We start from the raw sequence: 288,358 nt of genomic DNA on the forward strand, positions 1-288,358 counted from the left end.
TCTTGCAATCTTCTGTAGAGTTGCTGAACCATTTCCTCCTTCCTGTTGACAACTAACTTACCCAGAAAGGAAGGAGGGGAAGGGAATTTCCCAGCCCGACTTCTGAATTGGCCTGACTTCTGTGCTCAATCTGAGAGAGGTTTATTTTTCTGCTTAAAAGATGACCCAAAGCTGTGGCCAAATGTATTACCTCAACAAAGGACTTTCCTTTTTTCATAGGCACTGCTTGGTGGCCTCCTCCAGGGCATTTCCACGTTAAGCTTTAATTGCACAATAGCCTTTCTCAAACACAGAATTTCACAAAGGGTTCAAATTTATCTCTTTATTAGTTATTTATTCTATCTTTCCGTTGGAAGATTGTGCAGAATATTCCTGCCACTTAATTTATTTTAGAGGAGTGGTCAGTCCGTGAGAAAATTTTGGTGGTTCACAGAAAAACTATTTGCATTTTTTATATTGATCTAAATCGGGGTCTTCAAACTACGGCCCCTGGACCAGATACATGTAATGAACGTTTGTGTTGCTGCAGAGTGTCTCTCCCTTTGGGGTATTTTTTGTAGGCGGCAGAGGGGGGGAGAAATTCCAACTTGGGGTTTGCTTTGGCCTCCTGAGGCTTTGGCCTCCTGTGGGGCTTTGGCGAAGGCTGGATGGATGCGCCGCTGGTCGTGAAGAGCTGGAGGACCTTGTTCCAGTGGGACTGCATCTTGACCTGGAACTGGTTGATCATCTCAGTCCGCTGAGCCTCTAGGTGCAGGTACCTGGCCTTGCACTGCCAGAAGTCTTCCCTCTGCTTGGAAAGCCTATGCTTGTAGTCCTCAGTGAGGTGTTTCTACTGAGCCTTCTTCTCAGTCATATCCAATTTGAACGGAGCTGTTTTGCCAATTCTCATGATGGCTGCTTAGCTCCAACAACTGCTTCCTGTTGGGGCGCTAAGGCAGGAAGGCAAGGAGAGGTTGGGAGGGGAGGGGTGAGTAGAGGCCATTGAGGCGCCCATCAATGTGAGTTACATTGAGTTGGCCACACCCACCCAGTCACATGAACGCCTAGCCATGGCCACCCAGCTGGTCATCTGGTAGATCATATTAGTGGTCCACAGGATTTAAAAATATGGATTTAGTGGTCCCTGAGGTCCAAAAATTTGGTTTTAGGGGGGCCAATTGGGCTGAAAGAGAATAACTGGTACAAAGCCTTGGCTGTCTGCCACAACTAAGGAGGGAGATAAGCAACCCCTTGGCTAGGAGCCCAGAAAATTACCTCTACGAAAACAAGGCTTGAAGTCACAAAATTCTCCCTATTTTTCACTACACCTCGATTAGTAAACTATTGTTTCCTGCAAAATTCCCCTCCCATTGCCCCCCTATAAGCTCTCCGGAGGGGCCAATCAGTAGCCACCTGTTCCTATTTCCTTCTGTGAGCCTTTTTCCAAAGCTGCTCCCTCCTCCTCTCAGCCCTATGCATATGTACCTCAGGGACAGCCTCCCTCTGTTCTTCCTCAATGCTCCCTGACTCAGATGCCATCTGGTGGCCAACAGGCCTCTCTAGTCCCTGCTCTGACTCCAAACACCCCCCAGAGTTTTCCTCAACCTTGAGCACAGTCTCAGTGTTCATTGCTGTCAGATTCCAGCAACAGCTCAGCCGGCCGCTGTTGGGCCACAACAGGACCTGACACAGGAATTTCCCAAATACACAAAAGCAAATAGTTTCCAATATCCATATGTGAAGAATGCCAACCAGTTGCTCTTTCCTTGGAAATTCCGATTGGGAATTACTTACAATATTCAACAACTTGTTTCTAGGGTAAGAATGTCATAATGTCCTGTTTTTATAAATTATAGTAACTAATTGCCATATTTAAAAAAATGAATAAGGTTATCCATGCTTCTTATGAAGCCAGCAAAACAAACAAGGGAGAATCAGCAGATATTGGGAAAACTATGAAGCCAGCATAAAGGGCAAGGAGTAAGGAGCAAGATTAGGCAACTGTAGGTCCAATTTTATAGAATCACAGGGAGGGAGGGAGGGAGAGAGGGAGAGAGGGAGGGAGGGAGGGAGGACGATAAATCAATGAAAGAGAGAGATCTTTAAAGACCTTTTTTTTTTACCAAACTAGGTAACATCATCAGTGTTTTGATGAGACTTCTCACTCTCTCAGGACTTTCGGAATTATAGAAGAATTGAAAGAGAATTGCTTCTCAATTTTGAAAATAATTTTTGATAATTAATATTGGTTTCCTCTATTAGATTTTGGCACCAAGTTATAAAGTATAGCTTTTTTTTTTCACAAAACTTCCGCTTTCTCTTAAAAAGCACCCTATCTCGGCGTGTTTTCCACAAATTACCCTTCTCTGCTGGCTTCCACATGATTAAAATGAACCCGAGGGAAGGACCAAAAACTTATCCCTCTGCTTATTTGGAAAATTAGGTTAGATTCTTTGATCTCGGTAAATATGGAGACGTTCCTCTTTTCCCCAGAACCAGATTATATCCTGTGGAAACCGTAAAAAATAATGACATTTTTTTTCTTCTGCATTAATTAAACTTTATCATCACTTCCATTAATTGAGGCTTATACACTGAGATAGGATAGGCTTGAATCACTAACAACCTAAGATAACAATTTATTGGCTTGTTGAGAATTGTCTTAATGTTATGTAAACATAGATTAAAGATTGTGTGATTATCTGATACAAAAGGCAACCTAAAGAGGGTGATCCTTCTTAGATAATCTCAGCTATTTATGTACATACTGTAAAAGTAGGCTGACTGGCACATGACTGCAGCATAAAGCCTGGCCTATCACCTTTAGCCCAAATAAATCAGTGTTCGCGAAGTTCAGATATATTTCTTCTCGCTTGCCTGCACCTACAGGTAGTCCTTGACTTTGATTTAGTGACCGTTCAAACTTAGAACAGTTCTGAAAAAAAGAGGCTGATGACTGTTTTTCACACTTAACATTATCGCCATGGTCACCTGATCAAAATTCAGATGCTTAGCAACTAGTCCATACTTGTGACGGTTGCAGTGTCCCTGGATCCTGGGATCAGCTTTTGCGACCGTCTGACAAGCAGCGTCAATGGGAAAATCAGATTCATTTAACAACCGTTAACTAATTTGACAACAACGTGCCTACCGTCCCTGTCCTAACAACCCCCTTTATTTGTACCCATTTCATGTATTCATAATCTTGTATGGACTTATATCTACAAAACAATAGATTTATTTGACAAAACAAACAAACAAATAAACTATGGCAAGAAAGGTGGTAAAATGGGGCAAAAATTCACTTAACAAATGTCTCACTTAGTGACATATATTATGCGCTCAAATGTGGCTGTAAATTGAGGACTAAATTGAGGACTAGCTTGCATTATGGGATGACTGCTTTGTCCATTCCAAGCCTGCTGATGAGTTGCCGGCCAAGAGTCTACTACTATTTATTTATTATTTATTTATTTCATCAAGCACGAATTAGATAACAGATATAAGTATAAACATGATTATGTACCAGAGGTGGGTTGCTCCCAGTTCGGCCCAGATTGGGCGAACCGGTAGTAGCTGCTGCTGGAGAATCCGCCACCTGCTCCGACGCTTCTGTGCATGGGCATAAATTTCTGTGCGCCCAATAGTAAAAAAAAATTAGCAAACCACCACTGTTATGTATACATGAAATGAATACAAATACACGGGAATATTAGGACAGGGACGGTATACACACCCCTTAAAGACCTCTTAGGAATGGGGTGAGGTCGACAGTAGACAGTCTAAGGTTAAAGTTTTGGGTGAACGATTCTGCCTTAAGTAACTAAGGGGAGGAGAACCGCCAACCCGAAGCGACAACAAGGAGGCGACTGATCGGAGGCGGGCATTAGCCAGACTTTCCAGTCTGTGAGTTTGTGCTCTTCCGGAATACTGGAAGGAGTCAGAGGTTTTGGGAACGCAGCCGAGACACCGCCTTCCTCCCCGAGCACGTCTCTCTCTTCAGAGCTCTCCCAGTTGGGAGGAGTGTCCAGTTCCCCGCGAGAAGAAGGTTTTAGGGCGCCATTGACGCGGGCATCGCCAGTTGCAGCGAGCTGGCTTTCTTGGGCGTTCCTCGCCCTCCGCGTTTTACTCCTTCTGCCCGAAACAGAGCAGATTCGGCTTCCGAACCTTTCGAAAATCGAGGCCCGCGGTGCCGCGAGGTTCTCCTCCGCCCTTTTCGAAGGCGACGCCGTCCTGCGAATTCGCAAGACCGAAAGCGCAATACTGTCTCCGGCGCGAGGTTGGGTCACCTGTTCCGGTCGAAGGGAGTGGGAGGAGAAGAAGAGTCAAAGGGGTGGGCGGGAGGAAAGTTTTTGGGAGAGGAAAGCCGAGCGGCTCCTAAAAAAAAAAAAAAAAAAGTTCGCTTCGATCAGCCGGATTCCGGAGACGAAGAGATGGCGGCCGAGAAAAGACGGGTGGGGAATGATATTAGGAGCGGCTGGTAGAAAGTAGTAGGTTAGAGTTCGGGACGATTCGGCTGAGCCGCCGCTGAAGAGCCAGTTGGAGCGCAGGATGTGATGCGAAAAAAAGAAGTTGGAAGCCAGTCGCGGAAGAACCGGCGCCTCTTGGCCGAGATTATCGGGAGTTGGTGGGAAAGGAAGATTCCGCCACTTCGCCACGCCGGGCATCGTTTGGGACGCCTGGCCCGAATTCCTTCGCCAGGGGCGCGTTTCGGAGAACTTGCCCTAGTTTGATGGCCTCTGGCTGCAGCATGAGGACGAACAACGGAGGCCCCGACGGCAGGAGCAGTGCCAGTTGCTCGCCTTGCGCCATCAGCTACACCCTGCCCATCATCTCTTCCAACAAGCTCCCGGACCAGCGCTTCGTCAGCCGCGGGGCCTACGGGACGGTGTCCTCCGCGCGTCACGCAGACTGGCGGATCCCGGTGGCTGTCAAGTCCCTGCAGGGGAGCCTGTTAGAAAGGTAACTTTGAGAGCTAGGTGCGAATGCCTGCTGGGTGTTGCTAAAATGCCACGGCTGTCCTTTAAGCCAGGGGTTATCAACCTTTCGGACCACTAAATTCATAATTTTAAATTCCACGGACCACTAATATGATTTTTTAAAAAGATAAATCCTATTTAGTGCAATATAAAAAATGCAAATATTTTTTCTGCCGACTACCAAAATTTTCTTGTGGACCACCAGTGCAGGGACTGTTCTAAGCCATCCTCCTTTTCATGCAAAACAGGCCATTTCTCCATTGCTTTTCCAAAAAGTTTTTTTTAAGTCATTCTCCTTTTCCAAAAAAACCAAGTCTTATAATTGTTGTATGTATGCATTTCTCCTTGGGGTAGCCCTATTTGGGTGTTGTTATATGTGGTTCATATGGGATTAAATACAGGTAGTCCTCGATTTAACAACAGTTCATTTAGTGACTCTTTGAAGTTACAATGGCACTGAAAAAGTTACCTATGATCATTTTCCACATTTATGATCGTTGCAGTATCGATATGATTTACATTTGGATGCTTGACAACTGATTCACACTTATGACTGTTGCAATGTCCTGGGGTCATGTGATCTCACCTTCTGCAACCTTCCCACAAGCAGACTCACTTAACATCTGTGTTACTAATTTAACAACTGCAGTGATTCATGTAACAAATGTGGTGAGAAAAGCCGTAAAATAGGCCAAGACTCACTTAACAAATATCTCAATTAACAGCATAAATTTTGGGCTCAATTGTGGTCGTAAGTTGAGGCCTTCCTGTACTTAGTCATGATGAGTCCTGCTTTGCTCCCACCAGTTCTTGCCATTGGCCACGTGGGCTAATGAACATGAAATCTGATTCACTTTATAGGAAAATGAATTTGCACCTTAAAGCAAAATATTATTAGCACTCTAGTGGTGGATGCTATTATATGGGTTGGTAAAATAACTCAGGGGATCAGACTGGTAAACAAAGGAGAATATTTGTAGCTCAGGGTTGATATGAGGGGTCCTTGGTGTTCTCTGACCTTGCTTGTTTTCTTGCAGACATGTCATTACCAAAATTAGGTAACATCATTAGTGTCCATGATGTTACCTAGTTTTGCTAATGAAAAGCTCAAGAGTACCAAGGAATCCTCAGACTGGTAAATTCTGGTAAAGTTTCTATTTCTTTCTGTAAAAGTAAAAGTTTCTTTTACTTTCTGTAAGTTTCTTTTACTTTTACTTTCTGTTTGGAAAGAAAAAAAGAAATACTGCAGAGTTTTGGGAGGATATTAACATTCCCGCAGAGGAAAGCAATATGATTCTGCAGTATAGTTTTGGATGGGATTCCTAGAATACTTCTTGTCCCTTAATTGCTATCCTGGATCTTTTATTTGTTTTGTTTTGCAAGAGGGAAGGAAGGATATAGCAATAGCACTTAGACTTATAAACTGCTTCACAGTGCTTTTACAACTCTCTCTAAGCAGTTTACAGAATCAACATATTGCCTTCAGCAATCTGGGTCCTCATATATTTGTACACATTTCTATGGGAAAGGGAGGTTAGTGCATGTAGAGATAATACCCTTGTACATTATATTAAAAGTAAATAATTTAAATTCATCTTTTTAATTGGGTTAATATAAGTACACATTCGCATTCCAACTTTATCCTGCTTTGGTTTATGGTTTCCAACAGGTAAATAGCACCTGCATACATCTAGGACACTTATACAGGTGTGTCACAGGGACATATTCTGTGTTGGAAGGAATCTCCAGAATTTCATTTGGCAGTTAGCAAGTCTAAGTGAGCAACATAGAGCATTTGGGCATTGCACAAAATGGTCATTTGTGTTACCTATTATTTTGGGATTGTTAAAGGAGGAGATCAAATTCAGTTTATCTTTTCAATAAATCTAATATTAGCTGGTTTTTTGAGAATACAAGTAGTATAGGAACTGTTAGAAGATCCTGCCATATTTTAAAGAGATGGAATCTAAGTGTTGTATCAGAATTCTACCCCAGATATTTGAAATAACTCGTTGTTTCAATGTTGAAATTAAACATTTCAAGTTCTTAGGCCATTTTGGGACACCATTGTTTTCAGTTTGCAGATATCCAGTCTGGAATGATAAAGATCCCTTCATCTTCTCGTCTTCATAAGATTTACTTTTTAGTTTCCAGATCATCCTTGTTGCTTTTCCTCCAAATCTATTCCAGATTTCTTTTTTTTTAATTGAATATATATTTTATTATTAATTTTTTTTAAATTTTTAATTTAAAACAAGTACAACATCCTTCTTTACATGCTATAGAAAGTGTATCAGTCGATCACAAATAAACTTTCGTACATCTCCTCCACAGTCAACAAACATAACTCATGTTAACTCAAGTGTTTTAACTCAGATATTCATACATATCACCATCGTCATATATCCATTTTCATTTGACTGTAATTATTATTTTAAAATATTAATATAATAATACTCTTAAACAATATATGCCCAGACCAGTGGGAAAAGAAAAAAATCAAAAAAAAAAAAAAAGAGACCAACAAAAAAGACAAAAAAGACAAAAAAAACAAAGGACAAGGCAGGGAAGAAAAAACAAAAAGAAAAAAAAGAAAAAAAAAAAGAAAAAACAACACAGGTATATATTATATAAAAAAATGTATATCAGCTGGTTACAACATGTTTGGTGCATCTCTTCCATTAATTCATATTAATTCAAAAATCTTGACTCAAATGTTTACCATATTGCCATCATTATACCTCCACTTTTAGTTAACTACAGTTATTCAAACATCCTTCAACCTTAACTATGCCAAAGATTTAGTCCATAACCACATGCTGACATTTCATTTACTTGTTTGCAAAATCCTATATTAACATCAAATCCTCATATCGTAATTTAGCTGAGCATCCATAATATTTAATACCAAAAAGTCCATCTTCCATGCAGTGTAGTTTATTATCATTCTCCCTTCTTTATGTAGTTATATCATATAACATTTTCCCCATATTAATTAATATTTAACTGTATATATTTTATTTTATTTTTAATAGTGGTAATTATTGTAGTTAATAACCTTTATTTATAGTCCAAAGTATTTCTAACCTTCCTTTCTCATATCCAATTATTATGTATCATATCAACTCCACATTATATACATTACTATCAATATCAGTTATTATTCAGCTATATCTATTACAAATAAAAGTAATTAGATTTAGCTAATTTTAAGTTGTATTCTTCCATCTTCAGCCTATGTCTCTCCAATAGCAAAACCTTCTCAGTCCTATTGCCATTCGATGAATAGATTTACCAAATGCTTTTATAAGCAAGTCCAAACAGGGATATCTTCGCACCTTTTTGCCTCAGCTTGTCTCTGATGAAATAGTAATGTTGTCCCAAGCTAGTTAAACTTTTCAAATTAACTTTAATTCTCGAAGGTGGAATTTTGGAATCTGCCAATGATGTTTCATAAAGTGTAGTTTCTTAGCTCTCCCCCTTTCCAGGATAGCGTTTCCTTCCTTCCTCGAGATAGACAGACGTCATTTCTCACATTTTTCATTTGTGTTTCAGGAACATCCAAACATTCAGCGTTCTCACCTTTTCCTTTAAGTTTTAATGTCAATAATCCAATTTTTTTTCAAATCTTTGATAAGAATCAAACAGTTTTCGAATGCAGAAAAAAGTGTATGAAGCGAGCCCTTGGAAATATAATTCGACGCCATGTTGTGTCGTAGTTAAAGACTCTAAGATATTTGCAAGTAAAAATATGCTGGGAACTGTGCGATCTTATCTGATCTTAGACCACACAGCCAAGCAATAAAAGTGTCAGATCGTTAGTTTTACAGCCCACTTAGAAAGAGTCAGGGGAGATGTTGAAGAATTCCTTAAAGCGTTTAAGAAATAGAGTAACCACCAGCCATAAATCCATTAAAAAAAAAAGACCAATTCGCCGCTAGATTCTTCTGTTCTTTGGTTCCAATTAGCTTAAATTTAGTGCGGACCGTCTCTCTTTGAGTAATAAAATCAGCTTACCAGTTGAATCCATTCATACCATTCTTAGGGCAACCTGCAGTTTCGGTTAGCATATAGCTAATCCAAAAGGAGTTGGCAGGAGGGGTTAATTCCACGCCCCCCAGAGACTTGGCGATCGTCTCTGAGGTCACTGGATCTCCCCTCACCTTTCACTGTCTTCTATGGGACAGCTAGGGTCTAATGACCCGTCCAAATTCCTTCGGAATAGGGAAATTTCAGGAATAGCCTGAAACTCCGTCTTCTCACTGCTAAGCCCCGCCTTCCAAATCTATTCCAGATTTCTTGAACTTTTTATGCAACGCAATACCAAAACTCAACACAGCATTCCTGCTGAAATCTGACCAAATAGAACAAAATGAAACAATTGCAGCTCATTATTTGGAACAATGTTTCTGTTTTTGCAGTCTAAAATTACCTTTGACATTTTTGCCCTCCTATACTATCTGATACATTCAGTTTTAATGCTTGTTCCAAGATTTCCAGAATTAATGTTGCCAAGCCAGATACCTCCATCCCATTTACATTTTGATTGTCTAGTTTCGTGATGGCGAACCTATGGCACATATGCCACAGGTGACATGCAGAGCTCCTCTGCGGGCACACAAGCCGTTGCCCCAGCTCAGCTCCATCGCGCATGCATGCGCCTCCCACTGGCCAGCTGGTTTTCAGGTCTCTGCCACACATGTGTAGGCACATGGGTGGGGCTGAGGGTCAAATGCACATGCGGGGTGGTGGTGTGCATGCGGGAGGGTCTTACGTGTATGCGCAGTGGAGAGGAGTGCAGTGGGGTCATATGTGCATATGCAGGGGTTGCACATGCACGCATGGGATGGAATGCATGCATTGGGGTCATGCCCGGGGTGAAAGGGTCACAGTGGTTATGCATGTTTGAGAGATTTTTTTCTATATGTATTAGTTATCCCAGACAGTTATGTTTCAATCTCAATATTAATAAGCTTTTCTTTACTTGAGTAAGACTGAACTTTGTGGTATTTAAGTCAGTGATCATTGATGAGAAATCGCCATTGAGATGTGGAATCTGGCAATGAGCTATCAGAGACCAATGCAGGGAAAAACATAAAAGCAGCTTTGAACGGTTTGCTATTCAGGAAGTGGCCCAGGAGGGACCCTCCCTAATTTCTTCTCAGCATTCATAGTTTATAGTTATGCAGAGCATGCTTTAGTCTAGAAATATTTGTCTGTACCTGAACATGCAATAAAGAAACTGCATTGAATGTGTTACACATGTTGTTCTTTCTTTCCCATGTCTGACATAAGCGCTCTTTTAGTATGGTTTTTTTTAGCCAGCTCTGTATCCAGCTAATTGTCATGCCATAGCATATTATAAGTTGTGGTGGCTTAGGCGGTTAAAACTCTGGGTCATGAACTGGAAAGTTGGCCGTTCCATGATCCCGTGTTATGGGGAGAGCTTCCACTCTTGCCCCATCGCCTGCCAACCTAGCAATTCATAAGCATGCAAATGCAAATAGATGAATAGCTACCCTTTGGTCTTAGGAAACAGCATCCCATGCACCTCAGTGTACCACCAATATGATCATGGAAACATCTTCAGAGAATGTTTGCTCCCTCAGGTAGAAAGCAAAGACGGGCACCATGCCCTAGAACAGTGATGATTAACCTTTTTCTCCTGATATGCCGAAAGCGTGTGCGTGCCCACACCCATAATGCAATGCCTGCACGATCCCCCGCATTTCCCCTCTGTGCTCCCTGTACATACATGAGACCTCCCCTCACACCGTTTTGGACCTAGGCTCCCTGAAGCCTCCTGGGACCAAAGAGGGCCACAGGGGGGTGCCGCATCACCATCCCAACAACCCGTTTTGGGCCTAGCAGGCCTTCCTGAAGCCTCCTGAAACAGGGAGCAGGGGGGCGCCACACATCTTACCACGCTCCCCCCACCCGTGCACATGCACATGTGACCCCACCCACATGCATGCCTGTGTGAGGCATGTGCGCATGCGCAGTGGAGCTGAGCTAGGCAATGGCTCATGTGCCCGCAGATAGGGCTCCGCGTACCAACCTTTACCTTTATAGCTATCCTAAGGTACATTGTCAGATGTTTTGCTGCAATCAAGATATACTTAAACCTAGAACATTCTCACATTATACAGAGGAACTCTCCAACAACAAGTCTGGTTATTGTCAAAATCTTTGCTGGCTTGTAGTAATACAACCATTGTTTTCAAAATGATTATAAATTTATAATCCTCATTTTTGCCATATATAAAAATAGGGAAACCATCTTTCTCTAGTTGTGTGGCATACATTATTACCAAATATGTATGTTTGTTTAAAACATTATATAGTCACCTGTATAACTTCTATGTGGCCCTCAATAAAATCATTAAAACAAATGTAAAAACAAAACTGATGCCAGTCCATGGAAACATATTATCTAATCTCCACAATGTTGGGGGAGGGGCAAATCAGGTCTTTAAGGCTTTATGGAAAAGTAAAAGGATGGACTTCAGTGGGAAAGGTGTTTCCATAGAACAGAGGCTGCCAAGGAAATGGCCCTATTCACATTGACACTCCCATTAGGATTCTCTAGCAATTCATAAAAAACGTTTCGTGAGATTCACCTGACTCTCAGTATCCTAGGATATGATTCATCTGACTAACTAAAAATAAGGAGTCCTGTATTACCTGTGTTACCTACATAATGTCTTCATTAAGTAACCTTTCAGCTCTATGGACCGGGGTGTTAGTGAGCTGGGGAAGAGCTTATAAAAATGGAGCTTCGTGCACTCGTTCTGACCTGGCTGCCATGGGCCTCAGAGAAGGGGTTGAGAGCCCCTGAGCTAGTATATTGAAATTTCCTCCTTGTTCTTTTAATTGATCATAATTTGGAAGTCTTCTTTTGTTAATAGCATCCTCTGCCAGTCTTAACTCCTTCTGAGCTGGAGATTTCTTGACACCACATCTATACTTCAGACTTCTTGTAACACTATTCCTTGAGAAGATGGCTCTCTACAATCTCTTAAATGTGTCCTCTTTTGCTTTGAAATCTCCACTAATGTTTTTGCATATTTACTGAATATCATTTTGTTATCCTCCATTTCTTTCCAAATTTCTTTTTAGTATTAGGCTTGTACAGTTGCTTGGAAGAATGTTCCCAGTAATGTGTACATTTCCTGATTATACATCTAAAAGTTCAGCAAGATATGTTCATTTATGTAAACTAGCTTGTGAAGTGTCCATTTGAGTGCTTTGCATAGCTTATTTTATTTTCTCACCTATGTGGGGCAACTTTTCCTATTTGTCATAGAATTCTATACATTGTTATTCTCAAATCTCTGCTTTCAAAGTTAGAGGTGTTGATTGCATTTCATTCAGGTTTAGTTTGCCTTGAAATCAAGAATGCCAGCATTTCTCCATGTGCTTTTGCTATTTTCACTTCCTCAATTACAAGTTACTTCTTGGTTCATATAAAGTCAGGCACTCCTGATAATTTTTGTTTTCCTATGTGGCAAAACCTAACTATCCAAATTGTAGCATACCTGATCAATTCTCTATCCAGAACACTTTCTAAAATACTAGCACATAAGGCATACTAATTGGGAATTACCCTTTTCAAGACCTCTGGTAAAAATGCTAATATGTTAACTCACTGTCTACATTACGAAATTAAGATGTGGAAGAATTCTACAAATATTGTCAGAATGGAACTACATTTTTGAGAAGTATATAATGTGCCTGTATTTGTGAAACTACTTCTTGTTAGTACAAGCAAATACAAAAAGGCAAAATTGGTATTGTTCCCGATTATATTGTTCAATTACTATATAGACTTGCAGGACTATAAAGTAAAAAATGTAAACCAAAAAGGACAGAGGAGGTTAAACAATCCAAGGCAGAATCAGTAGGCTGACTGTCATAGCAGTAAAGTTGAAAAAAGCATTACATAAAACAACATAAGGTTAGGTCTGGAATCTTGACAAGATTCATTCTATACTATGATATATGTTAAAAAATCTTATTGTATTCCATATTTGTGTATGTCGAATCATATACTCAGGGATGTTTCCCGTTCATTAATGAAGATAAACTTCATTTGACTTCTTTCTCTTATAATTTCCATAACAAAAATTTTGAGATTCCTTGGCTTGTTCTAAGCTGGCAAGGTTATACATTCAAGGCTAGTGGGACTACAATAACCAAAAGTTCTATAGCTAACTACCGTATTTTCACCCCTATCACCCGCCCACGCAAATAACCCGCCCACGCGAATAACCCGCGGGCTTTCGGGATCGTGTAAAATATTTTCCGTATACCCCGCCCACGCATATAACCCGCGACGAGTAAGAGAGAAGGGAAACAGCTGAGATGGGGGAAGAAACGGAGAAAGAAGCCTGCGCAAGCTGGGGAAGAGGAAAGGAACGGAGGAGAAGGAAACGCTGAGATCGGGGTGGGGAAGAAACGGAGAAGAAAGAAGCACTGCGCAAGCTGGGGAAGAGGAAAGGAACGGAGGAGAAGGAAACAGCTGAGATCGGGGTGGGGAGAAGAAACGGAGAAAGAAGCCTGTGCAAGCCTCCGATCGTGTAAAATATTTTCCGTATACCCCGCCCACGCATATAACCCGCAGGGGGCGCTGTGCATGTAAAAAACCGCATATAACCCGCGGGTATATGGGTGAAAATACGGTGGTTCAGCATCTGGATGAAAAAGAAATGGGGCAGGTTGGACAGTTGTGCAATGTAGAAAGAGTACTAGACAATAAAAAAGCATCCTATAAATTGAATATATGTCCCTATATAGTACTAATAGTTTGCTAAATTATGAAATAGGTTAGAATAATTAAAAAATTGGAAGGAATAATTCTTGCTCAATGCAAATGATACATAGTAATTAATATACAGTTCACCTGAAAGTCCAGCTCCACTTTCCAAGTTTAGATCAAGAGGTGTTTGTGTGTGTGTGTGTCTGTTGTGTGGTGGTGTCTGTGTGTGTGTTAACTATACTACAAGTGTTCATTTTTAATTCTATCATCAGCTGGTCTTTATTTGTTTAATAAATAGAAGTATCACCACTTATTTTCTGTATTTCCCCTTAATTCAATTAGTAATTAACTGTAGAGACAATTTGGTATAGTGGTTAGGGCACCAAGCTAGAAAATAGGAATCCATGAAAGCTTCCACTTTAGGCATGAAATAATCTGGGTAACCTTGAGCCTTTCACTCTCTCTCAACCCTAGAAAGAAGGCAATGGCAAACCACTTATGAAATCTTGCAGGGACTTGTCCTGGCAGTGAGTAGGAGTCAAAAACTGCCACCTTAATTTCACTCTTAGTTCCTTATGGTTCTATCTATATATAGTTCATGAATATACCACAGACAGTTTACTGAAGACTTCCTCTTGGGTAGCTGCTCTGATTTTGAGAGGAAAAGCCCATTCTGCATTATCATTTAAGACAGAGTCATGTTTCTATGAATCAAAGCACTTGTGGTGGCCTAGAGTTTTCTCATACTAACAGCAAAACATTTTGATTTAAAGAGATGGGAATAGGGCCAAGATATAATCAGTGTATGTGTACCTGGTTGCTAAGCACTATCAGAAAACAAATGTCAGACAAATGTTAGGGGCAAATCACAGGCTACATGTGTTATGAAATAACTTGGTAACAAAAGAAAAATCACCAATGCACACAGTTTATGCTTCTTTATTTTAGTAGGTATCCAACTCTTTACTTCAAATTTATTGAAGGTAGACAGTAACATAATAATATTTTCCCCAATAAAAACAAAAGTGATAGAATAAGAATTGAGTAATAAAAGAATAAGTCGAGTAAGAAAATAATAAGAATTGAAAAAGAATAAATTCATTTAAAATTAATCCAGCACAATTGAAAAGATAAATCTTTTCTTGGCTCTAACTCTCTTAGCCATCAGAAGGCTGGCAAGATCTGACTTTTTCCTTATGTTTTAGAGGTGGGATGTTATGCTTTCCCATTCGCAAATTACATGGTACCGTGTTCTATATTTGGATTGTTTTAATTTTGGGCTAATTGTGGGTTTCTTTTATACAGATTTTTTTTTTTGCAAATATACTTACAATGATCAGCTTTATACATTTTCTAAATAAATAAAGCAGGAAAGATCACATAAGCAAATTCTGTCCAATTTAGGTACTGGGTAGGTTTAAGCAGTCTTTAATATAGCAGTGCAAATCCCTAATATTAAGAATTCCCTAAAGTAATTATGAAAGTTTGCAAGTTCTCTTAATGCAGCATGTGGTGCAAAAGGTGGGTTTTTTATTGCAAGGTGAGAATATTTAAGTATTAAAATAAATACATAAATATTATACACACCCATACATATACACATACATACATACTGCATATATGATTTAATTAAAATACAGTATGTAGGATTATTTCCATTAACTTATTTTTATTTTCAAAATTGCACTTTAGTGATAACCTTGGGAGATAGTTTAGGTGGCTGCACCTAGGACCATGATAGCAAACCTATGGCATACGTGCCACAAGTGGCACGCAGAGCCCTCTCTGTGGGTATGTGAGCCGATGCTCCAACTCAGCTCCACCACGCATGTACACACACCTCCCACTGGCCAGATGGTTTTTGGGTCTCTTCCATGCATGCACAGGGGGAGGGCACATGCGAGAGTAGCATGTGCATGCATAGGGGGAGGGTGATTGCAATCGTGGAGCATGGAAGGAGGCAGTGCTCCCAGGAAGCTGCAAAAAGGCCTACTAGACCCAAAACAGCATGCGGGGGGGGGTGTCATGCGCTCGTGCAGGAATAGCTTAGGGGTTGCATGTGCAGTGGGTGGGGCATGTGGAGAGGGGATCGCATGCACATTGCATTATGGGTGCGAGTGCATGCGCTTTTGTCACGCGACAAAAAGGTTAACAATCACTGATCTAGGAGTTGGGTCTACTGGTTTTGCAGTTTTAGGAAGATTATTTGCCTTCTGATAAATTATTAACAGCAAAGCTGTATTCTGAGAAACCTTTTGAAGAAATGACAGGACAACCATGTGTGTGACTCATGCATGCTTTTCTACCAAGCCTGTTACAAAATGTACAAAAGGGGAACTCTATAGACATTTTCCAGACAGTGAGATATGGTTTTTGGGAGAGCAGATAATGTATCTCTCCCTAAAGGAGAACTATTGCCTCCCTCTTGAAATGTGGTTAGAAACAGAAACGTAGAAAACTGAGGGCAGTTGGTGTGTCAGTTACTCCTGGTGTTGTTTGTAACTTTCCAATAAATCATATGTTTGCAGTTCCTAGGATTATACCTTTTGCATTAAACAAAGCCCAATTCCAATCCAAATCATTGGCTGATTGTTTCTTAGTCTCTTGCCTATAATTTTACCTAATTTACCTTTTTTTTTTACCTAATTTACTTGCTTGCCAGCAGAATACATTTGGGAATGTATTTATCATACTTATACTTTCTCTCTCTAGATATATATCTACAAAAATTCCATTCTCACCCTCTAAGGATGATATGTATCTTCCTCAATCTTGGGTCCTCTATCAAAGGTCTAAGAGTAGGCCTTTGTTCTGCTCAGGATCTTAGCTGTCCCTAGCATTGCACTCTTTTGGGCAGAGAACACTATTGTTGTTCATGGAATCAGTTGGAGAAACTCTCCTAGTTTAGGAGTCATAGTTTTGAGTATTTCGCCATCACTGGAACTACTTTCGCCTTTACTTTCCACTTCCCACTTTCTTTTGCACTCTATTTCCACCTTCAGATCTTGGTACTTCTCCAGCTTCTTATACTTCTTCTTGATTTTGCTGTAATTTGGCATTGCTCTATCACCATCGCCATCTTCTGATGAGTGGCTAGATAATGCAGCATACATTGAAGTGCCACTTTTTATGTGGGATTCTTGGATTCAACTCCTGGCTGGTACCCCATCTTACCAGTGGGGGGTCCTTGGGCAAAGGCTCTCTAACGCTTCACTTACCTACCTCAAAAGTGTGACGTGAACAAGAAGTGTCATTCCAGCTCAGACGTCAACTGGATAAGAAGATTTTTGATAGACATTGGGGAATCCTACAATCTGTTGATAAAATCTGGGACACTGTCAAGATTTTTTTTCACACATACACAGAGAGAGTGGGAGGGAAGAAATAAGTGTAGTTTTTTGAAAGTAATCAAAATATCTGCTCATATTTTACATTTCTCCCCAAAAATTATCCAGACATAGGTTATAAAGCAGCTGTAAGATGACCAGGCTGAGGGAAAGATCAAATGTTATCAGTTTCCAGTTCATTTGCACCTACAGGAGATTTAAGTCCAGCCCACCTTGAATTCCATTGACTCTGCCGCCAATTTGCGTTGGCTGTTAGTAGTTCAGATTCTTGTAAAGAGCTTAAGCTTGCAATAAAACTGTACAGTCATTTGAACTGCCTGGATTTCCTGATTTCTTGTGCTTGGCACTAGCCGTATTTCAGACTTCAGTTGAAAATAATCAAAGCTTCACCCAAACAAGTTAATTTCTGGCTTTCAACAGTGCTAACATTAATTCATATGATGAAGATTTTACTTTTACTCTCACAATTTGGCTTTGGTTGATGAAATGTATAAAAAGAGTATACTACCCCTATCAGATTCCTTCTTTTTTCTTTAAATTTTCACTATAGTCTTCGCTCTGGTTGATATGAACATTAACATGTTACATTTTGTAATATGTTATACCAGTCAGTGCTGTGGTTGGTTTCTGGCTTGGTAGTACATGCAAATGGAAACAATGACTAGATCATACTTTGCTGTATTACTTGAACATTAATTTTCAACCATGATTAATGATTAGCCTACTATTAATAATGCACATTAACAAGTTTATATGATACTATACGTTTTGTTTATGGTTCATTGATTTATTTCTAGTTTGTTTCTGCATCCTTCCCAAAGTTAAAATCATTTTACTGCAGAAATATCAGGAATTAATCAATGCACCATGCGTACATTGCTTATCTGTGCAATTAATGCTGGCTTGTTCAACAAACAATTGTTAAGATAAGCGAGCAATGTATGGCTGTGAAAGTTGGTCCATAAGAAGGACTGAGCACCAAAGAATTGAGGCCTTTGAACTATGCTGCTGGAGAAGACTCCTGCGAGTCCCTTGGGCTGCAAGGTGATCAAACTAGTCAGTCCTAGAGGAGATCAACCCTGACTGCTCTTTAGAAGGCCATATCCTGAAGATGAAACTCAAATACTTTGGCCATCTAATGAGAAGGATGTACTCACTGGAGAAGAGCCTAATGCTGAGAAAGATTGAGGGCAAAGAAGATTGGGACAACAGAGAATTAGGTGGCTGGATGGAGCAGTAGGCTTGAGCTTAAATAGACTCCAGAAGATGGTAGAGAATAGGAAGGCCTGGAGGAACATTGTCCAAGGGGTCGCGATGGGTTGGACCCAACTTCGCAAGTAACAACAACAAAGTATAATATTTAAACAAATCCTCAGATTTGGAGTTATGGCAAAAGATGTCAAGAAATTTACAACTAATCATGGGTTAAGTACAGTTAATAGGATAGCTATTTAAGAACAACTCTGGGATTAGATAAAGCAGATTTCATGCTCATACTCGGAGTTCTTAACCCATCACTTTCTGCCAGTCCAGCTTCCCTCAAGTGGATGTGAAGATTAAATAAGTGATACAAGAACTACCAATAATTCTCTAATGAGCATCCATATTAAAATATTATCTTGTTGTATCAATGGGCTTTGAATGAATATAGTGATGCATGTCGGTATGCATACATCTAATCCTCAACTTACAATAGTTCGTTTAGTGACTGTTCGAAATTACAATGACATTGAAAAACAACTTAAGATCATTTTTCACACTTACGACCATTGCAGCATTTCCATGGTCATGCGATTTGCATTGGATGCTTTGCAACTGACTCACGTTTATGATGGTTGCAGTGTCCTGGAGTCATGTGACCCCCCCCCAATTCTGCCACCTTCTGAAAAACAAAACCAACTGGAAAGCCCTATTCACTTAACAACTGTGTGACTAACTTAAAAACACTTAACAACTGTGGCAAGAAAACTCGTAAAGTGGGGCAAAACTCACTTAACAAGTTTCTCACTGGCAACATAAATTTGGGGCTCAATTGTGACCGTAATTCAAGGACTACCTGTAGAATTTTTGCTGCTTGTAGGCTTCTCTTACATGAGTGAACAAGCTACTGCAAGTTTTGTGGTCCGATATGTCCTTCCTCAGCATCTTAAACATGGAACTTGTCTCAATCCTGAAATGCTTCAGGAAAAAATGGCAAAGAGTAGCAATTGGTACTGTCCTTGGTAGATGGAATAGTGGAACAAGTACCTGCCTTTGTTTTTGGTGCTCTGGAGGGATGGGAGGGTCCCTTGCTTCAGGATTGAAAAAAAAGTGGGGCGTGTTAAGTAAGCTCCCTGTTGGGAGAGTGAGTACGTTCAGAGAAGCGTTGTTAAAGTTGTGTTGGAGAACACACAAACCAGCATACAGAGACACTGCAGTTTAAATAGGTTTTTACTTTCGTGGAAATAGAGGTATCAGAGTCCATCAAATAGTCCAAGTCATACATGGATAGGACAGTCAGTAACCAATGTCTTTTCAGTTAAGGGATAATCCAAATAACATAGTCCAGTAATCAGATAATCAGTTCGGCAGACAAAGTTTGCTAACAATTGTAAAACTTACAATAGCTCATGGCACTCAGATCAGTTCAGCCCAGTATCTAAGGAACAGAGAGCTAACAGTCATTCTGGCTCCCTCTTATGGCCGTTTGAGGAAAACAGCAACCAATCACATTTTACAGTATGCTTTAAAGCAGTGGTAGTCAATCTGGTCCCTACCGCCCACTAGTGGGCGTTCCAGCTTTCAGGGTGGGTGGTAGGGGTTTTGTCCGATACTGAAGCACTTTCCCTTTTTTTAATTTAATTGACTTTAAAAAAAATTCATAGCATTATTTAAAAACATTTTCATTAGGTTTTCATAAAATCACCATTACTGTGGAACTGGTGGGCGTTTAGAAAATTTTACTACTAACAGAGATACAAAAGTGGGCGGTAGGTATAAAAAGGTTGACTACCCCTGCTTTAAAGAAACAGTTACAACATTGTTACATGATTTTTATATTGCAACCGTTAGATTATATTCCTACAGTTCATTGTAAAGCACAGCATCAAAAAGAATTCATCATCTTTGTGGCAGACATGAAGATAAATGCATGGGGACATAGTCTAAAGGAAAAGGCTTTCCTCTCCACAAGCTTTAGTTTTGTTGCTGTGGCCAACCAAAATTTATAGATTCTATCTAAAAATAAGATGGGCATGCAAAATTAAAAGGTGTATCTCATAAACTGGCTTCTTAAAGCATTTCAGAAGCATCACCCTCCATAGTCGAGTCCCGTGATGGCGAACCTATGGCATGCATGCCACAGGTGTTGTGCATGCATGTGTGGGGGTTATGTGTGCATGTGCTGGGCATAGGCGTATGCAGGGGGGGTCACATGCATGCCCGGGGTCAGGGGAATGTGGGGGATTGCATGCATATGCACGGGGGAGTGCAAGGGGGGTCGTGTACTCATGCGGAGGTCATGCATGCATGGGGGGGTCACGCATGCATTGCATTATGGCTTTTGGCACACAATGACAAAACGGTTAGCCATCACTGGCCTAGTCTCTACTTATGGATTTTCCTTTGGGGGAATTATTTTTGTAAAAGATATACAGTACCTTTACCATTTTTAAGAGACATATCTTAACTAAGAAGAAGCCATTTTAATACTTCCTTAATTTCAGTGTAAGATTCCTTTTTCGTTTTCCACAACTCTTGTCATAGTAACTATTTCCTAGCCCCGGGATGGTGAATCAATGGCACGCATGCCACAGGTGGCACACAGAGCCATTTTTCAGGGCACGTGAGGCGCTGCCCTGTTAGCTGGCCAGCGCGCATGCGCGTGCTGGCCAACTGAGTTCACCCTTTTTAAAAGCCATTTTCACCCTCCCCAGGCTCCAGAGGCTTCATAGGAGCCTGGGGAGGGCAAAAAGAGCCTCCACGCCCCCCCCCCGGAGGCCCTCCAGAGGCTTCATGAACTTCCCTGAAGCCTCCAGAGCGCAAAAAACCCCCTGCCCTATGGGCAAACTGGAGGTTCGGGAACGGACTTCCGGTTTGCTCGGAGGGTCGTTTTAAGTGCTCAGGAGACTTCAGGGAAGCCTCCTGAAGGTCCCTGAAGCCTCCGGAGGGCCTCCTGGGGGAGGTGGGGGAGGCTTTTTTCACCCTTCCCAGGCTCCTATAAAGCCTCTAGAGCCTGGGGAGGACAAATAAAGGATGCAAAAAATGAGGGGTCACACCTGTAGTGCACGCATGCTCACTGGGGGGTCATACATTGCATTATGGCTGCGCACGACCCCCCTGCACTCCCCCCACTTATGGCAAGCCAAAAAAGGTTCGCCATTGCTGTCCCAGCCTAACATTCTTGCACTGTTCCAAATGTGTCCACCAGCACAGCCTTAACCTCTGTGATCTTTCAACCTAATGCATATGGTTCTAACCAGGGTTGTCAAACTCGCAGCCTGTGGGCTGGGTGCGTCATGCCCTGGTGATGCCCACGCCTGGTTTAGCGAAGGGGAAAGAAGTCGTGATATGTCACGTGATGCCACCATGACACCATGAGTTTGACACCCCTTTTCTAAACACATTACTACTATGTCTTGAGTCCTAAGAATACTGTATTTGTTACTGTTTTCTGATTTACAAAGCTCTACTCTGCTCCCCTATTACATAATGACACAACCTCACCTGCTTTGCAGAAAGATTGGCACAATTATGCCTAGACTGGAAAAAATACAAACAATCAGTAGAAAGCAGCAAAGGTTATTTTCTTTGCTATATCTATTCATCATCTGAATTTTGCAGCTCAAATATAGTCACCCTGTCAGGTGAATTGGAGACGTGAAACGACTATTGCAAGATAATTAGAATTTGGATGCCTTTATTAGAGGCAAAATTCTAAATCCCACAAAGAAGAAACACTTAGTTTTAATCGCAGAAATGTGCTCTCGAATGTACTCTTCGGCATTATGTCAAATAAAACTAGTTATACATAACTGGTTTTATGAGCATTAACATTTATTTTGCTTAAAATCAAGGAAAAGGAAGAAACTGAATACTTTTTAACATGGGGTTCATTTTATCAATGGCTAGCCAATAAAAACAGAAGTTAAAAATGTGGGAATATAAGAGAAGGATTAATTTATAAAAAGATTTATTAAAATGAATAAGCAAACATTATTATTATTACTATTGTGATACTAAAGCCAATATGATGACTATGCAAATATTATAATTGTTATCTCTCAAAATTATTGTACGCAGACCACACTGTTTATTTAGAAATGGAATTTTTATATGTAATAAAACTTTTTAAAACATAAAAAGCATTTATTTCCAGATGATTTGTTTTAATAAACATACAGAAGTAGAGTAATTTATGGAAATACAAAAAAGAAGCTAACATTTACAAACGGCCCTTTTATTCATGCCTAAAGTGGAAGCAGAAATCCATGCTATGATTTGGTGCCAGTTTAAAACTCTAAATTAATGTCTGAACCAACTTGCTAGGACTGATTTTAAGGTAAAAATGTATAAAGCTGTAACAAATATACAATAATTTGCTACACTCCACAGAAGGACTAGCAAAAGTAAAGCTAGCCTCAAAATGAAAATCCTGGGAATAGAACTGAAAACCACTGTATATTTTGACTTCAGCAACTGATGAAAGATGCAAAGAGAAAGGACACCTTTAAATAAATTAATATGTAAACAAGCCTTTTATTCTTTTCCTTCAACCCTGTCTTTCCACAATGTACATTTGAAGTCTATTAGCTGGAAGATAAGTAAATTTGACTATTGTTTTGCCATTTATTCTTGTAGTGAGCGAGAGAGTCTCTTAAAAGAAGCTGAAATTTTACATCAGGCAAGATTCAGTTACATTCTACCAATTTTGGGAATTTGCAACGAACCTCAGTTTCTGGGAATTGTGACTGAATATATGCCTAATGGATCACTGAACCAACTTTTATATGAGGTAAGTATGCACAATTGTAGCAAGAGTTTACAGCTACATTATTAATTTTAAAATAAGGAAACCCTAACTCATATTTGCTGGGGAATTTTGGGAATTGAAGTGCACATGTTTTTTTTTTAATTGCTGAAGTTGAGAAACACTGAGTTAACTTAATGCATCAGAAAGAAGAGGAGCACATGTTTGGAACAGTGTTGTGTCTTAGCCCAGAAAGGGGCAATTTGAGAACAAGTTCCCCATCTTCATGCATTGATATGGAATGACAAGTGCTTTTAGAGAGTCTTTAAAAAGCTACTGAATATAGCCATTCTCCAGAACGTGTACATTTTTTCTTTATTATATTCAAAATGTTGTCATAGATTGGAATAAATATGAAATAGTTTTAGTTGTGTAATTAATTTTATTAATTTTTAATTGTGTAGTTTTAATTATTGTGTACATAAATAAACTCTCAGTAGTTGGTAAAAGATAATGGTGTTATCTAGTTGAGGTAAATTCTTGGTGATGTAAGGAAGTCTTCTTCAGGTTATCTTGACAATAGCAATAGTAATAGCACTTGGAGTTATATACCGCTCCACAGTGTTTTAGAGCATTTTCTGGTGGGTTTGCAGTGTCAATATATGCCTCAAACAAGTTGAGTCCTTGTTTTACTGATCTCAGAAAGATAGAAGGTTGAGTCAACTTTGAGCTATTCAGGATCAAACTCCTGACTATGGACAGAATTTGCCTGCAATACTACATTCTATCCGTAGTATCCCATTACACAGCTCATCTCATCCTGTCAATCAGAACTTATGTTGAGATCAGCTAACGAATGCTGACCACTGAGGTCCAAAAATTAGCCTTCTCTGTGTTGGTCTCAGCCTTCGGAACATTCTCCTCCTCCCCCCCTTCCTGAGGTCAGTAGACCCCAACTCTCCTGGCCTTTTGCAAAGGTTTGAAAACATGGCCTCCTAACAGCTGTGTTTAATTAACTTTTAACATTTTAATCATCCTTGCCTCTTTCATAATGTATATTCCATTTTTAGGTTTTAATATTGTATTTGTACTGTGGGGGAGATGGATGGTTTTAAAATTTGATAAATAAATACATTAGCCGGTAGATCAGCTAGCTTCAAGACGCTCTTTCAACCATTCCAGTCTGTCTCTCTGTATCGCCATGTGTTGTGTTCTTTCTCTTTTCTAAATAGAAAAACATCTATCCCGACATTGCTTGGTCACTCAGGTATCGCATTGTGTATGAAATTGCTTTGGGAGTAAATTATCTTCACAACCTGAATCCTCCACTCATGCACCATGATTTGAAGACTCAGAATATTTTACTTGACAGTGAGTTCCATGTTAAGGTAAGGCTGGGATCTTCTACACTGCAGAAGTGGAAAAATCAGGGATGGAGACGTTAAAAGTACAGTACAGGACCATGTGCAGCCCTCCCGAGCTCTGTTTTCACTGGCAAGAGTTGCAGGAGGCCATCACAGCCAGAAATGGAGTTCGGGAGCCTTTTTTTGAGGGCAGAGTCACTGTGAGACGGTCCCTCACTGTTTCTTAGATCTGGCCTACTAGGTCACCCCAGTGGGTGAGCCCAGTGACCCCAGATCTAAGCACCCTGCAGGCTGAATCCAGTCTGTGGGCCTTGAGTTTGACACCCCTGTTCTAGCCTATTCCACTGTTAACAGCTCTTATCAGGAAATTCCTCCTAATACTCAGTGTGGGTTTCCTTTCTTTTAATTTTAACCTGTTAATCCTAGTCCTCTTGAATTTCAACAGAGATGAGTTTCCATCCTCTTTTCTACATACTGTATTTTTAGAAGTTTGCACATTATTAAATTTCCTTTCAATTTTCTTATTCATTTGTGTGATTGATATATAGAAAAGCAATATTGTGGCTTAGTAGATAATTGCATTGCTCATATTTATGTCTTAGAAGGGGAAGTAAAAATCGCCACTTACTAAATGAGAACTTTAAGGTTTGTGGTGACCACGATTGTAATTTTATAACGTAAACATTGCTGTTGGTAAATCTGAACTCTGCTCAGGGTTATTCTAATGACTTAAGAGTATGTCTAGAAAAGCAAGTGGCATATGTACATGCGCAGACACATGTGAGTTGGCAATTACCATATTATCTAGTTTAATAAATTCTCACAAAAACTATTTTATGGTTTCATTCTTTAATCAGCCAGTCCCTTTTGTTTTCTGATCTGCCTACCTTTTTGAAATAATTGTTTCAATCTTAAAAGTTTTGTTGAAAAGAATAAGCTTCTTTTCTTTTCAAAGCCTTTCTTTGATCAAAGTAGATATTTTTAATGGGCCTAAACCTTTGTGACCTGAGCTTCTTTTCCATCTTTCAGATTGCAGATTTTGGTTTATCAAAGTGGCGCATGATATCCATGTCACTTTCAAAAGGGGATAAATCAATGTCTGAGGGAGGGACCATCATTTACATACCACCTGAATGTTATAATAGCAGCAAAAACCGTTCAAGTGTAAAGCATGATATATACAGGTATATTCTATTATGGATTTTTGGAACAACGTGTGCTTATTTTTAAATATATAAAATATAAAAATGAGCCATATTCATTACAGATGCCATATGTAAAATGCAGTGAGATTAAAGACCATAAAATATTGTATACTTTGATGTCTCAGTCTCGATAGAAATACTTTATACTTCTTTGTGGAGGTTAAGGTCAGCACATTTTATTAGAAAGATTTGTTTTAGTGGTATTCCTAATCAGCTACGTATTGTTTGGGATATATTTCTTTTCAATAGCAGTCAACAAACCAATGCACTTTTTGCATCTGGTATTTGCCAGTCAGCTTAATTAATTTTTTTAAGTGCCTCTGGAGTCAGTTTAAGGAATTGGTTTCTGTATGCAAATATGATGTTGCTGTCCAGTTATGTCTTTCATAATGCAAGTTTTTTCATGCATACCTTCTCTCAGGCTTTCCATTGTACACATGCATGGAAACTATAATTCATCCCTAAGTTTTGAATAACACATACAGTACACATATGAATCTTATTGTGAAATTTGGTCACATAAATGTTAATTCAAACTCATTAATACTACCTTCTTGAAAGGAACATTTTAACCCTTTTTCATGTTACTTAAAGCAAGTCAAGCATTTTAATTTAGTGAAAAGCTACCCTTCATAGAAATTTTACAGGGGTATTAACTAACTAGCAATGTAAGTCAAGGTATAGAGTTTACAGATTTCATTAAGGACTTTGGCTGTTCTAGTACTTTGTGTATGCACATTAGCAACAAACAATGATACATATCCAAAGACTGTATTCAGCTATCACAATAAATTCTGATTTGCTGAAAGAACTGCTTTGTGTTCTCTCTCAATACAGCTTCCTCCATATGTTCAAAAATATTGCTTCCATTTTAAATTTAAAAAAAACTTAATCCTGTGCATTGGATGTAGGTTCATCTTAATCATGAATAAAGTCAGCTGCTGACTTTAAGATGCCCTCTCTTGTATGGAAGGAAGTTTTGCTCAATTTATACAAAAAGGGGATGTATTCAGTAAAAAATAGATGTGAAATCTTCCAAAGTTTCCTTTGTGGCTACATAAGAGTAGAATTAGCATGGAAACCTAAAATGTACTCTATTTAATTTCTAGTAGGGATATACTGATACAAGAATGAAATTGATATAATTAATATTTAGTTATTTGAGAACTAAACATTTAGTTATTTGAGAACTAAACATTTGAGAAAGTATCCTTGTATTTGTATTAGGTCTATTTTATATATTATGTATTTATCTAGATAATGTTGTATATATAAAGAAATTACTGTCTTTTTAAGATATCAAAGGTATTTGTCCAATCTAGTCACTGAGAATATTTTAAATACTAATATCCTCGCTTTGCTGTTAGATTGGGATGTAGATTTCCCACAAAACAACAGTAACTGGGATATTTTCATTTTAGAAATTGAGATTATTTGCCTCGGGGGGGGGAGTGAACTAATTTAAAAATACATACTAACATGCATTTTTGTTTGTAACAGTTATGCCATTATTATGTGGGAAGTGATGTCCAGAAAAAAACCATTCGAAGGTCAGATTTTGACTATCTAATTCTGTTAAAGAATAGCTGAGTTAGAATAACCTGTTAAAATTTAGATTATTTTACAACAGTATTTTTAAAGCCCATTGTTTCCGCTTTGTCTTAAGCTTGTATTGTATTGTACTATTGTATTGTAATAAAATACCATGTATTACAGAATATTGGTAGGAAGGGCAGGAGAATTATTTTGCATTTAAAATTTCTAAATTAGGTTTAGATCACAATATTATTTAAAATATGAATTTACTACTTGCGTTTCAATTTCTAAAATTGGAAGAAATGCATATATTTCTAACGTGATATATGACTTTTGCAGAAATTGTACATTACTTGCAAATTATGTTTAGCATGTCACAAGGGAAGCGTCCAGATGTTGGGGAAGAGACTTTGCCCCTTGATATTCCTTACCGAGAATTGATAGTGTCTTTAATGGAATCTGCTTGGGCACCCAATCCAGAGGAAAGACCATCTTTTTCAAGTGAGTTTCTCTGTATGATAGTTAACTCAGCAGTTCTGGCTACACTCTGCTGTTGTATATTTGTTGCATCCGCAACAAAATCTCAAGATGATAATACAGTCCACACAGGTGGGGTCTGGCAGGTTCATCCTGTTTAATTTGACTGAGCTACTGGAGAGAGAGAGGCTGGGGTCATAACAAGGCTTGGATTGTAATTCTGTTAATACCAAATTTGGGTAACATTTGGTGAACCTGAAAGCAATGTTTCAAGCAGAATACACACACTGTTTATTTATATAACCCGTCAGCTCACAATATAAGAACAAACAATAAGGTAAGCAAAATAATAAGATAAATAATAACTAAATAAACAAAGCATTCAGTAAGAAAAATAAGCAAAATGGCAAATCTGAGTGACTGTTTAGCACAAGAATATGTAACATACTGCAAACATATCTAATAAGGAATTCAATTCATCCTACCCTAAGGCCTGGGAGACCATAAAGACTTTCTGGAATCCAAATCTCTTAGGGTAATTGTGTTAAAACAACTAATAAACATTAATTGTTCCCTATCTGTTGGATATAGTATATATAGTTTTACCCAGGAATAGTTGGTTTTGACATCCTTCAAATTTGCCTTAGGGAGTATGCTTTAAAATATTTTTCAGGAATGTAATTTCCATAATTTAAACTTTCTGTTAAGAGACCTAATAGTGAGTATCTTTGTTTAGGGTGCTTAATAGATCTTGAATCTGTGATGAGGACCTTTGAAGAGATACCTATGCTTGAAGCAGTAATAGATTTAAAGAGGGCCAAAGTAAGTGTTCATATTATAATCTATTATGAATAGAAATTATTCCCAAAAAGAAAGTGGATATCCATGTATCTGAAGCTAGAATTCTCATACTATTAATCATATGCAGTTGTTCACTTGCCCAGTCTGAATTATGCTATATGGGACCATAAGACCATTGAGATATTTGTAATCAGAAAACTGCCCTGTTGGGGTACCTGATCATAGATAGAACTGTAAGCAAGAGGTAACTGGACTTTCTGGTTTTTCTTTGAAGACGTTTCCCTTATCATTCAAGAAAATTCTTCAGTCCAGTTGCCTCTTGAAAAAGCACCTTTGGAACAACTATCACCTAGATGACTTAGAATCTTCATAGACATCCTTCATAGACATCCGCTTATTTATGTATTGCTTATTTTTGTTATTATATTTAATATATTTATATAATATAAAAATTATAAATTATAGTTTATTTATGTATTCCTGTGTTAAACAATAATAATCTTTGCAAGCAGTTGGCTGTAGGTGAGCGCATGTCCCAAATTATGCTCTACCATAGCCTTACTCAAATGCAGGACTCTTGGATATTTTGTCTCATAATTCTGCTCCAATTTCAGAGCGACATTTTGTTTTACACCAATGTCTCTTTCAGGCACACTATGAATGGAATTGCATTCATTTGTCTAAGAAGATATCCAGTGATGAATCAATATCTTTAAATATACCACTGAACACTAGTACAAAAGAGGTAAAATATTTTTTCTATTATTATCATAAAGACCTTAATATGGTTAAACTCCTTTTTTTGCCAAAGATCAGTGGTCAGTTTTTTAGAGAGTCAGAGAGAATACATAAGATATGATGAGCTAGACAATGAGCTCTTTGCCAATGATCAACATTCAGCATTTCAGAGCTATGTTGAGGTTCTTTCAGGGGATAGCTGACACCTTTATACTATGCTAATCATAGGGACACCTATAAATTTGCATATTCATAGACCTCCTTAAGGCAGGAGATAAATGCTGATAAGTGGCAAATGCCCAACAAGGATAATTACTGATCCCTGCTTACCATACTATGATATAGAGGGACGTCTTCTCCCTGTTTGAATGCCACAGAATAGAATAGCTTCCAGAAAGTGAAACTGGGATAATGCACAGAGAGGTGTCTTCAGACCACTGTTGTCCTTGAAATAAATAGATCTTCCAGCTCTTACAATTCAATATCATTTCAGAAACCATATATATTTGCATGACTAGTTCATTCCTCCATCGAAGACACTGAAATATACCTAACACAGAGAGTCTTTTCAATCACCCAGGAACTGATACTCTCTGGCTGTTTAACCCCCAGAAAAGGTTTGGAAAATGCCTGTGTGGAAATTTCTGGACTTTGGAAGGGCTCGTCCTTGAAAGATCAGATAGTCAAAAACACTCCCCCCCACTTTTTTTCTTCTTCTTCAGGAATGGAATGGGGAAAGAAACTTTAGACCATATCAAATGGTGTTAGGCTGCCTCCTGCTGTGTTATCCTTCTAATTTGGGACAGATTGTACAATGTGAATTTGCACCACATTTAAGATATAGCATCCTTCCTAGAAATTTTTAAGACAAAAAATGGTTTCTCTCACTAGCATTCATTCCCAGAGAAACACCACAGACATTTGGAGAAGAACAAATAACCCTGTAAAAAGGAGATACAATTTCACCCTAGTCTTTGAACATTTCATACAATGGATCAACCTTTAGTTTGACCCTGCATTTGGTGAATATCCTTGTAGAACCAGAGAATAGGAATAAAGAATTGATTTAATGGCAACAACAGGGGTAGAGAATCCATATAGTTATTAAAGTTAGATTAGGCTTGGAAGCCTTGGGTTCAAGTGCAGCATCAGCCATGGTAGTTTCCAGGTGACTTTAGGCTTGTTACATTCTCTCTGTGGGATGTTTCAAACAATAAAATAGGGCAGAACAAGAAGCAATGGGTGGAAACTAATCAAGGAGACAAGCAACTTAGAACTGAGGAGAAATTTCCTGACAATTAGAACAATTAATCAGTGGAAAAACTTGCCTCCAGAAGTTGTGAATGCCCCAACACTTGAAGTCTTCAAAAGAGGTTGGATAGCCATTTGTCTTAAATGGTATAGAGTTTCCTGTCTAGGCAGGGAGTTGGACTAGGAGACCTCCAAGGTCCCTTCCAACTCTGCTATTGTATTGTATTGTGTTGTGTTGTGTTGTATATCATTGGTAATTTTTATGTGGAAATTTGAAAGTGAGCGACAATGCTGTTTTATTATGGGTCTCTGTGTGTGTCTCCTTATTTAGGGCAGCGAAAATGTCCCTTGATGAAGAGCTGTATGCATGAATTTTACAATGAATTTAGCTTTGGTTTACCACAAAAATCTTTGCACTACTTTTGTTGCATTCTAAATCAACCACAATATGGTTGAGGCAATTAGGGATTGAGTGTAGTATTTATAACCAACAATTTTGATATTAATGCAAGGTTTGAAACAGCTTTTCTGACACCCTCAGACAGTGTAACTCTGCAGTCCTATTGGGTTCATATTGCATAAGACAAGTATGCAGAGAAAAAACCCAAGAAGTTTCAGAAATGTGGAGCACATGTACTCAAGCCCTTATTTTGTATTTCAGGCATGTCCAGCTGGCGGGCCATATGAAGCCCTGGGCAGCTGGTATTGCAGCCCCATTATAATTTTAAAGATTAAAATAATCGCATGACACTATACAAAATTTTATAGTAGGTTTTTCTTTGTGTGTGTTTATTTTAATTACTGATATGTAAGTAAGATTTTAAATATATCTAGCATAATCACTAGTACATTTTGTGGTCATTTACTTGTTTGCTAAATTTTACCAGTTGAAAAAATTAAACCAAAAATCTTTGTTCCATGTGATTCTGTTCTTTCCAGAATTCCTGTTCATCCCAAGATGATCAATCTTATCCGTCAAGTGTTCCCCAAAATATATCAAAACCCTGCAACCTCCTTTCAGATGGTATGTCCTCTGCACACAATTGCAGTCTGATCATTGGCTAATTATATAATCCTCTTATGGATACCAATAAAGGAGAATATTTGCAGCTCAGGGTTGAAATGAGGGGTCCTTGTGCTTTCTGAGCTTGGTTGTTTCCTTAAAGACGTTTCATTACCCAAAGTAAGCAACGTTATCAGTGCTAGAGTCTTCAGACTAGCATTGATGATGTTACTTAGTTTGGTAATGAAACATCTGCAAGAAAAAAAAAAACTTAAGTTCAGAGATCATTAAGGACCCCTCTTCTCTTACGAATGCAGCATAATTAGATAGTGTCTCTCTAGTTCACAGAATGTTAATAATGGATTGCACCAAAACCGAGTTGAACCAGCAGTAGCATTCTATCCAGCATAAGATTTTAGATTGAAAACTGGTACAAGTGGCCCTTGGATTATAACAGTTCCTTTGGTGACCTTTAAAATTACAATGTCATATAAAAAAGTGACTTATGACCGTTTTTCACACTTAAAACCTTTGCAGCATCCTAATTCCATTAATTACATGCAGGTCATGTAATTAAAATTCAGGCACTGGGCAACTGACTCATATTTATGACGGTTGCAGTGTCCTGGAGTCATGCGATAACTTTTTGCGACCTTCTGACAAGCAAAGTCAATGGGGAAACTAGATTCATGTAACAATGGTGTTACTATTTTAACACCTGCAGTGATTTAACAACTGTGACAAGAAAGTTCGTAAAATGGGTTGAAATTTACTTAGCATCAGAAATGTTGGGTTCAATTGTGGTCATAAGTCGAGGACTATCTTTATTCTACATTAATCAGTGTTCTTTCTAAAGTATTATGTGGGTAGATATATTGATTTCTACTATATTGCTTTAAATAAAAATAAATTGTATAGTAAACAATAGATATCGTATTTTTAAAAGTAAAAGACGCACCTTTTTCCTCCAAAAGAGAGGGTGAAAATCTGGGTGTGTCTTATACACTTAATACAGCATTTTTGGCTTCCCGAAACCCCACCCCATTCCCAAAAATGGATTGCAAAGGGTTTGGGAGGCCTGCAAAGTGCTCCGGAGGAGGGCAAAAATGAGTGGTTTTGCTCATTTTTACCCCCAGCCCCCAGGAGCACTCTAGAAGCCTCCCAAAGCCTATGCATGCCCTGTTTTTTGCAAAAAAATGGACTAGTTTTTGCCCCCCCACCCAGGAGCACTTTGCAAGGTTCTCAAACTCTCTGCATGCCCTGTTTTTCACAAAAAAAATATGAGGCATGCAGATAGTTTGGGAGGCCTGCAGAATACAAAAACTTTTTTTTAAATCTACCTCTTCAAAATCTTGGTGTGTCTTATACTCTGGTGTGTCTTATACTCTGAAAAATACGATAACTTCTAATGTTATCCGTTTGGATAATGAAAGAAAGAAAAAGGAAAATCATCTACTGGTTGTGTTGCAGCCATTTGGTGTAGTGCAGCATGGCTGGGATGGTAGGTAAATTGTAGGTAAATGATGGAGTAGTTCTGGGTTTATTTCATGCTTTGTTTTTTTTGTTTTTACTCTTTTTTAAATTAAATTAATAAGATACTTTTCTTTTTTGATAGTTAAGGATGAACCACACTCGCTGCTCAGTTATGTTCCACACTCCCAGAGTACTCAGTCTTGCGTATCTCAACAAAGTTCTTCATCTAACACAGATAGTTCTAATTCATCAAATTCCATGCCAGGCTTGCTACAGATAGCAGGAACCAATCCAGGTATGCAACTGAGATTTTTGAATCCTACTCATGATCAATTTGTTTTATTATACAACTGGATAGGATCTCTAGAAATAACATCACAATATTCACCAATGTGCATGCATTATTCTCTTTTACATATTTGCGATATTTTATGGGGGCATTTATAAAAAAAAAATTCCTGATAGCAATGTACAGGCCGTCTATCACAAGGATTGATCTTCAGAGAGTAGTGTTAGGTAAGCTCCCTGTTGGGAGAGCAAGTACGTTCAGCGAAGCGTTGTGAGAGTTGTGTTGGAGAACACACAAACCAGCATACAGAGACACTGCAGTTTAAATAGGCTTTTACTTTTGTGGAAATATAGGTATCAGAGTCCATCAAATAGTCCAAGTCATACACGGATAAGTCAGTCAGTCATCAATGTCTTTCAGTTAAGGGATAATCCAAATAACATAGTCCAGTAATCATATAATCAGCCTGGTACACAGAGTTTGCTAACAGTTGCAAAACTTACAATAGCTCACAGCACTCAGATCAGTTCAGCACAGCATCTAACAAACAGAGAGAGAGCTAGCAAACATTCTGGCTCCCTCTTATGGCCAACTGAGGAAAACAGCAACCAATCACATTTTACAGTATGTTTAAAGAAACAGGTATAGCATTGCTACAGTATATGATTTATATATTGCCAACCCAACCATTCGAATTATATTCCTAACAAGTAGTATACTGCAACTATTAATTATTTTATGGTTTAGCTCATACACAGTTTAAGAATGTAGAAGAAAATGGAAATTATGTAGAAAGTGGAACTTTTGAACAGAAACTACATGTCACTGCAGAACTTGTGAATGGGGGTTATACCCAAAGGTACTTTTTCCAGAGGCAACTAGACTTTCTGGTTTTTCTTTGAAGACATTTTGCTTCTCATCCAAGAAGCTTCTTCAGCTCTTGAAAAACAACCTTTGGGACAATCATTACCTGGATGAATGAAAAATCTCCATAGACATTTAGTATGCACTTTGGAATGAGGATTATAATTAATGTTATGATATATTGATTTACAACATTAAATAACATTTAAAATATGTTCCTTAAAATGGCATTTAGAACAAAATGAGTATAATAAAAATAAAGTGAACATCTAAAGGAAACTTAACCCATCAGTAAAAAATAGCCTTTGTATAATCTACTGTATAATCTAATGTTGTATACAAAACATTTGAGGTACATGTACAGAAAGGCAGTTGATTCTGGAACATGTGGACATTTCTACCAGGATTATCTCTTTCATGTGGGAGAGAACCACTAGGTGGGACATACTGACTTTTGAAAGACACTATCTGCTTAATAACACTGCATAACAGTCTCCAAATGCTTTAGGTGACTCTAATATTTAGATAAAACAATTAGATAGAAATGTTAGTTTAAAGTTTGGGATTTCCACACTTCAACAATGGTGTGGCCTGCCTTACTCTTTCACCTTCCAGTGATCATAACTGCCCATCAAGTTTATCTAACAAAAGCAAAATCTGTATGTCCAGATATGACAAAAAGTTAGATAACACAATTAAGGATCTGCTGAAGGAAGAGCTAGTAGATAGGAAATAATTAGAGAATACAGCTTTATTTTAATAAAAGTGAAAGGACGTAGTTTTGTTTTTGAAAGTACCATACTAAAAAATTAGGAAAATGTGCTCTGTTCTTTTAAGTTGCTTTGTGTAGTTTGATATTATTTTTATTTTAGGACTGAATCAGATTTTTGTTGTTGTTGTTTCTTTTCCTTCTCTATATTAGACTTTATATTGAGGACTATGCAGTCACAAGATTTTGCTGTAGCTCAGAATTGGATCCAAACTAAAAGAGAGGATTGTCCATCAGATGACCGACACTTGCATTAACCAGTGTTTAGATGCCCTTGTCGCCAGGGATTTAATCATGAAAGAAGATTATGAACTCATTAACACCAGATCTACAAGGACCGCAAGAGTCAGGCAACTGCTTGATACTACTGACAGTCAAGGAGAAGAAGTTGCTAGAATCATAGTACAAAAATTGAAAGATAACAAACAGATGGGACTTCAGCCTTACCCAAATATACCGCCTGTATCCAGGGGCACTTCTTTGCATCTATAAATGTCAGGACTTGCAATCTGGATTTCTATTTCTGAAGTATCTTTTATGTTTCTGCTGCATGGCTCCAAACGAGGGTCTTAGTTTGCTGGCTGAGGGGGAGGGCATCTGGCAAATGGAACTATTACACAATGTTCTTACCGTTTTTAAAAATAACAACACACTTGGACTTCCTTACTGAATAAATCTGTGTTTTGTGGAATTATTAAAAAGAAAATATAAATTATACAAAGAATATAAAATACAAAAGAATAGGCAACTTAAAGGGCATCCTGTCTTTTGAAGCATTCTGTCAATCAAATGTATCTTTAAATAGGGAAGGATTACTGGGTTAGTGAATTTAGAAATGTTCTAAAACACTACCCTTTATAAAGTATTTTGTATGAATATGAACCACTTCTACATGAATTTGCTTGTCTTCAATCATGAGCTTTGAAGCAAAATATACATGCCCTACTTGGCTATGCCAAACATTGACCAGACCTAATGAGACAAACCCCAGATGCATTTTGCAATGCATTCACTATCGTTTTGCAGCATTGTAAAATGGGGAAAAAACCCTGTAAGTTCTTGTTGAAAGGAACATGTTCTCTGTTCATGATCTTTAAAGAACATTTCAAGCCAAGATTTGCCTGGCCCAGGGCAAAAGAACATTAATTCCCCCAAAGAGCAGAACCTGGTGCAAATGAATTGTGCTGGAATTTAGAAAAAAAACTATTGTTTTCATAGAGGCCCTGTTGATTATAGCTCAAATTGTTCATAAATACTTTGCTAAGATGGAAAGCAATCCATGTTCAGTATACCTTAATGCAAAAGTAGATGTAACAACAACTTCTGCTTCAAGAAGAAACATTTTAAAAATATTTTTTATTGTATTATATCATACATTTCCTTCTCGATAGACACCTGTGCTCTCTAAGAAGAAACACTTTAAAGATACTGAGGAACTGGGAGATGTGAATGAGGTTTTACCTCACAATCCCTCCTCTTTATAAAATGAAGGGTGTGTTCCTACTCTAATTTTTAGGTGAGGTAACGTATTCTTCTAAGTAATCCACCTATTTGGAAATGGCACAAGGATAGGTTATAGTATAAAATAGGTATGAATCATATAAAACCAGTCTGGTGTAGTGATCTAGATATCGGCTAAAAACAGGAGAGTGGCTCTCTAGTTGTAGTTCCGCCTTGAGCATGGAGCCAACTGAGTGACCTTGAGTCAGTAGCTCTCATCCCTGGGAAAGAGACAGTGGCAATCCACTTCGGAATTCCTGCCAATAAAACTACAGGGATCTGTCCAGGCAGTGGTTAGGAATCAAGTCTGACTCAAAGGAATGCCAAAAAATTTCATACAATTAATTTGTGATTTACTATCTATCATCATTTATATGAACAAATGCCTTTGAAGCTCTTCTCTTATCCAGTTAAGCCACCGAGGATTCTGCTGAATATAGTTTGGTGGAATAAAGGAGCTGTGGCAGAAGAGAGACTACATAATGTTCCTTAGTAACCAAATAAGGTTTTTTTAAAATTTATAGAATCTTAATTCACGCATGACTGGTAGGATTCAAATGCGGTTCCTCATACAAATGCAAATTGTGGCTGAAGGATGAACTAAATGATTCCAGCTCCATGATTCTATTTCTATGTATCTAGAAGGTCCTTGGTTCAGATACTTGCTTAAAGATTATTAAACAGTGTTAGGAAGTCAAAAACATCTCAATTTCATCTGATTGATTGATTATGCGCCATCAAGTCAGTATTGACTTTTGGTGACCATATTGGTAATTTTTTTTCAAATGCTCCCCAACCTGGTCCTTTAGGTCTTCCAATGGTATATTTATCTCCATTGTAATTTAGTCCATCCACCTTACTGCTGGTTGTCTCTTTTTTCTTTCCACCTTTCCCTGCTTTAAGAGCCTTCTCTAGAGAGCCATGTCCTTACTTAGTAAAGATTTGTGAAAATTCTGGGATGTTTTGCTTGATGATCCTCCCAACCACCACCCTGCCTTGGTCATCCATCGTATTCTCAGGAATCGTTTCCTATATCAGAGTTCAAAAGTATCAGTCAGTACCTTGTTTCTTCATTCCTTATTATCTACAAAATGGGAGACTAATCCTGGTCCACTTGACAAGAATTTTGTAAGAATCCTTGAGAACACATATGGGATTTTCCTAAATGCATTGGTGTACAACTTAGGCTCTAAGACAGTGATGGCAAACCTTTTCGGCACTGAGTGCCAAAAGGAGAGTGCACGTGCTCGCACTTGTTGGGTCTGCAACCCAGAAGAGGAGCTGCCCAGGGGGCGTGCCTGAACCAGAAAACGAACTTCCTGTTTCCACCCTGTGCATGCGCACCGGCAAGCTAGTCTTCCAGTTACTGGCATGCACAATGATCAGCTGGCTGGTGCGCATACTCATGCTGGAAAATGGAAAACCAGCTTTTCCCATGTCCGGCACTGTTGTACGCACAAAGGTCAGCTGATCGTAGCATGTGCATGCACGCCAGAAACCCAGAAGAGGAACAGGCAACGCTGTGTGTGCCAGGCAACATGGCTCTACGTGCCACTTTGGGCACACATGCCATAGATTCACCATCACGGCTCTAAGGTTTCATGTACTCCATTAAAGTCTAAATTGCAGCTCCCAGTATCCCTTCAAAATTAATGAATATACATAGAGTGATAAGCAGTATTTAATTTAATTTCATTACATTTATATTAAAAGATTTTGTTCCTAATTTCTTACAAATTTTCATGTACAGCCTTGTTTTTACCCTTACGAATGTTGACTTTTGATGCATTATATTTGTACCTTATTTGAGATCTCACATTTAACTTTCAGCTAATGCCTGCTTATGAAGATAAGATTTCCTCATCTACTGTGTTACACCCTTCGTTTAACTAATCTAATCTATTCATTTCCCTCTGAATTGGGAAAAGCTCTTCAATTGTTTGGGTGTGGTTGCTGAAGGCACTGCTCTTTGATGGAGCCTGGTATTTTCTGCATGTCAACCATATGCTGGATTGCTGAGATATTCCTCCCTTGAATACTGTTATCATCTAAAAGAGGCCACAGTTATTTCTGCTACTTTCTTTACCAATCATTTTCCCCTGTTATTCACAGATATAAGATGTCATTGACAAATGTGACTAGAGCATATGTTATTTGTCAGCCAATGAAATCCAAGCACTTGCCCTCTAAAAAACATTCAGATAAAGGATCTTACTACCAATGGAGCTCCCTAGTTTCATATAACAAGGTGGAGACTAATCAAAAAGAAAACCAACCTAGACCTAAAGAGAAATTTCCTGAAAGTGAGAACAATTAATCAGTGGAACAACTTGACTCCAGAACCTGTTGGTGCTCCAACATTGGAGGTTTTTAAGAAGAGATTGGACAACCGTTTTTTTCTGAAATGGCATAGGGGTTCCTGCTTGATTAGGCAAATGGGCTAGAAGACCTCCAAAAGTACCTTCCAACTCTGTTATTCTGTTCTGTTATAAGCATTTCATCAAATGCCTTGAAACAAGGGTGTACCAAACCATGCTGACATTTTTCAGTTGGGCAGGCCTACTGATATGAACTTTAGCACTAGTATTTTGTTACAGAATCAGAGCACAGAGAGGAGTCAAATAAGGTAATGGTAATAGGTGTAATGTCAGCGTCAAACACTTCATGTTAAGTGCCAAGAAGACGTCAAATACAAATATTTATAGTTTGACATATTTGTGGCTTGTCAAAGTTTACAGTTTTAAACAATGGCCACTGATGTGTTCTAACTATTGTCCTATTTTGGAAGAAAGAAGCCAGCAATTATTTCTGAAGTATATCTTTAGCTTAGCTTAGGAGAGTAGGATAATCTTTAAAAGCAGAGGACCAGCCAACTACAGGTAATTCTTCACTTACAACAGTTCATTTAGTGACCATTCAAAGTTACAATGCTGAAAAAAGGGACTTATGACCATTTTTCACAGTTGCAACCTTTGTAACATTTCCCAGGATCATGTGATCAAAATTCAGATGCTTGGCAACTGGTTCCTATTTATGACCTTTACTGAGTCCCAGGATTGTGTGATCCTCTTTTGACAAGCAAAGCCAATGGGGAAGCCAGATGCACTTCACAACTGTGTTACTAATTTAGCAACTGCAGTGATTCACTTAACAAATGTGGCAAGTCATATAAAATGGGGCAAAAGTCACTTAACAAATGTTTCTCTTAATAACAGAAATAATGGCCTCAATTGAGTTATAAACTGAGGAGCATCTGTACCAGGAGGCAGAAGCTGGTTCAAATACAAGTAGTTCTTGACTTACAATAGTTCCTTTAGTGACTGTTACAAAGTTACAACGGCACTGAAAAAAGTTACTTATGACCATTTATGACACTTAAGGACTTATTGCAGTATCCCCATGATCATGTGATCCAATTTCAGATGCTTGACAACTGGAAATATTTATGAATGTTGCAGTGCCCCGGGATCATGTCATAACCTTTTGCAACCTTCTAACAAGCAAAGTCAATGGGGAAGACAGATTCACTAACTTAACAACTGCAGTGATTTGCTTAACTGCAAGAGAAGTTGTAAAATGGAACAAAACACACTTAACAAATGTCTCACTTAGCAACATAAATGTTGAGTTCGATTGTGGTCTAAGTCGAGGATTACATATAATGCACTAAACAGTCTTGATATGTGGAAGCTTTATTATCCATTGTATGTCATAAAGGAAAGTCATCCTCTGATTGGGTAAAGAGTATAACGAGAAAATTACAAGCTAGGACTGAACCATTGTTCAAATCATAGAATTACAACAGTTAAAATGGGATCAGAAAGATCAAGCTTTGAAACCTGCACCCTGTATGGTATTTATCAAAGGAAGAACGTGTTTACACTTTGAACCACAAGTCACAGTTATGCAGTTCTCTGGCTTGTTACTCTTGTTGCAAGACTTTCATAGCTGAAGTTTTGCAGAAGGAGAAAGTCTTAATCTGGACTGAAACAATTGAGAAAGGGGGGGGGGACTCCAGAGGAAATAGCCAAAGCCAAACACTGCCTTGGTTGCAGTGTTTTGATCCAGCATGTCACTTTTTTCCTTATGTTAATTTCTAGCCACATTAAAATGTGATTTTTTTAAAAAAAGAAAGCATGTCTATGATAAGTTTACAAGCCCTGCTTGCTTTTGTATTTTTGATTACTCAGAAGCATTGCATGTGACTGTATGCACATATGCATGCACATTATAGTATGCACTATACTGTAATACAGCAAGATTTAGAGGACTAGCAGTCTGACATCTGCAGATCTTTGTGACCTAAACAGAAAGTAGATGTTTTGTTTCTTGGAGAAAGTCGCTCTTTCTCCTCTTGTTTTACTCTAAAATGGAAAGTGGGAGCATCAAGATTTCTGCAGCATGGAAAATTCGGAGTCCTGGAGTGTGGATAGAAAAGTGTCTGTGTACAGCTCTACTTAATCCTGCATTCACCAGGAACTGAGGGATTTTGTCCTCTTAAATTGGTGGGCATGAGGCCATCCTACTTTCAGAGTAAAAAGTTCTGCAAATTCTAGGATGCGTTATTGAATAACAGAATTGAAAGAATCTTGAAAATCATTACCTGCAGAAAAAAAGAAGCAATGCCTAATATCATCTGGCTTTTCATTCCCTCTTTCTTATTTATTGCTGTCTTAAAATAGCACAACCATTATAGAAGGAATAGAATTTCTCAGAACTGGAAATAGCTTTGCAGTATTAAGCCCTCTCAAATTATTTTGCAATTGGTGGCAAAACAAAAAACTCACAGGTTTGTTTTTCGTGGATATAAACATTTTGTCATGACTTGTAATTTCCTGGCAGAATTTTTGTAGCTAAGCAACCTGAATATTTAGTATAAAAAGCTGGAGACTGTAGAGAGCGCAATTACATAAGCATTCAAAAAGGTGATTGCTTGAAACCTTCTGTGCTTCCAGGAGGTAGATCTTCCACTGTTTAATAGCTCTCAATGTTACAAAAAAGATTCTTCCTTATTTCAAGCTTAGAGCTACCTCTTTAAAGTGTCCACCTGTAGGTATACTCTCATCCAATGACAGCTGTTTCAGTATTGGAAGATGGCTATCATGTCTGCTCATAGCCTTCTCATCTTTAGACGAAGCATGCCTGGTTCTTTTGCAGTTCAATTTACAACCACAATAGCGACTGAAAAATTCATAGTTTAGTGGTGCAGTTATTAAACGAGACATTGAATAATCCCAACTTGTGACCTTCCTTGCCCACTAACTTTGCTTGTTGAAAGCTGGCTGGGAAGATTTCAAATGGCAATTAGTAAACCAGGAGTGGGTTCTGGCTTCTTCTACTGCCGGTTCACTCAGGGATGCGCTTCAGACACGCATGTGCTTCGGGAATGTGCAGTAGTAAAAAAAATTGCTTCTGCACATGCACAGAAGCAAAAACCAAGATGGTGGCGCCATAGGCACCACCAATATAACTGATTCAGGGTCGTGATCCGCCAAGTTACTACCTAATCGGCCAAATTGGTCCAAACCGATAGGAACCCACCTCTGACATGAACCCAGAATACTGTAACCATCATAAATATGAGCTGGTTGTCAAGCATCCAGATTGGGATCATGTCGCTGTGGGGATATTGTGATCATTGTAGATTCAAAGACCAGACATAAGTCATTTTTTCCCAGGGCTGTCATAACTCAGACCAGTTGCTAAATGAATGGTCATAGGTTGAGGACCAGTGATAACTTTTTCGTAAGAATGAGTGTTCAAGTTGCTCACTACCTTTGACACTTTTCTCTGTACTCTTTCCATTTCTTTGGCATCCTTCTTAAATTGTGGGAATCCTGGTGGTGCAGTGATTAGAATGTAGTATTGCAGGCTAACTCTGCCCACAGTCTGCAATTTGGTCCTGAAGGGCTTGAGGTTGACTCAGCTTCTATCCTTCTGAGATTGGGAAAATGAGGACCCAGATTGTTGGGGGCAATATGCTGATATTGCAAATTTCTCAGAGAGTGCTGTAAAAGCACTATGGAGCAGTATATAAGTCTAAGTGCTATTGCTATTGCTTTTATGCTGACCAAAACTGGATGTACTAGGTGCAGTCTAACTAATGAAACAATGCTCTTGGCATTATATCTCTGCTGATCCTGCTCAAGATCATGCTGGCTCTTTTGGTAGCTGAAGCACACTATTGATACTTGAGAGACCGCCTACTGCCAATTACCTCCACACGACCTATTAGATCTCACCGGTTAGGCCTCCTCCGAGTCCCATCTGCCGGTCAATGTCGACTGGCAACTACGCGGAGGAGAGCCTTCTCGGTGGCAGCTCCGACCCTGTGGAACGATCTCCCCGTGGAAATTCGTACCCTCACCACCCTCCAGACCTTCCGCACAGCCCTCAGAACCTGGCTATCCCGTCAGGCCTGGGGTTAAGACTACAACCCGCCCGAATAGTATGAACGTTGTGTTTTAATTATGTATTTGTCTTATATGTTAAAAGTTTGTCTCCCCCCCCCTTTTTAAGTTGTAAGCCACCCTGAGTCCCCCCTTTAAAGTTTAAATAAACTTTAAATCTAAAATCTAAATCTATTGTCATGCTTAATATTTGATCTACCAAGACATCCAGATCCTTCTCATCAGTATTAGTCCTAAGCCACATACTTCCGTCATGTACCTGTGCATCTGTGTTTTGGCTGGTTTTTCCTACCTAGAACATAATTTATATTTCTTGCCATTCAGCTGTGCATATTGTTGAATAGACGCCAATATTCAGGTCTATGAAAAGTCTTTTAAACCTTGAACCTTTGTGGGAAACAGAAGCACCAAAGCTTCTTACATCCAAATATTTACTTTTAAAATGCATTCTTCTAAGGCTAGTTACTATTTAAAAATCGCAAGCAATTAGGGTATATATGGAAGGAGTGGGAAGGAAGGGAGAAGAACTGGAGAAAGCACGAGCTAGGAATATAACTAACAGATGCTGGGAATAAAAACAAGGGAGGGCCTGACTGACTTAGGTCATATCCCCATGGCTACTTTGCTTCCAGTTGCTCTTTGACTTTAGGGACACAAGTGCATTCCTTGACTCTAGCTGGTTTGTTTTGACTGTCTCACAGTTTTCCAGCATTCATTAACTTCTTAAACTGCAGCTCACAAGACACTCCACAGGGACTGTTTTTCTACTCAGCTTCTTTGGCTGTTGTGTACTTTGCTTCATTCCGGCCTCTGGATGCCAACAAGCACGCTCTAAATAAAGGGACTATATCACTGTGAGGAACATCTAGTCAGTGGATGTGCGGTAAGTCTTTTCCTTACACGATGGGGTTGTTTTGAATTAATTTTAAGGCATCTTCAAATAGCGTCTAAAGGGTGATCTCCACACACACCTGGGGACATTGGGATGAAGCTAGGAAGAATTAATTCCATGACAAATGAAGAAAGGTGATCAATATTTGGATACCAGCAAGACTAATATTAATCAGCTATGGGTACCAGATACAAAAGGTGACCCACTCCCTAATCTTGCACATTATTCCTCCTTATGTAAAATTGCTGACTGCATTTTTCACCAAAAAAGGGCAGGAATAGGTAATCTGGTACACTTAAAGTATTCTGGATTGCAACTCACACAGTTCCTTCTCACTGGATACAGTACTGGAGGGCATTTTAGTCCCAAAAACACCAGGCTGCTTCCTCTCCAATAAGACATGTTCATTGGGAAGATGAAACAGCGACTGCTCCATCATAACTACAACAGCTAGAATCTTTCTGGCCTTCAAATCCTGGTTGAAGCAATTTAATGTGTTCCTAATTTTCCCTTCTCCCTTGTTTTGACTCAGCACTGTTGAGATATATGAACTGGGTGGTAGAAATGAAGCAAGAGTTAACAAGTAGGGGAAGGGAAATAACCAGTAAGTACAATCAAACCCCTTCCCGTTATGAGGTGGGAATTATGGAACAGGATGAAGGAAACCTGGGTAGATAATCTTGATGTGAAATGCTTCAGTGGCATTGGGAATGAGAATATAGGTCCACATGCTAGGCATTCTGATGAGCCACTTCAGTGCTTTGTCAGCTACTCTCTTGCTGTGCAAATAAATAGTCCTGAAAAATGGTTGCCAAGGGACTAATGAAAGGAATATGCCCACAATGACCCAAATTTGCCAATGGTGCTGGGCAGATTCAGGCACTGTCCATACAATCAACCACATTATTGACAAAACATTCCATGTCATATCCACAGCCTAAAGAAGGAATCAACTAAAGTTAAATTTAAGTTGCTTCCACTGTTAACTGGTGTTGAAATAGAATCATTATAGGAACCTAGTGGAGCATTTTTGCACTATAGTTAGGAGCATGGGAGGAAAACCCTAATAATTCTACAAAAATGCTGTTTCAGACTCTGGCTTTATAAATGGATCACAGCCATAACATCCCAGGAATCTCACTAACCAACAAATCCTCTCTGCCTTTTATACATCCAGTACTAATAGATCTAAATACCTTTATTATCCAAACTAGTAACATCATCATGCTAGATAGAACTCTTTATATCTGCTTCTCTAAAATTCTTTCATTTCCATAAGTATTGAAGGAAAACCATTACCTGCACAATTCTAAAATTAGAACATCTGGGTACTTTTTTCCAAGGCTTCAGTTCTGTTTTATCAAAAGCTAGTATGTAATATATATTTCTTCACTACTGGGTTTTACTGTTGATTGTCAATCCTAAAAAGTAAAGCTATTTACACTTCAGTACCTTAATTGTCAATTCTAAGGTGGTTGTTTACCTGTTGGTATTAAAAAGAATTAACATTCCACATATTTTATGTTTGTTTTGAATAAACCACACATTTGTGTCCAGTTCTGGTAAACATATTTAAGAAAGATTCAAAGAAAGACAATGAAGATCATGAATCTAGTAACCGGAAACTAAGTTTTACAAGGAGCACATGTGGAAATTAGATGTTTAGTCTTGAGAAAGAGGCAGGATATGATATCATTTTGAAATATCTAAACAAAGAAGATTAATAGTCGGTCTTTATACAGAGTCAAGACAGAGTTAATAGACTGTTATGGGGGAAAAATTCCTAAAAATACGTATAGTTGAACAGAGTAGTAAAATCAAATACTGGGTACATAACAATTTCATAATAGGTATAATATGTAGAGATCACAAACCAGATGTCTATCACAGCCTCAAGCTGTAAAGCTGCCAACAACTGTTGAACCCACCTTAGGATGAACTTTTATTTTTCTCTTTGGATTCAGAAAGTTAGACATTCAGGTAGATTCTTTGAAGTGTATGAAGATTTCTTTAGACAGGTACATTTCCCTGAAATTAGCACAGAAACGAAGAAGGCAAACAGAACCTTTACTCATTGCTAATTCCACTTCTATTTTAAAGGGGTTTTATCTATGTAAATACAGAGATACAGCTGACCAAAAATAGCCATTCTTCAAGTTAATAATGCTGTAAATTACATCTTTGTGGATTCCCACTGAAATCAATACAGATATTCCAACTGACTGGGATGTACTCACTTTGCTTGTGCGTTATACCAAGAATACAGCAGCAATCTTCCTATTACGCATCTTGTCTATTTTATTTATTCAATTTCTAAAGCTTCCTACCTAAAATTCAATGACTCAGGGTGGCTGATATTTAAAACAACAATATCAAAAAAACCAAAACCTGAAGCAATCGTACAAAACAGGGGTCTCTAACCCCGGTCTGTGGACTGGCATCAGCACACAGCATGCCAGAAAGCAGGCCGCGCAAAAAAGCGAAGCCCCAGTCCACAGATGCAAGCAGCACATGGCACCATGTCCCCTCCGGTCCATGGAAAAACTTCTCTCTGTGAAACCAGTTCCTGGTGCCCAAAAAGTTGGGGGCCACTGATTTAAAACATTAAAACCGTTAAAACAATACAGCTCAGTCAGCAGGAGTGCAATTCTTGAATGGGTTCCACAACACTCACTGATCCCTAGGCCAAATAACAAAACCATTCCAGAAAGCCAACAAGGTCAGTGCCAGCCTGACCTCAGGAGGAATTATATTCCATAGGACAAGTGCAGCAGCAGGAAAGCCCCACACTCCTGATCCTATCAGATGATACTTTCTAATGGATGGAACCCACAATAAAGACCTGGTGGGATAGGTGGATGTCACTGGTGGATATCACTGAGGACAGGCAGTCACTCAAATAACCCAGCCCTTGGGGTACTGTTTGAGTATTCCCTTGCATATTTTTCAAATAGTTCAGTTCACAATATATCAAGCTACATCCCAAAATATTAAACATTATATGGTCCAGACTCCAATTTGAGTCAACTCCTGTGATAATTGGTTTATTAGTCCAAGATTTCTGGCTCATGCTACAGTCCATCACCAGGAAATGTCTCTCTCTCCAGAACATGCACATTGGGCTATTCTGTGTTACATTTACTGTATATCGTTACTGGTTGTATGTAGCTTTTAGTTGTTGATTAGGATGTTAATAACTAACTATTAAGTCATTAATTGTTTTTTCCTTGTGCCGCTGCACCCTTGGCTCCTAAATACCTGATAGGCTGGTTGTAAATCAGTGTTCCTACTGATTGACAAGGGGTCCATTTCAGAGGTGGGTTGCTCCCGGTTTTACTACTGGTTTGCATCGCTGCGTGCACATGCACAGTTAAGGTAAATTGTTCTTCACGCATGCACAGAACAATTTATAGTGAACTGCGCACATACTTGCACTACAAAACAAATGCTGGCAATGGCAGCAGGGACCGGGGTACAGGTTTCGGGGCGTGGCCAGCCTGGGTCACTGCCAGTTCTGTGACTCAGGCCAAAAAACCACTACCGGTTTGGCTGAACTGGGAGCAACCCATCTCTGGCCCATTTCCCAGGCTTCAATCATTTATCTGGCTATTTTGTCCCCATACGGCCAACAATCATAGTAGCTGAAAAACTGAATACAAGCAGTCAGCTGAGAGGATCTGAACTCACTGGTAGCTTCACATTGCAATAACAAGGTAAAAAGTAAAAGGTAAAGGAGTCCCTGTGGATTTACTCTGCTAGTTATTGTTAACTATAGGAAGCAATACTTATCTCCATTTCAGGCCATGAGCAAGCGCTGTCCAGAGACATTTCCATGGTCATGTGGCCAGCATGATGACATGGACCACTGTTACCTTCCCACTGAAGTGGTACTTATTTATCTACTCGCATTTGTATGCTTTTGAACTGCTAGGTTGGCAAGAACTGGGGCAAGGACAGTAGCTCTCTTCATCAAATGTGTTCCAGTCACAAACCTTGGTGACCTGGTGACTAACCCAGATTGGATCTTGAATACATGTCCTTGTTCATTGCATTGTGAGACTACCAATAAATTTGTGTCTCCTCATCTAATTCCTTGCTCATGATCTTGCAATCTGATTGTTAGCTTCTTCCCAGTCCGTCCCACATAGTTGCAGGGGCAATCCATGCAGGATTATATGGTTTTAATTTACATGGCCTAATCATGGTCAGTTTTTTGCTAGATTATCACCATGCTGTCTTTTAGACAAGGATTAAAGATCTGGCATTTTTCCATATATTGAGCTAAGCCTCATTGTGAGTTGGATGATTATTATGTTTGTTGTTTACCTGTTTGATTATATTTTCTTTGTTAAGGTTTTGATGTGTTTGATATTTTATATTTTGAAATCTGTCTGCCATCCAAAGTCATTCTGAGTGTACAGTCAACAATGTAATAAATAAATGACAGGTCAAACTACAAACTATGTAACTAGCAACAAGTCTAGCTGTTGTGTGAAGCCAGGGAATGCATAAGATTTTCGTCCTAATTAATCTCTTAAACACCCACATTTCAATCTGTTTCAATTATTACTACTTGCCTGAGTTTTATCCCTATTTTCTGTGTGTTTCTGCTTCTGTGCTCATGCATTCTCCTGTAACTGTGTCCAACACCTGCTATTAAGCATTAAGCAATGAGTCTGGGAGTCATTTTAGGCTATTTTGTCCTGTCTGGGTAATCACTACGCTCAGGAAGTTTTTAGTAAATTTAAATCCTATAGACACGGTGTAAACACCTGTGTCTCAGAAAAGCACATAGACATTGCCTGGAAGTGGTCTGGTTTCATTTGTTTTGCCTAATGATGAGTTAGTCATGGAACTAACCCCAAATGATTTTTTGGAATCAGAATGTTATACATCCATTGCAATATCTTCCACTGTGATCCCTGACTTATTATGTCATGAGATTGGTTTACTATTGATTTTTTCTTCTGGCTTGGCTGATTTTGACTCTGAATTAGTGACTCATGGTTGAATTCCTTTCTGCTCATATTTCCATCTAGCCTTCGTTCTACTCCTTTCTTGTAAACAAGTTGGTTTATGTTTACACCCTCCTTAACATTTATTTTCAAATCTGAATAAATTACCCCAAATTGGATAAGCCAATCACAATAGGGATATTAAATAAGGGCGTTCTGATAGTGATTAAAAAGAACTTTCTGATAAGTAGTTTAGGGGTATGAAGGAAAAAGCTTTAGGAAGCACTGTTGTATAAAATATTTAAAATCACCCATTTTATACTGGCAAGAACAACTAAAAATCCTACGAATGTGGAGCCGATCCCTGATTACAAAAACTCATTAAAATGAGTTCACATCCTGTTGAATTCTTTATGTTTAGCAAGTACAGTACATTTGTGAGATATTCTGAACATAACAGGAGTCTGGTAGCCCCCTTTCAGCATTTTTTCACGAGCCTTATGACTTATAATGAAATTTAGTAGTCTGAAAAGGGGCTACCAGACTCGTTTTGTTCTGTTCTACATTCCTAGGATTCTTTTTTGGCTACCATAGATGGACACAGTTCTCCTGTGATATCTACAGCACACTAAAGCTTGGCTGTAACATCAACAGTTACGGCTCATTAGTACACTTGAGCTGTTTAGTGGAAGAGAGTTTATTTTATCGGTGGTTGTTGCAGCGACTCATTGTGGATTTCCTGCTCAAATAGCAGCACAGAGAAGGGGGAAGAGAAAGAGGGAAGAGGCTATTCATATTCATATCAGTTTCCACTCTGCATTGGGCAGCTGTTTGCTCTGTTGCTTATTTAGAGTGAGATCACCATTCCATTTCTGAAGTTACAGCAGCTTTCCCTCTAAAGTAAGGAAGATATCGTTCATGGGTGAGCCTCTGTATTACTCCTTTTTACCCTTACTGACTAATTTCAGGTAGGAATGACTTTTCCTTTTGATATTTTCATTCGTTAGAAAGGGGCCATTGAGAGGGTAAAGCAAGGGGAGAGGATCTTGTTGTTCAAATTATATTAAAAAAAAAGTTTATTGGGAAATATAATTTCTTAACTAGCCCTTTCCAGATATTTGGGACTACAGCTTTCATCATACCCCATCAGCATGTGTTTTAGTCTTATGGATCTGGTAAGTGCCAAGTTAGAGAAAGTGAAACAGAGGAACTTTTGAAATATTGTCTATAGGCAGAAGCATGGTGTGTGACACAGGGAAACATTAGGACGCTGCATATGAAATTGCATCATCCATTCAAACACTTCTCTTAGAGTTTATTTTTCATCAAACTCAACATATTGTATATTGTATACTGAGGTCTGCTTCAGCTGATTTTTCATATTTCACATTTGATCTCATACATGGTTTAGTATAGCTATTTTTTCTACCCATTAATTATTCACCAATTATGGTAGTAAAGGCATTTCCATTATATGATACATTATTTAAGAGTGTTTTATTTCATTTGTATACATGGGCATCTCACCTATGTGAAATGTCAAAAGTAACAAACCCCTAACTGATGATTTACCTCTATTTATTTCTGAAGATATTGCTTTAAGTAGGCAAGAGGTGGTAAACTCAAATGAACTTTGCATAGGTTTCATTGCCAATTCATAATAAACACAATGAGCAAGCTAACAAATATTTATAGATACACCGCTGTGAATTCGAACAAGTGCTTTCTTTTAGATGAGAAATCTTAGGGCAAGTTTTCCTAAGGTTAAGATTTGTTTTGAAAGTAGTGTTTTGATGAAAACCATAACAGCCAGGCGGTTTAGAATTGTAAATCTTTTTAACTGTCCCATGAGCTCATCCAGTACTGTAAAAGTAGATAAACAAATGTTCCTCTGATGTAATTCTCACAGTTCGTTACCACTGGACGTACTGTTCAAGGCTTAGAGGAGTTGAACTCCAAAATAGATAGAGATCTACTTCTAGTCTACATATTTTCTTTCTGTACACCAACAGTAAGCAATATCAACTTCACCAACCAGGAACTTGGAGCAGAGAAGAGAAAGGAGTCTCTGGCCAGGGGAATGAAAGAAGAAAAAGAACCAAAGAGATAAGAGAAGACAGAATTTAAACTGAGTTCTCACTCAAACGTCAACTGAAATAGTAACGATAGTGAAAAGTGGAAGATCAAGGTAGAGTCACAGACATGTGATACCCTAAATATGAACAAAATTATTGTATAGTTTTTTGTGGACTGCAGTCCTTTCACAAGAAAGGATACTTTCTTTATTCAACAAAAATCTATATAGATGCTGTTATGAAGAATAAGATTATTAACATTGTGTAATTTCATCCACAACATAAATCTATTTCTTTTGGTCTTACTTTTTTCAATTTTTCTTCTACCACAATAATTTTTTAAATAATTTCTTTTGCAATTTAGAATCATGCTGTATAGTTACTGAGGTAATAATTACAGAATGAAAAGTAATACTAAAGGGAGGTTTAACTATGATACAGTTACACCAAATGATATTGCAAGTTCACATTATAAACATTTTGTGAATGAAAAAAAATGCTATTGGTTTAAGCTTTTAAGGTTCATTTAGAAAAGACACAATTTTGGACAGATCATTCTGCCCCAGTTTATTCTCATCATTTCATCAAGCTACCCATCAAATTAACACAGTACATCATCACCATCACTAAATAATTTGATTTTCTTACTTTTCTCCTATGTGACCTTCCCCCCCCCCCACTCTTCCCAAGGCTGAAGAATATAATCTAATGGGCTCAAGAACTATACATCTGATTTTTATTGTGCTGCTTAATTTTTGGAGATGTTTGTCATGAAAAAATGAACAAAGTAATATGCCTACAAAAGATTGATTCATACATTTCAATAGGCTTTTTGGTTGTTTTTGTAATAATAAGGTAATATTTCTGATAAACAATAACCTGACTTGAAAGAAAGTATCCCACCACATTTTTTACACTAGATTTTAAAGAATTATCTGAATTTTCTTTGAATCCAAATGTATGAAGAATGACACGCAAACAAGAGAAAAGAAAACAAGATTGAAAATAGTTTTGTGCAGACTTTCCCCCTAATATATACTTTCCCTAAGCAGAGAGCAAATCCTATATTCACTCACATTGATGATGTTACCTAGTTGGTTAATGAAATGTCTGCAAACTTCAGTTCAACTCTGAGATATATATATATATATATATATATATATATATATATATATATATATATATATATATATATATATATACATACATACATACATACATACATACATATATATATATATATATATATATACTCTTCTGTTGATTTACCCTAATTGCATTTTTTTTAAAAAAATGGTGGATGCATTGCAAAGTTTGGAATCAGGAGAAAGGGGGGGATAATTAGAATGTTATTAGTTTAAAATGTGATATGGTTATGTTCAAATATGAATTGAACAAATTTATCCCCCATCCCTGCCAACAGTCAAGCTGGATTGACATCTCTATACATAGCTTTAGTTTCATTCTTCCAGGATCTTTAATATCTTGGTTTCTTCGTTTTAGAGGCAATCTGAGAAGGTCTATGTTGATTCTTAGCTATTTTTTTGTCATTAAGGCATTCAAGAATAGAATTATTGCTGCCAATCAAACTTAGAGTTAATTTCTGTATTGTGGAGCTTGTTTGTTGTAATACACTAATATCAAAATAAATAAAGAGATTACAGTTTCGTACCATGGGTTACTTGTGGCAGGCTAGAAATTTTGGCTATTAATTTGAGATAACATAGCTGGGCTCACAATTTAAGTCACACTAGTCACACTTATTTTAATCATGATTTCTCAACAAGCTCCCTTGACTTTATTCACAAAAGATGCTAAACCAAATCACATTGTGGGTTGTTATAAGAATCCAATTATAATCTCTTGGGTCAAAGGAAAGCTGGAATGCATAAAGTACAACATGCATGAATTAGAAAATGTTTATGGGCCAGCAATATTCATGCTCAATATGGAAAAAAAAGCTGGGCCAGCTGAGCTTATTCAGTGTTTTCATGGCTGAAAGAAGATACTTTATGTTGTGCAATAGAAAGAGAAGTGGAAGAAGTCGAGATTAACTCCAAGGCCATGCTTATTAGTTCAGTTATTTCATTTATTTATCCCATTTAGAAACCACCCATCTCCCTCACAGAACAACTCTAAATGGTGTACAAATAGATATAAAAATTATATATAAGTATTATAATAAAAGTTAAAATTTCCCCCGCACATGTGTGCTAGTCATTTCTGGCTCTAGGGAGGGACTAGGTCTAGGTCTAGGGATGTGGTGGCTCAGTTGCTAAGATGCTGAGCTTGTCAATCAGAAAGGTCAGCAATTTGGCGGTTCGAATCCCTAGCGTAACGAAGTGAGCTCCCATTACTTGTCCCAGCTTCTGCCAACCCAGCAATTCAAACGCATGTAAAAATGCAACTAGAAAAATAGGAACTACCTTTGGTATCAGGTTCTGTGCACCTTGGGCGCTTAGTCATGCTGGCCACATGACCACAGAGATGTCTTTGTACAGTGTTGGCTCTTCAGCTTTGAAATGGAGATGAGCACCGCCTCCTAGAGTTGGGAACGACTAGCACATATGTGCGAAGGGCACCTTTACTTTTGCCTATTATAATAAAAATAGTTAATAATAAGAATAAAATACTATTAGATGGCTGCCTCAAGTGGCTGAAACTGGGAAGTTGGAAGACAGATTTGAGGAGATAATTTTTGATGCTCTAGAATCTGATCAGGTTTCCTCAGATGTTATAACAAAAAGAAACTCAATTTTTTCTCCTTAGTGTTTTACTACAAGTACAGGGTACGGTTTTTTTTCCCAGATTAACCAAGTGTTGATCCATTGGATGCATAGAAATTGATTGACTGACCTATTACTCAAGCTTGGCATTGGGCGCTAAGAAAAAGTGACTTCCAATTGCACTGAGATTCTATATTTTGTTTGAGAGCTTAAAGTGCATTCTATGTCTCATATCTCCTAATTCCCAATCGTGTGGATTGCCTGAAAGCTGGTCAAAATTTTCCAGGGACTGTCCCTGATCCACTTTAGCAACACTGAAACAAATCAATTATCCCACTAGTAGTATTCTCATGTAGTAATGCAAGGAATACTATATTAGCCTTCAAAAAATATTGAGTCAAATCTTGGATCTTTCCTTCTATGGTTTCAACATACAATGCATACAGTGCTCTCAAAAGAAACTTTTCCAAATTAAGTTTCCATGTACATTATACAAAGTACAGATAGTTCTCAACTTTCAACAGTTCATTTAATGCCTGTTCAAAATTGAACTGAAAACAAGTGACTTATGAGCATTTTTCACACTTATGACCGTTGCAGCATCCCGATTGTCACAGGATTTGTATTTGGATGCTTGACAACTGGTTCATATTTATGACAATTGCAATGTCTTGGGTCATGTGATCACCTTTTGCAACCTTCTGACAAGCAAAGTCAATGGGGAATCCAGATTCACTTAACAACATATGTTATTAAAATAATAACTGCAGTGATTCACTTAACAAATCTGGCAAGAAAAATTGTAAAATGGAACAAAACTCACTCAACAAATTTTTCACTTAGCAACATAAATTCTGGGCTCAACTGTGGTCGTAAATCAAGGACTACTTATAATAGCTAAACTTTATGTGGCGCCTATCACTGCTTAAGCTTCTAGTAATAATTAATCCCAGTAATACTATGTACTATGTATTTACTAGTATTTTAAATTTCCAACCAAAGCCATTAAATGTTTGTTTTTACCTAGGAAAGGTCTGGAATCAGTGTTTCAAAGTCTGCTTTTCATGACATATAAATCATAATTTTTTTATGAAGAACTTTCTGGAAAGACAAGTAGTTCTAATCAGGAATTTTAGACTTAATGTTTTCTTTCTTCTCTATCCCTGCCCTGTCTCTATCCAAGCAAAGTGCTCTTACTTTATAAAACAAGTGAATTGCAGGTGTACCTGCAATGAGGGGCAGTTATGTGTAGGAAAAACCTAGAGTACCAGAGGTTTTAGCCTTAGACTTGGGTGAAAACGTGATGGGGTTCTGTGAAACTTTCAAACTTTCAAACTTTAATGGTATTTGTATGCCGCCCACTCCCTAGGGACTCTGGGCGGCTCACAGCAAATAAAAACAGCAAATAAAAACATTTAAAACATTTAAAATTACAAAATTAAAATCAACACAGCATCCATTTCATCAAATGGGGCTGGAATACTCAACAGCCCCAGGCCTGCCGGAACAGCCAGGTCTTAGTTGCTTTACGGAAGGCCGGGAGGGTGGTGAGGGTCCGGATCTCAGCAGGAAGCTCGTTCCACAAGGCCGGTGCAGCTACAGAGAAGGCCCTCGCTCGGGGAGCCGCCAACCGGCATTGTCCGGTCAACGGCACCCAGAGGAGGCCCAACCTGTGTGATCTTATTGGTCGTTGGGAGGTAAATGGCAGGAGGCGGTCTCCCAGGTAGCCAGGTCCGATACCATGTAGGACTTTAAAAGTAACGACTAGCATCTTGAAGCCAGTGCAGCTCGCGGAGGATAGGTGTAACATGGGTGTACCTCGGTAAAAGTAAAGCCTATGGAAATGAACAAAGAATTCACTTGAATGCAGCCATTTTTTAATTACAAGAGTTTTGAATAGGGTTGATGGTGGTGATTATTACGGTATTACTAAACTAACATATTCAATGCCTTGAACATATTTTAAAGCTCCTGGCCTACAGACATCACAAATAAACCTCCACGGAATTAAAGTGTTATAGTATAACTATTCCTTGTTTCCGCATTTTTCCCCCCCAGACAAAACATTCTCTCGTTCTTGTTTCCAGGTAATGATTAACTGAAGATGACGGGTCCTTGGAAAACATGTTGCAATAAAAAACATAAACCCAAGAATGAATTACAGGAGTTGGACTCAATGGCAGAGAACAAGAAGGAAAAAATGCAAATGAAACAAGAAATCAGCTTGCTTAATGGCATTTCTCTAATTGTAGGGAACATGATTGGATCAGGAATATTTGTATCACCCAAGGGTGTGCTGATGTACAGTGGCTCGTATGGACTTGCACTTCTGCTCTGGGCCATTGGTGGGGTCTTCTCTTTGTTTGGAGCATTATGTTATGCTGAACTGGGGACATCCATACTTAAATCAGGAGCAAGTTATGCCTATATTCTAGAAGCTTTTGGAGGATTTATTGCATTTATCAGACTATGGTCTTCCTTGTTGATCATTGAACCTACCACTCAGGCAGTCATAGCGATTACTTTTGCTAATTATATTGTGCAGCCAATATTTCCATTTTGTGAACCACCCTATGGAGCAGTTAGGTTGATTGCAGCAGCCTGCATCTGTAAGTAAAATTTTACTTGGTCATTGCAATAATTTGTTATATGGTATCCTGTTTCCCTGAAAATAAGATCTCCCTGGATAATAAGCCAAATCTGGCTTTTAAGCGCATGTGCTAAAATAAGCCCTCCCCAAAAATATTGCAACACAGCAGCAGCCAGGAGGTGATCATGCTTGCCGCCTTCTGCACCTCAAAAATAATAAGACATCCCTGAAAATAAAGCCAAGTGCTTGTTTCGCAGGTCAAAAGAAAATAAGACCCTGTCTTATTTTCGGGGAAACACAGTACAGTTTTAGAATGTAATACATTTTATTCATTTACTGCAACAACAGTGAGCCAAATAAATACCAGACACTGCCATTTTATCAGAAGAACTTTCTAAATTCTTATTAGCTCAGTAGTCTTGCTTTGAAGATTTCAAAGGCATTGGGTAATATAGTAAGTCGCCAATTACATTATTATTTAGAGTGGGTAAGATCCAAAATACATAGGCCAACTATTTACCACCATGTGGGAGAGTTAAATTTGCTGCCCTGGAATATGAACCAATATTTCATGTTAGTAGTATCATAATGGAGTAACTGTATCTAAAAATAATTTGAGTCTACCTCCTTTGTCCTTTAACCCAACATTATAATCTTGCACATGTGATCTAGCACATGCTGGCTGAAGAATTCTGGGAGTTGAAGTCCACAATTCATAAAGTTGTCAAGGTTGGAGACCCCTGATTTAGATGATGGCGGTCTGGTGGCTTGCAGCTATTTTGAGTAGCAAATTCACAATTCATTATTATTGGCCTTGCATCTAAAAATGGTCATATATATATATATGCACCACATAACCGAAACTGAACTTCTTTTCACTTTCTCAATATCCCTGTAATGTCATTTACATTTATGCTCTTTAAAAATGGGAACTTGAAACAAAACAGAGAGGTTTGCCAAGCCCATATAAGTTAAATATCTGAGGAAATAATTCAAAAAATTGTGCAATCATTCCAGGGTTTACTGAAAATTGTAGAGCTGTGTGATTTGTTTCTCTGAAAGTATGTGCAGTATTGTAACAAATCCTCACAATTTGTCTTAATCAGCCCGATGGCAAAATAAGACCATGTTTAGGATGGCATTTCTTCATAGTTTACTCATGTGATCTGATTGACAGATTCTTTCCATCTTAAAACTGGAGAATCTGGATAAACTTGCTCAGAAATTATACCATTATCCATCAAATATACCGTAAATCATATTCTCTTTAAAGAATAGCTTATGTTGTTTATTTTGGTTTCTGCCTCCCACTGAAGGGATATGAAGAAAAGAGAGAAGACTCATTTTTATCTATATGCTGCTTGCAAATTTGTTTTTGGTCAGCATTGGGTGCTCACCTTTACAGCTGGTCCTTGTTTAGCAACTGCTTCTTTAAGTGACTGTTCACAGCGATGATGGTGATGAAAAAGTAACTTTATGACCAATCCCTGCACTTACAATTTTCAAAGGTCTATAAAGCAAAACAAAAAACAAAAAACTGAAATATGATCATAGACACAATGGTAATTTTATTTAGCAACACCTTCACTTAACAACTGAGTTACTGATCCCAAATATGGTCACTAAACAAGGACTACCTGTAGTTTTTTAATACATTCACCTACACTTTCGAAAAACAAAACAGCCAGGCTATTCAAAGAGATATTTCAAATAGCTTTTGTATTCTAATTAATTTCTAACAAATTTGTCAGAATTTTGTATTCTAACAAAGTTTATTTATTACGTTTGTTTCCTATTTTTTTGTAAGGTTCCCTGACTTTTATTAATTGTGTCAATGTGAAATGGGGAACCCGAGTACAGGATCTTTTCACATATGCAAAAGTGATGGCTCTTATCATGGTCATAGCTGTGGGCCTTTATAAAGTTAGTCAAGGTAAGAATGAACTTACTGTTATAAATATGGCAAAGTAAACAGCAGATAGAGGCAAACATTGATTTTAAATCAGATTTTACTTTTTGGCTCTATGGTGTGTGTGTGTGTGTGTGTGTGTGTGTGTGTATTTGACATGATCTATTCCTCTGAGGCAGGGAAAAAACATTGTGATCCAACTGCAGCAAGTTGTAGGGTCATGAACGTCTGGGCACTTTGTTTCCATATAACTCTTGTTTTCCAATATATACCATTTTCTGAATAACTTCCTATTAAACATGCAGATCTGTGGTGGCAGCTGAATAAATTATATTATATAATTATTCCGATGGCTGTAGACCAGGAAACACTAAAATAATTTCATTTTTAAGGCTGGATAAAACAACCTTTATCAGCATGCCATTCTTCTACAAATCCACTTTTTGTAATGTGTCAAAACCTTAGTCATCATTATTTCCAAATACACCTTTAACCATATACTGCCAGCAGATAATTACTAGAGCAGATAATTACGGTGCAATCCAGATACAAGTTTTTATTTTATATTTTATAACAGGGGGCTGCTCTGAGTTCATTTTCTTTTTAAATCTAATGGGAGCAAACTAAAGAAAATTCTCGGAAGGTCATGTCATCTAGTGGTGGGTTGCTCCGGTTTGGCCTGTTAAGCTGAATCAGTAGTAGCGGTGGCGGGACACCCCGCCCACCTGCCCAGACGCTTCTGCGCATGCAAGAGCACATTAGGTTTAGGTTTTTTAGGTTTTATTGGGATTTATATGCCGCCCTTTTCCCTGAGGGGACTCAGGGCGGCTTACAACCACAGGGGAGGGGAAGTGCAAGGTCAAAACAAACACTTTGTGAACAAAAGAAAAATAATAAAACACAACTTTCATTCAGCAATCAAACACTCGGGCGGGTAATTGGAAGCCTATCCCCAGGCCTGCTGGGAGAGCCAGATCTTGAGGGCTGCGCGGAAGGTCTGGATCGTGGTGAGGGTGCGGATCTCCATGGGGAGCTCGTTCCATAGGGACATGCACGAGTGCATCCAAACTGGTAGTAAAAATATTTGCAACTCAACACTGATTTCATCATATAGAACTAGCTTCCAAGTAGTGTATCTTTGCTCACATAACTAAATAATGATCTTTTGTGATTTTTCTCCTCTGATGCCAGAAAGCTGGTATGAACAGACTTGCTTCCCAGAAGGGTAAAAAGAATATACAATCAATATAACCAACTACAAATTAAGTTATGGAAAGGGAAAATGTTACCAGTGAATATTTCAGTTCTGCTCCATTTTTACCCGAATACATGTGAAGTACCTATATGCCTAAATGTAAACAAAACCTGAAACTTCTGGTGTTTCCACAGGAAAAACTGACAACCTCAAGGAACCATTTGAAGGTTCCACAACAAATGCAGGATTTGTTGCACTTGCTCTTTATTCTGCCCTCTTTTCCTACTCTGGATGGGATACATTGAATTTTGTCACTGAAGAAATGAAAAACCCAGAAAGGTACATATTTGTTCTGGATAAATATAGCTCCTTCTCCTCTTTTTCCACCTGACATGTTTTACATGTTCATATATGTAAGGTCAGTAATATAGCAAGATACTTTCCTATACAAACTGCTGTATTAGTATTTGCTTTATACCTTTGGATTCATCTTTAATTCAGGTGCATTTAACGTATTCTGCTGTTTGCTTGTTTGTTTTTCTTTTTTTCTTCAGAAACCTTCCACTTTCCATTGCAATATCAATGCCTGTAGTGACTATTATTTACTTGCTGACCAATGTGGCCTACTATGTCGTGTTGGACATGACTGCTCTCTTAGCAAGTGATGCCGTGGCTGTGGTATGTTCCGCATTATAGATTGTTGGGTGTATCTGATGGGCAGCCTTCCCCAATCTCAGAAAACCTACATGTATTGAATTGCAACAATGGTGGGTTCCAGATCTCGGTACGGTTGGAACGGGCCCTGAATCTCGCGCACACACAAGCAGCGTGCACATGCATCTTACCGCTTCCACAAGCCTCCTCAATACTCCAGCTGCTCAGCGGAGCGTCACGCAGGTGCTGTATGCACCATGCTCCTGCACAGAAGTGCTGAAGACTTAAAAGACTAGTAAGGAGCTCGGGCAGGTGGGTGGGACCTCCGGAGTACCGTACCATACCGGTATCCGGTGCTCCTGGCAGGGTCTGGCATGCCCGTACCGGAGCATACCTCCTACAACCCACCACTGAATTGCAACTTGTAGAGTTTCAGTGCATCTGGAGAACGGCAGGTTGAAGTCTGACCTGAGTAATAAACACATTATTCTTACCACTTGCCTTTCATGCAGTCCAAACACAGGATGTCTTTCATCAAAATAATAAAAATAGTGCTGTGATATTGTACCACAATGCCATCCCTTTGGGACCTGTGCCTGATGTCACGAGGTACATACAAAAGGGCAGGATGAAATGGCACAGCATTGTTTTCATCAGATGTTACAGGTGCTTCTGATCCAAACTTCTCATGTGTTCAAATTCCCTTGTAGAATTTCCCACTGCAATGTGAAATCTATGTTGGATAGGGACAGCATGTGACAAAATTAACTCTTTGCTGATTTTAAATCTTAGTAAACTTTTAGATTTTTAGCATCAGAAATATACATCAGGCTTAGTATCAGCTCATTTCCTTAAATGTTTTGTCACAAGAAGTAATATTTGCAGTAGAAAACCTCGAACTCTGGGAAAGCCAGATAATTTAGTAATTTTTCAGTATCACCCGAACAAGATGACTGAATATATATGTATATGTATATGTATATGTATATGTATATGTATATGTATATGTATATGTATATGTATATGTATATGTATATGTATACACAAATGTAACAAAGGCAACAGTAAAAATATTGGGTTTCTGTCTGGATGGTCTCTTGTGACGAGCCGATAGATAGAGAATGGAAGCAGTAAGCTTCCTCCCATATTTGGGCATACCAGGGGTTGTGACACTAATTGTATATGTATATGTGTATGTGTATGTGTATGTGTATGTGTGTGTGTGTGTGTATATGTGTGTGTATATATATATATTAGATTCCCAGTAAGGGTATGGCTAGCTGATGAGAGCTAAATAGCTTGAAATAGATCTATACTAGTCTCCCTTTATTTATTTATCAGCACAAATACAACTATATATATATATTAATATTTATCAGCACAAATACAACAAAACATATATATATATATATGTCCTTGGAGACAGGAGAGGTATTGCAATTTTTTAAGGCTGCAAAATGCAAGCAAAAATCACCCAGTACACAAACCATTATTTTCATGTAAACTCAACATCCCCCCCTCCCCCATGGTCTAAAATATTACAAGCAAAATGCAATCATTTTGCTAATGAATTTTAGGTTTTGTTGGATGGTCAGAGCTGCATGCAATTCATTGGTTGCCTGCTTTTTAAAGATTTATGAGTTGGAAATTTATGGATATAGCAATGCCTCCTTATTTTCAAGTGATAGAATTTATTATGAGTATAATTCTGAACTAAAATTGTAAATTATATATATGGAAATGAGACATATTTGCATATATTTTGCAATCTTTGAAGCTTGAGAGTTTAAAACAAAATAAGACATTTTTATCAGTGATTAAGGGACAAAAATAGAGATAGATAAATTAGAACATGTAGAAGAGCAATAGTTAAGAACTAAGGATCTGGGAATGAGATAGGAAGCTGTTAGAAATTATCATTAAGCAACGTTATCACTGCATTTTGAATTAACCTCTTGATTCTGAATTACCAAGGGTGAGTCTTACTTTTAAAGTGAGTTATTATTCTGAAGGAACAACCCATGTTTTGGAAGCTATCAAATGATCTTCTTTGGGAATACTTTGACCCTTGGGTTACTTTACTTAGAGCAGTAAGTTCCATGGACCTTAAACAGAGGACATAAATAGATGGAGACACAGGACTCCTTTCCCATGAATTGTTGTTTCTCATCCAACACTCGAATCCAATGTTGATTCAAAAACATCTCTTTCGAATTACAGCATGGTCAACCTGACCTGCAAACAGTGGAATATTGGTAGAAAGCAGAATAAAAATATCAACTCTATATCAAGAATCATCAGCAGTATGTTGCCAATAGGTTCCCACTGGGTTCCATAAGATTGGTTCATTTTTATGTATATTATTACAGAGATATTAAATAATAAATTATATTATTTACAAAATAATTAAAATTTACAGCTGACTTGTTGCAAAACAATATTTCAATAGTATCATTGTCATCCTAAGAATGATTCTGGCTTCCACATAAGACCCATATGTATACTTATAAAATGATTGGTGTGCTGTATAGAAGTTTGTCCAGGGCAACCATAACAGCAATAGAATGATAGGAATCTTCCTCAAGGGTTGGAAGAATTGATAGGCAAACTCTCTGTTTTGTCAATGGATGTTTTATTATTGGTCACAATCACACTTGAAGACAACTTTCTATTTAATAGGTATGACTAGTTTGTAAGAATACCTAATTATTATTCAGGGAAAGCTTTTATTTAACGTGGTAGAACCAAATAATGTTTTCTACAATATACATAATGCACATAAGTACTCAGTATTGTTGATTTTCTCCTTCCTTTGTTTTCACTCACACTAAGTTGATTATTGAGGGGTCCTTGGTGCTCTCTGAGCTTGGTTGTTTTCTTGCAGATGTTTCAATACCCAAACTAAGTAAAATTATCAGTGTACTGATTACATTATGTAGTTTAGGTAATGAAACATCTACAAGAAAACAATCAAGCTCTGAGATCAGCAAGGACCCTTCATTTCAACCATGAGCTACAAATATTTTCCTTTATAAGTTGATTAGTGTTCCCTGTGCCATATACAGTAAACACGTATCTTATGGAACTGTTAGAAATGCATCTTTAACTTGGTCACCTCTAGACACAGTTTGGACTACAATTCCCAGGCAATATAATGAGAAGACCTTATTTGCAATGTAGTTTGGAATTCTTGACCATGTAGTTTCAACACTTCAGGAGAGCACCAGGTTAGGAAAGTTTGCTATGAAACAAATAAGGGTAAAGATCATCCAGTCACGGATGACTCTAGGGCAAGGTGCTCATCTCTGTTTCTTGGCTGAGGTAGCCAGTGTTATCCAAAGACATCTTCCATGGTCAAGTGGCCAGTATGGCTATATGTCAAAGGTGCATAGAATGCTATTACTTTCCCACCGAAGTGTTACCTATTAATCTACTCGCATTTGCATGCTTTCAGACTGCTAGTAGGCAGGAGCAAATAAGATAGATGATTCTTTCTCTACCTAGAGGAAGTTTGGGACTTTACAAAATTCTCATATGATTATAAAAAAAATCTTATCAAATCACGATAATTCTTTTCTGGCCTTATTGTCTTTAATCACTACAAATCTAGTTATCCATGTCAGATACCAAAATTCAAAAGCTATGTCAAGCTGTTGATATTGTCAGAATTCACTGAGTATAATTTTATGCTAGAAATTAAATTTTCATGCAGTCAATTTCCCTGACACAGGAAAAATAGATGAATCTTTTCTTCTTTGTTTTTCTATTGCAGACATTTGGTAATGAAGCTCTTAGCCACGCTAAATGGATCATCCCTATTGCAGTGGCAATGTCTTGTTATGGAGGATTAAACTCATCAATTATTGCAGCTTCAAGGTATGAGACACTAGGAAATGGGTACTGGGCTGATAAGTCAGTAGCCAATTCTTAATAAACATTTATGTTGTGCAATGTAATGCTGAGCATAAAGAGCTTTTTAAAATTCTCCCTCAGACTTTTTAGGAAAAGAAACTGGGTGGCTCTTTTCTTGAATTTTCCCAGGAGAAAGAGTTTTCCAGCAACCTATGAAGCGTAGAAGGCATCACTAGTCAAAAAGCCCAAGAGGAGGCGAGTTCATATCCTCTCTTGGAATTTAATTGATTCCAATTGAAGGGGAAGGGATGCTATTTTATTAAATTGTACGTGGAATGTGTGTGTGTGTGTGTGTGTGTGTGTGTGTGTGTGTGTGTGTGTATGTGTATGGCATAGCATACTCCTACCGTGTTTTCCCCAAAATAAGACAGGGTCTTATTTTCATTTGACCCCCCCGAAAATAAGCACTTGGCCTTATTTTCAGGGAGGTCTTATTATTTTTGAGGTGCAGGAGGTAGCGAGCATGATCACCTCATGGCTGCTGCTGTTTTGCAAAATTTTTGGGGAGGGCTTATTTTGGGGGGAGAGCTGATTTTAGCGCATGCACTCAAAAGCCCGATTTGGCTTATTATCTGGGGACGTTTTATTTTTGGGGAAACAGGGTATTAAGTTAAATTTATTTTGTTATCCCTTTTTTTCTCTTAAGAGACTACTCTTCCTCATTCCTTTTCCTCAAACCATCAGACACCAATATGGTAGCAAGATTCAATCTCGTTTTAGGAAAGGCCTGTTACAAGGATCAGGTGTCATCTCTTTAATAATTCCATCATCCCCAACCAGCATGCCCCACTTTATATGCAACAGCCATGCTGGCTGAGACTTGTGGAAGTTGAAGACCAATATATTTGTTGGGAGATATTGGGTTAAGGAGTCTTAATTTCAGGATACCACAGAAATTTATTGTCAGCCCAGAAATTTATGGTGATGTGTGTCTTTAATGTGCTTTCTGCTCATTTATTAATTCCTGAAAATGGCTCAAGAAGCAACTGTGTATTTTCTTTGAACAAGACAACTGAAAGCTGTTTCTTTTATTAATATATCTGTGAAGCTAAAACTGTTTTTTCTTTATTCTGGTTCCCTCTAGTGTCCAATTTTTAAAGTCTCTTTGAAATCCTGTCTTTAAAAGGATAATAACAAGGATACTTCTAATTAATTCCAAAATCTTATTTCAAATCCACCAGACCCTTAGTAGATTTGTAACTTTCCAAAATCAAGGTTCTAATCATCCTTTTGCTATTTATTCCAAAAGGGAAAAATAGTTTTTAAATTTGCATTGAAAATTTATTTTGCTAAGAATTGAATGAAATTTGCCTGGTGCTATAAAACTTGTCATCCAACTGTTCTTAATATATGAAAAGCAATTAACAAGCAATTTCTGAAAATGACTAAAAAAGGGAGTATCCAAACCCAGTGCTCTTTTGAAGGCATCAACCGTGGTTTGAGCAAGTCCTTTGTATCCTGACCAGATAGTGCTGTCTTGCAAATTCTTCACATGCAGCAATTGTCCGGAGCACTTGTGGGAAATCTCAAGTCCTATCCTCTTTCAGAGAGGAATTACAAAGATCCAGTCTCCTTGCTGGTTCTTCATTCCAGCATAACGGTCAGCTCCACTTTTAACAGAGCTGTGCCACTTCTTTCTTGGAAGTCCCAAACTGTTTTCTGAAGAGTAGAGGAGCTGTTCAGAAACTTGTATTATGCACCAATTTTATATTACATGATTAAGAGAAATGTTTCCTGAAGGATTTCAATCTTCTACATAATGTATAACTATCTTGACTATAAGAATGGGGTCTTGAGACATTTATCCTGAGATTCAATAAGTGGTTACAAAAGAGAGATTTTTTTTTAGCAATGGCACTGCAGGTCAGCTTCCCAAAGAAGTTCCAATTTACTAGTTTTGATAGCAGAAATTTCATATTTTATTTACATAAAGAATATCTTATTCTCCACTGTGTCTTTGTCTAATTCAGGGAATATGCCTTATTGGTAATGTATACATAATGTTAACAAACATTTCTACATGATTAATTTCATAATGGAATTACAAAGGGCAGTTCCCTATGGATGCTGTGGAGACTGCATTGCTTAGCACTTTACCACAAGGAGCACAGCAGGGGATAAAATGTTGGACTTAATCCATGACAATCCAGGTTCAAAACTCTGTAGTCAATTTAAAAATTTAGATAACTTTGCATCCATCATTTTTACTCAGTCTAGTTCATTTTGCAAACAAATGTAAAGATGTTTTACTCTGAAGAACAAAATTAAAATTATAAATTATTATAAATGGGGAGGATGAGGAAATTGTTGTGCTATGATTTAAATCAATATTATTGTGAATGTATAAAATGACGCATTAATACTTTTTTTCTACTTCTGATAGACTTTTTTATGTTGGCGCTAGAGAAGGACATCTCCCTGATAGCCTGAGCTTAATTCATATAAAATGTTTCACCCCTGTTCCTGCTCTTGTTTTTAATGTAAGTAATGATAAAACACAAGAAAAGAAACCTTTGCTTATTTTGAAAACTAGATTGATATATTTATTTCTTGTGAACTGAGGCAAACAATTGATTTTCCCAAACTGAACAAATAGGCCTTGTTCAAGCAGTCACAATAGTACCCAGTTCATGTATGTTTTGAAAACTGATTGGATTTAGTGGTATGTCTTTGAAGTTACAAGACTTCTAGTCAAATTACTCTGATGCTATTTTGTAAAAAATAATCAGCAACAACAGAAATAAAGAAACTTTCCAAAATGTAACTCTATAGCAGTTGGCTGGGAATTGGGACCACATATTTTCCTTCCTTGGCACGTTTAAGGTCAACTAGCACAAAAATAAGCCTCCAATTCCTGCACTTTATTTTGTTAAAGTTGTTAGTAATGGAGAGACTAAATTGAGGGACTGTAACACATCAGTTGACACAAATCAGTGCTTAAGTGTCATGTAGAGCAGGCTGGGAAATTCTGGAAGTTGAAGTCTACACATCTTAAAGTTGTGAATTTGGTTGTTGAAAGTTGAAAACACTGATTTAAAGCATACATTTATTTTTCCCTCTATCTTTACACTTCATTCTTTCTCTTTTATCTCCTGATAGGGTTTGATGACTTTGGTTTATCTCCTTGTGGAAGATGTCTTTCTCCTGATAAATTACTACTGTTTCAGCTATTGGTTCTTTGTCGGATTATCCATTGCAGGATTAATATATTTAAGGCATATTCAGCCAGATAGACCAAGGCCCATTAAAGTAAGAACATAAGAGAATTAAAACTTAAAATTGTAACCATTAGTATATAGTTCTAGTTTTTATATTAAGCCTCTGTGGAGAATTCCATTTATGAAACCACTGACTTTTTGCTTATAAGTGGGGGGGGGGAGAAGGTTGCAAAAATGCATACATTCACTGGGTGGCAACAAAGAACTAACATTTTCTGAGTGTTTTAAGTGTCAGGTAGTCGTGCCTAGATTTTTGTAGTTCTGATGTGGCAACCCGATTAGGAGCCCTTTAATTTGAGACGCAAACAAAATATTTCTGATATCTACTTTCTATCTGTTAGATTGGCTTCTGGATTAAAGTGAAAATCAGTGTCCTTGATACTGTTGTTTCCGAGAATTTCAAACCGTGCACTAAGAAATATTATTTGTCACGGGTATAATTTTATTCTAGGATATGAAACACAATCATAGAAAAGTTTATTTGAAATTGTGAGAGTTGTGGTAATGAGAACATTTTAAAGAAGCACTTACTTTAACTTGGAATTATCTTTTTTTTTCAGCTCAGTCTCTTCTTTCCCATTGTATATTGCATATGCACAGTTTTCCTTGTTATAGTGCCTCTTTATAGTGATACAATCAATTCTGTTATTGGAATTGGCATTGCACTCTCTGGGATTCCCGCTTACTTTTTGGGAGTTTATTTACCAGTAGAAAAGAGACCTTGGTATCTTCATTGGCTTTCTGGTAAGAAACTATGCAGTTTATTTGCAATTTTGCAAATTTATATCATCCATATGCTATATTAAAGATTAAAAGGGATGGATGGAGTAATATTAACATGGATCAAATGACAAGCGATTAACTTTATTTAATAAATAAACTTGTATCTATTTTAACTCTTATCCATCTAATGATAGTGGTATCTCTTTTAGAGAGCAAAATTGTTCTGAATGGTAACTTTAACCATACAGTTGGAAGTCCGCATGCTTTGATTGACTATCACAATAGTTTTATATCTATGGAGGTTCTCAATCATCCAGATCATGGTTCTCCCAAAAGTGCTTTTCAAAAGGCAACTGAACTTCTTAGTTTTTTCCTTGAAAACATTTCGCTTCTCATCCAAGAATTTTCTTCAGTTTGGGACACAACAGCTTTACATTTTGACACCTCCAGCCAGATACCCCTGCATGAGGGAGTCAACCATCCAAGATCCTAGAACCACATAGATCCTTCCACACAAAACTTTGCACATAGTTCCTCAGAATAGTTCCATTAATTTATAACTTCTAATAAGAGGGAAGAAAAAAAAATGAAAGCTGGGAATAATTTTTTCAACTGTATTTCGTTAATTTAACTAGCTAAAATTTAATGTGAATAAAATTAAATTTTGGTCTTCATCTTTTGTCTTCACCTTGCTGTTTTTAAAAAAAAATTAAAAATAATGCAGTCCTCCTCATTCTATTTCTCCTTTAACATCCCAAAATTGTGGTATCCCTATCTCATATCAAATGTCAATTTGTTGATCACCAATTTGTTATAAAAATCAGGGTTACCATGCTAATGAAGACTTTTACATCATAAGAAATTCTGGAAATGCTGACGTAATTATCAGTTTTATAATATGGTGATTTTATTTTTTATCTTGCAGCTACCACTACACAGTATGTTCAGAAGTTATTCTGTTGCTGTCTGACGGACATAGACCTTGAAACAGAGAAACCGGATAGCAAAGCAAAGTAGATTATTTTGGACAATCCCTACACTTTGCACATCCAAACAGCTCCTTTCTGCTGTAGAACAAACCAAGAAATGTATGACTGTACTGTGCAACATTTTGCTGTATCCCTCCCCCCCTCCCGACTATTTTACTTTATCCACCTTTTCTTTGTTATCAATTTAAGGGATTTCTTCATATTCCCATATAATATATATAACATGGATTGTTATTTTTAAAAATAAGCAGTCCATTGTATCAAAGCAAATGCTAGGGATTTAGAATTTCCCAGAAAAATGACATAGATGCCAACCTAATAGGAAGGAAAAGTTAAAATAATGCCAGGAAGACAAAACTAAAGATATCAAATTTCAGGTTCATCCTTGAAAATTCTAAAGCATTTTCTTTTACGGATGGAAGGTGTCCAATTTATTTGGTGGATGAATATAATTAGTCTGTATCAGTGGAGTTCATCTTGTGTCACTGAGTCAAATCCATGAAGGGTATCAATGGAGACACTGTATGTCTTTGTACTGATGCCTAATGTTTAGGCTCAATATTGAAACATCAAATGTTACTGTCATTGTTATACCACAGTGTGTCTTTTCTCCTGGGAGATTAATGTATTATGGAAAAATACTGTATAATTAGTAAAGAACCTTGCTGTTAGCAGCATCTTTAGAAGAGGAATGAGAGCTGTTGACGTACCAGGAATTCTATTAGTGATTCTGTAAATAACAGTTATGACACCAGTACCAGGCTGTCAGTGAGAACTACGTATGCTAAACTATCATATTTTCTTCTAAATCTTCAATTGTCTGTAATATTGTAAAATACTGTTTGCATTGATCAACATTTTTATTTTCATTCAGTCCAAATGTTTTATATATTTTTTAAAAATGCATGCTGTATTGATAGATGACCGTCAAACTTACTTCAGTTTTGAATAAACCTGAGTTTTAAATAACTGCTTTGTGTGCCAGTGTATACATAACTGAAGGATCATAATTCTCATAACTTATGAATGTATAAAGCTTTTTCTGGAACAGAACTAAAATGAATTTAATCCCAAAGATCCCCTATAAAATTCTGCATCTGAAATTTATACAGGAATGTTTGTTCAACATATGCTATTTATAAAATATTGCATTCTGCTGGACTTAAAATATGCTTTATTCTTTTCTTCTCCAGACCACTAAAATAGAGAAATTATATCTTTTTAGATAAACTAACAAAAATGGTGCTGTGATATTTTTACACCCAATTGTAATGCAAAATATTTTTCTGGAGAATGAAAGAATCTGTGAAGAAAAATATTCAATCCACCAAGATATTTCTTCCTATTAATCTCACAACTTGATCGAGTTTTTAAAAACATTTTAAAGGATATTACTGAGAGTTATTGGACAGAGATAAAACAAAATAGTTGTGCAACCAAACTTAAAAACATTCATTTTCACTTTTGAAAATACATTTCTGACATTCTTCTTTTCCTGATCTACTCTTTTTTCTCCTATAGATCAGTACTTCTTTTTTAAATAGGTAAGATGTGCAGCCAATCTTATTGCAAAGCAGTTCAATGAACTTAAGCCAAACTATATATCAGTATTGCACTTAATTATGGTGTATCTTTTAGTTCATCCTGTCTATTTTTGGTCCTTGAAGATGTTCTTTGCTCACTCAGCTGCACAGGAGTGCAGCCTTATTTGGATTGAAAGAGAAAGTAAAAAAGGAAGAGTGAGATTTACTCAGGATTGGTTCTAAATCCTCAAACATATAATATTATATGTCAGTGATGGGCAACCTTTTTGGCGTGGTGTGTCAAAAATCGGCAAAAAATCGAGCATAACTCGCGTTGTGTGTCACTTCGACAAAAACATAATTTTGCGCAATTTATAGTTTAAACTACAAAAATGGCACCCCAATAGTTGCTGCTAATGGCGCTCACAGTTCCTGTTGGCACTCCGCTGTTCCCTGCTGTGGTGCGGTCGTAACCGACAGTCCCAGGAGTAGACTCTCTGTGCCGGCCTGACTGGAGAGAGGCGCGCACTGTTCCCGCGCTCCTCTCCTGCGGGTCCTCCCTCGCCGCGCTGATGACGTGTGTGCGCACGGCACGCATGCCTTACCAGCAGCCCCTGCGCTCAGAAAGGGGCGGCGGCGATACAATAAGTGAGTGTGGGTGGGGGAGATCACATGTCCCGCCCCCCCCCGTTCCTCCAGCACAGATTCTTTCATCCTCGGCGGCCGTGCAGGAGCCGAGGATGAATCGCATGAAATCCTGTGCGTGTCACCCCAAATGGCTACGCGTGTCAGCACTGACACGCGTGTCATAGGTTTGCCATCACTGTTATATGTTGTATCTAGATAAATAAATGTGTTCTTTATCAAACATCAATTATACAATGGGAGCTCTCTTAGCATTAGTAATATTGCTGAAAAGTTCATTTGTTGCAAGATTCATATTAAGGTTATGGGAACACTGAGTAATTTTTGAGAAATGGGTGTAATGTTTTCTTTGTAATAAAGGAAAAGTAGCCTTCTGGGAAGAAATGATAGACCAAATTTGGCAGATAAAACCATATACAGAATGGTCCTATGATAAAAAAAAATTGCCACACATTATATGATGGAACAGAAAAGTTATTTTATTTGTAATAAAGGGATTTCAGAAAAGGCTTATGTGCAAATGTCTATATATATTTGCACAGTAATATAATTCTGATTGCATATTGCTACTCTGATAGATCATTGTTTTTGTGTATATCTGTATAAATCTGATTCCTGTTTAGCAGTAACAGTGATTCATGTGTTATATTCAAAAATGGAAATGTATCCCCTTGGGTTTGTTATGTGTTAGTGTTGAATATAACCATGAAGACCCAAATTAAAATTTACAATTGGTAATATTGGGCTACGTCAACCGAGAGGAATATTGTGTAAGGGTAAAACTAGGAATACCTTGAATGTTGTCTTTCCCCAGAACAGAGGCAGCTATAGAGAAGATGCACTTCCTAGGTCCCACTAAATAGGAATGTTTAAGGGAAAGCATCAGGATTATGTCCACATCCAACCTGGTGGGCCAGATATATACCCTCAGGGCAGGTACTCTTAGTATATGAGAGCAAACCCCACCCCTTTTACCACTGATTATGTTACCTAGTTGTAATGAAATGTCTGCAAGAAAATAACTAAGCTCCGAGAGCATCAAGGACCCCAAAAATGTGTAGGTAGATTCCACCATGTTTACAGATTTTTATATAATATCTTCTGAGTAAAGACTTCCAGGTTTTGCAGAGAAAGAATGGGATAAAATAACTACTCACTTAGAATTATTATATTAGATTTTTATTTTACATTTTATCTGTGTGTATGTTTGTATGTGTAGAGAGAGAGGCATAGCGTGCGAAATTGGTACCTAGATTGCAACTGTGGTGTGCAGGAACTAGCTGGTTTGCAAGATTGGTAGTTTAGCTATATCCATAATTTTGCTTCTCAACAGGACATAAAGAGCTTTGCAGGGTTATATAGAGTGAACAGTTAATCAGAGATCAATTGTCAGGGAACTGGAACAATGTCAAAGTGTTAAAACCTTCTTGCCCAACTGGTCCAATCCAAATAATCCCAACAATTGTTGATCTTTCTATTGTTATTGAATGAAGGCATCCATGGATGAAGCTAGAAAATGTCTCATCTGTGGTGGAAGAAATTTGTTTATAGAATGAGGATGCTCAATTCTACTTTCAGCCCAGACTGTTTCATGTAAAGGGTGATTTTTTCAGCTGCTTTTAAAACAATAATAACCGTTCAACAAAACAATTTCACCATAAGACAAATATGCCGTTATCTGACCCACCTTCCCACCGATACGTTTGTGTTGCTGAGATTTTATTGTTGACAAAATTGTCCAAATGTAATCTTTAGCCTGAAGGCTGATCTGTTCAATTCAAAATGGTAAATCAGAGAAGTCTGTCAAAATATCATTATATAGTAATTATTCTAGCCATGAATTAGTGCAGGATATACATGGAAGCACCTAGAAAAGCAGAGATACTGGGCCACAAAAAGGGGGCATGATATGTAGGAATAAATATTGTATAATATAAACATTCAATAGATCTCATCAAAATAGGGAAGATAAATCAATGTACTTGCTGTTCAGAGGTTCATTACTGATAAGCAACTTCACCTTCTTTTCGTTTCCCTTATAGTCTATTTCTTTCAATAAAATGTAGAGTGGAAAAGAGAAGAAACTTCTGAAGAAGACACTTTTCTAACAGAGTAATGCCCTTTGACAGACTCCAAGTAAGGGGCAAGGCCGTAAAAAAGAATAAATGGCCACACTATTACAAACACCTGAATCAAAACAAGCTTTTTTAGGTTATTCAGATATTCATTTGATTAAACTCCAAATACAAAAAATCTCATAGAGGTAGTGATGTTATTAGAGCATTCCTTCTTGGGCACCTCTCTGCTAAGAGAGAACTTATTCTCCAAATGCCAAAAGAACCCCATTCACATATGTGAAAGGTATTATTAGTAGATTTGCAAGGAAAAAGGTATTTTAAATCATCATCTTCATCACCACCACCACCTTGATGGCATTCACAGACAAAAAAATCTTTGATTCATGCCCTTGGCTGTAAAATAACATAACAATCAAGAGAGTATCTTCTAAAAGAGCTCTGCCAACTGGATATGAGTATTCTATATTGCAGTTTTCTGTTGCAGAAGAAGATACAGCAAGTGGCATATGCAATTTAAAATATTTTTAAAGGAAATACAATTTACTTTATATTGCAAAAGGAAACAACAGAAAAATAAGCATTTTTAACGGTATATTCATTTGAAATTTTGTTCTTTTAAAACAAATGAAACAAGTTGTGAATTGAAATGAATCCCTTTAATTAAATAATAATAATTTCAAGTGCTTTTGTGTTTTTATTTTTTAAAATTATTGTATTTGTATGGCGCCCATTTCACAAGAGCATGATTCTGGGCAGCTTACAGTTAATAGATTTAGTTTTTAAAGAACATTATGCTACCATGAATTATAAAGAATGGACTGTATATTTAATTGAACACTAACAGTAGATCAGATTCAAGTTTTTTATATACTTTTGAAATGTTTCCACAAACATTAATACTTTAACTCCTATTGCTTTGTCTTTTGCATTCATTGAGATATAAACATTAACACAGAGGAATTTACTGAACACAGCATAACTGACAGGAATTTGCATGGCAAACTAAAATGTTGCTGCTTGTTTAAAGCATTAGGAAAGACACAATCAGATTCTAAAGCTAATAATCCTTTTGCACATGTGCCAGGAAATTAAACACAGAAGAGATTTTTAGAAGAAAAGATAAACCGTATTATAATGTATAGTGGAACATTTTGTCACTAGATGAGGACTTAAATTCGCATGACTTAGTTTATCATTCTAAATATAGTCTGATAAAAGTAGGCACAACCTATTAGATATTGGATACTTAATTTTCCAAAATCGCATAGAGAATGAAAATTTTCAAATGTCCAAACTCAGTAAAAATCATAACAATTTAAAATTTTATTTCCAACACTTCTCAGAATACAGTATAGCATAATCCAAATAGAACAGAAAAATATACCAGCAGATCGAAACTACTATAATCATGTGTGTTAAATTGAATTACAATTTAACAACATCTGGAAAGGCCACAACCTGAAGGACAGCTAGAAGCTCTAGGACCTAACAATCTTTGTTAATGAAATGTGGAATACTGTAATTTTCGCAGTAAGCACAGCCTATTTTGATTTGTGCTAAGATAAACAATGTCAAAACTACTAAGGTCACGCAAAGTTTCAGTATTTAAAATAATTAGCTTTTATTTAATGAAATTTAATATATAGTCTCAAGTATTAGGTTTTGAACCCTTTAAAGTGTATAATTTGAAACAATGTCTTGCCTTGGGCATAAAATTAAAATGTACCGTAATGTGGGTTGATTCAAGCATTTTGGAACTGTCTAGACTTTGAATTGCCCACAAACCAATTGTATTTCCTGCAGTAGAAGCTGCCATTCATATTTGGATAATGGAAAGGAAAATTTATCCCAATTTCCTTAAGAAAATAATACATTTGGGATATCCCCATTTTGAGAAATGCAGAAAAGGCTTTTTTTTAAAAAAAACTATGCAATTTGGATAATAAATATTAAATATAGTTAAAGATTAAATATGAAAAACTTAAAGATTCTTAAATGAAGAATCTAAGATACTTAAATTATTATTGGAGGAAGTTTTGAATACTTTGAGAAACAACTGAAAAATATTATGATGGAGACAGGTACAGCGGGTCATTTGCAAGGAAAGTGGAATAAAGAGTTGGAATATCTTGTTTTAACTGAAACAACTTTTACCAAATTTCCTTTAAGTAGGAGATCAACACATAAACCCAATCAAAAAGGCCAAAATATAGTATGGTATTTTCCTAACTGTTTTATCAACAGTTTTGGTATTTCTAAATTCTGATTCAAAAACTGTGCTGGAAGGGAGAAAAACGAAGCTCCTCCATTGCACTGATTGTTTGATCAAGCCCGCGTTTGTTTGGAGGACTGGGTAGGAAACAGACATCCTGGTGCAGCTTCGTTTCCCTTCTTCCATTTCTTTTTCTTTCGCCATTGAGCGCACTATAGTAGAGAGAAGCATCCGAGGGAGGATGGGGAGGAGGATGCGGAGGCTGACGCTATTTTTAAAGGCATATTTGGTAAAGAACGGGAAGGATCAGACCTGCGGCTCACTCCCAAGAAGAACCCCTGCAATAATTCCGAGGCACTCTGCTTAGAGAAGAGCGATAGAGCTCGCTGCCCTTACAACCCTCGCTGTGGGCCCTCTCTGCTTTCCACCGCCTTTCCCACCTTCACAGATGCTGGAGGCAGAGGGGGGGGGGAGAGGGAGAGAGAGAGAGAGGAGCGACGCCCGGCTGTCCCCCATAACGTCGTCTTACGTGCCCCCCCCTCCATACGGCACTGAGGACAGACCCTCTCTCCGCTTCGCCCCCCGCCGCCGCCGCCTGCCTGGTCCAAACAAGGCTCCGCCCCCCTCCTCTGGCACAGCGCCGCTCGCGAGGCGAAATGCGAGGGGGAGGAGGCAGCGACAACCAACAGCGGTCCCCAGCGCGGCGGCAGAAGAAAGGAAGGAGGCGGCGGTAAGCGCAGCGGCTGCCGCCGCATCTCCATCTCTCGACGTCCTTTTCCTTTAGTCCCTCATGACGGTGTGGTGCTGCCGCTGCTCCTTAACCAGCCGCTTCAGGTAAGCGATTCGAGCCTCGTTTGCCGAGCGTAGCGCCCGGCTACACACCGGCTTCCACACTCTCTTCCTCCCTCGCAACTGAGGGGCATCCAGCACCCGGCCCGTCAGGCCGGCTTAGGAAACCCTAACGAAATTAAACACTTGCCGCCGAGAGATGTGAGGCGAGAGAAGGCGAGGCGGAGCATCCCGGCGGAGGTCGGCCGCGCACGAGGTGGTGGGGATGGGGGAGGTATGGTCGGCTGAGGTGGAGAGGCGCCGGCCTCGGCTGCACGCGCTCGGAAACGCCGCCTTTCCAACTAGCGGAAATGTACATCGGTGTGTGTGTGTGTGTGTGTGTTGTGCTGTGTTGTGTGTGTGTTGTCTATCGATTGAAAACGATTTAAGACTAAATCGTGTTAATCGTATTTCATTCTGTCACTTCCTTCTTCTCGGCCCGCGTAGGAGTGTAAGGTATATGTTTACAAATTTATGGTTCGAAGCTATATATTCGAATGCCTTTAAAAAAAAATAGTTGCCCCTCAAATGGGTTTGGGGGGGGAGGAATAACACGTCCAGAGTCAATTAGTGAAAATGCACCCCCTCCTCTTTGTTGTGGATCCAGGCGCAAGGTGTGTTGTTTATTTAAAAGACCCCCAAAAAATCTTGTAAGGATTACTTCGATAGTTGTTGAGAAGCACAGTTTGGTATTCACTAATTTTAAAAATGACCATCAACCAATCTGTCTCAAGATTGAAATCTCAACAATCTGTCACCTCTACTGTTATTATGTTTGGGGGGGGGGGGATAACTTGCATATGGCTAAAATACTATATTTACAAATCAGCATAAGTTAAAGAAGTATACACAGTGAAGGATATTTTATAATACTGATTTGTTTCATTTTCTTTTAAATAGAAATTACAGTAGTCCAGAAACTGAAGGATGCTTTTTGAATTCCTTAGTGCAGTATTTTGGTGACAATCTTGGGACCAACGCTAAAACTATGCCATTACTACAAGAAAGTACACTACCTGTGGACCCAACGTTGACTTTGCCTATAGTAATAATCGGTGAGTTATTCTCAAATATGTTTCATGCTTAGCTCGTAGTGGATTTCCATTATTAAATCATATAGAAACTGACTTAATCAATTTGACTTATGTGTATCCTTGTTAGCTCATAAACCTAATCTGACATATAATTATCGTGGCATTGAAAAAGATTTTGTAACTGAAATAATTTTTTGCCAGTGTATATACTTTGTCTGCAAAGTATACTGTGTATAATTCTGATGATCATAATAAAAAAAAGTTGCTGAGGCCCTAGAAAGAATGCAGAGAAGAGCAACAAAGATGATAAAGAATCTGAAAGCTAAATCTTATGATGCACAATTGAGGGAACTTTCAAAGAAAAGGATAGCGGGAATATGATGATTATCTTCCAGTACTTGAGCGGCTGTCACAGAGAAGAGGAGATTGACTTCTTTTCGAAAGCACCAGAGGCCAGGACAAGAAGTAATGGATGGAAGCTTGTTAAAGAGAGATCCAACTAGAACTCAAAGCTACTTTTTCAAAGGCAAGAACTGTTGAAAAAGTGAAAAAGGAAATTTTCAAGGAAAACAAAAAAAGTCCAATTGCCTTTGAAAAACACCTTTGGGGAAATCATGTCCAGGATGATTAAGAATCTCTATAAACATCCAACCTGGATGGAAAGGAGAAATTTTCTGATAATGAGAATAATTAATCAATGGAATAGCTTGGATTGGAGATGCTCCATCATTGAGGTTTTTGAAAAAAGACGGTATAAATTATTCTGCCTTGAGCAGGGCAGTTGGGCTAGAAGACCTTTGAAGTCCCTTCCAGTCCTATGATTCTATATTCTACCCCTTAGCCTCATTACCTTTTGAATTGTATCTGTAAAATAGTAAGATTATGGGCAATATTGATATGTAATATTTTTTTAACATCTACAAAGATTCCAAAGCAGATTTTAAGAATTTTAAAACCAAAAATATTTTTATCCATGTAGTTGACCTCAGCCAAGTAAGCCCTTTTTAGATTTTAAAAATCTGCTTTATAGTGCAGAATTTGGAATGAATGTAAGACAAATGTGTAAGTATTTTTTCCATTCAACACTTCTTCATTTCAGATCATCCCTCAAGATCCACTTTCTGCCCTGCTGGTTCAAGTAATCCTCATTTAGTGACCAATGTTGGGACCAGTTATTTATTTTTAAGTAAAACAGTTAAAACAGTTGCTGGGGTGAAGTCACATGATTGTGACTGTGTTTACAGTTTACTTCCGCTTCCTTTTCCCACCCACTCCCCTGCCCTTTGGAATGTTCACCTCATCTTTGGGGTAATTAGCAGAAAGGGAATTAATGTTTGCATTTACATTCATTCAAGAGGAAGGGATTACTAGAGAGTAAGTAGGCACACAATAAAGAATACAGAAAGGAATGTACTAGTGCCACCTGTGTGGCTCTTTGGTCTCTTGTCATCTCTTCCTCTCCAATCTCTCCATTCTGGGAGGAGAGAAGGAGAAAAAGGGTCAGGTACAAAAGGGATTGCCTGAAGATATTGCTTATATAAATCTCTCCATTCTGAAAGGGGGGAAATTAAAAAAGAAATGGGTCAGACATGTACTGACTGATTGTAATGGTGAACTCTTTGGATTTTTGTATTTATTTTTAGTTGCCTTCTTTCATGAGAAGTTGTATATCTGAACAATACTTCCAAGATACTTCTTGCAAATGATGCTTAAGAAAATTTAGTATAGGTCCATTAATATGGAAGCAAAAGTTATTTGAATTGTCAATAATTTGATGAATGTCAAATATCATTATTAATTAGTGAAGTTAAAACTGTTATAAAACTTGATACCGGGGGGGACTTCTAGGGGAGTAATAGTGAACTGAAGACACCTTCATGAAAGCAGAGCTGACAATTATGGCAAAGACCAAAGTACTGGTAAGTAAATGGATTCTTCAGAACCTCTCTGAAGGAGAAGACGGACGATTGCCTATATGTGCTATGTGTTTCTTGTGAGAAGAATAATGTAAGAGAGCTCCTGTGGACTTAAGCATCAAAAGACTAAGAGATTAGCCAACTTGCTTGCAATCACTGTAGACCTTTTTAAAGGATACTAAATTCACAAGCCTCACTTTCTAATTACTTTTTGAAATTGCTTATTAATCCATCTTAAAGAGACCTTCAGAATAATTAGTTTGAAATACCTCTTTGTAAAGTTATATAGGTAGCTGTTGACATTTAGTGGTTGGTCAAAGTTACAACAAACTTATCTGGATAATAGTTTCGACCCAGACTCGAAGTTTTATCCCCCCTCCCCCGGTCATGTAACTGAGCTTCAGGCACTCAACAATGGGCTGCATTTTTGCAGTGTCCTCAGTCATGTGGCCATATTTTATGACAGCTTTGCAGAAAACCAACATTTAGTGGTTTTCAGAAAAAATACAGTATAGTGAACCATTGATTTCCTTAAGGCATTCATTTAACGATCATCAAAAAGTTGCCAAATTAGGTGGATCACATGAATGAACCTGTTTTACAACTGTCATAACTTAGGACCATGATGGACAGGCTTCACTACAGTCATAAGTCAAGAAATACTTCTGAGGGGTAAAGAGTATTTACATTTGTCTATACTATATACAGATAAAATTTGATTCCTGGCGACACAATGTAATTTCTTGCCAACAAGATGGAAGCTGTTTTTCATTACCATCTTTGTTTTGTTTTAATTTCAATCGTTTACACTTTCTGTCTTTCTTGCTGGTTCGAATTAAACTGATCTGCTTTTTCTTACTTTTCAAGATCATCTAGGAAATGAGATTAGTTAGATTACTAATTAGTCCCAATTACTTATTAATTATTTAGTACAAAATAATAAAAATAATTTGTTATATACTTTACTTCTTTATTTTTTTAATAGCAGTTTAAAAATTATTAAAATAATGTATAAAATGTGAAAGTTGAAAGTCTAGTGATAAATGTGAGGTTTTGAAAAATCCAGGTTTTTATCCAAATTTTTATGTAAGAAATTGTAAATGAAAAGCATTTACTTCAAAATCAGTAGGTTTAAAAATGTTTGATTTTGATGTAATATGTACATTTCTTTTAATTCAATAAATAGATTGTTACTTTTTTTCAAAAACAAACAGGTAATGGACCTTCTGGAATATGCCTCTCTTACATGTTATCTGGATATAGACCATATTTATCCCCCGAAGCTGAACATCCAAATCTTATTTTGTATAATAAGTTAAAAGAAGCTATTCAACTTTCTATTGTTGATCAGGTACAATAAATGCGAAACTTACGCTTATATGCTTATTAATCAAAAACATATATCTTAACTATGAAACATGTATTTAATTTTATGTCATATTTGATTGCATATTATATATCAAAAATATTGATTCCATTTGTGTTGTAAGCTGCTAGTAGTTTTTATTCTTTCTTACAATTGCAGTTGATATAAAGTACACTTTAAATGCAAGATACCAGACGTGTACCATGCAATAAATACATAAAATTTTCCCAAAGATCATACCAGGTTTTCGCTTACTACCACACTAGTACATCTAAGGCTTTTGGAAACTTCCTAAATTCTTATTTCCAAAAGGTATAAATTTTAGATACCATTAGTGGCTATTAATAAACCTGTGATCTATTAATGTAATGTGAACTAAATAGTAGGGCTCAGAAAACACTTTTATGGTGTGTCAGACATAAAAATGTCATTAAAATGAATGTCAGCTTTGAAAAATAAGCTGCCCAAAAGAAATTGTTCAATTATAATACATTAATAACACATTCTCCATATTTAACTATATATACAGCTAAATCTTGACTCTAATGCACTCCCAACACAAACTAGTCAATTGTATGCCAGTTAGGAGACATGTTTCCAATTTCATGCTGTCTATATATTCTGGGGTTATTCTCCCTCCCCCCACTTCCAAGCTAATTAAAATCAAAGGACAAATCAATCTTGATAAGAATTTGCAGACAGGAAGTAAATAAATTATAGGTTCAAATAATTTGTAAGAAGATTCATATAACTGATGTGCAAGGGAAACAAGGTGTTTTTTCCATTATGTTGTACTCTGAGGAAAAGTTGAATTGACCATTTAAATCTTATCTTTTCAAATCAGGAATTAGAGTACTTAGCTGAAGGTCTGGAAGGGCGCTCTTCAAATCCTGTTGCAGTTCTGTTTGACACTTTGCTTCATCCTGAAGCTGATTTTGGATTTAAGTACCCACCGGTTCTTCAGTGGAAATTTGAACCACATCACTACATTCCTCATATAGTGCTTGGCAAAGGACCACCTGGTGGTGCTTGGCATGTAAGAAGAACTTTAACTTTTTAAACAGCTAAGTGCATTTACTATATAAGACTTCTGATTGGTTATGACTTCTATAGCAAATGCCCATTTATATTTTTTGAGCTCTATCATGTACAGCATTCCATCGTTGTTGTATTCATGTTGGAAGCCCTGAGGCACTTCTGGGTTAAAATGATTAATTAACTGGTGACATCACCGTTGCCCAGGAGACATCCATTGGGGCTTCTTTCATGTCCCTGTTAATGAGCCCACCAAAGTGGTAGCTATTTATCTACTCGTATTACCACTTTCGAATTGCTAGGTCAGCAGGAGATGGAATGAATGACGGGAGTTCACCCTGCCACATGGCAGCACTCAGGTTCCGAACACGGACTGGTAGATTGTTCTCAGCATGTGAACTACTATGCTCCCAGCATTTCAAGAATAGCCTGGTATTTTTAATCATCCATAAAAATAACATTAACTCTGATTGCTTAGCAGTTTGTTTAACAGATTTTCTGTCCTCATTTTCATAGGCTTATAATAGGGAAGATAATTTATTTTTTTATCCTAATCCTAATTTTTTTTATTTGGATCAATTAGTTACTAAGCGACCAAAACCTCTTAGGTCCTGAAGTCCTCCTTTTATTACAAACAATAATCACTGGATAGTATCAGCTTAAGATAGTCATTATAAGACTAAGAAAGTACCAAAATAAATCCTACCAAAATAAAAGCATGGTGATAAAAGGCAGACTATTAACTTATGTCAGGAGGTGATATCTTTTTTTCTGTGATTACATTGTCGAACATAACTTGTAATGTAATTAGAAATTTAAACTTCATTTTATTCTAAATATCATCATAACAAACTGAATAAATATGCTTTCATTGAGTCACTCTGGAAACTTGCCAAACAAATAATATACTAAATTAATTGGTCTTGGTACATAATATATGATATATATTTCAGTTTGTTTTAAAATTAATCTTCAAAATGTAATGCTATTGTTATAGAAAAGTAAGATTATATTTTGAATAAAGTTTTGATTTTATTTTCCCATAGTCTATGGAAGGTTCTATGCTAACTATCAGCTTTGGAAACTGGATGGAATTACCTGGATACGCATTTAAAGATTGGGCTGCTACTAAACGAAGGTGAGCTTGGTAACGTTTTTATGCTGATTGTTGTAAAAAGAAAGAACTGATGCCTGGATGTAGAGATATTGTAGGTTTCCAACTCAATGGAATTCACACTGTAGGTTTCCACCTAGTGGAAAATTTTAAGATAGTAAAAAATAAATGTACTTAAAATAAAACAATTTCCCCCCCCTCCCTTTTTTTTTCTTTAAGGGATAGTATAATCATATTTAGAGTTGAGTGGTGTTTGTATGCTCCAAATATATCAAATGTACATAATTTTCTGATCTGTTCTTCTTTCAGAAATATAAAGTGTGATAGAGTTCTGCCAGAGGAAGTTGCAAATTATTACAAGCACTATGTTAAAATCATGGGCTTACAGAAAAACTTCAGAGAAAATACTTATATAACATCTGTGTCAAAGTTTTATCGTGATCAGGACTGTGAAAGTGAAAGCCCTTTGCAGATAGAGGAACAAGGTGGGCAGACTACACTGATCAAAAGAAACTGGGAAATTAGAGGTTATCAGAGATCCGCAGATGGCTCTCATATGCCATTCTGTTTGTTTGCTGAGAATGTGGCTCTCGCCACTGGAACGTTTGATGCTCCTGGCCGATTGCAAGTTGAAGGAGAAGACTTTCCTTTTGTGCTCCATACCATATCTGATTTTGTAGCTGCCATAGATAAAGGAATATTACATGGGAAAACAGATCCAGTTTTAATTATAGGTGGTGGACTCACAGCAGCAGATGCAGTTCTGTATGCCTATAATAACAGTGTACCTATTATTCATGCATTCCGTAGGAGGGTTACTGACCCAAGTTTAATTTTCAAACAGCTACCAAAAAAACTTTATCCAGAATATCATAAAGTCTACCATATGATGTGTACTCAGTCAGTTACTCTGGATTACAATGTGCATCCTGCTTATACCAGTTTACCTGAACATCAAGTTCTTTCTTTTCAGCCTGATATGAAGTGTATCCTACAGAGTTCTACGGGATTAAAGAAGATCTTAAAATTCTCTTTAGCAGTAGTCTTAATAGGTTCACATCCTAACTTATGCTTCCTAAAGGATCAAGGCCAGAGCATATGCCATAATCCAAATGAACCAGTTACTTGCAAGGGCAACCCTATTGAAATTGATCCATACTCATATGAGTGTATAAAGGAAGCCAATCTTTTTGCACTTGGTCCATTGGTTGGAGACAATTTTGTACGCTTTTTAAAAGGAGGAGCATTGGGAATTACACGGCATTTAGTTGCAAAACAGAAGAAACATCAATTTATAGTTGAAAGAGGTGCAGATGGAGCCCCCTAAAGCAAATAGACATTACCTGAGGAGCTGCAGGCATATGGTAATAACTGATCTGACCATTAATAACTAAGTGATTAGTCTTGGTTTTGTTATACATACCAGTTTTTTTGTGCTTGCATTGCCTCATAGAGGAAGATGCTACAACAGTATTGCAGCCTTGCAAAATGCAAAACAAATGACAGTTTTTCTGGAATTGCTTCTAATTAAGGCAAATGTAATGGATAACAATGCATGCTAATTTGCTTTGGTTTCAAAGCTTAGATATATGCTGGTCTTGTGTTTGGGTCTTTTCCCGTGTAAGATTGAGATTGTTTTGGCAACGTTTCAATGAGGTCTCGCTCGTCATCTTCAGGCTGGGTTTTGGGCTTAAAGTGTGATCGGAGCTGCTGTCTTTCTATAAATCTTGAGGGGACGTGGAGTGCTGACTTTGTTTCAGTAAGTGGAATGATTGGTTGTGTGGTTGTATCATGATTGGTTGATTGGTGCTGGCTGTGTGTCTATTGTTTCGTGTTGTAATGTCTGGTTGGTGGGTGGAGCTCATTTGTTGACTAGGGCTGGTTTCCAGATGTCTGGTAGGCGCGAGGTATCATCACGTTTATTCATGTTGTGGGGGTGTTTCTCTATTTCGATAGCTTTCATAATTATTCTCTTGTTGAAGTGTTCTGTTTTGGAGATTAACCTGGTTTCTTCAAAATTAATTTCATGTCCTGTAGAATAGACACACAGCCAACAACAATAGACACACAGCCAGCACCAATCTACCAATCATGATACAACCACCCAACCAATCATTCCACTTACTGAAACAAAGCCAGCACTCCATCCCCCCCCCCAAGATTTATAGAAAGACAGCAGCTCCGATCACACTTTAAGCCCCAAACCCACCCTGAAGATGGCGAGTGAGACCTTGCTGAAACGTTGCCAAGACAATCTCAATCTTTCACAGGAAAAGACCCGAATACAAAAGACCAGCCATAAGCTAATTGTTTTGCTATACAAAACTAGATGAGTATTCAAGAATAGAATTTTCTCCTTAACACAGCCAGTTAATTTTCAGCCAGTTACTTGCAGCGAAGATTTTATAAAGGCAACCTGAGAATGTTGCATATTCTGAATCGCAATGAGTTACAAATTTGAGATGTGCCTAATCTCTTACATCTAAATCAGATCTAGTGCTTGAGTCTGATGAAGGCACCAATCATTAATCTAAAACATGCAGTACAATCCAGCTAAATCTGACATTTACACAGAAGACATGCTCAACAGAAGCATGTACAGATGGGAGAATTTGCCCATATTTTATGTAGTTTCCATTATAATACATCCACGATATATTTGAGGCAGAATAGCCTGTTAATTATGGGAATTATTGCTATAGAAATCACAAGGGTAACTAGTGGTTCTCTTTGTATTTAATTTTTATAAATTATGAATGTTTTATTTTTTAGCCTCCTAAACTTTGATTATGTTCATTGGCAGCAATCCCTACAGACATCAAAATGCATGTATAGCAAATTAGTTTCCTAATCTCCAATTTTTGTCAGTTATACCCCTGTCCATTTAAACCTGGGGTATTTACTATTTGGTAAAATATGGAGGAAAAATTAAATGTAATTTATGCTAATATATAAAATATGTGGAACTGGAATTGGTAAGCAATTATACTCTAAATATAAAAGTTGGCAAGAATAAAAAGCATTTACTTTTAATTCACTTTACCCTTGTGTATATTATGGAGTATATAACATAGTAATTCTGGATTAAATTGAGTGTGGGATTAAATGAATGTCCAACATTTAAAGACTGCCTATTTTTCATTGTAGGGATAAACTTCAGGGTTGCCAATAATTTTAAATAAAAGCATGGCATTCCAAAGATTTGTCTTTTCCCTCTCGTACATAAACTTTTTAAAAAACTCATCCTCTGTTTTTTACATTTTGTCTCTATCAATTTGTATCAGAACTGTTGTAAACTCAAATTAGTAGCCTCAGTGTTGGAGATACACAAGTTAAATTCATTGTAAAACACCCAATAAAGAAACTGTCAAGGTTCATTAAACTATTTTAATATTTTTAAAGAGGGCCCCTTCAAATCAGTTGTTGGCTTTTTAAGTTTATCATTTACCTGGCAGATCAGGGTAACAAACTAATCTTTTAGTTTGTTACCCTGTTCCTTCAAAGACTTAAAGAACACTACCTGTCCAAATTTGACTATAAACCACTACATTCTTACAGTTTTCTAATTATTATTTCTAATTATTATCTTTCCTAAATAGTTTAATGCAGAACCTTTCAGTATAATAGAAAATCAATTTGGTTGGAAGCAACAAATGAATTTGAATGTGGTTAAGTTACTTTGTTGGAATACCATTTACAATCCATTTTTCATATTTTCCTTATGAAGGATTACCCTAAATTAATGGTTATTATTATATTATTAAATGATCATAAACCAGAATAGCACTTAACTCATAGAAGTGCTTGCATGCCAAAACTCTTCTTTCAATGTTTCATTCAATTTGACATAGGGGAAATATCCTTTTCATAGCCAAGATGGGGCGGGGACAGTGGTGGGTTACAGGCAGTAGGCCCCGGAGCACCGGGTACCGTTCCGGTATGGTGCTCCAGAGGGCCTGCCCGCGCTCCTTACCTGTCTCTTCAGCGCTTCCATGCACTGTTCATACAGCGCCTGCGCAACGCTCCACTGAGCAGCTGGAGGCTCATGGAGTCGTTGCTGGATGGTAAGACGTGTGCATATGCATGCATGGTACATGTGTGTGCACATTCATATGGAGGACACCGTGTCCCGTTGCAACCGTATTGGTTGCATGGAATCCGGAACCCACCACTGGGTGGGGATAAGATTTTTTTTGTCGCATATTTATGTGTGTGTCTTAATCCTTGCAGGTACCTAATACATCTATTTCATGCCTTTTAGTGTACTGCCCTCAACTTACTACAAAATAAAATTGGGATCTTATAAATAACATTAAGATTAAGCAGTTCAGTGGTACAATGCAGAAATCCATATTTTTCTATGATTCTCCTCCAGTAAAAAGAATCACAGTATTTGTGAGTTTGATACTACTGGAAGTCATAGTGTTAAGTAGAAACTTAGAGCCAAAGTATCAAAATCATATATTACAATATTAGGTGTTATATTTATAATAGGCTTAGGGATCTCATGGAAACGGAAGCTGCAAAATGGCTGTATTTTGTGTGAGATTTTGGAGCATTCTCCAATGGTCTATTTATATTTACATGTAATTGCTTTTTATTGGTTTAATTTTTTTAATGATTATTTAAGACTTGATTTAATTGTTTTTTTGGTTGTTGTTGTTGTACACTGCCCAGAGACACATTCAGGAGAGGGGCAGTTACATAAATCTGAAAGATATATAAACCCTCCTCTCACAATCATATATACTAGCAAATCAAAGAAAGCAATGCTGTTTTTTGGTAAATGATCAGCCAAATTTGATAAAATACTAGGATAACAAAGATAAAACAGATAAATATGTAACATACTGTATTTTACTACAATGATGTGTTGATTACATGTGCATGTGTAAATTAAGTTATTGCAATCTATGAAGTATATGTATGTACATATACATACGTACATACATACACACACACACACAACACACCTAAAAAAGGTAGCATGTATTAAATGAATTCAGCTACTGAACTGATAAAGGGTTTAGAAATTTTATGGCCTTCCTGGTTATCTATGTACCAGGAGCAGAATGTAAGCAGATCTGATTTTCCTGTAGAATTTATAATAATAATGCATGCAAAATTATTTTGATCCCTTGTCACCACATGGTCACGGGTAGGTTTTCTCAGTTAATGGGAATTGGGAATATCTGCCTTGGTAAGATGTCTTTGTTGCTAGCTTTGAAAAATGCTATTCACAGCTCAGGAAGTTAGATTTTGGAAAGAGCTTGCTGGTTCCGAAATATCCTTATTAATCCAATCCAACACGTGCAATGTTAGAACATACTATTAACTTAATCTGAAACTTCACATCCCTTATTCTTTGAGCAGTTGTTCGGTTTGGTCATATCCTAAAGAAATTAGGAATCATAGAAAGCCTTATAATGCCAATGTCTGCTCTTCAGCCGCTTTCAGGAAGAAGAAAAAAATTGTCTGTTAAAATTAGAGGGGTCAGTCCAATTGAAAAGAACTGGATTTTCAGGCAGTGATTTATCATTGTCCAAGCCCTCCTTACCTGGATTGCATTTTGGTGCCCTACTACCTTGCACAAAAATATACTCCACCCTCTTCACGGCCTTTCTAGATTTTAAGCATGCCGTTGACTCTTCTTGAAGATGTTGCACTTCTCATCCAACAAGCTTCTTCATGTCTTCTTTGGAACAGCTATGACCTTGATGAGAATCTCCATAGACATGCCTTTGATTCAATTTCCAGGAATGCCCTTTGGGGAAAAATTAGAAGCCAACTTTTGACAGGCATTTCCTCTTTCTGATACAGAAATATTCCATCACCACCCTAAGAACAAGGTGCAATATCCAAGAGTCCTTTTCTGACCCAATAGGTGTTCAGAAAGGAGTGTGTAGGATTTGCACCTCAGTTCAGTGGTAGACTTTCATAATCCAGGTTTCTATGTATCTAAACCACCAGGGTACAAAATCCCTATACTACTTTTTACTGATCATAAACTATCATAATGCTAAAAAGAGCAACAGCAGCATTATTTTGGTATTGCAGTTAAAATTGCCTGCTTCTGAATTTTGAAAAATCTAAAATCCTGGTCTTTGTTAGAAAAGCCACCCACCTATTCTGGAAATCAAAGGAAATTACTGCATTTAACATCTTAGGGTATTTTTCCACTCTAAAGGCACCTGGAACCTGCATGGAATCACATAGTGAAGTTAGCGCTTAGGTCTACAGGTGCTATTAAGCACTTCGTTCACACAAGTTGAGAACAATCAATCTCTGCAAGCATTAAAACTTTTTAAGGCCACACCACTGCCTCAAATCCCTTATTATGCACAAATAGCAATTTATGCAAAGAAGAATGAAGTAAAAGCCGTGCCAATAAATTTTTTGAAATCAACCCTTTCTGCTCCCAATGGAACAACGAACACCCAATAAAGGCTCAAGATGGGAATACCTGCAATCCAGGTAAAGGATGATGATAAACTACTAGCACATTAAATTAGCAAGAATCTGCAAAATTCCCCACAATGAATGCATGAAAGCCATGTGAAGTTGTATATAATTCAAGAAAAAAATGCATATAGTGACTGATAACATTTGCAGCTGAAAAGCCATTCATGGCTTTCTTGGTTAGTAAAGCAAAATGTGATGGGAATATAGAAATATATTTTGCCTGCTTTGCAGAAACCAGGAAAACAAATGGTTTTGAATTGTTGGCAGCCTTTCAATTTAAACCTTCTAGGTTAATCAAACTACAAACATAATATTCTGATAGGTAGAGCCTGGATATGTAAGCATGTCTGCATTTAAAACAACCTTACAGCTAAGCTTACTATGATGTATGAACCCTCATTTGCGTGTAATGTTGCTATTACATTGTGGCTGGCATGCCCAATGTGCATTTATGTTTAGGCAGAGTAAGACTTTATGAAGTTATAAAGAGAATGAACTTTATATGGAGGAGAGGGAGAGAGAACATCCAATTATTATGATCAATTGTTTTGCAACACTTTAAGAAGTTTAAAACAGCTAACTCACATGAGCTTCATTAACCTTATACAATGGAAGTTTTCAAACTTGAATGTGATTATGAACTACATTGTTTCCATTTTTAAGCCATTTCCCTAGACAATTATATAACTGAAGTTCACTATGCTATTATTGATTATTCAATACGAATTTAAAGATTTTGAAGAAATGCTACTTACTGAAACCTGGGCCAAGAATTTATGTAGTGATTTGACATAAATGAAAATTAAATTGATTTTTTAAAAAGCAATTAATTGCATAGAGTATTTTTGGAAAGATATGGAATTGCAAAGCAATGTTCTTTATTCTAATTGCTGTTAATTCCTTATAGGCATGCCTGATACATTAATTTAAATTACAATAATAAAAGTATGTGTGTCTAGAGATTCAAGTATATCTGAAGGAGAAAATGACATCATTAAACTGCACAGACCTGAGAACAGTAGAAAGATTAGCTACTTTCCTCTAGCAGCAGTTATGTTACCCATATATTTCTTTCAACATAGTTTCTTAAAATAATCTAGAACGGGATGTAAATGATGTATTTGAACACTAGTTCCAATTTGCTTGAGAAAACTCCTTTCTTTTATTGGTGGGTACAATTCCTGTGATGCTGAAGTTTCAAATGTCGATACTGTACTACAAGTATCTGGAAAGACAACACACATCATTAAATCTATCTTATATTTTGCCTAAGTCCTGCCTATGTTTTGAAATAAGAATGATATTCAAGGTTTCTAGAAGTAGAAAGTAAGAAGCAGGTAGCAATTTTAGATATTCTGGTTCACCAGAGTTATGTGAAACATGCTCTTCTTCCAGATCAGAACTGTCAAGAACTTAAATGATATCTCCACGATGGACACTGAGCTTTTCTTCTCTTCCCAAAAGTTTAAATAAAAAGAGTCTGTATAAGAATGCCCTGATGAGGAACAAGCTCAATGTCTTGGATGAATATAGGTTGATTCCTGGAGACAGAGATTAATTTAAGAATTTACCAATTTATACAGAGAAACGAGCCTTTCTTGAATGTCTAAGAGGATGAAATCTCCAGGAATATTTCCAGTCCCCTGCTGAGGAAAGAACCATGATGTTTGTTGCATTTGAGCCTTTGCTCAAGGCATTTGTCATAAAAAAAACCCACCTATGGATATGGTTTAATTTCAATATAAATTTAAGAGAATGAAGCCACCTTGATTGCCAAGCTCAGCCATGTATCAGGTTTGAAAGCATTCTTTATTCCAAACACTTAAGCAGGGGTGGCTTCATAATTTTTAGCAAGGGATTCTCTACCCGGTTGCACCTCGGCAGGGGGCCATTTTTGCCCTTCCCGGGCTCTAGAGGCTTTCCTCCAGCCTCCAGGAGGGCAAAAATGGTTCCCTAAGGCTCTGGAGGCCGGAAACTTCCCAAACTTCTGGTAGGCCCATTTTTCGCCCTCCCAAGTCTCCATGTGTGCCCTGCACTTCTCTGCATCCAAAACGGCCGCATGAGGACTCCTGGGAGGGGCAGGGTAGGCGGGGCCAGCCAGGAGTGAGATTTGGGGGTCTCCGAACTGCACAGGATCTTAGCTAGAGGTTCTCCCGAACCCCTGTGAACCCCCAGCAGCCCAACCCTGTTTTAAGTGAATTCTACTTGAAACTGTCCATGGCTACTTTAAATGTATGCTTGGCAACAGCTTTCCTGCTTGGGAAGGCAATGAAGGAGAAGAGGCATTCTCTCCAGAAGCCTTCTCAGGACACCCACTTCGATCTTGCCTCTGATCAGTGCTGCCTTTTCTGCCTGAACTCTGCCTTTCATATAGACAAGGAAAACAGCAATCCTAACCTGTAAGCAGCATAAAGGTATTTCAGTAATTGAGGTGAGCGAGTGAGAGTATGAGCCAGTGAGAGCTATAGAAGATATAAAAATATTTTGAGAAAATATACATGCTAGCAGTTTTATGGATTTGTCTTTCTAGTTGATTTTTGCTAAAAGGAAGATATAGCAATCTCACAACACATTGACAATTTTATTTGTTTGTAGCATGCTGTAGCATACTGTGAAAGTAGCCAAGAAGCCATAATTCATACCACCACGTGTTGTATGAATAATTCCAATAAAAAAGTCAATAGAAAATAGATTTTAAAAACTTTGCTTTTCACTAGAAAATGATACTTTTCTATTTTCTTGTTTGCTCTTTGATCTGAGAATTACATTATTAATTACACAGTTCAACTGCTGTTGTATATATGCAAAAAGCCTGGAGGTTATTTGTATGTAGTACAATGAAGTTATGGTATTCTCAGTGTTCCTTTCCTTTCCTCCCCTAAAAAATTATCATTAAAATTTCACCAGCATTTACTCAGGATAAATTGTGCTTAGGATAAATTAAAAATAAAAACAGCTGTAAAAAAAGATCATGTTTGAAAGGAAACCTATTAGAAAATAATACTTGATATTCAGCAACCTATTGCATCAATATTTTATAGCAAAAGAGGGCTATTAACTTTGCTAGAAAACTGACTCAACGGACCTAGCCTCTCTCAGAAGAGTCAACCCATCTGCATTTCTGCTAGCAGAAAGGCCAAATAGGGTCAATTCCGTCACTTCCATAAGAAAACAGCAATTTGGGGCTTGCCTTCTCTTTGAATAGTTTCCAAATTATCTATTTGTATTACAGCTGCTTCAGCCCTTACTTTTCTGCATTGGGGTTTCTTTTAATTGATGTTTATTATCAGACTCAAGCATAGGGTATCAGGATAATATAGCACTCGCTTTCTCACAGTTATTTTAAAGCAATAAAGAGGAACTTGAAATGAAGGGAAAAAATGTGATTCTCTGAAATAAAACATACCTATCCAGCAATTTCAAAAATCCATGGTTTCTATACATAGGTTTTAGACAATTATATTCTCAACACGTTAAATAAATAATGTTAAGTTACTGCAGAGATTGGAAAAATGTAATGGATAAACGAGAATGATCTCAAATAATTGGGGGTATGAAAGAAAAATGCTTGGAAAATCAATCCAATTATTATACCAGCTTAGGAAAGGTCTTCATATCCACATGGGAAATTGATTAATATTTTGCACTCCTAGCTCATTAGTACACTTCTTCAGGCTGGTGATTTTTTAAAAATAACATATAATCATTCGATGTTTGATTCTATCCTTACCATGATGCTAAATTTTCTGCAAATCAAAGAATTGTTGCATTAAAACAAATGGAGACTTTCTCAATCTTTGCTTTAGCATTTACTTGTTTTTACTATTTAGAAGATGATATATGTTAATGTGAAGTAATCAACATCTGAAAATTATTTCTTTTCTTTCTTCAGATTAGAAAACATATACCATAAACAGGACACTTTTGGAAAAAGGCACATTTCCTCAGAGAAAACATTTATTGGTTAGCTTACACAAATGTCTGCTTTGTGGTATGATTCTCCAGTTGAAAATAACTCAGCTAAACCAACAAAATATTCATTTATCCATAGTATGTAGCATAGTATATAGTGCAAATCTATATTGGAGTGATTCAACTTGACAGTGAAGACTCCTAAAGTTAAAATATACTTTTAAAAAAAAACCTTTTTATAGCATATTTGAGTAGGCAGAAACTCCATTGTGAAAGGAATTTGAAGCACATCCTACTTCTAATTCCCCGATCAGGATCTTTTTCTTAGAACTGTTTAAAGGAGTTAAATATTACAGGGACTAGACTGTAACATCTAGTTTACACTTATGTTTAATAAATGTGACTTATTAAAAGGGCCATCTTTTATAAATAGAAATAGTTGCAATGCATAAATTAAACACAAACTTCAAAATTGCCTTTTAAAAATGTGGTATCTCCATTTCTTTTTATTTTTTATTTTAAAAAAGGCTTTCATAGAAAGTTCTTAAAATGTGGCATGAAATGGAATTCTAAAAGCATAAAATATATTAAGTTCAGTATCTGACAACGAGCAAATAGCTTGTTAGCAAAAACCAAAACCATAACTTTCCTATGTTGGAATGCTACTAAAAGCTTGGTATTTTCAAGATTTGTTCCCAGATTGTTTAGATGAAATCTCTAATATCAGCACAATACAGTATCTTGTACCCACAATCCTTTAGGTCCATGATGGTGAACCTACGGCACGTGTACCAGAGGTGGCTCACAGAGCCTTCTCAGTGGGCCAGCACATCATTGCCAGCTGCTCTTCTAGTTTCTGGTGTGCGCATGCATGGCGGGCAGCTGGTCTTCACCTGTGCCGGAGCACTGGAAACCCAAAGACCAGCTGGCTGGCGCACACATGCGTGCCGGACAGCTGGTCTTTGGGTTTTTGGTGCTCTGGCGCACACGTTCCAGTTTGGGCACTCGGTGCCGAAAACATTTGCCATCACTGCTATAGGTGAATGGCAATACTTTCAGAACCATCTGTCTTTTCCTATGCCTCTCTCATTAAACTTTCTAGTTACTCTAAGAACAGCTGTGTGGACTCCCCCTCATCCACTAGTTTTCATCACACGCTACAATGGTGTATTTAATGGAAATATTGAAAGCAAGGTTCTCAGTGCTATTCAATGGGTTTTCTAGGCTGGGAAAATTACATTTCCCACAATTCCTTGTACCCAACATGCAGCACAAATGTAGGTGGGAGAATTTCAGTAAATAGTAACAAGGTTGGAAGAGGCTTGAAAATTATGCAAATGCAGGAAGCTTAAAATTCCTTTCTGGCTCAGACTGGATGTTGAATATTTTCCTTTGGGTTAATATTTCAAAGCCTACAAGAAAATTGGCTTGTTTTGGATCCATCACTAATTGGAGAGGTCTCAAGTTCTTTTTCTTATAAACAGAAACATTCTTTTTAAAAAGTCACATTTTCAGCAGATGTGTTTGATTATAAAGTAACTCTTTGATTCTGCAGTTTATTACTAGCCAGCAATTAGAGGTACAATTATCTTCTTTTTATTCGCGGATCATACCTGTAAATTAAGAAAAAGTATGTAAATACAGATTACTTAAGAAATCTTTAAAATTTATGTCGTGTTCAATAAATAGAACCTTAAATTGACTAACAAATGAGACAATTATAAAGGAATAAAGTAATAAGAAACCATACAAAAATATTAAATGAGATAAAGTAATGTAGCAATGAGGAAATCTGACTACAGTTAAACAGGTTACTTATTAAAATCCCCATATAAGCCATAAAGGATCCTGGGTGACTTCAATCCTACCATAAATGAATGGCCTAACTAATCTTACAAAGTTGTCCCCAGGACAAAACAGGAGGCCTGGAGGAATATCTGAGATCATTAAAAAGAAGCAGAAGAATGGCAGTAAACAAGCATTGGAAGTTTATCAATATTTCTCCTGAAATATTTGTTTGACCAACATGATGAAACCATACGGGCTGGTCACATTGGGTGCTCTCAGGCACAAAAGAACAAAAATACCAGATCTATACATGAAAGTTCAATTAAACTGATTAATTGCTATAGCCCCGTGATGGCGAACTTCTGGCACGCGTGACAGAAATAGCACACAAAGTTATCTCTCCGGGCACACCAAGCCGTTGCCCATTGGTCTTCCGGGTTCCAGCACGCTGACCAGCTGGTCTTCATGCATGCGGGAGCACCAAAAACTGGAATAGCAGCTCCTTGGTACGCATGTACACGCCATGAGGCTCAGTTTCTGGTTTCCATTATGCGCATGCGCACAGGCCAGCTAGTCTTCACACACACATGCTTCCCAGAATCCAGAAGACCAGGTGACTGGCACGCATATGCCAGGGAGCTGCTCTTCTGGTTTCTGGAGCTCCCGTGCGTGCATGCACTCGGTGCTGAAAAAGTTCTCCAACACTGCTATAGCCTATGCACAAGAATCTTTTCAACAAATGGTTGAGACTAATCTGCTCTAACTGCTTAGATTTAGATGAGGGTCAACAGTACTCAAGGACGGTTGGACTTAGTTCACAAGTTTCATATATTATATCCTTCATAATTTCAACATAAAACTGAACATAATTTATCTTTCCAAAGCACAGATCTACATCTATTGTCCAGGAACATGTAAAATTCCAAAGAAAACAAAAAACTACCGTATTGTTTGAAGGATAAGACGCAGCAAGGTTTTGAAGAGGCAAATTTTAAAAAAAGTTTTTGCATTCTGCAGACCTCTCAAAAATGGCCCATTTTTTGCAAAACCGGGCCCATATTTTTTCAAAAAAGGGGCATGAATAACCTTTAAAAGGCTTGTAGAGTGCTTCTGGGGGGTGGCCATGCCCCCCCCCCCCCAAACGAGCAAACAATGGCCAATTTTTCGCAAAAAATGGGCCAGTTTTTCATCAAAAAAAGGCACGGATAGCCTTTAGGAAGCTTATAGAGTTTTCCTGGGAGCTGGAAGGGGGCACAAAATGGCACGTTTTTCACTCATTTCTGCCCTCCCCAGCCTCCAGGAGCACTCTGCAAGGCTCCTAAAGGCTATGAATGGCTATTTTGGTGAAGGGGGCAGGGTTTCGGGAGGCAAAAAATGCTGTATTCAATGTATAAGATGAACCCAGATTTTCAGCCTCTTTTTTGAGGGAAAAAGGTGCGTCTTATACTCCAAAAAATACGGTATTTATGGTGACTGCTTTAATACTCTGGAATAGTGTGGAATCCCAATTAGCTAGCCAGTGAATTGTCATACAGGAAATTATCTTCTCTACTCATACTTGAATAGTTATAGAGGTTTAAAGCCCCAATTCACTTAATGGAGAACAAAATGGTACCAAAAATTAAGGGAAAATCAGTAAGGAAAAAAAATAATCAAGAGTTTCCTTCTAAAAGCATACATGCCCAAAAATCTTTGGTTTGAAGAAACAGCTACACATTTCATATATTTATTTACATAGGCAAACTTACTTACATAACGCTGATCATTATTGGTTCATCAGGACAAAAAAAAGAGGAATTGTGTCATTTCACTAAACTGCTCTGAAGAAAAGTGTCACTGACTCCTCTATTAAAAATAAGTTTCTTACCGGAACAGATCATCTGCAAGTGACTCCTCTCTTGTTTGACAATTCTGCTCCTAGAAAAAAATGAATGTTTCTTTAAGAACGAGTAGCAAGGATTTTTCCTATAAATTTTAAATAGAATCATTCATAAATAATATCCTATGCTGTACAACCACAATGCTATTTCTGTTCACCATATTTCCTTCCTACTGCAAAAATAGGCAATATCAAGCCTTTCCTAAGGTTGAGGAAAGGAAGGAGCGCAGGGAAGGATCACATAAGCTCCCTCTGATTTTTCACAATACCTCTTCTATGCCAACATGCCATCCTTGCATGTTGTGTACATCAAAGATTCAAATAATTGCACTCAATGTTCTATTGTGTTCAGAAAGAATAAGGGTTTAATAAAAACAAAATTCTATAGATTTTTCAAAGTGTGTTTTTTAGTTCTTGTAATTTTAATAGTTCTTATGTTTATAATTATTTTTATTGTATTGCCAGCTGCCCAGAGTTGCTTTGGATAGCAAGATGGAGAGCATATAAATGTAATAAATAAAATGGGTTCCTAAGAATTCTTAATCACAGCAAGTACATCTCTAAGAATCATGCACATAAACATCAATCATATTCAAGGATCTTTTATATAGTTGAGATTTGCTGTTTTCTCAGAGAACATTGTATCAAACAGCACTGAGGTGCCTAGATCAGGCACACTCAAGAATCAATCTAGTCTCTGAGCACGTGTTGTCTGAGATTCCTGATTTACAGTATTTAAAACAATATTTTATTGATAAAATTATCAATAACTTTAAAAAGTGATCCTAAATTAGAGGCTTGTTTTAAGTCCTTACTGAACCACACAGCTTAGGGCTTCTAAACTCTCTTTCAGCTTAGTCTAGTTGTGGGAGCATAATTAAGTAAATACTATATATATTCTATATATAATCTATGAAAACAAATATATACACATCCCTGTTTCCCCTAAAATAAGACCTCCCTGGATAATAAGCCCAATCGGGCTTTTGAGCTAAAATAATCCTTCCCCGAAAATAAGCCCTCCAGAAAATATTGCAACACAGCAGCAGCCATGTGGTGGTCATGCTCGCCGCCTCCTGCACTTCAAAAATAAGACCTCCCCAAAAATAAGGCCAAGTGCTTATAAGCCTCCCCTAAAATAAGACTGTCTTATTTTCAGGGAAACACAGTACACACACACACTTTAAACTCTCAGAGAAAAGTTAGAATACAGGAGACGGTGAAAAACAAGGTGAGAAATCAATATTCTACACATATGTGCTATAAAGTTGTATCCTTTTATCATGGTAAACAACTTTTTTTGCAAAATATTTTAAGCACTAACAATGTCAGTGGTGTTTATATTAGATTTTTAAAAAAATATTTGTATTTCCTACCTCCATTTCTTGTCTCAACCAATCTTCCATGTCAGGGTTTCTTCTAGCATGATGAGCTATCAGATCTGATCCTCCAATAATGTTTGGCAGCCTTCCTGCCCCAGGATAAGCTATCTGTCCAGGGGGGAAAAAGCATATCCATGTGAACAGAAATATTAATTACTGCCCATTGTTTGAAAGCAGAAGAAAATAAATGCAAATTTGTACCTTGCTTCATTTATTTCTTAAACAAAGTAATCCAATACAACAAATAACAGGATGAAAAATTAATCACTCCAACAGCTCTCATGTACGAATTTGGGACCATAACCCAATGCTGCAGCATTTCAAGCAATAATATTTCAAGGTTTTCTAGTATGAATTGCTCAATTGCTGGCCCTAGCACAAATTTCTATGAGATCTAGGCCTGGACTTAACTTTACAAAACATTTGTAGACCTGCTTGTTAGTTTGGGATTACTGTCTTGCTGAATTACTCACATTTCAGCTTCAGCTGATAGACAGATAATACTCTCCATGATATAAAGCTTTCTTTTGCTATGGTAAATCATCCATGTTCTGAGTCAGGAAGGTTTTCTAAGGCACGTTTCCCATTTATCGTAAACACTTCTTAAATCAGAAAAAAAATATTTCAAGCGTGATATATGGTATAGGTCAGTGGTGGCTAATCTTTTTGTCATCGCATGCCAAAGTACGCACGCCCACGCACAACAGTAGGCATGCGTGCCCGCACCCATAATGCAATGCGTGCATGACACCCATTCCCCTCCCCCTGCACATTCATGTGACACCCCCTCCTGCGCTCCCCCCCCATACGCGACCCCCGTGTCCCATTTTGAGCCTCCTAGTTCTCCCTGCAGCTTCCTGGGACCAAAAGCGGGCCATGGGGAGGAACTCTACACTCCCCACATGTGCGCACTCCCCCCTGCCCCCTCACATGTGCGCGCTCCCTGTGCATGTGTGCACATTTTCCTCATTTGCCCACGCATGCACAACAGAGACCCAAAAATCATCTGGCCGGCAGGAGACACACACACATGCACAATGGAGCTGAGCTGGGGCGACAGCTCGCATGCCCTCAGAGAGGGCTCTGCGTGCCACCTGTGGCATGCCTGTCATATGTTTGCCATCATGGGTGCAGGTAGTCCTTGATTTAACAACCATAATTGAGCCCAACATTTCTGTTGCTAAGCAAGACAATTGTTAAGGGAATGTTGTCCCATTTTACAACAGTTCTTGATACAGTCATTCAGTTAATCTCTGTGGCTGCTAAATTAGTATCATGATTGTTAAGTGAATCTGGCCTCCTCATTGACTTTGCTTGTCAGGTTGCAAAAGTTAATCACATGAGTCAGGGACATTGCAGTTGTCATAAATATGAATCTGTTGCCGAGCATCTGAATTTTGATCACATGACCATGGATGCTGCCACGGCCATGTTAAAAATGATCATAAATCAATCTTTTCGGTGGTGTGGTAACTTTGAACATCCACCAAATGAATGGTTTTAAGTTGAAGACTACCTGTATTAGGTTCTTGTTGTAGTAGGCAGTATTTGGTTTCTGCCAGATATAACAGCATTAATCTGTGACTCAAAAGTTATACTTTTAAAACAAATTATGTAGTCTGACAGCTGTCAAAAGGCTCTTTGGCAATTTACTTAGTGAAATTTCTTAGTGAACAGTGATTTCCACCCTGATAATCTCCTATTAATCCCATTTTTACCTATAATTTTTTTTGGTGGTAGAATTAGAGATTTTAGTCAAGGCAACAAAGACAAGAAAATTTCTGGAGGTTTTGGTTTTTTTTTAATGACTTCCGGGATGACTTTATGCTGTGCCCTTAGAGTAATTTGGACAAAACCGTCTATGAAGATTTATTATTCTTTCAAATTTTCTTCATCCCAGGACTGTGTCTCTGACAATAGATCAGCTGAGTCCCAAAACTTATCCTGCATTGTAGGCAATACAATGCCTTTTTTAAAACAGAAAACTCCTAAAATTTCTTTGAGTGAGGCCTCTACAAATGTTATGGTGGGAACTTCACTTATTTATGAGAACTTATTTGTTCACTAAAGCTCCTGTATACGTCAGCAGCACCCACAGCAATATCTCAAAACACTTTTGCATATTCAAACATTCAGAAAATAAAAAGGAGGCAAATACTTTTTAAAAATTACTAATTGTCCACATGCAAAATCAAGAGAGGAATAAAACAGGATTAAACAAACATTCTTAAAAAATAATATTCTGAATAAGACACCCTTGTTACAATATACAAACCTTTTTAAATTTTTTAAAGTTGCTCAGATGTCCGTAGTCTGAATTTGCTTGAGGACTGATATTCCTTGGTTGAGTAACAACCAATGATCTAAATTCCATTAGCAAAAGTTTATTAGGGAGATAGCTTGAAACATCTCCACATTTACCTGGATTCTTATTTAGGGAGAGAAAGGAAGAACAATTAGTAGAGGTACTCTAATCAAACTTCTCTATCATTAATGAAATTACCAGAAATACTGTATGCCCTCCCATTTTTGGGTTTATATCCCAAATCAATATTTCCCCAAATTTTGTAATGAAACCCATTTTATTATGAAAAATTCAAACAATGTGAACTTATATAAGAATCATGTGCTATGAAAACTTCCTAATTAACTAATTCATCAAATATAAACAGGTTTTTTTCCTTTAAAGAAAATCAGCATTGTGTGACAAAGTCACTCTGACAATTCTTGATCTTTTGAACAATTGGGACATAAAAATATTACATATTTTAGATGTAAAAAGGGAAGCAACCATCAATGTTGGTACAAATTAGGGAGTCTTTCAGATTTGGGAAGCTACATGTAACCCTTCAGGCTCTTGATTAGTCACCTCTGATCTATTAGTCTCAACTTTTTCTTTCTAATAGACATTTTTTTTAAATCTCCCAACAGTTCCTATGAAAAATAAAATAAAATGGATCTTCTTTTATACTCCAAATTCTCAAATGGAATAATTACTGTTTGATAGCCTGACAAATAGCAGCAAGAGCCAAAAAAGGAGAATATTTGTAGCTAAGGTTTGAAATGAAGAGTTTTTGGTGGTCTCTGAGCTTGGTTTTTTTTTTCTTGCAGATGTTTCAATACCCAAACTAGGAAACATCATCAATGCTAGTAATTAATAGCATGAAAGAGTCAAAGAGGCAGAAACCACATGACCTATTTTCTTCATGCTACTGTCAATAATGTTATGGGTAAGAAACAGTGGTGGGATTCAGCCAGTTCGCACCTATTCGGGAGAACCGGTTCTTAACTTTCTAAACGGCTCAGAGAACCGGTTGTTGGAAGAAATCTTCTTTTGTTTTTTTCCGCTTTACAGGGCTAATCCTGTAGGAAGGCAGGAATGAAACATTCTAGTGTTGTTTCTAGCTTAATCTTTATTGCCCTGCTTACAGAAACTGCCTCTCCGGTTAACCCTTATTACATTGTAACAGCTAAGGCAAAGTGCCCATCGACCTGAGTAATGTTGAGTTGGCCACGCTCACACGGTCACATGACTACTAAGCCCCGCCTACCCACCTGGTCATTAGGACAGAGAACCGGTTGTTAAATTATTTGAATCCCACCACTGGTAAGAAACAGTTATTTTAAAAGTTTTGCTTAACAGTTTAAGTCTTTTTTAATTTAAAAATATTTTTCCCTTCTATATTCACCTTTTACTAAACTTATTTCTTGTATTTACATCCCACCTTCCTCCAAAGCTCAAGGCACCGTACACAGCTGTGCAATTTTATTTTCACCATAACCCTGTGACGTAGCTTGAGATAAACATGAATATAATCCTTAGATCTGAGTCAATTCTTACAGGTTCTGGTGGTTCTTCTTTGATTTCTTCTTTCTGGGTTTCTGCTGGAAGGGATTCCTCATTTTTTCCCTGTTTAATGGAAAGATATATTTGTACAGATAGCCCTTGACTTATGACCACAATTGAATGTATGTTGTTAAGTGTGAAAATATTTAAGTGACTTTAGCTTGTCAGAAGGTCACAAAAGGTGATCACATGACCCCAGGACACTTCAACCATCATGAATATGAACCAGTCATATCCAAATGTAAATCACTTGAGCATGGGGAAGCTGCAACGGTCATAAGTGTGAAAAATGGTCATAAATCACTTTTTTCAGTTGTAACTTTGAACAGTCACTAAACGAACTGTTGTAAATCGAGGGCTACTTCTATGTATTTGTAGAAAATCTGTGTTTGTCCTAGTATTATCACTTAGGTTTATATCCCACTTTTCCATTAAAAGATCCTGGCAGGTATAAATAGCACCCCCTCCTCCATTTTGTCCACACCTAATCCTATGGGTAGGCTGAGTTAAAATCAACTGCTAAAACCAACAATGGATGTAACTTAACCTGAGTTTTCCAAACTCTTCTATAATGTGTGAGTCATCATCCTATATTCCCAAGAGGATTTCTTTCATGTATCGTAGCTCATGTATAACCATGATTCTCTCTCCCCCTTCTTCACTTTACAAACAAGATACTTTTGGATTTTTAAAGGATAATATAAAAAGTTAGCTTTCATTTATTAGAAACTTGACTTAAAAGTTGCTGCAATTGCAACTATATCATAAACCTGAGAACAGTCAGGCTTATTCAGGCCTAGCAGATATATCCCCAACTCTTTAAAAAAAACAAAAACCAGGTATTTGCTTTTATTTAGGCATCCTTCCTTTACTAACCCAGGATTCACTGATCCTAGTAGTAGTAGTAACAATTCAAGTATAACCATTTATGCCATAAGTATAGTCCATGAATGCATTCAGACCCTTTCTAAAGCTGCCCATGTTTTGATCATCACTAATTTAGAAATTAGAATAACAAGAGTTGGAAGAGACCTTGAAGGTCTTCTAGTCCAACCTCCTGCTTAGGCAGGAAACCCTACACTACTTCAGACAAATGGTTATCCATTCTTAAAAATGTCCAGTGTTGGAGCATTCACAACTTCTGGAGGCAAGTTGTTCCACTGATTAATTGTTCTGTCAGGAAATTTCTCCTTAGTTCTAAGTTGCTTCTCTCCTTGATTAGTCTCCATCCACTGCTTCTTGTCCTACTCTCAGGTGCTTTGGAGAATAGTTTGACTTCCTCTTCTTTCTCATGAAGTTCCCCAATCTTGAACTATTCCATTGAAAAATAATTATAAGAATCTTTCCTATTTTAAATAATCATTTTTTTAAAAGTCCACAAGCATTTTAAGACAGAAAATCAGCCTACACTTAAGTTTATGAATTCAGAAAAAAAGCTTGAATTATTGCACCTGCTACTACTGCGATTTAAGATGCTTAGATTTATTTGACGATTACCACAAGGTGATATTTTGTGTATGTGCATTTGTGTGCTTCCCCGGAATGCAAATATGTAATTGCTAATTAAATTACATTGTGGAACAAAATTAAGGTATTACATGCAAGAATAGATATATGAAAGGAAATTATTTAAATGCTAACTGATTAATATAGTAAAATGTCTGCAATTTGAAGGACTTAATATATGTATAGATCCCATGAGGAAAAGCAGGTCTTACCAAAAATCTAGTGGCTTCTATTTTTGTTTCTGTGTTTCTTAAAGTGGTTTCTTTAAGATCCAATTTCACTTTCTTCTTTGCATTCTGAGTGTTTTTTGCATCCTGTTCTCCTATATTCTCTTCTAGATCCAATTCTTGGCTTGCAAATACAAGTTCTAAAGAAGCTTCATCTTCCACAGGATCCTCTATTTTCTTTCTCTTCTTTGATGCAGGCATTTCAAGGGGGATACTTTTCATTCCTGTTTGCTTTAACTTGTTATTTTCCACTACTGAAGATTTTCTTGAGTCCAAGTTTGAGTCACTTACTCCTTGTGTTGCTGCACGCTGTCCTTTTTGAGAATCCACATTATTTTCCCGTAGCAAAAAAGGTACAGATGGTGTTTGATGGGAAAACTGTGATGACTTCTTATCCATCTTTGCATGTTTTGATAATGGTGTTTCTAATTCCTCATTCCTTTCTCTTAAAATAAAAAAAGAGACTGAAAAATTGGCCTTAGTTTAAAATATCTTTCTAGTCAACAATAGATAATTGAACAGGTACAGTTACAGGGCCTATGGATATTTCAACAAGGAGGTGTTTACATTTAATCCTGCTTTACAAGCAAGACCAATTCTAAATTCTACCAAGCCCCGATCACTCTGTAATAACCAATATTGGAATAAATTTAGTATTTTTTAGTATTTTATTAATACTTATAGGCCGCCCTTTTCCCTGAGGGGACTCAGGGCGGCTTACATAAAATAATGGAGGGGGAAATACGAAACAATAAACATAAAACAATACATAAGAATAAAATAGTACACAACATTCATTCAATATTCGGGAGGGGGCAGGTTGTGATCTTATCCCCAGGCCTGACGAGCTAGCCAGGTCTTAAGGGCTGTGCGGAAGGCCTGGACGGTGGTGAGGGTACGAATCTCCACGGGGAGATCGTTCCAAAGGGTCGGAGCTGCAACTGAAAAGGCTCTCCTCCGTGTAGTTGCCAGTCGACACTGACTGGCAGATGGAATTCGGAGGAGGCCCAATCTATGCGATCTAATCGGTCGCAAGGAGGTAATTGGCAGGAGGTGGTCTCTCAAGTACGCAGATCCACTACCATGAAGGGCTTTGTGAGAGGTAAGTAGCACCTTGAAGCGCACCCGGAGATCAACAGGTAGCCAGCGCAGCTCGCGGAGGATAGGTGTTATGTGGGCGAACCGAGGCGCACCCACAATCACTCGCGCGGCCGCATTCTGGACTAGCTGAAGCCGCCGGATGCTCTTCAAGGGCAGCCCCATGTAGAGCACATTGCAGTATTCCAGCCTAGAGGTCACAAGGGCCCGAGTGACTGTTGTGAGAGCCTCCCGGTTCAGGTAGGGTCGCAACTGGCGTACCAGGCGAACCTGGGCAAATGCCCCCCTGGTCACAGCCGTCAAATGATGGTCGAATGTCAGCTGTGAATCCAGGAGGACTCCCAAGTTGCGAACCCTCTCTGAGGGGTGTAAAATTTGACCCCCCAGCCTGAGTGTTGGAACAGTGGTCGAATTATTGGGAGGGAAACACAACAGCCACTCGGTCTTCTCCGGGTTGAGTACAAGTTTGTTAGCCCTCATCCAGTCCCTAACGGCTTCAAGACCCCGGTTCATCACGTCCACCGCTTCATTGAGTTGGCACGGGGCGGACAGATACAGCTGTGTATCGTCCGCGTATTGATGGTATCTTATCCCGTGCCTCCGAATGATCTCGCCCAGCGGTTTCATGTAGATGTTGAATAGCAGGGGGGATAAGACCGAACCCTGCGGCACCCCATATGTTAGGGGCCTAGGGGTCGATCGCTCCCCCCCAACTAACACCGACTGCGACCTGTCCGAGAGGTAGGAGGAGAACCACCGCAAAACGGTGCCTCCCACCCCCACCTCCCGCAGTCGTCGCAGAAGGATACCATGGTCGATGGTATCGAAAGCCGCCGAGAGGTCAAGGAGAACCAGGATGGAGGCATGGCCTCCATCTCTGGCTCTCCAGAGATCATCGGTCAATGCGACCAAAGTGGTTTCTGTGCTGTAACCAGGTCTGAAGCCTGACTGGAAGGGGTCGAGATAACTGGCTTCCTCCAAGGACCGTTGGAGCTGGAGGGCCACCACCTTCTCAACAACCTTCCCCATAAAGGGGAGGTTGGAGACTGGGCGATAGTTATTAAGAACAGCTGGATCCAAAGATGGCTTCTTCAGGAGGGGTCTCACCACCACCGCTTTAAGTGCGGCGGGGAAGTGCCCCTCCTGAAGCGAGGCGGTAACAACCGCCTGGATCCAGCCTCGTGTCACCTCACTGCTGTTAGCAACCAGCCAGGAGGGACATGGGTCCAGTACACAGGTGGAGGCACTCCCAGCTCTCATGGCCTTGTCCACATCCCCGGGGGCAACATCCTGAAACTCAACCCAGGAGTGATCTACTAATTCATCCTCTTGTGCCATGGCTGGAACTGCGGGAATGGAGTCCAAATCCCCCCGAAACCGAGCAACTTTGTCCGGTAAGAATTGGGCATAATCCTCAGCTCTACCCTGCAAGGGTTCGCCCGTATCCCTCCTATTTAGGAGGGAACGGGTTATCCTAAACAGGGCGGCTGGGCGGGACTCAGCGGACGCAACCAAGGTGGCAATATGAGATCTTTTTGCTGCCCTAAGTGCCCTGATGTACAGCTCCCTTTAAAATCTTAGGAACTAAGTTAATTCGGAGGAGGCCCAATCTATGCGATCTAATCGGTCGCAAGGAGGTAATTGGCAGGAGGTGGTCTCTCAAGTACGCAGATCCACTACCATGAAGGGCTTTGTGAGAGGTAAGTAGCACCTTGAAGCGCACCCGGAGATCAACAGGTAGCCAGCGCAGCTCGCGGAGGATAGGTGTTATGTGGGCGAACCGAGGCGCACCCACAATCACTCGCGCGGCCGCATTCTGGACTAGCTGAAGCCGCCGGATGCTCTTCAAGGGCAGCCCCATGTAGAGCACATTGCAGTATTCCAGCCTAGAGGTCACAAGGGCCCGAGTGACTGTTGTGAGAGCCTCCCGGTTCAGGTAGGGTCGCAACTGGCGTACCAGGCGAACCTGGGCAAATGCCCCCCTGGTCACAGCCGTCAAATGATGGTCGAATGTCAGCTGTGAATCCAGGAGGACTCCCAAGTTGCGAACCCTCTCTGAGGGGTGTAAAATTTGACCCCCCAGCCTGAGTGTTGGAACAGTGGTCGAATTATTGGGAGGGAAACACAACAGCCACTCGGTCTTCTCCGGGTTGAGTACAAGTTTGTTAGCCCTCATCCAGTCCCTAACGGCTTCAAGACCCCGGTTCATCACGTCCACCGCTTCATTGAGTTGGCACGGGGCGGACAGATACAGCTGTGTATCGTCCGCGTATTGATGGTATCTTATCCCGTAACAACCGCCTGGATCCAGCCTCGTGTCACCTCACTGCTGTTAGCAACCAGCCAGGAGGGACATGGGTCCAGTACACAGGTGGAGGCACTCCCAGCTCTCATGGCCTTGTCCACATCCCCGGGGGCAACATCCTGAAACTCAACCCAGGAGTGATCTACTAATTCATCCTCTTGTGCCATGGCTGGAACTGCGGGAATGGAGTCCAAATCCCCCCGAAACCGAGCAACTTTGTCCGGTAAGAATTGGGCATAATCCTCAGCTCTACCCTGCAAGGGTTCGCCCGTATCCCTCCTATTTAGGAGGGAACGGGTTATCCTAAACAGGGCGGCTGGGCGGGACTCAGCGGACGCAACCAAGGTGGCAATATGAGATCTTTTTGCTGCCCTAAGTGCCCTGATGTACAGCTCCCTTTAAAATCTTAGGAACTAAGTTAACTAACATAAAAATACAGGTTAAGAAAGAGAACTTTTTTAACCCTTAAGAATCCATTATGAGAAAAAGAATTAATGTACCTTTTTTTAACAGTGGTCTGAAAGTAATTTTTAATTGAATTGAGTTGTTGTGAATCTTCCTCTCTGTTCCTGCTACGACTTGAAATTTCAGAAGATAAACATGCTAGACTGGCAAAATCAGCTCCGTGTGACTTCTTTAGCTGGGGCAGGATTCTTTCTCGGTTTACACTACCTGTTCCTTCTGGAGTCTCCCTAACAGTCATTATGCCCTGTGACTGGGTTACAGGCTTTTTTTCATCTTGTGATAATTCCATACTGTAAAAGCAAACAGTTTAGAAAAAAAATTATTAATCAAAACTGAGGTAAGCACACTCCTCGAGCTGAAGAATTCCAAATTGTTTTGACATCTAAGAAAATGTTAACACAATACAAAACTGTGGGGTATTTTGAAGTCTTATCCCTATTTGCCTCTTTACTGACCCTCAATGATTTTAATGTTTTCCTATTATTTAATATGAGAAAAAGGCTACTATTTAAGATTGTATGCTTGCATGCTATTTCAAAGATGTGATATTCAAAACAATTAAAACTTTTGTTTAATTACCTAGTGTGTAAAGGGTATATAAAAATACAGAATAAAATACATGTATTTAAATATAATCCAATTAATATTCCATTCCAAGTATAGGTTGCTATTTTTTTTTAAAAAAAGGTCTTATTTGCTTACTTGTATACTTAGATGTCCATCCATAACTGACTATTTATTTACTCATATTCTATAACTGCCCATCTCAGCCAAGTTAGTCTGGGTTGAATGAACCACACAACCTGATTCTCCTTAATAAGCAACTTAATTGTTAAAACAATCATTTGAAATTGCCTCCAGAAGTTGTAAATGCTCCAACATTGGACGTTTTTAAGAAGAGACTGGACAACCATTTATCTGAAATGGTATAGGGTTTCCTGCCTGAGTACAGGGTTGGACTAGAAGACTTCCAAGGTCCCTTCCAACTATTCTATTCTATTCCATTCCATTCCAATCCGATCCAATCCAGTCCATTCACCAAAGTTTCTACACTACGCTAAATCACACACAATATAAGATGCCCCCAATTTCAGCAATTACTGAAGAGGTAGGAAATTATAGTTTTGCAAGCAACTAAAAAAAATCAGAATAATAATTTACAGTAATGTGTCCATCACTTCATCCATTTCTGTGTCAGCTACAAATGCACTGATGTCCTCTTGGTTGGAAGGCATTGTTGTTTCCTCCACTGCCACACTCTGAGACTGACTTAGTTGGGATGCAAGGGTAGCAGTTTTTATATCTGAAATTTAGATATGAAGGCAAAATTAACAACCATTTCATCAGAGTTATGCTAATTAAATTCATATAATTCTAATGTTTATGCTTATTTTTATATACAGTATTATGTCACAATATTTACATTCATATTTGCTCTACAGAATACAGAATGTCTACATGTTACTAAGTAAAAAATATTAAATGTTATTCCTATTATTCCCAATGATGTTTTTGTTCTATATATAAAGTGTATCTTAGTCTTAATACTGCCTTGAGTTCCTGAAGGAAAAGCAGATTATAAATCTAACAAATTATGGTATTTGAAACCCACAACCTCATGGCAGTTCCCAACATAAATCAAAACATCAATAATAAAGTCCACTACTATTACTGTAAATCATAGCAAGCTTCATATCTGCATCAGTACAACATACTGGTATGCTGTACTGATGCAGATATGAAGCTTGCTATGAGGTAATGATAATGCAGGTGTGATGTAGCCCATGGTTTTATTACCTTAAACACAGGCAAATAATGGGCCCCAGTAAATGTGATCATTTGCATTGGACATCTTAACACTTAACACTCAACACTTAACAAAAAGGTGTGTCCAAAAGATCAAATCTATAGGGAAGGAAATTAGAAATGATTTCAGAAATTCTCTCTGAGGTTAGTCAATGCTGATGGGATTTGGTAATTCAAAACTCACTTTTTGCTATATGTAGTGAATTTTAGTTGTGCTGCTCTCTTAAGTATTTGGAAGGGGTTACACAATGCATAAACACAGAAAAAAGGACTCTCTGGTTACATTCTAGAAATAAAATGCAAATGCATGAAAAGATTGGGTTCACAAGGATTGTTTTTATAAATTAGGCTAAGCATGGTTTGCTTAGGCATAGTTTGTTGAGTAAATTCATGGGGGGGGGGATTAGAAGAGAGAAAGACAGTAATATTTGGGGGGGGGAGGAAAATTACTTTTGTATGGTACATTATTTAAAAATAAAACCAAGCTGCAATTTAGTAAAACAGGTAAACAGCCACCCTAGTGTTATTGACTAAATATCAATTTCTTAAACAAAATAAAGAATAAAACAAAGTGGAAAAAAGTATTTTTGTTACCTCCACTGGGTGAAATTTGAGGATTGCAGTATTTTTCTGTAGATGCAAAAATAACCGCTAAACCGATTTCTGCCTCTGAGATTGTTCTGTAGTTCTTCCTAACAGAAATAAAATGTGCTATCAAAAAAGTATCATTCATCTAAAAATATCCAGAAAAATATTTAAAAACAGACTTTCACACAGAATTCAGAATAGCCACAAAACATTCATGTAGGCTGCTAGATCTTTCCCTACTCTTTAAAATGCTTTCTTGGAATACAGGGAATGGATTCATTTTTAATGTGTAGTTTTAAGTCTACAATTCCCAATTGTGCCAGTTTTTAAAACTTAAGGGCTCTCATAAAAAAATTAAAAATTATTTCCTGTAATTGGTTAATATAGTGCTCTACTGCCATCTCTAAGCAGTTTACAGAGTCAGCATATTGCCTCCAACAATCTGAGTCCTTATTTTACCGACCTCAGAAGGATGGAAAGCTGAGTGAACCTTGAGCCGCTCAGAATTGTACTCCTGGAGTGAGCAATAACTTAGCCCTTCAGCACTGCATTCTAACCACTGCGCCACCATGGATCTTTCTTTTAATCAACCAATTGGGGTGGGTGGGGGTTACGTATAATTGGACAATTATATCCAAAGCCTTGATAGTACATGAGCACATATTTTCAGGCTACAGGAGGCTACAGGAACCTTAATAAGTTACATGGAACCTTACAATGTCAACCTATCTGTCATCTTCAAAGTTTATTTTAAAACATTTCAAAATTTTCTTCTGTAAAAATACATGTCACCGTACAACTGATAGTGGGTTACATAGCAAAAACTGTCACAATTCATACTAAATACAATAAAATCTAATCTAGAATACTTGGAGCAAATTGTGTGATGAAATGAAAAAAAAAACTTAATCAAATTCAAATAGTACTTTTTTGCACAAGTTAATAAACTATGGTGTAAGATGAATACTTCCTTTATGTTTTTAATTTTGCACCATATCACAAGATGTTGATGACACCGCAGTTTTCTATATGAATTATAAACAGTAAGCCACACCTTTGCAAGGCAGCTGTGATATTATCAATCCATTTTTTGTCCAAGATAGAAAGTGATGGTTGAGAGTTTGTAGATCCTACTTCAATCACACAAGTGTTAGATGTTATTAAAGCAGCAGCATCTTCTGTTTTGTCAGTCAACAGTCTTGCTTCTCCGCCTCCAAGTTTAATTGCTGAACTCAATTTTGCATGCTAGAATGAAATTAAATTTAAATAACTAAGCTGGTATTAATGTGCGATAGATAGATAGATAGATAGATAGATAGATAGATAGATAGATAGATAGATAGATAGATAGATAGATAGATGATAGAGTCATTTCAAAAATTAAATATTAGAATAACAGAAAGAGGCCTCTCTAAATTGTAATAAAAATGTTAAGTACAGTGACGTGCTCAATTTACCACCATTCATCTAGTGAACAATCAAAGTTACAATGGCAGTGAAAAAAGTGACTTGCAACTGTTTTTCACACTTACAACTATTGTAGCTGCCCTTATGGTCACATGATCAAAATTTGGATGCTTGGCAATTGGTTCATATATATGACTGTTGCTGTGTCCCCCAGTCATGTGATCACTGTTTGCAACCTTCTGACAAGCAAAGTCAATGGGGAAGCCAGATTCACTTAATAACCATTTAATACTAACATAACAGTTGTGATTCATTTAACACAAAAGGTTGTAAAATGGAACAAATCTCACTTAATAACTGTCTTGTTTAGCATCAGAAATTTTGGGCACAGTTGTGATATATTCTTTTGTTCTGTCTACGATACCTTCTTAAAATTGCTACCTAGATAGCTAATAGGGAGCTAATACACCCTCATAATTTGAGTGCTGTATAGTACATAAAATAATATGTGTAGGTAACATAAGAGAAAAAATACACATACGCTGAGCATAAAAGTGCATAAAAACAAGTCCTGAATCTTTGTTTTCTTTCAAGCGGTTTGTTATTGGACCCTTAAAAACTGCATGTTCTTTTGCCTTTGATTAATGAATGAAACTCAATAGCTAACTTTAAATAAACCAAAGCCAATATCCAATTGAAACTCAAAGATAGAATTCTAAGAAATTTAAATACCTTTCCTCTTACGTCATACATACTGTAGTACATATATGCAATTATCTATTAGAGAATTGATTTGTTACGTGTCTTTATAATGACCATAAATTAAACCTAGATTTCTATCAAATTTTAATATTATATGCTTTGGTCAAAGTTACTAACTTAATTTTTGATCATATTCATGAGATCTATTGAAATAATTTCTGGTCCATTCATATGAAGCTAGTTCCATCTCTTCAAAACCCAAACAAAACATCAGCGAGGCGAATCTACATGAATCAGCGAGGGAAATCTACATGACACCTCAGATATTCAGTCTGTGTGAAGGGTCTTTGGGGGTAATCACATATGTACTCTACCACAATCATTCAACCTACACTAAAATTTAGTCCCACTCATCATTCATAGGAGGAGAGCCATCATTTTTTTAACTAGAGGTCTTACTTGATTTTTTTACACATTGGCAAGAACATTAAGGGATAGATCCCTTAACAGACCCCTAAAAATGTTTGCTCCTCGGTCCTCGTATTAGGGAGGGGCAGTGTTATTTTCAACCCAACACTTGGCACTTTAAGACCTGTGGATTTCAATCCCAGAATTCCCCAGCCAGCATAACTGGGATTTGAAGCCCACATGTCTTAAAGTTACAAAGTTGGACACCCATAAGCTATACTATAAACAGAACTTATGTCATAAGGATAACTTTAATTCTTTATCAGGCTTTGATTAATACTAAATACCCATCAACTTGATTTCTTGGCATTTTTCACACTGCAAGTACCTTCTCTGACATTATTATTTTTCTCACTGAAAATGAGAAAAATTGAATTTCTTATTTATTTCTTATTATTGAATTTCTGGTGGTCTTTCGTCCATATACAAATCAATTACAACCGCACTTAGCCCCCTGGGCTAGACAGGGCTTTGAATAGTGAGCCATTTACCTGCTTTGCTGTTAGAAACATAAACAGTTTTCCTCTGAAAATAGTTCTTCTTCTAGGACACTTGGTCAGATCTATATTTTCACTCTCAATACTTGGTTCACCAATTCGTGGAAAAAATCTAAAAAGAGGAAATTGTTATAAAAACATAACTTATTTATAAAGAAAGCCTTTCTTTAAAAACAAAGTAGTTTTTTCCTCAACCTTTCCTCAACATTTAGAAGTGTTATAATATAAAAATTTTGAACACATTCTCTTCTCACCATCTCAGAGGAATGTATTACATCCCAGAATGAGATTCTATTTGGCATCGTCCTTTGTTTTGGGCATGCCTTAAAGCAAGCAACAAAGATTATTACTCCCCATCAAGTATCTGTATATTCAAAAGTATTTATTAGATTCACAGTAATCCTTGATTTATGACTTGTTATTCCAAGTAACATCAAATCTTCCCAGGAGTACTTATCACCAAGATTTGAAGTAATCCTCAGATTATATCCAGTTTCCAGCAAATAATATGTCAGAGTTTGTTGCAGCAATCACAACCAGAAAGCACACACAGATAATTGATTCAGCACGATTCATTAACTTCTCTTTATATATAATATAACACATGAAATAAGTATACAATACCAAAAGCAGGTTTTCCAATGTGGTAAAAATGAGAAATTTTAAGTATGTACAAACACAGGCAGAGGAGAAAACAGTTTCAATTTCAATTCTCAGCAATAGCACTCAGAGCTGTCACACGTAAGTCTTTCCGTTGCTCACCCAGCAAATACTGCTTCAGTTTCCATTGGCTGACTAAGTTGCTATGCCTATTCATTGACTGACCTTGTTACCATGTCTCTGCCAAGCCATGAACTCTCATATTCTGACAGAATATCCATTGCAGACAATGGGTTTGCATAACAACCATGGTATTTGCTTATTTATTATTTATTAAATTTGTATGCCACTCATCTCACCACTGAGTGACTCTAGGTGGTGTTTACATCATTAAAAAGGTTGTAAAAATGAGGCAAAGTCATGTGGTGACCTATTTAACCATTGGTACATCATAAGATCGTAATTCCGAGCTCAACTACAGTCATAACATGAGGACTACTTTGTATCCCACCTTTCTTCAGGAGCTCAATTTTTCTCCACAGTTAAAACACTCTGAGATAGGTAAGACCGGGAGCGTGATTGTCTCAAAAACCACCCAAGGTTTTTCTGTGGCTAATGGTGAACTAGAAGTCAACATCTTCATCATTATACTAGTAGGGATTACATGATGTACCCACAGTATACCATTTATCAAAGGAAATGTTGGTGAATCTAAAAAAGATATGTGATGTTGAAATTTAATTAAAGTGTTCAAATATGGGTCCTCTGTAGTGATAATATTAATTTCAGTATTAATGACCAAATCTGACCAAACTGTAACATTTAAATTCATAGGAGTTTTTCTGCTGAGAAGATATTAATATACACTGAAATTGGATACACATATTCATATTTTAGACAATATTATTTACTGCACAAAAATTATTATAAAGTATTATTTAAAATCTTTGTTAGGGTACCTATCTTCAAGAAGGCTTGACACTGTCTTGAAGATATTACTGTAGAGATCTCTGGAGCAACTTGATGAAATTAAGCCAATGATATTCTTATAATAATTGAAAATACTGGGTGCCGCCCCAAAATGCACATAGCCTCGTATCATAAATGTAATATACACACTGCAAATTGAAATCTATATTAAGCTGAGTTGTATCCAGCCTATAAGAAGAAATAAGTGCAAATGACAAATAAAATATATGTTTCCACTGTGGTTTATGTAAGGGCCAGGAAAAATGTTTTAATTATGTAATGGTTCTCATAAAGAAAAAAAATGGGAAAATATAGGTATAGGTAATGACTATTTTAATGAAAGTCCTGTAAAGAGTCTCAAGACAGAAACAGCTGTGATCATCTTTCTGTGAAAAAGTTAAAGATGTCTTCTAGAATGTAGACGCCCAATGATTACATGGATATGTAACCATATTGTTCACTTGGCAGCAAGGCAAAAATGCTATTGCATTTTTCCAGGACATTCTTCAATTTTCCAGTCTAGCCTGATATTATCTGCTTATCTTCAACACCAGTCTAACCAGGGTTAATCCTATTTATCTTTTAAGTCCAGACAAGATCAGCCAGATGCTGTCATCTGAAGCTGCCTGATAAGTGGAAGTTTGCAAAGTCAAATGTTGTAACCTTTAAATCCCATGAACCCATCATCAGCCATCCCAACCTCACTGGAAGCATTCGCTCATCCGAATGGACAATTCTGTTTAATTGACCCAACTTTGAAACATAGTTTTAACTGTAATAAGTAATTTATACTGTAACAGTCCTTTTCCAAATCAGACCATTTCAATTATTAGTAGAACAACCTTTTTTTAGAACTTACCAAAGAGATTGCCGTAGGAAAGCATAATATTTAATCCTCAAAACATTATGTACCCTTCGTTCAATAACCTTCAACCATAAAGAGGGTGGTGGTGCAAGCTAAGTCTTTTGATTTCTCACAATGTTCAAGAATATAAATCACAAGGAGGAGCCAATGTCGTGACGATATGGTTGTGTGGTCTCAATGCTCTGAGACCACAGCCAACACTTTTGCCGCTGGGTGGTCCAAACGGACCTAAACCATCCCAAAGAGACGGTGAACAGGAAGAATACGTTTGCTGATCTTGGGGATATCGCAAAATCTCTGAAAGAAACAAGAGTTCTTCAAGCCGACAAGAAAAAATCCAGCCAAGGCTGACAAAGTTAGGGCGGCTCCAAAAAGGAAGGATATGGAAAGAGAAAGTGTTTCCAGCTGGTGAGGAATGTTTATTGTTTTAAAAAAGGGAGTGCCTATGAAAACTTAAAAATCAATTTAAATTGAAGAATAGAAGAATCAAGCGGCGGAATTAAATTTGGAATGGTTTTGGACAGTGGTTATCTTACTTTTTAAATGTTATTTTCATGGATCGAATCTATGCAAACCTTTTGAAATGGATGGATTAAGTTTCTTCTTCTACCTTCTCTTTGTGACTCTCTGTAATTTATAGACCAAAGTTTTCCTCTTTTATTGCTGTGGGTATTTTTCTAATTCACTTAAAGATTGGACCTCTTTTTCTAATTTGAAATACAAAAAGATACAAAAAGAAACTCTTTAACTATGTTTCCGCTCGGAGGCTGGGAGGTTTTGTGGATTGGAGCTTTATGTATTCAAAACGGAACTTTTTTTTTCACGGACTGCTTTGACTTGGCACCACAAGGTTTTACTGTTTGGCTACAGAGTGATAAGAACACACAGATGTCCCTTTGAAGTATATTTTCAATCAGAGAAAAATGAAAGCAACATTCTTTGTGAATCTATGCTTTAATTTTATTAACCTTCCAAGCTAGAGCAACTGTGTTTGTTAGAATTACACAACATCAAGAGAAAATAGAGGTCTTAACTTTGCAAAATATATTTTAAGAATTACAGAATTTATCAAATATAGTAGAGAAAAAACTGGAATACCTAGAGCACATAACAAGAAAATATGATGAAAAAATTGAGGATGTTCATCAAATGCAAAAAATCGAAGTGGAAAATGAATATAAAGAGACTAAACCTGCTGATATCTATGGTAATTGGTTTGTTCCTGAAAATGGAAAAAATGGAATACAGAAAGAGGAATTAAATGGAGAGGAAATCTATTCCAAAGATCATGATATAGAAGAAGATGAAATTAAAGAATCTATGGACTTAAAGGAAGAAATTCTATTAGCAAAAGCATTGATAACACTGCTGACAATCAAAGACAAACTGAATAAGGAAACAGAAAGAGGGCATCAAGATTATATGAGAGATTTTATAAGCAAGGAGTTGCTAAGAGAAGTCCATACAAAGCTGATCAAGAAGATGGTTAGAGGATTGGTACAACAAATGGCAGAAGGTATGACATTGTTTTGTTATTAGAAAGATACAGGTTGATAGATAGAATAATATAACTTAAAACTAGTTAAACTTAGGGAAATTTAGTGATAATATATATAGTTAAATAAACAATTGATAATGATAATAATGTATACAATGTGTAGTGTTATGATAAGTAATAATTGGATATGAATATTGAATGGTACCCATGAAAGGAAGATTAGAAATCCTTTTGGATTATGTTCAAAGGTTAATAAAAAAGAACTAAGTTAGATACAGTTAAGTTTTGATTATTAGGGGGAAAATGTTATGATTCAGGATATAGTCAAATAAAGGAGGGATAATGATGACAACTATATATATGTATGGGTACAACATAAGGGAACTGGATGAAAATTGCAAACAGTGATTTGGAAAGGATTAGAAAAGTTTGTTATTAAATATTATGGATGTTTAGCTAGAATAGGACATAAGGATTCAGTGTTATTGGAGGATTTTAGAAATATTAAATGAAATGCCAGTATGTGGTTATGTATTAAATCTTGGTATATTTTAAGATGAAGGACGTTTAAACAATTATAGTCAAATAAAAATGGAGGTATAAGGGTAACATGTCTCAGTTAAAATACTTGAGCTAATATGAATTATGCTTAATGACTGTGGAAGAGATGAATGAAAGCCTTTTGTAACCACTGATACACTTTCTACAGTATGTAAAGAAGGAAGTTTTTATGTGTTGTCTTTGTTTTGAAAATAAAAAATAAAAAAAATTAATAAAAAAGAATATAAATCACATTGTTTTGCAGGTTCTGTTAATTTCTCAGTGGATGATTATAGCATACAATGTAAGGTGGAATCTTTCTGTTTCCATGAAGTACTGACTGGGAGTTGTAGAAAGAGCTGCTATTAATAAATAGATGATATTCAGCATTTTTTTCCATTGGAACAGAGTATAATGGCTGAGTAACATCCTGAAATCTACAATAGAGCAGGTAAGCATGAATACACTAAAATACAATCCAGGCAACTCAAGAGCTATTTTTATTGTGCCCCCTGGAGATATGTTTACACTTTACATGCTAAGAATTTTGTGATGCTTACAGACAATAATAGATTATAGTTACTTGTCCATAGCTCTGTATATTGCTTTCAATGATGTCACACTTTCAATTAAAAGAAGACATTTATCAAGGGATATACCTTGCTTCTAAATTGAGAGTAGAGTTTAACTTTTTTGATTGATGGTGTCTGCTTTGGAGATGTTTTTAAAAAATCTGTTTCTTTAAAGTTAGGATAAAACTCTGCAGAATGTGTGTGTGTGTGTGTGTGTGTATGTGTGTATTCAAATTTAAGGATAGTCTAGAACAGGGGTGTCAAACTCAAGGACCGGCGGTGAGATCTGGCACACGGGGTACTTAGATCTGGCCCATGGGGTTGCCCTAGAAAAAGCAAAGGACTGGCTCGTGGTGCTTCTGCCAGCAAAAATGGGCACCCAAACTCCGTTTTCGGCTGCCACGCCCTCCTGCAACCTCTGCCAGTGCTCCGTTTTCACTGGCAGAGGGTTGCAGGAGGCCATGGCAGCTGAAAATGGAGCTCAAAAGCCTGTTTTCGCTGGCAAAACACTCAGGCCACCACAGGCACCCTCAACAGGAGTGACTTTGAACTAGCCACACCCACCCTGGCCCTTCCAACCCGGTCCCCTAAGCTCAAACACAACCCTGATGCTGCCCTCAATGAAACCGAGTTGGACACTCCTGGTCTAGAAATATATAATTATCAATGGTATTAAACCTGCTTAAAAATCAAGATGATTTTTACCGTCCTTCTTGCTTGTCTCCCAATTTATCAAATCCAGGAGTTTCATTGATATAAGAAGTTGGGCTTTTTGGACTTATAATCCTTAAAGGATACTAGAATACACATGGAGCTGGATAGCATTGTCTCATTATTGATCCGCCTATTGTTTAAAATTAGTATTTTTATATTTTATTGTTCCCTGCCTAGTTATATACTGGATTGCAGAAAGAATGCCATTCAGTAGCACAAGGCCATAAATAATCAATAGGAGAATGTAAGCTATTTTCTTATGAAATAAAAATAGAAGTAGCATTTCATGTAAAATGAATTTCTAATACAATTAAATAAATCTGCATGCAGTGTCAAAAAAGATATTGAACATAAAACAAATCAACGTTTTTTTAATATTATAATCTGATATAGAAAATTTTACTGCACTATCAATATATAGCACATGATTAATGTACCTTGGATAATTACATTTAATCAAGGCATACTTCAGTAGTTTGGAAAGCGAATGTAATATCAGCAAATGTTACCTGGTAGAGGAGTATTATAAGATGGAATATTAAAAACTCTTAAAGGTTTTTAATGAGGATGCATCTTAGAACTTATTACCTTTCAGGCAGTGGTAACGTTTGCTTTGCTTGAATGGCTTTGATTAATTCATCGAAATATTCCGGCTTCATAATTGGTCGACCACAAATCAATGCACATATTGTCTACAACAAAAGTGGGAAATTATAATAATAATAATTCATAGTGATACAACACATGCAGTCTCTCTTAATTCGGTTCCTCAGCCAAGTACAAACCATTCTGCTTCTAAGCTTATTGATTGATTATATTCCAAACTGAGATTCCCTTACAAAAGGAACAGAAGTCCTATAATAAAATTCTATAATCACTGTACAACAATTTGCAGTGTTTTATTATCTTAATAAAGTATCTAATTTTACAATATTTAGGAACAAATTCTACTACAAAAGGATTCCCATCAATATAAGTAGTCTTTGTTTAGCAACTACAATTGACACTGTCATTAAACAAAGTGTTGTTGCATAAGGCAATTATCACTAGGCTTATCTTAGTTCAAAGTTCCTATGCTTTACAGTCTTTTTGCATCAATGTCATAACTTCAAACAGTTGCTAAACTAGGCTGTTGCTTAAACAAGGGCTACCTATCTTTTCAGTTGTCACTATTAAATATGTGGGTTTTCTGGAAAAAATTGAATTGGAAAATTTCCCCCAAAAATCTGGAAAATATTTTCATGCAAACAAGCATGATTCGAATTAGAATATTTATTTATTTATTTATTTATTTATTTATTAATAAAATTTATATGCCGCCCAATCCCGAAGGACTCCGCGCGGCTTACAAAAAAGAGAAAGAAAGAAAGAAAGAAAGAAAGAAAGAAAGAAAGAAAGAAAGAAAGAAAGAAAGAAAGAAAGAAAGAAAAAAATGGTTTAAAATCGCAACACCACATACATTCATTCTAATCGGGGCTGGACCTCAACAGTGAGGTCAACAGCCCCAGGCCTGCCGGAACAGCCAGGTTTTTACAGCTTTCCTGAATATACATACATAGTTCTTGGGCTATGTCCCTAATTGATTAAAATTTATTAGTTGAAATTAATTAGTTGAAAATGCTGACAATCCCCCCGCCCCGAAACTTATATGCCAGCAACTCTATTAACTATCTCTTCAACTTCTACATACATATGAATCACTCATCTCCTTATAACCTGTGTATTTCTCTTGGCTGATCAAATATAAACTGACATCTACAATTTCTTCATTGAAATAGTTTATATTAAGTTAATTATATTTTTGACATTGAAATGTCAATACATCCTACTATTATTCCCCCAGAGAAATAATTTATTAAACAAGGAAGAATGACAGCTGTACCATAAATATTATATTCATTTTCTTTTCCTTGCTGTATTACTAGCCAGCTGCTAAATATATATATATATATATATATTTAGTGTGGCTATATATATATATATATATATATATATATATATATAGCCACACAGATTTGTTGGGTGTGACATGGGTGGCAAATTATAAATTTTTTTTTTAAATATATTTTATTCATTTTCACATTCCATTTTACAATCACTTATATACAGGGTATTTGCTATAAGAAAAAAAATAAAAATAATAAAAATAAAAAATAAAAAAAAATAAAAAAGAAAACACAACTCATCATTCACAACCCCACCTGACACTTCCATCCTCCATACACCCCATCTACCCCCTCCAACTTTCCTTTCCTCCCTCTAACGCTCCCCTCCTACTTCCCTTTCCCCTCAAACCTTCCTTCTCCCCTTACTCCCAACACGCCCTCCTTACATTCCCCTTACTCCTTCCTTACTCCTCCCTCCTCTTTCCCTCTACCTCCCTCCTTGGTGTATTCCTTTATTCAAGTGTTGTTTATTATAATCTAATAAAAAGTAAAATAAACCAAGGAAAAAAAATTTAAAGAAAGAAAAGAGAAAAGAAAAGGAAAAAAAAAAGAACAACCGTATATAAGTGCATTCTTGTTCTTATTGAGACTATGTTAACACCCACCCACCCACCCCCCATAAATCCCCATCCCTACTCCTCCCGACTTCCCAGGGCCCACACCTGGCACTGCCTTCTATCTAAAGTATCTTATGTTCGTATGGATTAAAAATAAAAGCAATATATTAAAGGAAAAAAAAAAACCAAAAAAGGAAAAAAAGAAACTCTTTGTGTTAAGCTCAGCCCCCCATCTTTATATATGCTTAAATAGTGTAAGTCATTCTATCTATATTTTATTCTCGTCTCTTGCTTCTTTGTTATTTACCCCGACCTCCTGTAGACTCTCCCATTCCTCTTCCTTAACCTTGTATTCAGATAAACATTTATCCAAATTTGTATAGACATCAATATACAATCTAACTCAAAAATAATAGTAAAATTTAAGCAGCGTGGATCATTCCACATATTCAAATATTACTTTATAGAAGAATAATCAAACTTTCCCTTTCTTAACCTTAATTTCAAACAATAATTCAAAATAATCTGACCAAACTTTCCCTTCTTAGTAAAGTTTAAGCAGCGTGGATCAAGTATTACTTTACACAAAAATCAGTTTGCATTCTATCTTGAAATGATCCCGACCAGCTTTCCCTTCTAATAGTATTTAAACAACGTAAATCATTCCGCATACATTTTGCCCTCATCCCTTGCTTCTCTGATATTTACCACTATCAAATTTATGCAGACATTAGTTTAAAATTTAGCTCAAAATAATTTCACCAAGCTTTCCCTTCTAATAAAAATTAAATAGCATAGATCATTCCACATATTCAAATAATAGTTTCAACAAGAATCAGTTTACCTTCTATTTTAAAATAATCTCTTCAAACTTTCCCTTCTAACAAAATTTAAACAACGTAAATCATTCTGCATGCCTTTTGCATATATACATTCAGTATCACCCCACCAATACATTCCGCTTTTTCTGCCGGAGAGAGGTCGCAAACCCCCATTCAATCCACAACTTTGGTGAATATTTTAGAATGTCTAAATCCTCAAACTCCGCTTTTCTGCTTCTCCAAGGGAGGGGGAGCTACCCCCTCCATCTTGCAGCCATGTGGTCTGTTGCTTGCCTTCTCCTTCGGCTTGTCTCTCCTCTTTTCCAAGTGAATCAGGAAGTCCCGCCTTCAAAGTCTTGTAATAGAAATCTCGAGCCTCCGAAACAGAATTGAGACGAAGTCTTTGATTCTCAAATGTGACCGTAATGCCGGCTGGGGCCTCCCATTTATATTGAATCTGATGATTTCTAAGCTCTTTAGTTAAAAAGGTATAGTCCCTTCTTGCCTTTAACATCTGGAAAGGTATTTCTTTGAAGACAGTCAAGTCCTGGCCATCAACTCTCAATCTATTATTGTAAAATTTTTGCATGATCGCGTTTCTGGATTCTTTTGTGGAGAAATATATGATTATGTCCCTCGGGAGCTGTCGCTGTTCCGCTACCAACGAATTCTGGCGATAGATTTTCCGAATCTGCCAATCAAAGTTAAGTCCCGGGCTTCCCACCGCATGGCTGAGGGCTTCAACAAAGGTCTGTTTCAGATTCTCTCGCTCCTTTTCGCGGAATCCTCTGACTCTTATTGCGAATGCCTTCTTATTAAAGTTTATCATAACAAGCTGTTCTTGGGTGTCTCTATTTTTTTGTTGTAATATTTGAATATTAGTAGTCAAATTAGAATTAGCCTCCTCCAAACTTTCCAATTTATTCTCTATTTCAGCGGTATAATCTGACAGGGCAGACACGGCTGCAAACGTATTCGCCTTCATTTGGTCAATTTTAGACTTTAAATCACCATATAGCTCCAATACAAATTCCTTAATTTCTTGTTTAAAATCATTAAACATTTGAAAAAAAAATTCCTGTGTTAAGAATTCTCCAGTAGAGGGCGTAGGAGACAAGGGCTGCGATTCCAGTGTAAATTCTTTAAGCTCATTCACAGATTCTTTAGGCACATTTGTAGAGAGACGCTTCGATTTTGACCTGGGTGCCATTATAAATAAACAAATAAACAGCGCTTTCGCTCCCCTCTGTTTCCAAAAAAAACAAAAAAAGTTATTTTGTTAAGGAGCGGTCTGCAGGAAGGTAAAACCGGCTACGTACATCCCCTATCAGTCACCAACGGAGAGAAATCGCCATTTTGAAGTCCGTTTAAACAAAGAAGCCTCTAAGACAAATGGTGCTGGTATTTAAGATAGTAATAAAAGCATAAATCTCACAGGAGTGGGACCCGCCCGTATTAATCCTAGCTTCAAACAACTTTGCTTTGTCCTGGGGGGGGGGGATCGCCTGTCTAGGGCTGCAAAAAAAGGCAGCTGAGAAGAACTGGCTGGAGATAAAAGCTCCGCTCACGCTGGATCTAATCTCTATCCACAGCCAAAAAAAAAAAGAAAGGCTGTGAATTACGAATATACCCTAACCACAGAGCTACTCCCTGCCCCTTTATAGCCAAAAAGGGGTAATATCTATGATCTTATTTAGATATACAGACCAGATCTCTGAGAGAGCTCGGTTGAGCCCTCCTCGGCGACAGGCTCCGCCCCCCCGGAAGCCCGGTGGCAAATTATAAATTTCATAAATAAACAAACAAACAAACAAATGCATTATTAGGCATCCAAGTCTACATTCCTATGCACAGATTTACATATGGGATTTACTTCCTAAAAAATCTTGTGTAAGAGTGCAAATAAAACATTTTCCACATCTACTCTTTCAGTGCCCATTGCAGGGATGCCTCCATTTAGTTGTGCATCACTCACCTTCACAGTAACTTTGACTAGAACCATAACAAGATGGGTACATTCTTCGTTCCACTCATTTACTACATGGCCACCCAACTGAAAAATATTTTTATTTAAAATATTTTTCTGTGAAACATCTAAGCATGAAGAACACACTACCAGTGGTTCATATTCAACTCTGCAAAATACAACAAAACAGAATGTGATTATAAATAATGCCAAACAGCTCACCATATGTTAACACAGTAGTGGTAGTGATAGGACCTAAAGAAGTTGACCCTGTTTGATGTGGTTGGACAAGAAGATGAAACAAGGAGAAGGGGTCCAGATCCAGAGTCAGGTATGGCCTTAAAGGGGACAATCAATAGCTTAAATAGAACACTGTTCAAGTGACAACCAATGCAGCTCTCAAAGCCATGGAATTAAGCTAAGAATATAAAGATTCATCCATCACAGCCTAGGTTGATACATGCTATATAATTGTAGTTTCTGAATGCTTTTCAGGGCAGCCACATGTATAAGACACAATGATTAAAACAGGAATTGACTAGGGTGTAAGCAACTGTGAGAAAAACTGTCTCTCATTCCAAGAATGGTGCAATTGGCAAGCAATACATAGCTGCAAATACCGTCTTAGTCACACCTTTTAAAGCAGTGATTCCAACAAACTCCTAAATTGTTGACCATTTCTGAATAAGGGAATAGAAACCATTCAGAATCAAACATGGAACTGTTAAGTCCACGAACCTAAAGTCACTCTACCTCTGAAGGATTCAGTTGTAATACACCCCTTCTCAATCAAACCCTGACATTCTCTAAGCAGTGATCCAGCACTTCAAGTACATTAGCTGTTGGGCTCTGGGATATAGCTTCAAATCCCACTTTATGCTGGCAAATGATCCCCCCTAATATTAAAAAGAAGTAGATTGAAGATAGAAGCATTTACAAGGTAGATGCTTCAGGGCAGATTTCTCCTCCCTCAATACAAGCTGAAGTCACATCTTCAGAAAGGAGGAAAATCACTATTAGACAGTGCCAACCACTCCAATCCTTTGGAGACACTCTAGAAGGCTACTAGGATCAATAGTATTGAAATCTGCTGAGAGATCAAGAAGGATCAACAGGCTACACTCTCACCACACTGGTCTCTCCATAACTCATCCTCAACAGTGACCAATATAATGTGTGTATCCCAGCTTGAACCCTGGTTGCCACTGAGACTCATTTCCTACTACAGTTCTAACACTTATTTAGCAATAAGATCTACTAAATCTATAGATATGCTTGTACTGTAAGTTAACCTATGTAGGATTACTACTTTATATCTCATTTGAAAGAATAGGAATACTATTGTTTTTATCAACAAATTTAAGTCCTCTATAAGCTTCATAGTTATGAACATCATTTTATGTTATACATTTAATTAACCCATAACCATAATCTATCCTGTGTGAAATACACAGCAAAGTCATAGATTTCCCCTTAACTGTTTCAAGGTTAGAACAAATCTATCATACCTGTATTTGCTTTCAGAGACTCCAAAAGTGATTCTGTCACCAGTATTTAATGTTATGGTATTACCCTTTTGTAGATTTTCTCCATTAACAAACGTACCATATTTTGAAGTGTCTTTTAAAGTTAATTCAGGAAATGAAGAAAATTGACTCTGAAAATACAAGAAAGCTCAGAGTGTTGAAGGTTTCAAAGATAGCAAGCCTATTCATTATACTAGCTTTACACCTCCTGTTTTTAAAAAAAATCATAACGTCATTAAAACATCAAACTACACATTAATGTGGTTTGTTTTTATTGGTTTTCATACAAGAGCCAGTTTGGGGTAGTGATTAAAGGCATCAGGCTAAAAACTGGGATAATGACTTCAAATTCTGCCACCTTGCCAACAAAACTGCAGGCAGTCTGTATTGCTTAAATTGATTGTTTGGTATAGTTATGATACCGGTAGTCCTTAACTGATGACCATAACTGAGCCCAAAATTTATGTTCCTAACAAACCCACATTTGCTAGGTGAGTTTGGCCCCAATTTATGACCATTCATGTTACAGTTAAGTGAATCATTGTGGTTGTTAAATTAGTAAGATGATTGTTAAGTAAATTTAGTTTCCCCATTGACTTTGCTTGTCAGAAAGTCACAACAGCTGATCACATGACCCCCAGACACTGCAACTGTCATAAATATGAACCGCTAAGCATCTGAATTTTGATCACATAACCACGAGAATGCTGCAATGGTCGTACGCAGTGGTGGGTTCCGGATCCCGTTGCAACCAGTACGGTTGCAACGGGGTCCGGCGTCCTCCACATGAACTCCTCCACTGGCGTTCCCCACATGAACGCATACACGTGTCTTACCGACCAGTGACACCTTTACAAGCCTCTGCGATGCTACAGCTGCTCGGCAGAGCGTCTCGCAGGCGCTGCATGTGCCATGCGCATGCGCATAAGCGCTAAAGGGTTTAAAGACAGGTAAGGAGTGCAGGCGGGCGAGCACCATAGCGGAATGGTATCCGGTGCTCCGGGCAGGTTCCGGTATGCCCATACCAGGGCCTACTGCCTACAGCCCACCACTGGTTATACGTATGAAAAACTGTTAAAATCACTTGGTTGAACCTTGAACTGCCATTAAAAAAAACTGTTGTTGAGGACTACCTGTATTCGCCAAACGAACCAGGATATTAAGTAATGGCTTGAAATGGCCATTTGTTTGGACCAACCAGTTCAGAGGTAATAAGAGGCTATAATTGATTGAAAAATACTTCTAATCATAAGCCAAAGTGAATGTCCAGTTAAGAGTTTTATATGAAGATATTGCAGCAAAAAACTTTTCTAAGCAATGCAGCTTGACTGAAGAGGTATAATGAATCATATCCAAGGTGGCGCAGTGGTTAAATGCAGCACTGCAGGCTACTGCTAGATCAGCAGGTCAGCGGTTCAAATCTCACCGGCTCAGGGTTGACTCAGCCTTCCATCCTTCCGAGGTGGGTAAAATGAGGACCCAGATTGTTGGGGGCAATATGCTGACTCTCTGTAAACCGCTTAGAGAGGCCTGAAAGGCCTATGAAGCGGTATATAAGTCTACTGCTATTGCTATTGCTATCTGCAACAAGCTATCAGAATATTGTTATCTAAATGATATATTGTTACCTAAGAGACATAAATGATGTAATTTTTGTCAGTGGTTTCAGATCCAAATTACATAATTTGTGTATTTTCTATAATGCCATCAGGATGCATTTGATATTATTTGTACTACGTCAACAAATGTTAAATTTTTTAAAAAAACATGCTTTTATATAGTGGATAATTGCCCAGGAGAGTTGGAAGAAAATTTAGGAATGTGATACTTACAAGATTCACTTGGGGATGATTAACTGAAAGGACTGCATGACTTCGGCTGATTGATGGATCATTTTGAATTAAAATTCCACAATTCTTTCGTCCAACAACATACTCAACACCAACTAGAAGTCGATACAATGGTCCTGAAATTAAAGAAAAATGTTAGTTTTAAGAATGGCCATAAACAACAAAAACATTCATTGTAAAGAATGTATAGTGCGAAATTACTAAAAGACTGAAACTAAATAATTTAAAAATGCAAATTTTGGAGTGTAATAGAATATGCATATATTTATGAACTATAGTTGGATATCTCATAGAACAAGATTGTAATAAAAGGTTCAATCTTTGAAACTGATGTATCTAATCATTTTATATAATGTTTCTTATTTTCTACTATGGTGAGCCATTTTGAAGCATATAATAATAAACTGCACCTCATTAAATATATTTTAAAACATAACAACAAATGTAACATATTCATTTTTAAAAAATGGACATAAAGGCAGTGTAGGAAACATCTCAGAGGGAAGAAACATTCCAGAATACAGGTGTAAATATGGAAGGAATCCCTGCAAGCAGCTGCCAGGTAGCATTCACTGGATCGCCAGGGAGGCAGCAGCACCTAAATGAACTTGACTGATCTCAAAAAAGGTAAGCATTTAATTGATACTTGGATGGGAGACCAGAAGGTAATCCCTTGGTTGAAAGATAAAGTGGGAAATCTCCCCCACCAATCCCAGACATTAGTGAAAAAATCACTTCCATATTATTTCCCCAAACATGGACTTGCCAATAAAGTTACCAGGAATCAAGCTTGGCTTTTCTTACTGTACAGAGATTAACTGTAATTTTCTATTTTCTTTCCCCACTTATACAAAGAGAAGAGCAAAATGGTTTCGTATTCAAAAGACTAATTCACCTATAAGCTTGTTAAACTAGAATAATGCCACTGGTGGGTGTTTGTTCTTTCAAAGATGGTAGAGGAAAAAAGATTGAAAATAATTGTCAGGATAAATTTTATTTATGAGTTTGAAAAATAGGGCTGTATTTTTTTCAGAAAGAAGAGAGCTGTTGTTTGGATGGTCTCCTAAAATCATCACTGTCACTGAAGACATATATAGTTGCTAAAACTAAAGCCCCCATTGACAATCTCCCGGCCAGGCATTTAGGCCAGGGGTATCAAACTTGAGGTGTCATGTTGTCATCACTTGATGTATCACAACTTTTTTCTCATTTGCTAAACTGGGGATGGACGTGGCCAGCACGAATGCATCTGGCCCCCAGGCCGTGAGTTTGACACCCCTTATTTAGGTGCTGCTACTCAGCTGGGTGGGCCACAAATTATCAACCATTTGGAAGCTCAGCCTATTTCTCTTAAAACTAACGGATTACTGGACAGACTTTAGAAAAGGGTCATATTCAATGTTAAACAATGCATAAAAGGCAAATCTAGTAATAGTACCATCAGTGGGGGCACATGAAATGTCCCTATTTTCAAAGTGGCAATCATTGATAGTTTACTTTGCACTGCCATATAAATACTCACAGTTATTTCACTGAGAGATCATAATCCAAATGTCACAACTTAAATTTCTTTCATGGCTAACTACTCCAACAATGTAAGGCCCTCTATCTCTATATCATACTCTCCACTTTTGAATGACCATTAGATCTAGATCATTTTTAAAGTTTTGCCTTATTTCTCGAAAGTAGGCACTGGAGCACACATATACTCTTTTCTCATGTACTCCAAGCCCAGGATTAAGGAGGGTGCACTCCATTAAAGTGTATTTCAAAATAAATTTGATTTGCTGACTTTAGGTGCACGAATCTGAACTTCAACTCGTTACTTCAGTTTCTTCATCCACCCAATTTGCTAAATTCATCTAAGTAGAATGTTTCATGCATGTTGCATCCTGGTTAGGGACTTCTAGGAGTTGATGTCCATAGCAGTGTTTCTCAACTGTGACAATTTTAGGAGTGATGGATCTCGGCTCCCAGAATTCCCCAGCCAGCAAGGCAAAGCAAAGCTGGCAAAAGTATTCTGGGAGTTGAAGTCCATCCATATTAAAGATGCCAAAGTTGAGAAACACTGCTACAAGCATAAAGTTGATATGGCTAAGATATATTGTACAATGAACTACACTAAAGTAAACCCTATTCAGACATCCAATTATGAATGAATGAATGAGTGAATGAGTGAATGATCTGGAAAGGACCTTGGAGGTCTTTTAGTCCAGCCCCCTGCTTAAGCAGGAGAACCTATACCATTTCAGATAGGTGATTGCCTAGACTCTACTTAAAAACATCCAATGATGCACCACCCACGATTTCTGGAGGTCAGCTGTTAATTGTCCTCACTGTTAATAAGTTTCTCCTTAATTCCAGGCTGCTTCTCTTTTTGATTAGTTTCCAACCATTGTTTCTTGTCCTGCCCTCTGGTGCTTGGAGAATAATTTGACAGCAGGAAAAGCAGCAGGGTCACCAAGCCGGAGGAAGTTCACATATGAAAACACGCCCTTTCCCTTCTCTAGACTCATACGATCATCTGACCCGCAAAAGTCTGACCATTAAATGCTCCCCAAAGCACTCACCACTCTCTCTTGTGCTGCCACGCGAGGATGATCCAGAGTGTTGCAGCCCTACCTTCCCCTCCCCTCCCCCTCCCAATTCGCTTCAGTTTTTGCTTACCTCCTCCGGTCTCGTCGGCCGGGCACAGTTTCCACATTTTACTAACCCTAGAGAAGAATCGAGGGTGCCGCTCCTCCGAGTCATGGAAAGGCCGCCCCAGGTCCTCAGCCCAGGAGGCAGAAAAGAAGAATGCGCCTGCGCGCAGCTCACCTCCTGGTTGGAAAAACCCGGGAAGAGCGATCAGCGCCATCTACGGGCAGCGACAGGAAAAGGTTTCTTCCTGTGCCAAGAATGTGACTCGTCATTGGTTAAAAAAAAAAGGGATTTCCTGGGAAGAAAGGCAAATCAATGAAAAAGTAAACTTCTACAACGATGTTCCTTTGTAGCAGAAGTCCCCAAATTTGATAACTTTAAGATTTGTGGAATTACAGAACTCGTAGAATTCTGGTGGTGGTGGTTGTTAGAGAGAAGCAACTAAGAGAAATTTTCAGACAGTTAGAATAATTAATCAGTGGAACAACTTCCCTCCATAACTTGTGAATGCTCCAACACTGGACGTTTTTAAGAAGAACCATTTGTCTGAAGGGTTTCTTTCCTAAACAGGAGGTTGGAGTAGAAGACCTCCAAGGTCCCTTCCAACTCTTATTCTGTATTTTATGTTTATTATTTTTATGTTCATTTATTTTGTGGTTAGTTTATTCCGGTGTGGGCTTTTTGTATTCGTTTTTTTTTAAAAAAATATTTTAACAATTGTAAGCCGGCCTTTATCTCAGTGCTGAGAAGACGAATTGCGCGTGAAGTTTGCAAAATTGCGCTCGACGTGACGATAAAAACTGCACTTAACTAAAAGTTAAGCGAAGTATTAAATTCTAAAGGAGCAAGTTTGCCTTTGGCTTGCTGGGTGTGGCTTGCTGGTCTCCGCAAAGAATGGGCGGGGAAGGGTGGGGCTTCCTGCCAAGCCCCGCCCCTTTGCCTCATCCCCGCGGTCTATTAGACGGCGGAGTGGTAGGAGGCGTTTCCACCGGCGAGGGAAAGATGGCGATGGGGGTGTTCGCTCGGTGCGGCTCGCAGACTTTATTTCCTCCGCGGCTTTATTCGGCGGCTGTGCGGGTGAGAAGCTCAAAACCTCTTCTTCTCCTTCAGCTCTCTCTTCAGGGAGGCGGCGATTTTACAATTGCCCTATCTAATGAGTCCCGAAACGGCGTCCTGAGCGTTCATTTTGCCCCCCAAAAAGAGACCCCTGGAAGTGTAGGGCGGAGAAGAGCAGCGAAAGATAACGCCGTTTCTTCTTCATAATGAAGAAGTTAGGTTTCTCCGCTCCCCCCCCCAAAAAAAACCCCTCTTGCTATTCACTAGTAATGAATAACACCCCCTCCCGAAAGTATTACTATTAAGTAGTTATCGTTAAACCCAAAAGTTTAATGCAATATCCAGTTCGACCTGTGTATAGACTTTTAGCCACTCTGTTAAGACGGAAAGTTACCCAACGTTTACCATGGTCGAGGTAGTCTATGCTCCATACCCCAACTTTATATGGGATATGTGGTCCATATATACACCATTATAATATCTATCCCATTGCAATTCTATGGCTCCATACTATAGTGATTTTATTATGGCTTTATCTTAATTTAGTATATTAATCCTATGTTGTATGTATGTGTGTATGTGTGTGTATATATTATATATATGAATAGGAGTATAAATAGGAGTCTCGCCTCATGTTGTTGGAAGGCAAGATTAGGCAGGCTTTTCTTTACTATAGATTGCCTAAAATGCTGTGGTTGAGTTGTGCACACAATTAAGTTTGAATAAAGCACTGAATCATTCTCTTGTAAGGCCAATGCTTAAGCTTTTAGTAATGTTTCTTACTAATAACAAATTCTTAGCGTTTGGTGGATTATTGAAAGGTTTAAACTTTCGCTGGGCACCAGTTGAAAACTATTAACTGCTGTTGCTCAAGTTAGCTCCTGCTGGGATTCATCTCTTTTCTATCACAGGTAAAACTTTTTTAACTTTTACCATTTTTTTAAACTTGCTGATAACCTTTAACCTAGAGAGTAAAGTGTTCTTGTTATCTCCATAGCAGTCTAGAATCTCCCCTCGCCCCATTGACTCCATTTCTCATTCAGTTTTTTTTTATTTGCAACTTTATAATCTGTTTTGTCATTCTACTATTCATGTTTATGTTGCGCTTAAGTTGTACAGTAATCAATAAATACAGGTATGGTATTACTATCTAATTCCTTTTGATTACAGCAGTTCTAATAAATCAATAGCAATACATGTGTTACATTTATGAATCACTTAGAAAGAGGGGAAACTATTCTGTGGAGATGTTTACTGTGAACTTTGTCCTAAATGCAGCTCAAATTATGAGTAATGCTATTTCCCAACCAAAAGAAGCAGCTTGCTAATAACCTGAAGTTCTTGTGTATAGTGTGGTTATTTAACACATGGATGATTTGTCTCATTTTTAGATGAACTATAATTTATAAGGATAATTCACGCACCATAATCCTCTCTCAACATCAGTGATAGTTTTAATCTACCTTTAACCATTTTTTTCAATTTCATGATTTCAGGAAGAGCAGCATAGTTGGGCAAACATATACAATGTTTAAATTGCAGTTTGCTCAAACTATCCAATTTCTTGTACATGTGATGCCTATACCAGCCTTTTCTTTTAATACTGAAAATTTTTGAATTTTTTCCTTATTTACTTCCAAATTAACACTTAAACAGAATAGAATCTGCTATTATACTTATTTTTAATCAGAAGCTATTGCTTTTTTTAAAAAAATTGTTTTATCACCAAATATAAAATAAAAACAAAGAAAAGTAAAAAAGAAACAAACTAACAAACACCCGGTACTAGCAACAAAAAGAAGACACCTTGTGTGGAAAAAAAGAAAAATAACCCAAATAGAAAATACATCTACATTAAACATAAGAAAAAATCACCCCCAGCTGAATGGTGAAAGATATATAAAAAATATTAATATATTGTCTTCCCTTCATACAGTGGGTCTACAAATAGTTATAAATGTTTCCATTGTATTTAACAAAAAATACTATATTACATAAACAAATATCCATGATATGAAAATCTATCTAATAATCAAATTGACCCAACATCAATAGTCAACAGGTTACCCCAAAGTTAAAACTAATCTTCAAATCCCTCTGTTAACCATCTGTCATTGTATTTAACCTGTAGAAAATCCATAAACAGCTTCCAGTCTCTTATAAATTTGTCTAATCTGTTGTCTCTAATTTTGCCATCTCTGCTAATTCAGTCAATCCCACGCTTCTACAGACAATGTCTTCTTGTAAAGAAATAATGTTCCAAACTGTTTTTAAATTCATTCACTCATAATATCAAGAAAAAAAGCTTCCGGTTTCATTAATATTTGTATTTTAAATATTTTTGCATTATCAATATTATGTTTATCCAGTATGATTTAGCATACTTCCAAGGCTATCACATATAATAGAATGTTTCTAGATTTTGGTTTCATTTCGAAAACTTGTTGAAAATATGTCTATATATTTGAGCCCAGTCTATATGGGCTAAAATACCAAAGATACATCATCTTATAAACATTTTCTTTAAACTGTAATTCAAAGTAAATTTTAAACCATTCATTCATATATTCTCGCACCGTCTAGCATTATATTGTAGCCAAAGTTTTTCTCCCATTTTACCATACAATCTTTAACAAATTCATCTTCCAGATACCTCTTAAATAACATTTTATACATTTTAACAATTAGGTGGTGATCTCCAAAACATAAGTGTTGAGTTCAGTTCAGATTTAATTCCTGCAAATACAAGTTTTTATCTAGTTTAATCTTTCAAAGATTATATAATAATTACACCAATCAATAAATCCTTCACTTAGTAATTGCTCTCTTGTTTTTATCTTCTTTAAATATCAGTAGATCTGGATATGTCATTTGAATTAGAATTTTCATTAATGAGAGTCCCTCCCCCCAATACTTTACCTGTTTAATAACTGTAATCCAATTTTAAATTACATTTCCTCTGCTCTTCCACATTCATATTCTTAGTCAATGCTCTCATCTTATGTATTTATTTTTAAACCTGCCATTTCTCCAAATATTTTAATCTTCATAAACGTATTCAATGTTCTCTAACAGGTCTTGCAAAATCAAAACCAAGTCATCAGCAAAAGCACAAAGTTTATACTTATGTGCTTTATTTTGTAATCCTTTTACTCTGTCATCTTATCTAATGTCCCTATTTAGCAGTTCCAGTACAAGGATAAATAATAAGGGGGATAAACGATACCCCTGCCTTGTTCTTTCCGGATTTCACATGGTTTTGTCAAATCTCCATTCATCATAATTTATGCTTAATGGAGTTTATAAATGGACTTCAATCCCTGTAAAAAGCCCAATCCAAAATCCATCTTTTTGACTACTTTAAACATAAAGTTCCAATTCAAATTATCAAAAGGTTTTTCTGCATCTAATAAGATTAGATTAGAAGATTAAAACAGGCAACCTGTTAGTCACTATGATGTTGTAAATGTTCAGTTAAAGGAAGATTACTCTCACACTGTCTGTTAATTGGCTTCTGAGTAAAAAACTACAATTGGGCTTCATCTATGTAATCTCGAAAAACCTTTTGAGGTAATGGATGTAAACAGTTTATAGTCATAGTTAAGAAGAGAAATTGGTCTGTACTTGTTCACAGAAGGTCCATCCTTAGGTATAAAAGAAATGTAGGCATTTTTCCATGCCTACATAAAATTTCCTTAGAATAGAGTTCATTAAATCCTTCATTGAAAGAAGTACAATATTTTTCGGATTATAAGATGCACCGGACTATAAGACACCCCTAAATTTACAGAAGAAAAACAAGAAAAAAATAATTTTGGGCATCTACCCATCCTGTTTTTCCAAAAATGGGCCCATTTTTGGGCTCCCAAGCCCTCTGCTTTGCGTTTTTGCCCTCCCAGGTCTCCAGAGGCACACTGTAGTGCTCCACATGTCCCATTTTTGCCACAAATGCAGAGTGCTTCTGGTGGCCAGGGAGGGCGAAAATGCGCTGCACGGAGGGCTGCGGGCCCCTTTTTGGTGAAACTGGCCCCATTTTTGCCCTGTAGAGTGGTTTTGGGGGGCCTGGAGGGTGAAAACACAACATGGCAGCCAAACAGGACGTGCAGAGAACTGCAGAGTGCTTCTGGGAACCTGGGAAGGCAAAAACATGATGCACAGAGGGTTAGGGAAGCCAAAAGCACCCGAATTCTTTCTATATGACGCAGCTAAATTTTCACCCACTTTTATGGGGAGAAAGGTGTATCTTATAGTCCGAAAAAATACGGTAATTGGTCTTCAAACGTTTTATAGAATCCACTTGGTAAACCATCCAATCTCAGCACTTTACTTAAGTTAGCTCTGTTAATTGCTTCTGTTATTTCAAAGGTTGTTATTGGACTGTTTAAAATTTGCTTATAATTTCCCAATAGTTTAGTAAGATTTTGAGTCAAAATGTAATCATAAATACTTCATGTTTCTTACATTACTTCATGTTTATTACATAAATTAGTATAATAATTCTGAAAGAGTCTTTGGATATTTTTGCTGTCAATGTAAGTTTTATTCCCTTCCTGAAGCTTAATTATTATCTTATTTTCTGTATGTTTTCTTAATTTATGCACCAACCATCTCCCTGGTTTAATTGGAAAAAAAAAACAGTTTGTTTTTGTATATTTCAATATTTGAAGCAGTCAACAAAGATTTTTTTTCTGCGATAGTTTTAATTGGTTAAGAATGTTAAGATCTTTTTGAAGGTTTTTTTGAAGTTTAATTTCACCTAACCCTTTTTCGATTTTTCCATCCATTTTCTTCGTAATGTATTATATTGTATGAAATACCCTCGTTATCCCGACTTTACAATCATCCCAAACTGTTGTCAAGTTAGTTTCCTTGTCCATATTATTATTAAAATAATCTTGGAGTACTTGTTTACAATCTTTAACAAACTGTGGTCTTTGGAAAACTAGACTCATTTAATCTCCATTTAAAAGACTGGGGTCCAAATTTAACGTGAGTTATGATCAGAAAAAGATTTTGGAAGAATATTAACTATAGTTGTTTTGTAGAGCAAATGTTTTGTACTCCATATCATATCAATTCTAGAAAAAGGTTTATGCCTCTCTGAAAAGAAAGTGTAATCTTACACCAGTCTATTTTTACATCTCAATACATCAATCAAACATAAAATATTAGTGAGGTAAAAAAAAAGTTTGAAGCAGCTTCCTTTGTGTTTCTTTAATTCTTTAATCATCAGATCTGCCCAACTGTGGGATTATTACCCCATTCTAATCCCAAAATATTTTTAAATACTGAAAAAAATAGGAGAGTAACTGTTCAGACAAGTGTTTAAAAAACATAGCTTTTTCTTTTTCCACCACCTTCCACCATGGCGTCCTGATCAGCTGGGCTTTCTTTTACCCTGACAATGGTTGTTTTTGCTGTTAGAAGCTGGCTTCTGTAGCAGAACGCTCCTGGATTTGAAATGAAGGGAAAGAAAATGAAGCATCTTGGAATCATCCCGGAAGCTCCTTGGATGGTTGTGATTAGCCAGGGAGGGAAACTCTAGTGTTTGACTACTTTTTGATAAGTTCAGCCAGAGGAGACAAGTTATCAATCTTTTTCATCCAGCCTTTGTTCCAAAGGATGCCTTTGCTTTTAACTCCACACTTTGTAAAGCGTTTTTTTTATGTTATACAATACCTCCAAAGAAAGTTAATAATTTGAATAAGTTCAAATTACTAGTAACAGAATTAAAACAATCTAAGAAGATGTTCCAATTACAAGGTAATGCAAAGAATACTTCTTCCTGATAGTTCTTTTAAAACAAGGTAACCTTCCCTTTCATTTGGTTATTTTTACCTTTAAGAATTAATGTTAGACTAAATTCAGTACCCAAAGTATAGGATTTTTTGGAAAGATACAGATCAGAACTGCACAATTTCTCAAAAGATAAGAATCTATTACCATGACAAATGAGTCTTAAAAAAAAAGATAACAAATTTGAAGCTGACCAAGGTCAAGCTGTGGAGATGGGAGCCATAGCTTGCATTCCTGAAACTTCTTCATAATGCATGGATTGTAAGATTTTAACATGAAATGTTAATGTGACAAACACCCCACAAAAAGACAAAAAATCTATTTTAGTATCTTAAAAAATTAAATAAAGACATGATATATTTGCAACAAACTCATATTCACGAGATTGATAAAAAGTACCTCATAAACAAAACTCTAGGGTTTGTAATATATCTCTACCAATTGTAAGAAGAAAATCAATAGATAATTTGTATATAAACCCCAATTACTACCACATTTATTGTTTGCTTATGATCAAGGTAGATATGTAATTGTGCAAATTGAACTACAGGGAATAAAATTTATTGTAGTGGGTTTATATACCATAGCCTACATTTTAAATAGGGATTATTCTTCAATAGTCAGTAAAATGTTTTTGAGTTTTATCTTCTCCATCCATTCTCGGTCAAAATTAAGGGTAGTGTTTAGTTCTGATGGTGTGGCAATATAACCTGAAGCTGATATCCATGCTGTGTAAGCATTTATATCTCTGATAATGATTATGTTGTGTTTTGGGACCCGAAAGTCTATTTAACAGCTGTAGAAAAATATGAGTTCATGTATGGATGTATAAAACAGAATTGTCAAGTGAGGCATCACAGTACAACCTGAGTGCTGGTGTCTCCAGTTACTTTCATAATATAGTTCACTTTATTTCTCCAATAATCTTGGTTTACTCTTTCAACAAAATAAAGGTTGTAATTCTTTTGATTCTGTTCATTTAACATATTAAAATAATTCATTCAAATGGCAGATGATTAAATCTGTTTCATGGACTTTTGGCAAATATAGCTGTACCTTGACTAAATTATCTGATTCTGCAGATAATGGTGCTACCCAGCAATTAATAACCATTAATTCCCAAAATCTGTACTATTATTTTAGCCTTATTCATGCTGACATCTTTGTTGATATCTTTTTACAGAAGGTACAAAATGACTGTGTATATCCCTTCCCTACTTAGGTAGATATACATAGTAAATTTTAGTGTCCTATGCTCTGGGCCTCCTACTCCTTTAGTTATAAATGACCAAGAGGCTTATTTGGAGATAGGAAACTGTTCTAACTGTCTGATGATCCTGTCGATTTTTCCTAACAAAGGAACCTGAATTGCAAAACAACACTGTGAGCTCAAAAAAAGGCAAAGCTTCTTTAAAGAATGATGAAGCATCATTTCCACTTCAGAGCTGAATAGCTGTCCTGCATAAATATCTAGATTCATAATATTGTTTAAAGATCTTTAAAACCTCTTAAGAATTAGATTTGGAACTGCGTGTATGTGTTAAATATAATTTGGCCTTTAGCCATTTTAATAGCAACTATTTGATTCAATGACACATAACAGATACATTAAAATTAATTGGACCTGAACTGGTGATGACCAATTTTGGTGTGATTAAAGCTGAAACTAAGCGAATGAAAAAATGATTTAATATTTATTTCAAAATTAAGGGAAAAAATAAATGAATTGACGATTGAAGGCCAGCATTTATTATTTGGTAGAAAAGTGTATTAATGGTATATGGTAACTGAAGAACATGAAGAAAAAACAAGTTCTGGTAAAAGAGCTATTCTCAGCTTCCTCCAAAAATTTCATGGCAGGACAAATGCCTTTCTTCATTTTATACCCATTATATATAATTCTTACTAGGTTGCCCACCGTGAAGTTTTGAAGCATATGAGCCATGGTGGCGAAGTGGTTAAAATGCAGTACTGCAGGCTACTTCTGCTGACTGCTGACTGCTGGCTGACTGCAATTTGACAGTTCGAATCTCACAAGGCTCAAGGTTGACTCAGCCTTCCATCCTTCCAAGGTCGGTAAAATGAGGACCCAGATTGTTGGGGGCAATATGCTGACTCTGTAAATCGCTTGGAGAGGGCTATTCAGCACTATGAAGTGGTATATAAGTCTAAATGCTATTGCTATTGCCATATAGATCCTATATGCCATCTATAAAAGAATTATAAGACTATCCCATTCTAGAAGTAATATCTCATTAAAATAGGAACAGGGTCTTAATATCAGAGCCTACATTGTGGTTTTGTTATAATGGTAGTGGTACAAAGCATCTTCCAGAAATATGTGGAATATGTAAACAAACATTTGCATTAAGGATCACCAATTTAGGAATGGAATCTTCTGCAGAGCATCCTTGTCCCCTGGATGAACTTCCCCTGGAGTATAAGATTATACTGTCAGAATAATATAATCTAAACAGCAAACAATAAAAGGAGATTGTTTTGGTACATTTTATTGATTTCAGGAGCATTGGATCAATTATGAGCTGCAATTTTATATTGCTGAGCAGTTAGTTATTGTGTGAATCCAGTTTTATCTTATAAAGCACTATACTCTTTTGTAAACCAATACTGATTTATTTACTAAGTTAAGCAAATCATGCCTTAAAATAATGAGCGGGCAACGAGTGGCCGGAAGGGGCGATTGAGTGGCCGGGAGCAGTGAGCGGGCAGGCATGAGCGGGTTCAGCGAACTGGTTCAAATAGTCCCTACCAATTTCTCCGGTTGAATTTCACCCCTGCTTTACTTATAAATGCTTTTATAAGTATCATAGTTACATCAAGACATGTAAAGCAGAATGCTTGAAAACATTTATATACATTATCACTTAATATTGACAGTAGCAGTTCTCTTGGTGCGATGTCTACAATTGAAAAATACTTCTAGGTTAAAATGGTCCTTCTTTTTTCTTTTTTTTTTCAGCATTTTACCCATGGAACAAATGTACTATATCAAACGAAGAGTGGTCAAGGCACCTTCTTTTCACCACTTCAGAAAGTGATGTTGCCACCAGATGCTTTTCATGGGAAAGTGGCCTTTATCACAGGCGGCGGTACGGGCATTGGAAAAGGGATGACAAATGCGCTGTCTAATCTGGGAGCAGAATGTGTTATAGCAAGCCGGTAAAAACAAAACTTTATTACATCTCCATGTTCTCTTTACTTCCCATTCATCCTACTTGAATGATAAATTGTTCCTTGCTGGATAAACTCCTGTTTCTTTTGTTTAATGTTGTGTACTGGATGAGGCACAACAGTGATAGACTTTTTGCCTTTTCATTTTCTGTGGAAATCCATAAATTCTCAGAGAACCGAAGGTAGTCTCCCATAGACCCTAAGTCCCTTTGGTGCATGAACCTGGTATGAATTAGCACAGAGTAACCATTATATTGTGGGACACAGTGGCTCAGTGGCTAAGACGCTGAGCTTGCAAGTCCGAAAGGTCAGCAGTTCGGCAGTCAAATCTCTACTCCCGCTTAACAGAGTGAGCTCCCATTAATTGTCCCAGCTTCTGCAACCTAGTAATTCGAAAACATGTAAAAATGCAAGTAGAAAAATAGGGACCACTTTGATGGGAAGGTAACAGCATTCCGTGTGCCTTCGGAATTTAGTCATGCCAGTCATATGACCACAGAGACATCTTTGGACAGAGCTAGCTCTTTGGCCTTGAAACAGACCACCCCCTAGAGTCGGAAACGACTAGCACATATGTGTAAGGGGAACTTTCACCTTACCTTTTAACCATTATATAAGGAACAATATGAAGAATCTGTAACACTATTTTCTAACGTATATAACACTATATACCAGGGGTAGTCAACCTTTTTATACCTACCGCCCACTTTTGTATCTCTGTTAGTAGTAAAATTTTCTAACTGCCCACTGGTTACACAGTAATGGGGATTTATAAAGTAGGGAAGTAACTTTATAAAATTTATAAAGTAGAGTTACAGCAAACCCCTACCACCCACCATGAAAGCTGGAACGCTCACTAGTGGGCGGTAGGGACCAGGTTGACTACCGCTATATACACTATAACATACTGCATGGCGTCTGATAAGACATCTAGCCAGTAAACTCGTAGCTCTATACAGTACTCCAACTATATCCCAAATTAAGGGATTATAGGGTCATAAATATGGAATGTTTATTGTTATGTAAACAATAAGAACTCACAAAACTATTTGCAGGAAACTTGATGTATTGAATGAAACAGCAGAAGAAATATCTTCTAAAACTGGAAATAAGGTATTTAAAATTATTATTAATATCTGTGCACTATATCTGAACCTAGTATGCAAAGCTATATTTTAAATTTCTTTAAACCTTTTTTTGCTGCTGATGGTTATATCATTTTATTTTATTACCAGGTTCATGCAATTCAGTGTGATGTCAAAGATCCAGAGTCTGTTACCAATGCAGTCAGTCGATTAATTGAAGTGGCTGGGCATCCTGATGTAAGTAATTGAAAAGTTTGATTGATTATTCCTGGAAAAATAGTGTGTGATGTAACAAAAAATAATGTCATATAAGTAAAATAATCAAACAAAAGGCAAAATAGATTTCCCTTTATTGTAATTTCAATAATATTAACTATCATATATGTATACTAATTGATAATACCATAAAGCCCCATCTAGTGGAATAGCCATAATATAACATGTCAGCAAATCAGAATCTCATGAAAAATAATTTGTCAGAAAACTAATCAAGAAGATTTGTAGATTTTCTCCTTCTCTCTTAATGAAATGTATCTCCAGTAGAAAGTTTTTACTTGTACTGTGAGCATACCTTCTAATGTATAGCATTTATCAAGGTTTAATTTCTGGAATGAAATTCATGATCTTGGAGTGACATGTCAGGATATATAATTGAAAACCATGGTCTAATGACAAAAACTAGTTTTGATTGATTTCATTTCTATTAAATTATCTAATATTTCTTGATCTCATTTTGACAAGTTAAAGCTTACATATTAGAAAAAAATTTGGACATCTTTGTGATCCATTCTTAATAGATTGCATTATATCATAATATATCAGCTTTATTACCCTCTGATATACAGCCATATATGTCAAGGCTTTTTAAAAATATAACATTTCATTCATGTAAGTATGCATAAACAGACAAACAAACTGGGAAACCATGGTGCTATTGCCACCATTCCCTTCCACAACTTCTCCAGCTGCATATCCCATCATATCAAGGTTGAGAAACACTGGAATAAGCAATAATGGTTGACTTGTATGGATTATTTTATTATTAGCATAGTTTTACATGCCAATTTGCAAATTTAGACAGAGTCATGAGAAAAGTACACATCATTGATTTTTTTAATTAACCTATTTCAATATACAATAGTAGTGATAGATATAACAAATACAAGCACATTTGCATTTTATAGTCCATTGTGTAATTTTAAGTAAATCTCAATGCAGATTTTTCATGTGGAAAAACAAAAGTACCTCCATATATTCATCATTATCTCAAATACCTAAAATTAGACTCAGATCCATCAGGTCAGGGCCATAGGATTAGAACATCATTGCACAGAATCTGGGAAGACACTATTATTTAAACTTCAGACATTTAGTTTGATTTTTTGTTATTGATGAGAGTGGTACCACACCAAATTGAAAGGAGAAATGAGGATTTTAGAAGATGTCAAATAATTGCAAGTAAATACTCAAAATCTCACAATTGAAAAACAAATCCCCATTGAGAAGTGGGAAACAATTCCTGCTAATGTCAGAGTCTAGTAGACAGTTATAAGAAATAACCAGTGGTGGGTTGCTACCAGTTTGGACCAGTTTGGGCAAACCTGTAGTTCTGACCACCAGCTGGGCCTCCGTGATGCTATCCCGTCCTATATATTTCACTCTCTGGCTCGCTCAATCGGCCCTCGCAGCCCAGCTGATTTCCCACTCTACTCACTGCGGCTGCCCAAGAAGCATGAAATCTCCCTGTGAGTGATGCCACACGTAAGCGCTCTCACATTTTCGGTTCACTAGGTGAACCAGTTGTTAAATCATATGAAGCCTACCTCTGGAAATAACTATTTGAAGTTATTTTTGTCAGAGGGGTAATACCGTGTTTCCCTGAAAATAAGACAGGGTCTTATTTTCTTTTGACCGTGCTTGGCCTTTTTTGGGGGAGGTCTTATTATTTTTGAGGTGCAGGAGGCAGTGAGCATGGTGACCTCATGGCTGCTGCTGTGTTGTACTATTTTCAGGGAGAGCTTATTTTCAGGGGAGGGCTTATTTTAGTGCATGTGCTCAAAAGCTCAATTGGGCTTATTATCCAGAAAGGTCTTATTTTCAGGGAAACAGGATATCATGTATACCCCTGTGACATATTTTTTCACATGACTATATTGAAATAGTCACATATTGTCTACAAAGCTTTTAAAACCAGAAGTATTATTTGACATGAGAAGTTTTGACTGCTAGTCTTCTGTTTATGTAGAAATTGGTAGATGCTTATTTGTTATCTCTAGTAAACAGTATACCAAATTTAATACAGATCTAGTATATTTTTCTTTGTTTTAGGTAATAATAAATAATGCCGCTGGAAATTTTGTTTCTCCTTCTGAACGTCTTTCTCCAAATGCATGGAAGGCTATCACTGACATTGTTTTGAATGGTACTGCTTTTGTAACTTTGCAAATTGGAAAAGAATTGATTAAAGCCCAGAAAGGTAAACTCAAATTGATAAATATTACTTTTTTGTCAGTGAATGAAAGTGACATCTATGTTTATTTCCTTGCAGATGTTCGGAAATTTCAGTGTTTAGTATAGTTCAATATTGTGAAAATAGGCCTCATGCTTAATAGCAAACCCTTTTGGGAAGATGAGGCAATTTTTTGTCCACCTTCTGGAGGAAAAGAAAACAGCTACTTTATAGTCATTAGGTACCAAAGGAAGAGCTTCTGTTAGCCTGTCTAACACTTCAGTTCTTGCCATTGCTATACATTACACCTAAAGTAAATTTTGCTTGTAGATATGAATTATGCAAACTATGTAGGCATTTTATGGAATGTTAGCCACTTTTCACATAACCCTTGTAATATTGTTATTGAACATAGCTACCACTTTTATCATTATCTGACTTCCACAAAACATCTTGGCTTTGTCTCGCTTGACACTACATATGCCAAACAAAACAAAGGAAATATCTGCATCACTTTTATATGGCTGCCTAAAGATTATTTTGCAACTGCTACCATTTGTAAAGCACATTTAAAAAAAAAATAAGTTCATTATTAATTATTCTAAATATTATCTGCAATTTAATTATATGTCATATAGTTAAATACATAAATACTGAATACTCAAGGTTGACTCAGCCTTCCATCCTTCTGCAGTTGGTAAAATGAGAACCCAGATTGTTGGGGGCAATATGCTGACTCTGTAAAACTGCTTAGAGAGGGCTGTAAAAGCACTATGAAGCAGTATATAAGTCTAAGTGCTATTGCTTATTGCTATTTTCTCTTTAACATTATATTTCCAGTAATATGTTCAACATGAAGTGTATATACTTATTGCTTTAAGTACATGTGGTCAAATATATAATCTGTTTCTACTTTATTAAAATTTATCAACAAAACTGCAGCCTTTGGAACTGAGGTGCAAAGTAAATAAATAAAATATAATAATCCATTTAATTGTCTAATGGATGGTGACTTATTTGCAAATCACAAATAGTACAAATAATTTTTTTTACAATTATTAAGTATTTATCATCCCTTTCTGTTGCCAAAATAGTGCTGTAAATATGGGTATGAATTTCTTGTTTAAAATTGTATTCTTATTCTTTTTGAAATGGATGCTTTTAAAATCTACAAACAGAAATTACTGCATTGTGTGCATCTGTATGAATAGATACAGATACACAGATACATGTCAGGGGTGAGATGCTCTGAAGTCTGCTACTAGTTTGCACAGCTGATTGTAGCACAGCTGATAATCAGAAGCTATAAAATGCTACCGGTTTGTGCAAACCGGTAGCTTCAACGCTCAGCTGTGTAACAATCAGCTCTGCCACGTGATTTCTAATCTTGTGGCACAGCTGATCATCAGAATGTAAAAAATGCTACCGGTTCAGGTGAACCGGTAGCATTTTTTACTACCAGTTCAGGCGAAACGGTCTGAACCGGTAGCATTTCACCTACATGTCCATACAGGTTTAGATGTAAATGCTAGTGTTTCAGTCTTGACTGATATATATCCTGGTTTCTACAAGAAATATAAGAAAAGCTTGGTCAACTTTCAGGTCAAAGTTATAACTTAACAGCCCACATTTGTTTTCCTGAATTTTTCAGGGGCAGCATTTCTGGCCATCACAACAGTCTATGCAGAAAGCGGATCTGGGTTTGTAGTACCAAGTGCTTCTGCCAAAGCAGGTGTAGATGCCCTGTGCAAGTGAGTACTACTTAAAAATGCCAAATACCAAGTGCCAAAAAGGTTAAATGTAAACATTGCGTGTGTGCACACGCGCCCATCGGGGCTGCACTTTGGAAAAGCCAAGCTTCCAGGTTGTAGCGTCCAACAATCAGCTGGCTGGCGTGCATGCACAGGACATTTTTTGGCACTGCTGCACGCACGAAGATCAGCTGATTGTCATGCGCACCAGAAACCCAAAAGGCAAACAGGAAAGACCACGTGTGCTGGGTGACATGTCTTCGTGTGCCACTTTGGGCATGTGTGCCATAGGTTCGCCATCACAGGTCTATACTTTTCACTGTAGAAATGCAGTCTGTGCTCATTTAGCAGCCTTACATTTAGCAGCTATATTAATCTCTGGATGCAGAATATTTAATTAATCTCTGATGATTTCTAGGTCTCTTGCAGCTGAGTGGGGTAGATACGGCATGAGATTCAATGTGATTCAACCAGGTCCAATAAGGACAAAGGTACATTATCACCCATTAAGAAATTAACAGTTCTTTGCAGTGATCAGAAGCACTGCCCCACACGGGGTTGGATATGGATTTAATTCCACTTTGTGGCAAAACTGTGCCCATAGTAAGCCAGTGATTTGTTTAATGATTGTGAATTTGCTTAACCATAAAGATCACAAAAAAGACCACCAAAAAAAGTCGTAAAATTGGTTCGGTCAGATGAATGACCCAATTTACAACTATCCGGAGTTACAGCTGTGTTGTAAGTTCCTGTAATTGTGAGTGACCTTTTAGAAATGAGAATACTGTGGGAAGGATGGAGCAGTGCTTCCTTGTGATTAATTTTTTTTTCTTTTACTGTTCTTTTTTTCTTTTGCCTTTCTTTGCAAGCCACAAATCCTTTTTTTACAACAATCATTTTTTCCCTGCCTCCCCCCCGCCCTCCCAGGGAGCCTTCAGCCGCCTGGACCCCACAGGGATCTTTGAGAAAGAAATGATCCAGAGAATTCCTTGTGGTCGCCTGGGAACTGTGGAAGAGATCGCCAACCTTGCCACCTACCTCTGTAGTGATTATGCGAATTGGGTTAATGGAGCAGTAAGTTGATCCTGGGTGCATGAAGCTCACTGCTGCTGTTAGAAAAGTGTAATTACACCCAAGCGCCACCTGATTCCTTGAAGGGTTTTAGTTCCAGTATTTTTACGGAACTCTTTGGGCTTGATGAGAATGCTTTATGAGTCACTCTTTAACTTTTTAGAAACTACTTACGGCCTAGTGGAAAGAATGCTTTATGGGCAAATTTAGTACAGTTCAGTAAATCACAGAAATTGAATACTTTAAAGGTATTTTTCTCGTACAAAGGTTCCAATGAAGTAAACTAATTCAATTGATAATTTGAATTTCTTAATGGAACAACCTCTGCATCAATCTTACAGGTCATTAGAATGGATGGTGGTGAATACGTGTCTATGGCTGGAGAATTCAATGAATTACGTAAGGTAATAATTTACAAGGAAAACTTTGTAACAAAAGGCTGCAAAATGGAAAACTCCTATTGGGTGTTGTAATCAGTTAATCCTGCCTTCCATTCTGTTGTACTTCCCATCATATTTCTCTCTTTCCTCCTCTACCTCCAGGGTGGATTTGGTTTAAATCAAGTAGATTTAAATCATAATTTAAATTACTAGTAAAAAGGCTTGATTTAAATCAACTCGATTTAAATCATAATTTTTAAAGCGCGACTACTGCTCTGTTGACTCACTGACAGTCCCAATATTGCAGAATATACAGCCTCATGCTACATAACTACACTCCATTTTATGCTGAATAAACTAAATTATTAATGTATCTTAAATAGAAACTACCTTTAGATAGATTTTTACTCCCAAAGCATTTTATTAAAATAAATTTGATTTTAAACCGATTTAAATTTTAAAAATCCATTTTAAATTTAAAAAATCATTTTTTTTAAAAAAAAATATTTTTAACCACCCTGTTTTTCTCCCAATGTTAGTTTTGATTCGTGGTTAAATATGTCCAGGCCTCCTGAGGCTATTGCCACTTCTATCCACCACTTTTAAGAATTATTTTTCCTCTTAACATTTTAATGTATTACTATATACTTTTGATTTGAGTACTAAGCTTTAAGTGCCATTGATTTCACTTGGAAAACTTTGAGGATCTGCTCTTAGTACAATTTAAGAACATCATGTCCACTTGGGTCATACCCATTATATCGACATACTACATGATGATAGTTAAAAAATCAGCATCTCAACTAAAGTGTTTTCTTTTCTATGTTAGGTCACCAATGACCAGTGGAATATCATGGAACAAATGATACGAAAAACAAAAGGTTCATAATTTACATTTTTGTGTGACTTTTTTATATAGCTTCTTTCTAAAATTTTCTGTATTCTAGCAATAAAATGCACCGCTGCTGATAATTATCTGTATGTCCATGTGTATCCATTTTACATTCACAAACTCCAATGTTGCATTCTTTGTGGGCAATATTTTAACAGACATACACAAATTATTAAATGTTAATACATTAATAGTTTCTTTTTCTTTACGAAAAATCTTCGACTTAACCACAATTGGGTCCACAATTTCTATTATAAGTTGCTGAGGTTGTAAGTAAAGCTGGACCAGATTTTATGACAACTTTAGACAGGCATTAAACTAATCACTGCAGTTATTAAGCCAATCATGCTGTTAAGCGAATCCAGCTTCCCCAAAGGGTTGGTGTTTTGTTTTGTTTTTTTCCAGAAACCATCAAAAAACATCACAAATCTTGGTCACAAGACCACAGGATGCTGCAACCGGTCATAAATATAAGACGGTTGACAAGTGCCTGTAGTGCGGTCATGTGATTGCAGGAGTGGTGCAATAATTGTAAGTTTGAATACAGGTGGGTTTCACTTACCTTCGCTAGTGGTTCTCAAATCTGAGCACGCTCATACACACCATCTTCTGCGCATGTGCAGAAGATCGCACATTATGTCGGGGCAGGTGGGCGGAGCCTCCAACCACTTCCGCTACCGGTTAGCCCAAACTGGTAAGAACCGGCTGAATACCACCTCTGGTCATCACTCGCTTCCAAAGCCATTATAACTTTGAAACATTGTTAAATGGACAGTCATAAGTTGAAGACTGTATTATTGTTTATGGTCAGTAGTCTATATTGATTAACAAGTGGGTTTTTCACTTGTTTGAACTGTCTAGAATCTTAAGAATGGGAGTTGCCTCTGTACAAATATTACCATTTAATATTAGGCTTGTGAGATAGGACACTCTCTTTTCAGTCTACATTCATATTAAGTAAAAATTAGGCAGGTGTCCATAATTCTGAAGGAATTGCATTTGAATTACAATGATAACATATAAAATTATTGTAGCTACAGCATTGGTAAGGAAACATTTTTAAAACATGCTTTCTATGATGAAGAAAAACAAAGATACATTTGCTTGGGCTGTAAGAAGCATCATGCTGCAGTCTACATTTTTGCCATATAATAAAGGAATTGAAGAAGAGGCAGGGATTAAATCTGAATGCTACGTTTAGAATAGAAATTAAAGTTTCTAGTAATATCTTACATTGACAATATTGTAAGGAGCAGTGTCCACTAGAGGGAACCATAACACAATATTCTAGTTATAAAAGCCTGAAAATATTTGAGTTTGTATCACATGATTCTTCATTTGAAAACACCAGCAGATATCACTGATGCAATGAATTAAATTCACATTCCATCTTGAGTTGATGCTGTTCTGATTCTTTGATGCTGACAATTATTGGAATGCATCCTTGAACTGAAAAAAAAATGCAAATGTTGGCAGAAACATTTAACATGATCACCTTTTGGAAGTTATAGGGAGTAACAGTTCCTTTCATTCCAATTTGGCATTGAGAACATTGGAGATAAACTGGATGGCTCTGAAATCTGATGTGTTTGTTGGTGTCTGCTTAATGCACAACTGCTGAATTCTAATTTTGTCACAGACTTCTAAGAACAGAATGTGGTGAGGCAGGTGGGACAAGATTCAGTTCTCAATAATTGACACCATATTGTATAAAGTAAATAATCTGTAAAAGAAATCTTAAACTATTATGCACTGCTTAAATTTGGACCACATTCTTAAGGTCAGTTGGAGCATTTTCACATGCTCTTTAACTTTATTTGAATTGCTATTTTATTGATTTGTGCTAATCCACTTGATTGGGTGTGTGTGTGTGTGTGTGTGTAATGATTTAATAAAGATGTACTGCATAAAGCCAGAAATAGATTAATTCTCTAATCAAAATAAATATATATGAAAATCCATCCTCAGAGCAGGCTTATTTTGTCTAGCTTGGCACTGTCTAAATAAGGGGGAAACATGTGGCCTTTCTTGTGTTGTTATGTGGCAGCTTTCCTCAGGTCTAGTTGTCATGGCCAGAAGTAAACATAAAAATGTTTAAAGACCACCGTTGTATACCCTTTATTCTAAACAGGTCTCGGGGTTTCAGTTAGGAATCTTTCTCAGCCCTACCTGCTAATGCCCTATATAGATTGTCAACCCTGAAGCTGACCTGACTGAGGCCATTTTGAGGCTTCAGTGTTGCCACACTGGAGTTGAGAGATAGGGAGGAGGAATAGAGATAGCTGGGGTTTGTAGCCAAAGCAAAATACTTTTTCCTGGGAACCAAGGACATTCCCACAGGTGGTCAGAGAGAGGAGTGAAATTACCAGGCGACACCTTGATTGGACCATATGACTGATTGTTTGGGGAAGGAAGAAAACTTTTGTTTTTAATTAGATAAAAACCACAGGAACATTCAGAGTCGGTTTTCACCAGCCTGCGCCAATGTGATATATCCAATAAAGCTATTCTTTGAGGAATTAACCTGTCTCAGAATTCTATTTGCTATGGTTGTATACTTGAAATCCTGACATAGCTCTTGAAAATTTGCCTGAAAATGCTTACCATCACTAAGCTAGTGTTTTCCTTGGATGACGACATAAAAGGAATAATAATAGTGCTGGGATCATTCTTGAGAACATAATTTATTTTCTTTTATGAATATGATAATGTGTTCATTTGACACCCAAGAACAGCGATGCAAGTGAAAAAGACTAGAGAAATAATGATAGCAAATATGGTATACAATGTATGACTGTTACCTTTACGTTTTCAACTCCACTTTCAGCTGATCACATTCATAGAATAAGATTTTTTTCTTTCATGTAAAGAGTTGGGAGGGAACATCCAGCAAAATATACATATCTCCTTATGCTTTAATTTATAATAAAATATACTAAGATTAATTGGTAATTAATATTCATTGACCTAATTTCTCAAAATTCATAGCAGCTGCTCTTATTAAATGCCACTGGGCTTTGTAGCCACACAGTATTAACAAAAATTAGGACATGTATATTTAGATGCTTAATTATAGATTCATCTTGAGTAACATTTGAGTCAATTAAGATTGATATTTTGATCAATAGGAGTATTGATACTGTATGAATAAATATCTACCGTGGTAAATAAAAGGAATATTCTGTAAGATGAGCTTTTTCAAAAGCCATAATTATATATCAAGTGACTTACTGATGTCTGATATCATTTCCAGTTAGCTAAATGATTGTAGCTTTATCTCTTCATAGTATTCCTAAATGCTAATAAACAGCCCCATAACCATATGAAGCTGCCTACTGCTGAAATAGTATGCAAATCCTTTGAACAGGCAACAGCCCTTACAAGTTACCATTATTTAAATGGTTAATGCTTCAAGTAGAATTAAGACAAGAACTTTCTGACCTGATTAAGCAATAACCTTGATGCAGTAACCTTTCTGATAAGAAACACTCATAATGGTAGTATAAATTTAAAAAAAACATACAAGCACTTACTAATTGGATCTCATTGGTATCAATGAAATGTACATTCTAGTCATATGGTACCAGTAGGAAAAAATTGCAGCCTTATATTAGTAACTGTCTTTGAAAATATATTTAAAGGAATTGAATGATCAAGAAAACATACAGTAATAAAGTAGATGCATTACAAGTTAAATCAACACTAATACAGACTTGGGGATATTATCACATTTGTTTGGAAGTTATGTAGATTGGATGCAATGAATAAATTTCAGCCCAGTTAATATACAGTTTCCCAAAAAGGATTAAAATAAATGAATGTATGAAGATTTGATAAACAATATTTAAAATGTTTTATATAATGACATTTGAATTGATATGATTGAGAGTCAGCCTCTATAGCTTCCTTTTGTGATAAATAGGTAGTACAGTGTACTTTTATTGGATTGTTACAACTAAATGACACAATCCTACTCAAAATAATTAAATGGAATTTGTGATGTAGGTATGTATAGAGTCAGACACATGTTTTCTGTGTTCCTTGTGTCATTTCTAGGTTAGGTACAATACATAGATGATAAAGCAATTTTATTTGCACTGAATATGCCTCAACCATTTATAAAAATTAGGAGATAAATCGACTATTTCTTATGGAAATTGGAGAATTTCCTAGACTTTGGAAAATTAATTGGGTTGTGGCTTGATCCATGCGATTGTGGAGCCTTTATCATCTGTGATAGAACAGAATATCAAACAAATTGTGTACCAGTATATTAGCATATGAAATTTAATTATAGATTACATAAAATTATGTAAAAATAGCAGTTTGCAAGAGTTGTATTATGCAAAATGTGGAAATAGCTTTAGAAAAATGGACTGACATTCTCTGACATAACAGCATTTACAAATGCTAAAGATTGAAAGTGAAATATGAGGCAAATTTGTGTATTGATTTTTAACTGATTAAAAACATGCCATTTGTCCAGTAAAAATACAATGTTGTTCTTGCCAGGCAACAAGGAAGCTTAAAAACTTCTCAGGAAGTTCAGCACCTTCACACCCAGAGCCTCTGTTTGACCTTGGTAGTGAATTTAAGGAAGCTGGAGAACAAGACATTTATAACATATTGGAAGTTGACTTGATCATAGTAAACCAAAGCACTGCTGATGTGTCTATGCCCAGATCTTTTCTCGACTGAAACTGCTAAAAATGAAATTCTTAAAACATTTCTCGATGGTTTCTGGCATATTTAGATATGGGATATCTCCTAAAAAGAGGTGACTAGTCATTTTGGACTGATTGACTTATAGTACACTTGACAAAAAGGCTGACCATCACTTTCTAGAAGATGACACCACCAAATGATTCTGGTGGATCCCAACAGCCTCCCTCTTATCCGTGTGCTACATTCCTTTACAAGGAAAGGAAGGAAAAGGAAAAAAAAGAAATTCCCCATTATCCAAAACTGCTTTTGAATGTGTGTTTCTTTCTGACATTGTCAAAAATCTATTTGCTTTATGGAGACCTAGCCAATACCAATCTCAGCTGTGCTCTTAAAACTTTCTCCCATGTCTCACAGAAACAAAGCCATGTTTATTGGTAAATGCATTGACAGACTGGCCCAGGGTAATTTAAGACATCGTCTTTAGTTACAAAAGCTGTACATTACGAACATAGTAGAAACAAGCTGAAAAGAATGTGCCACATAACCTGGCTAATTATCTATGTGCAATTTTAAATTTACAAAGTATAAAAGAAATAAAGCCTACTCTCTTATAATGCACAGTTAATTTTGTTTTGTTTTATTTTTTTTAAGATACAATATATCACTAGTTGGAGTGGAAATGAGAGATGGTCTCTTAATTTTCCGCAGCGCAGAGGATGAGAGCAAGTTCTGTCCTGTAAAGTTTTCCTCCATCGGACAAGGCCATAATGTTCTTCTTGTAGGTTGCAAGGTTATTGATATCTAATTCCTGTTTTTTTAAAAAAAGAAAATGCATTTTAAAGCCACTAGATAGCATTCCTCTCAACTTGACATCCTCCAGTAGTGTTGGATTGCATTTCTCACATTTACACCAACGTAGTTGGGAAGAGGAGCCGTTGAAAGGAGTCAGTTTAGAAATGTTTGCCAGTGTGAGAAGCATTACTGTATTTTTCAGAATATAAGATGCACCTTTTTCCCTCAAAAAAAGAGGGCAAAAATCTGACTGGGTCTTATACATTGAATACCGCTTTTTTGGCCTCCTGAAACCCCACCCCCTTTGCAAAAAGGGGATTTGTGAGGCTTGCAAAGTGTTCCTGGGGGCTGGGGAGGGCATAAACGAGCGAAAAATGTTTGTTTGTTTGTTTTTGCAATTGTTATGAATTCAACTATTGCAGATTATAAACCCTGCTTTAGTGCAATAGGCAGATAGTCCTCAATTTACAAATGAAACAAACAAAACATTTAAAAGTTATGACCAGGCGCATAGACATTATATTAAAGTAATCAAAATATCTTTACCGTCCCTAAGGCATGTCACGACTTTTGAGCAGCCCTAATGTTTGAAAGTTGAAACATTTGACACACCCTGTCAGTTCATTTAGTGACCGTTCAAAGTTACAACGGCACTGAAAAAAATGACCTATGGCCATTTTTCACACTCATGATCATTGCAGCATCCCCATGGTCATGTGATTTACATTCGGATGCTTGACAACTGAGTCACATTTATGACTGTTGCAGTGTCCCAGAGTCATGTAATCTCCTTTTGCGACCTTCTCACAAGCAAAGTCAAATTCATCTAAGTAATTACATTTAACAACTGCAGTGATTCACTTAATACACGTGGCAAGAAGAGTCGTAAGATGGGTCAAAACCCACTTAACAATTTTCTCACAACAAATTTGGGGCTCCATTGTGGCCGTAGGTTGAGGACTACCTGTATTAAGCAATCAACTGTAGGTTTTTTAAAAACGTTAATAGCTAAAAATCCCTACTGCTTAGCATAATAGTCCTTTGGCAGGTGAGGATTATTAATTTATGCATTTGTTTAATTTTTTTCATTTGCCTCTTGGGTCACAGTGCACACAACCAGTGATGTGGTGCCAAGGATTGGATTTCTGGGCTGGGACAATCAAATCAAAACATTTGTGTTAATAAGACTTCATGCACACATTTTCAAATTTATTTTTTGCAAAATGTGCAAAAGAAAATACTTTTGTAGGAGCAAAGAGCAAAAAACCCCATTATTTCACTACAGAATTTTGGTTAGGGAACCCTGCCCCAGGAGTGACATTGTACCGTACCGACAACTGTGTTTCCATTCTTTTGTCACTAAGTGCATGTTCCCAACCATTTTACTATGAATTAACTACCAGGGGTGTTGCTAGATATGGATTTCTTGTTTGACATTTATGGTTGTCTAAGGGAATATGGTTAATTGCTGTTCCCTGAGGGCTGCTTGAAAGAAAATAGTGGAAAGGGGTTTGAGAAAAGAGCAGCTATTTTTGTCTTTGTTAAGACAGAGCATTGTGTGGTCCTTTTCGAATTTATTGTTAATAGGTATTCCGTTCAAAGAAGGAAGACACCTACTATACTTTCAGTCTGGGGATACATCTAAGAGAAGTGGTGGCTGTTTTACTAAACCAGTGATGCGAATAGGTTAATGTAGGAGTAAACTGTGGTGCCTGGTATTACATATACAATTTCATTCCTTTCGTATCCAGAATTCTAAATATAGGGCATTTCAAAAGAACTTCTTGAACTGGCCAGACTTGGGAGGAGAAAAAGACTCATTAAGTACAATTTAAATGGAAATCTTAAAATTACCTTTTTATTCTTTTCACAAAGATCTTTTAGCAAAGCATCTAATTCCTGTTCATCTATGTAGCCATTTGCATCCTGAAAAGAAAAAAAAACACAACACTTGAATTTTTCTATTATTCATTCCTGCTGCTTTCATTGACTTGTTGCAGCTTAGAAATACATTAAAAACTTTGATTCACAGACTTTATTTTTTTAAAAAATTCTACTTACTGAATCAAATGTATCGAAAACTTTATTAAATTCCTTTCCACACATTTTAATACCCTAATATTCAAAAGAAGGACAAATATTAGAACAGAAATGAATCAAGATTTCAATATATACAGTATATACTTTTAAATAGGCATACCTGAAATTTAAGGAGAAAGTTTTCCTGTACTGGCAATAACCTTGGGAGAAAACAAGAGGAATTTAGAACAATTCCATAGTGAATAAAGAAGCAGAGAACACAGGGAAGCAAATCATTTCAATGTTGAAATGCTTTGAGCTTGAAACAACAGTTTGTTAGGGTTATTTCAAGTTGAAAACATTAATGTTTCATTGCAGGTGTTTTCCACTGGAAATTATTTCCAGCTCACACCACTTCTTCAGTGAACAGCTGGTTGAACTCAAAACTGAGCATTTCAAATTGAAACTGTTTCTAGGTCAAAATACTTTGGCTTCAAAACACTTTGCACGCATACATTTCACTCCTTTTAAAGATTAACAGATGCTGAGAAAGCCAAATGAGCTGAAACTTCCTGTGTTTTGTAGACAGACCCTTTGAGAAGATAGGTTTTTTTTTAAAGTGTATTTATTTGAAGCATGGAATTAGGTAAATGGGTGACCTTGGGCCAGTCACAGTCTTTGTCTAACTCACCTCCCATGGTTGTTGTAGGGACAATAGGAGGAGGAAGATATGTTGGATATTTTCACTGCCTTAAGTTATTCGTAATAATAATAAAGGGGTACTAACAAACATATTGCTGGGAATAGAGGAGGATATTGCTAGCTGGGCCTAGAAGTGCTGTCGTTTCTTAGAAGCCCTCATTTCCTTCTTCCCAATGTCAAAGAACAGTGCATGTAGACATTGGAACACTTGCTTGCTTGGGTTGACCTTTTCCACCCAAGGATGGACTGCTAAGTTTATCCTTGTAGGAACCAGTCCAGCACAATCTACTGTATAGCACTTTGTACTAATTACCAGCATTTCTTTCGCCCACCCCCATTGTGTCATGTTCCACAACATAGCAATAGCAATAGCAATAGCACTTAGGCTTATATACCACTTCATAGTGCTTTACAGCAGTGATATGCAGTAAGCTTTATGGCTGGTGAGGCAGCAATTTTTTTAGACTTGTGGACTTCAGCTCCCAGAATTCCACAGCCAGGCATGCTCAGTTCTGATTTAAAGTGACAGCATTTTTCCCCCTTGCAAAATAAGTTTTCCTATTCTTTTTCTTCTCCCTCCCCCTCCTTCCTCCCTCCCTCCCTCCCTCCCTCCCCCCTCTCTCAAACAGACACATGCACACAGAGAAGTTGGATCCCTCTCTCACTCACTCACTCTCAAACAAACACAAACACAGAAGTTGGATTGGCCATACCTCTGCCATACCCCCCCTTCCCCTGCTACCTTCCGATCGGAGCCTTTGATTGCAGGTGAATCACGTTGCCTTTTCAAACTTGTAATCAGTGAAGCTGGGCTTATATACTTTTATCCAGCTGTGTGTGTGTGTGTGTTTGAAAAGGCAACGTGGTTCTGCATGCCCTCCCCACACAGGCACCTTTTCCAGCTGTTTCAGAGAGGATTTCAACTCTGCTTTTGCTTGCCCTCATGAAAGGCCAGTGCTCTGAGTCAGAGTGAGCTAGTTGCTCCCAGAGAACTCTAAAAAGCCTCTAAAAATGCCCTCTACAGGAGGCGAGAGAACACGTGCCTCCTTTGCATACGAAATTTTTCGCTTTTTAACCCGTGCTTAACTCTTAAAAGGCAAAAAATTGCTTATGCACAGGAGGCCATAGTTCTCCCGCCTCCTCCTAACACTAAGCAGACTCCAAGTCACTGTGACTTGGAATCTGGCAGCAACTACCTTGGCTTTAATTATTTTTAAAAAATTATTTAAAATTCTTTCCTTTTCCTCATGACTGGTGAGGCCACACCTCCCCTGCCTCTAGTGACTGCACGTCCCTGCTTTACAGCCATCTCTAAGTGGTTTACAGAATCCGCTTATTGCCCCCAACAATCTGGGTCCTCATTTTATCAACCTCGAAAGGATGGAAAGATGAGTCAACCTTGAGTCTGGTGGGATTCAATCTGCCAAACTGCTTGCAGCTGGTGATCTGCAGAAAGTAGCCTGCAGTACTGCACTCTAACCACTGCACCACTGTGGCTCAATGATATTTTCTACCTTTTTTCCTCCAAATATTCTTACCGGGCCATTTCTGTCAGTTCCAGCTTTCCATCATTGTTTTCATCAAACATCTTGAGCTGAAAAAATTAAGTTATAATCTATAATAAGTTTATTTTTTTAAAAAAATCAACCAGAAGGGGAAAAGTTTGACTAAAAGCATAGTCCCCTCATGTTTGGGAAATACCGTATTTTTCAGAGTATAAGATGCACCTCCCCCCCCCAAAAAAAGCGTGGAAATGTTGGTGTGTCTTATACACAGAATACAGCCATTTTTGGCCTCCCAAGGCCTGCCCCCGCATTTCATTTTTGTGAAAAATGAGCCATTTTTTGCAAAAATGGAGAGATTTTTTGTCTTCCCTCAGTCTCCAGCAGCCCACTGCAACTTCATTAGGGCTAGGGCAAGGCAAAAACGGGGGCGTTTTTGTCTTGTCCCAGCCCTGCTGAAGCCTGCAAAGTGCTCCTAAGGGCTGACGGAAGGCAAACGCTTTTCTTCTTACTTAACATCTTTGAAATATTGGTGCATCATATAGTCCAAAAAATACAGTATGCTTATCTCGATGAAACCTAGTAGCCTCCCATGAAGTCATTGTCACCTCTTCAAATGTTTGGACTTTTAATGATGTGTACTTTTATTGCATCATATTTATATCTGCATTTACATTTTGTTTTAATCAGGTTGGATCCCAAATTCTGGCGTTGAGTTCTGCAATTAAGCTTCATTGCTGAAAGCTTGGGAGATCTCCAAGAAAGTGTAGAAAGTTATGCAGGGAGAATTGCTAGTTGTCATGATGTTCTCCTCTAAAAGTCATCAGTTCCAAAGTCATTCTTTACATAGAAAAACACCTGCAGTCTTTTAGACTGATTTTCTAAGACATTTTTTGTAGTGATTAAGAATTTTAAGCCACTTTAAGTGTAGGTTCACAAAGGAAAGTGGGATCAAAATTAATATAAATGCTGTACAAATGTTAGACTTAAAATGGTAGAAACTAAATTTATTATTTATCCCACCCTACCTCTCCAAATCTCCCTTCCAAGGCTCATTATGCCAAATTTTTCCCAAGGCCATGGCAGTTCACTACAACATTAATGTAGCTGAAACTATGTTATGTATACGTAGTACATGGCACTCCCAAAACTCTCTTGAGTTTTAATTGATTATCTCCAAAAGATTTTGAGAGCAGACTTTCCTAACATGATGTCCTCAACTCCCAAATTTCTCCACTGGGATGGTCATTGTAGACCAGTGTTTCTCAACCTTGGTAACTTGAAGATGTCTGGGAATTCTGGGAGTTGAAGTCTGGACATCTTCAAGTTGCCAAGGTTGAGAAACACTGTTGTAGACAATTCTGTAAATGAAATCCATGCAACACAAATGCACGAAGATGATAACAGACTGTTCTTATACATACAAAATGGAACTGCGTTATAAATGAGCCTGCTGGATTTCTTCAGTTATAATTTCAAACTTTTTTTAAATTGCCCATTGTTTATAAAGCCTATGGAGCCAACTAAATTGTAACTCAAAGGGTGAGGTAACAGACTCTAAATAGAGTTATGAGATATTATTTTCGGCCCTGTGTAGGTATCTTAAAATTGGGTAAGGCAATTAATTCCAACAAAGAAATAGCAGTTCTTACCATAATATCTGTGTATTCTGATAGTTTTGAATCATCAATCTGTTTATTTGCTTTCTGCAGTAAATCTTTCAAAAAGTTCTGAAATGAAATTAATATATCAAAAAGCAATTCTTTGTCTGATCTATGTGTGGAAAAAAATCTTTTTCTTCTAGTTAACTATGAATAGACAAATAATATTTTTCTTCACTTTTCTATTAAAATAAGGTAAAGGTTTTCCTTGCACATATGTGCTAGTAGTTTCCGTCTCTAGGGGGCAGTGCTTATCTCTGTTTCGAAGCCGAAGAGCCAACACTGTTCAAAGACATTTCCGTGGTCATGTGGCTGGCATGACTAAATGCCGAAGGCACATGGAACACTGTTATCTTCCCACCAAAGGTGGTCCCTATTTTTCTACTTGCATTTTTACATGCTTTCGAACTGCTAGGTTGGCAGAAGCTGGGACAAGTAACAGGAACTCACTCCGTTGTGCGGCACTAGGGATTTGAGCTGCAAAACTGCCAACCTTTCTGATTGACAAGCTCAGCGCCTTAGCCACTGAGCCACCACATCCGTTTTTAAAATTAAAATATAAAGGCTATAATCCTAATTCATACATTCTTGAGGGTAAGAATGTTTGAATGTTTGTTTGAATGTTTATTTTATTTATATGCTGCCCTTTTCCCCCGAAGGGGACTCAGGGCGGCTCACAACTCAAACCGGGGAAGGGGGGATACAGACAAAATTAAAAACGACACAAAACAATGCATGATTTAAAACACACAACAGTCATACCATTCGAGACGGGGGCAACGGTTCCTTAGCCCCAGGCCTGTCGGAACAGCCAGGTTTTAAGGGCTTTGCGGAAGGCCTGGAGGGTGGTGAGGGTTCAAATCTCCACGGGGAGTTCGTTCCAGAGGGTCGGAGCAGCCACAGAGAAGGCTCTCCTCCGGGTAGTCGCCAGTCAACACTGGCCGGCGGATGGAATTCGGAGGAGGCCTAATCTGTGGGATCTAATCAGTCTAGTGGAGGTAATTGGCAGCAGGCGGTCTCTCAAGTACCCAGCTCCAATACCATGAAGGGCTTTATAAGTGATGACTAGCAAGAATCATTGACCTTAACAGATCTTCTTTCTAAGCAATCATGGATTGTCCTCTACATCTTTGAAATGCCAAGGACAGAAGTATAGTCAGTAACACTCATGCCAATTGGAAACTTAATATGTCTCCTACATTCCAGGTGCCTAGTCCTCTCAATGGGGATGATCAAGTCGATTAGCCTGCATGATACCATAATGCAAATCTAATTACTAGCATTATATTACAGAATAATTCTCCATCCAGCTAGTAGGCATAAGGAAAGCTTCTATTCCCGTTTATGTTATGAGTGTCACATAGTTGGGAGCTCAACCTCATTCCTCTGACCAACTGCTAGGCTTGTGAGTGACTTAAGGAATGTTGGTTATTTTGTGATTCAGGGTTACTTGAAGATGGTTGGAGGTAAGAGTACAAACAGCTTGCCTTATTTTTTTTATAAGGACAGAAGTCAAGCATTAGGGGAAAGGGGTACATAACCCATATGACTAAGTAGTACTGCTTTAGCACTTCCCCATCAACAAGTCCCCAACTTGAAGTTAGAATTTTGTTTCTTAAACACAGTGTTCTTTGAGTTGTAAATGTCATCAATTGAATGAGTTTCATATCCTGCATAGAGCTTTATGTAAGAACAGGACTCCCTTTGGGTAGCTGTATGCTGGGCATGCCTGAGACAAGCAGTAGGTGAGGTCAGAATTAATTTGGATAAGGTCATTTGTCATCAAACGCTCCTGATTTTCTCTGATACTGGCTTCTTCCAAGCAACAGGCTCTGGGAAAGGGACATCAAGCCCTTAGGAAAACCCTTGGCCCTTCCAAAAGTAATTTCAAATTAGATCACAGAGTATGTGTGACCCTAAGGCTACAGGCTTGCCATTCCGGATCAGTCAGTTCTGGCAGTGCCTGCTCTTTTAAATGCAGGTTCCATAATTAGTTAGCAGAGCCGAAGTTGCTTTCCTGACCTTGCAAGAAAACTTTGTTTCCCAGATGGGCAGCCAGTTGCCCTACTTTTGTGACATGATAAAATTCTTTATTAAGCTAGAAGTTATGAGAGCTGGGGAATTATGAATGCCAATCAAAAAAAATATATCCACATATGCTCATTCTAAATTTCTTGGTATTATTCTTGGTATTATTTTTGCTTTTAATAGGAATGGGCACAAGTGGGAAAATGTGTAGGAAATTCAGCTGGGCTATTCTAGGCTGATCATATTCTACCTATATTATTTTGATTATTCTATCTGAGAAAACTATGAAAGGTCTTAAGATAAGATGGGGCAGATAATTTGTGTGTATTTCCTTTGATCGGCTCTGGCAGTGTTTCAAAACATAATCTGTCCACTTCTTCAATCAGCTGTCAATACCCTATTTATTCATTCATCAAATTTATACAGCTGCCCATCTCACAAAAATTTGGGGTTTTTTGACGTGGGGTGGCATAAAAGTATATACCATGTTTTATCCAAAATAAGACAGGGTCTTGTTTTCTTTTGACCCCCCAAAAATAAGCACTTGGCCTTATTTCTGGGGAGGTCTTGTTATTTCTGAGGTGCAGGAGGTGGCGAGCATGGCCACCTCATGGCTGCTGCTTTGTTGCAATATTTTCAGGGAGGGCTTATTTTAGCACATGTGCTCAAAAACCTGATTGGGCCTGTTATCCAGGGAGGTCTTATTTTCAGGGAAACAGGGCATATTTAAAAATAACTAGGAAAAAATACAGTTAAATTGAGGGCAGCAGATGTTAACTATAATGGAACTTCCTCAGTACCTCACTCATCCCCTGGGATATCCTACTAGCATAACCTGGTTTTGAGGAACTTCCATAAATCAACAGAGATTGAGCTGGCCTCACTGGGTCTTGCCAAGTGCAGCTCCCTAGTAGACAGGATCCATAATATACTATTGCAGGAACTGATGTTATCTGATGACACTTGTTTGTCTATGCTCAGAAAAACAATTTTGCGGTAGGCCTTCTTAGTACAATAGTCATCCATTGTTGAAGAGGTTTATGCCAGTTGACATATTAAAAAACTGTCTATATTTCTTGGCATCATCTGCTTAGGTCATTAAGAAGTTCTATGCTGTATGTAGTTATATCTGGTTTTATTTGTTAATTTTATATCTTTATCAATATTTTATTATATATTTGTTGTTTTAGATTTGGCTGAAGGGCAAAATACCTTTAATAGAAATAAATCAATTCCTAGGCTGTACTGCTTCATGCTCTTGGAAGATGTAACTACATAGATGAATACCTTACCTTCACAGAGAAAGAAATATTTTTAAAGAACTTTAAGCTAGGGCCTATTTCTCTGATGTTTAGCTTTCTGTTTTCCCAGACAATGTTTATTCCTGCAATCCCATCAGAACAATGGTACAATCCAGAAACAATAGTATGTAGGCATTTATGTGTTGCAAAGCTGGTTTCAGAGAGTTTATATTAGCAAACATTCAGCACTAAAGCAATTGATAGTTGCATTCTGTAGGTTTTCCACTTTGGAATTATATTTTCTAAATGTTGCTGGTATCATACATTTAAGACAGAAATACCATAGTAAAATAAATTCTTAGATTGGTACAGCTCTGTTGTACTGTCTCTATTTTAAAAACTTTTTTCACAACTGCTTTCTGCAAATTCTTTTGATGTAGAATGCTCCAAATACTTAAGAAATGATTATAGAGATTTCCTTACCTTAAGCTCTTCAGCCTCAATATATCCACTATGGTCACTATCATACTTTCGCCATATCTGGAATTAAGAAAATAGCAACTGAAAAAAATTGCATACATCCATATGTAAAGTTTTACACCTTGTCAATGCAATTTTTCACAAGACAAAATTTATGTGGATTACCTGCATGAAATCTTCACTAGATTTCAGCTGCTGGCATCTAAAGAATAATAGGAAGTTCTCTTCTGTTGGCAGTACCTGAGCAAGCTGGAGGGAAAAAAATTAACTTCGATTTAGAATTATTCTTCTAATTAGAATAAAGTATAAATTACTGCACTATGTTTCAATAAGGAAAAAAGAAATATTTTCACACAACTATTTAGTAGCTTATAAATACCAGGAACAATCCATGAATAATTGATTCTGTATCCAGTACACTGAACTATCACATCACTAAACCGAAAGTATAAAATTATAAGAGTCCTAATGTGATTGATTTTGTTTTAGCTTGGTGCAATATGTTTATTTAGCTTTTACATTTGATAAGTGGCTAGCAGTGATATGTAAGATAGCCAAGAATCTTCAGCTTGTTGATCCAACCTGCACATTTCTATAAGACATTTAAATCAGTATTCTGCCTTACTAAATTTCTCCAATTTTCAAATGCCTGATTATCACAAATCTTAAAGTAGTAAGGATGTTTCATTATTAAGACAAGCAAAATAACTTTTAATATGGATTTGGAGATGAGAAAAGGATCTTCCAACTACACAGATACATTTTGTTTTTTAAAGTTTCCACTAATATTTTCAAATTTCAATAAGCTTCAGATAAAGAAGGAAGGAAGAATGATAGGTTCTACATTATATTCCACAATTTCCTTTAGATTATACCATTTGAGGAGTGAAGTACAGTTTCATAAAAAAACAGTGGGAGGAAGAAACAAGAAATTGACTTTTTAACAGTGGGGAAAAAGTGGGAAAATGAGTAAAGGATGGATGAAGTGAAGATTATTTGGAAAAATAAGTAACAGGAGTCTGAGAAGAAAGAAATAGTGCATTCAAGATCTTTTCAGAGGAGTATTTGCCCTTGGCTTATTTTCTTCTTCTTCCATCCAAGGAAGTGTTCTAATTTCAAAACAATCAATTATTTCAAAATCAAACAAAGTCGAAATGAGATTTGAAGAGTAATGTTAATATTTCGAGCTTTCTCCGATATTGGAGTTCCTAAGCCACTGACCTCAGTGGACAAAAATAATAGTCCTTCTTGGGGGGGTGGATTACACTAACATAAGATATAATGAGAAGAAAGGAACAAAAGGAATGAACATTCTGCTAATGCACATCTTGGCATCATAAAAGTCTTTGCCCATTTCCAGGACTCAGCAGGAGATCACCAATCTTTTGATATTTTATGATTTAGGTCAACTGCTATGCTACACCTGGTAGAAGACTCAAAGTCAATGAGCTTAGAGAAATATTGCATTGTAGATTATCATGAAACAGTTGATTTATGCAGCAAGAATGTGCAAATGACTGTTTTACATACTGTGGTGTCAATTCCCTTCTTCCTCCTGCACTTCCCATGAAGTAACAGATGATTGACATGGTGCTTGGTGGCCTTGAAATCAAGCAGTTACAATCCCTACCTTGAGAACTGCTGGCTTCAGGTCTAAATCAAATCATCCAGTACACTATTTTAATATTGTGAATATTTTCTGTAACAGATGTCTTTTTTGAGAGTGACTGGAAAATGCCTCCCATAGTGAATCTGGATTATTTTCAGGAGTTGATTTCCAGAAATGTTACAGAATACTTGGTCAGCTCTTGGTTACTATTGTATGGCAGGATCCAGAAGCTTATTTTTCTTTCAGATGTTTTAAGACTCCAATTCCCATTGGCCTAACTACTATGCCAACAGTTTCTGTGGTGCAACATCTGATGCTGTAGATCCCTTACTTTGTCATGCAGCAATGATCAAAAGATGAAACTGCACCATCTGAAACAGATCCCTAAGAAGGGACCCAAACTTTGTAAGATGGTCTGTTTCGAACCATCTTGTGGTCTTGAGAATATTGTATGTCACGATCATTGCTGCAAACTGGATACACATCTAGCAAAAATGATTTTGTATTTCAGAAAATAATTCTAATCCTCTTAAATATTCTCCTCTGGATTTCTTTATAGGACACACTTTTTTGTGTTTGCTTGAACAAAGCAAATCCCAAAGCAAACTGTTATACTTGATTGGGGAGCACAGATTTAAAATTTAGGTTGATCAAGATATGATAAAAGCTTCAGTTGCACTAATATTATGAAAAGGAGTAGATGGTATCAATATATCCTGTTTTAGTTTATGATGAAATATTAGTAATGCCCTTGCTAAGTTGCATGAATGGCAAGTAGAGACAGCACAACTAAGAGTTCACAGTTTGCTCAGAGGTATTGATTAAATATATATCAGGAAAACTTCAATCTACCGCCACCTCACTTCTATTTTATAAAATCATCTCAAGATGACATGGAAGTAACAAATGAGTTCACTTCAGAATGAGAACATCCACATAGGAGAAAAATAGATGATATAAATGGTACTCCTTCCTTTCCTCAGACTAGAGAACTATAATCTGACCGGGCCACAAGACAAAATATGGCTGTATAATCTTGCACCTTATTATTAGAAACCATTGTAAAATATACATATATTACAGTATATACATGTCACATATAACACCCTTACTCCACAAACTGCCCTGGGTCCAATTTGTTTCCAGGTCCAATTCAAGGTGTTGGTTATCAGCTATAAATCCCTACGTGGCACAAGACCAGGTTACCTCCAGAACTGGCTTTGTTCAATCTCAGCAACCAGTCTCAATTGATCAAGCATGGAAGATATGCTACTGATCATGTCAGTCAAAGAACTTTGACTGATAGGGTCTAGAACAGGAGTCACCAACCTTAAAGAGCCCCAAAGGCCGTAACTGGAAGCCCCCTGTTCAATTCTGGAGCTGACCAGAAGTCCAATTCCCCCACCATAGAGTCTTCTAGCGCAGCGTCCTTTTTCCTCTACCTGTTCTAACCGAAAACATTATCAATTGGGGAGCCAACTGGCAACAGGGAACCACAGCAGAGGGATGAAAGAGCCACATGCAGCTCCAGAGCCGCAGGTTGCTGGCCCCTGGTCTAGGAAGAGAGACTTCTATGCCGCTGCCTCCTGCTTTGTGGAACATCTTGTTCCCAGAGGTGAGGCAAGTCTCCCAATCTCTTGGCCTTCAACAACCATGGGGATAGCTAATCCTTTGAGAGCTTCTCCCTGCCTGTAATAATCCAATAGTGGCCATTTTAGGATTCCCCCCCTCCTTTTGATGTTTAATTGCATTATTCTATAATTTTGAAAAATTTAACCCTAATTAAAATTTTAATTTCTAATGTAAATTGTCATACATTATTTATTGGTCATTGTACAGTATTACCCTCTTTCAGGGAGACAGGTGGTTTAGAAATATGAAATATAAATAAATATCATATTTTGTGTCTCTGCACAATTATGACTACACAGCATGTACATTAATGCAGAATAAGAAGCAATCTTACCTCTACAATTCCTATTTTTCCATCAGAAGTCTTTGAAAAATGGTCCACAAAAGTTTTCATTTCTGGGGTTAAGCCCTGTAAATATAGAGCATGTTGATTAGTCTTTTTTTTTTTTTAGACAAAGACAAAAAGGTAGCAAGATCACAATCCATCCCGGAAATTTTTCCCAAATTCCAAAACAATGAATTATTGCAATGCAGACTAAACAGAGGCCAACCTTGTTAAACAAGAAAAGGTGTAACCTAATTCATTAAGATATTAACATTAAGAGGTGCCTGGGTATAAGAAAAGAATTAAGTTTTTGAATGGCTGAAAAATAAATTTATAAAGTGGAAAATTTCTGTTTGATTTTGATTAAATTTCAGATTAAGATTTAAATACACAAAGATCTATGAGTTAAAATCAGGATTCTTGTTCTATTTAGCTATAGTGAATATTAATCACTACTCTGTATTCCTGATATTTTCACACATTTCCTTTAAAAGAACTATTTTGCCTCTTGACAAAGTATGTGAAAAGTGTTCCAGAAAGGGAAATATACTCTTTACACTGTGTTCAAGAAACATGATGATTTACTCCTTCAGTCATATGTACTCAACCAGGAGTATGCAGAAGATGGGTGACAATATCCATTCAGATGTACTTTTAAATGCACATCCAGGCAGAATGGGTCAGCCCACTGCCAAATAACTCTTTTAAAAAAAAAACATAAACTAATCATGCATATGACTAAAGACTGGCACAAGAAAACCATGAAACCATCAGCACAGCAGAACATAATCAGAAGTGATTGCCCAGTTTCTTGGGAAAACATTTATTCCCTTTCTGTTCAGAATGGGGTCAGTGGGAAGGTTTAATCGGCACTCAGTTTGGCTGGTACACTGTAAAAGCTCATTTTCTGCCTTGGGGTGAATCTGTATTAAGCTATGCTACATTAAGCTAGTTAGTGTTCCCTATGATTTTTAGTGGGTTTGCTCTAGGCGTAACTATGTTTGGATCTGACATGTAGTTACAGTATACATTATTATCAATGAGCACCTTATGTTGCATGTGAATGCTGACATTTCTCAGACAAAGAGAATTCAGTTACACAGTACTGAATACTGAAAATATATGAATGCAGATAACCAGATGTTGTTGCATGATGGTATTAGGAGTATCATTTTACAATGAAATCTGTTCCAAATAAAGCTGCCTCTTGCAATTGACTAATTTGTCAATGCTGATAATGTTCAAGTGGTGCTCCAGATGTTTTGGGAGTGCATCTAAAGTGCCTATTACTGTTGGTACTATCTTTGCTTTCTTTTGCCATAGTTGTCCTACTTCTACTACATAGCCAGTGCCATGTCTTGTTATCTGCCTTGCCTGCTAGGTTTTTTTTTAATGTTCTGGCCATGAAATACTTTGTCTTGCCATGTCTCTGTTCTACTCTTCATTTGGTTTTTTCTTGTAGGACAGTTTGGTTTCTCTGATCTTCATTAAGCCTTTATGGTGTACCAGTTTCAGTGCATCTTATTCATCATCCTTCAGAGATTCTTCTTTAACTGTCTGGGGTACTTGCAACATTCATGCCCTCCCATGCTTGTGGGTAAGTAGAGTCTGTCAACATTGATGACTGGATGATAGACATAATTCAATGTCATTATCTTTCTGGACTTCCTATCCAGGAGCTTTTAGCTTTGCTTGAGGCCAGCCCCCTATTCCGGTTGTGTATCTAATGACTGGAGCTGCACAGGTGTTAATTGCCTTGATAGCATTATTTGGACTTTATGATCTTTTTTCAGTGAAATGATGCCTTCACTTCTAACATTATTATTAATCTTACAATCAGATGTTTAGTCTAGATTTGTCCTTCTAAGGACCTGGGATAGGCAAATGAGGTTTAATGGTATTGTCACAGGATGTAAGTTGTTTCAAATAGCTACCTTTTGCAATTGACTGATGGGGATTTTGTCAATGCCCATGGTGTCAGGTAGTGCTTCAGTTCTTTTGGTATCATACCCAACAAGGCACCTATTATGATTGGTACAATCTTTGCTTTCTTTTGCCATAGTTATTTTACTCCTAGTTGCACATCTTTTATTTTGTGATTTTCTCTAGTTCATTCTCTTATATTCTGCTGTCTTCAGGTTCTTCAATGTCCTATATCCAGATTTTGTTTTCTTACTAACAATTGTTAAATCTATTATTATTATTATTATTATTATTATTATTATTATTATTATTATACAATTGTATCACAGCGGCCAGTTGTTTCACCGGATTTGGTATTGGTTACTAGTTGGGCCCCACCCAGGGGCCTAGGACGTCGTAACGTACTTTCGTAATATGCGTGCAGATCCAAGCAATGCGGCTTTTTGCATTTGACTGATGGTGATTTTGTCCATTTTTAACTGTTTTAAATGTAATTCCAGTGCTTTTGGAATAGCACCCAGTGTGCCAATTACCACTGGAATTATCACTGCTGGTTTGTGCCATAGTCGTTGAATTTCGATTTTTAAGTCCTGGTATCTTGCGATTTTTTCATGTTCCTTCTCGGCGACCCTGCTATCACCTGGTATTGCGATGTCTCTGATTGTGACCTTATTTTTCTCAACCAGTGTGATGTCTGGTGTATTATGTCCCAGTATTTTGTCCGTTTGTATACAGAAATCTCACAAGATCTTGACCATCTGATTTTCGGTGACTTTTTCAGGCTGATGTTCCCACCAGTTTGTTGCTGTTTTAATATTATAATTTTTGCACAAATTCCAATGGATCATTTGTGCTACTGAATTGTGCCGCAATTTATAATCAGTCTGCGTGATTTTTTTACAGCAGCTGAGTATGTGATCAACAGTTTCATCAGCTTCTTTGCAAAGTCTGCATTTGGCATTATTATTATTATTATTATACAATTGTATCACAGCGGCCAGTTGTTTCGCCGGATTTGGCATTGGTTACTAGTCGGGCCCCACCCAGGAGCCTAGGACGTCGTAACTTATTTTCGTAATATGCGTGCAGATCCAAGCAGTGCGGCTTTTTGCATTTGACTGATGGTGATTTTGTCAATTTTTAACTTTTAAATGTAATTCCAGTGCTTTTGGTATAGCACCAAAATTATTATTATTATTATTATTATTATTATTATTATTATTATTATTATTATTATTATTATTATTATTATTATTATCTTATGCTGTTTGGTGTATGTTACCATATTATGCCACAGTTTTTATTGTGCTTCTTATGTGTAAACTGTTTATAGTCCTATGCAGAAACACACAAGGCAGCAAAATAAATAAAAATAATACAACTATTAACTTTTCAATCAGCAATTTATACTCTTTACAAATAGAGCAAAATGGTTTTGATATGAAATGCAGAATATTGACACAGGGTTCTCATAGATTCTAAAAAGAAACTATTGGAAGGTGCAAAAATAGTAAAATCACTTACAATTATTTATCAATGCAACAGTGAGAACTTGGAGTTATAGTGACTTGACTTTTTTTGTAAACCTTATATTGGAAAGTCAAACAAAAAGAAGGAGAGGTGAAGGGAGATTTTTTTCCATTCTCCTTATAATTAAAGCAAATCTGAAATGGGACAAAGGCATCCAGAACTTAAGGCAATTAACTGTGGCATGAATGAAATTGACTCTGCGACTAAATGTAGCTGTGCAACTAGCTAATGATTAAATGTTAGTACCAAGCTATGTTCATACTGTGATAATTTTACTAAATACTTATTAATTAGATATAAACTTCAACAGAAAGCAAATTCTCAATAAGCCACCTTCCTTAAATTAACATCATCTAACTAGATTATGCCAGTGAACAAACAAAAAATCCCAGCTAAGATAGTCATCCTACAAATTGTAGTCCTAAATCATCTCTAAGATGCTTCAGTATGAGGAGAGCTGTTGCAGATAAACGTGGCCCCCAAACCAGTAAAAAATAATTCTCAGCAATATTCAGAAAAATATGTATTATATGCTACGTGCCAAACAACGCCAACAACTTTTAAACATATCAAGGCACACATCAATTTATTTCTATTTTATTTTTCTTTCAAGAAAGCATCTTCAAACATCTATGTTAGACACATGGATTCCTAATTATTCCAATTGTTCACCATTCAGTAGAGATGCAAGTGTGTGAGAGTGTGCACTTTTGAATCTGTGTGTCTGTGTATATTGTGTGCAGATCTGTTTCTTGGCCACAAAGGGGCAGAAACATATTTCAGCCTAGATAGTAAGGTTGTATCCTTACTCTAAAAGAAATTCCTTTATCCACATTTTTTTTTAAAAACATAGTGCAAGTAAACATTTCAATAGAGGAAGAACCAAGATGGCGAAGTGAAAGCTCTAGCGATCAGAGTGCACGGTAATTTTCTATTTTTATCTTATATTATCAGACTAATCCACTTTTTTAATTACTGGTTCTGGTGCATAGCTGTATTTGACTAATCTCCAAACAACTAGCTGAGAAGAACTGTGTACACATTACCGCCAAGAGATTAACGCATGGGAAGAAGGAAGAAATGACAAAGAATGAATTCTATCATACAGATATTTCTCAAATCATCTAAGCAACAAAACAGATGATATAATGGAATTTAAAAAGCAGGTGGCTGAAAACCAAAATGTAAGTAATGACAACATCTACATCAGCATTATAACTAAACTCCTGGACATCCCTCGAACAGATATGAATTGGGACTTAGTAAGATACAAGATGATAGTGCAGACTTCTAACGCCGAGAAACCAAATTCCCTAGACACTTTTAGATATAACAGTCTCCTGAGGCAGCTGCATGGTCAACTGCAGCATCTCCTATTAAAAAAAAAACTTCTAGGAAGAGATTTCCAAAAATGAGACTACAGAACTTGCATCTAAGCAAAGATCATTGATTGCATGGACTACATTACTAATTTTTGACTATTTAACCGAAACAAAATTGAACGTGGACTTCCTGAAAGAGTCCCTTGATGCATTTACTCAATCCTTCCACAATAACTCACCTTGTTGAAACAGGAAACCATGATCCAAAAATGCTCAAGCTACTGTAACCCGAAACACAAATGATGGAGAAAAGGGAACAAACTCCTAATAAATCTGCCCTCCAAACTTTGAGGCACAGAAGGGCTGAAAATCAAGATCAAAGCAACCATGTGTTGCAAACTAATCAGATTTACTTACAAATCAGCTTTAAAAGACTCAGCAGTAGATGGTGAGGTTCAAGAAAGCAATACATTATTCCCTAAGTCAGCTACTTCTATGTCATTAATATGCAATTGATTTACATTGGGCAAAATGGCTGCCTAGCAAGATGAACTGTACACAAGTTTTGGTGACATTCAAGCAATCTATAATCCCAAATATGCTTTTCAAAATTAAGTCCATGCTGACCATTTTCCTCATATTTCCACTGTGCATTTTTTGAGGCACATATCTCCCCACTCATTCAGAGATTACATCAAGATAACTACTATACTTTAATTCTGAGAAATCAGGAATGGAGGCTGCTGCCCCAGTTGCAAAGATAACAAACTCTTCTCAGGAGGAGCTTATTTAGATAAGCAACTTCAGGCAGAGAGAAAAGGACAAATTTAAGATGATCCACTGGAAGCGGAAAAAAATTGAAATCTTTGCAACCTTGCCAAGTTATAAACAGGAGGACTTAGTAAAGAAGTTAGAGGACCTTACACAAATTTAATCCATAGTCACAAGACAACTGCCCCATTGATTTGGTTTCCATGCCCCATGCAGAAGGTTGAAAAGTGCTATTAATAGGAACTTGTCTTCAACATTCATCAAAGATAGGCAATCAGACAAACAACTAGCTTGTGTCATTAAAGAACCCCAATATACCACCAAGAGCTGCCCACATAGCCCCACAAAAAACTGAGTGTGCAGATCTGCACTTAAGGATTCCATCTCACCCTCATTAAAGGGCACCTGGATGTCTGATATACCATATTTTTCAGAGTATAAGACAAACCCCTTTCCCTCAAAAAAGGATGAAAATCTGGGTGCGTCTTACACACCGAATGCAGAATTTTTTTGTCTCCTGAAACGCCACCCTCTTCACCAAAATGGCTGTGCATAGCTTGTAGGAGGCTCTCAGGGAGCTCCTGGGGGCTGGGGAAGGCAGAAATGAACCAAAAAAAATGGCCATTTTTTTTTTCATTTTTTGCCCCCTCCCCCAGGCTCCAGGAACAGTCTACAAGCTTTGTAATGCCCTTTTTTGACAAAAAATAAGCCCGTTTTCTCAAAAAAGGACCGTTTTTGAGAAAAGGACCGTTTTTGAGTTTTTGCCCCCCTCCTCCCCCCGGAACACTCTACAAGCCTCCTAAGGGCTATTTATGCCATTTAAAAAAAAAGATGGGCCCATTTTTGCGAAAAATGGGCCATTTTTGGGAGGTTTGCAGAGTGCAAAATCTTTTTTTAATTTGCCTCTTCAAAATCTTGGTGCATCTTATACTCTGATGCGTCTTATACTCTGAAAAATATGGTACCTTGCTCCAGTGCTGCAGTTGACAGTGCAGGAGCCATAGGATATACAACCCCCCTCTCACTGTTTCTCGGGAAATGCCTACAGCAGGGATATCAAACTGGACTTCATTGAGGGCTGCATCAGGGTTATGTATGACCTTGGGGGCGGGGCATGGCCAGGCTGGGCATGGCCAGTGTGACATCACTCATGTTGAGGGCATCTGAGGTGGCTCAAGCTCTCTGTCAGCAAAAAATAGGTTCCTGAGCTCTATTTTTGGCTGTGATGGACTCCTGCAACCCTCTGACAGTGAAAAGGAGCTTGGAAGGGCTGTGAATGGCCCCATGAGCTCTGTTTTCACTGGCAGAAGCACTGCAGGCCAGTCCTTCACTGTTTCCAGGGTTTGCCCTCGGGCCAGATCTAAGCACCTCACAGGCTGGATCTGGCCCCTGGGCCTTGGGTTTGACACCTCTGGGCTATAGCAATAACTTTGCCCAGCCCAATTGAATGCCAGTCAACCAATAATTTCTTCCTTGTCTTTTATTTCCTGGAACATCACAGAATGAAAACCCAGAGTAGAGGCCCATCTTTTCTGGCATAGATCTCTAGTTATGACATAGTTTTTTTTCCAGGAAACATTGTGTGTGGCTAAACTGCTAGGGAAAGGGTTTAAGACAATTACATTGGAAGCTGTGTCTAACATAGGACATGGAAGGCTTTGTGGGGGCTTAGGCATTCTAACATCTGCCTCATTACAAGCTCAAATAACTAGTTCACAACTATGAGACTGGTATGCATTGGCAGCTCTCCTGCAATTCAGGAAGAGCCAACTCCTCGTGATTAATGAGTATATTCCACCCCTGCAAATATGATTACATATGAAACAAGGGATAAAATATATACCTATGTGGGAGATTTAAGGGTTGCATTCCCAATAGCATACTTAATATTAGTGGTGACTTTAACTCAAGAACTGGAACAAACACTAAATCACTCTTTGCTAAACTCCATTGTCAGCCATTGTTTCCTGTAATAACATCTATTTTACTCACCAATCTACGGATGTACTGTATTCAATGACGGTAAAGGATTTTGTATTGTTTAAACTTTTACAAAACCATCTGGTGGTATTAAATGGGACCACCAGTGATGATTATCCAGTGAAGTTTACTCACTGGTCTAGTAGCAATACTTCCTATTAGTCTATGCTAGGATCTCCCAGAGCTTAATTCCCTATGTACCTAACTTTGTTACTTTGCACCTGAAAATTTTTGATAGGTTGTTTTTACCCTTTTAGCATATTGCAACTGTGGCCCATGACCTTTGCTCTATTCATGATAAATGGACCCCTCAGCATGCAGCAATAATCACCAACTTTGAAGGGAGCCAACCAAATCTCTTTACTCAGCCATAGTCGATAGCAAGATAATTGTAATTGCTCTGGCTAGTTTCAATAGCCTAACAAATTATTTCAATCATTATTAACTGCCCCCAACCTATTATAGTTAGGCATGATTCAAGAACATGTCAGGTGAAGCTTGCAATTCTCTAAGTTGTCCCCTAAAATTATTTTGAAACAAACAAAATTGAAATTTTGTTCAGTTTCTGACCTAGTGAATTAAAAAAAAATAGTACAGTTAATCTATCAAAAAAGAGGGGGGAATGCAATGGGGTTATTTGGTAACTCTTGATTGTGGTTGTCAGTGCAAAAAATCCTGCCATCTTTTAGGGAATAGTAATTCCATCATTTCCCAATAATGCTAATAGCTCTTCATTGCATACCGTTTTGTGGCCCTACGAGGGCAAACAGAGAATTCCCTGACTAGTTGGTTGTGACTTCTCTTCCCCACTGAACCTGTCACATGTTCAGAGATCAGAAATATAACTGAACAGTATAAACTAGATAAAGCCCCATATTCAAAATTTATAATGTATGATAATAAAAAAAAATTGAAATGGTGGATCTCAGTGCTAGCTTCACTTTTCACAGCAGTAGGTCATTCAGCCATGATACCAAAGGACTGGGGCTTGACTAGTATAATACCAAGAAGGGCAAAAGGGATGATCCAGCTAACTACTGCCCAATCAGTTTGCTAAGACAGATTAGCAAAATGTATGCCAAATATCTGCAGGAGGCAAAACTAATTGACGGGCTTGAATCTAAGGATATCTTTAGGGATGAACAGTCTGAGTTTAGAACAGGACAATCAACATTAAAGTTGGTACTGCGATACCTGGTGCAACTCAGGACAATTCTTTTATGCTGCATTTATCAATTTCAGATTAGTTTTTGACACAATATCTAGAATTAAATTAAATTAATTGGCATAGATTAATTAACTGGCATAAATTAAGGCATAAATTAATTTAATTGGCATAAATTTAAAAACACCACAAGTGACAAATGTCTACTCCTGCTGCTCATCAAAATGCATGAGAAAACTGATTAAGACTGATGGTTAGGTGCAGTAGTCTAGGAGATGTCACAAAAGATATACCTGTAAGGAGGGAAGGTAGACTGTACTGTGTATTGTTTCCAGATTTATTCAACTATTATGTAAACTCGTTAATTCTTCACCTAAGTAGCCCTGCCTATCATCCCCCTAAATTAGCCCAAAGACATATCAGTTTACTTCTGTATGCCAATGAGGCAATAATCCTGTTATTAACCTTCATTGGCCTTAAAAGAGCTCTGAGATCACTTATCATCACTGCACTGAGGATGAACTAATAATAAATTATGCTAAGACCAAGATCCTTACTTTCTCTAAACGCACAAAATAGAGAAGCTGGAATTTAGGTGGGCAGTCCATTGAGCAGGTTAAGATTTTTAGATATCTAGGAATAACTTTTCAAGCCCCAGGTAGCAGAAAAGAACACCTGAATTATGTTTCCACAATGCACAGAGATCTTCACCAACTACATAAACATACTATTTTTCCAGAGGATCACAGTTTATTTCTGTGCAGTTAAGTTTTTTTGCAGCTAAAGTCCAAGAACAATTGTTATATGGGGCTCAATTAAGACCATAGAACAGTATGATCATCTTAGGAAAGATTCAAATAGAATTTCTAAGCTTCCAGGTGACCTGCTGTGTTCCAAATGCAGTACTTCAACAGGAAGCAGGGGCCAATAAATTCGAAACTAATATCTGGATAAATATCTTACTACTGATTGAAAATACTTCACCATTCTAGCATAGTGGCCCATTTAACATTGACAATTACATATATTCCTGAGAAATAGCAATCCAAAGGAAACTGAGATAAACTTCCAAGTGCTTCAACAACCCTCTAAAAAGATGCAAATGACCAGCTATTTGCAAGGAATATAAATCCTTCCATTCTCCACTATCCTGTCAGAGCTGAAGAAGCTTCTTGGATGAGAAGTGAAATGTCTTCAAAAGAAAAAACAAGAAAGTCCAGTTGCTTCCTGAAAAAGCATCTTTGGATGAGCCTTTATAGTTCTCCAATGATGCCATCCAAAAGTTAAATCAAGCCAGATCAATACTAAGGCAAAGGATATAGAAGGTCAAACAGAGTTGCTGCTTTTTCCTCACCACATAACTGGAAATTCAAATATTAGTCTAAACCAGTTTCATATTTATATCATATCACAGCACCCCAATTTAGGAGAGTTTTATCTTTAGCTCCATTTAATATTTTCCCCACAGCTATCCTGCAAGAGAAGTATAGGAAAACCCCATATGAAACCCAATAGTGCCTTGTGATATGGGTGCTATAGAAACCAAAGCCCATGTTCTTCTGTATTGCCAGTTCTACAGGGACCTTCACAAGAAATTGATCACAACTGTTTTATTCAGATTGCAAGGCACTTTGACAGCTTTTATCTGCATTTATGTTAAATAACACAGATTAACTTATTTCTCTAAAAGTTGCAAAAATATGTGTAAGGTTGTTAATAGTTTCTGCTGTTAGGAGATAGCAATCAATTCATTGCTTGCATTTTTATTGGCAACAATTGGAATAAAGTCTTTCTGACTTCGTTTTCAAATGCAGTAAGCTGTTTAATATCAACCCAGAGTTGCAATGATCTAGTTGAGGGATGATTCACAAGATTTTGCTTTTTATCTGAATTCCATGTTTTCCAGCCACAACTTTTCCATTTCTCCAGTTTTATCCATTTGCATTTAAGCTGATATGTGCACAACCAAACATGTAAATAGTCTTATTGACATCCATTACTGGAGCATGGTTACTGGAGATTATTATTATTGTTGTTGTTAAATGTATATGCCACCTAACTCCCAGCTACTCTGGGCATTTCCCTATTCTTATTATATCTACAAAAGAAGAAGAAAAATGCCCATCTTAACCTACCAAGCCAGCTTTCTGTCGTGCCTGCTGCAGTTCTTGGATAAAACCCTGCAGTTCGTTTCCATCCATGTATCCATTACCTGTAACACCAAGAGAGAGAAACACAATGGTTACAGCTCTTAAGTGGTTTCTCTCTTTTCCCCCCTGCCGGCATATAACCATACTTGCAAATTAACAGAGCAATCCTATGCTTAGATCAAAAATCCCACTGTATGCAACCAGACTTCGGGTAATACTTTACAAGGGTTGCTAGTCTTGGTTTCAGCCACCCCGAGAAGGATGCCCCGTTTCCTTTTAGATTACGCGACCGTGTGCTTTACGGGAGGCGCTTCGGACTTTTAGAGGCTTTCAGCTGTCGAACGGAGGGTAAATAGCTAGAAGTCCTAACGCCACCAGAGCGACCGGCCGCTCGGAGGCTGGTCCGCCCTCCTTCCGAGAATGTCGATTTTCTCAAACGTCCACCTTGTTTCAGAGGTAAAGAGGTAAAAGTTGTAACTTTGCGCCCGACAAAGTTTCCTGCTTACAAGGGGAAGGAGGAGGAGGAAGACGCCGAGCCCCTCGCCTAGTTTTACAGTTGAGCATTCTCAACCCCCTTCTTTCTTTCCCTCCCTCCCTTCCTCCCTCCCTCCCTTCCCCTTTAGTTCCGAGCCTGACGGGGTTAGAAGAATGGAACAATGCTGTAATCAATCACCATCAGCGTCGTAATGGCGCCAGATCGCGAAAAACTGGCTTGCCGACACCGTCGCCTCTTGCAGGTAAGCCTCCGCGGTCATGGCGCGAGTCTTGGGCAACCGGCGGGTGCAAGCGAAGCAGGGAGGTCAATGGCGCGGTTGTTAGGTGCCTCTGTCCGCGGTGCTGACCGGCTCTCTGCCCGGAGAAGTTCTCCTGGTTCTCAGCCGAGGACTCCCTATTTATCCACTTCTTTGCCTCCGAACTCCGCCCTTGGAGCGCTCCCTCCCTCCCTCCCCCTCTCTCTCCTCCCCCCCTCTCATTGATCCTCCTCTCTTGCAAAGCGGGATGGTCTCCATAAAGCCAACTCTCCTCCCCACCGAATCCAAAAGGCTTTTACATCTTCGGTGAGGAGGCTCTCCTCCCCACCAAATCCAAAAGGCTTTTACATCTTTAATGCTATAAAAAAAGTAATGAAGACCTTCCAATCCCGGAAACCTCCCACCTTCCTCTCCTACAGAACCACATTTTCCACCTTAAATAAATGAAAACAATCCAAAGTTCCATGTGGCCCAACATTTCTTCAACTTGGTGTTCTCCAGATGTGAGAGAATGTGATCTCCACATCTGTGGGCCAGGTTGGGATGCATTTAAATACACCCATTGATCCCGGACTTCTGGAATAACAGTTTGCCACCCAGGCAGGGGAAGAGGAACTGAGTGGATAGAGGAATTCAGCAGGCAATTTAGCTGACTATTTTCCATCAAGAGTAAAACAATTTCTCTAGTAAGTTGTCTTGATTGCAGAATTTCCCACTAGAGGGAATAACAGCATTATAACTGAAACCCCTAGAGAATTTCCTTCAGGACATTATTCCTCAGTATTTAATTTCTAATATCACACATGCACAGCTTGGCCACACAAAGTATTCTACCTTCCAAAAATTTTGGAATTTCCCCCCAAAATTTTCTGCTTCTTTGAAATACAATCTAAAGCAAATTCTCTTTCTGTAAACCGAATGAAAACATGTGACAATGTATTTGTCTGGCAATAAGAAAATATAAACCTTGGTTATTCCAGCTCCAGTGAGCCAAGAATTCAACATTCCCACCAGATAATTAGATAATAACTGTTGATATAGTTCTCTGTATGAGTTACATCATTTATCTTCTCCCCAATCAGGTGTTATCCAAATGAGTTGGATTTCAGCTGCCCTTATCCTTGGCCATCTCAGTGTCCTTGCTGGCCTTGTTCATATCCTTCCAGCTTCCCCATTGATTTTGCTTGTTGCAAATGGTGATCACATAACTGCAGGATGCTGTGACCATCATAAATGCATGATGGTTGCCAAGCACCTGAATCAACATCTCAAGAGTTTGCCAATGCTGTGTCAGTCGGAAGAAATGGGAGGACAGATCACAAATCATTTTTTTTCCAGTACAGTTCAAACTTCAAATGGACACTAAACAAATGGTTGGTTAATAAGGATTACTTATAGCTCTTTAAAAACAAACAAACCCTCTTTCTGATCTTGTCCTCCCAAATCATTACTTGTAAAACACTAATTCATTGTGAGAAAGCAAGAAGGCATAATTATTCCACAGTGATGAATTCTGAATCAATAGCATGAAGATATTTGTGCAGTCTCAAATAATTTATGAACCATAGGAATTTAAGGCTATTACATATGTATTCGCAACATTTGCCACGTATGATTAAAAGAAGTGATTGGAAATCATTCTGAGTCAAAATCTTTGAAGGCCATCAAGTAGATCTGCTTGTTTTACATTTAACAATCATCCCAGCCATGCAGAGTGCTACTAAATAGATATTTTCCTACAGCCCAACACTTTTCCCAACATAGAAACTTTCCCAGGGGAATTTCTGACACTTGATTAAGAAAAAGCAAAGAAAATTGATGGCCAAAAGTGTTTAAATCCATAGACGCCTTAAGGAACTTTGCAACATATTTTGCTGATTAAAAGGCATGTTGGTTCTTACAGAGGCACAGAAATGGCAGGGAGTTAGTTGTCAGTTGTGCCAGCAATGCCTAAGAGAGAAGTATTCTCGATGGATAATGAAATCATGTTTGTCAGAAGACTTTCTGAGACCAATCAATGGGCCTAAAAGAGAGAAAGTTAGAAGGCTAAGAGATGGTACTGTATGATGAGGACCTTTTCGGTATGATGACCTTTTATATCTGTCAAGTAAATTAAACTTCTCTGCACAGTGCAAACTTTCATCGTGTAGCAGCAATCTTAGTAGAAATTCAAGGTTGAATCAGTTTCCATTGTCATCTTCCTTTTGTTGATATTGGTAGTAGCTGCCGGCAGTGCATGTTGAACACAGGTCATGCATTGTCTTCCATTGGTCTCTCTGATCCTTTATTCAGAGAAAGCTGGATGAGTTCAGATCAATTATTCTTAATTATACCTATACTGAACAGTGAACCTTTTCCAGAATGAGATATTTGTTATAGGTAATAACTAACTGTGATAGTGTTTCCTACATAATTCACGTATTTTACTGTGTTTTTTTCCCTTTTATGGGTGAACAAAATGCAATTTTACATTTTATGTACTTGATTGATCTGCAGTAGAACTATTAGTTTAATTGTTACATTAATCAGCCCAAATTATAGTCAATTAACCTGTGGAGTCCAATGTTTATTGGTAAATGCTAATGGATTTAGGCTTTTGTTTATTTTTTTTAAAACTTTTATTTCTATTGTGAAAGTACAGAAAGAAATGGAAAATAATATATTAAAAGAGCATTGCAGAGAATATTAATAATCCCTGAATTAAATTTGTATTAACAGTTCAGCATTAACAGTTTAAAACAGTTGGGTATTTTCTACAAAAATATACATATTATTTATGGAATGTCCTGTGTAATAAATTAAAACAGAAGTGTTGCAGCTATGAAAATTAAACTGTATATCAGTCTGACCAAACAAAGCATCTACATATGAGTTTGACCATAGCTCATTTGTACCTTGAAAAGTTCTAATATGTGGGAAATATACGAATTATAATTAATCCATTTGGGATGTTAGGGATAATGATGATGATGACGTTTGTCCATCATGTTTGAAGAGGACCTTGACATTTAACAGGTTGTGGGCTCTCCATGATGTGTCAGCAGGTGGCTGGTAAGGCCTACATGGGCATGAAATGTTCTGCCACATGTCGGGCAGACATGTGTGGGCACCATTGTTGCAGCATTTGCATCTCTGGCTTTGCAGAGTGCTCGTTTCTCTTGTGCTATAGTTGTTCTTCTGTCCTCAGATGTCTGGCAGCCTTGGTGGATCAGTGTGTGCCATGTTGAACGATCTTGTCCCAGGGTTTCCCAAGATTTCCAGGGACTTAAAGGAGGCTTTCAATGTGTCTTTGTATTGCTTCCCCCCCCCCCCCCCGCAATCACTTTCCTTGGGACAGCTCCCCATAGAGGAACTGTTTGGGGAAGCGATGGTCTGGCATCCTTGCAACATGGCCTGCCCAGCATGTCTGGACTTTCATCAGCAGGGTGTGAAACAGTGGTGGGTTTCAAAATTTTTTAGAACCTCTTCTGTAGGTGTGGTCTGCTTTGTGGGAGTGGCTTGCTGGCCATGTGAGCGGGTGGGAGTGGCTTGCCAGCCATGTGACTGAGTGGGAGTGGCTTGCCAGCCATGTGACTGGGTGGGCATGGCCAACTTGTAAAATATGGTGAAACTAACTTAACAATGCTCTTGCTTAGCAACCAAAATTTTGGCTCAGGAACTCTGGCATTGAAATGTGCAAGTCTTAAAGCTGTCAAGTTACAAGACCCTTGCACCCCTAACCCTTTAGAAAAAAAACCAGAGGTGTTCAAACTTGACAGCTTTAAGACTTGTGGACTTCAACTCCCAGAATTCCTCCTCTCGCTCTTCATCTTGATGATGTGCAGATGGGCGGTGGGGGGGGAGAGCTGGAACCGGTTCTAAACGGCAATATAGATTTGTGGAACCTCTTCTATGGAAGAGGTTAGAACTGGCAGAAACCCACCCCTGGTGTGAACTGATGGCAAGCCTGGTCTAGAGAGGACTTATGTGTCTGGCACCTTATTCTGCCACCGGATCTTCAGAATTCTATGGAGGCAGGTCATGTGGAAGTGGTTCAATTGCCTAGCATGCCTCCTATATACAGTCCAAGTCTCACTGGCATACATCAGGGATAATGATGCAGCAAAGGTGACTATCTGCATTCATGCATATGAAAATCAATCTGTACTAGTCCTCTTATATTGTGGGAACCACAACTCTTGAACTCTTCCATGCAGGGCACACTCTCATTGCTGAGTAAAGAAATCAAGTTTATGTTCCTTATAGAGCCATATAAAGAGATGAACCAGGGCATGTTGGTCAATTGAAACTAATTTTGCTCATGGACAAAAAGGAACCAGGCATTTACATGAGAAAAATAATTGAGTCCAAATCTCCATTGAAATAACTTTTAATATCCTTAGAGAGAAATCATAATGTTTGGAAGGCCGCAAATTTACCTTGCACTGTATTTTAGAAGTAAGCACATTAAGAAAATATGAAAGATAAATCCAAACATACATGGGCAGACCCCATACTGAGCAGACCCCAAACTATTGGTTTGAAAGATTCAGAGAACAAAGTAAACCTTGATGCTTAAACACAATTGATGCATACAAAGGGAGGAAAAGGAGCAAAATGTAACTTCCAGTATGGAACAGGATTAAGACATGGTTAAACATTTTCCTCTGTACTACTTCACCAAAATAAATTACATTAGGTATTAAAGATTTATGGGCAATAGAGGACAAACAGAAATATAAACCAGTATCATTGGTTATTATTTCCACACCATTACTGTTTTATAGGAAAATTATATATTAGAAGTTGCATTGTGTTACTTTAAGCTTCATTAAGAATCATAAATGTGGAATGTGGATATAGCAATTATTCTTCATCATTGAATCTAGAATAAATAGCAGAGGGGGTGGTATATTTCTTTGTGTATGATCTTTAATTGAGTAGTGTACCTTCTTGAGTTTCTTTATTCCACTTTTCAGTAACAATCTTTCATTCATTTTCCTAGCTAGCAAGACAGAGAGCAAAGTACCAGACAGAGAAATAATTATCTTCTACAAATAGCAAAAGCTCAGTGTTATCTGTTTCCATGGACTAAGCTAATCTATAGTCATGTTTCCATGGAGAATGGTTCCACTTTCATTATGACCACTGAACATCCAGGCATCCAAACTATCCACGAGAAATTTGCAAGCACTTGATAAAAGTGTTCTTCAAAAATCCCTCAAAAAATGTGATGGATTGAGAGAAGGCGCATGAACACTTTAGAACGGTGATGGCGAACCTATGGCATGCATGCCAGAGGTGGCACACAAAGCCCTCTCTGCTGGCACATGGACCATTGCCCGAGGTTAGATCTCTGGCGTTTCTTTCATGAGCTTTTGTTTCCCTGCAAACGACAAAACAGAAGCTCACAAAAGAAAAAGATCTTATCTCTTGCCACACTGCCAGTGTTGGGATGTTCTGCCCCACACTGGCCAGCTGGTCTTTGGGTTTCTGCTGCACATGCGTGCATGTCCACACATGTGCACATTCACGCATGTCCATGCATGCATGTGTTCATGCATGCACACACCTTTCAGTTTAGGCATGCACGCTCGCAGTTTGGGCATTCAGTGTCTAAAAGGTTTGTCATCACTGCTTTAGAACAATGGCAGTGGGCAGAAATAATCTGTAACATTATATTTCCTATTGTCTTCACATAGATATCCTTCATGTTTGTGCCATCCATTAAACTACTTCTAATTCCAACTCATTTTTGGATTTCGCAGCTAGTGTTCCACTTTGAGGGAAAGCTGGCTATAGAAAGTTTAATGCATATACATGGGCAATGTGTAGGTCCATTAGAATCAGTGGCACTTCCTATTACTATGACTTCTATTTCCCAGTCTCTCCAAAATAACTGGCAATGATCCATAATGGTTTTTACTCCTGACAATCTCAAATCATTAAGAACATAGTTCTAGATAGTCAGCAGTCTTTAGTCCTTCCAATTGACCAATAAGACAAAATTTCAACAATAACAATACAATCAATGCCACACTTCAACCCTGTCCATGATACTATCCATCCTCAAATTAAAAAACAAAGAGGTATGCAAGCTGCCTTCCCACAAATCTTAGTTATAAAGGTAGTTATATCTCTTTATTTTGCAAAGGCAAAATAATAGAATATTATCAGAAAGAGTCAGTCAAACAAGTTCTCACATGGAGATGCCCATGAATATCTCATCCTAATAATTCACAGCTGATGCTTCTATGTTCATTGGAATGAACTTTCATATTCTTTTGTTTTAACAAAATACATCAATATTGAAAACTTTGCACATAGAGCCAAAAAACAGCTATTATTCAACAATTGGAAAACCCTGTCATGCTACTTTGTTTCTATAAATTAATTGTGCAACCAATTTATCATACTTCGAGGTCAGTTGTGGGGCATTTTTTATTGTATCCACACTTCACTCTACCCTTCAAAATAAAATTCCCAAGGCAAATAATAATTTAATAATAACTTCTGAATTCAGACTGACAGGAACTTGGCCCACAACACACCTGACATAACAATAGTTGAAAAGAAAAAAATATGGTTCATTGACATTGCAATACCTGGAGATGCACGAATTGAAGATAAACAGCAATAAAAAATCACAAAGTACCAGGACTTGCAAATTGAAGTTGAGCAACTGTGGAAAAAGAAATCGTCTGTTGTCCCGATTGTAATTGGAGCCATTGGAGCAATACCCAAAGGGCTACCTCGCTATTTGGAAATTTTAAATTTATCAGACTTGAACATTCTGATTCTACAAAAAACCACCCTACTTGGAACAGCTTATATCCTTCAACGTTACCTTAACAGTTCCTAGGTCCTTGGTTAGGTCTCGAGCTGTTGAGCTACCAACCAGCCCCAAAGGCTGTGAATCTCACCAAAGATTAACCAAATAATAAGTGCCAAATGCAGACTTTGCAAAGAAGCTGATGAAACTGTTGATCACATACTCAGCTGCTGTAAAAAAATCACGCAGACTGATTATAAATTGCGGCACAATTCAGTAGCACAAATGATCCATTGGAATTTGTGCAAAAATTATAATATTAAAACAGCAACAAACTGGTGGGAACATCAGCCTGAAAAAGTCACCGAAAATCAAATGGTCTAGATCTTGTGGGATTTCCGTATACAAACCGACAAAATACTGGCGCATAATACACCAGACATCACACTGGTTGAAAAAAATAAGGTCACAATCATAGACATCGCAATACCAGGTGATAGCAGGGTCGCCGAGAAGGAACATGAAAAAATCGCAAATACCAGGACTTAAAAATCGAAATTCAACGACTATGGCACAAACCAGCAGTGGGAATTCCAGTGTTAATTGGCACACTGGGTGCTATTCCAAAAGCACTGGAATTACATTTAAAACAGTTAAAAGTTGACAAAATCACCATCAGTCAAATGCAAAAAGCTGCACTGCTTGGATCTGCACGCATATTACGAAAATACGTTACGATGTCCTAGGCCCCTGGGTGGGGCCCGACTAGTAACGAATGCCAAATCCGGCGAAACAACTGGCCGCTGTGATACAATTGTATAATAACAACAACAACAACAACAATAATAATAATAATAATAATATTTCAGTAGCAAAGACTCAAACATTGAAGACTGAATATCTGTAAAATCATAACTGATAAATCAATAGCAAATAAAATGAAACCACAAATTCCATCATATTTTTCACAGTCTACTGGCTGTTTATAAATATGCAGTGAAGCTGATAGAAAGGCAACATTATGGCTATTATCTAATGTCTGCATAGGCTTACATTAGATAATTTTACAACTTGGGACAAGGAATCATCCAACAAAAATAAGTACTAATAAGATAAGGAGAACATGTGACAGGTATATCTTTGCACAACACATAATAAGCTTTAGAATTTCATTATTAATGTAAACTCAGTGCAAGGCTTGGCACTCTGAAATCCTTTAGAAGTTTTAGATCACGGATCCTTCCCCCTCTGCCATTGCCCATGCTATTAGAACCTGGACTTTTTAAACATGAGGTAGAAAAAAGCCCACTCTTAGCTTGGAGCATTCAGCAAGGTTTATATAAATTTAATTACCTTTCTTGAAAAGGAAAACTTTGAAGAGTGAAAATCATTCCTTAAACATTTTACTAACAAACTGAATTTTCTTATTTTGAGATGTCTGTCATTTTGCCAGGTTTAGCAAATAACTAATTAAACTCAGCGATTTAATATATACAGTATATAGATATGGATAAAGATATATATATTTCTAGGTAATCATACCTACCTTTCACAATGGAAAAAGCAATTAGAATTCATGTAAAAAATTATCTCTTTTGGCATCTAAAAACACGAGATCTGTCCCTGAGAGCAAGGATTATCAGAAAGCAGCCAATCTATTTTTAGAAAACAATTAACATACACCAAATTTTTGCAGAAATAGTAATGGTTCAGTTATGGGTTATTCTATATCCCTTTTTTCCATATACTAGAGGCAAATTTCCATGTGCAGTGAATTGTACCCTTAACCTCTATAGGGAAATATATTATGCAACATTAAAATAGCAGGTTATCTTTATTTAAATAAATATTATATCCTTGGTTCCTATTTCGTAGTATAGGGATCATATAAATATACATAGGGAGGCATAGAATTGATTACAGAAAATATTTCAGAAGTTATTCAGGTATTTTTATCTCTTTAAAATGGGTAGTAAATTTCAAGGGCATGAGGGAAAAGACCCTAATTTTCATCAAAGCTTGAAATTTTCTTTGAATAGCTTTATTGATTTTATTCTAGTTTTTTTTTTAAAGAAATTGAAGTTGAACATGTACATAAAACATCTGTAGAACTTGGTTTGGTTTCAAAGCTACTTTTGGGAATAAATCTTCCAGAATAAACTCTCTGAAATAAATAAATTATTTGTGGTATAAGTTTTCCAATAAATCTTGAAATAAGAAGTTTAGAAATGCAGAGAAAAATATCATCATCTGATTTTGGGAAAAAAGTTGGTTTTCTTGAAATAATTTCAGCCCATACTAGTATGTGCATATGCAAATTTATATAACAATGTGATTCATTTCAGTGGAGAAGTGTATTATACATTACAACTATTTATATTTTTCTGTTTTTCAATTCAATGAGTAAATACTCTGTTAACACCACTAAATGCAACATACCAATGTTCCCAAATTAACCTGTTAAATGTGATGTTTTCCTGAAATGTTGAATTACAACTTTTATAATCCATGGTCAAATTCATGGAAGTAGTAGCCACAGCAGATCTTGGCTGATCATGACTGATCTCAAAAAGCTAAACAGGGTTCAGTTTGATCAGGGGTTGTATGGGCTATAAGCTACACAAGAAATATCCTAAAACATTTTGGAAGACAATAACAATTCTCTTCTATAGTTGCTAAGAAATCACATGCATATAATTTGTCCAAGAAATCAACAGGACATCATTAACTTTTCTTTTTGGTCGAGCACATTTGGGGGGATATCAGATGAAGGGGAGCTACAATAAATTTTTGATAAAAAGATTGCGTTTGTATTTTTGGGGAGAAGGCATCTGACGTTTACAATAAGTTTCTAATAAATGAACAGGAATCTATCCTGTGGTTGCCAGGCAACTGTAGCTTGGCCTTTTCTTCTGGGGATAGAGAGTAGGGCTGACTGGACTTGAAGTATATCAGGAATATGTCTACCAGATATAAAGCTATTGACTGACCTGATACTTATTTTCATTTCTTTTCCAATATTAGCATGTACATCTATACTTTCGTTGTAAACAGGATATGAATGTTTATCTGAGAAAAAATATCTTAACAGCAGCAACAGATGTCAAGTCCAGCCTGTGTCAAAAGTCTGGATCCTCAATATACACAGTTCCCTTTTTACACAGATGCTATTTCTTGTCCTACCTTGGATTAAAATGCTCTTTGTTTAAGATGTTGGATATGAAAGGATGGCTATTGTTGTATCCAGGATTAAAAGCCCTTCAATCTCAGTTGCTGGAGGCACAGTGCCCTACAAGTGAACTTTCCAAAAAGCAGCTAAATGGCCCTCTGTGAAACAAGATAGGGGCTCGATTAACCCACTTCCATGATTCTGCAGGTCTCTTGTTAGTTTTGCATTGCAGTTGGAACAATGCAATTTCCTTTTAAGACAACAGTAACAGTTCAGACAGATCCCTTCTGGGGAAATTGTATTATCTTTCTGTTCCATCTTTGAGGTTGTTCTGTTGTTAAAATAAAATGAAGAGTGTGGCATTAGGGTTAAAATATATGAAGCCACAGATTTAGAGACCCAAACTACAAAACATGGTGAGCCATCAGCCTTGCTGGATGACTAGGGGGCATACAGAATTATTTAGCCTAATTTCATCTCAGGAGTGTCACGGGGGATATACTGTATGTCTGTCATATCATCCTATGATTGAAAACAGAGAAAAATTCTCATCAAAAACACTAGTTAGTATTCTTAACTCATTTCCCAGCATTCCTATCAGTGTTTATGGCAATTGGAATGTCTGGGAAATATAGTTCAGCAATCTCTAGAGCAGGGCTGTCCAAACTTGTGGACTTTTAAGACTTGTGGACTTCAACTCCCAGAATGGCTGGGGAATTCTGGAAGTTTAAGTCCACAAGTTGGACACCCCTGCTCTAGAGCAATGTTTCTCAAACTTTGCTATATTAAGATGTGTGGACTTTAACTCCTAAAATTCCACAGCAAGAAAACTGCTCTAGATGGACATATATTTCACCTGGCTTTATAAATTCCAGTCTCTGCAGTCACTTTCCTTTTAAACTCATATACTAGAAATTAACACACAGGTTAAGTTTCCATAAATTCAGATTATATGTTATCAGTTATATATAAGAAAGGGAAGAAGAAGAAGGAATGTTGATCATTCTGCTTTAGTACAGTAGAGATCTGGCAAGCCTAACTATAAAATGCTTTTGCAAATAGTAAGAATCCCAAATACCAGTCCCCAACTCATGCAAAATCCATCAAAGTGCTCCATACAAGCTCTTCTTTTCAGATAACTCTGCCCTTACACTAATCTGCTGAAAGCAGAAATAATAGATGCATTTGGAATCTGCATTTTATTTCCTCCGTGGGTAACTTCAAGGTTCCTTTGATTCATGAATACAGCCAACATTTCTATGTGGAATGCATAAAGAAAAATAAGCTATTCATTATTTCTGATTCAGATTTCCTTTTATTTGAGCAATGTTTTTCTGTGTAAGCATATTTATAGGTAGTCCTCAACTTACGACCACAGTTGAGCCCAACATTTATGTCACTAAGTGAGAAATTTGTTAAGTGAGTTTTGCCCCATTTTATGTCTTTGCTTGTCAAAGTTGTTAAGTGAATCACTGCAGTTATGAATTAGTCACATGGTTGTTAAGTGAATTGGGCTTTCCATTAACTGTGCTTGTCAGAAGGTCAGAAAAGGTGATCGCGTGAGCCTGGGACACTGCAACCGTATAAATAGGAACCAGTTGTCAAACATCTGAATATAAATCACATGACCCTTGGGATACAGTGCATTGTAACTTCAAATGGTCACTGAACAACTGTTGTAATTCGAGGACTACTTGCATATGTTTTGGTTAACAAGACATATAAAAAGGCCGAATGATTTTGCTATACAGTATACCAGTATAGTCCAACCTAAAAGTAAGGTAACAATAATCCAGTTGTGTACAAGTCTATGGGGTGGTGCTTATCTCTGTTTCTTAGTTGAGGGAGCCAGTGTTGTCTGAAGACATTTCCGTGATCATGTATGAATATATGTTAAGGTGCACGGAACACTGAACTGTTACCTTCATCAAAGTGGTACCTATTTATCTACTTGCATTTGCATGCTTTTGAACTGCTAGTGGGGAGGAACCGTCCAGATTTGCTTGGACTACAGTGCTCGGAGCGGCCTGCTGGGCAACAAAGATAATTAGAAGGCTGGAGGCTAATACCATACATACATACCTACATACATACATACATACATAACAAACAAACAAACAAACAAACAAAAACGATGGACCGTTGCAGAAACTGAATATGTCTAGTCTAAAAAAGAGACGGACTAGGGATTGCCATGATAGCATCTTCCAATATTTGAGGGGCTGATCATCACAGAAGAAAGGATTGATAAGAAGTACCAGATGGAAACTAATCAAGGAGAGATTGCAACCTAGAACTAAGGAGTAATTTCCCTGTGTTCAGGACCAGACTGAACTGAAGGTATATTTGCTAACAGACTAAGTATCAATACATACAAAATTATATCTGAAGTTTTAAAGCATCGTCTCTGAATGCGGAATCACAGGACAAAACTAGGAAGAGTATTCTCCAGGTGAAATCTGCCAAGGGTTTCAAAAATCTGAATCCTTCCTACCATAATGAGTATATAATTGTTTTGTATATGTGGACATTTGAGTGTGCCTCATCCGGGGATAGGGCAGAAGTGATTTATGAGTCCTATAAAATTATAAACAAATAAAGACTTTAGGGTGGTATGATTGTCTTAATGTTATTTTCCAGACGACACAAACCTGAAGGGGCACAGTTAATTCTACTGAAGAGCTATATTAGATTAACGTACTCAATGTGAAAGAAAAATTTCAAAGTGCAGATGTGCAAAATCTGCTTCCTCACCCTTTTTCTAACATATCCTGTTATATAAGGGTCGTCCCCCCCACCACACTCTTTCATTGTAAAACATCTACTGTAAATGAACTGCATCTGCAAGTGTGGGATGTTCAATGCTCCCAAACAGAGATATGCAACCTAAGACCAGTTTAAGAATAACATATTGTAGACTAAACATATGAAAAACGGTTGCAGGAACTGCGTATGTCTAGTTTAATATAAAAGAAGGACTAGGGGAGACATGATAGCAGTGTTCCAATATCTCAGGGGTTGCCATAAAGAAGAGGGAGTCAAACTATTCTCCAAGGCACCAGAGAGTAGAACAAGAAGCAATGGGTGGAAACTAATCAAGGAGAGAAGCAACTTAGAACTGAGGAAAAAATTCCTGACAGTTAGAACAATGTAATCAGTGGAACAGCTTGCCTCCAGAAGTTGTGAATGTCCCAACACTGCAAGTCTTTAAGAAGATGTTAGCCATCTGTCTGAAATGGTATAGGGTTTCCTGCATAGGCCGTGGGGTTGGACTAGAAGACCTCCAAGGTCCCTTCCAACTTGCTATTGTATTATTGTATATTTGTAACCAAGAGAGCATCTACCAAAGCAAAAGCCAAAACTACTCATGAATCAATAGCATTTGAATGAGTATACACAAATATCTAATCATGGTTACACACACAACACACACACACACCATGAGGTATGGAGGTTGGCTGAAATTCAGAAAACTCCTTTCTGAAATTCTTTCAACAGTGTTATCTGGGCCTCCCTTATATAAAACCTGTGTATTGAAGAAATGGACATACAGCTCCAGCTTCTAAAAAAATTAAGCTGTGGTATATGCCAGCCTGTCCAAACTGGCAGCCTGCAGCCAGATATGTTGCACGCAGGCCATGCCACCCTAGCTCCGCAAAGGCAAAAAAGTCACTATATGTCGTGATACGGGTTTGACAACTCTTGGTATATGCTAACCCCTGGAAACTGTTGATTTTTGTATGGCAATGGAACATATGCATATCCATATTAGAGTGAAACTACTAAACACACCTAAAAGATAAAGGTAAAGGTTCCCCTCGCACATATGTGCTAGTTGTTCCCAACTCTAGGGGCAGTGCTCATCTCCATTTCAAAGCTGAAGAGCCAGCGCTGTCCGAAGACATCTTGGTCATGTGGCCGGCATGATTAAATGCCGAAGGCTCACAGAATGCTGTTATCTTCCCACCAAAGGTGATCTCTTTTTCTACTTGCATTTTTACATGCTTTCAAACTGCTAGGGTGGCAGAAGCTGGAACCAATAACGGGAGCTCACTCTGTTAAGTGGCGCTAGAGATTTGAACTGTCGAACTGCCAACCTTTCTGATTGACAAGGTGAGCATCTTAGCACTGAGCCACCACATCCCTTTTCTAAACTCACTTACCAAAGCATAAAACCCATTGATCACGGTGAGACTTAACTGCAGAGAAGAATGTGTAGTCTACACAGAGAATTCTAGATACTGGACTAATCAGAACTAGACTTAGAAATACGTATTGAATTGTCTTTGCTAATATTAATTATTATCACTTTCCAGGTATACAATTTATCAATAGCGTAAGACTGTTGCCTACAGAGTAATAAAATAAAATGTATTACCTTATAAATATGTTTCAATATAACAGTTGTAACCTATTGAATTTTATCCTCTTTTTTTGTACTCCTGCCAGTACAGTCCAGGACAATCTCTACACTGTAAGAATCTACTTTATTACTGCATAATTATTGACTGAGAAGTCATCCATTCAAGCAGAATTATAGAGTATGGCGAGATTTTAATAGATATTCCCCACCCTCGGTAGAAGAATGGAAAAAGTGGATTACCTCAGCCAAATACTTTTATTACAGGTCAACCTGTGTGTGACATAAAAACAGCATAATTACCTGACTAAAGTCTGAATAAAGCATAATATGGAAAAACCAATAACTATAGCAAACAGACTGCATGGGTGAATAGGTTCATCTTACAACACTTGCTGAAACTACCTCTTATTCAGCACAATGTTGTAAGTGCTGGTATAATAAAAGTCTCTTGTTAGACAAAGTGCTAATTCTCAACAAAACTGGATGACTTGTAGAGATGGAAATTTATATGATTGCTTTAAAGCACCCTTTATAAAGTCCTCAGGCATTTAAGCAGTTGGTGGAGCAAAGATTTACAGGGATAAGGTACTTTTTTATTTGAGTGTTTAAAACTATATTGGAAAACTCAGCTTCGAAGCATTGACATAGTTACAGGTTCAGGGGGTGAAGATGTTTCCACCTGAATTCTTGATTCTCAAATTTCTGTAAATTGTCCTGGAACAATACTTCTTAAGCCTCATAGTGCTTTACAGCCCTCTCTAATCAGTTTACAGGGTTAGCATATTGCTCCCAACAATCTGGATCCTTGTTTTACTGACCTTGGAAAGATGGAAGGCTGTCAACTTTGAGCTGGTTAGGATCGAACTCCTGGCAATGAGCTGAATTAGCCTACAATACTGCATTCTAAGCCCTGTGCCACCATGGCTCCTAATGTCTTGCAAATGGTGGGTGAAATTTAATCATCTTCCTTTTCCCTATTCCTAACTATCAAGGTAAAAGCACCAGTGATTTAACTTGAGAGCAAGAAACCAATTTGCATCTGAAGTGACGATAAGGAGAACATGATGAGTTCCCCTAAATCCAATCATCTTTTTCTTTTTACTTAAAATCCAAAGTAGAGATAGTCCTTGACTTACAACAGTTCATTTAGTGACTGTTCAATGTTACAATGGCACTGAAAAAAAAAGGACTTATGACCCTTTTTCACACTTACAACTGTTGCAACATTCCCTTGGTTACGTGATCAACATTCGGATCCTTGGCAACTGGTTCATATTTATGATGATTGCAGTGTCCCAGAGTTAAGTCATCAGTTTTTCTGACGTTCTGACAAGCAAAGTCAATGGGGAAGCCAGATTCACTTAACAACTGTGTTACCAACTGAACAACTGCAATGATTCACTTAACAATTGTGGCAAGAAAGGTCATAAAATGGGGCAAAACTCACTTAACAAATGTCTCACTTTGGGCTCAATTGTGATCGTAAGTCAAGGACTACCTGTATATTTCTGGAAAGGTACCAAGGCTGAATATACCCCTCTTGTTAGGCAGAAATGATTTTGGTCACTTTGATATCTGCCTTGGTATCCTGCAGATTAGATTGATACCATCTGCTATATCACGTTGCTTTTGAAGATTTTTCACACCTTCAATCAGTTCAGAAAATAGTTGCTCAGTTAATAACTTAAGGAAATTGAATTTTCAGGCATCATATTCAGACTCACCTCCCCCCCCCTTGATATTTGGTGTTTTAGATGCTGGTATTTTAAAGCTCATTGGCTGAATGATCTGTTTTCAAAGAATAGAATAGAGGTTTTTAACTCTGTGTTAATGGCATCATGTGGTATCTATCATTTGTTCTTGTGTTCTGATAAGTTTAGTTTTAAATTTCATTTTCAGTCATCTTGGAATATTAGAACAGAAAACATATAAATACTTTAAAGAATGCTTCATCTTCCCGGACTTGAAATGGTTGCAAAAGCTGATACTTCATTTCAAAGCATAAATCCCCTGCAAGGCTTGTTTTAAATCCCTCTGTGCCACTTTGGTCCAGGTACATGAAAGGCTGTGCTTTGACATGGATCAAGATCTTCAGCTCCCTCCTGACATTTCCCTGATGGTAACTAGGGAGATGCCTTCAGCCAATCTGCCAGGATATGATGGAAATTGCAATCTAATATTTCTGGAAAGCAGCAATTTGTTGGGTTTTACTCCTTTTTATCAATTGTGCACTGCCTTAGAATTATGTTATTGCAGAATTCTATTTTAGATGTATTTTCAACTGTATGGTCTCCTACAAAAAAATTGTACTGGTGTCAACACAGAGAGAAAGATGTTCAATTTCTCTCAATATGAGTTGGTTATAAAAGACCAAGTTTCATAATTTCCTACTCTTATATCCCAATCCTACAGATAGCTTTGTTTTTAAAAGAGAGAGTAACTATTTCATTTCACAGGGGATTTGGGGGGGGGACTCATGTCAGAGAAGCAGAAGACCTGCTTATTCATATTTATGGGCTAGATCTGGGCATCTTGATCTGTTCTCGCTGGACTTTATTTGCTCTTTTCCATCCACCATCTGATTAGCTGCTACCACAAAGTGCTGATGGAAGAAACCCAGGGAACTGATATTCTCTGCTACTTATGTGATCATCAGTACCAACAGTCTCTGCAAGCAAAGAATCTGAGTTTGCTACAAATGATACAAATTCTTCAATACGAGACATTATTACTTCTGTTATGCAGTGCATACTCCTTTGCTCCAAAGATCAGCAATTTTCTGTAGGTTGAGCATTACTTATATTTCGCATTACAAATAAGGTGAAAACTTGATTCAATGAACAGTCAGACAATCATCTGAAGTAATCTGTATGAAGCAGTTAGATCTACATAGATTTTGTATCCTTCATAATGATTCAATTTATGTCTAAGAGTTGAAGTTCACACATCTTAAAGTGGCCAAATGTGAAAAACACTATTATAAACATAACAACAGGGAAATGGAGAGAAAGATTTGGCTTGTTCTCTAAAATGTCTTTTTCTTTGTAAAATACTTTCTGGCCATTATCATTTTGGATGATGTATTCACATCTTGTGTGAAATTAAGATTTATCTTTTGCAATCTAACCTCTAATACTACCCCCACAGAATCACACAACTGAAAGATAACTTATCGTGCTGTTTGATCTCTTCCCAAATCTTACAGCATTATTAATAACACATTTCTTTGTTTTTTGATCCGTTGACGATGCTAATTTTGCATAAAATATTAATAGGCTACTCTGGATCAGCTGCCACAAAAAGATTTTTCATCCAGGTTGGGTTTGCCCATTATGTTAAATTATCATGTTGCTATTTAGTTTTAAATTAGGTGAATCAAGATATTGGGGCTTGTAAAACATAGTTAATGGCTTAGCATATTCTACAAACTAATCAACTGATTAATTTAGTAACTTGCGGATAAGAAAAACATGACTTGATATAAAGTATTTATTATTTAATCAAATTTAGATGACTACCCATCTCAGATAAGGTGCTTATGGATGGCATACTACAAAACCAAAATTTACACTATTATAAAACCAGTTAAATTAATTATTAAAACCAAGATGACAAGGTGGGCAAAATTAGAACGTTAAGCACAATGCAACCACTGTACAGCTCCTTGCTATCAGGCGATCCCCAGGCCATGTTTTGACAGCTTTCTAGAAGATAATAAGGGTGGAATAACCTCATCTCTGGGGGGAAGGGGGTTAATGTTCTAAAGGACAGGTGCTGCAACAAAAAAGTGTTGGGTCGTGTCAGAGTGGTTGGGACCTGCAACATGCCTATCTTCCAAGGCCTGATGGTTAAACAGGTGTAATTGGAAGATCACCTGGCCCCATGCCATGCAGTGCTTTGAACTAGCACCTTGAATTAGGCATGGAAGCAAATGGTAACCAATGCAGGCCCTGGAACAGAAATGTAACATGTGCTCTTCAAGAGGTACAGATTATTACCTAGGCCACTGTATTTTGTACCAACTGAAACGTCTGGATGTTCTTCAAGGGCAGTCCCATGTAGAGTGCATTATAGTCCAGCGGGTTAAAGCCTCCCAATCCAGGAGTGGATTCAACTATTGCACAATACAAAGTTATGCAAAGGCCCTCATGGCCATTCTACTCCTCAAGCAAGAGCTGTTTACTCCAGGGAGACCCTCAAGTTGTGCAATAGGTCTATTTGGGGCAGTGCAACTCCAACCAGTACTAAAGATGGTAAAGGCCCAGATTTGGGACATCCTAAAAGCCAACGTCAATCAGCCTTGCCAGGATTCAGGAGAAGCATGTTGTTCTCCATCCAAACCCTCACAGCCTCAAGGCACCAGGATATGACATCAACAGCAAATAATGATTCTACTATTAACCTGATTGTGAGTCATTTACCATTATTAAGACAAATAGATAGGACTTGGATGCAACTAATTGATTTTTTCCCCAAAAAGGTTACTTATATTCTATTGCATTTATCATATAATAAGATTTGCTTTTATGGTAGTCTCATGCAGTGGTTGTTTAAATTATTACATTATACCAGGAAAAATGACAATTTTATTCCAAAGAACTTATTTCTTCATACATATAGCTGTACAATGGCACCGTAAAGATTACAACATATTGATTTCATTTTTCTAATCTGAACTGGTTAATTGTTTCATACTTTGCTGGCACTTATGTCCAAAGTTTAGTGTGTTTCTTGCAGTAAATAAATGAAGTCCCCCACCCCAATATATACATGAAATGGGGGAGGAAATGAATGGCAGAAATGAACTCTTTGCAAGCAAATATCAAGATGCATCCAGTACAAACATTATTGGCACAGAAAATCTCAACATGTTAAAACAAAAGAATCTAGGGTTTTTTTCAACATTACAGTGGCTAGTTATTATCTGTATCCTGCTGTAGTATCTTAGACTCAATATTCAGGAGTCATAAAGAAAGTTATCTTTATTATTCATTATATCAGGGTAGATAGAGTACAGCATTTAAAGTCCTCACACTTATCATGGCTCAGAATTAATTGCCCTGCACTTATTGGTATAGTATATTGAGTTATAGATGGGAATATTTCAGGCATGGCTCTATCTAAATACACAGGGGTGGGCTTCAAAAGTTCAAGCAACGGGTTCGCTGCCCTAGTCGGCCTCCTGAACCACAGTGAGGGGGGGGGCATTTTTTTGCCTTCCCCTGGCTTTCTTTGAGCCTCTGGGAGGGCAAAATTTGCTTCCTACAGGCTCTGGAGAGCCTCCAGAGGCCGGAAACAGCCCGTTTTCAGACTTCTAGAACTTCCAGTAGCCCATTTTTTGCTCTTCCGGAGGCTTTCCTTGAAACTCCAGGAAGGGCAAAAATTGCTTCCCCAGGGCTCTGGAGGCCCTCTGAGGCCGGAAACAGACTTCTGGAACAACATTCAAAATTGTAGAAAAAGTTTCTAAGAAAATGGAACAACAAATGTTGTTTTATTTGCAATGCCAGGAACCCAAACAAGTTCAGAAACTCCTTGTCTCACAAGCATAATTGAGCCCCATATTTCTGTGAAGTGAATCACTGCAGTGTTAGTATCACAGTTATTAAGAGAATCTGGCTTCCCCATTGACTTTGCTTGTCAGAAGGTTGCAAAAGGTGATCACATGACCCTGGGACACTGCAACTGTCATAAATGAGTCAGTTGCCAACAATCTGAATTTTGATCTTGTGACCAGGGGGCTGCTGCAACAGTGTAAGTGGGAAAAATGATCATAATGCGCTTTTTCAGTGCGATTTTAATTTTGAATGGTCACTAAAAGAACTATTGCAAATCAAGGACTACCTGTAAAATGATCACAGTTCTGGAAGGTTTCTCAGCTACTCTTTCAGAGACATGAAAGAATCATTATAATGTAGCCCCAGCTACATAATCTCTATAGATATTTAGATAATCCTCCAGCCTATGTTGCAAATGACTACAAAAATACAATCTATAAATCAGGGATCCCCTACCCACAGGTTGTAATCCACTACTGGGCCGTGGCCCAGTCGGAAACACCGCATGTGCCCCCCACTTGCACAAATAGAGTTGTGCATGCTCATTCATACACTCCTGGTCACCCAGGGATAGACTGCTATGGGTTCGCCTGGGATCGGGAAAACCCATAGCTAACATTATGGCTGGTTTGAAAAACCTCTACCGTAAATCCCACCCTGGCTGGCCCCAGACACCCCACCCCTCCCAGGAGTCTCCAGTGGCCCATTTTGGATGCGAGATAAGTGCAGGGCCTGCATGGAGACTCAGAGGGTGGGGGGAAAATGAGCCTCCTGGAAGTTCCTAGATACTGCCATCTGGAGCCTGGGGAAAGCAGTTTTCGCCCTACAGAAGCTTGAGGAAAGCCTCTGGACCCTGGTGAGTGTGAAAATGCCCCCCATGGTGCAGGAGGCTGACTAGGCAACACCCACCATGGCCACGCCCACCCAGCAACCAGGATGAGAACCAATTGTTGAAATTTTTGAAGCCCACCTCTGTGGTCACCCCAAACCATCCCCTCTCCCCTCTGCCGATCCAACATGTCAGAAAGGGGATCACTGCTATAATTAACAAATAGTTCTATTACACTCTTAAAAAACTACAGGAACTCTTCTACAGAACCTCCTCTGTTGTTGATACTCCAGCAGCTGATATTCACAAGTTATAGACTTGGATTTATGTATTAAGTTTTAATTAAATGAAGATGTACTTGAATGACTCTACGATTTATTTATTTATTGTAGTTTTAATCCATCCAATAAACAGTTATCTGGGTGGATTACAACTTAAATTAATTAGAAGATACTAATCAATAAAATAAACAGTAATTAGCATTAGGAAAAATATTAGAAAGTGTACGAAACTGCCATCCCAATAGCTGTTATAAACAAGCGGTAATACTAAGAATGAGGCATAAACAGAAGTGATCTGCTATTTTATATCATTTCCCAGGTAATGAACTCCTAACTAGACTTTTCTTAGAGCTTGTCTGCACCGCAGTGTTGTCCCATCAGTACAACAGGCAGACAACCATTTCTGCAGAATAGAAACAGATGGTGTGACCCTCTTTTAATCCCCCTGGCACTACGAAACCCCAGATCTCAGGATACATTTTTCTGCTCCACTTCCAAAGTACATTATTATTATCATTCTGCTTCGTCGCACAGTCAGCCAGATGTTTAGAATATATTTGACATCTTTATCCACCTATCCAATCCTTCCTGGGAAAAGTCAATGTTGTTTGATGGTGTTAAAGAAATCATCACTGGATGAAAGATTCCAGGTAAAGTTGCATTTTGCAATTAACTGATGGGGATTTTGTCAGTGCCAATCAACAGTAGTGTTCAAGTGGTGCTCCAGGTCAGTGGTGGGATTCAATTGTTTTACAACCAGTTCTGTGGTTGTGGTGTGGCTTGGTTGGCGTGGCTTGGTAGGCATGGCAGGGGAAGGATACTATAAAATCTCCATTCCCACCCTACTCCAGAGGAAGGTTACTGCAAAATCTCCATTGCCTCCTGATCAACTGGGATTCGGGAGGCAGAGAATAGATGGGGGCAGGGCCAGTCAGAGTTTTTCCAAACTACTCGAAATTTCCACTACCGGTTCTCCAGAACTGGTCAGAACCTGCTGAATACCACCTCTGCTCCAGATGTTTTGTGATTGTATCAAAGGTGCCTATTACTATTAGTACTGTTGGAAGAAATGTCCTTCTGGGTTTGGCTCCAAGTGGGGAAAAAGACACTGGAGACATGGACACTGCTTGGAAATATGGTTTTAATGGTGGACAGGACCACATGGCTTGAGTCCTGAATAGAAAAGGTGATCACTTGCTTCAATGTTGGTGGGGAAGAGAAGGGAAAAGAAAAGAAGTTGAGTCCCTTGTTTTATGCCCTCTCGGGCCTTTGATCTTGAGCGTGTATTCTGATTGGTTGTCAGACTCCCATGGGACCATGCAGGGGCAACTCTCTAGGCTGCGTTTTGAATCCAGGTTTGGTTGAGTTCTCAGATGCCATGGGGAGTTGGGTAAAGTGCCAATATTATCTTGCCTTAATCCCATCACTCTGGAGCTGAAGGGGAAAACTCTTTATTATGTAAAGTGGAGTAGCTCAGGCTTTAATGGCTCATTGACAAAGGGGGATGGGCAGGAAGCTGCAGGCAGCTATTCTGTCTTTTAAAACATGTTTCTTTCTTTTCACATCCAGATAAATATTCTACCTTTTCAATATTTCCTAGGATATTTCATTTTTCTGCGAGAGGGCTGGGTGGTAACTTCCTACAGTACTGTCTTTGTTTTCTTTTGCCACAAGCGTTCTACTTCGATTTGCAGTGTTGTGATTTTCTTCTGTTCTTTCTCTTCTCTTCTGTTGTCTCTAGGTACTGCAACATCTACTATCCAGATTATTTTGTCTTTCTTATCAACAATTGTTAAGTCTGACAACTGTTTGCCTGCTTGAATTCCAAAGTACAGGACACTTTAGTTTCTTCATTTTCTATTACCTATCACTTCATGCTTGGAGGCAAATGGAATTTCTTGCATTTGCTGTCTGCTACGGTCTTTCCAGTTCTGGTTCTGTATACATTTTGTTCTTAAGGCTGAGTTTTGTGCAGTCAAAATTAGCCCCTCTGTTTATTTATCAATTTTTCTGCTCTTAGCCATTGCCAAGTCTTGTTCTCACCTGCTTTGCTTGCTATTTTTTTTAAAAAAATATACTGGCCATGTAATACTTTGCCTTACCATGTCTCATTTCCATTCTTCATTTTGCCTTTTTTGTAGGCACTTTCGTCTCTTTGGCATTGGGATTGTTATTGTTGCAGTCAACCAGATATTTAGTCTAGATATGTAACTTCTATCCACCCATCAAGTTATTATTATTATATATGAAATCCCAGTTGCCAGTTTTTAGTTGGTGTCAGCTTTCATGCGCAACAGGTTCCTCCCCAGGTCAGTGATGGCTAACCTTTTTCTAAAGATTTGTGTGTGCACGTGCTATCGCACAGGCATGCATGCCCACCCACCTGCACATGTGCGTATGACCCTCCACCTGCACATGCATGTGCGCTCCCACATGAGGGAGGGGAGTTTTTACCCTCCCCAGGATCTAGAGCAGTGTTCTCAACCTTGGCCACTTGAAGATGTCCGGACTTCAACTCCCAGAATTCCCCAGCCAGCATGGGGAATGGCTGGCTGGGGAATTCTGGGAGTTGAAGTCCGGACATCTTCAAGTGGTCAAGGCTGAGAAACACTGCTCTAGAGGCTTTCCTGAAGCCAGGAAAGGGGTGAAAACAGCTTCCCTCAGCCCTCTGGAAGGCCGAAAATTAACTGAGGGCTGCTGTGCCAGCAAATATGGCTCCATGCGTGCCCCTGGCACACATGCCATTGGTTCACCATCGCAGCCCTAGGTTGTCATATAGTGTTGGTGTAGGATATGTGTGAATCCAAGCAGTTTTGTAATCAACAAATGGAGATTTTATTAATGCTCACATTTTATAAGTACTGTCCAAGACTTTTTGGTATGATACCCAATGTCCCAATAACTCTTCCTTTGCAAATAAGTATTGTTCTTTTGAAACTATTTTTCTTTCCCTGAGATTTTCACTTTTCCTTATGTGCATGCTTGTGTGCATATTTAAATCCACTGATGTTGTGTTTTATCACTTTCCATAAATAGAATAAAAAGTGGGAATCCACAGAACCAAGGAGGCTGTTCTCTGAAAGGATACTGAAGCCTCCTGGTCAGACTGAAAACCTTGCAAACTGTTGCTAAAATGTCTCACTTTCAACAGGATTTTCTTAAACTGGTTTATAATCAAGCCAATATAAGAGGGGACAGTAAATATTTATACACTTAATAGTCTTCTCCAGTGGTGGGATTCAATTTTTTTTGCTACGGATTCTGTGGGCGTGGCTTGGTGGCCGTGCCAGGGGAAGGATACTGCAAGATCCCCATTCCCTCCCCATCCCATTAACCTGCTTTCCAGCTCCGTTCTTCTGTTCAGAGCAACAAAAGAGATCAGCTGGGAGGCTGGGAGGCAGCAGTGGACCCAGTCTATTTGCCGGTTCTCCAAACTACTCAAAATTACCACTACTGGTTCTCCACCATTACACCTCTGGTCTTCTCTCGAATATTTCCATGTAGTTCCTGATTACAATGACATCAATGGCTTCTGAGTTACAATTTATAAATATGTATAGGGTTTCACCTCTGCTAGCGTGAAAATAGAAATCATGCAGGAGTAAAAAATTTAAAAAATCATGACCATTTATAACTTGTACATTGAAAAAAATCACCATCTGTAAGCTAGGTCATGAGTTTTTAAATTGTATTCTATAAAAACCTAGTGTTTCGCAGGAGCTTGATGAGTTCCATTGGAGAATATTATCATTAAATAAATTTTTAAAAGTTCATTTGAAGACGGCCTCTTGATCAAGGTTCTGAGATTTTTATTTTTAATTTGAAATAATAAATTCTTTTACCTGAAAAAGTTTGAAAACCCCTGGGCAAGATTATAAAGCCACTGAACACTGAAGGAGGATCAAACATGTTATCTTTCTTAACCTTGAGACAACACAACATTAAGCTTTGTAGACCACAAATTGTGTGACTGGAGGGGTGCAATGGAAATGCATACTTCAGACAGCTGATTTTAAATTTTAATTTATTGTAGTTTTGCAGACATCCATACACTTATAGATGCAGATTATTAAACTAGCACAGCATATTTTATAAATAATTCCCCAAAAGATTATAGCATTTCATTTCTTTAATGCAGATATAATCACCATTTCTTCTTACCAGCTAAATGTAGTCCACCAACTGTACATGGGAGATACTCAGTACAATGCCGATAAACTTCACGCTTGTTTAAATATGTTTATTTTGCTTTATCATAAAATAAAATATAAAACAGAAAAACAAACAAAAAAAAACATACATCCCATACTAACAACAAAAAGAAGAACATTGATGTACAAAAAAGAAGAAAAGGTGACCCAAATATCAAATAAAATAAAATAATTCTAACATTAAACCTAGAGAATCCACCCTGGCTGGGCACTGAAAAAAAGAGAAAACAATAAATTATCCTCCCCTTTTACCTTCAAAGTCTAACTATCTTGGATTCTTTATTGTTATCCAACCTTTTAACCAAATCAGACAACAAGCATGATATAATTTAAAATCCAGTAAACTTCACTCTTGATACTTACCTGAGACCACAAAAAGAAATGATGGGTCACCAATGACACAAATGATAGGTTGTAGCTGTTTCTCTGAATTGGTTAGTCTCAATCTCTACAGGCTAATTTATGAAGAATTACCAATCTCCTACTGAAATTTTCCAGGACAAATTCATTTTTCTTCAAGTGTATGATTATTCATGGTGGAAACATTTTTTCTGAACGGAATGCTGCACATATCTTTTTAGGGTGTGCTGGAGACCACTTTCCCCCAAAATGATAGGTGAGTTTGGGACAAAACCTTTAAAGTGATTGATTTCATTTATATGGGATTAAGTATAGCAAAGATGCTTGCTTTCCTGCTGTGCAAGTAACATTTTCCTGTTAACTAAAGTTACAATGTGATAACATCTCTTAAAAGTTTTTGAGACCTATACTTGAAGGCTTCTGTGGACCCCCAAGGCTTATGTGCAAGCATAGAACTGAGGTTATCAACCTTCTCATTATGTGAGGGTGGGGGGTGAGGGGGGGAGAGAGGGACAGGCAGGATTATCTCCAGAATCAGTTTCAGGTATAATTCTATTGGCCTGGAGCAGCAGAGAAGTATAAAAAGTAAAATACATGTGTTCTGTGTTTTCTATCTTTCTTTCCATATCTGCATGAAATTATTCCTGTTTAATCAAACTGAGACCATCTGCAGCTTTCTGTGCTATTTTGTATTAAAAGCAAAAAGAAATGGATCTAGCTAGCCAGATCAGATAGAGTTCACTTTACTTACTGTGATCTATTTTTAACAAGTTGATTGTTAAAAATTGATTAACATGTTAGTAGCACTGTAGGCAATATACCAGCAGGCTGGTTAACACCAATTGCTCTTCGCTGCCTACAAATTAACCAAGCATGAAATCTAAATATGCATTCCTATTACGATTAGGGTTATCCCCATCAAGCAAAATTTCAACCTGTTGCCCTCCTAGCGATGTTTTGTAAGTGCATCTGTTTCACTGTAAATCATTGTGGTATAAGATATTATCACACTTCGTATTAAATGTACAAAATGTATGCATACTTATTTTCATTATAAACCGCCAGTTGGATATAGTTGTTTAAAGCACCAAGATAGACACTGCAAGACTGTGAATTCTAGTCCTGCCTTAGGTGCATCCTAGCTGGATGACCTTGGGTCAGTTACTTTCTCTCAGCCCCAGGAAACAGGCAGTGACAAACCACTTCTGAAAATTTTGCCAAGAAAACTGTAGGAACCTGTCTAGACAGACTCTAAGAAATGGACACGATTGAACAGAAGGAATAAAAAAAACCTTCACTCTCATTATAATTCTGAACTCTTAAAGCAAAAAACTAATTGACACAGAGAGCACTGGTGGTGATCCATACTGCTACACCTTGTCTCTTTCCTTTGTAAGGCAAAATTAATTCTCCCCTGTCAATACAGGGAGAATTAATTTTATTCTGAAGGCCAATCATAATTCACTGGCAAGGCTGAATATTGCTTTAGGTCTGCAGCTGAATTATCAAATGAATATTGAATTGCAGATTGTAATAGAATAGTTAATATAGTCCATGGATGCCCTCTGGATCATGCCTTATCTTCCTGAGGTCTGCACCAGAGCCTGGGTTATTGATTCATGGTAACAATCTCATCATTTCTGGCTATGGGTCAAATTTAGCTTATGAGCCTAGTTTTACCCCACTTGTGACATTCTTATAAATTCTAACGAATGGAATTCAGATTGTCCTTCAAGGGTGTTGGTGGAACCCATTTGATTAGATCAGGGATTGGCAACCTTAAACACACAAAGAGCCACAAAGGTCCTAACCGGAATCCCCCCATTCAATTCTGGAGCCAACAGGAAGTCCAATACCATATAGCCTCCTCCTAATACGGCATCTGTTTTCCTAACTGATAGTGCTGTCCTAACTGAAAGCACCATCAATTGTGGAGCTGACTGGAAAACCCTCCCTTTGCCTCCTGGTGTGCCATGATCCCCTCCCCCATGCCTTTACCGGAAGCTCCTTTCAAAATTGTGGGGGCGACAGGGAGCCACAGCAGAGGGATGAAAGCGCTACATGTGACCCCAGAGCCATGGGTTGCTGATCCCTGCGTTAGATGGAAGTGCTTTTTGATGGCTTCCTGTGAATGGACTGGGAAGTGAGGGGTAAAGGGGGTGAAGAGTGACCTCTTTCTCACCCCCTTCTCCAAGAGCCTGTCGGCATGCTGTTACAGGGCCTCATTTTCTTGAAGATACACGCCAGGCACTCCATGGGTAGTGCAGCTACACACTCAGCATTCACCTCTGCTGGGTGGCAGTGTGATTGGTGTTTGCTGAGGCCCCATTTGGTTTTAAAACGGAGACCACAAAACCATAGGAAGATGGAATCTTTCTGCGCTGTTTTGGGTGCCTGTATCTTTGGCGGTTCCATCTCTACAGCTGGAGTCTGAAAGTTCAGGGCAACCAGGACTCCTTACTTTCTTAGTCATTTTAGTAACCAGCAGCAAACCGTCTACAAAGTAGGTTGACCTCACGGGGGGGGGGGGTGTTCTGGCAGTGAGAAAAATCAACCAATGGGTGTGGAAAGTTTGTAGCCATGGGATGGAAGAAGTAATGAAATGGAGGCAACACAAACATTTCACCTTACATGTGACATTCTCATGTAGGTATGAATGGATGGAGTTTGCAATGAGATGTCACAATGTACATTTTGTTATTTTGATGCCATTGTGATCAAGAACGTATGAATATAATAACACTCAGAGGTGGTTTTCAGCCAGTTCTTACTGATTCTACTGAACCCGTAGCGGAAATTTTGAGTAGTTCGGAGAACCAGAAAATGCCACATCTGGCTGGCTCCGCCCCCATCTATTTACTGCCTCCCGAGTGCCAGTTGATCGGCTGGGTCTTCTTCTGTTGCCCTGCACAGGAGAACAGAGCTGGAAAGCAGGTTAGTGGGGTGGGGAGGGAATGGGGATTTTACAGTATCCTTGCCCTGCCACACCCACAAAGCCATGCCCACCAAGCCACAGAACCGGTAGTAAAATGTTTGAATCCCACCATTGGTAACACAGGTCCAATTACATTTTTGACCTGGTTCAGTCTTTGTAGACCAACTATTTGGGACAACTTTAATCTTTCTGAGTTGAACCATAACTGATCTTGTGAGTGAAGCATGATAATAAATATGTAGCTTCAAGATGTTTACTATTTCACTTATATTAATGATTAATTAAAATTAAATAAAATTAACTTATGTACCTTCCAGAGTTAAAGCAAACTGAATTTAGTTGAAATGCTTTTTAATGTATATAATGTGAACGTTGATGAAACATAATGCACAAGTGCCTGATAGCAAGTAGTGCTTATGTTAAAAGAACTAAAGTACATTCAGTTATTTTAACCTGTCTATCAATTTTCATTTAAAAGAATTTAGCTGCTCTAACTAGCAGGGAATGGCAGTTTTGTTTTTTTTTATGACCCAATAAACTCTTTCCTAAACTTTATAGGTTTTATCCTATGCCAATGGGTAACTTGAGACTTTAGACTGCTGTTATCCTTATGACGTACAATGGAAAAAATATCCCATCATTTGCTGATAAGGATCTTGAAGGATCAGTTTCCATGTGACACAGTTTTAAAAGTCACTGTGGATAAACTTTTCTCCTTCACAGGATCTTAAAAAGAGATACTCCTCATTATAATATGATATATGTTACAAAAGAGACATAGGCTTTCCTCGGAATATATGTAAGGATCTTGTCCTTATAATAAACAAAAGATAAAATAAAATACATTAAATAAGTTACTCGTCCCATGTTATCCCAAAAATAAGACAGGGACTTATTTTCTTTTGATCCCCAAAATAAGCACTCGGTCTTATTTTTGGGGAGGTCTTATTATTTTTGAGGTGCAGGAGGCAGTGAGTGTGGTCATCTCATGGATGCTGCTATGTTGCAATATTTTTGGGGAGGGCTTATTTTGGGGGAGTGCTTATTTTAGTGCATGGCTCAAAGCCTGATTGGGCTTATTATCCAGGGAGGTCTTACTTTGGGGAAAACAGGGTAGTATTTTTCAGATAGATAGCTTGAATGTATTAGATTGCTGCTTTGTTTGACTTTTGTGGCCTTGGACTAAGTGGTAGGTTTGGTGAAAGCAGTTTGGATACCACACTTTCGAAGAGATGGGCAACTACAAGCCATGAAGCAATATGGCCTCTAGTTCCATTTTGCATTTAGCAGCCTTCAGAGATCCTTCTAGATTGTACAGATGGATGTGTCTTCTAGTAACTAAAAAGTTCTCACCTAATTCATATTCTGTTAATCCTAATTTATGGGGAAAGCCATTGTGGCCTAGTTTCTGCATCACACCAAGCCAAGAGCCATAGTTTACAAACCCACAATGGTTGTTTCATATATGTAATATAAAAAAATCCAACAAATCATATTATGGCAATATTTATGGACTCATCCAATGTTTTTATTCCAACATGGTAATCCATGCATCATGGCACTGCCCCCCCCCCAAAAAAAATAATTGGGAGGTAAAGAAGGGGAAAAGTGTTAGTTTCTTAATATTTTTTAACCAATTTCTTCTTGGTATATTGGGAAAAATATAAGAGTATGACCACGGAGACGTCTTCAGAAAGCACTGGCTCTTCAGCTTTGAAACAGAGATGAGCACCGCCCCCTAGAGTCAGGAACAACTAGTATAAATGTGCGAGGGGAACTTTTACCTTTACCTTATATTGGGAAGCAGCCCTTTTGTATTATTTTATTTTGCTAAAATGCTCAGTAGAATCTCTAACTATACATAGGAGTAACCCAATTTTATAGCTATTGTCCTGGTGAAGTAGTGTCTACCATAAAACCTCCTAGCTGTGAAATATTAAATCAGTAGTGGGATTCAGCCAGTTCACACCTATTCGGGAGAACCGGTTGTTACTTTCTAAGCAGTTCGGAGAACTGGTTGTTGGAAGAAATCTCCTTTTGTTTTTCTCCACTTACAGGGCTAATCCTGTAAGGAAGGCCGGAAGGAAACATTCTGGTGTTGTTTCTAGCCTCATCTTTATTGCCCTGCTTACAGAAACTGTCTCTCTGGTTAACCTTTATTACATTATAGCAGCTAAGGCAAAGCGCCCATCGACATGAGTGACACTGAGGTTTGCCATGCCCTCCCAGTCACATGATCACCGAGCCCTGCCTACCCAACTGGTCATTAGGGCAGAGAACCGGTTGTTAAATTATTTGAATCCCACCACTGGATTAGATCATAACTAAAGCACATCATTGAACTGGCTTAAGCAATGTATGCTTCTGTGCATGCTATGTGTAAGGGTGCATATGTAGATGGTACAAAATTCATCCATTTTTATTACTTGTTGCAGGTATTCACAGTGTAGCAGTATAGTATCCTCTGATTTTATATTATTTCACCTGCAATTTAGGACATAGCCTCAGTAGGATAATATATCAAAACATTATTTCTGCCATTTGTGCAAGGGCCCTGCATTTGCAACATTTGGCTTGCCAGTAATAAACATGATTGGCATATGGAGCTTAGTGCCACACTCCGCAGGGCATTGCTATGGAAACTCTTCATTTGTGCATGTTTCTGAGCTACATCACATAAGAAACTGTTGCTGCCTGCTCCATGAAATGGCTGTGTATGGGATGCTAGAATTGCATTTTACGTATAAACTACCGACTCAATCCAGCAATTTCGGTCTTCCTCATAAACTCATAAGCTTCCTTCTCTCTTAAGGCATTGCAGAGCCATGTTGGTCTCATAGCAAGTATAGCAGCTCTGAACAGAATAATTTGAGTGCCTGTGTGTGCACATAGCTCATTCTTAATTAGTCTCAGAAGTAAAGTTTGCATAAAGCATGGATATGGACTTATTAATGTCACAAACTTTAAGTGCAACTGATGAAACATTCTTCTTTTAATTCAATGGTATCTGGATGTTTCTGAATGATTAAATTTCACCTTGGTTGTTCAGAACTTTCTGGACTTCATTGTATTCAGAAGTAAAACAAGTTTTGCAGAGTCAAACAATGGAAACAGCCGAAAAATCAGAACAGGTTTGATGCAGAATGAATCTGCTAGAATATGAGCTCAAATGTAAAACTAAATATGTGAGGTCTCTTCTTTCTAAATACTACTAGAACCCCAGAAAATTCTTTACCTGTATGATATATATCATATACTGTATATACAAAAAAAGATATTTGTATATTGTGTCATTTTGTATTATATATTTTCAGCTCTGAGAGAACTTAAGTATTAGACTGACAACATTATCACTATTGCTGCACTCTAAAATGCTCAGTTTTAGTAGGATTGTGTGATATAACCTGTGTAATATGAATACTTATAATCCATAGGAATAGTTTCATAGTTCTTATGAATTAACTGGAACCTCCATCCCCTTGGGGAAAAGGGCGGCATACAAATGAAATAAACAAAACAAAAAAAACAAATAAGTTTATCTTTGAGCACATCACACATATAAACACATTTATAGGCACATACAAAGAAGTAAATAATGAACTGACCTTGCATTTATTATACGATGAAATATGTGTGAAATACAAGGATTCTTTTGTAATAGTCTTCTTAGAACAGGGGTGTCAAATTAAAAATTTTTGAGGGACGCATATGGTTGTGTTTGACCTGGGGGGGGGGGCAGAGTGTGTGTGGCCAGGGCTCATGGCCAGCTTGACATCACTTGTGTTGGGGGCACTGTGGTGGCCTAGGCAGGGCTGGGGGATCCATTGTCTCCTTTTCTTCCTCTCTCCCTCTTTCCCTCTTTTTCCTTTCCTCTTCATTCTCTTTTTTTCTTCAGAAGCACTGCGGACCAGTCCTTTGCTGTTTCCAGGGTGGTCCCGCAGGAAAGATCTAAGTACCCCTTGGGCTGGATCCAACCCATGGGCCTTGAGTTTGACACCCCTGCCTTAGTGGAAAAAATTCACAGCTATCAAGTTCTACCAAGTTTATCCACTTGAGGAAATACATTTTTGTGTATATTTAAGGAACCACAAGTCTCTTTTTTGCTTTTGCTGTAATAGTTTGATGATAGTAACTAGGACATTTGATTCAAATGAGGGTGTGGGAATCTCCAAAATTAGTTGACTTTCTTAAGCATATAATTGGTTCAGACAGATTGAATTAGCTTATAAATCAAGCTGATGATTGAATCATCTTTTGCAAACATACATCTTTAGAAAGAGTTTTTTCCTTGATCCAGTTCAACATTTATTTAACAATTTGATTCAGAAAACTAAATTATTTATATCCAATCTGATACATACATATGCTGTGTGTGTGTAAGTATGTATGTATAATTAAATATAAATGTGTATGTACTATTTGTATGTATTTGTCCATAGTACATAAAGCAGCCTTTCCCAATCTGTTTCCTTTCAGATGTTCTGGATCACTACTCTCAACTTGCTTCTACCGTCTAGAAATTCTCAAAACTGTAGTCCACAAATCCAATTAACTTCAAATTTGGGACAGCTGCCATAAACTATAGACAAAGCTGGTTCCAACTTGCGATAAATTAACTGTTAATACTTCAAGTGAGAGAAAGTAAAGCAGGAATTCTAGTTAGAGGTGAATCAAAAGAATTTTCTACTGCCAGAGAAAATTATATATATAATTATATATGTATATGTATGTATGTATGTATGTGTGTGTGTTATATATATATATATATATATATATATATATATATATATATATATATATATATATATATACACACACACACACACACATGCATAGCATACATACACATGCATACATACACACACACACATACACACACACACACACATACACACACACACACACACACACACACACATAAAATAGCCATTTGTCTGAAATGGTGTAGGGTTTCCTGCCTAGGCAGGGGGTTGGACTAGAAGACCTCCAACGTCCCTTCCATCTCTGCTATTGTATTATATTATATTGTATTATTAAATTCTATATGTTATACACTATTATAATAGTTCATAATATAAACTCTTAATTACCAGAAGTGTTGAGAAGTTAAATCAAATGGATGTGATATTTAAAATAATAAATTCCTCTTGTAAAATTAGTCAGCACACATTCTACAGTCTGAACTCTTCAGGGGTTTCAGTGACACTTAGTCATCAAGACTCAGTTATATCTATCTTTGATTTCATTCTGAACAATCTACATTGGTTGTAAAGATGGGGCCAATTCCAACGTTCTGCATCTCTATTATAATAGAGTGGCACCCATAAAGTCAGATGGTTGTTTTATACTGTGAAGTTGGTCAAACTTTCAACTTCCACCCAATAACTATTAATCTTGGCTTTAGCCTGGCAAGCTCTTTTCATCAAGTTGCCCGTTCTCCAAGGACTGCACATATGTACAGCAATTATCATGTTTGGTCTAAAGTAGGTGGGTAAATATAAACAAACAAGGAGCATTTGTAAGAGGATAATTAAATGTTGTCACAACTCTCGATTCAAGTAAATGCAGCTGGGTCTGATGTTCTGATTTCCCTGCAAATTAATGAAGAGCAGATTAATCAAACATTCTTCTGTTTATTTTAAAGTTGTGTAAATATTCCTTACCCCTTTATGAGTCAAAATTTTGTCTATGGGAACATAATTGAAGAAATATGTTGGGGAAGAAAATTTAAAGCTCCTTCTGCTGCATACTTGTAAGAATTCTTCAGCTCCAAAGAGTTAAGTATGCCAACTTATTGAAACATGTAAAGTATCATGGATAGATTGGCTAGCTAATAATTTAATTTTAATCCTGAAGGGTAATCAAACTTGACTTTTAACTAATAGATTCAAGGAGAAAAAAATAGCTGACAAGTTGCATGCCATTTGCAAATCCTTATCCAAGTGCAAGTGATGTGTATCATTAGCTGCATTATCAAGCTTTCATATTTGGGAGAGTGTTTCTGGATATATTCTGAGTTTTTTTCTACAGCAACCTTGTCCTAGGAATATAACTGAAGGTAGAGGCCTGATGGAAATACCTTTTCTGATTTGAGGCATTAATCTAAAGAATACATAGGATGTCTTCCTATACATATGTTCTGACCCAGCCTTAGCTTATTAATGATAAGCCACTTACTTGTGAGTAAAAACAAATCCCTTTTCAAATAGGGTAGAAACAGTCTTTTATTCACATGGATAAACAAAAATCAAACTTAATTAGTCACAGCAGACCTGGCCAAGAAATCTGAATTGTTTACTATATTCTAAAAGTGAATGGTTGTCTGAGACAACCAGCCACTCCCACACCACTAGTGTTTATTTCCCAGCCAGGGTGGGGCTGGCTGGCATCCACGTTTGTTTTTCCTTGAGAGCCGGCTTATTGTTTTCCTTTGCTCTCCTCTCCTGTCCTCTCTGTGCATATATGCATCTGGGATGAGCCCCAACTGTTCCTCCCCTCACTCAGCTCAGGCCCCAAAGACAGATGCCTCCCCTCCTGGGGGAGGATGGAAGGCTCTGCCTTTGTCTCTGCTTGTGCTTCCTCATCAGAGCCTTCCAAAGGTTCCAAAGCTGGCCCAGGCTCCCCCTCCCCCTCTTCCTCCTCTTCCTCTGCACCTAGTTCTGCTGATAGCTAACAGGGCACAACAACATAGATATGGAATTGTGAAGTTTTCTCTATTCTCTCTTATCTGGTAATCCAACACATTATTGTCATATTGATCAATTTGATGCAGGCCAGCTCAAGGTATTTTACTGCCAGAGACTAAATAGGAAATGAGGCTCTCTGCAGGCAAGTACATTGGCTGCTGCAAGGGAAAGTTATTTTGGGGAGCCAAGTTATTTTGATGTGTCATAAACTCAGTGGTGGGATCTTGCCAGTTTAAAAACCGGTTCGGTGATCACGTGTTTCACGCATGAATGTGCATCGTTTAACCAAAACTTACCTTCAGCGTTGGTGCTTAGGGAATAACACAGCTGAGGCTTGGCAATCCGCTTTGCCTTGCTAATCAGCTGAGATGATATAGGTAAGTAAAATGCAAGGGCAGATGGGCGGGCCCACCTGATCCTTGGTGAGAACTGGTTCTCTCTCAGCTGATCATCCGAGCTACCGGTTTGCTTAAACCAGTCTGAACCAGCTGAATCCCACCCCTGCATAAACTCATAAATTGACATCACTACAATATAAATAACCAATAATAAATAACCAATAATTTGATGCTTTCTATAACAACCAAAAATTAACTGCCTGAGGAATCATCTCACATTTTGTAATGATAGGACTAATTTTTGGTAGATAGAATGTAGTGTACAGAACTTATTCCTTGTGAACATAGCAGGTGCTGACAACCTCTTCAGGAAGTATAACAAGTTGCACATTGGAACTAGGAATCCATAGTTTATAAAATGGTAATGACAGGTAGTCACTTTAACTGCCAATCAAGGAAGAGCTTCTGGTGTAGATAGTTCAAAGAAATCATCTGTATCGTGTACAGTAACCATAAAGAAGATAAATATTATACTAAGGATAATTAGAAAACAAATATACCATAAGACAGCTCTTATTATAACTCCACTTTACAATTTTACAGTGTAGTCTAGAATATTCTCCACCATTCTGGTTTACGTATCTCAAAAGAGATATTGTGAACCTGGAAAACATGGACAAAAGATAACCAAGATGGCTGGGTATATGGAATAATTTTTCTATGAGGACAAAATTCAGTGATTGAGGCTGTTTAGCTAAAATAAAAAATGCACATAAGGAGCATTATGCATGCTAAATTAAGGGTGAACAGAGGGTTTTTTAAAATTCATTTCTCGTAATATAGAAGTACCGGCTGATTAGTAATACAAGACGTTTATTTATTTAGTGTGTAAACAATCTGAAATATGCTGTCCTAAGTTGTGGTGTTGACTTCTATCTTACGTGACTTCAAAATGGACTAGACAAATTCCTGGAGGACTGTTCTATCAGTGCTTACTAGTCTTGATGGCTAGGTGCTACCTCCAGCCACAAAAGCAGTTTGTCATTATATACTAGGTGCGCAGAAACATTGCTGCCTCAAATTCCTATTTGTGGACTTCTTACATGTATCTGGTAGGTTACTGTGTCAGACAGAACACTGGCTAGATGGTCTTAAATCTGATCAAGTAGGAATATCTTCAAGTTATCTTTGGAATGATGGCCATATTTGGAATTTTGACGGTTTATTAGTGGCATTCTCACAAAATGTCTATCACAGAGTGTTGGGTTGTTTTTCACAAAACAATTGTTCTGGTGGGTGTGACTAATTGCAAAATATTGCTTCTATCTTTCATTCTATTTTGATATCTTTGCAGCTTATTATTTTCACTTTTTCTTCATAGGTAGATATGCTTTCATACAGCTGCACTGCTGGATAGCAGCCATTAACCATTTTAATTAAAGAATATCCATAGGATTAGAGCAGTCTAGTAAATACAGTGATGCTACAAACTGAAGCCTTGTAACATGCCATCTCGATGATGATGATGATGATGATGATGATGATAGATTAAATAATTAAATTTAGGGAAGGGAGCTTGGCAAATGCAAAGATGCCAGTATCATGCTCTGTTATAGAATTTGTAAACTGAATATATTATCTGGAATAGAAAATATGAACAGCAGCAATAATACAGTATTTTCTAAGCAGTGAAATTTCACCTTTCAAAATGAGTGCTCCGTACCTATTTTTAGCACAATTTGACTTTCCAGTAATTCAATCTGGGAATGTGTATCTGCCCATCCAAACATCTAAACGTGTTTCTATACTTTTTTTTTCTCACCAGAGTTTGCTCAAACTGTTCCAGCTTTGATACATAGTTGTTGCTTTTGAAGATGTAACTAAGGGCAATTATTTTAATTGGTGAAGTATTTATTCAGGATAGGCAGTTGATATTCCAATTTATATTCAGCAGCCAATTCTCCCTCTAAGTAAGAGCAAATTTCAACTCATGCCTTGCTGACTGCGGGAGAAATGGTCGAGAAATGAACATTCATAATAAGGTCAAAATGAAAGTGCATTATTTAAAATTGGTGTGTGAATTGTCAGTTTTGAAAGTCTCTGAATGTGGGCTCAGGATGGGGGGAGGCAGGGAGATTATCTACTATGCACTGTATTCAAAAAATGTTTCGCATTTTTGCATTTAATATTGATGTAATTATCACAAGTACTTATGATGAAGTTAAGTGGGGTCATCTTAGTACAATCCAAGGACGCCTATCTTTTGTCATAAATTGTAATAAGATTGCTAATTTCCATTTAATGTCAATTTCATAAGAAATGCCCTGGTGACTTTGGTGGGAGTTAGGGAGGAAAATAACAACAGGAGCAACTCCAAATGAAAATGCTAACTTTGATTACTTCTGTTTTTTTTTTATTATTATTACAAGGACCTGTGAATGCTTCTGTTAACACTTCATGTTGGACAGTTCCCATGCAACATCCCAAAGCCACGTTGCCCCCCCCCCCAAGACACCTTCACACCTCAGTGGTACAGTGTTAGGAAGATGCTTAGAAATGTTCATTCTGCTCAATGGAATTTCCTCCTAGATTAGCATCAATTAAACCACTAGCCTCAAGTGCCATTTAAATAGAGGAGTTCATGGACATGTTTAAGGTGGAAATGAGGCATTGCCCTGGCTTACCACAGATGAAAGGCTCTTCATTCAAAGTGTGTTCATTAAACGAGAAGCTGTATAGGTTGTGTTTCTTTGAGGCAGTAAATCAAATCAGTTAAAATAAAATAGCAAAAGTAATTCTTATATTTTGAGAGTGAATATCATTTCATGGAAAGGTGAATAACAGTGTTGGAAGGAACTTTGGAGGACTTCTAGTCCAATCCCCTGCTCAAGCAGAAAACTCTCTACCAGGGGTGTCAAACTGAAGACCCATGGACCGGATCACGCCCACAGGGTGCTTATATCTGCCCCATGGGGCTGTCCTGGAAACAGCGAAGGACCGGCCCGCAGTGAATGAAAACTGAGTTCAGGAGGGCTGGGTGCGGGCTGCAGTATGTCAATCTGGCCATGCCCACCTTGGCCACATCCAATCAGCCCCCCCAAAGTCCATCAAAACCTTGATGTGGCCCCCAGTGAAATCAAGTTTGACATCCCTTGTCAAATAAAGGCTATTTTAATTTGTAGAAATGTACTGGTTGATTCTGAGCCAATTTATAGGCACTCCCAGAGAACCATGTTAAAGTGGCTAGTCCTTGATATAACTTTTGGGAATAAAGATTGCTGATTCCTGAGCCATAATCATTTGAAGTAATGAGGCTGGTGCCTGGTGCTCACATTACAATTTGAATGCAGTTAACAAGTTAAGAAAAGCAATTTGTGAATTCTCCTCACTTTGTTTCCTTCCCACCATGTTTGCCTTTTATGTGGAGTGGAACAGAAGAGGGGAATATAGTGGGTCACTAGAATGGCATGTTTCATCACGTGTCAAGCCATCTGAGGGTCATTTGCATGGAGGCGCTCTAGTACTATGATGTGTCATCTGGGCTGTTCCTCAAAAAGGTGTAGGATCTTCTAAAATCATAGATCTGTCTCCAGAACTAGTCTGGTTGACAGTTCTCAGGTATAGAGGAGGGATGCAGAAGGGAGTTTCAGTAATGAGTGAGGTCCATCCTTAAGTAGTGTTGCAAGAGAATGACAATGCTAGCAACAAGTTCGGTTATGTTCTTGTAGGTCGATAGGGATGCCTCCAAGTAGCCTCCATGGAACTGGAATAAAGTAGGAAAAATACTCCTTTCCTCCCAGAGTTCAAGGCCCGTAAACAGGTGTAATATGTATACAACTTCCCTGAACACCCAAGCTATTTTGCATCAGCTTTAAAGGTAGTCTCATGAAAGCATGTTGCAGGAGTCTAAATGGGCCATGTAAGGGCATGGGCTATTGTACTCTAGATGCAAGAAAGGCTGCAACTGGTGTACTAGCTGCAGCTGGGTAAAGGCTGTCATGGCCAGAGCTTCCATCTGTTGGTTTAGAAGCAGCTGAAAATCCAGGAAGACTCCCAACTCACAGACCTGCTTCTTCAAAGGCAATGGCACTCCATCCAGAGACAAAATAGGGAGCGTAGAACATCCTAAGCAGTAGCTCTGCTACGTCCTGGCGCCTCCGACCACAAGTGTCAATCAAGTGGGACATGCATGTCTATTGGCTCTGGCGTGGCTGCAGTCTGGCGGGAGCAAGGCAGGCTTCCTATTGGTTGACGTTCTGCCAGCTTGCTTATAAAAGAGCTGTCAGACTACAAGTGTTTGTTCGTTGTCAGTTCATGTTAATAAAGGTTGTTGCATTCAACTCCTCTCTGTGCCGTTACCTCAGGCGATATTTACCAAGTTCCATAATGTAAGATTTAGTTTCAGGCTGTTTTGTTTTATCCATAGTTGTGTATCCACAGTTAAGTCATTGGGACAGGTCTGGAGTGTAAATGTATAATGCAAATTGATTATGATGATTGGAAATTTTGGGGCTTGTAGTCCCAATAAATATAATTGTAAAAAATTATTTCCTCAAATTTTCTTAACATAATGAATGCCAGGTGGAAGATGGGACAGGCTTCAATCTCCCCCCCCCACATACTACACACTTTCTTTCTCTTTCTCTCACCTGCCTACCTGCCTTGCAAATAGTTTGTTTTCTATCAGGGTGTATTTAGAACAGGTACCCTAGTTTTTAGAAACAATTGTAACCAAAACAATACTTTTCAAGTTACCCCTGTAAGACTTAACATTTTTCATTTTCTTACGGAAGATCCAGCTTCTGAAGTTTGAACTTCTACATGTTTTTGTCCCAGATAACAAGTTTAATTTTGTTGGCAAAGAGGGGAAGGAAAAGGAATTGCAAACATTTATAAACATTTACAGTAGTCTATTGAAATTAAAGTCCAAAAGCAATTCAAGAAATGTGCCCTTGTGGGCATAGTATGTACTTTCAAATAAAGACTATGCCAGTTTGTTATTATACAGAAAACAATATCTGTATTTCTTCTGAGATTAAATTACATACAGGTAGTCCTCGATTTTCAATCACAATTGAGTCCAACATTTCTGTTATTAAGTGAGAAATTGTTGAGTTTTGCCCCCTTTTACCACATTTATTGCCACAGTTGTTAAGTGAATCACTGCAATTAAGTTAATAATCTGGTTGAGAAATGAATCTGGCTTCCCCATTGATTTTGCTTGTCAGAAGGTTGCAAAAGGTGATCATATGACCCTGAGACACTGCAATAGTTATAAGTATGAACCAGTTGCCAAGCGTCTGAATTTTTATTACATGATCATTGGGGATACTGCAATGGTGGTAAATGCGAAAAATAGACATAATTCACTTTTTTCAGTGCCATTGTAACTTTGAACAGTCACTAGATGAACTGTTGTAAGTCAAGGACTACCTCTATTTGGAATAAGGTAAAGGTAAAGGTTCCCCTTGCAGACATGTGCTAGTCATTCTGACTCTAGGCAGCGGTGCTCATCTCCATTTCAAAGCCGAAGAGCCAGCGCTGTCCGAAGACGTCTCCATGGCCAGGTGGCCGGCATAACTAAATGCCGAAGGCACACAAAATGCTGTTACCTTCCCACCAAGGTGGTCTCTATTTTTCTACTTGCATTTTTTATGTGCTTTCAAACTGCTAGGTTGACAGAAGCTGGGACAAGTAACAGGAGCTCACTCTGTTATGAGGCACTAGGGATTCGAACTGCCGAACTGCCAACCTTTCTGATCGACACGCCGAGCATCTTAGCCACTGAGCCATCACGTCTGAAAATACACAGACAACTTTAGAAAACAACTAGAATCCAATTAGTAGGATTTTTTAATAAGAATGTAAATTTGTACAGATTTGTATTTAAGAAAGAAAGCAAGAGCTTTGGACAAAAAATCTCAAGGGCATTCCCATTTTCTCCTGACAGAACAAATTCTAGTTCATTCAAGGCACACTTTTTCCCTCTACCCAAAAGGAGATGACTGCATGGGGCTGTGGTTTTGACAGGTTTTTGCAAAACTATCCACCAATACAGGAAGTGCAAATCCCGCAGCTTTCCTTACACATAAAGCCAGAATATGTTCATGGCAAGTAGGCGGGTCTTGTGGAGTCTGGGAGCAAAGAGCACAGCCCTTCATAGCATGAGTGTCCTGGACATGAGTCACCCCTGCTTTCTCCTGTCTCACAGCTATTATGCTAAATGGTTACAGAGCTGAAACCTGTAGCAGTGTTTATGGCTTCTCGGCCCCATAAAACCACAAACAGCAGAGAGAATCCTGCTGACTTTAGCAGGGACACTAGGAAATAATTAGCTTTAATAGCCCTGTCCAGACACTTTATACTATCATGTTAAAGAGCAAACTACTCAAGGGCCAAAACACACACATTGTCTCTGAGATAAGTGACAAGTATTCTTTACTCAGCCTTTTTCTTTTTCCACTGTGTGCTTTACACATCCTGAGGAGCCTTGGCTATTCATTTGCTGAATGACATAATCTTCTACTTTAGATTTAACAACAGCCAAAAAAAAAAAAAAAAAAAAAAAGGCAGGAGGAGGGGAAGACGAGAAGTAACAACTGCCAAATTTTGGTTTCCAGTATTTAATTGCAGAAACAGTGCAAATGTTAAAATATTGGATGCACCCCAGGAATATTTTTATTGCATTTTTATATTTGTTTTCTTCAAAATGGTATACACAGCCATGTTGTTTATTTGTTTCATTAAATTGTTCAAAACTGCCCAATAGCTGAAGCTCTCTTGAAGGTTTACAAGAAAGCGCTCTGAAAAATACAGACTGAACAAAGACATATGCAAAAAAAATGCAAAATAAAAATACCACATAAGCCAGGCAACTGAAAGGAGGTCATTTATAGATAAAATAAAATAAAATAAAGTGCAATTAAAATGCAATAATATCCCAATTTAAAAACCTTGGGAAACAGAAAGACTGATGACAAAATGATCTTCCTGCAGTCAAGCCTGTCAAAGAAGGGAATTGCATAACTTGGTGAGAAGACATGGAGGAGACCCTCACCCCAAAGGACCTTCACCACAAAAGAATCAGAAATAAGTAAAGGCTCTTAAGTAAATCTTGTTAGGGTGCCCTACTAGCTAAATATAAGTTTATATCTTAGCCTAATAAATATATTAGTAAATTTGGAGATATATAAAAACTTCGGATGAAAGATATCACAGATGGGTAACTTTTTTTAATCCAGTTAGGTACATTTGGTTTTTGAGCTCATGTTAAGAACATTTTAATCAACAAGTACCATGATGAACATGGCCTAACACAAAACAGAAAGCACTCTGTACCATAAGCAGGTTGTCCTATGCCACTCACCCACCCCCTCATGATAGTTTGTCATTGTAAAGGGCAATAAGCACACTTCCAAGTATAGCATCAAGCTGCAAACACTCACTTGATTTTGGAATACTTGTTAAGGAGGAGGGGGAGGAGGAGGAGGAATTAAGCTTGCCTTAAAGCAGTGTTTCCCAACCTTGGTGACTTTAAGTCCTGTGGACTTCAACTCCCAGAATTCCCCAGCCAGCTGGCTGGGGAATTCTGGGAGTTGAAGTCCACAGGACTTAAAGTCACCAAGGTTGGGAAACACTGCCTTAAAGAAACAGCTAGCATACATATTAAAAGATGCCAATATTGTAATATCAAATATAACCACCAGCTCAGTGCAAGAAACAAGCCAATTAATGTACAGCATGACTGTGAGGCTTGGATGAAAAATCTAAAAAGAAGAAAAAAAAAAGTAAACAGCATGCCACCAAAATGGAAGATCAGCCTGGGAAATAAGATCAGCCCACTAAGGTCAGATGCAAGGAAACTGGAACAGATGAAAGAAAAGAAGCTGGAGAACGAGAAGACCAATGAATACCTGATTAAGAAATATCACCTAGAAAAAAAGGAAGACCAAGAAAGTACTGTAAATAATTAAGCAGCAAATAACAGCTATAGCCAAGAAGATCAGCAGATAGCAAGCTCAAATTGCATACTATAGGCAGGATCTTCAATTTCCATAGAATCAGAAATGTTTCTACTAATCCATCAATGGAGAGACTGCAGTGTCAATGCTTGACAAACAAAAAAATGTTGCAGTTCTGTCTGCAGCTGTGGGACATCCCAAAGAAATACAATAAGCATGAAGTTTGCATAAAGGAAGTGTCTAAGAATGCAAAAAAAGCTGATCTGAAAGAACTTGTAATAAAAGCAGAAATGGTAGAGAAAGGATGATCAAGAATTGGTCAGCAAGAGGGGAAGTTGCATCGGTTTTGGTTGAAACATCTGAATAATCTACATTATTCAGATTTCTACATTATCTTTGAACAGTTATTTTAAAAACTCTTACCTAATGATTCCAGTGAGACATCCAATGTTCAGATCTTCATCAACAATGAGATAAAACCATGTTTTGTGAGACTGTTTTTCTCAATCATATGTCACCAACTCTCCAAGTTTCATAGAGACTTCTTCAAATCTGCAGACTATTTGTAATCTCCTGAAAATTTGTACCAATAGCAACCCACAGCTACAGCACATTAGGACCCTCTGATTAAAATACTTATCCACAATTACTTTAGTGTTGAAAAACACATCGAGTCAATGGCATAGTCATGGGCGTTCACACATCATTACAGTATGTGAGCATCAAATATGGCATCAATAATCTGCAGTTTATTCACAATATCCCTATATTCTCACAGGGCTTGACAAGTTGTCCTACATTTGCTGTTACACACCTAGCCTCAAATAGCTACTAAGCAGCAAGAACTTACAATACCACACTGCTACAGGAGTAAGAACCACACTGATTACATCCGCAATCCAGTGAAGAAATATTTCAATTTCTCAGAACATTTTATTACTAACCCCAAGTGGACATACTTGAGGAAAGCACTTACACATTTTTATCAAGACACCATTCAGCAAAAATACACCAGAATATTCATCTGAAGAATCACAGATTTAAATTTTTAAAATAAGTTACTTGGATGTAATTAATTCACGTTCTATTAAATTACCAATCAGCAGATAGAATTGTTTTTTTGATTATTTTGAATCAGAGATAGTTCAATTTCATATTTAAATCTTTGGAGATGTTTGATGAAAACTTTGCACTGTAACTAAACATGTGGCACAATATTGTTCCTACATGCCTGCATTCTGATAATTGTCATGTTAGCAGGTAAGAGGTAACAATGATATCAGTTCAGCAAAGTGACATAAAGGTATTCCACACAAAAATACATTGATAAGAATGACTGGAAAAAGATTATCTTGTCAAGTTCAGACACTTGACAAACACTAACAGAATTGCCAGTGCTTTTTGGTCTCTGTGTCTCCCTCTCTCTCTCGCCTCCCTCTCCTTCCCTCCCTCCCTCCCTCCCTCCCTTCCTCCCTCCCTCCCTCTCTCTCTCTTTGTTTGTCTGTTATAATTGGGTCATTTAGGTATGGGAAATAGCTAAACATTTCTCCCAAGCATCTACATATAATGCTTTTAAGATAAAATTAGTCACAATGAAGTGCTTTATGTGGTAATGTGGTAAATCCTAAATCCCATTATTCAAAAAATCACATTCTATCTTTCACATTCTAGCTTTTTTGTGAAAGTAGGAATTGTGACGGTGATATGATTTATCAATGTGAAAGCATTTCCATTAATTTATAGATATTATTGTATGGCACCTTTGAGTCAGGGTTTACTCTTGGCAACTACCTGAATACGTCCCTGCAGTTTTAATGCTTCATAACAGTGAACAGAAATGTTAGGTTTTAACTATTTTTGAAACAAAAAGTGTCTTAAACTGGATTTCCAGAATGAAAAGAATGCTGCCCCACCCACCCCAGCAGAGGAGGCATGCTGTGGATCCTGTCAGTCAAGGAATTGAGAAGAGTATTTTCTGTTGTGGTTCCTATCCTTTTGGAACATCTTGTCCTCTGGGGTGAAATCTGTTCCCACCCTCCTGATCTTCCATTAGGGCCTGAAAACCTGGTTTTGCCACTTGGCTTGGGGCTCCAATCGGAGCTGGAGATAGTTGATGGACTATTAGCAGATTTTCAGGAGAAATTTCCTGACAGGGAGAACAATTAACCAGTGGAACAGCTTGACTTCAGAAGTTGTGGGTGCTCCATCACGGGACGCTTTTAAGAAGAGACTGAGCAACCATTTGTCTAAAATGGTATACAGTCTCCTGCTTGAGCAAGGGGTTGGACTAGAAGAACTCCAAGGTCTCTTCCAACTCTGTTGTTTGGTTATACTGAGGGGCAATAGGGCCAACCTATTCTCCAAAGCACCTGAAGACAGGACAAGAAGCAATGAATGGGAACTAATCGAGGAGAGAACCAATCTAGAACCAAGGAGAAATTTCTTCACAGTTCAGAAAATTAATCAGTGAAATTGTCAGCATTCCAAATATCATGCAGAATTAAATCAGAGTCCAAGGCAGAGCTATCCTTAAAGTTCCAATTTAATAAGACTTACATGTTGGCATCGTATTGTGGAATCCCAATTCTGGAAGTTACTTCGGATTCCCACCCAGTTGAAAATTCATGATCTTGTCCCCACACCCACAAATCCATCACATGGTCCAATCTTCTTCTTACATTCTGGCATCTCCACCCAGCTGGTTCCGGTCATATGCAGAGGTGCGGAGATAAAAGATGACCTTGGGCTTCTAGAAAAGTATGACAACACATTCCACAATTCTACTCCTTTCTATTTCCCCCTCCCAACTACTACACTAATGAAAGAACATAATGAAAAAAGAGAGAGTGTGGCAGGCCAAAGATCCTAAAAGGGATATAACTGCAGGAACAACTTGCCTCTCAAAGTTGTGGGTGCTCCAACACTGGACATTTTTAACAAGAGATTGGACAGCCATTTGTCTGAAATTGTATAAGGTTTCCTGCCTGAACAGAGGGTTGGTTTATAACATCTCCAAGGTCTTTTCCAATTCTGTTACTCAATTACTCAGATCCCACCTCAACCCCTGCATACCTTATTCCTTCCCACCCCCTTTTTAAACTATAACTTATACTTTTACTGCTGTATGTGTGTGTGTGTGTGTGTGTGTGTAAATAAAATTAGTTATGGTTAAAATATGGGGTGGGAAGGAATATATATATATATATATATATATATATATATATATATATATATATATATATATATATAGAAAATATATATATATATTTTCTGAGGTTTTCGCGGGTGTTAGTATGTAGGTCTCTAGTTAGTCGGGTTTTCTCCCGCATAAAATTGGAGATGTCTTGGCGACGTTTCGACAAAGTCTCATTCGTCATCTTCAGGCTTGGTGCTTCCAGGAGCAATGTGAGATCTTGGCTGTTTCTTCCTTTTAACTGCCAGTGGGGGTTTGAACTGATTGGGTGGGAGCTTGGCTGTGTCCTGATTGGGTGGAGGCGTGTCCTGATTGGGTGGAGGTGTGTTCTGATTGGTTGGGGGTTTGTGTTTCATGTAAGGATAGGAGGGGTTTAAAGACGCTAATTGTGCATGAGGAGGCACGACCAAGGACCAGAAGCCAGACTGCAAATGCACAATTAGCCTCTTTAAACCCCTCCTATCCTTACATGAAATATATATATATATATATATGAATATGAGAAATAGTTTTCTGTCCGGAAAGCTCCTAGGGTGGAGCTGTAAGGCAAAAGGAAAGCAGTATGCTCCCTCCAATATTTGGGCATACCAGGTGCTTTGACATAACACTTAATTATTTCCTTGGCTCAGCTGATAAGGGAGGAGAGCTTGTGGCTTAGAGGCTAGTGTGTGTGTGTGTGTGTGTGTGTGTGTGTGTGTGTGTGTGTGTTGTATTTGTGCTGATAAATAATTAAAGGGAGACTAGTATAGATCTATTTCAAGCTATTTAGCTCTCATCAGCTAGCCATACCCTTACTGCGATTAGAACCTGTGCTGTATTACATCTTAGGCAGATGTGTTAACCACTAAGCCACAAGGTTCTCCTCCTTTATCAGCTCAGCCAGGGAAATAGGTATGTATTTAGTGTCACAACCCCTGGTATGCCCAAATATGGGAGGAAGCCTACTACTTCCTATCATATTCATGTTGTTAACTGCTTTTAACTCTGTAAGCCACCCAGAGATGGACAGCAAACAAATTTGATGATAGATAGGTAGATAGGTAGATAGGTAGATAGGTAGATAGGTAGATAGGTAGGTAGGTAGATAGGTAGGTAGGTAGGTAGGTAGATAGATTGATAGATTGATTGATAGATAGATAGATAGATAGATAGATAGATAGATAGATAGATAGATAGATGATAGATAGATAGATAGATAGATAGATAGATAGATAGATAGATAGATAGATAGATATAAAAATTTTTAAAAAAACAATATTGGAGTTGGAATAACTGAAACCCAGCTCAAGATTGGGAATGGGCCTGGAAGCTTTCTGAAAGTATTCCTAGGAGCCATTATACACCAGCCGGTTTCATTATTGTGTCACAGAACTCCAAAAATCTTTTCTGGTTCTAAATTAACCCTGCCCCTGGAAATCATCAGGTGGACAATCACTTTATGAAATCATTTCTTCCAAGTCTCATTTGGAGCCAAGAGTTGCCTTTTATCACCAGGAACAGCTGTTAAATTTTAGGTTTTCATTTGGATTAATTTTAGGGGGGGAAGTAATTGGGTTTTTTTTAATCTCCAAATGCACAACTCCCTGAGCACAATCATTTGGTCTGATGAAGTGTAGTGATATTTAAAGGTGATTTTTATCTATTTTAGTAACTTTGGCTACGTTGCATGCACTGACCTCGCTCAGTTTGAAACCCAAGACCTTTAAGGGCAATCCTGAATCAGCCCCTTCTCAAAGATACCTAAAGCACAATAGTTCTGCAGAGAATTCTCTGCAGTCAGCTTGGGCTTTGCAGCCACAAACTGTGAATTGTTCAGAATTGGATCCCTTCAGCAACAAGACTTTTTGCAGTCACAGCTGGAAACTTCACAAAAGGAAGAATAAAGGCAAGCATTAAAGCAGTTGAGTTGTCAACATTTAATGTCCTCTCACCCTGACTCTATCTCTTCCCTCCACCAGGGATGGGTTCTGGCTTCTATTACTCTGGTTCACTTAGGAATTTGCTTAAGGCGCACGCACTTGATGTGCGTTATGCGTGCATGTGCAGAAGTAAAAAACAAGATGGTGGCATCTACGGCATTGATGATAGAACCAGTTTGGGTGCGTGACCGACCGAGTTACTACCTACTTGGCTGAACTGGGCCGAACCAGTAGGAACTCACCTCTGCCCTCCACCCACCCACCCCCTGATTAAATCCAGTAGGTAGGCCACTATCTTTTAGAGAGTTTTTTGTCTTTTGCAGATATTATGCAATTATAAATACTGTCCATCATGGTACTCTCCCAATAGGGAAACCGAGGTCTGATAAAAGTGTGAGTATGTGGAGATGTGGTTCTCTCGATGCTACATATTTCCATATATGGTGGACTTGCCAAAAGGTTAAGGCATTTTGGATAAAAATATGGTGGATTATGCAAAATATTCTTTAAAAAAGGATAAAGTTTACTCCTCAGTTATTTTTGCTAGGTATAATTACTGATTGTACAGCGGTAGAGATTAACTTGATTTTACACTTAATAATGGCAGCAAGACTGTTGGTGGTGCAATACTGGAAGAAGGAAGACATGCCTACAATTCAAGAATGGACATTGAAAGTCACAAATTTAGCCGAGATGGCTAAAATATCTGCATATCTTAAAGACCACTCAAATGAGAGATATAAACGATACTGGAAAAAATGGATTGATTATATACAAAATAAATATGGGACTAAGAAATTCCAGATAGCCTATGCTTAAGATCAGGAATGATTTAAATTGTTTAAAGTTAGTTTAGCAAGGAGGAGCTAAGTTCAATGTAAAGATGTTATTAATTTCTTATTCTTTTTTCCCCAATATATCTTAGACTGTGTTTGTTAAAAATCTATACCGTGTAGGGGTTCTGGGAAGTCGGGGGGGAGGGTAGGTTGGGGGGGTGGGGGGAGGGTGGGGGGGAAGGGATATATCAGGTTAGATGAGATGTGTTAGATTTCAATGTAATTTGACTCCACATGTATACTGTTTTTTTTCTTTATTTTATATTCTCATTACTATTATTATTACTACTTTTTCTTTAAAAATAGGATAGGCTAAGCATATTGACATGTAGCGGAAATACACCAAGGAGAGGAGGAGTGAGAAAGAAGAAAGATGGGAAGAGAAGGATAGGAGAGAGGGTAAGGGGGGAAGATGAGAAGGATAAGGAGGAGTGGATTGTAGAGAGAGGAACAGTAGAAAGGGAGGGGAAGTAGAGTAGAAAAGGATGATGGAGGGAAGATAGAAAGTTGGAGGGTGGTAGAAGAAAGAGGTGTATGGAGAGCAGAAAAGCTATAATGGGTTTCTATTTTGGGGGGGCATTGTTGACAAGAGGAACTGATGTAATTATTATTTAATACTATATGATATGGGCTATGTATAGTATACATGTGAGTGTGTGTTATGAAAATGAAAATAAAAAATTTAAATAAAAAAAAGTGTGAGTAAAATTATAAACTAGAATTCAATGATCAAATACTACTCTACCTTGGACTATGCTATCTAACATCTAATTATAAAAGCAAACTTTTAGACTAAAAAATGTGTTTTCATAAAATAGCTCAGAGGAATCTAAAAGTCCTTTACCTCTTAAAAGCCCACTTCCAGAAGGCTCTGTTCTTATCCACACCCACAAGTTCTACTTATTATAAGGCAAAGTGAAAAAATAAGGAGGCTCGTATGTTTTTTGCCAATCTTTCAGAAGTATTGATAGAAAGATTTTATCTTTGATTGAAAAGAACATTGTAACATTAATAAAGTTTAAACTCTTGGAAGTGGGTAAGTGTGTTTGTGTGTGTATTCTTTTAACAGCAACATTTGGTTTGCAAATGTATGTGTGTGCATGTGTGTACTTGCTTTGCTCGCCTGCACCCCATCCACACAAGCGCCCAGCCTTCTGCGCATGCACTTTGCTCTAAAAATGTTCCTAAATAGGACACAATACAGCTAGGGAGAGGGTCCACCCGCGATTTCCATTACTGGTTCGGGTGAACCGGTCCGATGCAGCAGAATACCACCTCTGGTTGTATTAGAATAGAATAATAGATTTATGGAATTAGAGTTGGTAAGGCCACACCTGGAATGTTGCATTCAGTTTTGGTCGCCACGATGTAAAAAAGATGTGGAGATTCTAGAAAGACTGCAGAGAAGAGCATCAAAGATGATTAGGGGACTGGAGGCTAAAACATATGAGGAGCGATTGCAGGAACTGGGTATGTCTAGTTTAATGAAAAGAAGGACTAGGGAAGATATGATAGCAGTGTTCCAATATCTCAGGGGTTGCCACAAAGAAGAGAGAGTCAAACTATTCTCCAAGGCACCTGAAGGTAGAACAAAAAGCAATGGGTGGAAACTAATCAAGGAGAAAAGCAACTTAGAACTGAGGAGAAATTTCCTGACAGTTAGAACAATCAATCAGTGGAACAGCTTTCCTCCAGAAGTGGTGAATGCCCCAACACTGGAAGTCTTTAAGAAGATGTTGGATAGCCATTTGTCTGAAACGGTATAGGGTTTTCTGCCTAGGCAGGTGGTTGGACTAGAAGACCTCCAATATCCCTTCCAACTCTGTTATTGTATTGTATTGTATTGTATTGTATTGTATTGTATTGTATTGTATTGTATTGTATTGTATTGTATTGTATTGTATTGTATTGTATTGTATTGTATTGTATTGTATAGAAGGAATTTGGGACATCATCTACTTGAACACTACAGCTTAATGCAAGATGCAAAAGGGTTGTGAATTTAAATTATTTAAGTTAACAGGGAATATGTACGAATGTACGAATGTATGTATTTTATTGCAACACATACTAACTATGGAATTAAGCTTTTGGCAGCCATGTGGGTTCCTAAGAAGTATCTTGCTATCTATCTACAGTATATACAGTAAATATATCTCTCTGTGGCATAATTCACTTGCCTTCTGAACTTTCCCCTGTTCTGGAAAGATTGCTTTCCAGGTTGCTTCATGCTTTTGTTTTCATTTTATTTTGATCACTTGACTACAGGAACACTGCAAGAGTCACAAGTGCATGGACGGGTCATAAGTCACTTTTTTCCACGCCATCACAACTTTGAACAGTTGATAAATGAATGATTGTAAATTGAGGACTACCTGTTTTATAATCTATCTGCAGGAATCCAGTTCTGCTTCTGGGAAAGATCATGGAAATGATAAGGATGGGCTATTTGTTGATTACAGTCTGTTCTTTCAGAATATTGGATTATCAGTATCATACGAGCTTCTGGACAGTGAAGTCCTAATAAATACCTATCTTAGAATGTTGGGACGTGGTGGCTCAGTGGCTAAGATGCTAAGCTTGTCAATCGGAAAGGTCGACAGTTTGACAGTTCGAATCCCTAGCGCCGTGTAATGGAGTGAGCTCCCGTTACTTGTCCCAGCTTCTGCCAACCTAGCAGTTTGAAAGCACATAAAAAATGCAAATAGAAAAATAGGAACCACCTTTGGTGGGAAGGTAACAGTGTTCTGTATGCCTTCAGCATTTAGTCATGCTGGCCACATGACCACGGAGATGTCATCGGACAGTGCTGGCTTTTTTACTTTGAAATGGAGATGAACACTGCTGTCTAGAGTCAGGAATGACTAGCACATATGTGCAAGGGAAACCTTTAACTTTATCTAGAATGTAAAGATATTTCCAAAATTTGGTGGAATATGTATATTTTGATATGAATAGCTTAATTAAGCCACCTCCATGCCATTATAATGGCTGATCATTTACTTATCCTCTTGCTAATCTACCCATAAGGAGAAAAGGAAAAAAAATAACATACAGTAAAAAAATTTTCCTTGTTCTCATAACGACTCTCTGTTTATCAGCTGGAGTGGCTCATTTAGTGCTCCAAGCATTTTGAGGTCAGCTGTGCAGGGGACAAATGAAGGTTGGGAGTGAGCAAGTAGCCAGAGTGAGAAAAATTAAGAATCCAAAGAGTTAAATTCTGGGATTTAACAAGGAGCCCTCTTGGGATACAGGCCTTGGCAAATTCCTAACCATGCTTCCCATGGCATTGGTCTTTATCCAGGGAATGAAGCCAATCCTGCACTGCTTGCCTGAATAATGGGAGCTATTTCACAGCGTATAACTCACCTGCTTGCTAGTGCTGTTGGTTTGGCTTAGTGTTTGAACTGAGATTGTTTGCTGCAGAAATTCAAGAAGATCTGACACATGCTGACTGGAGGAAAGGGATTAAGAGCCAGTTTTGACCTTTTCTCCACTTCAAAGATACAGCAAGTACATATATCTTTCCATCCTGAAGGGCTTCATTAAAAAATTTTCATGTGAGAAGGAAATAAGGTAGCAGTAACTTTAACTGTGGCATTTGTCTCTCTGGTTTCAGAAATGAGAAGCAGCCATAAATTAACAGAACTAAATATGCAACCACTGGAACAGATTAAAGTTCATGTAAATACTAATAATGCATTTATATTGTGTGTATTATCATATCACAGGATACAATAATCCCTTTGAGAAATTACGGCAAGGTTTGACTTTAAATGAATAAAGAACCCATTTTTGATGCTTTCTTCAGATCTAAATTTGCAGATAGATCACTATTTCTAAACAGTTGTGCACTGGAGCCACATCTCACTGGCTTGTGAGATGTGGGAGCCAATTGTTACATTTGTGGAAATTTTGCAAGTTGGTTGAGACCATTGCTGTGACCTGGCATTTAGTGCCCCAATCAGCTCTTCCATAACTAGTGGCGTGGCATAGCAGAAGCCCTTGACTTACAACTATAATGGAACTTTCCCATAAAGTGAACACAGCAATCGTAAAGTGAAGTGCTATAGGCCATTTTTTAGAACCAGATTGTATCTTGGGAGGTGGGGGCTGTCATAACTTCAAATGATTGCTAGCGACTGGTCATAAGTTGGGGAGTACCTGTACTCTACTTTTACAGTAAATGTGGTACTACTTATTTTCATGGAGAACAAAAATGCATTAAACTCACATGGGCAATTGGACAGTTTTAATATATAGCTGACATTTTTTCAGTTGTTCCTCCTATTTTTTGTGCCTGTATTCATGTTATACATTAATTTTCCATTTTTCAAGCTACCCTTTCCATTTCTTTCAAGGAGGTAGACCCATATTGTTTATAGCAAAATAGGAGGTTTCCTAAATGAACTCAGAATCTATCCTGTTGAATGGTACTGGAGAAAGAACGGGTTGGGACTATCCCTGCCCACACAGCTCAGGTGCCAAGTGTAACAATCAAAGGAAGACAAAGATAAAAAAAAATCCAGACTGCACAATTATTAACTGTGCAGATCCATTAATGTGTGGATAACAGTTCACATTATCAGGCACTTTAAAGATCACAAAGATCCAGAAGTAAAATAATACATTGTCTTTTCTTTTCTTTTTTTGCAAAATGTTGTTTTTGTACTTTCTCTGATTACAATTTCCACATACCAAACATTTGTACATGTGCAACATTTTCCTGAACTTAATAATGAACTTGGATCCATTTACTTCAAAGTTGCCCAATGCCAGTGTACAGATTTTTAAAAAAAGATTTGGGTAATTAAAGTTGAATGCAAGACTTTGCTTGTCTTTGTACTAGAATATAAAGGTTTGGCAGAGCGGAGAAAATACACTGTGTAGCTGTACAGATCTTCAAGGGGATGCTTCACTTTGATGGAAGCTCAAGAAAAGCAAACTTTGGATGTTACCTGCTTTTTTCTAGGAACAAACTGAAACATCCATGTCATTTCCCTGACCCAGTAAAATAGAAATGAATTGCCTGACTGTAGACAAAAAATGACTGAGATTTATAAAAATAAAAAGGGGGTGGATGTGCTAACTTAAGAATAAGTGCACATTTTAATTACTCTGTCCCCCCCCCCAAAAAAAAGACCTCCCTGAATAAAAAGCCCAATCAGGCTTTTGAGTGCATGCGCCCTCCTCTGAAAATAAGCCCTCCCCTAAAAATAAGCCCTCCCCGAAAATATTGCAACACAGCAGCAGCCATGACGTGACCACACTCACCACCTCCTGCACTTCAAAAATAATAAGACCTCCCCGAAAATAAGGCCAAGCGCTTATTTCGGGGGTCAAAAGAAAATTAAGAGCCTGTCTTATTTTTCGGAGAAACATGGTGAATACAATAATCTTCACATTGCAACCACAATTATGACAGGCAACTCAGTTGCTAAGCAAAGTGGTCTCTAAGTAAAACCACAACTGTGCTTACAGTCTTAATTCAGATTTCCTTTGCTTTACAGATCTGTAAAGTTATTTTTTCATCATAACTGTGAACAGCCACTAAACAAGGACTACTTGCACTACACTGTAAATAGAAATAAAATACATCTTACTATAGTGACCAGGTGCTCAATCTACTGTTGACAGGCAACTCTGAGTCCCTAGCAGCTGTTTGCCATTTTATATAGTCTTTTCTCCTACTGGTGGTGTCCAATTGAGTTTTACCACTAACAATCCTATTAACAGAGGATTAGCTGGCCTCTATACATAGGCCACAGGACCATCTTAAACTTGATCGTGATGACGCCTGAGGTGATTGGGCTCAAACCATCCTGGGATTTCATATGTTTACCTCAGCAAAGCAGTCCACCAAGTGAGACTCCACTGAAGTAAAATGGCTGAACTAAATAAATACCAGATGGATACATGCATCTGTTTTATGAGCAACTATTTGTAGTTAAAAGTCAGTAGAGATTCTCAGACATCCAGGTCATGGTTGTCCCAAAGATGCTTTTCCAGGAGGCAACTCGACTTCTTTTTCTTGAAGATGCTTCGCTTCTCATCCAAGAAGCTTCTTCAGCTCTGACAGAATAGTGGGGAATGGAAGGATGTATATTCCTTGCAATTACAATTTGGGATGAACACCCTTTGAATGGTGTGGGAGTAGAAATAGATTTCCAGAGAAAAATTGCAAACTAGAGGAACCGGGATCACCACTCAGGTGACCCTGAGGACACAGAGAAACCTCTAAGTGCTTCAAAAACCAGCTAAAAGGTTGCAGATTACCAGCTACCTACAAGGAATATAGATCATTCCATCCCCCACTATTCTGTCACAGCTGAAGAAGCTTCTTGGATGAGAAGTGAAGCATCTTCAAAAGAAAACAAGGAAGTCTAGTTGCCTCCTGAAAAAGCATCTTTGGGACAACTATTTCTAGTATACATGAGTAATGTGTAAGTCATTTGCATGTTCACTTAATTCTAGCAAATGAGGGTGCAGGGTCCTTGGTGCCTTCTAAGCTTGGCTGTTTTCTTGCAGATGTTTCATTACCCAAACTAAGTAATATCATCAGTGTTAGTAGGGAGTGGGGTTAGCTCTCAATTTATATTCCACTGGCTTGACCTGTCATTCTTTGTGGGAGTGATTTTGGTGGTCCTTTAGTTAGGCCGTTTAATGTTAGCTTGCTGGACAGTTCCTTGTTTGAGATATTGTTTACTTCCTGATTACAAATCCTACCCCCTTCTAGTACTGATAAAGTTACCTAGCTTGGGTAAGGAAATGTCTGCAAGAAAACAACCAGGCACAGAGAGCACCAAGGACCTCCTCCTTTCAATCCTGAGCTACAAATAGTTTCCTTCATAAGTAAGGATGCATTTGATTGTTCTTCCAGAATTAATGCAAAAAGTCAGTATATATTTATTTTTGAGATATGCATTTATTTGACTGCAAAGCCCTTTATAGCTCTATGTGGATGTATAGATAATATTTTTCTATGACATTCTGTTAAGGGAAGAGGCTGAATGAGCACACATGTACAATGTGCATGTACACATAAATACAAACACGGAGCTTGGGACAGCATTCAAAGTAGCTGTTCAAATCTCCAGGGAACGTGGCTACTTTAACATGTCAAGGAGGGTGTTTTGCGCACTGTGACACTGGCCCAAGCTTCAGTTTTCCTAAAGCATCTGTAGCATAGTTTATTCTCATAAATAAACCTGTATAGAAATATAGAATATAAAATATAGAAATTGTTCCACGGCATTATGTAATTGAGTCCCAATAGAAGTCATCAAGGGAAGATATAAACACAGCTTTAAAAAAAAATGAATTCATGGTCTTTTTTACAGATGACACTCATTATAGACATTTCAGAGCCAAATAACACATCTCATTCTAACAATAATTAAAATCCTTTTATTCTATAACATGTTACTTGAGTATGCAACTCATCAGGCAAAGTTCCATGTAGTTCTTGAGATATTTTTGAGTGATCCCCAATCTTTCGTGATCTAACACCAAGTTTGCCAATGCATGTTAGTTCCTGCTGCTGCATTTTGCCAATATTCTCTTATGCATAACTTTGAAATATATGTATGTATGTATGTATGTATGTATGTATGTATGTATGTATGTAGTATTTGTATTATAATTGGGGCATACCAGGGGTTGTGACTTTAAATATATATATATTTATTTATCAGCACAAATAAAACACAAATATAACAAAGGCAACAGTAAAAATATTGGGTTTCTGTCGTGATGGACTCTTGTGACGAGCCGATTGACAGATGATGGAAGCAGTTAGCTTCCTCCCATAATTGGGGCTTACCAGGGGTTGTGACACTAAATATATACCTTCTTCCCTGGCTTCAGCTGATAAGGAGAAGACCTGTGGCATAATGGCTAAGACGTTTGCCTAAGATGCAATACAGCACAGGTTTGAATCCCAGTAAGGGTAAGGCTAGCTGATGAGAGCTAAATAGCTTGAAATAGATCTATACTAGTCTCCCTTTATTTATTTATCAGCACAAATAAAACACACACACACACACACACACACACACACACACACACACATATATATATATATATATATATATATCTCCTCTGAGAAAGAATATTTAGGGGAGAACAACATATTTTTGTGTTTGCAATCAAGAAGATGAGAATGACCAAAAAGAAATTAACTGGTTATATATGAAAATTTTCTAATTAGACAATTTAAAAACAGCCAATTTGATACGCTAAAGCACAGGTGTCCAACTCGATCGCATCGCAAGCCGGATCGTGATGTATCCACAATTTTTTCACCTTTGTGGATCTGGGTTGGGTGTGGCCTCCGCAGACCATATCCAACCTATGGGTCATCAATTTGACACCCCTGTCAACTTCTGCAACTTTCAGATAAGTGGATTTAAACTCCCAGAATTCTCCAGCCAGATAGTGGCTGGTGATTTCTGGGAAATGAAGTTTACATATTCTAAAATTGCTGAAGTTGAAAAATACTATCCTAAAAAGATAGTAGATTTTGTTTTTCTTTTAAAGACTGTGTAATCCCTTGCATCAGGGTAGAGACAGGGCGACTGGAGGGATTTCAGCGTTTACTGGCCAGAGGTAAAGATAACTAAAAGAAAATTAACTTATATCAGGCATGTTGCCTTTGCTTGCAAAATAAAACATTTTAAATTGGTATTTTTTTTTAAAAAAGTGTTAGTTTTAATATTAAATAAATCCAAAATCTGTTGCCTATTTGCATTCAAAAGGTGAGTACTCTGCTCTCCTCCAAGGGTGATACTTAATGTTTCATTGCAGAACTAATCACAAAAATAAACAAAGACAGTAATGTTAATATGCAAATATTCTCTCACCATTTACTTTCCTGGTCTTTGAATTAAACAGGCCTGGGGTATATGGGGAACCACCTGGAAATACCAAGGCTTTAAGCTTCTCTTGGAAAAAAAATCTCAGTGAAAGAGGCAAACCAGTTCTGTATTGCTGCCAAGAAAATGGCATGGACATGCTATGCAGTCACCAGGAACTAAAGCCTGACTTGAAGATAAGTTTCTGTTAGCAAAGAAAACTCTGGGAATTAAATTATAAAAGACCATGTCCACTAACAACGATAATTCCCAAGTTACCTGATTTTCTCTTCCTTTCTCAATTTCACCCCCAATTCAGCTAAATATTTGACTCTGGCCAGTGGGAGAATTCAACATTTTTTACTACCAGTTCTGTGAGTGTGGCTTGGTGGGTGTTGCTTGGCTGGGCTTGATGGGTGTGGCAGGGAAAGGATACTGCAAAATCCCCATTCCCTCCCCACTCCTGGGGGAAAGATACTATAAATTCTCCATTTCCACCGCATTCCAGGGGAATGATACTACACAATCTCCATTCACTCCCCACTCCTGGGGGAAAGATACCGTAAAATCTCCATTTCCACCACACTCCTGGGCAAGGATACTGTAAAATCCCCATTCCCTCCCCATCCCACTAACCTTCTTTCCAGCTCCATTCTCCTGTTCAGGGCAACAGAAGAAGACCCAGCCGATCAACTGGGACTCCGATCAACTGGGACTTGGGAGGCAACGAATAGATGGGAGCAGGCCCAGTCAGAAGTGATATTTGCCAGTTCTCCGAACTACTCAAAATTTCTGTTACCTGTTCACCAGAGCTGGTCAGAACTGACTGAATGCCACCTCTAACTCTGGCTGAGCAATACATAAAATCATTCTAAATAAATACTGAGGGTAACTATGGCATTCAACCAAATAAATAAATAAATAAACAATGTTGTTCAAACATTGTCTTACCTCCACATTGGCATTACTGATTGTGGAATTTTAACTAGAGACCAGTAGATTTAGCAGAAGGATGTTTCCATTGGTATGTCTGATAAATCTTCATGATAATTAAAGAAGTAAGTTAATATCCAGGTGTTCTGCCTACTGTATGTTTGTGTCCAAAGGAAAAACCTTCAATCAAACTAGACATTTAACTTCACTGCGTAAATGGCTGCGTCTTTCAATTAATTGCCTTTTCACTTTCCTCCATTAATCACTGTATTCATAATTCTAGTTTCATATTAGAATTTCTTTTCAAAGTCACTCTTTAGGTTTCCCTCTATTGTTCCATATCTGATGTTCTACAAGCAGCACTAAATCTATAAAGTTGAAATATTGAAAGCCTCAACCACTTCTACATGTAACAGTAGAAACAGAAACAAATTTTACTAAAAGAGAAAAAGTGGAAAGATTTTTAAAAATTGCATCATCTTATATAAAAAATAAATGTTGCAGGGAATGAAATTCTATCTACAATATCTACAGGCAGTATCTTAAAGGATCTCCAAGAAAAAAAATGCAAGGAAAAATAATATTCTTAAGACCAGAAGATGAAACTAGTTTGGTTGCTAGTTTTAGAAACTGTTCTGATGTAAAGAGATGTCAGTTTCCATAAAATACACAAGAACCGAGCTTACATAAGATATTAATCATCAGACCCAATAAATGAGACTTAAATATATACGTGGCATTAAAATAACAGTCTTACATCATACTTCTAAATAGACATGTTACCTGTTTCTTAAGGTGACCTGATGCCTGAAGCTGTTTGTGTGGACTTTTTCCTCACTTTATACTTTTTTTGTAAGAACTAAAGAGAGGTCTACTTTCTTCCTAATCTCAAAGTTCTTGTGCCTTTTCTCTCAGAGTTCTGGTTGTATTTTCCCAAAGAACAAAAGCTCTTCCACCCAGAAAGAAAGAGGCTAGTGGGGTTGAATTTTGCTTTTTGAAGATATTGATTCATATATCTGAGTTGGCAGCTTGCTGTTCCACAAAAGGAAGATATTATATGTATTACTTGGTTTTCCCCCCCTTTCTCCCCAAATTACTTCCCCCCACTTACAGTATTTGATTCTGGCTAAACAATGAATAAAATGATACTTAAGAAGACCCAAAATGACCTTGTCGAAATGTCCTCTCAACCCCAACATTGGCATGCATTATGGAATTTTCATAAGATTATGGGCAGATTTAAGCAGAAGGATATTTGCATTAGCTGTATTTGGCAAGTCCTCTTTGATAGTTAAGTGACTGAGCAAATATCCAAGTTCTCTGACTATGCTTTGTTCATGCCCAGAGGAAAAAACAACAGTAACCAAACCAGACAATCAACTCTCTACAAAGTGCATTGTCTATAATATAACCCTCTTAATTGAGGGTTTTCTTCCTTAATCATTGTTGTCATGAGTTTAGATGCAAACATTAGCATCTCCTGAGTACATCCTTCCTTTCATTTCCCAATATGCCGTACCTCAAAGATCTTCAAACTTGGCAACTTTAAGACTTAAAGTCTTAAAGCATAGCTGACTGGAAAATTCTGGGAGTTGAAGTCCACAACTCTTAAAGTTGCCAAGTTTGGGGACCCCTGCCCTACATGATGGGTGGTCTCTTTACCTACCCTTAAAAATCTTCCTTTTTTTCAGCAACAGATACTTTCAAAATTAGGAATTTTTAGAAGTACCATTCAGCAGAGGAGAAACAATTTCAAACATTTGAAAAATGGAAAATCACCAGATCCAGATGGGTTCTTTGGAGAATTTTATGAAGGAAATAAAGATGTTCTATTTCCAGAAGTTTTATTAATATATAATCAGTTGGCAGCAGAGAAAAGGTTTTCCAACATCTTGAAAAAGTTCTGAGATCAGGCTTATTTTTAAGTCAAGCAAGAAGTCACAGGTGTTTGCTTCTTATAAATCTATTTTGTGTTGGATACAATTATATATTATATACTAAACTGTAAGCTAATCATCTTTAATTATGGTATATCAAAAATTATACATTTAGACCAGTCCAGATGCATTCCAAAAAGAATCTCATTTAATTCGGTCAGAAAAATTATAATTTAGAATATATTTTTGTAAATATAACTCAGTTAGAATACCTGTATGTTGCTACAGTTAATATATTGAAAGTTTACATTGGTAAGAAATTGCAAAAAAAAATATCTTCCATCTTTGGTGGGAAGTTGATCAAATCTTAAAAATTTCAAGAGAGGTTATGATGCCTTCAACTTAATAAAATAATAAAAATACCCAAAACAAGGAGATGGGTTATCATCAAATATAGATTTATTATGTCTACCCAAGGGACTTACTGTTTATCTGCTTTTCAAAACAAGGCCAGTCACCCTTCGCCAGTGGAACTATCTGGATAATGTTTTTTTGCCTGAAAAAAATGGCTTGATAACATGTGATTAACATATCAGATATAGGCTGTTAACCTCCATTTATAATGTTCTGGCTGACATTTAGAGGTTATCCATATTTCTGTAATCCTGGTAAAAGAGATAAAACATAATTTTATATATGATACCATATTTGTGCTGCAAAAGACAGAAAATAACTATATGATAGAAAAAGGAAGAAAACCTTATCATTTTGCTGTCCCTGTAATGGCCATCCAGAATTTTACAGCACAAATTTGGTAATTCAACTTATTGTACAAAGCAATTTCTGAAGCAATGACTGGCCAAATATGAATTGCAGAAGAAATTACATGCAATTTATGATGTGTGTGTGTTTGTGTGTGTGTGTGTTAGCTATAGTTATTTTACTTGCTGTAGAGTATAAATCTAGAAAACACCTTGATTAGATAAAAAGTACACTATGAATGTTGCTACGTACAATAACAACAATAAATGCTGAGTGTGCATGCTAGAATCCTAGCCAACTGAGCTCCTGAAATATTATGGTACTGCAAAATTCTTATCTCTGTCTTTAGTTCATAAGATATCCTTGATGTGACTTGTTCCAAATGAAGTACAAGTCTAATTAATGAGCTACCATCTTTCCAGCTGGCGATGCTCTGTATCTAACACCACACTAGTCTACACAAAGTTAAGCAGGATCAGTTTCCTTCTTCTAAGACTATATTACTTTCCCTTTAATACCTATCCCATGGTATCTTCTCAAGTTCCATATCAAGTTCATGTTTCTGTCTTTTCCACCTAAACTGACCCCGTCAGTTTCCCTTTTGCCATGCCCTTATTTTTGGGGGGGTTCTTTGCCTACTGATTGTTTTCCCCACCAACCCATTTAATTCATCTAAGGTGGTTAGATGGAACCATGTATCTGAGCTGAGCTGAGGTGGTGCAGTGGTTAGAGTGCAGTACTGCAGGCTACTTCAGCTGACTGCTAGCTGCAGTTCAGCAGTTCAAATCTCACCAGCTCAAGGTTGACTCAGCCTTCCATCCTTCTGAGGTCAGTATAATGAGGACCCAGATTGTTGGGGCAATATACTGATTCTGTAAACCAGTTAGAGAGGGCTGTAAAAGCACTATAAAGCGGTATATAAGTCTAAGTGCTATTGCTATCATGACAACTCCAGCTATCAGAATGAAAATACTGAGATAATGTGTGCATGTCTGTGTGATGTTTTAACCTCGCCATTGGTGTTGGTAAGCCATGGTTCTCAGATTAGTCTAATTATGAATTTAGATATTCATGTGAGTAAGCAGTGACCAGTGATCCACTTCATATTTTTAGGGATAATGGTTTCAGACCTGGGCATGAAGCAAAAACTGCATTGGTTTCCTTTGTGGATCATCTACAATGAGATCTGGATGGATGAATGGAGTAGTCCTTCTATGTTAGATTACTTCACATATCTTCTTAGCAGCCTGCTGGTGGTTCTTTAGTGGATCTTCTCTTTGTTATGTGGGAGGTTCCATTCAGTAATGATGAAAGAATAGAGGTCCAGACCCAGCCACTCTTACATGGGATGCTACAGAGTTCAGCCCATCTTATTTAACAATGACATAAAGCCTCTGGGCACAATCATACATTAGTCATCTCTGAATAAGAGATGTGATGGATATCCTTACCTGCATCTGGAAGTTCTTACAGACTGAACAACCAACCCAAACAAGGTGTGGCGTGGAAGTTTGTTCAGAAATATTTGCCTTCTAAAAAGCACCAATTTTGATTCTGTATATCATCTTTCTCCCCCTGAAAGAGCTTGTCTGGACTTAGGGCTCCTGCTGAAACAGCAGACGGAGGCTGTGATTAGGGGAAATTTTACCCATCTTTAATTATGGCACTACTTGCAGTCTTCGAGCTGAAAGTTTGGCTTGAGTCACTCACGGCCTTCATCATCTTGAGGTTAGAGTACTGCAACACTCTGTAGTTAGGGCCATGGGTGGGTTCCTGTACCGGTTGGTACCAGTTCGCTTCGTGCGCACTTTGCTCTGCACGTTGTTTGTGCATGCACAGTTGATTGAAAATTGTTCTGCACATATCGAAACATGCCAGCAATGGCAGAAGAGACCGAGGAATCAGTTCGGGGGTGTGGTCAGCTTGGGTCGCTGCCGGTTCTGCGACCCAGGCCAAATTACCACTATCAATTCGCCCAAACCAGTGCGAATCGGTAGAAACCAACCTCTGGTTGGGGTTAATTTTGAAGAGTACTCTGAAACTTCAGTTGATATAAATATGGCAGCTTGTATTCTGATAAGTAAAAGCTGATTCAGGAAAATAACAGTTCTCTGTTCTGACCCAGCTCCCCAAACATGACAAACCCTCTGTATTTAAATCAATGATTTCCTTTATTAGGAGTGCCAGCAGCCCTGGCAAAATGTTTCACTCTCAATGCAGACTGTCTGGCAGGGAGATGAATGGTTATATGCCATATCTATTCATCTCTGGTCCCTGCCTTTTATCCCTAGGGCTGGGTCAGGCTTTGCTAGTAGCAGTGGCTCTTCCATCCCAGGGATCGGCCCACAGATTTCCACTGGTCTCCTGTCCTCTGTCTTTTGCACATCTACATGTCAGGCACTGGACCCAACTGTTCCCCCTCTTCCTCATCAACCACCTCCAGACCTGGGGGCTCTTGACTCTCCGTGAGGGCTGACAGATGGTCCCTCGGAGCTCTTCGGTTGCCTTGCTCCTGACCCTGACCCTGACTCCCATGCCTCCTCTCATCTGATTCGACTGCTGAAGGGGCTGGCAGCCAACAGGCCACAACATTCTCATTTAGTTGCTGAACCATGGATAATCTACAGCTTTCCAGGTACAAATCAAATGTTTCTTATTGGCATAAAGCCCTTTTGGTTTAGGTGCTGGTTACCTTCATGACCATTTGCTCAAAGGAACCAGCTAATTCCTAATCATACATTGAGAACTATAGGACCATAAGGTGGCTCTGTATAATTAATTTTAGTTGTATCACTTTCATTCTTTTACTTTCCAGTAAAGAGCACAAGTGATAGGAATCCTATGTGTCTCTCACACCAGGATTGGGAGAAAGTGCCAAATGAGTAGACCACTGGATGACAGATGGTGACAGCAATAACTTGTGGCTGTTAGTTGCGAAGTTGTGTCTGACCCATCGTGACCTCATGGACAATGTTCCTCCAGGCCTTCCTATCCTCTACCATCCTCTGGAGTCCATTTAAGTTCACACCTACTACTTCAGTGACTCTACCCAGCCATCTCATTCTCTGTTTTCCCCTTCTCCTTTTGCCCTCAATCTTTTCCAGCATTAGGCTCTTCTCCTTTGTCCTTTGTTCTCATTAGGTGGCCAAAGTATTTGAGTTTCATCTTCAGGGTTTGGCCTTCTAAAGAGTAGTCAGGGTTGATCTCCTCTAGGACTGACTGGTTTGATCGCCTTGCAGTCCAAGGGACTTGCAGGAGTCTTCCCCAGCACCATAGTTCAAAGGCCTCAATTCTTTGGCGCTCAGCCTTTCTTATGGTCCAACCTTCACAGCCATACATTGCAACTGGAAAAACAATAGCCTTGACTATATGCATTTGTGTTGGCAGGGTGATGTCTCTGCTTTTTAGTATGCTGTTTAGCTTTGCCATAGCTTTCCTCCCCAAGAGCAAGTGTCTTTTAATTTCTTGGCTACAGTCTCCATCTGCGGTGATCTTGGAGACAGCAATAACTACCAAGCACTTGAGTAAGAATTTAGGAGTTACCTGTATCGGCTCATAAGACTTTTAAGAGAGAAGGTTTGAGAACTGCAGACTTCCAATTGTAAACTTAGCCCTGCTACTATAAGAGTTGCATAACAGTCCACAAATATCTAAATGACTGCCAGATATAAGAAGGGCAGATGGGTTCTCTGTTAAAACAGAGGGCAAGACAAGGATTAACAAGTTGAAATTAAAAGAAGGGATAGAGAGGCAGGCTGAATATAAGGAGATATTCTATGGCAAAAAGAGATGCTAAGAAATGGAATAGTCTGCCTAGAATGGTAGCAGACTCCCTCCCCCTCTTTACTGGAGTTTTCAAACAGGCTGAATAGTCATCAGTTAGGGAGAAATGAGTATATTAGACCAAGTGGTTTACAATGTTCCCTCCATTCATCCACTTGCACCATTTGCAAATGTAAATAATCTTCCAGCTTCTTCAGAAGTTCCTAATTTGATGTACCTCTGTTCGCAGAATAGATCAGATCTCCACAGGATTAGCAACTCTTCCTTTTGCAAAGGAAGGCTAAGACTCTGAGCTTGATCAGAAAGGTTGGCACTTCGGCAGTTCGAATCACTAGTGCCATGTAACAGAGTGAGCTCCCTTTACTTGTTCCAGCTTATGCCAACCAAGCAATTCGAAAGCATGTAAAAATACAAGTAAAAAAATAGGGACTACTTTTGGTAGGAGGGTAATAGCGTTCCATGCGCCTTCGGCCTTTAGTCATGCTGGACACATAACCACAGGACAGCACTGGGTCTTCAGCTTTGAAATGGAGATGAGCACTGCTCCTTCTAGTCAGGAAAGACTAGCACCGGGGTGGGTTCTGGCAGTGACTACTGCTGGTTTGCTCATGCAATAAAAATTGCTCTACGTATGCACTGAACCCAAAAACAAGATGGTGGCGCCATAGTTGCCGCCCGGAGAACCAGTTCGGGGGCGTGACAGGCCTGGGTCACTGCCAGTTCCAATGACCCAGGCCACCAAACTACTACTGGTTTGGCCAAACCGGTCCAAACTAGTAGGAACCAACCACTGGACTAGCACATATGTGTGAAGGCAACTTTACCTTTACCTTTTGCAGAATTCCCTGCTTTGTGCACAGAATCCCTACAGCAGAGAGGGCACTCAGTTACCACAAACACAAGCAGTGGCTCAGCCAGAGGACAAAAGAAACTCTTGAAGATGTGAAAGCTGCTGCTTTATTTCCAAAATCCTCATAATTCTCCACCTTTTTGTACCGAAAGGCATACATTTCCAAATATTGCAGATCTATATTTGGTATTTATATTTGCTGATATTCAGCAACAACAATACCAAGAGAGGAAAAGAAAAGGATAACAGGGCTGAGAAGTAGGTGAACCACACAATACATTTATTAACAAGAAGACTGAAATAAAAATCTACCTTTTTAATGGTCTCAGTCCCAGCATGTGAACTGCAGAATAGCTACTTCACATTTTCTTTGTTAAGCAGACATCAGTTTTTTGAGCTGCTGGACTCTAATTAAAATCAACAGCTGCAGCTCACAATAATTTATTCGTCCTAACAAAGGCCTTGTGCTTTGAACACGTGAAAGGTGTTGTACAAATTATTTTTCTCCATAGTAGAAGATGAAGTTGTAGGATAATATTTCTATTCAGTTTCTGGACCCCAAGCCAAAATATAGCCATTTGTTAAGAAGTGGTCCATACAGAGATGGCATTTGTAATATTTATTTACAGGTAGTGCTCAATTTACGACCACAATTGAGCCCAAAATCTATGTTGCTAAGTGAGACATTTTGTTCTGACCTAGGCTTCCCCAAAAAGCACGAAGCAGATTCCTGGTCCCAGCAAAACCCCTTTTATTAAACAAATGTGAATTCATCTCATTCACATTCAAGAAAGGCCTGGTAAACAGTCTTTCAAATGTGAACTTCTAATTTGGAAAGCTGCCATGTAAATATTTTCCAAATGTAGTACAGTGCAAGGAAAGACTTGGCACAGAGTCTCTGAGATTCACGGACAGATCTTCATACTCCTGAAATGAACGAACAAATGAATGAATGAACTAATTGTTTCCTGCAAAAGCCCACTCCCCTTTCACTCCTCTTTTATTTCCTATGGGAGGGTCAATTCACCATCCACCTGTGGTTTTACTACCAAGTCAACCCTGATTTCTTAGTTATTCTTTTCTTCTGGCAGCTCTGTGCATGTGCACACTGGGAACAGGCTCCAGTTGTTCCTCTGCCTCACTGCTGTCTAGCTCCAAAGAACTGCCAGATGGCTTTGGTCCCACCTCTTCCTTCAATGCAGAGCCCTCATCGAAGCCTTCCCCAGCCTCCAGGACTGGCCCATATTCCTCCCCATCCTCCTCACTGTCCAACTCTGCTGCCAGCTCTACTGGCTGCTGGCGGGCCACAACACATTTGTTGAGTTTTGCCCCATTTTACAACTTTTCTTACCACAGTTGTTAAGTGAATCATGGCAATTGTTATGTTTGCAACACAGTTGTTAAGTGAATCTGGCTTTCCCGGTGATTTTGCTCATCAAAAAGTTGCAAATGGTGATCCCAAGATCCTGGGCACTGCCGGGATATGAGTCAGTTGCCTAGTGTCTAAATTGTGATTGTGTGACTGTGGGGATGTCACAAAAGACATAAATGTGAAAAGCGGTAAAAATGCTGTTTATACTATTTATAATAAATGAACTGTTGGGGTTATGATTAAGGTTAGTATTTTAAATATAAAAAAAATATTTTGCATTGTCCTTCCTCCAGTTTGGCTTTTCCATATACTAACAGAAATCTTCGAAGTCGGCTTATCATGTCAGGTGGATAGTATTGAGGTTGGGCTCAATCTTTTCCCACCCCTAAAATAAAATAAAAATCTCCTCCCTTATATGAAAAACAGGACCACATTTTACATAGTTACAGAGAAGTTTCCTTATTGGCATCTTCCAGGAGTATTACATTACAGGACCGATCATCCATAGTTCTCACAAGGAAGAGAATAGTTGTGGCCCAGAGATACAGAAGGAGAGGAAAGCTACAATAGCAGTAGTACACAGGGAGGAAAGATTGCCAAAAGAGTAGCAATAAGTAATGAATAGCATCTCTGTTTTCTCTAATAGCCTCACTTGGATTTTGTTTTTGTTTTTTTTAAAGAAATTAATAGCCAGGATTCAGAAAATAAGCTGAATTATCTCCCTATATAAAACTGGTAGAGAATAACATAAAAAAGAATTTAAGCTTTCCTGGGTAGGAGCATCAGTGCTTGCTAATCAATGTTCATCAGCATTCTTCATTGGTAAATGTTTATCCTTCCTAATAGAAGCAGATATGATGGGGACTTAAATGATGATAGAAGAACATGCAAGATTAAGAAAGGAGAAGAAGTAGGCAGGGCAGTATTCTGGCCTGACTTGCACTGCCATCTCTAGGCAAAGTACAACTCTACTGGGACTGAGCTTTCAGGTTTACAGAAACATAGAAGACTTGAAATTAATTTAGCATCCATCGTCTTTCTTTGTTTCCCTGCAAATGTATTGTATGAAAATTTCAACTCCTATTTGATTTATTGTATGTACGAAAACAAAACAGAACAAAATTGAATCCCACTGTTTAATCACTCCAAAGTCTTAAATAGGATTGTCTGTGAGACACTTGATTGGTTACAATTCTAGCATCATCTTCCACTACCTCAGTGGTGGGTTGCAGGCGGTACACCCAGGTACGGGCGTACCGGGGCCAGCCCAGAGCATTGGATACCGTTCCGGTACGGTGCTCCGGAGGGCCCACCCACCTGCCCGAGCTCCTTACCTGTGTTTTAAAGCTTCTGCGCTGCCACGCACATGCATGGTGTGTACAGCGCCTGCGCAATGCTCCACGGAGCAGCTGAAGCATCGCGGAGCATCACACAGGCGCTAAGATGCATCTGTGCACTGCGTGCATGTGCACTTGCGCTGCGCACATCCATGACACCGCTGGCTCCATTCCATCCGTACTGGTTGAAACCCACCACTGTACTACCTGTACCCCATTTTACAAAGGTCATAACTCTTTAGCAAGGCACCCTGTATTTGAAGAGTGGCTGATTCTGACTTTAGGAAAGGAAGGGGGAAGCTTTATGAAAGCTTTGATTTGGAAGAAAGACATAAAATACCAGTTGCTTTATTTCCTAATGAAGATTCTTTCATCAACCGCCTAAAATTTTAAATAAGTTATCTCTAAACCATTCAGTCAAGGGCAGGATTATTTGGAAATGTACCATGAGTGTGCCTCTGTGTGTAATAAAAATACACTTTGCATTAAAAAATAACTGGATAAGGTAAAGGTAAAGGTTCCCCTCACACATATGTGCTAGTTGTTCCCAAGTCTAGGGGGTGGTGCTCATCTCTGTTTCAAAGCTGAAGAACCAGCGCTATCCAAAGATGTCTCCGTGGTCATGTGGCCGGCATGGCTAAACGCCGAAAGTGCGCAGAACACTGTTACCTTCCTACCAAAGGTGGTCCCTTTTTTTCTACTTGCATTTTTACATACTTTCGAACTGCTAGGTTGGCAGAAGCTGGGACAAGTAACGGTAACTTACTCTATCATGTGGCACTAGGGATTCAAACTGCCAACTTTTCTGACCGACAAGCTTGGTGTCTTACCAGTGAGCCACCGTGTCCCTTTCAATAACTGGGTACACTATCATAAACCCCAGAGGCAACTGTCAACCTAAGAGGTAATTAAGCTAGCACATAATCATGTAGTTTCAAAATAACTGACACGTCAAAAATAGTCGAGTAAGAAAAGTAGGATCATGAATGGGTTTTACTTACATGTTATCTAACCAATAAAAATATACTCCAAAGAGCCTAAAGTCCAGACATTAAAACAGTAGATAGTATGTTCCCCCCCTTGCTATTAATGTGATTCAGTATGGCCAACCTAGTCAAACCCATGCTCATTGTGCTGTTGTTGCTCTGGCAGGTCATATTGGGTGGGGAAAGATTAAGACTCAGACCCTTTGTATATTCAGCAGTGCTGTGCCCAAGACCAACTTAGCTCTTGTTTCCAAGCAAGTTTGTTATTTGTGCTGCAGGAGCTTTTTCATGAATAAGTTAGGATTGTGATAATGATGGCAGCTGCCTCGACCAGACAGCCAAACACAATGGGGGTGGGCCACGTGTGGCACTGGGTGAGGAGAGAGATTGGCATCAAAATGCTTAGAACCAGTTCCAACCAGGCACTGGCTACAGAATTGCTTGTTACAAACTTATGCAAAAAGCAACAATTGTATAAACCACTGCACAAAGTTCTACAGTGCCATTCTTAGAATTCAGAATTTAGAACACTGAATACTTGGTAATCAAATTTTGAAGGCTTTAATAAAATATGAAGATTATTATGTTTGCTTAATTTATCCAAAATTCAGTGAGAATTAGAAATGTTCTAATGCATTATCCTTTCTCCTTTCAGACATGTTCTTTTTTTTCAAATTTTGAACACATAATTATGGGGGTGCAGCAATATTCAGAACTTCAAGGACTGATCATAGCTACAGTTTATTCAGTGACATTGTGATATAGAGCCGTATGGCACAATGGTTAGAATGTAGCATTGCAGGTTAATTCTGCCCATAGCTAGGAGTTCGATCCTAACTGGCTCAAGGTTGACTTAGCTTTCCATGCTGTAAACCGCTTAGAGAGAGCTGTAAAGCACTATGAAGTGGCATATAAGTTTAAGTGCTATTGTAACTTTGAATGATCACTGAAACAATAGGCATAATTTGAGAACTACCTGTGCTTAAGATATCAGCTCATGTCCCTCTGTGAGGGAGATGGGCAATTTCTAAATTTGATATAAAAATAAATAATGTTAATAATTAACATTTCAATAGGCATTCAAAATTTATATTAAATTTATGGGCAAGAGATAATAAGACTATTGTAAAACAGAAAACTGAATGACATTGTATAGAATTGTGAGAAAACAAAGTTGACTTTCAATGAAGCCACCAGAATTTTTCCTAAGTGTACAATACATTTGCAATTTGTTTGCTACTAATACATTAGATTTAATTTGATTAGACTTTTTTATGAAAATCCTTTTACTGAAAACCATGATAATTAACTTAAACAAAATAGTAATTTGGTATTCTTGCAAATGGTATTTGTTTACATCAGACTTTGTTGTATGATTTAAGTAATCTAATGTTATATTAATATATTAAGAATTTTAAAAATTCAGCCTGTTTATTTCAATTATAAAGTAATTTACTGTAAATGTGCGTGCTCTCTTTCTCTCTCTTTTTCTCTTCAAACATACATGCCTGTGTGTGTAGATGCAGGTCTATCCATTCACACAATAATGTTTCAATGTAGAAGAAGTATAAGAAATCAACGTTTCCTGCTTGAATTACATTTACAAACTTCCCAGAATACAAATGATGTTCACATTTTGTGTTTATATTCTCTTATAAAGTGCAATAAGCAAGTACAGTTTATGTTTCTGGAATTATATGTATTTGTGTTCTTTTTTTTCTTCCATTGGCTGAATAAGATTTACTTTTTAATTTTAGAATAAGCATATGGATTTATTTATTCATCCCACTGAAGATCATTGGCTTAAAAGATCTAAAACTTATATAGTTAAATATCATTATTAAATCTTTTCTACCACTTGTGTCATTGCTTTTCTTTACATTTTGGGATATTTTGTTCCTCCTTGTACATTCAACAGAAGAAGAGATAGTTTGGCTTTTATTTTCATATACAGTATATCACTGGAAGTTCAACATGGCACCTCATGGCAATGAACTCTGTCAGGATCTGAAAAATGAAACTTGAACTTCCAGTGACTAGTATGAGAGAGTGTGAGCGATAACACCAAATTTAACACACCTGCTCCCCCTTCACACCTGAGACTTTGTAACACCAACGAGTCACATGACACCAGGGAGGGAAAACGGCTACTTGGGCCCCGTTTTGGACATTATCATTTGTGGGTGTACTCACTTTTGTTGCCAGCAGTTTAGACATTAATGGCTGTGTGTTGCGTTATTTTGAGGGGACAGCACATTTACACTGTTACACAAGCTGTATACTCAATACTTTACATTGTAGCCAAGTATCATTTCTTCAGTGTTGTCACATGAAAAGATATACTTAAATATTTATAAAGGTTCCATCACAAATGCGCGAACGACAAAAGCGCGCCTGACTAAACCGCGGTGACAAAACCACGCCGACAAAACCACGCCGACGAATGAGCGCTGAAGCGCGCCGACAACAGCGCGCCGACAGAAGCGCGCTGTAACCCTAACCCTAAACCAAACCCTAAACCTAACCCTAAACCTAACCCTAAACCTAACCCTAAACCTAACTCTAAACCTAACCCTAAACCTAACCCTAAACCTAACCCTAAACCTTACCTTAACTTAAATCGCGCTTCTGTCGGTGCGCTTCTGTCGGTGCGCTTTTGTCAGCGCGCTGTTGTCGGTGCGCTTTTGACATCGCGGTTTTAGCGCCGCGGTTTTGTCGGCGCGCTTTTGACGTTCGCGCATTTGTTGGGTCACGATTTATAAAATGTGATATATACTGTATATATAGTTCCAAACACATTCATTTCTATTTCTGAGTGGTGACTGAGCAAGCATGAAAATAACAATAATGGCATGACCTATTTTCTGGGACTTCCTTCAGAAATAATTGCTACAAATATTTCTTCAGAATCCTTTTAGACAATTGAGGATCACTATTCATATGTTGGGGGGAAATTATGGGAAGTATAATCAATATTAATAGTATTTATACACAATTAAGTATCTGTCATCCTTGACTTATGATCACAACTAAGGCACAAAATTTATGTTGCTAAGCGAGACATTTGTTATATGATTTTTTGCCCCATTTTACAACCTTCCTTGCCACAGTTGCTAAGTGAATCACTGCAGTTGTTAAGTTAGTAAGACAGTTGTTAAGTGAATCTGGCTTCTCCATTGACTTTGCCTATTGTAAGGTCACAAAAGCTGATCAAGTGATTCCAGGATGGTGCAGCTGTCATAAATATGAACCAGTTGTCAAGCGTCTGAATTCTGATCACGTAACCATGGGGATGCTGCAATGGTTGTCAATGTGAAAAATAGTCATAAATCACTTTTTTTCAGTATTGGTCACTAAACCAATAGTTGTAAGTCAAGGACCACCTGCAGGCAATTTATATTGCCAAGCTAATTAAGAAATAAGTGCCACACCCACATTTGGAATCCTTCAGGCAGGGGTGAAATCAACTTACCTTGGCTACCAGTTCGCAAATGTGAGCGCAAACCTTCCATGCCTGTGCAGAGCGTCAAAAATGGATGTGATGACATCTGGGCAGATGGGCGGAGCCTGTTATCGAGTGCACCTGCAAAGGTAAGTTGTACAGCAAGGGGGAGGGAATCCGTTGTGCCACACGATTTAGATTAGCTAGAAAGCAGGAAACCCTGCATGTCACAGCTGATTGTTCTAAACCATTAGCATTTTTTTACTACCACTTCAGGCAAACCGGTAGCATTTTTTTACTACTGGTTCGGTGAACCAGTCTGAACCGGTAGCATTTCACCCCTGCCTTAGGCAGGGAGGGGGTGGAGAAAGAAACAGTTTAATGCAGAAGTCCAGAAACTGAATTGAACACAGTCAGACGACATCAGGCCAATCACAAAAATCCATTCACAAAAAGGGAGACATTCTTTGGTTTGCCCCTCTCCCCATTCCACTTTCTAAGACCCCCTTCAACTAATATAGGCCAGATACTGTATGTCATGACTTTTTCCAGCCTTCACCCAAGATGCTGCTGCTTTATCACATTATTGTCATCTTACTGGCTGACACAGCTCCTTTCATAGGGAAGCTGATCAGCCCGCAACTGATCAGGAGAGAATACGCTCCCTCTCCGACAGAGGACCAGACTGAGAACTTCAACAGACAATTATATACAATACATAACAGTTCCCAACCCTCTAGAAGAGCATCCCACTAGAGATATGGATAGCACCTCTATCTTGGGATTCCAGAAAGCTCTTAAAACATGGCTTTGGTTCCAGAACTTGAAATTGATGAATTAAGGGAGAGGGTGTCAGGCACAAAGAATCAAGATCATTCATGTAGGTTGAATCATAAATGACTTATTGAAACCTATACACAAGAATCTGGTGAAAAATAAAATGACACAAGATGAGGGTCAATGGAATTAAAGGGGGCTGGACTTGGGTCTCTTGTGGCAACGCAAGGTCTCTAAACTGTGGATGCATTTTATTCCGCCTTCCAGTTCTGTCTGCTCCTTTCCTGGGGTGAGTGGGAGGGCTGTTGTAATTTCTTGTTGCTGATATCATTGCTTTACTCCAGGCAGTCTCTGTGGTTTTGTGTTTTTATTTTTTTTTATTTTTTTTAGCCAGAGTCTGTCGGAGTTTGGCAGCTATTACAAATTTAAATAATAAATGATTTTCAGCACTTCTTCATTACTTCCAACCTGTCAATTCAGATCAATTCACTTCACAGTAATAACAAATGAAGTACATTTTGCAGAGTTATATTTAGATTCACATGGTGTCCTGGTATACCTGTGGAAAAATTATACTTGATTTCAGCCCATGAATTTAAAAAAAATCCTATCACTTTTTGTAAGAAACATTCTAATTAATTAAGACAGTTTGGAAATTAAACAATATTACATTATCTAAGAAATGTGTTGTCTAATAATATTCACCATTGCTGTTTCTATGCATATACCGTATTTATCGGCGTATAACACGCAGTTTTAAAACTAAAATTGTAAGCTGAAACCCTGCCTGCGTGTTATACGCCGATACTGCGCGTTATACGCCGGGTCCACTGTTCCCTCTAAGGTGCGCGGCCGCAAGAAACCCCCGCGCAGAGGTTTCTAACTCCCGCGCAGAGGTTTCTTTCAAAGCAAACGTGGGGAAGTCCTTTGCAGGCAGCTAGAACTGGCTGCCTGCAAAGGACCTTCCCAAACTTGTTTCAGCGGCAGCTCTCAGCCTGGCGGCAGCGTCACACAAACTGTGGAAGGAGGGGGAGGAGGAGGGAACTAAAGAGAGCTTTTACCGAGTCTGCGCCCCACAGCCAGGACTGTCCTTGCGCCCCTCAAGCCGCGTTTCTTCCCCGCAAAGCCCTTCGGGCAACCCGAGAGTTCCGCTTGACGCCAGAAGGGCTTTGCAGGAAGAAACGCGGCGTTTCTTCCTGCAAAGCCCTTCTGGCGCCAAAAGGAACTCTCGGGTTGCCCGAAGGGCTTTGCGGGGAAGAAACACGGCTTGAGGGGCGCCAGGACAGTCCTGGCTGTGGGGCGCAGACTCGGTAAAAGCTCTCTTTAGTTCCCTCCTCCTCCTCCTCCTCCTCCTCCTCCTCCTCCTCCTCCTCCTCTTCTTTCTGGAGCCCCTTCCTCAAAGATTTGGTACCAAAGCAATGGCGGTGAGGAAGTTGTGTCTTTTGGATTTTGCACTGTTGTCTTTTCAATGGTTCTCAGACTGGTTGAACCTTTAGCAGCTGGGGTGATATTCTTTACTGTTAAGGTTACAATTGGATGTGTTGGACAAATCTTAAAAGATGAAACTTTTATTAAAACGTTTGACTTAACTAAAAACGTCTTCCTTTTTCTTCTTCTTCTTAAATATGATTTATTTATTTATTTTTACTTCAGAAGTTTGATGACCATTGTACAAACTAATCCAACCTAAATGTAGAGGAGGAGAAGAAGGGGGGGATTTAAAAAGAGCAGAGGAAAAAGAAAAGAAAGCATGAAGAAAACATAAAGAAAGGGATGGGAGGGAGGGAAGGAAGGAAGGCACTTTATGTTGAGGAGTTAATGTTATAATTCATGTTCTAATGTTATAAATTTTAATCCAACATTAAGTTCCGAGCTTCCAAGTCATTTATTTTTAATGAAAAAAATTTTTACTCAAATTTTTGTGTTAAAATGGGGGATGCGTGTTATACGCCGGTGCGTGTTATACGCCGATAAATACGGTACTTCTATGCATATAAATATTTTGAATGCTATGAGCAGAACTTAACATGTTAGATTTCAATTACTATTGAATTAAATATGATTTATGTGAAGAAACACTATTTTGTTGTGCAATTCATTCAATTAATTTCAGTACTCTGAGATATTAAGAATACCATTTCTGTTGTCAGACTGTTGTTATTTTCATACTGTTTGCTGAGAGAGAGAGATACTGGGAAAATACAAAATTGTTCACATAACACAAGACATATTTTAAGGGTTGATGCTTTCCTATCACATTGTATGTATTGCTAAGCCACAACATTAGGGTTAGACACCGAAATGTTTTGATTTATGTGCCTTTCCTGAAGTAAGAATTTGTAAATTATTTCCATTTCTTTAAAATGAATGTGAAGGAACTGATTAGGATTGCCTGACCAACTCAAGATTTCCTAACTACTGAGAACTTTCAACTCACTCTGCCTCTCTGTTAAAAGAAAAAAAATCAACACAGAGTAATTCCTTGGGAATTTCTGATACAGGAACCATTCAAGAAATATCAACCTTTTTACATTTTTATCCTATTGAGTAGGAGTAAAAACAGCAAGCAAGGGACTTCCTCTCTTCTCTATGTTTCTACTTATAATTTCCCTGATATTAGGTAAAGGTAAAAGTTTCCTTCACACATATGTGCTAGTCGTTCCAGACTCTAGGGGGCAGTGCTCATCTCTGTTTCAAAGCTAAAGAGCCAACACTGTCCAAAGGTGTCTCCGTGGCCATATGGTCAGCATGAATAAACAGCAAAGATGCACAGAACACTGTTACCTTCCCACCAAAAGTGGTTCCTATTTTTCTACTTGCATTTTTACATGCTTTCGAACTGCTAGGTTGGCAAAAGCTGGGACAAGTAACGGGAGCTCACTTCATTGCATAGCATTAGGGATTCGAACTGCTGAACTGCCAACCTTTCTGATTAACAAGTTCAGCCTCTTAGCTACTGAGCCTCTGCGTCTCTATACGCATGGCTTGGGTGCTTCCATGTAGCAACCGTTGGAGACAGTATGAACGGTGTCTCTGACCCTAAATACCTGAGCTAAGATCCAAGCTACCCCGCTGTGAGGCCAACCACCTGGTAGAGGGCTTGTTGCTGGATACTAACATGCATATAGTATTCAGTCCTGGTCCCCCTGGACTTTCGGACTGCAGCAATAGAGATGGGAACACCAAGGATATAAGCACCCAGAACAGAATGGAAAATCCCAGCTTCCCGTGCTTCTGTGGTTCCCGTTTTAAGACCAAATGAGGCCTCGGCAAACACCAATCACACCGCCACCCAGCAGAGGTGAATGCTGAGCATGTAGCTGTCCTACCCACAAAGTGCCTGGCATGGACCCATGAGGATGACAAGGATATTACCTATCACTATTACACTTAAGAAAACACATTAAAAATTACAGCTTTCTACATATCCCTTTCCTGGCACCCACTTCTTCACCCCCCCCCCCTCAAAAAATAAGGATCTCCCCCATTCATCCAAGGTGGCCCACCTATGCAGAGAATTAGAAAACCAAAATGCAAAGCCCAAATAAGGTTTGCATCTATCATTCAGAATATTCTGCATTCTTTTGGAACTTCAGCAAGCTGAAATTATTCCAATTTTTCTCCCCATCCTTGCCTGGTCCACTGGGCCTTTTCTACTACAATTGCAAAACTTTCTTCTCTATATTCAATCAGACGATGAATTCAGAAGAGGCAAAAATTTAAATAGGTGATGGAAAGGCTGCCCTAATTTCTAGGGGAAAAAAAGAAAGAGAGCAGCAGGAGACCCCCCTCTCTTTGATCACTCAGAACTGGAGCAGCAATATCAAACCCTTCATGGTGTCTCACTTTGATTGCATATGATAAGAATATGAGCTCCTAGCAGAAAGTAAAACTGAAAAAAAATACTAGCACAATTATTTACAATTTGTTTTCAAAAAGATTGTTATTCCAGGGCCTTTTGATAATTAATTATATACCCCACCCAAGCAAGATATCTATATTTGCTGCTTACATATGCTATGTTTTTAAACACCAGCTCATCATATTAACACTTTTTTGTTTTATGGCTTATACTTTGGACTTTTAAGGTCAATAAATTGAATAAAATGATGTCAAGAAGGCTTTTTGTGCATCGTCTTTAAACAGTGGAAGAACCGTTAGCCTTGTACAAAACCTTTGTCTCCAGAGTAGCAATGTCTTGGCTAATTAGAGTTACCAGAAAGCATCATTAAAATACAGAATTTTAGGATTCTCAGATCAAGAGGCACCACCAATACTGACAGTTCTAACTAGCCTGCATTATTCCCAGCTTGCTTTTGTTGAGCTGTGAATATTTCAGAATATAATGTTTGGGTTGAGGCAGAATTCGTATCTACATGCCCTCTAATACATTCCCTGATGAAAAAACTTGAAAAATGAAAGTTAAATTATAGTAGGCTGAAATGGAATGAATTAGACGGGGCATTGTCAAGATTTTATGTCGAAAAGAACAAATGTAATTCACAAATATAAAATTGATTACATGATTACTGTTTCCAAGCCCTATATAAAACACATTGATTTTTACATATCAAAGTCTGGATAACCAACCTGAAAGATCAATACTTGTCATTACTCATATTATCTGGACTGATAACCGGTTGATGATGACAGGAGTGGGATGGGATATCTGGCTGCTTATTGTTTTTCTAGCGCTCACATACATACATCATCTTTGAAGATCTAGGATTTCTGTTTGTAGTCCAGGACAAGAAGGATCTCTCTGAATCTCTTAAAACAGCCAATCTTTGGGCAATGAGTTGAAGCACTATCATTAAGCCTATTTGTACTTGCAGTATCCATAACTGGCCACCTGGGGGTAAAAGATCTAAAACAAGTAGGCAATTATTTGCTTTTTTTTTCTTCTATGTATGAGTTTTCCTGGAAACTCATTAGTTCTACAATGCCACAATTGGAACTGCAGCTGTATTATAAAAGCCAAATAAATTTTCAGAAATAAACAAGGATACTAACCAAAAACATTAATTAATTTAATTAAATTGGAACTACTGAGTTCTTGAATTTAAATTAAAATAAAATTTAGAAATCAAAAATTCAGGAATAATCAAGTGCGACAAAATTTAAGACTAAAAGCTTTAGATGCACTATTGGGGTTTTTTTTTGATCTAATAAAATAAAACTCAATAAAACATTGACTGGATAGTATTGTTTTAAGTCAAAGAACAAGATTATACATTGATTGACTACAAAAAATTCCATGCTAGGGATCATTTGGAATGAGAATGAACATAAAACTGCTAGTAATGCATTTCCTTTAAATGTGTTTTCTTGGAGTCACGCACATGATTGAATTAGCAATAGCAATAGCAGTTAGACTTATATACCGCTTCATAGGGCTTTCAGCCCTCTCTAAGCGGTTTACAGAGTCAGCATATTGCCCCCAACAACAATCCGGGTCCTCATTTTACCCACCTCGGAAGGATGGAAGGCTGAGTCAACCTTGAGCCGGTGAGATTTGAACCGCCGAACTGCAGAACTGCAGTCAGCTGAAGTAGCCTGCAGTGCTGCACTCTAACCACTGCGCCACCTCGGCTCTCTGAATTGCATATTTTAAAAAATAAATGAATATTTGTGTGTTTGTGTGTGTGGGGCGAGGGCTGCTGGGGGTTTGCAGGGGTTCAGGAGAACCTCTAACTAAGATTCTGTGCAATTCAGAGAACCCCCAAATCCCATTCCTGGCTGGCCCCACCCCCCTCCCCTCCCAGAGTCCCCACACAGCCCATTTTGGATGCAGGTAAGTGCAGGGTGCACGCAGAGGCTCAGGGAGGATGAAAAATGGGTCCACCGGAAGTTCAGGAAGGCCAGAAATAGGCCCATTTCCAACCACTCCAGCCATGGTGCTGGAGGCTGACTAGGCCACACCCACCATGGCCACATCCACCCAGGAACTGGGCAGAGAACCCATTGCTAAAATTTTTGAAGCCCACCCCTGTCTGTGTGTAGTATTTTCTGAATTTTCGAGTGGAAAAGATTTGCCTTCATTGTATTAAGTTAAAATCATGTTCTTAATTTGGGATATTTAAATACCATCATAAGGAAGTTAGTCAATCGGCTTTCCCTAATCTTTTAACCAGCAGGACAGGTTAAAAATTCAAGATGGTGAATGAAAGCAAATAATCCCTTTTTTTCATGCTCAATCACGGCCGCCATCATGATATTCCACCCTCACTTCCAATGTTCCTGACTTTCATAATCTCAAAAGGGGGGGGAACTGTTTTAATTGTGGATATGGTATACCCAGACTTGTCTTATAGGGGTAAAGTGTTGTTATTTCAGAGTTTAGCCTAGAAAGTGAGGATTTGGGGTGGGGTGGGGCTGGAGAGGAAATGTTAGCTTCCATCCATGTCTTGTTAAGCGTTATAAAAGGATTAATGCAATATGCAGCCATTCCTTCCTGCAAAATAGGATTTTCATCTCAAGGGACCAGCAGTTCTAAAAATATCATGGTAATGTAGGTTGCTTGATTTAATCAAAAGGATTTGGACTCAATTACTTAATAAATAATAGTCATTTATTTTGCTTTATAATTCCTCTCTTAGCATCCTACTCCCCAGAGTTTGGTAGTTCCCCTGCCTGCACTGGAGTCCACTTTCATGGCCAAATATAGCAGCTTCTTATCAAGATTGCTGAAAAGCACCCTGGCATAGCTCTCTCTTCCCATTAGAAAGTTCTGAAACTAGTTGAGAAATCTGAAATAATAACCAGTTGTTGTTTCAATCCCTTTGGTTAATAGAGACATTTGGACAATATTCTTTAGAAACTTCTGGCTATCTGTTGTAAAATGCAATAGCATCAGCTATAACTAAGAAATCCTTCCTTTATGGCCATGCTTGCTAGACTATTCTCAGATCTGAAAGATAAAACAACTGGGAGTCATTATCACAAACCTATAAGAATAAGAACAACTTGTAGATTATTTATTATATCACTGAAGATAATAGAATTCCATGTATTTATTATACTTCCCTTTGAAAATGTCAGAAATTTGCTCTCCATAAAACTATTATAATATCATAGGCAGCTGTGATATGTGTCCGTCTATAACTTCTGCATGCTTATTTTTGTGGTAGTTAGATCTGATGCCTTTGCATTGTACTGAAATTTGAAGTCAAGAATTTGTGTGTGTGTGTGTGTGTGCATGTGCGCGCATGCGCGTGTGCATGCATGTGGGCGCATGTGAATGCATCCCTTTGAACACACATATTTATTTTGGTGAATGGCTTGGTTATCTTCAGTTGATTTGCCATCCTTAAATATCTCTCTTTCATTCATTCCTGGGTAATATATGCTGTGTTGCCATAGCAATTGTTTCTTTTTCTACCAAAAGGGCCAGGTTAGTTGTTTCCTGCCAATGCAGAGTCACTCTAGTTTCTTCATTACATTGCTATTGGTATTTAATAGCTTTTAATAGGTTCTTTAAAAAAATCAAGAAAAAAAGGATAAGATGAAATATGTTATTGAGAAACATTGGCAATATATAGCACATTGAAGACTGCCAGGCTATAGAAAACTGGGTTATTGTTTTTTTAATCTTTGGTGAGCTTCTAGTCCACTGACGTCTTGACAACTGTTTTATGTATATGTATATCAGTAATGGTATCCTCGTTTCTTCACTAATGGTTGGGTAGCGGCAGTGGGAACATCTGGGCATGTTCAGAACCTTCTGATGACTTCTGGGTGGGTGGGAGGAGCCTCGTGCGACCACCACTACCGGTTCACCTGAACCTCTGCGAACCAGCAGAATATGACCTCTGATGTATATAAAGATAAAGATTTCCCATGTCCAATTGTACCCAACGCCAAGGGGCAGTACTCGTTCCATTTCTTAGCCAAGGGAGTCAGAGTTGTCTGAAGACATTTCTGTGGTCATGTGGCCAGCATGACTATATGCCAAGGTGCACGGAATGCTGGTACCTTCCCACTGAAGTGGTACCTATTTATCTACTCACATTTGCAAGCTTTTGAACTACTAGATTGGCAGGAACTAAGGCAAGTACCAAGAGCTCTCTTTGGCATGCAGCACTTGGGTCTCGAACCTGGACTATCAACTTTCCAGTCAGCAAGCCCAGAGTCTTAATTGCTGAGCCATTGTGCCTGCCCTCCTCTCTGTCCCCCCCCTCTCTGTTTGTCTGTCTATGCCTATGTCTAGGTCTATGTCTATATCCATATCCATATCCATATCCATATCCATATCCATATCATCTATCTAACGACAAGTCTTTTGGGCTTCATCTTGTGCCTTCTTTGAATAAAATCTTGTTAAACAAAATGCTTTGTTTTAACAACATTTTTTTTAAAAGCTAAGAAAGAACTAGAAGACCTTTCCATCAGTCAACATCCAGATGGGCAGGAATTAACCCCAGACAAACAATCAAGCAGGAAACAATAGCTTAATTAAGAAACTATCAAAGAAAAAAAAGGCGCTGGGAGGGCAAAGAAAGAGTGGATCCCATACTTACTATCGATGATGATATTATGTTGCCAAGGAAGAAAACATCTTCAAGCAAATAACCAAGCTCAGAAGGCACTAATATTTAACCATTGTTGCCTATGTTTCTAATATCTTCTTGACAAGACCCTAGGTCCTAAGGTATTGATAAATCAATGCATAAACTACATTCCACAAACAAGCAAACAAGAAAATATTGTTGGTTGATGAAAAAAATTGCTATCGAAGCATTCCAGTTTGGTGTGTCGTCCCAGAAGGTAATGAAATCAGAATTACTTATTACAAAGAGGCTATTTTCTACATATTAAATTTACTCCTAAGTATAAAACCTGAATAGTGATTGCTCTACATAGAACATTATGGGAGGAATATTAAATGTTTTATGTTTGAGAGGGTGTGAGTGATCCATGGAAGCTCTTCCATATTTCAACTGGAGATTGAAAAGAGAATGTCTAGAGCAGAGGTGTCAAACTCATTTCATTGAGGCCTGCATCAGGATTGTGTTTGACCTCGGGGTGGGGGGTATGTGCCCAGGGGGGGCATGGCCCACTCAACGTCACTCGTGTCGGGGGTGCCTGTAGCAGCCCAAGCGCTTTGCCAGTGAAAACAGGCTCTTGACTTCTGTTTTAGCTGCAACAACTTCCTGCAACCCTCTGCCAATGAAAATGGAACTCAGGAGGGCCACCGAAGCCCTCATGAGCTCCATTTTCAGCTGTGATGGCCTCCTGCAACCCTCTGCCAGTGAAAACAGAGCTCCATTTTCACTGGAAGAGGCACCACAGGCCAGTCCTATTTTCAGAGTGGCCTCGTGGGCCAGATCTAAGCACCACGCAGGCCTTATCTTTTGACACCCTGGTCTACTGTCTAACCCAAATGGTAATTTTATATTTGCATTTCCACATGAATTAACCACAGATAGAGCACATCAAAAATCCATGAGGAATGAATGTAAACATTATTTATATTTATGACTTTAGCAATAGCAGCATTGCATCTTGTTCTTTGGAGATGAATCAAAAGTCCATTCAAATGCAAAGAATGCTATACAATTGCAGAGTTATATATGCATTGTATGCTTCATTTTCTACTTTTTCAGACTAGCCAGTGTAGCTATACTGTACTCCCAATGTTTCTGAAAGATACCACTTAAGAAAGACTATTTTATGTTTGGGCTGCTGTTGTTCAGCCAAGAACACTCACAAATGTTACTAATTTAGGCTAAAAATTAAAAGAATTTCCAAATAAATAAATATAGAATTGATTGCTAGGAAAATATTTATTGGGATCAAAGTAAAACCAAGAAGTGCACAAGCTTTTAAGTTATCCAAAACTTTCCCACATGTGAAATATGGTAAATAGTCCTGAACTTTATATATTTAAGGAATAGGGCTGAAAGGGGCCATTGATACCAACTCACTGCTGTATAAAGGCATCCATTATAAGCACCTGGAAGGTTGAACATCCCAAGCTCTGTTTGAGCAACTTCTGTGAAAATCAACCCCCCTCGAATACTTTTCAAGTGACTTTTCTGCCTGAGGGGAGACCCATGTTTGGATCAGTGGTGGGTTTCAGATCCCATTGCAACCAGTACGGTGCAAAGGGTCCTGGCGTCCCCCACACGCATGTGCGCAGCATACATGAGCACACATGCAGCACACAGATGCATCCTTACCTCCACGATGCCTCTGTGATGCTCCAGCTGCTCGGCGGAGCACCACGAAGGCACCGTGTGAATGCACGGAAGTGCCGAAGAGCTCAAATACAGGTAAGGAGTTTGGCCAGGTGAGTGGGTGGGCCCTCCGGAGCACCGTACCGGAATGGTACCACCTGGGATACAAATGTGACGAATTAGTTGGAACTCCCTATTGTATAAAATTCTTTACAGCAAATTATTTATATCATCTAACTTTTCCCAATCAAGCATTATTTGAAGCTAGGCATAACATTGATCCCACCCTAACCCAACCCTAATCTTAACTTAACCCTAACAGAAGGCAGGTAAATTCCATTGATTGAACATACATGCCCACATAGTGCTAGTGAGACAGAAACACCCACATAGTGCTATTCTAAATTTTACAAAGCCCTTTGGATCAATCTCTATTATCTCTATTATGCAAACATGCTGGAAGATCATACAAGCATTTTGTGAAACTTCTTTTAGTTTGAAACCTATCGCTCAGTCAGTAACTAAGTTTTGTATCACCACAATGGAAAAAAGGCAAAGCTGGTACAGGGATAATTTAATTGGCTTTTTCAATTTAGTTTCATAGTACTATAGTCTATAGTCATACTGTTAATTGTTTTGTTTTAGGAACTGTTTTGTGATTATTTTAGTTTCCTTATAATTTTAATATTCACAGTGGTTTTATAGATTTGTTTGGTATGGTAATATATTCTATTGGGTTACTTCCAGAGGTGGGTTCCTACCAGTTCACACCTATTCGGTAGAACCCGTTCATCAAATCTACTAAACCAGTTAGAAGAGGTTCCACCAGTGGACCCGGAAAGCAGGCCACACCTACAGAAGAGCTTCCAAAATTTTTTGAAACCCACCACTGGTTACTTCCTTCTCCTACTTGAGATGTTCTGGAGTTGGGGTGCAAAGTTGTCAGAGTCAATGAGGAAATGTGCTGCTCATTGACTAAATAAAGATTACTTGAATGAAGTTCCTAATAGATTAAAGGTAAAAGTTCCCCTCACACATATGTGCTAGTCGTTCCTGACTCTCCGTTTCAAAGCCAAAGAGCCAGTGCTGTCTGTGGATGTCTCCGTGGTCATGTGGCCGGCATGACTAAATGCTGAAGGTGCACGCAACACTGTTACCCTCCCACCAAAGGTGGTTCCTATTTTTCTACTTGCATTTTTATGTGCTTTCGAACTGCTAGGTTGGCAGAAGCTGGGACAAGTAACGGGAGCTCACTCCATTATGCAACGCTAGGGATTTGAACTGCCAAACTGCCGACTTTCTGATCAACAAGTTTAGTGTCTTAGCCACTGAGCCACCCTATTCTTCCTTACAGATTACTTCTCTCTATATAAAAAAAATTTTAAAGTGCTAAAAATGGAAGTTTAACTTGTGTATCATTTCTTAAAATTACATATATGTATGTTTTCAATAATATGTTTTTCTTATTCTTTTTTGCAGGTATCTCTTGACTGATTGATTGATTAGTTTTCTATTTTCATTTGATCACTGTATATTCATATTTTCAACCATCTTTTAAAGTGTGCATTTCAGAAGCATGCATCTGGTATGAAATCAGACATCAGCAGAACAAATGGAGAGAATTGTTATAAAATCTATTATCATCCTTAATTAAGTGCCAGGGATTAATCTGATTAATTGAGACAGGTGGTAATTAAGTCAACATACTTCATCCTCTTTTTTAAGAAGATAAATTTGTTGATGATACTTGTGTTTTTGCTGCATGTTCTGAGGACGCTTCCTGGCTATCATTGATTACTTTGAAGGAGAAAAATGTTTGAGGAAGCATAAAGGCCTACTTTCATTCATTTTTCAGAGTAAATAAATTGTTTCCTCTGCAACTCAAGGTGAGATAGATTTCTCTTAGTGATTTTGTCCGGACTTCACGGGGGTATTTATCTTGAAAAGGAAATCACTTGTAGATAAAATGAAATCTCCCACTTATAGTAATCACACTGTTGATATGAAAACATATCTTGTACCAGCTTGTAACTGGTAGTCACTTCAAAACACAACCATCGTGGTAATTATTTCTGTCAACCCTACTTCCAAGCCTGCTTCCTTTAATGTCAAGACTGACAGGCCAATTCAGTATTATTGTGGCTGGATAGAAATCATTTTGGGCAGCTGTTTCAGTTTCTGCCCAGTTACCATGGTAATGCCAGGGTAATAAAGCATACAGTAAACAATAGGCCTGCAAAGAATAACAGCAGCAGAAACATCTGCTGAAAGAGAAGGGTATAGCTTTTAGTATTTCAGGAAGGTTAGAAATCCCAATATGATAACTTGCTTCATTCATAAGATTTGTTTCTCTGTGGTATGTATTTTGGTTTCCTTTTACTTGACAATGGCTAACAAGCAACACACTAAGAGAAGGCCAATGTGTCATGCTGCTTGAAATCTCAGGAAAAGGGTGGAGTTTTAACTGTAGTGTCATATCCAGTTTCAGAATTGTCCCATTACAAAATCCAGAGAAGACTCTATGCTTCTTCTGAGTCTGGAGAAAAGACGGGGCCACAGTATAAAGGTATTTATTGTGGTGACATAGTAAATGCATCTGAAGATTCTGAAAATAGATACACATAGTTACTGTGTTTACACATCTATATTAACACCATAGTGAATAATTCAGTACATGGTCTGCATGTGGCAACTAAGAGGTTTCTGTACAGCCCAAAAATGGCAGGGATGGACCGCTACAGGTTCGCCCAGGTTTGGGAGAACCTGTAGGTAACGTTATGGCCGATTCAGATAACTTCCAAATCCCACCCCTGGCTGGCCCCGCCCACCCGTCCCCTCCTCTCTTCTCCCAGGAGTCTCCACACAGCCTGTTTTGGATGCAAGATAAGTGCAGGACCCATATGGAGACTCGGGGAGGGAGAAAAATGGGCCTCCCAGAAGTTTCGGAAGGCCAGAAATGGGCCCATTTCCAGCCTCCAGAGGGCCTCCGGAGCCCGTGGGAGCCCGTTTTCTGCCTTCCCAGGGGCTCCAGGAAAGCCTCTGGAGCCTGGGGAAGGTGAGAATCCTCCCCCCTGCCCCCTCGCTGTGGTGCAAGATGATGATTAGGCCATGCCTAGCATGGTCATGCCCATCCAGCAACTGGGCAGGGAACCCATTGCTGAAATTTATAAAGCCCACCCCTGAAAAATGGCTGTTGGTTAATTTCTCTCTGGCTGTCTCTGTTTCTCTTTCTCACTCATCATCATGTACCTTGTAATGTGAGTCAGATTGGTTTAATGAGGGCACCTAACTATTGTGATTATTAAACAAGCCTAAACAGGCATCCTCAGGCATCTAATTTTCTCCTTAGATGACTTTAGGTAAGACTCCCTCTACAATGATATTGCCAATTTTGTAAAATAATGGTAAGTATTCCTGGGTCATAAAGGAAAATATGGAGTTAGGTAACATGAATGGATGGCTGGGAGAGATGAAAAAAGTGATTGGGCCATTCAGAGACCCATTTGTAATGGAGAATGATGGTGATAGCTTGTGGGACTATCAGCTGAGAAAGAAGCCTCTTTTGAATGGCTTAAGCATGTGTCTATTCATGCATACATATGGCAAAGGAATGAATATAAATCTGAAAGGCTGATTGATTGGCTATTTATGATGAAAACAGAATATTAGTGAAGGATATAATTAGGACTGTTTCTTTGGTAATTTCAGATGTGAATATTAAGGAAAATTAACATAAAAGAAAGCAAGGAAGGGAAAGTAGTTAGATTAAAAGTAATTGACGGTGAGGTTGATAGAAAGTACTCAAAAGGTGACAAAGACAGAAATGTAGAAATTTGGGTCTGGGGAGTTTTAGCAGATTGCATAGTAGTAGGATGATACTTTAATATTCTTTGTATATTTTATATTTCATGAGGGAAAGTTTTGGTCCCATTAGCTCTTTTTGGTTATAGACTGATATATAATTTAAATTATTAATTAATCTAACGTATAGGCCACACAGCTCTCAAGTAACTCTGAGTGACAACTAATACATCTATAAAAGCATATAAAAGTATGTTATAATTCACCAGAAGTATTCAAAAAGGAAGAAACAAATTGCACCAAAACAAGTAGATAAAAGAACATAAAGGGGTCCACAATCACTTTGATCCTGGGAGAACAACCAGGTCATGAGTATTTTTGCCCTATTCTCCATGTTATTTTTGGAGAGTAAAGTAATAGTATTACTCTAGCCCAAAAATAATCCTCGCTGTTTGAATGATGCAAGAAGTAATAATTATGGATGAATAAGAAAAGTTGCATTAATTCAAAGTGCCTAGAAATACACTTCTTCTTGAGCACTATATAAAAACTTTCTCCCAGAGTACTGGATAAAATGAATTCATTGTTTTGAACTATTGCAAATCTCCATGGATTTTCTAGTATTCTAGACAAAATGAATATTATTTAATTGGGTTCTTACTAACAAATCCTTCATCTCCAACCTTCATACCCGCCAATCCTTATTTTCTGTCTAAATACACATATGCCTTTCTTTATCAATGTGGCATTTTCTTGCAGATATCATTCTAAAGTTATTACATAAAATAAAGAAAATAAACTGATATTTCCATGGCTATGGAATCAGGGGGGGGGAAAAAAACTTACCTTATACTAAATGCAAGAACTCAAGAGAAAATGATGGATAAGCAGTTATATAACCCAAGTAGGAAAGGACAGGTCTGGGCTAAACCTTAATAAGAATAGCTGGGGTTTCAGATTCCTCAAAATCCATGAATTAATTAATTAATTAATTAATTAATTAATTTCTCTTTCTTTCTATCTTGGGAAAGAACTTTGATGGCGTAGCTTCATCAACCAGTGATGGGGAGAGGAAATTAAGTATTATCAGTGTACTGATAGTACCTCACCACATGCCCATTGCTTTCATATAGATGTTTAACAGGAATGGGAAGAAAGTAAAATCCTAAGAGGATTCTTAGGGTTCTAAGACTCGGTCTCTCTTTTCCCCTGATCAATATTGCCTGTAACTCACACTGGAGAATTACTTGGCTAAAGTAAATAAATTGGACTGTATAATATTATTCTACCTATCATAAAGATTTTGCAAAGTTTTGAATAGCAAATGGCGGGGAGGGGTTACAAATATGTGGTCAGTTAAACTGATGGAAAGATTCTCTTTCAATTATATGCATGTCGTATATATTTCTTGATGTTTTTCCAAGAAAAAAGAAAGAAAGAAAGAAAGAAAGAAAGAAAGAAAGAAAGAGGAAGGAAGGAAGGAAGGAAGGAAGGAAGGAAGGAAGGAAGGAAGGAAGGAAGGAAGGAAGGACAACTTTGCTGATGGGATAGCATTTTTATGTTAAAAATTCCCTTGCCTATTAATTATGCTTTCATTGTGAGAACATACTGGAAACAAAAGGAATCAAATCTCTGTAGTTTTTGACAATCTATTTTAATTTTATTTACTAACTACTCAAGGACAAATGGTGTAGACAATAATAATATACCAGGACAATAAAAGTTATAAGTGTCCTTCCTAAAATGCAGTGCCAAGAATTGCATTCAATATTCAGTGATCTAACCACAGAATAGACAACAAGAACTCTTCTAGATCTTGACACTATACTTCTGTTGATGCAGACTATGTCCGCTATTGTTCCCCTCCAACTATAGTTATGCCTTTGATTTTTCGTACTCTAAATTAGGGTTTTATATTCATTCCTCCTGAAATTTTGACCTTCACTTGCAGTAAATGATTGGATAGTTTAGAATCATACTGTGGAAGCTGAATTATGTGTATGGGTACTTGCCTTTCTCTTAGTTTTGAGAAACAAGGGAAAATTTTATATGAAGTCATCCTTGGAAACCCAATATTGCTTGCCTTCACCAACAGCAGCTCTTTACAGAGAAACTTCTTTTGTCATCTGATTCTCTTGATAAGACATGAAAATTCCTTTGTAAGATTATGCATTTCATAGTGTTACAAAGGAATTCTAGAACTGAGAATATCTATATAAATTCCAGTGGTATATTCTGATTAGATTCTTCTTAGGGAAGGTGAAGAAGTGGTGGGGAGGGAATTATGCAGAAAGAGACTTTGTATTCAAAGTTAAAGGTTCCCCTTGCACATACGTGCTAGTCGTTCCCAACTCTAGTCGGCGGTGCTCATGTCTGTTTCAAAGCCGAAGAGTCAGCGCTGTCCAAAGATCTCCGTCATCATGTGGCCAGCATGACTAAATGCCAAAAGCTCACGGAACACTGTTATCTTCCCACCAAAGTGGTCCCTATTTTTCTACTTGCATTTTTACATGCATTTGAACTGCTAGGTTGGCAAAAGCTGGGACAAGTAACGGGAGCTCACTCCGCTATGCGGTGCTAGGGATTTGAACTGCTGAACTTCCGACTTTTCAGAGTGACAACCTCAGTGTCTTAGCCACTGAGCCACTTGTATTGATGGCTCATTAAAAGGGAACAGGAAGCTTTGCTAGATCAGGTTTCTCAAGAAACAAATTTACTTTGGGGGCTAGTTCCAACATGCATAGACAAAATGAATGTTCATGTACAGATCATGAAGAATTGCTCATGCCATTCTCTTTAATCACACAGCCGGGCAGAAACACAGTGTCACGTCCATTTTCCATGCGTTCTGTCCTTCCAGATGCTGCAATAGACAGTCATCAAATAATATCTTCAGCCACTCAGTTTCTTTTGTCTCTGTTGCATTTTTTTTAAATATTTGGCAGCCAATTTATCCACAGCATTTTAGTGATGACTCTTATTCTGAATTTGGTTAGTAACTTGAATGCCAGACACAATAAATGAATATTAGCTGCTATATTGGATGACATTAACTTGCAAGTTTGTGTTTTTCCCCCTTTAAATTAACAGAGGTATTGGCTATATATATCAATATCTAATACACTACTAAAAAGGCTTGCATTATACTAGAGAACAAAATGGAACTTCATATGAAACACACACATTATTTATGAGATTGTTATGAACCTATTACTTGAAGGTTTGAACTTAACCTCAAATGCCCTATCAGAAAATCAGAATAAATTACCTTTTTTATTTAAGGATATGCAACCAATTTTTAATTTGGCATTTATAATGTTAAAGATTAAAGGGGCTTCTTTTACAAAATTATGCTTATTCGTTTAATTTAAAAGATGTAAACCAAAATTTCAAAATTATTTACATTAAATTAAAAGAAGTAAGTCAGCAACAAATCTATAGACTAGCAAACTGCCTCCAAATTATCTAATCAAATTTTCCACTTATTAACCCACACTCCTTATATGTAATGCTTTTATCCATGGATATAATTAATATCATGGCTGTTTATTTGCTACAGTATAATATCATGCCAGTTACAGATTCTATGTGAATAAAGCAACCCCTTATTCCCATCAACTGTCAAGCACAAGAAATTAGGAACCAGCATAGAGTTCAAAAGCACTGTCAGTTTATTCCATACAACACATACAAGATTCTGATCTACTAATAGTCAAGGCAAATTGGTGGCAGATAAAAGTCAATGGACTTCAAGAAGGACTGGATTTAGGTCTCCTGAAAGGGACTCCAGATGGTGCATTTGATCCTGCCCTCAGGCTCAGCCTGGTCATCTCCTACATCAGCTGTTTTGTTCTTTCTGGTCCAATATTCCTCAACAATGATAGGATCCTGATCCCAAATCAACAAACCTGTGATGGAATTTAGCAGGCTGTATTCTCAGGAGAGAGGGTGCTGCATTCCAGAGGAATAAGATGGAAATCAATCCAGATATTTTGTGTGGGGAAAAAAGGTTGAAGACAGTCCTTCTGTAATAGTTTTCAGGCTTGATGAAGACAGTAGAATGCTTCAGTTTGGCAAGATTCTGTCTAGAAGTCTGGAACAATAAAGAACTGCTTGGAACTATCACCATATGTCTTCCCAGGTTTTGGGGCCAGACAAAACCACTAAATTCAGGCTATGCCAAAAATATGCCACAAACTAGCATAAATGGCGTTTCAAATGTTGGAATTAGTAAATTTTAATCAAGTTGGTTGCATTTTGTTGTACTTATTGCAAATGTTACTCTGGTTTTATAGTTCTCACTCCCAAAACTAAACTGTTTCTTGATGCAATCTCCATGAAATGACGAATGGAAAATTATGTGAAATAACCAACAAAATTCTTAAATTGAGCATGCTTTTAACAATACAACCATCTGTATGGCATTGAGCATATTGACTTCACAATTGATGATGGATGAACTTCTCCTGTGAAGGTAGTTGATCCTGAAACATATTTAATGCACCATCTTTTGCTTGTTATCTTTGGTTCTGTGCCTTCAATTCTCAGAAGACATCCTCATCTCTTGTTATTTGAAATGTGAAGGAAATGTTTTTATTATTCTATCTTATCTAGGATGCAGCAGACATTGGAATATGAATAGATTGTTTACAATTAATTAACTGGAGTTGTTACTTATGAAAGAAAAATGTCTTCTAATAAACTGACCAGAGATAAAAACTTCTTCATGGCTAATTGAGATAACAGCTTCATATTCCAGCGATTTATCAGCATAAATGAGAATAATTGATGCATACATAAGACAGAATAAAAGAAGCAACAATGAACCATGAAACAAAACTATCTGGATTTAAGGCATATTTTCAGTTGACAATTTGGAAATAGATTGTAAAATATTTTTATGGATGAAATTTTCCTCCAGCTAAATATTTTTTTATTATATAAACTCTGATCTTATCCACAGTCTTAATATTTCCTGGAAATATCCCACCTGCCATGGCAGAGCCTGGGTCCAACGAGGAGGACAAGACAAGCCAGGGCTGAGAGAAGACGATGGTGTGGCCTCTCTGACCCTGAGGAGTGACCAGGGGAGCAGCACCAGTCAGTCCTGGGTCCCTTGGACCTTGGAGGCATGGCTGGAAATGGAGAGAGGGCACAGGGCAACCGAGCAAGGGAGGAGGAGAGGGAAAGAGTAGTCAGCAAAGCAGAGGAGCGACGGAGCTCTGGGGAGGAGCAATTGCCTCCCACACCCGATCCTCAAGTGTGGAGGGTGGAGAGGAGACAGGATCAGTGCAGGGCAAACCAACGCCCCATCCCTTATCACAAGGCTCACTTGAGGAACAAAATTTAAAGATATGGCGTGGGGAGGGGCATTTGTCAGGAACAAGTGTTGCCTTTTTCCAGCCATACCAGTGGTGGGATTCAGCCAGCTTGCACCTAATCGGGAGAACCGGTGGTTAACTTTCTAAGCAGTTCGGAGAACTGGTTGGGAGAAATCTCATTTTGTTTTTTCCCACTTCAAAGGGCTAATCCTGTAAGGAAGGCAGGAAGGAAAGATTCTGGTGTTGTTTCTAGCCTAATCTTTATTGCCCTGCTTACAGAAACCGCTTCTCCAGTTAACCCTTATTACATTGTAACAGCTAAGGCGAAGTGCCCATCAACATGAGTGACACTGAGATGGCTACGCCCATGCAGTCACATGACCATCGAGCCACGCCTACCCAGCTGGTCATTAGGGCAGCGAACCAGTTGTTAAATTATTTGAATCCCACCACTGAGCCATTCTTGCAGTTGTCAACTTCTTGCCACCTTGTCTTACTGTGCTTAGCCTTGCTTTGCCTCAGTTCGATTTGCCTGGCCTGGCCTGGCCATGGGCAAATACTCAGTGACACAGTTCCACTTTGGGTTGTGCTGCAGCCCCAACAACCCCTCTGTGCAACAAGGATTTCCTGGAACCACGTTTCTCTGGACTCACAGCAGCAAGGAACTAATTGTCAGCTTCTGCCTTGCTGTTGCTTCAGCTGCCATGAAACGGGGAGGGAGGGCTGGTATTTGGGAGGGGTTAATTGATGTGCTGGAGGAATGTTCTAGGATGTACAAGATGCTTGGATGGCGCATGCGTGAGTGCTTCCCGCCTAGACCAACGGCCTCGACATTCCATCTTCGTGATGTCTTTTTGAAGTTATCTCACACCTGACATTTGAAGGACTTATGATTGGCCTGAAGCTATGATCTTAAGGGGTGGGGAATGGACTATTCTATATATCCATCGCTTTCGCGCCTAATTAAGTAGACTTTGCTTTGCAACTGCTTGCTTACCATTTATAATTAGTAAAAGTACTTTTGATTTCCAACCCATGGAGTCTCTTAGTCTTTCTTTCCTAATTATGTAATGGAGTGATGCTGACAAGAAGCAAAGTCTCACAAAACCTTTTCCAGGAGATTTACGTCTACCGTGAAGGGAGGAATGTCTTCACCGATCAGAGAAGAGGAGGGGGCCGCTTGCGATGTGGATACCAGCGGAGCCGGGCCTCCCGAACTTTCGCTTCACGAGCCCGGGCCTCCCGACCTCTCACTTCACGAAGATTTATTTCAACTACAAATTTCCAGCCAGCCTGACCCTCCCCTCCCACGATGGTCCACTTCGGTGGGACAAAGAGAGGAAGAGACAAGCTGGAATGCAGGAATCACCCAAAGGCAACCCCGACAACCGACGCTGGAGACGGGAGCCGTGAGAAAACCCCAGAGGAGTGAATTACCTGATTATTGGGGTCAAAGGTATTTTGGGGAAAGGAGTGGGGAAGATGAAAAAGACTGGAGGAGCTGGCAGCAACAATACCCACGCGTGCCTTCACCCCCTCCCCCTCGGCCTGCTTCACCCCCTGTGGCTAGAGGTTTTGCTGGACCCGGGGCCCCACTTCCCCGAAGGCACCGGATGGCAAAAATCCCTCCCCTGCCTGTGCGTTACAATGGTGATTCTGCTAGCCTGGCCTCTTTTATTATGCAAGTTTTTAATTACATGGAAATTTATGGCCGTGATTTTGAGACTGATGGCATGAGAGTCAGAATGGTTCTCTTATCTTTGGACGGTGAAGCCGCCAAGTGGTCCACGGCTTTACATATGTCTGGCTCCCCCCTCTTGGGGAATTTCAACCGATTTATGGAGGCCTTCCGACAATGCTTTGATGACCCTTTGACGGAGAAGCGGAGCAAATTGAAATTTATAACCCTCGAGCAGGACGATAGACCTGTCGCCCAATACATCCAGGAATTTCAGTGTCTGTCACAATACATGAGAGGATGGGGGGAGGACGCCCTCCTGGACAAATTTGCTTTGGGCTTGGATGAAGATATTTATCAACAATGTGTCAATCGTAACCTGCCCAGACGTTTGATCACTTGGTTTGAACACGCAGCGGATGCTGAACTCGACTTAACCAGGCTCCGTTATGCTAAAGAGGAAAGAAAGAAGCGGAAGGAGAACGCTGCTAAGTCCACCCCCCCTCCGGGCAGAAAATCACTCTCCAAACGACGGGGGGAGGGGAGGGGCCCTCCTTCAAGCTTCTCCAGACCCTTAACTTGCTTCCGTTGCGGGAAGTTAGGGCACACCGCCCCCGACTGTCGTGCTAAATTGCCCATCTCTGCCCAACCCCCTCCCAAACGTGAGGAGAAGTCTGGCAGAGTCTCCGACAAGAAGAAGAAGGAAGCTGCTTTCGCTGTGGACTCACAGCCCCCCCGTTTTGCCCAGGCGTTGAAGGGGGACGCGAACTCCAACTCCTCTTCTTCTGAGGGCTCCGATGACGACACATCGCCTCACTGGGTGAGTTCAAACAAAGGGCCCCTGCTAATCCCCATAGAGTTAAAAGTACCCCCTGAGGGGCAACCAGCCACCCTTCATGCCTTGCTCGATTCGGGCTGTTCCCGGTCCATGATCAATCCAGCCATGGTGGAAAAATTGGGCCTCAAATTGCGCACTTTGAAAACCCCGATTGTGTTTTGCCAAATAGATGGATCCATTGCAGGGGGAGGTCCCGCCCATTTCTTTACGGAGCCCTTGGAGATGAAGATGGGTACCCATACTGAACTAATTTCCTTTGTGGTTGCGCCTGGCATGGACAGACCGCTAATTTTGGGCATACCGTGGCTCCGGAAGTGGAACCCTCACATAAATTGGCGGACAGGCCGCTTACGCATTCGCACAAAGGAGCCTCCAGTGGGGGAGGGCACTCCGGAGCAACCTATAACTGACACTCCTGAAGTGGCCGCTAGAGGGCAGGAGAGGATTGCAGGAGAGGAGAAAATTCCTAAAGAGTATTGGGATCTTAAGGAGGTTTTCAGCGAAAAATCTTCCGACAAACTCCCTCCCCACAGGCCTACTGACTGCTCCATAGACATATTACCCGGGGTTAAACTGCCAAAACCCCAAATTTACTCCATGTCACCCAGGGAGATGGAGGAAATGCGGACTTTCATTGATAAAAATTTGAAACATGGTTTCATAGAACCGGCTCGACCCAAAGTGGCTGCCCCTGTACTTTTTCGTGAAAAAAAAGATGGCTCTCTTCGATTATGCTGCAATTTTAAAAACCTGAACGCTATATCTACTCAGAATCTCTACCCACTCCCGTTGATGAAAGACATGTTGGCCCAGCTAGGGAAGGGCCGCATTTTTACTAAATTTGACCTCCGGGAAGCTTACTATAGGGTCCGCATAAAGGAAGGAGACGAATGGAAGACTGCTTTCAACTGCCCTCTTGGTTGCTTCCAGTTCCGGGTCATGCCTTTTGGCCTACAGGGGGCTCCTGCAGTTTTCATGCAACTAATCAATGAGATCCTGCACGACCACCTCTACAAAGGAGTTATCGTATATTTGGACGATATCCTTATCTATACTCGCACATATGACCAACACGTCGCTCTTGTGCGCACTGTTTTGAAAAAACTCCATGCCGCTGATCTTTTTGCCAAATTGTCTAAGTGTGAGTTTCACCAAACTAAAATTGACTATCTTGGATATCGCATCTCACCAGATGGCATTGAAATGGACCCTGCAAAAGTGAGGGCGGTCACTGAATGGGACGCGCCCAAAACTCGTAAGCAGTTACAAAAAATTTTGGGTTTTGCTAATTTCTACCGTCAGTTCATTCCCTCTTTTGCCAAAATTGCTCTTCCTATAACTAATTTGCTCAAGTCGAAGGGGGACCCGAAACCTAAACCTAATAAGCCTCTGGACTGGAACATGGAATGCCAGGCAGCGTTCGAAAAACTTAAACGTCTGTTTGCCGCTGAGCCAGTGCTAAAGCATCCTGACCTAGACCGGCCTTTCGTTGTCCAGGCTGATGCCAGCGATGTCGCCGTGGGGGCCATTTTGCTGCAAGCCAACGACCAAGGTAACCTACAACCTTGCGCGTACACCTCCCGAAAGCTCACTGACACGGAGCGACGTTGGGCGGTTTGGGAAAAAGAGGCTTTCGCAGTCCGTTGGGCCCTAGCCACGTGGCGCCATTTCCTAGAGGGCGCTAAGCACCCGTTTGAGGTGTGGACTGACCACAAGAATTTGGAAGCTTTGAGAACGCCACGTCGTCTATCCCCCAAACAAATGCGATGGGCCCAATATTTCAACCGTTTCAATTTCACACTTAAGTATATCCCGGGGGGAAAAAATTTCATGGCAGATGCCTTGTCTAGACTACCTCAATATAATTGCTCTAAACTGAGTATCGTCCAACCGCTCCTAGCGGCTCCAGTAGTCACACGCCAGCAGACCCGAGCAAAAAAGGAGGTGCCTCAAGATCTTCTTTCTGACCTCAAACAAGCGCTTCCTCACGACGACTGGTTCCTGACCCATCGGGACGAGTGCACTATGAGAGACGATCTGCCGTGGATTGGCGCCAAATTGTACATCCCCGCGTCCCTACGACTCGTGGTCCTTCGTCGCGCACATGATTCCAGGTTGGCGGGTCATTTTGGATTCGTTAAAACTTTACATCTAGTGAAGAGGCAATTCTGGTGGCCCTCTTTAAAGAAGGACATTGAACTTTATGTGGCCAGTTGCCCAGTTTGTGCCACCGCCAAAAGACCGCCGGGGAAACCACAAGGACTGCTCCAGTCTGTCGCTCGCCCGGTTGCCCCGTGGAAAGAGATTTCCATGGACTTTATTGTTGAGCTCCCCGAAAGCCAGGGGCATACGGTCATATGGGTGGTCACTGATTTGTTTTCCAAGCAAGTTCATTTCGTGCCTTGCCACAAAATTCCTTCCGCTAAGGCATTGGCTAAACTTTTCATTTCCCACATTTACCGTTTGCATGGAGTGCCCGACCGTATTATCTCCGATCGTGGTGTCCAGTTCACCTCTAATTTCTGGAAGGAATTTCTCAAACGCATTGGCTCCGCCCAGGGCCTTAGCTCCGCCTACCATCCTCAGACTAATGGCGGCTGTGAACGTACTAATTCCGTTCTTGAGCAATATTTACGTTGCTTCATCAATTATCAACAGGATGATTGGGTAGACTTGTTACCACATGCTGAGGTGGCCTACAACAACTCGGTTCATTCCAGCACGGGTTTCACCCCTTTTCGAGTCATTTACGGTCAGGATTTTGTTCCTATTCCTGAATTGCCTCGTGACCAACCGCAGGTTCCTTCAATTGCGGACTGGAGTGAGCGTCTCAGTCGAGTTTGGCCATTGACCCTCTCCACTTTGGACGCTGCACATAAGGCCCATAAGAAACAGGCAGATAAAAAACGCTCTCAGCCCTATGAATACCGGACTGGGGATTTGGTGTATTTGTCCACTAGGTTCCTGCACACTACACAGAAATCAAAGAAGTTGGGGCCCAAATATGTCGGCCCATTCCCCGTTGTGAAGGTCATCAATCCTGTGTCTGTTCGTTTACAATTGCCCAAACACCTCAACCGGATCCACCCGGTGTTCCACATTAACCTCATCAAGTCTGTTCAGGTTTCCCACTTGCGTCCCCCTGATGATCCTCCGCCTGCTCCGTTACTAGTCGATGGGGAACGTCATTTTGAAGTTCGTGAAATTCTTGATTCCCGCAAGCACCGTAATCGCATCCAATACCTGGTGGCTTGGAAGCATTTTCCTCCCTCCCACACAGAATGGGTTGATAAATCCCATGTTTGGGCTCCCCGCTTCCTTCAGAAGTTTTATGCTGCTTATCCCGACAAGCCTTAATTTTCTTTCCCCCCCTTTCTTCTTTTTATGTTTTGTTGTTTGTCTGTTTCGTTTTTGTTTTTTTCCAGGCCTAACAGCCTTTTTCTGGGGGACGGCCGGATGTCAGCTTCTGCCTTGCTGTTGCTTCAGCTGCCATGAAACGGGGAGGGAGGGCTGGTATTTGGGAGGGGTTAATTGATGTGCTGGAGGAATGTTCTAGGATGTACAAGATGCTTGGATGGCACATGCGTGAGTGCTTCCCGCCTAGACCAACGGCCTCGACATTCCATCTTCGTGATGTCTTTTTGAAGTTATCTCACACCTGACATTTGAAGGACTTATGATTGGCCTGAAGCTATGATCTTAAGGGGTGGGGAATGGATTATTCTATATATCCATCGCTTTCGCACCTAATTAAGTAGACTTTGCTTCGCAACTGCTCGCTTACCATTTATAATTAGTAAAAGTACTTTTGATTTCCAACCCATGGAGTCTCTTAGTCTTTCTTTCCTAATTATGTAATGGAGTGATGCTGACACTAATGGAGGTATGTGTGTGGCTGTTTGGAGTGTTGCTCTTGGGCTTACAGTGAACTGTGTGAGCTTTGGAGGGAAATGTTGGAGCAATAAAAGAGAGTTACGGCTTCACTGTGGCTGGGTTGCTTTCGTTCCCAGCCCTGGGTCATCACACCACCCTAGCATTAACTTAATCCTGTTTAACTTCTTGATGCAGGGAAGGTTGGCCAAGCACCATACCCATCGAGATTTAAATTTTAGTAAACTTATTCCATCATATTTAATGATATGTGTTTAATATGTTTGAATCTTAGCCTTATTTCAAAATCATGTTATGATTGAACAACACAAACCTTTACACTATTAATACATTATATTATAGTGGAACTGTATTAAATATATTGACCAATCAGACTAGAAGGAACAAAGATACTGTGATCTTATACAATACTAAGAGAGAGAATTTGGTTCAGACCATTATAGTGTCTATTTTAATATTTCTGTAGTTTGGTAGGATATAAGTCCCTCAGGTTCTTAGGAAGTTCCAAGTACACCAGTGGGAGAAAGAATGAACTTCTCACTTTGCATTAAGAAATTTGCACATAGTGAAAGAACCTCCTTCAGACCTACAGTGCTGTCAAGCATACTGTAAAATCCATAAGGTTTTATTTCTGGCGCCAAAATATCTCCAAAGATATTGACCTCCTTTTAATCTGCAGTAGCTAACACATCTGATCTGAACAAAATCACCCTTTGTTGTATAATCTATGGATTCTATACCAGTTAGAAAGTAGCTCTAGATAGTCACAGTCCTATGCTTTCTCCTGAATTTAAAACAGCGTTACTTATTTTTTGCTTGGCTGCAAAATTTGCATTAAAAAAACAACAATCCTGTAGCTCTCTAGAGCTTGGGGTAGTTCATTTGTCAGGAATTCAGGGGAAAACTACACAGTTTTGTTTAATTGATTTTATACCTAAAATAAAGTACTATGATCAATTTTTTTATAGGTTCTTTTGCAAGAGAGAGTATGTCTGAATATCAAATATGATGCTAGTTTTGTTTTAGTACCGAAGTTTTCAGTAAGATTAATATAGATTCAGAAATGTTGTTAGCCTTTCTGTTGATACTTAACATTCTCATACATCCAAAATGGTTTGCTTTTTGTTTTGTTGGGCTTCTTGGTTATTAGGCAACTTCTAAATCAGTGATGACAAACGTTTTTGTTGTGTGCTGAAAGCGCGTGGGCCTGCACCAGTGGTGGGTTTCAAACATTTTTAGAACTTCTTCTGTAGGTGTGGCCTGCTTTGTGGGAGTGGCTTGCTGGCCATGTGACTGGGTGGGAGTGGCTTGGCAGTCATGTGACTGGGTGGGCATGGCCAACTTGTAAAATGTGGTGAAACTCACTTAACAACGCTCTTGCTTAGCAACCAAACTGTTGGCTCAGAAACTCTGGCATTTGAAGCATGCAAGTCTTAAAGCTGTTAAGTTACAAGACCCTTGCACCCCTAACCCTTTAGAAAAAAAAACCAGGGGTGTTCAAACTTGACAGCTTTAAGACTTGTGGACTTCAACTCCCAGTATTCCTCCTCCAGTCATGTTGGCTCAGGAACTCTGGCATTGAAGTGTGCAAGTCTTAAAGCTGTCAAGTTACAAGACCCTTGCATCCCTAACCCTTTAGAAAAAATCCTCCATGGGTGTTCAAACTTGACAGCTTTAAGACTTTAAGGTTTAGATAGGACTCTTAGAGGCGGGCAGGGAGATTGGTGAGCCAGCCAATCAGTGAGCGGTGGGCAGGACAAGCATGGTGCAGACGGGTGGAGGGAGGGAGCTGGAAGCGGTTCTAAACGGCATGGTAGATTTGTGCAACCTCTTCTATAGAAAAGGTTAGAAGTGGCAGGAACCCACCCCTGCCCTGCACCCATAATGCAATATACATGTGACACCTCATACACACCTCTCCCCTGAGCATGTGCACATGACCTCCCTGTGCATGTGTGTGTGAATTCCCTGCACCTTTTTGGGCCAAGTAGGCCTCCCTGCAGCCTCCTGGGAGCAAAAACAGGTTGTGTGGGGATGCGCTGCCCCCCCCTGTGCTCCTCTGTCCCCCCCTTGCATGTGTGCAGCAGAGACCAGAAAATTAGCTGGCCAGTGGGAAGGGTGTGCACATGCGCCGTGGAACTGAGCTGGCGCGACAGCTCCTATGCCCGCAGGCAGGGCTCTGCGTGCTACCTGTGGCACGTGTGCCATACGGTCGCCATCACAGTTCTAAATAGTAGCTTTTGGTTGCTGACAAACTCCTGGATATGTAGGATTTATTTATCCCTTTAATATGATTTTGTTTGGAAAGAAACCCAATATTATTCTTATTGGTTCTTTACCTAGGAAGGATTCACACTATGAATTCATATGGTTGTTCAGACTCTTCACAGAAAACCATTACTTTTAGGACTCCCTTGACACCTTGTGGTTTATGATTGCAGTTTCTAGAATATTCTGAAACAGCTCTCTTTTCACAATGTGTTGCTTATTTCATAGCCTAGTATCTGCCACCATGTATTCATGGATGTTCTTGCTTTGTATCGTTTCTTTGTCTTTCTTTGTATCGTTTGTCCAGAATCTTTGTCAGCATTTTTCTGACAAAGGTTTTAATCTTCAAAATTGTTCCTTTCTGGTGTTTCTTGGTTCTTGTTTATCATCCTTGTCTTTGTGAACTCTCAAGCATTCCTCAGAATTGCTCTGGTCTTGCATCACACTGTTTCAAACTGTTCATTTGCCAATATGCTATGCTGAATTGGCCATTCATAGTACTGTAGGCAAAATTTTACTTACATTCCCATCTGCCCGGATGCTTCTACGTAGAAGCATTGCGCATGATTGCTCGTGCACCCAAACCGGTAGTAACAAAATTGGCAACCCACCACTGGTGTGTGTATGTTTGTGTGTGTGTGAAAATTATTTTATTTCCCTTTAACAGTGCAATATCTGTGGCAGCTGACAGATAATCAATCACGCTTATTCCTTGTTCTCATTTGAAAATGGTGGTGGATTATATTCAAATTGTTTTTTGACAGATTAGTATTAAAAATATCCTAAAACAACCCTGAAATATTTATGATGGATACCCTTGGCTTTCATACCTGCATAATAGCCTGTAAATACCGTGTTTCTCCTTAGAAAAGCTGTTGATTTATATTCATTTCCTTGGGATCATTTAAAAAGTATGAATGTGAATAGCGAAGAGGATGGAATTCTCTTACCAAATACTTTTTAACAATAGCTTTCAAGCTGTGGAAGACAGCAAGATTTTAAAATGACACAAGGCCACCATCCTCTGGCATCTCTTAGAATTGCAGATCACACACAAATTGTATACACAGAGGATCTGTTGTTTTGAATACAGGGAAATGGCAGAATGGAAAACAAGACTTGCCAACATTAAAAAGCTTGGATATAAAAGTTATGTAAGATGTCCACAAGGAAAAATATAAAGTAATATAAGTGTATCTTTTCTAGACAGTTATATATCCCCATTCTACTGCGGATATATAATTATAAAATAGTTTGCAGTTTGGGAACGTAATCCTCAATCAAGATCAACATCAATAGGACTATCATATCTGGATTATAAAAATCCAAATGATAAAATATTTTTCTAACCTATATAGGTTGCCCTAGTATCAAATCTGTGTTAATCATTTGTTTTTTAGCATGATACAGAAATTACAATGACCTAGAATCATATTTAGGTCAGTGCCTAAGTTTATCCACAGACCCCAGCAAACATCTTACAGTAATATTTCTTCTTTCTGCAAATTTCCTGCCAACTTCCTTGTCTTTAATATCTTGTTCAGACTGTGGGGAAAGCAAACGGCAGAAACTTTGCCAATATTTCTCTTTTGCTTTCTGAAACAAATAACAAGCATTAATCGGCAGAAATTCACAGTCAAATGAAGAAAGATCAGACTTTCTAAAATATCATTTTTTTTTAAAGGGCCATTTGTACGTGTGAGAAAAGAATGAGTTGCAGGAAGCTTAGTAATCATCTTTTGTCATTCTATAGAGATGTTCCTTAAAAAAAAAGAAAAAGGAAAATAAAACCCAACCTTATACCTGGTTCTTTAAAAATAAATCTGAGTTGATGCTGAAATACACCATGTAAATGAGATAAAGAGTGTGGAAGAGAGGAGAGAGGCAAGAGGAAGAAGAGAGGATTAGGAGAGAGGGCAGAAGGGGGGAGAGGAGGAGAGAGAGATGGAGTGGAAAAAGAAGAGAGGAGAAGGGGAGAGGAAGGGGAAGTAGAGAAGACAAGGATGACAGAGGGAAGAAAGGAGGTAGGGAGGAGGAGGAGAGAGGGAGAAGAAAGTGATGGATAGGATATAAATATGGTGTATGGAGAGCATAAGAGCCAATTATAGTTTTGGGGGTTGATGGTAAGATGAATTGACATAATATTCAATAATAGAAAATAGTGTTGGTTATGTAATGGTATACATATGGTTATTTGTATGAAAATGAAAAAAACCTTTATAAAAAAAAACATAAATCTGAGTTCAATGGAATTTATACCCCATGTATGTGTGCATAAAACTTTTGTGCTTTGTTTTTGTTTTTTAAGATATACGTACAATGTGACAGTCATAAGTAGGAAGATATTATGACCAGTCAGTCATCCTTTTATGGACATTTGCATTTATAGCATGATTGTGTCTTCACATCTGTCACTAGCCAATTTCCATCTACAACATACCCCGTTCATTTAAGTACTGGAAAATAGTAATTGACTAAAAGCAGTATTTTATTGTTTTATTAAATTAATATAGAAGAACAAAATCTTGAGACTTTAACAATAAAGAGTACTGCCACATGGAAATAAAATAAAGCCTTCTTTTATTTTATATAAAAGCTCACGACGGTTGACCAGGATCTGGTAAAAGATATTTCACCTTAGGAATGACAGAATGCTATCATTCATTTTAAAAGTCTAGACCAAATCTGAAAGGTTCAGTTACAGACAGATTTCATCATGTTTCAAAAGCAATGTTGAAAATTTTAATTCATAAAGATTTATTGCAGCTAATAATGGAATAAATCCATTCAATTCTTAAAATTTATAGGACTACCAGGATTGGTTAACCATATCCTTCCCATATATGCAGCTTTTCCCAACATCAATTACCAAAATTCTTGCAGTGACCTTGCTGCAGTGGTGAAATTCAATTTGTTTTACTACCGGGTCTGTGGGCATGGCTTGGTGGGTGTAGCAGGGGAAGGATACTGAAAAATCTCCATTCCCACCCCACTCCATGAGAAGGATATTGCAAAGTCTCCATTCTCACCCCACTTTGGGGCCAGCCAGAGGTGGGTTTTGCCGGTTCTTCGAACTATTCAAAATTTCCGCTACCAGTTCTCCAGAACCTGTCAGAACATGCTCAATTTCACCCCTGCCTTGCTGACTGGGGAATTCTGGGAGCTGGTCCATACTTTTAGGGCACGGGTGTCAAACATGCCACCTCACGTTGCCATCATGGGACATATCGTGATGTTTTTTTTCCCTTTGCAGAGCTGGGGTGGGCATGGCCTGCACGTGATGCATCCAGCCCGTGGGCGGGCCAGTTTGATCCTAATTTAGAGGGTAGAAAGTTATGAAATGCTATACATTTTATTACAGACATGCGGCTAGATATAGTAAAACATCTAAAAGTAGAACTGTTACATATAGCTGTATACAGTATGTATCAGAAAACAGTAAATATATTCAGATTTAAATCAAATAATATCTACTATTCAATAGATTAGATCAGAAATGACTTTGTTTATGTTTATGGTCTTATTTCTTCACAACTAATACATATGGCAGCAGCAAAAGCATTTATAGTTCAGCTTTTAATACTTCAAGAATTTTTGTCTTGTAATCCATAAATCTAAACCATGCCTCTAAATGTTTTTCCATTTTTCATCTGGATCATCAATAATGGATTAAATCACTTTATAGTGGCCCAGCGCCCACAAGATGTTTAAAGGAATCAGCCAGAGTTAAAGTAATAACAATACCCCAAAGGGGTCAATTTCTATAGTTAACTAACTCTAGAGAATTAGATTTACACACACCCCCAACAAATTCAATTGTGTATAAGGTTAATCTAACTACTTAGGCTGCTGTGTAATGTGAAAACCACAGCTCAGTCAATTATCCTGTTTTGCTCACCCTGTCCTCCAAGAGAGAGAGAGAGGGAGGGAGGGAGGGAGGGAGGGAGGGAGGGAGGGAGAGAGAGAGAGAGAGAGAGAGAGAGAGAGAGAGAGAGAGAGAGAGAATGAATGAATTTGTATTTCCCAGATTATTATATTTGACCTAGTTAATGTGGTTGTGTACTGCCAGGACTAGGGAGAGAGGTACACTCTTCAAAAGGAAATCACCTCAGGGTAGAATGAGAAAAAAATGACAAGGCAAAAGCGAAAAGAAAATAATTCTTGGGCATCCTTCCCAGATTCCCTTTTAATGATCTTGGGGACTGCTTTACGCCTGTCTAGGTGTTGAGGTTTCAGTGAGAGTTTACTCAGATGTCTGGTTGAACTTGTTGAGCAAGAAGCAAAATATGAAGGACTAATGAGAATGAAATTTGGGCAGTTTTGGATCTGAGCTCTCTTTCACAATCCAACAAGTTTGAAGAAGAGAGGGATCTCTCCTTCTTTCTATCATCAAGGATTTCACTTCTCCACCCCTACTCATCCTCTCCATACTCAGTCTTATCAAAGCAAATAGGTATATATATTGTGAGAGCTTATCTTTTAATGAAGCTGCTTTGCTGCCAGAAAGCCATAGTAAAGTACATGGATGGATAATCAGGAGCAGCCATAGGACCCAGGGCCAGGGGACAAAAGTGTCCAAATGATGGCTAAAGGCAAAGGTTCCCCTCGCACAAATGTGCTAGTCATTCCTGACTCTAGGGGGCGGTGCTCATCTCCATTTCAAAGCCAAAATGCCAACGCTGTCCGAAGACATCTCCGTGGTCATGTGGCCGACATGACTAAATGCCGAAGGTGCACGGAATGCTGTTACCTTCCCACCAAAGGTGGTTCCTATTTTTCTACCTGAATTTTTACATGCTTTATAACTGCTAAATTGGCAGAAGCTGGGACAAGTAACAGGAGCTCACTCCGTTACGCGGCGCTAGGGATTCGAACCGCCAAACTGCCGAACTTTCTGATCGACAAGCTCAATGTCTTAGCCACTGAGCCACTGCGTCCCTACTGATGATGGCTACAATTACTCAATTAAAGGCCTGCTCCTCTTTTTTATTTTTGTTTTACAATTTTGACCCATCATCATCTTGTCTCTTCTCCTGTCAGCAACTCTTCTGCAGATACAGCATTGTGCTTCCTGGAAATATCAGAGGGTCATTTTGAATAGGAACACACAATAGAATTTTCTCTACAGCAATAGTCAACCTTGGGAATGGCCTTGAAAGGGTAACTGATGGGCTCCTTCACAGATATTTTTCCACCAGTTTGTTATTTTCAGATCTTCCTCATAACTCCAATCTTACCATGTCTTTTCCCTTCATTCTGGTTTGATATGATGAGCTTTGGACAAGGTGTTATAATTTATTTCAACCTTGCAATAGGAGATCATTTCCAGCTAGAAAACAAGGCCCTCTTCTTGCCATTTCTATTTCCCAATCTACAGCTCCAAATTATCAGGTTTTCCTTTTCTCAAACATGAGTTATCAAGTATGCTCAAAGTCCCACTAGGTTTATCTGTCATCCAGTCCTCATTTATCTTTACTTCTGTAAATCTTTCAGATGTTTACAACCTTCTTTTTCTCTCCTAGCTCTGTTTTGGCTACAATTTCCGCATGAAAAGGAACAATAAGTTTCCTGCTTTGTTTGTGAATATTTGATTTAGGGAAATGCTCTGACTTTTCATAATCAGACAGGAAGATGAGATAGAATCTTTTTAAAAGTCAGTTTATTAATAATGATGCCAAACAATTCTAATCATGTGCCAGAGAGGTATCAAAAATATTTTCCCTTATTCATTTACATTCTTGAAGCAGGTTGCACCCTGCTAGTTTACACCTTATTATATTTCTCATGGGACTCTCTAAACAGCAGTCAAATGACTGTTGATTACAGATTGTCAACAACTCTAATGTTGCAAAGTATTTATAGGTAAGAAAATAACCTTTGTAGTATTTAACAATGCTGTATGTGCAAGAAAGGGAAAAATGCAATGAAGTTGCTTGAGCTCTTTTGTGTTAGCATTGAGAAAAAAGAACATTCTTTATCCTAAAGGCATAATTTATTAATCCTATCCATTGAACTATGAATCTGGTTTGTAATGGTATATGGGAATGACTCTGAGGAATGAGGGGATAAGGGGCATTGCCTAGGAATGATCAGAAAAAAAGTGAGAAAAACCCATAACTGCTTAATGGGCACAGAAAGAAACTTAAGAAGGACTCACCCTTACATATCAGTGTTAAAAGTGATGGTGGGAGACCTGTATTTTCAGACTTACAAAATTCTGTTAATATGAGCTTACAATAAAACAGAATTAGCTCATGTGGTTGTGCTCCTTCTCTGACTTACCTGGGAGAGCTAAGTTACTATTTATTTGGACTTTGAACTGGCTTTTAATACATTTATTCACCAGAGAGCCCAGAGCAAACTGAGACTATTTTTATCGCTTTGCATTTTCATTTCTCAAATTCAAATCTAATCTCTCAACAATTAGTAGTTCTCCTAGCTGCAGGTCTCTCTCCAGCTGTCTTTCTCTAGTAACACCTCACCTGCGTCCTGTTGCCTTCCTTATGTCACTTGTTTATCTCTCTTGCTTGCCTAGCTCTGCAAAGTAGAGAAAAGGATGCAGGGTTTTCAAGATCTCAACTGCAGGAAGGGAACCTGGAGCAGAAAATTCCCACCAGTGTGTAAGTGACACTGCCTCCAAACCTAAAAAGTACTCTAGTAGTTCAATTTATTCAACTGAAACTTTATAGATTAGGATTTGGAAGCTGAACTGTAAGAAAATCCATTCAGTTAGTCCATGGGTACTTCCTACACAGGCGTAGGAACTCAAGTGCACAATAATATTATGAATGAAGTGCCAAAAAAACCAGAATCATTTAAACTGGGAAAGTATAAAGTTCTCTAAACAAAAAAAAATGGAGGTGCACTTAGAAAGCTAATCAAGATCCTCTTAGGGAAGTAAATCTGACAGAAGAAAAGTTCTTAAATAGAAAGATATGACCATGGGGATCTTCCAATGATCTGTACTGACACTGATGCTTTCTTACCAATTCAGAAGAGATCAGAAATTGGAGATGAATCATGAGTGAACAAATGTATTGGTGATACTAAATTATTTAGAGCAACAAGCATAAAAAGGGTAGCAGTGATGACAGATGTTATTTCATAAACTGAAGCATACTAATATACTGTGTTGGATACTGTCTATCTAAGTGTAGCTTCTGGACTATCCTAGATAATCTGGGCAATGTTGATATAAAAAGAAGAAAAAGAAGATGCAGAATGGAAGAATGTACTGGGAATCAGTCTAAAATATTACAATGTAATACAACACAGAGTTTAAGCTCACAACCTTTTGTGCTCACCAAGCCCAGGAAACTATCCTTCACATGCATAGGTGGCTAAAGACGAAAGAGGATGTCTATTCATACAAACTGTTGAAACTCTGCTCAAAAAACTTGGAAGAAGAGCCTTTTGGATATCAAATTCTCCACAAATGTGGAATTGGGTATTATATCCACTTGTAACTCATCCAGGAACAAAATTGCATCTGGAACATGGATGGCTTCCTGAGGACTGGTTGCTATGATCTCCTGTATAGTTTGAGTTTAAAGATCCCTTAATGTCATTTTAAAAGTTTGTGACTTGAGGACTGCACAGATACCAGAGCAGTTCATTGTATATACCCTTTCGCAGTAACAACAATAGTTCTGCTCCATCTCTTATTACATGGAATGTGATGGCGCAAAAGGCAGGGACAGTAAAAGTCATTATAACTGGCTCATCTACATAGAGACAAGTCTCTTCAATTAGTACTAAGGACATGTTACCATTCAGTATAAGAAGCCAATTAATAAATCAAGGTGGTGATGGTGGGAAGTAATCTCAAATTCTATAAGACACATTGTAGAGAGACATTATTTAACATCATTGAACAGTAATTACATTCTCAAAACAAGGTGATTCATAAAAATGATGAATCTGTTTTTGTGATTAATCTTGAAGCAGATTCTTCTTCTACAGGACTAGAACAAACTAGAATTATGCTAATCCCTTGACACCTCCCCCCCTTTTTTGCAGCTGTACACAATATACAAAGAATGTTGAAAAAACTTCCCAACCCTTAATGTGGTATCAAAAAAATAACACAGGCTTTTGAAGAAGAAAGTATAATAGAATATCTCTGGCTAATACTTGAATATAATTTGGCTTTCAAAAAACTCATTAATGAATCCATGTGAGTGCCTAGTTTGCACTCCATCCATCCATCCATCCATCCATCCATCCATGTATCTCTAGCTAGTTATCATCTATCTACTTCTCTTCTTACTTATTGTTTAACTACTTCCAAAATGTTGCCTTTAAGGAAGCTGAAACTTGAGATTGTGCATACAAACTTATGTATTCATTTAAATTTAGAGGCCATCTGAATCCAGATTACTCTGTGTGGTTTACAATTTAAAAAGCAGGAACCTCCCTCCAA

The 288,358-nt window shown here is 38.2% G+C and overlaps 6 protein-coding genes across 9 annotated transcripts; 4 read left to right on the forward strand and 2 right to left on the reverse strand.

The window, feature by feature from the left end:
• Window positions 1–3,754: 3,754 nt before the first annotated feature.
• Window positions 3,755–36,073, forward strand: RIPK2 (receptor interacting serine/threonine kinase 2). Its single transcript, XM_032222809.1, is given in 12 exon segments — window positions 3,755–4,941; window positions 22,902–23,055; window positions 24,243–24,398; window positions 25,404–25,558; window positions 27,080–27,129; window positions 27,455–27,616; window positions 28,329–28,414; window positions 29,043–29,138; window positions 31,322–31,406; window positions 33,001–33,153; window positions 34,934–35,003; window positions 35,005–36,073. Coding segments are annotated over 12 exon segments (1,665 nt in total). The 5' UTR covers window positions 3,755–4,711; the 3' UTR covers window positions 35,273–36,073.
• A 7,351-nt stretch (window positions 36,074–43,424) lies between these two features.
• On the forward strand, window positions 43,425–69,497 carry LOC116511937 (Y+L amino acid transporter 2-like). Of its 3 annotated transcripts, none has more exons than XM_032222198.1 (11): window positions 43,425–43,573; window positions 50,550–50,725; window positions 55,426–55,947; window positions 57,736–57,861; window positions 59,227–59,371; window positions 59,587–59,710; window positions 63,459–63,562; window positions 65,982–66,078; window positions 66,698–66,847; window positions 67,377–67,560; window positions 68,465–69,497. In XM_032222198.1, the coding sequence occupies exons 3-11, from the start codon at window positions 55,443–55,445 to the stop codon at window positions 68,554–68,556; spliced, it is 1,527 nt and encodes a 508-aa protein (XP_032078089.1). In that variant the 5' UTR covers window positions 43,425–43,573; window positions 50,550–50,725; window positions 55,426–55,442; the 3' UTR covers window positions 68,557–69,497. The 3 variants fall into 3 exon arrangements, with proteins under 3 accessions (XP_032078089.1, XP_032078088.1, XP_032078090.1); XM_032222199.1 differs by lacking the exon at window positions 43,425–43,573 and adding an exon at window positions 49,373–49,505; XM_032222197.1 differs by lacking the exon at window positions 50,550–50,725.
• Window positions 69,498–75,776: 6,279 nt separating this feature from the next.
• Window positions 75,777–83,631, forward strand: OSGIN2 (oxidative stress induced growth inhibitor family member 2). Its single transcript, XM_032223394.1, has 6 exons — window positions 75,777–75,820; window positions 76,715–76,869; window positions 79,979–80,115; window positions 80,975–81,166; window positions 82,212–82,303; window positions 82,589–83,631. The coding sequence occupies exons 1-6, from the start codon at window positions 75,777–75,779 to the stop codon at window positions 83,604–83,606; spliced, it is 1,638 nt and encodes a 545-aa protein (XP_032079285.1). The 3' UTR covers window positions 83,607–83,631.
• A 9,987-nt stretch (window positions 83,632–93,618) lies between these two features.
• On the reverse strand, window positions 93,619–129,946 carry NBN (nibrin). Of its 2 annotated transcripts, XM_032223178.1 has the most exons (16): window positions 129,710–129,946; window positions 127,025–127,158; window positions 125,175–125,323; window positions 123,676–123,835; window positions 118,965–119,068; window positions 112,613–112,730; window positions 110,599–110,789; window positions 109,551–109,648; window positions 108,312–108,453; window positions 107,186–107,440; window positions 103,268–103,727; window positions 101,544–101,612; window positions 99,978–100,130; window positions 97,697–97,810; window positions 96,309–96,358; window positions 93,619–94,266 (listed from the first exon to the last, which is right to left on the reverse strand). In XM_032223178.1, the coding sequence occupies exons 1-16, from the start codon at window positions 129,897–129,899 to the stop codon at window positions 94,239–94,241; spliced, it is 2,415 nt and encodes an 804-aa protein (XP_032079069.1). In that variant the 5' UTR covers window positions 129,900–129,946; the 3' UTR covers window positions 93,619–94,238. The 2 variants fall into 2 exon arrangements, 1 of the variants encoding a protein (XP_032079069.1); XR_004255904.1 differs by lacking the exons at window positions 93,619–94,266; window positions 96,309–96,358; window positions 97,697–97,810 and having other exon boundaries at window positions 100,048–100,130; window positions 101,392–101,612; window positions 129,710–129,944.
• Window positions 129,947–130,647: 701 nt separating this feature from the next.
• Window positions 130,648–147,437, forward strand: DECR1 (2,4-dienoyl-CoA reductase 1). The gene is made up of 10 exons (XM_032223280.1): window positions 130,648–130,759; window positions 139,515–139,714; window positions 140,782–140,839; window positions 140,962–141,048; window positions 143,140–143,287; window positions 144,912–145,011; window positions 145,430–145,502; window positions 145,939–146,085; window positions 146,424–146,486; window positions 147,292–147,437. Exons 1-10 carry the CDS (start codon window positions 130,685–130,687, stop codon window positions 147,349–147,351), a joined length of 1,011 nt encoding a protein of 336 aa, XP_032079171.1. The 5' UTR covers window positions 130,648–130,684; the 3' UTR covers window positions 147,352–147,437.
• Window positions 147,438–151,736: 4,299 nt separating this feature from the next.
• Window positions 151,737–177,606, reverse strand: CALB1 (calbindin 1). The gene is made up of 11 exons (XM_032223203.1): window positions 177,525–177,606; window positions 176,837–176,913; window positions 166,020–166,094; window positions 162,610–162,693; window positions 162,448–162,504; window positions 158,687–158,764; window positions 157,071–157,126; window positions 155,012–155,051; window positions 154,873–154,926; window positions 154,666–154,737; window positions 151,737–152,827 (listed from the first exon to the last, which is right to left on the reverse strand). Exons 1-11 carry the CDS (start codon window positions 177,604–177,606, stop codon window positions 152,714–152,716), a joined length of 789 nt encoding a protein of 262 aa, XP_032079094.1. The 3' UTR covers window positions 151,737–152,713.
• Between the last annotated feature and the right edge of the window lie 110,752 nt (window positions 177,607–288,358).

The sequence above is a fragment of the Thamnophis elegans genome, chromosome 8 (genome assembly GCF_009769535.1).
Source record: "Thamnophis elegans isolate rThaEle1 chromosome 8, rThaEle1.pri, whole genome shotgun sequence".
Taxonomy (NCBI): domain Eukaryota; kingdom Metazoa; phylum Chordata; class Lepidosauria; order Squamata; family Colubridae; genus Thamnophis; species Thamnophis elegans.

Coding starts and splice junctions, on each gene's coding strand:
- LOC116511937 (XM_032222198.1), top strand. CDS start 55,443: ATGACGGGTCCTTGGAAAACATGTTGCAATAAAAAACATAAACCCAAG. Junction 57,862..59,226: donor CCTTTATAAAGTTAGTCAAG/GTAAGAATGAAC, acceptor GTGTTTCCACAG/GAAAAACTGACAACCTCAAG. Junction 67,561..68,464: donor GTATCTTCATTGGCTTTCTG/GTAAGAAACTAT, acceptor TTTATCTTGCAG/CTACCACTACACAGTATGTT.
- OSGIN2 (XM_032223394.1), top strand. CDS start 75,777: ATGACGGTGTGGTGCTGCCGCTGCTCCTTAACCAGCCGCTTCAG. Junction 75,821..76,714: donor TCCTTAACCAGCCGCTTCAG/GTAAGCGATTCG, acceptor TCTTTTAAATAG/AAATTACAGTAGTCCAGAAA. Junction 80,116..80,974: donor AACTTTCTATTGTTGATCAG/GTACAATAAATG, acceptor TTTTCAAATCAG/GAATTAGAGTACTTAGCTGA.
- NBN (XM_032223178.1), bottom strand. CDS start 129,899: ATGGCGCTGATCGCTCTTCCCGGGTTTTTCCAACCAGGAGGTGAGCTG. Junction 96,359..97,696: donor GGTTGAGACAAGAAATGGAG/GTAGGAAATACA, acceptor ATTTTTTTCTAG/GAGCAGAATTGTCAAACAAG. Junction 94,267..96,308: donor CTTGCAGATGATCTGTTCCG/GTAAGAAACTTA, acceptor CTTAATTTACAG/GTATGATCCGCGAATAAAAA.
- DECR1 (XM_032223280.1), top strand. CDS start 130,685: ATGGCGATGGGGGTGTTCGCTCGGTGCGGCTCGCAGACTTTATTTCCT. Junction 140,840..140,961: donor CTTCTAAAACTGGAAATAAG/GTATTTAAAATT, acceptor TTTTATTACCAG/GTTCATGCAATTCAGTGTGA. Junction 145,503..145,938: donor CAGGTCCAATAAGGACAAAG/GTACATTATCAC, acceptor CCGCCCTCCCAG/GGAGCCTTCAGCCGCCTGGA.
- CALB1 (XM_032223203.1), bottom strand. CDS start 177,606: ATGACCGCGGAGGCTTACCTGCAAGAGGCGACGGTGTCGGCAAGCCAG. Junction 157,127..158,686: donor CAGAATACACAGATATTATG/GTAAGAACTGCT, acceptor TAATTTTTTCAG/CTCAAGATGTTTGATGAAAA. Junction 155,052..157,070: donor GAACTGACAGAAATGGCCCG/GTAAGAATATTT, acceptor TTTTCTCCCAAG/GTTATTGCCAGTACAGGAAA.